The 279296-nt window shown below is 37.2% G+C and overlaps 9 protein-coding genes across 10 annotated transcripts in view; 3 read left to right on the top strand and 6 right to left on the bottom strand.

Moving 5' to 3' along the window:
* Nucleotides 1–44227: 44227 nt before the first annotated feature.
* On the top strand, nucleotides 44228–47190 carry hrh3 (histamine receptor H3). The gene is made up of 3 exons (XM_067400867.1): nucleotides 44228–44567; nucleotides 44652–44818; nucleotides 45975–47190. Exons 1-3 carry the CDS (start codon nucleotides 44228–44230, stop codon nucleotides 46887–46889), a joined length of 1422 nt encoding a protein of 473 aa, XP_067256968.1. The 3' UTR covers nucleotides 46890–47190.
* A 791-nt stretch (nucleotides 47191–47981) lies between these two features.
* Nucleotides 47982–90853, bottom strand: vps35 (VPS35 retromer complex component). Its single transcript, XM_067402097.1, has 17 exons — nucleotides 90726–90853; nucleotides 86692–86790; nucleotides 86380–86476; nucleotides 85090–85213; nucleotides 71570–71752; nucleotides 71198–71411; nucleotides 66499–66582; nucleotides 66296–66405; nucleotides 66098–66194; nucleotides 65852–66000; nucleotides 63327–63534; nucleotides 59040–59195; nucleotides 58565–58687; nucleotides 55221–55400; nucleotides 54757–54996; nucleotides 50632–50775; nucleotides 47982–49029 (listed from the first exon to the last, which is right to left on the bottom strand). The coding sequence occupies exons 1-17, from the start codon at nucleotides 90726–90728 to the stop codon at nucleotides 48850–48852; spliced, it is 2391 nt and encodes a 796-aa protein (XP_067258198.1). The 5' UTR covers nucleotides 90729–90853; the 3' UTR covers nucleotides 47982–48849.
* Nucleotides 90854–91187: 334 nt separating this feature from the next.
* On the top strand, nucleotides 91188–104980 carry orc6 (origin recognition complex, subunit 6). The gene is made up of 7 exons (XM_067402096.1): nucleotides 91188–91330; nucleotides 91439–91565; nucleotides 92320–92483; nucleotides 94347–94436; nucleotides 102604–102713; nucleotides 103861–103947; nucleotides 104199–104980. Exons 1-7 carry the CDS (start codon nucleotides 91266–91268, stop codon nucleotides 104327–104329), a joined length of 774 nt encoding a protein of 257 aa, XP_067258197.1. The 5' UTR covers nucleotides 91188–91265; the 3' UTR covers nucleotides 104330–104980.
* Nucleotides 104981–105162: 182 nt separating this feature from the next.
* Nucleotides 105163–125856, bottom strand: mylk3 (myosin light chain kinase 3). Of its 2 annotated transcripts, none has more exons than XM_067402093.1 (13): nucleotides 120474–121228; nucleotides 119067–119160; nucleotides 118578–118914; nucleotides 117314–117792; nucleotides 116282–116387; nucleotides 114093–114186; nucleotides 112853–112962; nucleotides 112146–112287; nucleotides 111689–111759; nucleotides 110568–110696; nucleotides 109249–109401; nucleotides 106551–106686; nucleotides 105163–106428 (listed from the first exon to the last, which is right to left on the bottom strand). In XM_067402093.1, the coding sequence occupies exons 1-13, from the start codon at nucleotides 121029–121031 to the stop codon at nucleotides 106351–106353; spliced, it is 2487 nt and encodes an 828-aa protein (XP_067258194.1). In that variant the 5' UTR covers nucleotides 121032–121228; the 3' UTR covers nucleotides 105163–106350. The 2 variants fall into 2 exon arrangements, with proteins under 2 accessions (XP_067258194.1, XP_067258196.1); XM_067402095.1 differs by lacking the exon at nucleotides 120474–121228 and adding an exon at nucleotides 125606–125856 and having other exon boundaries at nucleotides 105167–106428.
* Nucleotides 125857–131711: 5855 nt separating this feature from the next.
* Nucleotides 131712–137568, bottom strand: c11h16orf87 (chromosome 11 C16orf87 homolog). Its single transcript, XM_067400613.1, has 4 exons — nucleotides 137325–137568; nucleotides 136394–136487; nucleotides 133502–133681; nucleotides 131712–132146 (listed from the first exon to the last, which is right to left on the bottom strand). The coding sequence occupies exons 1-4, from the start codon at nucleotides 137388–137390 to the stop codon at nucleotides 132028–132030; spliced, it is 459 nt and encodes a 152-aa protein (XP_067256714.1). The 5' UTR covers nucleotides 137391–137568; the 3' UTR covers nucleotides 131712–132027.
* A 2738-nt stretch (nucleotides 137569–140306) lies between these two features.
* gpt2 (glutamic pyruvate transaminase (alanine aminotransferase) 2) lies at nucleotides 140307–151519 on the top strand. Its single transcript, XM_067402092.1, has 11 exons — nucleotides 140307–140883; nucleotides 142442–142531; nucleotides 144528–144636; nucleotides 144863–144996; nucleotides 145089–145332; nucleotides 145997–146076; nucleotides 146453–146589; nucleotides 147038–147212; nucleotides 147351–147506; nucleotides 148904–149016; nucleotides 149729–151519. Exons 1-11 carry the CDS (start codon nucleotides 140578–140580, stop codon nucleotides 149826–149828), a joined length of 1644 nt encoding a protein of 547 aa, XP_067258193.1. The 5' UTR covers nucleotides 140307–140577; the 3' UTR covers nucleotides 149829–151519.
* A 1530-nt stretch (nucleotides 151520–153049) lies between these two features.
* dnaja2a (DnaJ heat shock protein family (Hsp40) member A2a) lies at nucleotides 153050–165475 on the bottom strand. The gene is made up of 9 exons (XM_067402091.1): nucleotides 165336–165475; nucleotides 164373–164432; nucleotides 163750–163976; nucleotides 163453–163533; nucleotides 163082–163215; nucleotides 162775–162971; nucleotides 155239–155383; nucleotides 155029–155156; nucleotides 153050–154505 (listed from the first exon to the last, which is right to left on the bottom strand). The coding sequence occupies exons 1-9, from the start codon at nucleotides 165411–165413 to the stop codon at nucleotides 154317–154319; spliced, it is 1239 nt and encodes a 412-aa protein (XP_067258192.1). The 5' UTR covers nucleotides 165414–165475; the 3' UTR covers nucleotides 153050–154316.
* Nucleotides 165476–171615: 6140 nt separating this feature from the next.
* On the bottom strand, nucleotides 171616–190889 carry LOC137030354 (neuropilin and tolloid-like protein 2). Its single transcript, XM_067400611.1, has 9 exons — nucleotides 190797–190889; nucleotides 184587–184643; nucleotides 183977–184117; nucleotides 182265–182513; nucleotides 180678–180725; nucleotides 180236–180363; nucleotides 179363–179591; nucleotides 175599–175712; nucleotides 171616–173479 (listed from the first exon to the last, which is right to left on the bottom strand). Exons 1-9 carry the CDS (start codon nucleotides 190804–190806, stop codon nucleotides 172776–172778), a joined length of 1680 nt encoding a protein of 559 aa, XP_067256712.1. The 5' UTR covers nucleotides 190807–190889; the 3' UTR covers nucleotides 171616–172775.
* A 707-nt stretch (nucleotides 190890–191596) lies between these two features.
* The window catches only part of itfg1 (integrin alpha FG-GAP repeat containing 1), a 159928-nt gene continuing 72228 nt past the window's right edge, over nucleotides 191597–279296 (bottom strand). The window contains exons 10-18 of the mRNA XM_067402090.1: nucleotides 270829–271004; nucleotides 256444–256597; nucleotides 253971–254076; nucleotides 244334–244377; nucleotides 232638–232716; nucleotides 214556–214680; nucleotides 209298–209380; nucleotides 206237–206354; nucleotides 191597–192990 (exon numbers count right to left, since the gene is read on the bottom strand). Coding sequence (XP_067258191.1) covers nucleotides 192931–192990; nucleotides 206237–206354; nucleotides 209298–209380; nucleotides 214556–214680; nucleotides 232638–232716; nucleotides 244334–244377; nucleotides 253971–254076; nucleotides 256444–256597; nucleotides 270829–271004 — 945 coding nt within the window. The 3' untranslated portion in view covers nucleotides 191597–192930. The remainder of the gene's footprint in view (nucleotides 192991–206236; nucleotides 206355–209297; nucleotides 209381–214555; nucleotides 214681–232637; nucleotides 232717–244333; nucleotides 244378–253970; nucleotides 254077–256443; nucleotides 256598–270828; nucleotides 271005–279296) is intronic.

Raw genomic sequence — 279296 nt, 5'->3', positions numbered from 1 at the left:
TGTACTGATAAATGTGGTTAAAGTTACCATCATTTCTTACTGTATTCACGGAGACAAGAGCCGTCGCTATTTGCATTATTAAACACTTGCAGACTGTATAATTCATAAACACAACTTCATTCTTTATAAATCTCTCCAACAGTGTAGCATTAGCCGATAGCCACGGAGCACAGCCTCAAATTCATTCAGAATCAAATGTAAACAATATAACATAATATACAATGCTCACATAATCTGCCGCATGCATGACGAACACTTTGTAAAGATCCATCTGAGGGTTATAATAGCTGTGTAAACTTTGTTTATGCACTGTTCAAGGCAAGCACGAGCTCTGTGGGCGTGGAGCAGGAGAATTAAAGGGCCAGTAGCCCTGAATCGGCTCATTAATGATGCCCCAAAATAGGCAGTTAAAAAAATGAATTTAAAAAAAATCTATGGGGTATTTTGAGCAGAAACTTCACAGACACATTCAGGGGACACCTTAGACTTATATTACATCTTTTTAAAAAAGTTCTAGGGCACCTTTAACAATTATTTCTATCGCCAAAAGTGCTTACTCAAGGCCTTATTCAGAGACTTCACGAGACTGCTTCAACTGCAAAGGCATTGCAAGTATCATATATTTATCTAAACAGAGGCTTAGACCTCTTCTTTCATATGGTTAAATGACTCTTTTCCATAGCTTCATTTCCTGTTTTTGTTTCCGATTCAATTCAATTCACTTTCACTCTTCCACTTCCCATTCACGTATGCATGCTTTGTGCGTATGTGTTTGTTTATATTAGTTATGTGTTCATGATTTAGATTTACTTTGTGTACAATTCATATGAGTTCCCTGGTTCTAATTATGCCTGCACATTAATGTCACTTAAACGATTCCTGATTTTGCTACATGCTCTAACCACTGTACATGCCAAGAAAGAATTATTTTTTTGTGACCACGAAAAATATAATTTCTGAGAATTGATAGACTATTAATACTGAGTGTTCACTGGACAAAGTGATTAATTGATTGTACTGTTAATTCAACTACATCAAGTTAATCCGATTAACTGATCAAAATATTTATAATTAATTAATACAAGTTATGATTAATTATTAATATTTCCCCTTTGAGGTAATTTGCTAAACCAGAATGTTCTTATGCAAAAAACTGACTTTAAACATTGGCATTCTTGCCAATAGAATAGAAAACATCAGTTTAGCAAACCAGGCTTAATGGTACAAATGAATAATGAAGACCTGAAACTTTTTTTTTTTTTCTTTTTTTTTTGCATATTTCTCATTTCTCATAAAAGAATTTAAGATTTTTTTTTTAAGAATAATTTAAGAATTTAAAAGGAAATTCATTTAATCTATGACAAAGGCAAACTCTCTTTCCACTCAACTCTCACTGTGTTCATTCCACTCACTGACATTGAGCCAGTAGCCAGGGTCACATGCAATCTTAGAGATAAGTGGAGAAACCTAGAATTTTATATATATCTCCTTTATATATATATATCTCCTTTTATAATATATATATTCATGGCAAGGAAAAGGACAGATGGTGTGGCGACAATGTTCTTTATCGTTTTTGTCACATTCTTGAAGAATGCAGACAAATATCACACTTAATGTGAGAACACAGTGGTGAAATATATAAAATCCATAACACATCTTTATTTGTCCATGGGTACAATTAACTGACATATTATTTTGCTAAATAGAAAATGATACAGTACAGTAAATCATTGAGAAGGATACTTCAAATGAATTTTAATAATAAAATATGAAATCCCAGCCTTCTAGTGCACTGTGAAGGCTTTTATAAAGGTCAAAGCAACTGCTGGCTTTTAAGCGTATATTTTCAGGTTATTTCCAGGGCTCCATGAGTGGGCTGCTTTGACAATGATGAATCCACATTTATCCACATCTGGTAAGTTGCATACTGGCAAGAAATTCAAAGCATAATACCCCTCATCCTCTCCTTGGGTCATTTTGACCAGAAATTCATTTTAAAAAATATGAGTGTTCATCTGAGTGGTCCAAGATCTGAGGACTTTTGTCACACTTCAACTTACACAAAAAAGACGACTGGATTCGAGTTAATGTGGTTATATTAATAATAATAATAAAAAAAATTAACAAATCCTTCCCCTTGTGGGCCAATCTGACCTCCATATGAATTAATGGGAAATGGGGATTTGACCAAAAAAAAAAAAAAAAACTGGCACAATCCAGAACAAACACACACAAATGAAGGCATGAGACACACACATGTACATTCACACATGTATGCACACACACCTAGGAATTCCCCTCAAAAGGAATATGGGGCTTTTTTGTCTTCCTCTTCTTTTTTTCCCAGATAAAAATAAATCAGTCACCGTGTAGACTGCATACAAAAATGAAGTGGTTCGATTTGAACACATTTACAATGCAAAACAACACCCCGCCCATCCCCAGCACAACCCTACCACCCCACACAAATGCAAAATAAGTGGTGTACTTATAACAGCATTGTTTTTAAGCTGTAACAGATTTGTTTAATTCTGAATTAAAATCAGCATTTTCAAATAAGTATTCTTCAAGGTTTTACTTGTTTTTTTGTTTTCCCCCTGCTGTTACTAACTTGAAATATTACAAAATCTGACACTTCAGTATATACAAACCTAAAAAAAGCTCAAAATGAAACTAAAAATGCTAAAAATTTTCCCAAAAAAATGTTTATAAAAAGATGATTATAATGATTGTCTAAATATATACCTGAATGCATAATGAAGAAAATATATTATAAAATTATTATATTTATTTTTTTATTTTAGAAATTTAGAGGTAAATAAAATAAAATAAATACAACATATCTAAAAAAAACTGCATTAAAAATAAAAAAAAAATAGAAAAAAAAGATTATAAAAATGAATTAATATAAGCTTTTTTTTATTATTAATATCCTGGACATGATTAATAATCTTCATTCTCCCTCTGTACAGTATTTATTTATGTATGTCGGCAGAATATTGTAGAACACAAAAATGTACTGTGTACATACAAACTGCTGCTTATTTTATTTTATTTTGCAATGCTGGTTTGATTTTGATGTTACTTCGCTGTCAGACGCTAGGTGGCGCAGGACCTTTTCAGATGAACAAGCTCGTGCTCTATATAGACTAGAGCTGTGTGTACACTAAAAAAAACTATATAATAGTAGTAAGCACAATAAAGAATAATAGGCCTACTATAATCTTAATCATGATGGCATAATTGTAGCATTTATCATTATTTTCACTTGACTTTAGTGGTGGTTTTGAAAGCAACATACAAAATTTAAACACAGTCAAGCTCCATACTTTAGACAGTTTGAACTTTCACCAATACCTTTCAAAATACAAGTATTTTTACAAACCATTATACTATAAACTCTTTGTGGACTCTCTCTATGAAGTCACGAGATGGCAGTGATGAGAAAGACATGAAAGAGTGAAAAAACAAATTTAAGGGCTAGTTCATCCAAAAATGAAAATTCTGTCTTCATTTACTCACCCTCATGTCGTTCCAAACATTGTATGACACTGTATGAAACCCTCCATTGAAAGTCTAGGTAACTAAAAATTGAAAATTCGAAAGGTTACAAAGTCGTAAAACAAATCCTTATGAATCAAGCGGATTGTTCTCGCGCATGCATCACGCACGCACATTTGAGCTTCCATGTTTACCAAATATGATGTGCCCTATGTATGTGTCCTTCATTGTTTAGATGTAAACAAATGCCTAAATTAAATCTGCTCATCATACCATATATTTATCTTTTCACAAGACTTGATTCATATGGATTCATTTTACGATGTTATTTTTCGATGAGACAGAAACCTCTTTGATTAAAAAATATCTTAATTTGTTTCTCATTGATTCAACAAAGTCTAAAGGGTTTGGAAAGAATTTGTGAGCTTCCCAGACTGAGATAAGGAAAAAAGAAAAGAAAAAGAAAAAAAAGAAGAAGGAAAGGACCGCTCTCAGTGGTGTGAGTCAGAGTCCCTGCAGAGGCAGAGAATGAACACATGTTAGCTCTATCTGACACTAGTCACGATCATCATCACTTCTTAAAAGCAAAGTCCCTTTCAAGGAAAGTCAGTTCACTCTGCGACCATATTTGTAATGCCTCCGGGCAGCTATTTCGGGCATCCAAGACCAAGTCCTCTCTATTTGAACAACAATGGCTCTGCACCACTATACCTAAACTCACTACTTCAGACTTATGCGCCCTCCAGAAACTTGTGTTATGCAAGTGAACGGCGCCATGTGGTGCCATCCCAAAGGGGCATAAAATCACTTTCACTGACCTTCTCCTGGTTTGTTTCCTGCTGATGGAATGACCTGCCACACTCTATCCGAGCAGCTGAGTCTTTAGCCGTTTTCAAAAAGCTGCTAAAGACCTCTTTTTCGTCAACACTTGACCCAGTAATATCAGCACTTACTTTTTATTTATATTTTACTTTTCTCTTTCTCCATCTATTTGTAAGCTATGTAAAAAAAAAAAAAACCTTGCTACGAGCACTTTGCTGATTAAACTGTGACTTGACACGGCACTTATACTCTTGTAGCTACTCATGTTGATTTGATTGCTTCTACTATTCTCATTTGTAAGTCAATTTGGAGAAAAGCATCTGCTAAATGACTAAATGTAGCTAAATGTAAATGTATTTGAATGGGGAAATCCTGAAATCTGCTTGGCAAACTCCCAATTAAATGACATATTTCAAACTCCAAATAAGCAACAAAATCTGACATGAACCGTCCCATAAATGTTGTTTCTTATGCTAAAATAGCATTAAAAAAAGCTTATTTTTTCAGGCTAGATAAGCCAATGTGCATGTGCAGTCAGAGTATACCCAAGAGGTGACACACTGATACTTTTTGGGCAACAGCCACTACATGGCGCTCCGGTAGCGCGGCCGCCATTATGGGGTGAAAATACTAACTGGACCATAGAATCCTTCACATCTCACATCGGCGAATTTCACTGCCAAATCAGAAGCGCAATAGTGATAGTCACGTGATTAAGGAACGACTCAAAACCCGAAAGACTCATGAAATGAACTAATCAATTGAATCAACAGGTGAACTACTGCCCGAGAGACATTTCAAAGATGGCCGCCGAGTGAAATGACTCGTCTTAAAGGGACTTTGATTACAAACCCACAAACCTGTAAACTGCGAGAGTTCAGTCATACTTGCTAAGGAAGGTTGCACTACACTTTTATTACAGTTCTAATGCTTATTATTGTAAAAATAATAATATTTTAGCCCACTGAGTCAGACTGGTTAGTGATATCTTCTCTAAATAATGCTGCTTGCTAATAACTTAAACTTAAAATTTTGCTTTTAATTGCTTGAAGGGTCTGAACTCTTGCACATGTTTTCCTCCCATAAAGAAAAAGACAGTGCCATTAAAAGACCAAACTTATAAAATTTTTCTGTGTATTACGCTTTATTAGTATAGTGTTTAGTAAACACTATACTAATGAAGCATAATACACAGAAAAATGTGATCTTTTAATATCACTTAGTAGGCTACATTAAGCAACGTTTCTCAACAGTTTTCTACGTGACGAAAACGCTCGTGAATTCAAACACATTATGGGCTAACTGCTTTACTTTATTAATATGATGTTTACTGAGTTTGGTCTGTTATCACTGTCTTTCTAAGTACATTAAGCCACATTAAGCTTTTTCTAATACCGGTTTTCTATGGAGGAAAAGGCTTAACATGTTAATATCACTTTAGTACATTAAGTCACGTTAAGAGTTTTAGAATGTCCCTTGGCGACGCTTGGCGGTGTTATTTAGTCTCTCCCGACAGAGCCCCTTTCCTTTCGCTTCGTCATTATCCATTTCTTTCCAAGAAACTGCGGCATATCGCAAAATTGCAAACAAATATCATGCTATTTCTCTCGGTCTGACGGTATCACTGTCAAAGTAACCATGGCAACGGATAGCATATCCTTCTAATAGAGAATACGAATCTGACGTCACGCTGCATTGAGTTCTGGGTAACTTCTTTGTTTATCCGCCATCTTAACAGGATCACGCAGCCTTTCCGTTATTGAGTTTAGGGAAGCAATTTGTTTTCTATCATGATTGTGAAAAATGTCACCATTGTATGTCATTAATGCTGCATCGATAATTGTGATAGTAACTCAGATCATCGTTCTGAGAGAAAACAAGACAGTGAAAAACGTTTTTTCGCCTTTTCTACATGTAAAAACACCAAGGGAAAGCAGGTCGAGGAGATGACGAGAAGACGCCGGATGGCAAATCTATTATTAATGGCACTGATTAAACCCACTGCTTATCACTCAATAAAAGAATGAAATTGCTAAGTGTTTTTGAATGTTTTGATTTCGTTTGGTTTAATAATTAACATTACCTTTGCAAGTCTGACTCTCACTGCGCTCGTGAATAAGCAGAACTTGACGGGGACATTCATATGATTAACAAGAAAAACGCTTCATGTGACAAACAAACAATTCTGTACATATTTATTAAAGCATACTGTGTGGAGATCTGCAAATGAGCCAAAAATATGAACGCAACACATTTAAACTTTCAGTATGACTTAAAATGCAAGCATTTTATACATTTTCTTCATAACGGTTTTATAAAGGTAGGAAATTGCTTAGTGTGGCTGTCATTTGTTAAAATAAATATATAAATACATTGTGTTCGTGTCCGTCTGTCTGCTGAATTTGACCAATAATCTCTGATTCTCCTCATCTGTGATCATGGAAAAGGGGAATTACAATGGCAAGTTGTAGGCTTAACTGTTACTCAATATGCTCGTTTAAGCATCATTTAAACGTTTCCAACAAATAAATGAATCAACTTTCTCAGTGTGTTGATCACATAGATTTATTTGGATATTCATACGATGGCTGAAGCAGCGGTGAGGGCGTCCAGCGTGTGATACGGTAAACAGATCAACATTGTAAACGAAATTCTACAAAACTTAAGTGAAAAAAATAAAAATAAATGATCATGCAATGCGAAATAATAGCTTCTATTCCTTGCAAACGATACCATTAAAAATGTTAACATTCCACTTAATGGAGAAACAAAACAAAAGGTAAGCAAGAATCCGTATTAATTTCAGTACGAGTAATAGAGGGCGATCCTGTCAAAATGGCGGCGCCGACCCGGCATGCAACGAGGCGTGACGTCGGTTCGTATTCTCTATATGGCGATGCCTTCCCTAAATGCAACGCGAGTCAAAACGCTGTGACGCAATATTCTCATTCTCTATACTTGAACTTCAAAGAATTTTAACCCAAACTGACTGAGTTTCTAGAGAGCAAAGGTTTTGTGAAAAGTGGAAGATTTAAACACAGTCTGTAAAATAAACTGTTAAAAGGATTTGATGATCATGATAGTAATTTATTCTGTGTTTTCATCATTCAGGTTGTATTTCAGCTTTAATGTACATTTTGTTTTAACAAAGCAGCTGATATTGCCATAGAAACTAGTGGACTGCCGACTCGCTTTCACCAAAAAATGGCCTAAACGTAGGGCTGCTGCTGGGCGCCGGTGTTTTTTCATGGAACATTCTATTGACTGTCGCTTCTTGTTAGTGTATAGGTTTCTATGGGAACCGGAGCCTCTAACAGCAGCTACAATGACGCAATTACTTTATCAATCAGCCATTGGCTCTTTTAAGGTGGGACGATTTCCATATTGCAACTGAAAATTCACTTTATTTTAACTTTACTGAACTAAATTTACTGAAAAAACACTTTATTTCTGTGTCATGTAGAGTGAGACCTTGAATGGGAGCGTTTTCTATTATATTGGCCAACTGCTTGATATACAGTGGGTACGGAAAGTATTCAGACCCCCTTACATTTTTCATTCTTTGATATATTGCAGCCATTTGCTAAAATCATTTAAGTTAATTTTTTTTCCTCATTAATGTACACCCAGCACCCCATACTGACTGAAAAACACAGAATTGTTGACATTTTTGCAGATTTATTAAAAAAGAAAAACTGAAATATCAAATGGTCCTAAGTATTCAGACCCTGTGCTCAGTATTTAGTAGAAGCACCCTTTTGATCTAATACAGCCATGAGTCTTTTTGGGAAAGATGCAACACACCTGGATTTGGGGATCCTCTGCCATTTCTCCTTGCAGATCCTCTCCAGTTCTGTCAGGTTGGATGGTAAACATTGGTGGACAGCCATTTTTAGGTCTCTCCAGAGATGCTCAATTGGGTTTAAGTCAGGGCTCTGGCTGGGCCATTGAAGAACAGTTACGGAGTTGTTGTGAAGCCACTCCTTCGTTATTTTAGCTGTGTGCTTAGGGTCATTGTCTTGTTGGAAGGTAAACCTTCGGCCCAGTCTGAGGTCCTGAGCACTCTGGAGAAGGTTTTCGTCCAGGATATCCCTGTACTTGGCCACATTCATCTTTCCCTCGATTGCAACCAGTCGTCCTGTCCCTGCAGCTGAAAAACACCCCCCAGCATGATGCTGCCACCACCATGCTTCACTGTTGAGACTGTATTGGACAGTTGATTAGTAGTGCCTGGTTTTCTCCACACATACCGCTTAGAATTAAGGCCAAAATGTTCTATCTTGGTCTCATCAGACCAGAGAATCTTATTTCTCACTATCTTGGAGTCCTTCAGGCGGGCTTTCATATGTCTTGCACTGAGGAGTGGCTTCCGTCGGGCCACTCTGTCATAAAGCCAAGACTGGTGGAGGGCTGCAGTGATGGTTGACTTTCTACAACTTTCTCTCATCTCCTGACTGCATCTCTGGAGCTCAGCCACAGTGATCTTTGGGTTCTTCTTTACCTCTCTCACCAAGGCTCTTCTCCCCCGATAGCTCAGTTTGGCCAGACGGCCAGCTCTAGGAAGGGTTCTGGTCGTCCCAAACATCTTCCATTTAAGGATTATGGAGGCCACGGTGCTCTTATGAACCTTAAGTGCAGCAGAAATTGTTTTGTAACCTTGGCCAGATCTGTGCCTTGCCACAATTCTGTCTCTGAGCTCTTCAGGCAGTTCCTTTGACCTCATGATTCTCATTTGCTCTGACATGCACTGTGAGCTGTAAGGTCTTATATAGACAGGTGTGTGGCTTTCCTAATCAAGTCCAATCGGTATAATCAAACACAGCTGGACTCAAATGAAGGTGTAGAACCATCTCAAGGATGATCAGAAGAAATGGATAGCACCTGAGTTAAATATATGAGTGTCACAGCAAAGGGTCTGAATACTTAGGACCATATGATATTTCAGTTTTTCTTTTTTAATAAATCTGCAAAAATGTCAACAATTCTGTGTTTTTCTGTCAATATGGGGTGCTGTGTGTACATTAATGAGGAAAAAAAATTAACTTAAATGATTTTAGCAAATGGCTGCAATATAACAAAGAGTGAAAGATTTAAGAGAGTCTGAATACTCTCCGTACCCACTGTATATGTTAAAGAGGGTGGGGCTTAAACTGCAGCCCTGTCTCACTCCACACCCCGGGGTAAAAATTCGGTTCTTGTGTTTCCAATTTTAACAGCACATTGGCTGGCTGTGTACGTTGATTTAATCAAATCATAGAATTTTCCTCCTATTACACTATCAATAAGTTTTAGGTATAATCCTTCATGCCAGATTGAATCAAATGCTTTTTTGAGATCAATGAAACAAGCAAAAATTTGTCTTTTGTTTTGATGTACATATTTATCAATTAGTGTTTGTAATGTAAAAATGTGATCAGATGTGTGACATTTTGGAAGAAAGCCAATTTGACATTTACTCAAGACATTGTGCTTCATAAGGAAGTCTAGGAGTCTCTTGTTTAAGATGCTGCAGAAAACCTTCTCCAGGTTACTGTTCACACAGATGCCTCGGTAGTTGTTGGGGTCTAATTTGTCACCGTTCTTGTGGATGGGGCTGATGAGGCCTTTGTTCCAGATCTCCGGGAAAAACCCGACATTCAGAACATCATTGAATAGTTTTAGCATTGCCAGTTTGAATCTTTGGTCTGTGTGTTTCAGCATCTCATTCAGGATGCTATCAACACCACAGACCTTCTTGGACTCAAGGACATGCAATTTGTCTTCCAATTTCTTTATTGTTATGGGGAACTCTAAGGGGTTTGGATTTGCTTTAACTGATCTTTCCAAATTGTCTAGTTTATTAATTATTTCATTTTGATTAGAATTTAGAATTTCAGTTGTGAATGGCGCATTGCAATTTCTCCCGTTCATAACTAATAGGAGTGAACTTTCTTTCTATATATAGTCTTTGTTAAAAGTCACCACAAGTGACTGTAAATTGATGCTTGATAGTCAAGGAATAAGGTGAATTTTTTTCTGCATTTCTTCCCATTAAGAAAATGGTGCACAAACTCACATAATAACTAGCCTTTTCTTTCCTTGCCAACTGTAGCCTATTATATGGCACACTTAGAGACCATAAACTCTTAACAAAGCATAAGAGCAGAGTAGATGCTTTCTCCCTTGAAAAAATGGTCAGAATGATTTTAAAAGCACTGACTGTGAAATGAGCACAAACATCAGAGTAAGTGGGGATGGAATTTTGAAAGATTCAGTAATTCTTTGCAGTAGGATCTCCATCCATGCTAACTAGGCTATATACATATTACATGCTAATATATTTATCTACATTGTTAAAAAATAAAATAATAATAATTATGTTGATGGATCCGAAATGGTCAATATTCATATTCATGCATTTCTATTAATATTTATTTAACATATAACATAATCCCTGGTGGACAGCTTGAAATGTTATCTATGGTAGAGATTTTTAGTAAGTGTTAATGGAAATAACTTTTGCATTGTGTTGAATAAGAACGAGATTGAGTGACTAAGTTAAAATTAAATTGATTTAGGTAAAGAAAGAAAAGTTTCATTTTATTTTGTTTTGTTTGATTTTGATGTATTTGTGAGTATTATTTATATGTTCAGATCATTTAAAATATAGTTTACTTTGCTCTTTTCTGCATTTTGCAAAGAAGAAATTGTTTGCTCTATTTTCTGCAAAGAAGAACTTGCTTTATTAAAATAAAATACAGAACAGCTGTTGTCAATTGGATGAGACTCTTAAAATAAGTAAAAGCAGAGCAGATTGCTCATTTTCGGTTGTGATGACAATTTGTGTGAGGTCAATTTGATTTCTGCCATTCTCTGAGTGTTCAATTTCCAGAAGAAGATGTCCCAACACAAACAAAAGCGAATGGACTGTGCATGCCACAAATATAGGCACCTGGTTGATGGGCCTCCAGCCCAGTCCCTGAAAAAGGAAGCTGAAACTTCTGGGGGCTGATGACGAAAAGACTGAGTTAATGCAGAAACAACAACGGAAACATCCTGCCATGATGCAGAGAGAGAAAGACGGCTGCATTCAAAGTCAACCTCATGTTCCAACTGGTCCTAATGACAGACTGAGAGACCCAACATACTGGATGAAGAAGGACACTAAAACTGCCAAACAGGCTCAACTGACTAACTGACCATACGAGTGGGGCATATGGTCTCATAGCAGTTCTTTATTTTGTTAATCTACTACACTTTTCTGTTAATACGCACCAGTCCAACCCTTTATGAAATGGAAGTTGAGTGTTGGCTTGACTGATGTTCAGTTAAACTGGGTTTGGACTTAGTTAGAAAATGTTGTGTAATGAAGAGAGTTTAGAGACTGCTCTCAGGACAGACGTGTGTTACAGAATTCTCTTAAATAGAATATAGATGGAAGAGATATGTTATTAGTCACTCCATCTTGGCTAATAGATATTTGTTCTTTATTATAAGGGAAAAAAATTATTCCAAAACTAAAATCAAAATATATATATATATATATATATATATATATAAGAAATGCTGTCATCACAGATCATGATTATGGTTAACCATGGATCCAAAATTATGAGATCTCCAGTTTTTTTTCATAATTAGAATAGCTCATGAGCAATTGTAGAAAGGATACTCTTGTTATTACACATATGAATTGTTATTATATATATTTAAGAAATTTGTGTTCTTAACTGTGGCATGCCTAGGCTTTCTTTATATTTCTTTAAAATTGGTGCCTGACGTCATCTGACTAAATCTTTTCAACTTAAAAAAAAAAAAAAAAAAAACCTAGACACTGTTTCACGTGGAATGCCACAGTGCCTATGTTTCATCATTTCCAATATCGTCGAAAGAGTTTTATTCGATTGGACTCTGTGGTATTCCACCCTTAACAATATCTATTCCCCATTCAGTTCACTATTTGCATATGCAGTGACAAAACAAAAACATTTTTGATACTCTGGCCAGAGACATAAAAGTGTGAAAGTATGTGTGTGTGTGTGTGAGTAATGGTGCACCATGGTGAAGAAAAATGCCATAAACAGCTGTATTCAAATTTTCTAAAATGGGCACATTATGAATTATGCCTAATGAAATGATGGTCATGGATGAATTTGGCTAATAATCCTGACATGGGTTATTGTGGCAGAATGAAACAATGCCACATTGCTTCCACCACATTGCAGGTTAATAACTTTGGGAAAGCAGAACAAGCAATCTTGTCCTGTTTACCCCACATCTAATTTCCTTTTCTTTTCAGCATGTCATGATGAGTTCCACTGAATGAACGGATTCTGTTCTGAATGTATAATGTAATTTTTTGTGATTGTTAACATGTTGAAGGTGGGATGAGTGTAATCCAGGTAGAGGAATTTATATTACTGGGTAAAAATAAGAAATGATTTGCTTATTTAAACAACAAAGGAAATAATATAACAATTAAGTTAAATCATGTATGATATTGCCAGATAAAGGAATATCATGGTCTAAACAGCCCTGGATAACCCTCACACCAAATGAATTTCCACAGGTTTTGTTACCCCAAGGAGGACTGGACGGGGTGATGTGTAAATATATGTTGTTGTCACAGACACGTCAGGTTCCACCTCACTCCCTTACCCACGCACTCAATCACCAGCCTACTAATCAACGCCACCTGAAGATCATCATCACCATCAGCACTTAAGCTCCACACTCACACACACTCACTGTCTGGTCTCGTTTGCACTACAACCATTTGTATGCTTACCTCAAGGACTCCAAACGCTATACTTACCCGTCTCCATCGTCTCCATACCTGCCTGTGTGAGTGTCCCAGTCATCAGTCTCCAGCATCTCCTTCCATCACCATCTGCAACACAACAAAGGACAGTATTACTTCTCATTCTTCTCCAAGACCATCATACTCACCATTCACTTAACTGTTGCTCTGCTGATCACCTCAATAAACATATATATATATATACTGTGTTTATCTCTCTCTCTCTCTCCGGTGTCTCTGTTGTAAAAGTTGTCTCTAACAAAAACATTACAGGGTCTTCATTCACAGGTTAAAGCCGTGCTGTTGATTGCTGAAATTCATCCTACTAATCCAAGTGCTAATGTATTATCAATCATGTAAAAAACGACAATGTTGTCTTGTTTTGTTGTTTTGTTTTCTTCGTGTCCGTTATATCTTCTCCATGTTTAGGTTCAGTATGAGTAGATGTAATCAGGAGATTATGTGTGGTATATTCATCGAACAAGTTCTTTTTCCTGTTTGACGCCTGATTGTGACCTCTGGAAAGGAAGTGTCCATTGTCCATTAGGAGGGTCAACAAAGAGAATGAGTAAACTCAACTGGTGGCTTAAAAGCCCAATGTTTGCTCCAATTGATAAAGTGTCCCAGAACCATGGAAGGATAGAAGGATCGACGAACACACACCTCAGTGCTTAGCAACGCAAGGGGAAGTCCACAGAGAGACTGAAACTGATTACATCATCCTACTGCTGCAGCACCGAATGGAGAGATTGAGACTTTGAAGGATTGTGTTGTTTAGGGTTATCAAATGAGATATATATATATATATATATATATAATTATATAATGTGTTTAATTTGTCTATTTGTGTGATACATCTGATGGTTGTTATTTTATTTAGTTTTTATTTGGGTCTAGTTGATATTGAATTCACAACTTATTATGGCAAATTAATTTGATTCTTTACTAAAACTGGCTAACAGTTTAAGACTAATGGAAGAAATTTTATCCGCCTGATAGTTGCGGCAAGTCCTCAACCCAGCAAAAGTCTAGGGGACATTCGGGGTCGGGTTTTTCTAGCAGCCCTCGTCGGACCAGCCTGGTGAAGGCTTCCAGTCAATATTCTATACAGTTAGCTGAGGTTAGAGAGGTACCCACAGCTTCATTTAGATGTGATATTCAATTTATTCGGTATCCATTTTGTATCTTTTGTCAATTTTGTAATGTGGGGGGACTGATGGATCCAAAATGGTCAATATTCATATTCATGCATTTCTATTAATATTTATTTTAATCATTTATTATGATTTATCAGTTTCACTTTTGATTTCCTATATTTATGTACTTCTTTACATATTAATTCACATCATATTTTCAAGTATTCACTTGTGATTGTACCTTTTATGGTTATTCTTATTTTATATTTAAGAGTATGCTTGTTATGTTCAATTGTTCTTGAAGTGTTCCAGTGTGACAGGTCACGCTGACACGTTTGTGGTTAGACATTGGACGCCTGCCAAGTATTGTATAAGTGACGTTTTTCAGAATTAACCATTTGAATTTGAAATCTGATCAAAATATGTCTGTTTTTATTCCTGATGACATTTAAAAGGGTAAGATTTGCAAAATTCCCAAAGGGGGTCAAAACAACTCATATCTATTTTTGACACATGGGTAAAACCATTTAACCTTTTCTTTTAACAAAAACATCCGTTTGTGTGGCATGTAAATTTCCCTGTATGCTCATGGTATAAAGCTGACCGGGTCATTGATAATTCAGCTTTCTTCTCTCCTTTGCTCTCCTTGGCTTCTGCTTCTTCTTTCTTATCTGCAAATGTCTTAATTATTGCTCTCTTTGATCATCTATTAGATACAATACTCTGGATTTTACAATACTTTAAATTTTATTATTAACTAGGGATGTCCCGATCACGTTTTTTTGCCCTCGAGTCCGAGTCATTTGATTTTGAGTATCTGCCGATACCGAGTCCCGATCCGATACTTCTATAATACATGAAAAAGAGTAAAGAAGAGCGAAAAAACAGATCCAGGAACAGTGCTTTTCAGGTTTTTCAGGTATCTAACAGTCGTTTAAATGGATAAAGTAATCAAATATAAAATATCACTGCATATCTTTACTGTATAAAATAAATAAAGATTAATCATTATTGAAGTTACAACTATTCAGTCAAGAGCAGAAAGTGATTTCTTTGTTATTTGTTATTTTATTTAACATTAAAAACAGGCAGCAGGAGTAGTTTTTCTCCCTTTAAGACCTGCACAATCCAGTACATACCTATACTGTTCCACATGCGCTGTCTTTCTCGACTAATATACGTTCACTTAAGACATAACCGACTATGTTTGCTAGGATACTCGCTAGGACGGGCATTTTTAAATAATTTTTGTATGAATTTGTCCGCTGAAGCGCAAGACGTGAAAGAGAACTCAGTATTTGCGCTTGACTGGAATAAGCGTGTGCGCGCTTCGGATGAGCGCACACAAATCTTCTCACAGCGCGTGCGAGTTCTTTTTCGCGTCTTTTTCTTGAAGGTTTAAATCAGCAAGGCTTAAATGAGTTAGTTTAAACACAGATAGCAACGTGTGCTGTTCAGGTCTCACCTGTATCAACACCCGGGTGATGACGGTGTAAATGACTGGACATGAGAGCAGACGGCACTCGCAGTTAACAGTTTACAAAGAGTTACTGTTTTGTCCACGCTCTTTGATTATCGTTGTTGTAACGTTTTGCGCATCCATCGACTGAAACGTACATTATTTGAACTCTGTCTGTCTGTTTTCAACGTTGCTATTTTAAACAAACCATACGGTACGGTTCGATTTTTTTACCGAGAACCGTTGCACCCCTAATACATATATATCCGAGTCCTGATCGGGAGGTAATGTCCGATTCCGATCGAGTCTGAAACCACGTGATCGGCCCGATTTCCGATCACATGATCGGATCTGGACATCCCTATTACTAACTATTGACTGCTTCTTTATGGTTGTTATTTTACCTTTTGGTTTTATTAAATATTTTCATTATCGATTAAAGTTTGTGTGTGAGGCTAAATTTAATTGTAATGAATAAATAATTTTCCATCAACTTTATCTACTGCCTGGATCTCATTTTCCCAAGTTTTTGCATCAATGTTGAATTATATGCAACTACCCAAAATAAATACATATTCTCCCGGTTTCACAGACAGGGCTTAAGCTAGTCCTAGACTAAAATGCATGTTTGAGCTGATTTAACTGAAAGAAATTTGTACTGACAGCAATAATTTAGATAGAGTGAAAATTCACAATCCTCTATTCCAGGGGTTCCCAAACACATTCCTGCAGCCTCCCCAACACTGCACATTTTGCATGTCTCCTTTGTCTGACACACCCATTTCAGGTCTTGGAGTCTCTACTAAGGAGCTGATGATCTGAATCAGGTGTGCTTGAATAAGGCGACATGCAAAAAATTCAGCATTCTAGGAACATCATACTAACCTTTAAATAACATTCTATTAACATTAAGGAAACTGATTATTTTTATATTCTTGGAATGTTACAAATCAATGTTCCTAGAATGTTGAATTTTCAATCAAAATTAAGTTAAAAGAATGTTTGAAGAATATCATACCTTATAAAAGACATTCCTCTAACGTCAAGAAAACGACATTTGGAGAACAAATATTCTTATAACAAAATTCTGTTAGCTGGGGAACAACTGTAGTCACATCAACTTTTTTTTAACAAATTAACCACTTTTCCACCATCAAGCCGAACGGTTCTTAGAATGGTAAGGAACGGTTCCAGTTGTTTCCACTGGAGCCTGGTAGGGCATTGCACGATTACAAACTGTTCTTGGCTGGAATTCTGGGCATGGTTGTCTAACCATGCTGAATTGTGCTGGTAGAATGCGTGTAGTGACATAGGCACATAGGATTGGTCACTTGTCTATTGCCTGGCAACCAGTTTCTCCATAACTGGCTAAGTGTTCATTTTGAGTGACGTAAACACAAATTAATAATAAAATTAAAAGAAATATCTGATCATCCTCCAAAACACGGTCATTATTTACATCTCATATCATCAGTAGCCATTTGGTAACCATTGCTTTACCAAGGCAAAGACTGATGCTTTAGTACTGCATTCCAAAGAGCGGTTGTTATCAGCCCCACAGTGGAAAATGAAACCATAACCATACCAGCTGGTCCAGATTGACACAGAATGGAATGGTTACACAATCTGAACCATTCAGCCCAATGGTGGAAAATTGGCAAATGTCTTTAGTACTTTTCTGGACCTTAAAAGCAATGGTTAAATTGCTGTCTATAGAGGAGTCGGAGAGCTCTCAGATTTTCATCAAAAGTATTTTAATTTGTGTTCCAAAAATGAACAAAAGTCTTATGGCTGTGGAACGACATGAGGGTGAGTAATTAATGACAGAATGCTAATTTTTGGGTGAACTAACCATTTAAGAGTTAGACAAGAACCGGCTGCAAGAGAATAAAGTGAAGTATGAGGTAGCATGAGAGTAGAGATAGAGAACCTAGAAATGACTAACATTCAATAGGTTCAGCCTGAGCCCTGTTGTAATTCACCACCCCACTTCTCTACAACCACTCACCACCCCTGCAGGTGCAATTACCCTACACCTCCATCTGCCCAGAAGTATGGTTGCCTATAGCTACAGCCCCTAAGAGCAAATCAGTCCTTCGACCCACATAGCTGCCGATCTCCAACACCTCCCCCATAAGTACCAGCAGCACTGAAATCTCCCAAGGCAGATTGAACATAATGACCTCAAGTTGCTGAATAATGCTGTTATCTGCAGGTTACAAAAAATTGAGGGAGAATGCAGAGGACTTTGAGAAATAATGGAAAGTGAATCACCAACAAATCAACATGCTATAAACAAATGAACTAGTGGATTTCATGATGAAAAGGGTCCAAACTATCCTTCAGTATATACATAGGAATAATGTACATTTGCATTCAGTCATTTCACAGATGCTTTCATTCGAAGTGACTATAACAAATGAGGAATATCAAAAGCAATTTATTTTACTAATGTAGTGATAAAATGTTTCCATTAAAGTAAGTGAAATGTAGGGATGCGCGATATTATCAGCAAGACATCGGAATCAGCCGATAAAGGCTTAAAATATAATAATCGGCATCGGCCGACATATACAAGTGCTGGTCATATAATTAGAATATCATCAAAAAGTTTATTTATTTCACTAATTCCATTCAAAAAGTGAAACGTATATTATATTCATTCATTACACACAGACTGATATATGTCAAATATTTATTTCTTTTAATTTTGATGATTATAACTGACAACTAAGGAAAATCCCAAATTCAGTATCTCAGAAAATTAGAATATTGTGAAAAGGTTCAATATTGAAGACACCTGGTTCCACACTCTAATCAGCTAATTAACTCAAAACACCTGCAAAGGCCTTTAAATGGTCTCTCAGTCTAGTTCTGTAGGCTACACAATCATGGGGAACACTGCTGACTTGACAGTTGTCCAAAAGACGACCATTGACACCTTGCACAAGTAGGTCAAGACACAAAAGGTCATTGCAAAAGAGGCTGTTCACAGAGCTCTGTGTCCATGCACATTAATAGAGATGCGAAGGGAAGGAAAAGATGTGGTAGAAAAAAAAGTGTACAAGCAATAGGGATAACCGCACCCTGGAGAGGATTGTGAAACAAAACCCATTCAAAAATGTGGGGGAGATTCACAAAGAGTGGACTGCAGCTGGAGTCAGTGCTTCAAGAACCACTACGCACAGACGTATGCAAGACATGGGTTTCAGCTGTCGCATTTCTTGTGTCAAGTCACTCTTGAACAACAGACAGTGTCAGAAGCGTCTCACCTGGGCTAAAGACAAAAAGGACTGGACTGCTGCTGAGTGGTCCAAAGTTATGTTCTCTGATGAAAGTAAATTTTGCAAGTCAGGGTCCCAGAGTCTGGAGGAAGAGAGGAGAGGCACACAATCCACATTGCTTGAGGTCCAGTGTAAAGTTTTCACAGTCAGTGATGGTTTGGGGTGCCATGTCATCTGATGGTGCTGGTCCACTGTGTTTTCTGAGGTCCAAGGTCAACGCAGCCATATACCAGGAAGTTTTAGAGCACTTCATGCTTCCTGCTGCTGACCAACTTTATGGAGATGCAGATTTCATTTTCCAACAGGACTTGGCACCTGCAGACAGTGCCAAAGCTACCAGTACCTGGTTTAAGGACCATGGTATCCCTGTTCTTAATTGGCCAGCAAACTCGCCTGACCTTACGCATTGCCGCATCACCGCATTGCTGCAGTAATTCAGGCAAAAGGAGCCCCAACTAAGTATTGAGTGCTGTACATGCTCATACTTTTCATGTTCATACTTTTCAGTTGGCCAACATTTCTAAAAAAATCTGGAAATTCCAGATATTAATCCGAATATAATGTAAATGACATGTTGAAGTTTCTAAAATTATTAATTCTGAGCCGTTTTGAGTGGGCTGCGTGCACACAGCGCGAGATGAACAGATTAGCACATGGGCTAAAGCTAACACGAGTAAACATGATAATCATGTCATGAAATGAGATAAAGAGTTATATATTAGTGTCACTGTGTTTAATAACTGCCTTTTAATGTTTAATTTGATTTGTTGAAATATCTGAATCAAAAGATAATTGTTGTGTTTTGCAAGGCCTGTCTTTCTTTCTGTGTGTGAACGTGATAATTATAGTTTATTCTGGTCAATAAACCTAAATTTAACTTTCACTTTACAACAGGGGGTCAAATTTCGTTACACACTTAGCAATTTATAAATAAAACCAGTACTTATTAAACATAGTTACTAGCTTCTTATTGTTCAGTCTATTTAATTGGTAAAGTACATTACTACTCAAAAATAATATGGTTTGCTAAATAACGGCTAATATGCCCTCTTTAAGAGCCCTATGCTCTTAAAGATGACAGTGGATTAACAGATATTTGGAGACAGGTTAATCCACGGGAACGGGAATATACATTCTTCTCAAATTGAATTGATTATTTTCTGATCTCCAACTCTTTAATTGACTCTGTTGCTGATTGTCTAATTGGAGTAATAGGGTTGACATCATGTACGTGTGGAATTAAAATTAGAAGTGAATGTAGATTTTAAGAAACGGGGGAGGTGGAGACTAAATACCTTTATGCTGGAGGATAAGGTCTTTGTAGATTCATTGCAGGCTGACATAAAGATGTTTTTTGAACTTAATATTGGGTCAACTCAGAGATTAGCAACAGTATGGGATGCCTGTAAAGCATTTATCAGGGGAAAATGTATTGCTTATGCAATTAGAAAAAAAAAGAAAGTGTAGGAAAAGTGAAACTTTTAGAGAAACAAATCAGTGTCCAAAAAAGGACCTGCATCATTTTACAGATTTGAAATTTAAACAGCTTTGTCAATATAAGGTTGATCTCCATGAATTCTTTAATAAAAAGGCAGAATATGCATTATTTAGATTGAAGACCAAGTATTATGAGAGTGGGGAAAAAGCTGGGAAACTCCTTGCTAGACAGATAAAGCAACATGATGCATGTCATGTCATACCTGCAATTAAGGAAGGCAATAAGGTGCTCACCTCGAACAAAGAAATAATAGGGTTTTCAACCCTACTATTCAAAACTGTACACATCAGAAAACATTGACAGTCAGAAGGAGTTAAATGACTTTCTAGCTAATGTTACTTTGCCCACTTTAACCCCTGATGAACGAGCCTCAATAGATGGACCTATAACTAAAGAGGAGGTCCGAACAATTATAATGTCTTTGAAACCTGGAAAATCACCAGGCTCTGACGGATTTCCAGTAGAATATTATAAGTTTGTTGATGAGTTGACCCCAATATTAACTGAGGTATATGCAGAGGGACTTGAGAATGACATGTTGCCTGACAGTTTTAATGAAGCCTTAATATCACTCATACCAAAACTGGATAGAGATACGATGGATCCTGCTAATTACCATCCCATAAGTTTATTAAATGTAGATTGTAAACTGTTAACAAGATTATTAACCTCACGATTAGAAAGTATTTTTCCTAAAATTATACACAGAGATCAGGTAGGCTTTATTAAAAATAGATCTTCGTCTGACAATATGAGAAGGTTATACCTCTCATGTGGATGAATCATTCTAATCTAGATCCCATTGCTGCAATATCGCTTGATGCCGAAAATGCTTTTGATAGGGTGGAGTGGGGGTTTATTTTCTTGGCATTAGAAAAATATGGCTTTGGTTCAGGTTTTGTGAAGTGGGTTAAAATTCTTTACTCCAATCCTAAAGCAGCTGTAATAACTAATGGAACAATATCATCCTTTTTTAATCTATCTAGGTCTACCCGCCAAGGATGTCCTCTTAGTACGCTACTTTTTACATTAGTTTTGGAACCGCTTGCTTCAATGATTAGAGAGGAACCAAGAATGTATTTGCAGGGGAAAGAGAACATAAATTACTGTTATATGCCAATGACATACTGCTAATAGTTAAGGATTCTGAATGTTCCTTATCAGTACTCCTTAAAGGGTAAGTTCACCCAAAAATGAAAATTACCCTCATGCCGTTCCACACCTGTAAGACCTTTGTTAATCTTCGGAACACAAATTAAGATATTTTAGTTGAAATCAAATGGCTCAGTGAGGCCTCCATAGGGAGCGATGACATTTCCTCTCTCAAGATCCATTAATGTACTAAAAACATATTTAAATCAGTTAAGGTGAGCACAGTGGTTCAATATTAATATTATAAAGCGACAAGAATATTTTTGGTGCACCAAAAAACAAAACAAAATAACAACTTATTTAGTGATGGCCGATTTCAAAACAATGCTTCAGGAAGCATCGGAGCATAAATGAATCAGTGTATTCATTCAAAAAGCTCTTTATGGGTAATTCCTAGATTAATATTATGAAACCTTTTCTTTAAAATGCAAATCTCTTGCAGTAAGACATTAGCTGACAACAGAACATGCACAAGCTAATGTAACTACTGTATCACTGCATCAGCAACTACACTGTTACTGTCTTCAAATAAAGCAACATGCAGCAGAACATCAGTGTTTCTGGATCATCACTGACTGAAGCACAGACTCTACTCTCCAGCACAATGGTAACCTCACAAAACTCAGATAACAGAAACAACATTAAACATTAACAGATCTCTCTAGATCTCAGCATCTTCATTATTACAAACCACTCTGACTTTCATACAGTCTGTTTCTTTCATACAAATCTTCTTAATGAAGTGTTGATGTTTTATCAAAATTTATAAATGTCAGTTATGGAGGTAAGCACTTGCTTTAGTTGGGCTCCTGTCCTGACCCTTGACTTTACTTTTTCTCCAATTGTAACTGTGTTTCTAGAGCAATCAGATCAAATGGATTTGGTTGCTCGTTGTTGATGATTTTATCATCATACAGTAGCCTTAGTAATTTTCAGATAAACAGATTAACTCTGAGCATCACAAAACAAGGAACTATCTAAAGCAAATGCTCACCTCCATAACGGTGACTTCAGACTTTATTATTTTCTATAAAACACCCAAGTTCTCTAAAGGTGATGGAAAATTCTGAACCTTTACAGAACATTCGGGACGTTTCTAAAACGTCGTCTTTTGGTAGTGAAAGTGGTGCAGTTTTAAGGTTCCTTATATGACTTTAGGGATACATTCCATTTTGGTTAATTTTATGTTCACATAATGTTACAAAGAGGATATTTGGGAAGATATATAAGAACGTCCTATAGTAATAGTCCCCTAAACATTCCCGGAACATACTAAATGTTCCCTGAAGGCCCACCAAACCATAAAAGAACTCCACATCTTGACCGTCTCTGACTGTTCTGAGAATGTTACTAGACAATGTCCTTAATACCAGTGGGGACGTTCTGAGAATGTTCTGGGAACATAAAATTTATGACAAGGATAACATGTCACCTTGAAACGTTCCCAGAACGTTCAGAGATGGTCATGATGTGGAGTTCTTTTAAGGTTTGGTGGGCCTTCAGGGAACATTTAGGATGTTCTGGAAATGTTTAGGGGACTATTACTATGGGACATTCTGTTAACTTCCCAAATGTCCTTTTTAGAACCAAAATAGAACGTCCCTGTAAACTCATATTGGGAATGTTATTAAATGACCAACAGAGGACCATGTGGGAACGTTCTGTTAATGTCCTAAATGTCCTCTTTGTAACGTTCTTTTTTGACCATAAAATAACCAAAATGGAATGTCCCCCTAAAGTCATATATAGGAACCTTAAACTGCAGCACTTTCATTACCAAAAGAGGATGTTTTTGGAACGTCCTGAATGTTCTGTAAAGGTTCGGAATTTTCGTCACATTTAGAGAACTTTTAGGGAACGTTGCGCAAGGTCCTGAGAATGTCGCATTCTACGTGGGTATAATCCCACCCACTTTGAAGCGATACTAAACTGCAGTGGAAAAGCCATCTGAGCCAAGTAAAGCAAACTGAGCCATGCCATGCCAAGCCGAGCACCCACAATGAGAAACATATACAAACGGCGAGAGTGGGATGACAGAGAGAGCAGGATGACCCTCTGCCTTTCTTCAAACATGGCATGATTAGCATAGAGAACTGCCACATTTAACTCTAACCACACTGCCTCGCTGCTATGTGAGTTCCCAAATGGACTCCCTTAATTGTAATTGGCAAGTACATATCTTCAGGGATGCCTCTGAACGGGTCTATGGGTCCATTGCATATTGCACACAGAGGATCCAAGGAGAGGTGTTGAGGTGTTTTTTCTCACAGCCAGGCCAAGAGTAGCCGCTAAATGCCAGTTATCTGTGCCTACATTGGAACTGTGTGCAGCTCTCACTGGTGCGCAGTTAGTTTCATTATTAGAGCTCACCCTAAACATTGAAGCCTTTGTACTCTGAACTGACTCCACTACAGTCCTGACATGGCTTCAGTCGGAATCCTGGTGCTACAAAGTATTTGTGGGGACCAGTATTGGTGAAATACAAGAACTCACTAGTGCTCACACCTGGCGTTATGTGGAATCAAACAATAATCCGGCCGACTACATTACTCATGGGAAGAATCTAAAAGAGCTAGACACAGACAAAATATGGAGACAAAGATCAGAATATCTCTGGCACACACTCTGCTGGCCCATTATCCCCAAAATAAGTACAAATGCGAATCCTGCTGAACTGAAGAAGCCTACTTTCTGTAGTCACATAACATTTGCTGATGTTCAGTCTTTACCTGACCCACAGCAGTTTTAAAGCCTTAGTTGAAGCTGCAGCACTTCTACACCATGGGGCAGCAGGTAAAGAAGGGGATCCCTCAGTTGAGGATCATCAATTAGCAGAAAGAGACATTTTGAGGAAAGTTCAATGTGATAGCTTCCCTAACAAACAGCAAATACAATTCAGATTTAATCCTCCTAGTAGTCCCCATTTTGGAGCAGTTTAGGAACGTGAGATCAGATCCATTAAGTCTGCCCTGTATGCCAGTTTACAAGGGCAAAGTATGACTGAGAAGGTCCTGAACACTGTTCTCACTGAAATAGAATTCTGAATTCTAAACCTTTAAGTTACATCTCCACAGATTCCTAAGCTTCTTCTCATGGGGTGGCTTGATCCATCATTCCCACAGACCGCGTTTTATGAAACAGAACTCTAAAGTACTACCTGCCCAACCTACAAACCTGTGATCTTATTTTACTTGTTGTTTATGGGTTATCGCCATAATTATGTTTGTTACATTAAATAGGACTAATAAATGTCGCCTATATGGCCGATCATCCTGCCTATATTATCTTATAGAACCACACACCCCCAATAAATCCTCAATGAAACCTATGAGCATCTTTGTTGCATCCTGACCAGGGGCCTGTACCATGAAGCCAGATTAGCTGGCTAGCCAGGTAAGTTTCAGATTAGATTGTGCCAGTCCTGGGTTTTAGGTACCATTAAAGTAACTTGACTTTTAGCGGTGTTCATCGCCATGGTAACTTACGCTCCAAGGTTAACCTGCTCCGGGGCAGGTTATGTTCTGGTTCAGAGATCTCAAACCGAATTTGGGCCAATCGGATGTGAGCAAAGTGACACTGACACATCCAACGCAATAAAGTCACTCCCCCAGTTTCTCTTCCTCCAAATTAAAGGTCACTATATAGTAAAAAAATATTTAACAATGAAATTGTCTGGCTTTAATGATAATTACTTTTTTATGATTTATATATGATTTATATAATAATTAAATGATATATATTATTATTAATCCATTACACAAGCGATTTTAGTTTAACAGTTATTATTTAATTTCAATGAATATTAATATATACAGATCATATGTAATATAAATAAGCTGTAAATAAACTTTAAATATGACTACATGCAACCTTACATGTCTAAGTCTCTATCACTATGTATTATAAACTAAATAAACTAACTTCACAAGTTTCACTTGCACTGGCAGAGCAAGATAATTTCTTTTATTTTCATCAGTGTAAATGAGTTTAAATACTTCATTTTCTTCAATCTCCTAATCTTCAGCAAAAGAGTTTTGAATCATGCTGACTCTCTTGTGAGAAGTGGATCAGAGTTTCTCTCTGTTGCAAGGCATGTGATTGGCTGTTCACCACTGATGTCATGCATTCATGTGCACACACTCCACAAACTCAAGCCTGAGCCTGATCAAGCCTGATCAAAGCCTGAGTTTACAAAGAAAGTTGATGATCAGCGTCATGGTACAAACAAAGCCGGATTGGAGTGGTTTGGTTTTGTCAACTGGAAACTAATCCTATAGTTTGTTCAACTACCATCATGATACAGGCCTCAGATGTACCACAGTGATTAATATAAACCGAGCCACACTAGTTAGTAAATAACAGGGCCAGAGCATACTTTATTCTGCTATCAAACTCAAAACAAGATTTTCATTGAATGCACACTCAAAATAACAAAAGTTATTTAAAAAAGAGCCCAATGTACTGTGTTAATATGAAGTAATTTTCCATATTGATTTAAAAAAAAAGAAAGAAAAAAAGGAATGTCCCTGAACTTAAAGGTAATAGAGAGGATTTTTTCATCGACTGAGAAATCAAAGACTGTTAGTGAGTTTTTAAAATGAGCGCATGAGTAAGAACAGCCCCCCTCCTTCACAGCTCATTTCAAAGGAACGCCTCCCAAAACTCGTGCATGAGTATTGGAACACGAATGTTTACCACCGGCATTTGCTGTGTTGTGTTAGTGGATTCATTATGTCGGACTCACCACAGGTAACTCATAATCTGCAGTTGTTACTCCTGTCTCCTGACAAAAACATTGCATGCGGCGCCTGTGGAGTGTGGAAAGGTACTGGAGCCGCGCTAGTCTCTCACAAGGAACGTCATGGCAGTGATTGACAAGCCAAGAGGCTGATGTTTTTAAGGCCCTACCTCGTGCACAGATGATGTATATTAATATTATTACTTTCAGTGCACCTAATACATAGTCTTTTATCAGTTAGTAAAGACAGTTTCAAGTAATATTGCAAAAATGTATAAAAAACATCCTCTTTAGCACCTTTAAAGGGGGCTATAATGCTATTTCATGTATTCAGACTTATTTACACTGTTAAAGAGATGGATTCTCATGCTAAACATGGCCAAAGTTTCCAAACATGAGTTGGATGTATGACAGAGTATTTCTGTGCCAAAAATCCTCTTCCAAATCCTCATAAACTTTGCTGTCTTTTTTTTTTCAGTATGGGCCTGTGTGACGTCGATGGGGTCGGAATTCCTTGTACGGGCACTTCTCCCTAATTCTGAAACCCATTTCAGATGATTTCATAAATGTGCAAAGTTTGCAGAGTTTTCAAGCATGTTTAGGCCCTCAAAAATGCGTTTCATTTTGGAGAAGAAGAATTACAATAGGGTCCTCACACCATTGGTGCTCGGGTCCTAATAAAAACAGGAGTAGAAATGGATTTTTCACTTCTGACAAAGCCATCTTTCTCCCTTTTGTGGGAAAGATGCCTGCTTCCTGTGAGGAAATATGTGAAAGCCAGAGAAACTGATGAACAGGAAGACCAAAAACTTCAGCCTATAATTATGTGCTGCTTCCAAAACCGTCATTCATGTGATATGCCTATGGCCCCCACTTCTTGTAATTAACATGAATTAGTTAGTGTTTGTGAATGAGGTGAGCAGAGAGAGAGAGAGAGATAAAGAGAGCGAGTCTATGATGATGTTAGTGGGTGGGGAGAGAACACATCTGTTACTGTTTGGCATAACACAAGCACCATGATTATGATTATCTATTTTGGTAAATTCAAGTAGGTTTTGTACCATCTTGTTATTGTCTATATTCCCTTCATATCCAGATGTTTCAAGTACTGTCCAATAGCTGACTGATAAAAGTTATTAACGTTTTGAACATTAAGTTTTGCATCATTTCAGTTTCTTTTGTGTACCATCTCTCAGCACATCTGTACACATTAATGTGCTTTGTGCATGAATCTCTCTCACTCACTGAAAGTCCACAAGGTGTTCGTCATATATGCCTTTGTGCTGGCGAAAACTACGATAATATGACCCAGCTCTACAAATAAGATGCTCAATCACAAAAGATTAAATGCTCTCTATTTCAGTCCAGTGGTCAGTCAATTCATTCACCACAGACCACATTTACTCTGACTCTCTGCCTGCTATTCTCTGACCTGTAATATGACTTCAGAGTCAGGTAGGACTCAGATTGAATGATTATGCTCTATTCAGACAGACACTCTGACTTTGTGCATTATTTCAATACAAAAGCTAAATGCTTTATTATACAAAATTATTTATGCAATGAATCATTATGCACATAGGCAAAAGTACACTGTTGTGTTTTGTAAAAAAAAAAAAGAAAGAAAGAGAGGCTGTGTATTTGCTCATTAGTCCTGGTGTGGCTTTCATGTCTCTCTTAGTAGGTTCTCAAGAGATGTGACATTTAAATTATTATTATTTATTTTTTTTTAACCTTGGTAGTCATTTTAATTCTTTGCATTCATTTCAGGCACAGTGTTTATAATTATGACAGAACTCAACCTGTCAAACATCACATTTTAGGTTAGTGGTCCAAGGAGACATTAAATGTCATCTGCTTTTTCAGACCCCTTTAGGCAAGAATATGGCAAGGTAATCTCTGAAAGTAAATAATGATATTCACAGGAAAAGTTGCTATTTACTCTGCTATTGTATTTGAAATAAGATAACGGTATGATTTTACTTCCCTGTCTGAGGATCATCTCTAAAATACAATGACATAAACAGGCTTACACTAATACAAATAATGACCTGTTAGAATCAGTGTTAAGATAATCAGTGAAAGGTTCGGTCTATGAATGCAATAATACGTTTTTTGTAGGGATGCACGATATTGGATTTTGGCCGATATTCGATATGCCGATATTTTCAAAATAATTTTGGCCGATGCCGATACCGATATATATACAAATTTTTCGCCTGATATATTTAAACTTTAATTTTACTGAAGATAAATCCATGTATCTCTTCTGTACTGATTCTACCATAAATGCATTATTTTACAAATGTAGACAGACATTCACACCTGAAAAACAGGTAACCTGAGACAGGACACCGTCATTCACCGCCAGTTGCAGTGAGTGTGCCATGCACGTTAGACTTGTCACACCAAACTCCATCATAGCTTTAGCCATGTTACGGGCATTGTCACGTAGCACGACATGCACTCGTTCTATTTTCCATTTCCCAAACATACTTTCAAATGCGGACGCAATTGCAGCTGCTGTGTGAGAACCGGAGCATTCCTGTGAGTGTAGGACAGCTTTTTTAAGGGTGAAATCTTCATCTATCCACTGGGCAGTGAGGCTCAACATGCTTACAGGACTCACGCTTGATGTCCAAATGTCCGTGGTGAAGCTAATGTGTCACGCGCCGGCAAAGAGCTTTTCAATTTGACTGGCAACAACACTCTGGAGTTCAGGTAAGGCCACGTCAGAAAAATAGCGCCGGCTGGGCATAGCATACCGCGGCTCTAGATGCATCATTAGCCTCCTGAAGCCAACATCTTCCACCACGCTAAACGGACTTCGGTAAAGTTGGTTTTATATTCGCACATTCGGACTTCTGGTAAATTCAGACTTTCCAATAAATGCAATAAATTAATGTTTGCGAATTTTAAGCAGCGACATGATAGGCAAGTATTGTTTTAATGGCATATTTTCTTGTGAATGTCCACTGAATGTCCAATGCAGTGTGATTAACAAGGCTATTGAATACGGATGTCCGAATGTGCGAATATAAAACCAACTTTACCGAAGTGCTAAACGGCTGGTTATCAAGAGCAATAAATTCAATTATTTTGTCGTTAAGATCTTTTACCTTTGGGTGGTCGCTGCTGTATTTTCTAGCTTTGTCAAAGGACTGAAGTAGAGGCTGCTGATGGGTTTTTGCCGGCATTTTTTCCTTCTTACTTTTTAAAAAGTCTTGGTGCTGCTCAGGATGACGGCTGTTAAGATGTGTAATCATATTTGTAGTGTTGAAAGACTATTGTTTTACGCCTCCTCGCATCACTTGTGCTTTACAAATATTGCAAATAGCAACTTTGTTATCTGTTTGACAGATCTCGAAATGCCTCCACACAGCTGACATGTTGTAAGTTTAAGTTTTTGGCGCTCAAGCTACGTTCATGGTCGTCGCGCGCGCACATGAAACACGCCCCCCTATCGGTTTGGCTCATCGGCAGAAATATTCATATTGGCCGATGCCGATGATGGTCATTTTAAGCTTTTATCGGCCGATACCGATGTTGTGCCGATATTATCGTGCATCCCTAGTTTTTTGTTTATTTTATTTTATTTTTTTGGGTACAATGAAGTGGTTATTCTGCTCAGTACTCACTTCAACCATTGAACATTAAAAGGAAATTTTAAAAGTGAAAAGCATTAACAAGAAGAGTTTGGTTCCAAAACGCAGTAACTTTTTTATTAATTTGAGTAAAAAGGTGTTTTCTTTATCAAGAAAGTGACAAGATGAAAACCACTATTTTCTGTTTCAAACTTTCACATAGCATCTTTTGGTTATAAAAACATTAAAAATTCAAAACTACATTTTGATTTTTAAAAGTTTATTATAAAAACTTATTATTTCCCCCCCAAAATGCAATAAATCCATGTTACTTTTTTTTCTCAAAATGCATTTAACCCATCAATATACAAATAATTTTTCAAATTGAAAATACACAACAAAGTAAGTTGATTCACATATATGACAGAGTCTAAACTTTGCCAATATTTATCTTATATACAGGCATTTTAAAAATACATTCAGCCGTCACTCCTAAAATGAATTCAACGGGTCATCTTGTTAATGTTATAAATTATTTGTCATTACCGATTAAAGAGTATCTGGTTAAATAAACACATTTGCTGAGTAGACATTGGTATTAAAAACGGCTTTTTAAAAAGCCTTCAATGTTTACATTGGGTGGAATGGTGAGCTGTGATTGGTTGAGCGAATATATCGTGTTCTGCAGAAAAAGGAGACTGGCGTTTGTCGTGTTTTTGGAAAGAAAGGGAGAAAACATGACGGATATCGCATTTTGCGCAAAATTAATAAATGACTTTTCAATACCGACCAGATACAATACTGATTTTGGCGGAAACTCAGTTTTTTTTTTAAATGGCGTCTATCGCGTTTTGGAACTAAACTCTTCAGTGAATAACACCAAAAGCTCGATTACTTCCGCAGCAATATCACGGATGTGTTAAATTTCACTGTAGTAATAATTGTCTACTTTGCCTTAATCAAAAATGTTCATTAACTTGTGAAATGGGGAAACAATTACATTTTAAAGCATCCGTGTGAAAACAAACCTAGAAGGAGTAAATGAGATCGTCCTCACTGCAGAACACGAGATCCAGGGGGCTGGATCGAGATCAACTCCTCCCACTTTCCATAACCCTAAACCTACCAGTCTCCAAACCTTGATACCCAAACCTACCCATCTCCCCCCCTAGATCTGGATCTCATGTTCTGCAGTGAGGAGCTAATGGGATTTGGAGAGAAAAATGAAATTCCAGGGAGTTATTAATGGGATATATCCAGGCCATTGGACCCTTCGCTAAGCCACGCCTGAAAACCGCCACAGGCCAATCGTGGTTTAGCAACCGTTACTAGGCGCAGGAGGTCTGTCAAGCTTTCGAGCGAGGGAACATGCAGTGCCCAAGGAAGTCGACCGGAAGTTGAAGTCGGCCGCGTGCCGCCATCTTGTAGCAGAACTTCACTTGCGTTAGCATCCCATTGACTCCCATTCATTTTGGCGTCACTTTGACAGTAAACGCCTCAGATGTAAAGTTATTCAAAGACTCCATTTGTCCATTATTTATTTCTAAAGATACACGACAATGTATAAAGGGCTCCATTACCTTCTATGTTACATTATGGCCCCATAGAAACAGTTTTTGTAAAAATAGGTTAACGATTGCGTCATAACCACACGAATCTCTGTCACACAGTAGAGAAATTACCGTACAGACAGGAGGAGAAGCTCGCAGGCAATAGTATGCATTAACTTAATATGGCGTACTGGCGTTACATTTTAAAATATACAAACTAATTAATCAGAATACTTACTCCTGCTCACTCACACTAAAGAACTCCCCACTCAAGCTCGCCGTCTCTGCAAGATTAACGATGGCAGTTTGCACGCACTGCTACTAGAAGATTTACATCTGTCAGACAGGTTGCTGACGTCATCAAGCTTAGTTTGAGTCTGCGCGTCAGAAACTGAAGTGCTAAAAATCGCTAAAAATGGGCTTCACTTGTCTCAATTGAGTTCCAATGGGGTCGCTGTGTCCATTTCTTTTACTGTCTATGGGAACATGCCGAAGCGTTATGGATTGTGTTAATCTGATACCCAGTATCCTAACAGTTTAGATGGGGTGGTGGAATTTTTTTCCCCTTCTCGAAACCTAAAAACCAAGGGGAGAAATGCTGGTGTTCTGACAATTTGTGCTACCCTGTCAGATTTTACTACCTCCCATTGAAACAGTGGGTAACGTTAGCAAAATCTGAAAAATGTTAATGTTACCTATCAGATTGTGCTTCCAGCGTGATATTAACGTGGTTTATGGCTTTATTAAAGGGCACCTATTATGCAAAATTCACTTTTACACGTTTGACCATAAATGTGTGTTGGCAGTGTTTGAGCAAAACCACCCTAGAATGAGAAAAATCCACCCAGTGTTTTTTTTACAATCTCGATAATTCATAAGCACTGTCTCAGAACGCCCTGTTCTAAGATTGCTCTCACTGTGACGTAGAATTGCGCTAAGCCCCACCCACGTGGTTTGATTGACAATCTGGTTTTGGCATAGACCCCGCCGTCGGTGATCTGTCAACCATCCTCCATTGTTTCAACGACAGCCGGTAATGTCTCCTAAGAAACAAAAGTGTTCTGTTGTGAGATGTAATAATGAACATAGTAGTTTTCACTTACTTCCGACATCAGAGCCACTGAAAACACAGTGGATGGATTTTATTTACGAAGGAAAGGCGCCACTCAAAATTCCAAGATACGTTTATGTTTGCGCGAATCATTTTTTGACTGACTGTTTTGAGAACGAGGGTCAATTCAAAGCAGGTCTTGCTTCAAAGTTAATCCTCAAGTGTGGATCGTTGCCTACTAGTTATGTGTCGTTCTTGAACGATTCGTTCATTTTGAACAAATCTTTAATGTGACTCGGGAAGAACGAGTCGTCTCGGGGGGTGATTCGTTCAGTCGCGCATGTGCAATATTCTACAGTTTCTGTACTGCTAGTAGTAGTTCACCTGATGATTCAATTGATTAGTTCATTTCATGAGTCTTTCGGGTTTTTGAGTCCTTCCTTAATCACGTGACAGACCCATACGCTATGCTGTGTGACCCAAGCACATTATTTTTATTAGTAAATAACGTTAACTCTCCAGTTTTGTTTGAGTTTGTGTTACAACTGTTAAAGCTGAAGTTATCATAACTTTGATGTCTTAAACTAACATTAATAATTCAAAATCAAAATGTTATTTGCTTTCAATTTATGTCATTATGTCCTTTTTGAGCAATCTTTTTATACAAATATTAGACTAATATGTCAAGTCTGACTAGGAAAAGCAATTATTATAACAGCAAACTCAAAATTGGAGTAAAAATGAACAAATTAGGCTATAAATACTTTGTATTGTAGGCTTGGATTATTATATTATTATATAGCCTAGTGTTTATTTACAGATAGACAGTCAAAAAGATAAATTAATCAATACTTTATTTATAACAGGGCTTTATTTATTTATAATAACACACCACAGATCCTCAAGAAACAGTAACAAAAACAGTGACAGAAATGTCAGAAATAGCGTATGGGTCTGTCGACTCAAAAACCCGAAAGACTCGAGATGAACTAATCAATTCTCTTACCGGCTCAGAATGCATTGGTTTAGCATGGGACTGCCTGTCGCGTCATTAAGGAATGACTTAAACCCGAAGACTTGTCAGACAAGAGGTGAGGTGAGCTTAATCAGCTTGTCATAAACTGAAGACCCAGGTAATGAATCAATCATTTCTGAATCAGCATTGTAGTTTTGTATTGTTTGTAGTGGGATCAACGTTTGCATAAGTAGTAGATGTGTTGGGGAAGTAACACGTAACATTTTAATTACATTTTGCTAAAATGAACGAAATGACTCGAAAAAAGATTCGTTCATTTTGTTGAACGAGACTCAAAAGTCCGAGTCAGTAAAATGATCCGAACTTCAGTTCCCATCACTATTGCCTACTGTTCGCAATCCAACGTGCACCTCCAGAAGAAGTAAGTGTATTTCATGTTTTTTGAGCAAATAGTCATTTCAGTCGATGTCAGTCAATTCAATAACAAATGCGTCTAAAGTTGTTGTCGTCGTCGTAGAATGTCTGCAGGGCTCTCAAGTTTTGAACTGAGTTCAGAGTGAGATTTCGGCGGCAGCGACGGGGTTTGGGTGGGGATGGGGGTTATGAAAAATGACACATTCGTACAAATAAAAAAATATTTATTTAATTCAGCATTTTAGTGTGTATGTGAGTGAGTGAGTGAGAGAGATAGAGAGATAATGGTAATATAATCATACACATTTTATTTTATTTTTTTCCTCAACATTATAATGTGAAACAATTTAACACTAGAAGTCCCAGAGATTTGTAACCCTCCTTTAGCCAAGTGGATGCTAACTGGCTAGTCTTTTGGCTATCATTAGCATCAATTCATGTGTAAATATGGTCATTACCTGAGCAATCTGCAGGGGGGTTGGGGGTGTGTGTGTGAATGGTTGCTGGTGGCTTGTTTGTATGTGTGGGGGAGGGAGGGCTGCTATAAGCAGAGAACTTGATTGACCATGGGCCGGTTTCAGAAAGGAGGTTAAGTGAAAACTCTGAGTATGTTAACCCTGAAATGAGGGAGTGCAAGTGATGTTTAAAAAGTTAACTCACTCATTCACACTGCAAAAATGCTTTTCATACTAAGTATTTTTTTTACCCTATTTCAAGTTAATTTAAAAAAAAAAAAAATCTTAAATCAAGATGGATTTTCTATATGAGAAAATTATATATGATATTTAGTCTTGTTTCCTGGGGGGGATCTAAATTAAGTGCATTTTACTTAAGTAAAATGATCAATATCTGCCAGTGTGGTAATAAAAATAATCTTAATGCAAACGGAAAGTGTTGGAGTGTCTACCCAGGTGAAAAAAAAGTGCAGTAAAATACACTTTATTTTAGTACACTTTTACACTTCCATAATGTACAGTGCTCTATTTCCGTGCACTTATTTTGTACTTAATATACTAAAAGCTCTTCTTTAGTACTTCTTAAGATAATCTTAAGAACATCTAAGTGTACTCAACTGTGCTATTTTGAGACATCATGAATTTGAACTAAAATGTGCTTTTAACATACTATCTCTGTATAGAAAAATGTATTTAGTTACCACTTGTAGTACACTTGAACCCATCTTTCAAACACTTTTAAAAATGGACTTAAGATGTATTTCAAATATAAGATTAATATATAATGAATATATACAAAATGTATTTATAATATATTGCCAGGCAGTGCCAGGGTGGTGAGTGATTTCTGGAACGTACTCACTCACTTTTTAACATTATTTGTAAATATGTGTACAAATGGTTGGTTTCTTTATTTTATTTTGTACTATTTTTATCAATAGATCTCAGCAACAAAGGAAAAAAAAAACATGTGTGTTGATTTCTCCCTAAGATGGCAAAGTGAAACAAGTTTCCTTGAAGTGGCTCAGCATGGCCCCACATTGTTTACATAACAAAAGCAACTGTTCACAGCTGATTAAGGATATTAGCCTAAAAGCTTCCAGCCCATCGGCTGTCCTGCGGGTTTTATAGGTAGAAAAGCCAAATGGCTGCTCTCTGGGACTTCTAGTGATAAACATGGTAACCATATTCTGATTCTAGTGTACATTATATATACATTACGTTCTGCAGTGTTTTTCCCGGTCACTGCTTGAGCTTATAATGCTTGTTCTTTAGGCTTAAACCTGTTTTGTATATTACCTAATAAGTTTGTTCAGAAATGGCGATGACAACTTGAATAAAAAAATGTTTAAAAACAAAATTCTCATTTTCTCAAAATAATCGTAATTTAAAGCTGCTGTCCGCGATTTTTGGCCCTCTAGCGATTAATAAACAGAACAGCACACGTCTTGCGGAGGAACATTCTAGCCGGAGCTACTTTTCTCCGTGTATGTCTATGGCGAGTCACGCAGGTACTGTGATACTCTGTGGCGTGTCCTACCAGTCAGGTCTGAAATAGTCTGAATATAAACACTTATTATAAGTGTACCATAATGATTCAGGATAAGACAAAAACACGGTTTGGAAAATGGATTCATGTTGTATATTCTCATTATATAATTTTTGTAAATTTTTAACACAAAGTTGCAGACTGCAGCTTTAAATACATGAATATTCGTTTTTTTATTAGCCCAAATATTCGAATACAATATTTTGGAAAAATGCCCATCCCTACTAGCTAGGAAAGTTCACGTAAAGTACTCTGGACAAACTGATAACTAACCTACCAGCTGCCTGGACACAAAGATGACTTACTGTACTCATAGGATATGGTCCCATATCAATCACGATCAGTCTGTAGCCAGATGTGAATCAATGTGACTGACAGATGTCCTCTTCTAACTACTTAAGCGAGCATCTGAATCAGTGAGCGAGCCCGTGAATCACAGAATGTGTCGTTCAAGTATCGTTGGAATTGTGGCGGGAATATCTAAATCTTACCCGGATACAGCAATTCTATTTTCTGATTGGCTGTCCGGTAGCTATTTTGTTATTAGATTAACTGGTGCGTGGCAGGGCCTTCTGAACTCTATGGGGAACTCGCTTGATTGATTCATCTAATAGCGGCGCAACTTGTGCGTTATCCTGGAGATTTCTCTGCGTGAGAAATACAAGGTGTGGCGTGTGAGCGGGTTGAAATGCGTGTGTCTCACGCCCAATGCATGAGACTTGAGAGCCCTGGTGACTGTCTGTGTATATAATTTAAACCTTGTTTGTATAGTGTGTATCTAACGTACTTAGCAAACGTTATCACAGTATTCCTGTTTGTAGTTTCAAAAAATTGCGCGAACGTTATCACAGTGTGTGTGTGTGTGTGTTGCACATCCATAATTGCAAAAGGGGCGCGATTAAAACTCTATAAGTAACGTTACATAAATGTATCAAATAACCTTTCAGAGACGTCCTGCTCCATTCTCAATTGTGTTTCTACTGCCGGAGTCTCTTCATCATCTGGGTCTGATTCCGGTTCAAACATGTACGGCTGAATGCCATACAAAACAGCGGGTCTCTCACTCTCAGCCATTCTGCTTCACCGACTGGTTATTGCCATAGGTATGCAAGTTACGCCCTCATCCAAAGGCAGGGCGGGGATATGCAACTCATTTATATTTAAGGTGGTACACACCAAAACAGCTCTTTTTAAAACAGGCCCCAAAAATGACATTTTCAAATGGTTATAATAAATTAACTGTGGGGTATTTTGTGCTGAAACTTCACAAATACATTCTGGGGACACCCAAGACCAATATTACATCTTGTAAAAAGGGGCATAATAGGTGCCCTTTAACATCTACACTTTCCCCAGCCCTAAACCTACCCTTAACAATAATGCAAGTACAGTAATTGTGTGTTATTTATCATAACGACAATGATGTAATATTGATGTGTGCATATGCAGTAAGTCCGGGTAGGTTAGCTAGCTAGCTAACTCAGCACATCGTTGCTTGGAAATAATGACGGTTCTTTGTTCATAATGCATATAGCGTATTTTAACGTGAAATAATATGATTAAAGGCAAGACGGAGTAACGTTAGCCTGGCGTGCTAAAATTATAAGCGGGAGAATGTTATCATTGCAAAGTGGTCAGGCTAACGTCTTCCACAAGACTTATGGATAAGCTGTTTGATTTATAATTATTAGGTTATTTTCACAAATTTCACTATTTTACCTGTTCGCCAAAAATGACTAATTATCTCCTTGAAAATGTCTGACACCGGTGCATACACACTGTAAATGACTTGCCTGGCTCGAAAGCTTGACAGGCGTAGCAACAGTAACTAAGGAGGGCGGGGCTTAGCGAAGGGTCCAAGCCTAGGGCCTCAGGCATATAATCATAACATCCCCTTTACGCTAAAGTCCACCAATCAAGATGAGTAGCAAAATACTCTTTGTCCATTGCATATAGTTGAATTATCACTCACCTGCAATGAAACCAATTAATGTGACACAAATTACAATATCACTGTTGCTGGAGCATCTATAACATAAAACAGACATCGTTGATAATAAACCCTTCGAACTTTCAAATGAAGTATAATTTATTATCTTTGTTAATGTTTTAGATAGTATCTAAGATAGATAAATAGCCTGAGCTAACTTGATCACGTTGAGCTAGGTGGGCGTGGTTTCGGCAACCAGGCACCTCAGCCCCATCCACGTCCTGCCTCTTTGCCCATTTTCGGTTTTCTAGGAGTTATGCGCAGCCAAGATGGCGACGGCCATCTTTCATGCTAAGGACAGCATGCACAATACCCGCAGGGACGCTGAGGGTATTTTTTTTTGAAGGAGGAAACATTTTACTCATTGTTTGTAGCAAGATTCAAAAACAAATGGCCCAAACATCTGGTGATGGTGGCCTCACGAATCCATGCATCAGAGGTGTGGATGTTGTAGTTTGCTTGTAACTTTAAAAAAACATAATAGTTACCGATTAGATGCTGGGTGCTGCTGTCGTTGAGCTAATTGGTAAAGGTACACAAACTGCATAAGCTACATATAACTATCAAAACACATCAAAATCAAATCATACCATGTACCTACCTGTCCAAAAGAAATACTGGAACCATGGCATCATCTTTCAGACCCTTAAAAGCAACGGCAATAATAATTCGGAGTTTTAGCTCTTTTATGATCCAGCCTTTTTTTGTCGTTTTTTTTTTTTTTTTTTTTTTTAGCCCTTTCTAAGAATGTACTCACACTAGGCGCTCATGCCCAAGCACGTTTGACCCCAAAAGCCTGCTTCGTTTGAATAGTGTGATTGCTCCGTACCGTGCCCGGGCGCAGTTTAAACACAGGTTGACTGACAGGGAACAGATGCTATCAAAACATTCGGACCGAACACAATGATTAAACGAACATTGTATGGTCCTACGCCTTCCACAGAAGATATGCAGTATATTTATTAAAGACCCCCTGTGGTGAAAATCAAGTTTTAATGTTGTTTATATGTCTATGTAGTGTTTTAATATGCTTTAAGACGAACCATGTGCAAATTCATAAGTCAGCCCCATTGCTGAGTATTTTATGTTTAAAACTGCAGTTTGAAATCGGTGGTGTTTGTGACGTCACAGACTACCTTGTAACCAATCACAACAACGTGCCGGCAGGCTTTAGCATATCATTAACTAAGATGTAATATAAGTCTAAGGTGTCTCCTGAATGTGTCTGTGAAGTTTCAGCTCAAAATACCCCATAGATTTTTTTAAATAAATTTTTTTAACTGCCTATTTTGGGGCATCATTAACAATGCACTGATTTAGCAGCGAGCCGCACCCTTAAATCGCGTGCTCCCTGCCACACCAGCTGTCAACTATATTACAGCCTGATTACAGCGCATTTACAAAGTTCACACAGCTAATATAACCCTCAAATGGATCTTTACAAGATGTTCGTCATGCATGCTGTATGCATGCTTCGAATTATGTGAGTAAAGTATTTATTTGGATGTTAACGTTTTATTCTGAGTGAATTTGAGGCTGTCATCCGTGGCTAACAGCTAATGCTACACTGTTGGAGAGATTTATAAAGAATGAAGTTGTGTTTATGAATTATACAGACTGCAACCCAGCCAACATAGCATGGTGGGCCCAGATGGGTGTCACCTGGGCAGCCTAACTGGGGCCCAGACAGTTTTGTCCAGAGTTTCCATGGAGGCCCCACATGGGTTAGCCCAGATGAACTGAACACTGCTCAGTGTGCACACTACAGGCTGTTAAATGAAACACAGAAACATGCTGGAGTTAATGAGATAATTAGGTGATAATGAGCAGAATCACTGAAATACAGAGAAACAACAAGAACTACGACTTCAGCCACAGCCTTCGATGAAATCTACTGAAGATAAAAGACATTAAATCTCTGAAGATCTGATTAAACAACTCCACAAACAGCATTACCAGCTTCACTTATTACTAACCAGACTGACTTTATTTCTGACATACATCTACAAAAGTTGTTATTGAGAATTGCCAGAGGTTTAGATGTTGATGATTTGTTGAAAAAACATTTGGTTTGATGTCACAGTGATCAAGGTCAGCGCTTACTTCAGTTAGGCAGTTTGACTCTTGACTAGTTTAGTGTTTCTCTGGCTGTTCTTACTGTTTGTTATGGCAAGAAAAACAAGAAACAATGTGATGAATTAAGCCACTAATGATAAAAATATAGTCATATACTCATTTAGTGGCTTAATTCACTGATCTAATGACTGAGCTTTTTATGAGCAACATGTGATTAACTTTGTGCTGGATCTTTCCTTGAATTACAACAATAAAAACATTTTAATCAGAAAGTTTGAAAAATATATTGTTCACTAAACACTTCAAACCTTCTGCAAGATTCACTTACACACAGACATCAAGAATCAGCATATGAATCTCAACAATGGTGACATGCTTCATGCTGCAATGCATTCTGGGAGCCATGGATGGGTTTTGTATGAGGCACCCAGAATGCATTGCAACATGAAGCATGTCAAGTCAAGTCAAATTTATTTATATAGCGCTTTTACAATTGGTAATTGTTTCAAAGCAGCTTTACATATTAGAAGCACAGAAAAAAGGGAAATGGTTAAAAATAAGCTGTACAAACAAGCGTGGTAATATGTAACATATACAAGATGGTGCTACATTAAGCCAATGTCGGCTGACTTCCAGGGGTGGAAAAAACCCCCTAGGAGAAAAACCCAGCGTGCTAGCACTGGGAAAAAAGTCCTAGGAGGGAAAAAACCCCTTGGAAAATATATATAATATATGTAAATGGATATGGAGATCAAAATCTGAATTATACATTTTTATTATAGAGATTAAAAATAGATTATATATAAATATATGTAAGCGGATACGGGGATTAAAAATCTGAATTATAGATGCAGCCAGAACTGGGTCTGTAGGCCCATTGTCTCCTGGGCTACGTTGTAGTCAGGTCCAGACACAGGTTCTCCATTTGATCTGGATACGGCCTGAATCCAGCACCCGGCAAACCTCAGGATAAGCAGAGAGACAGATATTAGCGTAGATGCCATTCTTATTCTGATGTACAGGTATATCTAGTGTTATAGGAAATGTTCTCGGTTCCGGCCGACCTAAATATTGCAGCGTAACAATCCTTTAACGGATTTGAAAAATGTTAATGTATTGATATTGTGTTATGTGTATGCAAGAGCAAAGAGATGTGTTTTTAGTCTAGATTTAAACTGACAGAGTGTGTCTGCTTCCCGAACAATGCTAGGAAGATTGTTCCAGAGTTTAGGTGCTAAATAGGAAAAGGATCTGCCGCCTTCAGTTGATTTTGATATTCTGGGTATTATCAACTGGCCTGAATTCTGAGATCGCAATAAACGTGAAGGACTATAATGCATTAAGAGCTCACTTAGGTACTGGGGAGCTAAACCATTTAGAGCTTTATAAGTAAGTAGCAAGATTTTAAAATCTATACGATGTTTAATAGGGAGCCAATGTAATGTTGACAGAACTGGGCTAATATGGTCATACTTTCTGGTTCTAGTAAGAACTCTAGCTGCCGCATTTTGGACCAACTGTAGTCTGTTTAAAAGCCGAGCAGAACAACCACCCAGTAGAGCGTTACAGTAATCTAGTCTTGAGGTCATGAATGCATGAACCAACTGTTCTGCATTTGTCATTGAGAGCATATGTCGTAATTTAGATATATTTTTTAGATGGAAGAAGGCGGTTTTACAGATACTAGAAACATGACTTTCAAATGAAAGATTGGTATCAAAGAGCACACCCAGGTTCCTAACTGAGGACGAAGGTTTAATGGAGCACACGTCAAGTGTTAGAGAGTATTCAAGGTTTTTTCGTGAGGAAGTTTTTGGTCCAAAGATTAGGATATCAGTTTTTTCTGAATTTAATAATAAGAAATTTCTTGTCATCCAGTTTTTAATGTCAGCTATGCATTCTGTTAGTTTTGTGAATTTGTAGGTTTCGTCAGGGCGCGAGGAAATATAGAGCTGAGTATCGTCAGCGTAGCAGTGAAAACTAACACCATGCTTCCTAATTATCTCTCCTAAGGGCAGCATGTACAGAGTGAAAAGCAACGGTCCTAATACTGAGCCTTGTGGTACCCCATATTTAACCTGTGATCGATACGACATCTCTTCATTAACTACCACAGACTGATAACGGTCAGATAAGTACGATTTGAACCATGCCAAAGCAATTCCACTAATGCCAATATAGTTTTCAAGTCTTTTTAAAAGAATGGTATGATCGATAGTGTCAAAAGCAGCACTGAGATCTAATAACACTAACAGAGAAATACAGCCACGATCAGATGATAAGAGTAGATTGTTTGTAACTCTAACGAGAGCAGTCTCAGTACTATGGTATGGTCTAAATCCTGACTGGAAATCCTCACAGATTTTTTCACAGATGTCACCATTGTTGAGATTCATACGCTGATTCTTCATGCATGTGTGTGAATAAATTTTGCAGATGTTTTAAAGGATTTAATGTACATTGTATTTTTCAGATTTATTCTTCTGCTCTGATTTTTGTAACTTTTTTTTTAGTTGTTCTGGAGAAGATCCAGAACAAAATTAATAACATTTTTAATTTAAAGCTCAGTCATTAGATCATTGAACAAAGCCATAACATGATAACAATTAGATTCATATCATTGAACAGCCGACAACAGCTAAACATATTGTCTCTTGCTTTTCTTGCCATAACAAACAGCAAGAGCAGCCAAAGAAACATTATTACTAAAACAGTCAAGAGTCAAACTGCTTAACTGAAGTAAGCGCTGACCTTGATCACGGCGACATCAAACCAAACGTATTTTCAACAAATCATCAACATCTAAACCTCTGGTAATTCTCAATAACAACTTTTGTAGATGTATGTCAGAAATAAAGTCAGTCTGGTTAGTAATAAGTGAAGCTGGTAATGCTGTTTGTGGAGTTGTTTAATCAGATCTTCAGAGATTTAATGTCTTTTATCTTCAGTTGATTTCATCGAAGGCTGTGGCTGAAGTCGTAGTTCTTGTTGTTTCTCTGTTTCATTTAACAGCCTGTAGTGTGCACACTAAGCAGTGTTCAGTTCATCTTGGCTAACCCATGTGGGGCCTCCATGGAAACCGTGGACAAAAAAGTCTGGGCCCCAGTTAGGCTGCCCAGGGGCCCACCATGCTATGTTGGCTGGGAAGTGTTTAAAAATGAAAATAGCGACGGCTCTTGTCTCCGTGAATACAGTAATAAACAATGGTAAATTTAACCACATTTGTTAGCAACATGCTAACAAAACATTTAGAAAGACAATTTACAAATATCACTAAAAATATCATGCTATCATGGATTATGTCAGTTATTATTGTTCCATCTGCCATTTTTCGCTATTGTTCTTGCTTACCTAGTCTGATGCTTCATGTGCACAGATCCAGACGTTAATACTGGCTTGTGTAATCCCTTGTACATGGGCTGGCATTATGTAAATATTGGGGGCGTACACCCCGATTGTTACGTAACAGTCGATGTTATGTTGAGATTCACCTGTTCTTCGGAGGTCTTTTAAACAAATGAGATTTACATAAGAAGGAGGAAACAATGTAGTTTGAGACTCACTGTATGTCATTTCCATGTACTGAACTCTTGTTATTTAACTATGCCAATGTAAATTCAATTTTTGAGTCTAGGGCACCTTTAAGGGATAAAATATTTGACTACAGGGGGACTTTAACATGTAGACCGTTTATCATAGTAATCGCTATCAACTAGCATAACAGTTCTGAAGAGAATCACCTATTGCACCTTTAAGGCTTGCCAGGGAAAGAGACAAGTTGACCACCCAGCTGAACAAACTATAAGACAAACAATTAATTCATCTTTTTTGTTCAACAGAGAAGGACAAATCTGATTTTGAAACCAATTTTGCTCAAATTAAGCGTGTGGTGGGAGGTGGTGATACAGCAAACTGGGTTGTTATCACAGAGATGCATAACATCGATGACATGAGATGGGCGTTTGACACTCTTAAGTAATACTGGATGAACACTTACGCAGGCATCGCCATCAGGCCGAGCAGCGTTAAATAATAATCAGCCAATGAACGCGTGGTGCCCCGTCGGTATAAAACCTCTGACAGCCCGCGCAGCTCGCCGAACTGTGAACAAGTAGCACACGGCCACTGTCGGGCGCGCGGATGGCTCGGCAGCTTTGCGCTGACTGTCATGCATAATTGATTGTTGACAAAGTAAAGCGGCTGCAACACCATGCAGTCCTCTTTATTGTCCGTGGCTCACTCTCCCGGGATACCTACGGCTGTTTCATTCATTTGGAAATCAGGAAATCCGCAGTCGTCCAACTGGACGGGGCTGGAGAGAGAAAACGCGTCTAGTGTCGGCGACTTGAACACGTTTGATAACCGGCGCGCACAGTATGGCCAGTTCACTCCAACCACCTCAATATTTCTTTCTGTTCTCATGACACTGCTGGTGTTTGCCACGGTTCTCGGAAACGCGCTTGTCATTTTAGCTTTTGTAGTCGAGAAAAGTTTACGCACACAAGGCAACTTTTTCTTTTTAAATTTGGCCATAGCGGACTTTCTTGTCGGTGAGTGATTGATGACGGTTTGCATGTCAGCTTTTGTTTTAACTCTGCATTGTGTTTAAATGTAGCTGTGTTATGGATTTTCAGGCGGGTTTTGCATCCCCGTGTATATCCCCTATGTCCTGACGGGTGAGTGGAGGCTGGGCAGAGGGCTGTGTAAACTGTGGCTGGTAGTGGATTATATGCTATGCACCGCTTCAGTCTTCAACATCGTGCTCATCAGTTTCGACAGGTTTCAGTCCGTCACTAAAGCGGTGAGTGCATCGCAAACACACACCCATCTATAGTTCCTCAAAGAACCTTTAACATCCATGAAAGCTTTCCATTACAGAAAAGGTTATTAATAAGTGGAAAAAGGTTCTTTAAATTAGTAAAATGTTCTTCAAGCTAAACTGGCTCTGAGCTGCTTACTAAAAGGTTAAGGAACTAATCATTTCTTTAATGGCATCACTGCGAAACCCCTTTGGAACCTTTATTTTTGAGTGCTATATTTTAAACCTATATTTTTATGTGCTGGAAATACAGTTTAACTATGACATTTGAGCGCTCCTACATTCGTATGTGGAAAACACATATTTTGAAGAATGTCTGTGTTTTTGTCCACGCAATAAAAGTCAAGTTTTAGACCTAATAGTTATATATATATATATATATATATTAGGCTATATTGATCGAATCAGTACAGTAAATGACGAAAGTTTTCATTTCTGGGTGAATTTTTGCTTTAACATTGTGAATGTTTTCAAAGTATGGAGTACAATACAGAGATTATACTTTACTGGTCCATTGTCCAGAACACCATTGTCTTTGAACATAAATAAATCAGATTAACAAGCAAGTGATAAATGGCTTCATTTACAGACCACAATATTAGAATTGATGGAAATTGCCCAATGACAAATGTTTTAGTGCATTGAGAATAAAACAAAAAAGCATGGTAACATTGAAAATGAGAAATGCTAGATTGTATGTGGTTTCCACATAAAACAAGCATCACTTCCATTGTTTTTACAGTTTCATTAAGGAACCAGTTGGTGACATAAAGACGAATCAATCCAACACAAACATGTTTTTACATCACATACATACATAATTATTTGGACAGACAGTGAGTGCAGACCTACAAATGCCATGCACACTTTTACACTTGATAATCATCTGTCATCATTTATTTATATCCCAGTATGCAGCAGCGCACAAAAGCCCTTGCGTCTGCCTCCGTGATAAATGCACTGTGACATCCATTTAATCATAACATTTATTTATTTTATCTGGCAACCTGAGAAAAGATGACATTTTATTTTTTAGTACAAATTCCATCCGTCCATCCATACATCTGTCGTTCTTTTGTTCTGTTTGTCTAGTCCCAAGTGTAATGCATATTAATTCAGTTATAATTGTGTTTTGCAGGTGAGCTACCGTTGCCAGAAGGGGATCACCAGAGAGGCTGTTTTGAAGATGCTCTGCGTGTGGCTGGCAGCGTTCCTTCTTTATGGTCCAGCTATTATCAGTTGGGAACACATCGTAGGAGGAAGTGTAGTACCAGATGGAGAGTGCTATGCCGAATTTTACTTCAACTGGTATTTTCTGATGACTGCCTCAACTGTTGAGTTCTTCACACCTTTCATAAGTGTCACTTATTTCAACCTCAGCATTTACGTCAACATCCGCAACAGATGTGCAGTCAGAGAAGAAAAGCTGACTTACATTCGGCTTAGGAGCTTCAAGATGAGGCCGCTCAGAGCCGGCGATGTACAGCGTGTGTTTTTTGTGAGGCCCGTAGAGGAAAGAGGGGTCGCAAATTTGTCCTCGAGGTCACGGTGCTGTCGGTTAGCTTCTACTGCAAAGGTGTCCACCGCCGAGTTCGGCAATGGCAGACAGACAAAACGAAGAGACAGCACTATTGCAGATTTGCCTCCTCTGCAGGTTGGAGAGCGACTCCTGTCATCTAGTGAGGCACAGTTTCATTACGTAGATCATTCAGCTGGATCACACAGACACCGTCCTGATACGGTTGCCAGTCTAGCCAGCCGCTTTCGCTTGTCTAGAGATAAAAAGGTGGCAAAGTCCCTAGCTGTAATAGTTTGTGTTTTTGGACTCTGTTGGGCACCCTACACGCTGTTGATGATCATTCGGGCAGCATGTCACGGTCAGTGTGTCCAGCACTACCTTTATGAGATCTCGTTCTGGCTGCTGTGGATAAACTCATCCATCAATCCAATCCTGTATCCTCTGTGCCACAGCAGCTTTAAAAGAGCCTTCAGCAAATTACTGTGTCTGAGCAAAACAAAAATACAACCTCAGAACATTGACCAGAAGTATTAAATTTATGAGGATGACCACATTTCCCCCCAGTTTAATGTGCTTGTATCTAGCAGTACTGAACAGTAGCACAACATTTTCTTTGTCTACATTGTATTTTAAAAGACAGACCTTTTATCCACTTATTCAAATTTACATTTTTGTATGAAATCGTGGCATAGCCATATTTCCTCCAAATTCAGTGATGTATTATTTATTTATGTACAAATGTGTCTAGCGCAGTGCCATGTTTGCCTTTGTAGTAATTAAAGTAATTAAAAAATTAAAAAAAAATCACATTTCAAAATAAACCATACTGGTGATGTTATGAACATAATGGACTAATACCTTTTGAAAGCACATTCTACAATGAGAACAATTGAGGTGATATAGAGCAGACTGTCCGTGATAACTGTATACTGATTCTACATGACAGATGTACAGGGATTGCTGGCAAAGCCTGTTGTTCCCCTAGCAACTGCGGGATGGACTAAATACAGTGACTCATTTCTAATTATCATATCAAGGTAACCAATTTATTATGGATTATTTTTAGGGCGTATAGCTAAGTCTGAATACTTGTATCTAATAAACGCTAATAAGATGTAAAATGCATTGAGATTGTTTAAACTGACAGATACAAAATGAGTCAGAAAACCTATAGACTATTAATACTTATATTAAATCATAACCAATACCTGTACCAACATTCACTTCAAAATCCGACTTCAAGGATTAAATGCTTATTAACAAAAGGAACAGCTGAAGGAAGCATGAAATTAAAATGTATATCTTTTTCTAAATGCATATTATTATAGATCTTTTTGTGAATATATGTTTCATCTATTATTGGATTTCATTTTAATCAAAATGTCACAGCTGGATCTTCCAGTTAAATCAACAGACTTCTCTCTGGTGACATATGCCAGACATTCATTTTTGAGTGCAACATCCACATCTCAAAATTCAACAACAGTTGGGTCTCCGCCATACATTTTTTTTTTTCCTTTTTCGAAATTTCGTTAAACTCTGATACGTGTCAATACGTAAAAAAACGAAACAAAAAAAAAAACATCTGCCACTACTTCCGTTGTCATAGTGACTTTAATTATAGAAAATAGTACTTCTACAAGCATGTGGGGTTAATAGTTTTTATTTGTGCAAATGCCGTGAAATCAATGATATTTTGTTGTAACTGATTTACAATTAGATTATACATACAATATATGAAGGGAGGGGGAATCATTATTCAAAAAAGTAGACAAGATGCAAGAGAAGGCTTCTGACATTGTTTCGATTCACAGCCACAGCTACTCATTCATTAATAGAGTCTATACACGTTCACCCATTCCATGTATTAGTCAACACACTGTCCCACTCCACCAAAGCGTCTGCCGTAAAGTAAAAGGGTGAGAAACAAGACTATTCATTAGTTACACAAATGTCTTTAATTCAGCATGGAGTTTAAAATATTAATGCTGAAAAAAACAAAGTAGAATCAAGTGTAGGTCCTCTGAACAAAGACCGCAACAATGCATGGCTCAAAGCTCTGCCTTTTTTTCTCCGGTTTGGCCGGCGGGGAAAGGAAGTGGTGTAGCAACACAAAGTTTTTTTTCTCTCCCTCTTTAATATATAGTTTTTATTCTTGCTCATTTGTATGGCAACAATAGTATGAAGAGGGAATGGAAGTCTGAGGGAAGCACAGAGTAGGACTGCAGTGCATTCACTGTTCTCTAATGAATTCACAAGAAAACGCCTCACGAAATGAGAAAGAGGAAGGAGGGGGAGAGAGAGAATAAGACAGACAGGCAAAGGACAAAAACAACAGACAGAAAGTATGAGCAGTAAGAGGAATGGGTAGAGAGGCAGGTGGGTTTGGCTTTGTTTTTCCCCTGGCTGGAATACCCTGGTGTGCACATGTAGGCATATACATATATCTCTCTATGCATGTGTACACATATATAAATGTAGATGTGTGAGGCTCCTACAGCACCAGCCCTTCGTAAGCAGGTCCTTCGGACTCGGGTGACTCTCTCTGCAGACGCAGGTGCTCCAGTGTATTGTGGAAGTGTTTGTTAATCTGCTCCGTCTCCTCGCTGGCCTCCAGGTTTGGGAGATCCTCACGGATCTTCTGGATCAGCTGATTCAGGACTTGGACCGTCACCTGTAAAACAAACACACACACAACAGACTGGGTAAATTCAGGCTGATCTAGATTGACCGGGATATGCAAAAAAAATAAATAAATAAAATAAAAATAAATAAATCACAGAGACATAAAGCAATGTTCAAAGACAGTGTTGAGGGTTTTTCTTAGTTACAAAGTGTGAGATCTTAAGATTCTTGTGATTAGCTAAGGTTACTGATTATCATCAAGTTTATTAGTTTGCATTAGTTTGTATTAGTCCTATGCGTTAATTAATGTGCACCATGAAACAATGACAAGAACTATGTTTCTATTGAGTTATACTCATGGGCTGCAAAAAGCCTATATACATTCGCAACCAGTAGTCCAATTCAACAAATGAACAAATGAGTCTTATGAGTTGGTTCTATTTATATTGAACCAAAAACTTGCAGCAGGACCAGTGCTGTCTGATTCACTAACAAATGACTCTTAAGAATCGGTTCTTTTAATGAAGGTTAAGAGGAGTTGCTGGTTGGATTCAATCTGACAAATCCTACTGAACTGATCAAACTGAATCAACATCGGACTCAAACTGCAAGTTAATTACTTTCAGCGATGTCATCATCAAAACGACAATGACAATGTGTTGTTACAGATGCACTATCCTTATGAAATTTGGGGTCAGCAAGATGTTAATCTTTTTTACTAGATGTCTTACAAAAGATTTCTTTCAAAAAATCTTACTGACAGTAGTGTATATAGATAGATCTATAGAAAATTGGAGGACATAGAAAAATCTGTAGGAAACACTGAAGACGTTGCAGTACAGACATAGACATATTCTGTTGATTATAATAACTGTGCTTATCTTGTCTCTATAAGTGCGAGCGTTCTCGCTCTCAGTGCAGACTTGGTGCAAAAACTGTGCCAAGCACTAAAGCACTTACTGAAAGCTCTGTGAGCAATTTACCCAGACAATCACCTCAGGTAAATTCACACACCCAGAGACACAAGCACACAAAAATAACTTTGGTGTCGCCGTCTATGGATTTAAAGGAAGCATTCGATTTCTGATGCACATATACACAGGCAACAATTATTTAACCATCCCCAAAACAATAATGACAGAACAAACATTGACAGATAATGTGTCAATGAAATGCAGTGTGGGAATTTATTTTTGTTTTGTCTCTCCCATTTATTTCTACATTTAAAGCGGCCCTTGTCTCTGGATGAAGCTCAGATGTCAAGAGCGACCTCTGTAATAAGTCTGACGACTGATAGGCACACCTTGACTTTAACCGCGTGCGTGTTTGTTTGTGCTTCCTCTTAGCCTTGGCTGCCCTGTGCCCCCGATGTGCTCTGGCAAGTCCTGACTCAATCTCGCCAAATTGAACATGGATACAGACACTTTCTCTCAGCTGAGTGAGAGTTAGAGTATAATCTAGCGCTGCCTGCGCCAGATAAAAATGTGGAGCATGGAGACGGAAAGTGCGAATGAGTGAGAGACGTTAGATCAGAAGCGAGACAGAGCAAATAAAACAGGTTTAAAGAGAGCAAGTAATAAGAGGTAAAAGAGAGCGAAGAAAAAGAATGAGGGGTGAATTATCAAGGGTAAAAGGTCATCTCTGGTCATACCGCATCATTCTCTCGCTCATAGAAGCAGATGTATCTGTTGAGGATCTCGATGAAGAGCTGAACTTGCAAAGACGGGTCCATGCACTGGTTAGCGATCTTTAGAGCCTTCTTCAAGCATTCCATCACCCTCCGCCCATCACGAATCTGACAATAGAAGAAGGGGGGAAAAAAAGAAAGGAAAAAAAGATTTCAGTTCTGACTGTGGTGAATAGCCTCAAATTATTCCATTTTATCTTGGCAAAAGTGCCACACTTCAGCGTATGGGGTTACAAATTGGATTGGGAAGCTCTGTTGTTAGGGGCAACATATCTCCCAACGACATGCTGTGGAGAGGAGAGAAGGAAAACCGCATGATCCTATCTCTCCACATGCATTTATGAGTCACTCACAACAACATTCTCTATCGCTCTATACTAAAGGAAAATAAGCACACCTGCCACATCAGGTTCCCTGTGTTTTGTGTCATTAGTGTCAGTTATAATGCACAATATACTACACTGTGACAAAAATATATACCTGACAACCTTCTTGTTTCATACAGTCATAATATACACCAGAGTGGGTCAAGGGGAGGTTTTATTTTAAACATTGAATTTGCATAAAAGTGCAAAGAAGATGTGGTTTACACAGTGGTTTACAAAGTAAAATATACTTTACGCTGCATTTCATTACATTCTGAAAGTTTTGTCCCTAAAGAACAACTTAAATCTAGTCTTTTTTTTGCATAAAAACTTTAAAAGGTTTTAATAATACATACAATGCACCCTAATGTGCACAGCCATGTTGACAAGTCATCTGATATACTGTTAAGGCCGATATATCACCCGATTTTTGGCAGTAATTTTAAATCGCACTGTCCGATAAGTATCAGAATCTGGATTTTTATTTCGACAGAGCTGAGAACCCAGTGGCCAAGTGTTGAAGCACACCATTCTCCATCTTCATTAATTTACTGTCTTCGGTTAACAGTTGTGTCTTATAATTGAAAGGCAAATCTTTTACCTATAGTTGCTGGATTCAGCAATATGCATTTTAAACACGTCTTTGAATCTAATAAACGTTAATGCCAAGAACCTCACAGAGTGATATGTATGTGGTACACTGATCTAAACAGAATGAATATGAGTGAAAAAAAATAAAATTCCTCATAAAAAACTCATTTGGGGCCAGATTTACCAGCTTGCACGAGTGCAAACCCTCTATGTGTGTTAGAAAACAACTGTCGGGATTTACTAAAGACACGCAGTGAAAAATTAGCGCTTGAAAGGCATGGAAGCAGTTATTTTTGCAACTGACCTTAGTGCATATGCATTTGTAAGAGTTTCCCTTTCAGACGCTAAATTTAAATACTGGGAGGAGAGTATTTAAATGAATCATGCAAGGCGATTTAACAAGGTTTGCACTAGTCAATTTACTGGTATTTGCACCATTATTTATCAAACTAGATGAAAATTTGCACTCCTCTTGGAAGATTGTGTTGGTCATAATGGAAATGATCCGGCTCGGTCTGTGTTCTTTAATTTGCACGTCGTCAGTAGATCACGCGCAGAACTTTCCACTCCCATCTGCTCTGCGCTTTTTTGGAATTCGTTCTCATGCTAATTTTCCCTGTTTAGTAAATCTGACCCTTAAAATTAGAGGGGTTTAGAGAAACCGAATCTTTGAAAGAACCATTTCAGACACTGAGAAAAGACATGATGCTGCAGTGTATATTATTAGAAAATTAAAGTTTTTTTGACCTTGGATGCATCTTGCTATAGCTTGATGCCATTGTAGGAAACCTCCAAAACAAAATTAGGAACCTTTGAAATAGAATATTAAAAGGAGGATATATACAGCAAACTATAAAGATAAACATGGCGATCACAGCCAACGCACTGCACTGCAAAACGGCACAGTGGTGCAATGCAGGAGCTAGTCACGTATAAGCATGAATCACCAACCCCACACACACAAAACATCATTAGGACTGAATCCATGTCCATTATATAGATGTGTGTGCTATAAATGGAATAGACCCCCATTGCTAAACTAGTAGTGTGAGATAAATGATTGGCATGTGTAAGAACAGCCGCAGATATATTTTATTTACAACCATACACAAATATCATCTAAATCCTGAATTTACTAAACAAAGAGTAACTAAACACTGTAGCTGTTTGAAAGGAGCTAAAGCATACAATTACCATAATATGTTTCTAGAGATTTAGTTGAAGTACTGGCTTGAAGTGGCTTCTCCAAAAACAATGCTACACCCAGTATATTCTACTTTAAAATGTCTGTTCTGTTTTCATTTTAGCCTGTGTGATCCTGTCCACTGCCAATTATCTCACTAGCTCGACAGGATTGCCAGATGGTGGGCAAACACAGTGTGCTGCAACCGATGACATACATGTCTGCTGAGCACATGAATGCTGTGATCTCGTCAATCCAACTCGATTTTTGCATCCATGAACGCTTTCATCATAACTAACAGTTCAAACATGATGTAAATAAGAGCTTGATTGTGCAGTGTAGACAGTGTCATTGATTTATTTTCATGCTACTAAGAGAAACAATGTGAAGTTGATTGTTTAGTCACTGGTTTGATTCCTGGATGCAAAATAAATAAACGATTTTGAGACAAAGAACATCTGACTGTACATGAATCATTACATATAAGAATTCACTGATCACAGATTGGGCATTAGAATCAACACAGTTACTTACATGTTGTGGCATTACTGTTGGGTCAGTATCTTGCAGTAAAGGTCTGTTTGCAAAGCCTGTGCCGAAATTGTGCTCGATTTACCAAAAAATCCACAGTGAAATGCATCGAACAAACAAAAAATGCACTACTGAGACATTCATGTAGTTCAAATAGAAACCACTTTCCTAGCATTAGGATCATTTAGATGGTAATGCTATTTTTAGTCTAGTGATCCTCCATCTCTCTTCTCTCCTTTTTATATTCCATAATGTGCCAGTGGGTGGGGCCAAATTTTACAGTTGTGAGCAATTTACCCTTTATTATCAACTCAATACTAGAACATCTTCTACCTACAGAGTCTTGAAAATGAAAAAACCCTCTAGAAGCTTCAGAAATTACAGCAAATACCTGAATATCTAATCCTACTCACACGTTAATTTTCATACCTAAAATAGCATTTGTCATGGCCAAATGCCCACAATAACTTACTAAGATCACACAGAAAGACACTAAAAAACTGAAATGACACACACTGAGATGTATTAAGACATGATCATTCTGACTGATCCAAACCTAACAGGTTATGTAAGAATAACCTCTTTCATTATCAGACATTGATTACGGCCATGATTATGGCACGACTGGAAAAAAACCCCAAGCGCATGAACATGGCATGGCTGGGTCATAACTTCATTCAGGACTATTCAATAAGACTTACACAACCTGCAATCCAATTACAGCTAAAGGTCAGTTACTTCACAGTCACAAAAGAATTGCTCATATTAGAAATGAAATTTCCTGAATGCCAGACTTCATTTGGCCCTTTAAACCTTAAATGCATACAACGGGTCTTTAGTGACCCGGGACGTCATTCACTACCCTCCTCTTCGTTCATTTTTTAAAGTTAGAAATCAACCTTCTTGGTATTCCTCAATCAATTCATTATAAAGAATATAACAAGAAAAAAATCATAAAATTATAAAAGAATGCCTATTTTTGTATTAATTTTTTGTAAAAATTGTATAGGGTCGCAAAAGACCCGAGGTGTGTATGAGTGTACGTATATTTTTTCTGCACAACAATAATTGAATCTTAGATGACAGAATAAGTGCAATTCACCTTTATTCCACAAGGTGGCGATGTCTGATACACAATGCTGAAGTGCTCAGCGATTTACTGCAGATCAAGTACTGAACGCAATCAAATATGACTGTAACTTATTGGATGGATCTGGTGAAGCTGTCGTAACAAAATACGATTTATTTTATTCTTCTGTAATTGTTATTCTAATATCCGAGGAGTTTTATATTATTGCGACAGGTAGAGATCCTTCAGTGTTAGATATAGATCCAGGTCGATAAAGACCCGAATATGTAAGAATGATTGGCGAAACAGTCATGCATTTAAGAGGTAAAATGTGGAAGACATATACCAACCTCTTCTCCGCCCTTGTCAGTGTTGCGTCCTGACCAGAAAAGGTGGGCACAAATGCTGACTGCACGGCACTGGTCGGGTTTCTTCAGAAGTTTGGAGGCAGCCAGAGCGCACTGGGTACGCAGGGGCTCGTGGTTCTCTTCGCTGAAGCACCGTGTACGCTCAAACGTGCCAATGATCAAAGTTATTGCAGCCAGTTGAGCCTTTGAGTCGCTGATCTCGTCTTCATACAGAGAGAATGCCTTGGGACACATGCAATGAAAGTCACTTTTCTATAAATATGTGAGAATGAGTCCATGCTAAGTAATATATATTTATATATTTTTTATATAGTCTTATCTTGTTCTCAGGCTATTACTGTATCATTGTGAACAGTAATGAACCTGAGAGGGAAGGATAGAGAATCTATGCACGTTAATCATCTTGGGAGTGATCTATCAGGTATTTAATCAAAATGCTTCTCTACCTGAGACATGAACTCATAGGCAACAGTTTCGTGGTTCTCGAAGCCGATCTCTCCAGCTGCCAGAGCCCCCTGGAGGAAGAGCCTCAGGGGTAACTCTGCCAGCTCTGCTTTGATCAGAGCACTGATGGTCTGATGGGCGAATGAGAAAATTTTCTGACATTTCTTTTCCCATTTATCATCCTGTGGAAGAGAAAGATAGACATGTATATAAAAAAATCTCTTCTATTATAAACTGTGATTCAAATGTGAGTGCATTTCATTAAGTGTGAAAATATGACAGATGAGGCTTGTGTAACCATACTTCCACGAGAAAGGAAAGGTGCGCTTTTTATTTCACCACAGTGGATGCCTAATGTGATCCTTTAAAGGCTTTCAATTTAAGGCAATTAAACTGTATTGTCTTAAGTTTTTTGGATCATGTTTCTTAAATGACTTTATGATTTCTCTCCTGTGTCAGAGATCTAAGAAGGGATGCTTGTCAGTTTCTATAAATTACAGTCAATTAATTTAATGATAATCATCATTAAATCAATTAGTCACTGAACACAACAGATAGCTGTACATAAGCCAAGAGGTTAGCAGCCTATGTCACACCGACCATGTCAATTAAAGCATTTAATTTACAGAAGATTACATTAAAGGGGGAAAAATCCCTTTCTATGTTTTATACAGGTGTGTTATTACACAGTGGATGTGTTACCAAATCTTGTGAGCCGTCAACCCAAATATGAAAATAAACAAAAACTAAATAACTAAATGTTTAATTGTGAATCATACCCATAAAAATATTCCCATCTAATAAAAAATGATCTGTTCATTTATTTCCATAAGAGTGAAAGGCCCTGATACACTTCTAGCGAAATCGAAGAGCAAACTGGTGTGACGTCATTTTGAACAAAATTGGGCCAAAAACGAAGTATGTTTTGTGTTTGTTTCGGGAGTTTGAAAAAGCTTGCCAAAGCAATCCTTTACAGAAAAGTTTGCTCTGGCTGGTAAACCCCTTCAAACTACCATTGGTCTGAGGTGACTGCGTAATAGGAAGGTGTGCTCTGCACTCTATTCTATTAAATAAAATGTGTAAAAAACAAATAATTTAATATGTTGCTTTAGTATTATGATAGTATAATAAACTTCTTGTGTTTTTGTCATGGTTAATATTGTTCTCACACAGAATAAATGTGTCTTGATTCAAGAGAATATATAGCTGCCATTATATTTTAGTAAGGGGATTATCATGAGCAACAAAGAATTTGAAAACCCCTGCTCTACTGGAGCACTATTGCATGTGTATGTGACCACCAACAGAGTTGTGCCCAATAAGAGTGTTTCAAATCATTATTTTATGATGTTCAGATTCAGTTAGGATGCTGCCTCTAAAAAGATTGCTATGTAGACAGTAGGGTTGTGCCGACATCACGATGGAGAGACACCATCGTGATGCCAACTCCCGCTCCGCTGCGAGTCTTGCGAGTCGACACACTCTCTTCTATAGACTATAAAATCTTTGAAGGAATTGCTCTGTAAATTAAAATGAGATTATAGCTAATGCATATATGCTATTTTAAATACTGTAGTTTATGCCAGAGACGTGACGTGTTAGTCTGTGAAAATAGTGTTAGGCACACCTATTGGAAAGCCCAGATGAGTCATTAGTTGGGAAATAAAATAACCCTTTCGCACGTAAGTTTAAAGGTGCCCAAGAACGTTCTTTCACAATATGTAATATAAGTCTAAGGTGTCTCCTGAATGTGTCTGTGAAGTTTCAGCTCAAAATACCCCATAGATTTTTTTTTAATTAATTTTTTTAACTGCCTATTTTGGGGCATCATTAACTATGCACTGATTTACACTCGGCGCCGCCCCCTTAAATCGCGTGCTTGCTGCCACACCAGCTGTCGACTACAATACAGCGCATTTACAAAGTTCACACAGCTAATATATCCCTCAAATGGATCTTTACAAGATGTTCGTCATGCATGTTGCATGCATGCTTCGAATTATGTGAGTAAAGTATTTATTTGGATGTTAACGTTTTATTCTGAGTGAATTTGAGGTTGTCCTCCGTGGCTAACGGCTAATGCTACACTGTTGGAGAGATTTATAAAGAATGAAGTTGTGTTTATGCATTATACAGACTGCAAGTGTTTAAAAAATAAAAATAGCAACGGCTCTTGTCTCTGTGAATACAGTAAGAAACGATGGTAACTTTAACCTCATTTAACAGTACATTAGCAACATGCTAACGAAACTTTTAAAAAGACAATTTACAAATATCAGTAAAAATATCATGCCATCATGGATCATGTCAGTTATTATTGTTCCATCTGCCATTTTTCGCTGTTGTTCTTGCTTAACTAGTCTGATGATTCGGCTGTGTGCAGCTCCAGACGTTAACTGGCTGCCCTTGTCTAATGCCTTTCATAATGTTGGGAACATCATGGGCTGGCATTATGCAAATATTGGGGCGTACACCCTGACTGTTACGTAACAGTCGGTGTTATGTTGAGATTTGCCTGTTCTTCGGATGTCTTTTAAACAAATGAGATTTATATAAGGAGGAAGAAACAATGGTGTTTGAGACTCACTGTATGTCTTTTCCATGTACTGAACTCTTGTTATTTAACTATGCCAAGGTAAATTCAATTTTTGAATCAAGGGCACCTTTAAAATATTCTGGCGACCGTTATTTAGAATGTATCACTTTATTGTTTCCATGGTGACGCGTCATTGCTTGTCATGTCACACACCGCAGCGCTGTATGACTGATGATCTGCTTTTATTTCAGTTTTCCTTTTTTATTCAAAATATTCACAAATTTGTTAACTATAACATGAAATATCTGATATTCCGATTGTCAAATATGAGCACCTTTATAATGATCGCGTTAGTTGAGCTATACACTTTATGGGCGCCGCCATGTTAGTTTGTGCCGCAGGTTCTGTTGGATTTAAAACGTGAATTCATCCAATTCTCCCGAAAGTAAGTGGTGAACTGGGAAAGAATAGAGTAAACTTTAAAGTTACTTACACAATGTGTATCTGATATAAATAAAACGTGTCCTCTAATTATAATAGGAAGAATTGTTATTGCCGCTTCTATACAGGCTACATCAGTGTGTATTTTACAAACTTATTGTTTTGTTTGTACTTATATGTATTTAAATTAAAAGTAATTGAAATTATCCCCTCCCGACGATATCATCGTCCATTGCGATGTTTTACTGTAAACATCGTCAATTGCCAATTTAGGGGACATCACCCAACCCTAGTACACAGAAGAAAGTGTTTTGTTTTAGGTAATGTCATGGCAGAGTGGGATGTTCCATGATTGAATGAGGGACATACTGAGGAGGAGTTCTCTTTGTAACGGAAGGCCAGATGATACGCAGCGAACACCAGCGGAGGAAGAGTGTGTCGAATTCTCTGGTTTCCCCCAGCGCCAAAGTGTTTTCTGGCAGTGTTTAAAATCTGTGGGAGGCACAAAAGAAAGAGTAGATGAATCGATTTGAATAATTCATTAAGCAGCATGATGACCTCATCAACTGATTGAATGAAATGGAACAAAGCAAGTGACTGACATTGTCATGATTGTTTGACATCAGCTAGAACTGGTCTAATTAGCTCCCAGTGAAAGTTGTTTCATCAAGAGGATTATATCTTGTTAGAATCCAGCACTGGTGAAATGATCAAAGAAACATGCTGTCCACAAATAAGGAGTACTTAACAGCAGTGCATTTTTACAGACCTTTGAAAGGAGTCTAACAATGCCCTTCTCTGTCATATGATGAAAGGAGAGGGTAAGAGAGGAAAGACCATGTACCAGATACTGCTGATCAGGGTCGTCTGAATGCAGGAGATGAATGAAGCGGCCCACTAAACTCTGTTCTTCTGCAAAGTCCTCCGGGTCAGGATCCTCAGCAGGCTGATCTGGCTGATCCTGGATCAGTGTAGACACCAGGCTCAGGATAGCATCAACCTGCAAGGAAAGGACCATGAGACAATGCCTGAAATGCAGGGTGCAAATAGTTTAACCATTATACTACACATAAGCAGTGTAAAACAATGCTATTTGGTGGTCCTAAAATACACAAAAAGTGACTTTATAATTTGGAGAGAGGTCTGAATTCTGGTTATACAATGTAAAAAAGTCTTTGGAGAGAGATCTAAATTCAGGTGATAGTATGTAAATAAGCCTAGATTCATTATGAGGTAAGCATGTTTTTCCAATTTTAAAATACTTAAAAATACTTAAAGGGTTGGTTCATCCAAAAATGAGGTTTCTGTCATTTATAACTCACCCTCAGGTCAAAATTACAGTTTCAGCGCAGCTTCAAAGGGCTTTAAACAATACCAGACGAGGAATACGGGTCTTACCGATCGTTTCACTAGATCATTTTCGAAAAAAATACAACTGTATATGCTTTATAAACACAAAATATATGCCTTGCACGTGCTTCCGCTTTCCGCATTCTTCAAAAACGCTTACGCTGTATATCCTACGCCTTCCCTATTCTTCTTACGAAAAAAAAAAAACGAAACTGGCGCCGTGTTTATTCCGTATGTAGAATAGGAAAAGCGTAGGACATTCAGCGTAAGCGTTCTGAAGTATGTGCAAGGTGATATTGTGTGTTTATAAAGCATATACAGTTGTAATTTTTTCGAAAATTACAGATCGTTTCGCTAGATAAGATCCTTATTCCTCGTCTGGTATCGTTTAAAGCTCTTTGAAGCTGCACTGAAACTGTAATTTTGACCTTCAACCATCTGGAGGCCATTGAAGTCCACTATCAGGAGAATAATCAAGGAATGTTTTCATCAAAAACCTTAATTTCTTTTTGACTGACGAAAGAAAGACATGAACATCTTGGATGACATGGGGGTGAGTAAATTATCAGGAAAATTTTATTTAAAAGTGGACTAATCCTTTAAGGTTGAACCACTGTAGTCACATGGACTATATAACTGATATCTTTATTACCTTTCTGGACATTGAATGTGGTAATTACGTTGCTTTATTTGGAGAATCAGAAACCTTTTTGATTTCATCAAAAATATCTTAATTTGTGTTCTGAAGATGAACAAAGGTTTTACAGGTTTGGAATGAGATAAGGGTGAGTAATTAATGATAGAAATTTCATTTTTGGGTGAACTAACCCTTCAACATGCAAAGATAAGTAAGCTACTGACCCTGTAAAGTGCAAACACTTAATGAACTTAAATTATTGCTTTAGTCTGACTGAAATCAAACTTAGTCTTTTTTTTTTTTTTTAAATGTCATGCAAATGCTACAGTCAGACTAAAATCATACCACTCTGAATTTAGAACTTACCTGGATAATTCAATCATAGAATCATAGAAACATTTGAATAGGTGCTCTCTTTTCAACTGTTCACCAAACGAACAGGTGAAAATATGGTGCGTTTTTGGCACAGTCCTCAGAAAAGGACAGAGCAGCTCCAACATTCTCCAACACAGAAATATCAATATATTCCTCCCTCGGTACTATGGCCAGACCTGTCTGAGTCATAGCTGACCTTTCCCTCAGGAGTCACAGACTTTAGAGAGAATTAAAAACACACCTTTGAAAAAACTGGAGGAGAAAACCCCTGGGCTAGAGTGAAACGGCATTTAAAGACAAAAGCAATCAAAAACCACTCCAGTGCTCTAAACTCAAGGTGCACAGCTTATAACAAAGATGGAAATCAAGAATAAAAATCCCTGAATCTGTCAGTCACTTATATTAGACGAGCAAATTACTCAAATATCAGTTACATATTCATGTTCTCAAAAAGAACATACAAATGGCATTAGCAAGTTTGTGAACCCTTAAGAATTTTCTGTATTTCTGCATAAATTTGACCAACATCAGAACTTCATCTTAGACAAATGCAATCTGATCATACACAAATTCTTGTATTCTTTCCACTTATTATTGGCCAAAAATACCCAAGAGTAAATCTCTTTGTATAGTATAAAGTATCATCTGTTAATTTAAAGATGTAATTAAACAAGTGTTTCAACTAAGTTTAGCAGCCCTGTCCTACTGAAAGAATATAAAGTTGTGAGGTTTGCCTTGCCTTGGTCATTTGTATTAGTGATGTTATTAAAGGTGCCCTAGAATCAAAAATTTAATTTACCTTGGCATAGATGAATAACAAGAGTTCAGTACACGGAAATGACATACAGTGAGTCTCAAACTCCATTGTTTCCTCCTTGTGTAAATCTCATTTGTTTAAAAGACCTCTGAAGAACAGGTGAATCTCAACATAACACCGACTGTTACGTAACAGTCGGGATCATTAATATGTACGCCCCCAATATTTGCATATGCCAGCCCATGTTCAAGGCATTACACAAGCCAGTATTAACGTCTGGATCTGTGCACAGCTGAATCATCAGACTAGGTAAACAAGCAAGGCAATAGCGAAAAATGGCAGATGGAGCAATAATAACTGACATGATCCATGATTACATGATATTTTTAGTGATATTTGTAAATTGTCTTTCTAAATGTTTCGTTAGCATGTTGCTTATGTACTGTTAAATGTGGTTAAAGTTACCATCGTTTCTTACTGTACTCACGGAGACAAGAGAGCAGTCGCTATTTTCATTTTTAAACACTTGCAGTCTGTATAATTCATAAACACAACTTCATTCTTTATAAATCTCTCCAACAGTGTGTAATGTTAGCTTTAGCCACGAAGCACAGCCTCAAACTCATTCAGAATCAAATGTAAACATCCAAATAAATACTTTACTCACATGATCCAACGCATACATGCAGCATGCATGACGAACATTTTGTAAAGATCCATTTGAGGGTAAATGCACTGCAAAAATGCACTTTGTAAATGCACTGTATTATAGTCGAGAGCTCGGGGGCAGGGAGCGCAACATTTAAAGGGGCCGCAGCCTGAATCGGTTAATGATGCCCCAGTTAATGATGCCCCAAAATAGGCAGTTAAAAAAATTTATTAAAAAAAAAATCTATGGGGTATTTTGAGCTGAAACTTCACAGACACATTCAGGGGACACCTTAGACTTATATTACATCTTGTAAAAACTGGTTCTAGGGCACCTTTAATGCTTACCAAGCTGGACAAGTTTTATAGTTGCAATGAATGAGAAGTAGCGACAGATTTTTTCTTCCGTATTGTGACATCTTAATGTAACTGAGTATCAAAAAAAATATATATATAAGGTGGTGACCTGGTTCAATTCACTGGTTGTTGATTGGATTCTGAAATGTGGCTATTGCACTCAAAAGTGGAGATGAACACGAGTTTGCAATATGTTTAAGCAAATTAAATGATTGGAGGAGTCCTGAATACATCACCAGAGAGAAGCATGTTGTTTTCATCACCAGGCCCAATTATGATAATTTGATTAAACATTACGGAAGTCAAAACATAAAAAAAAAAAAAAAAAAATGAAACATTCACAGATTAGTGTTCACAATAAGATCTAAATCATGCATTTAGAAATTAGACAGGATAAGTTTTCATTTCATACCATACATACATTAAAATCTATTTCTAAAAAGTTTGGGTGCACCATAAGTGAACAAATGGATGAAAATTCGAGTAACAGTAACCGCAGTTAAGCCCGGGACACATCAAGATGTCGTTCGGCCAATCGGGCAACGCTGGATCATTTTTAAGCATTGGCCGACTAAGTTTTCCCGGTGTGTTCTGTACCTCTGGCTCTAGTCGGATGCCGTCGGGATCAGAGTTCTCTCTTTCACCTGACGACCCGATGCCGATTCTTCAAGATGAATCCCCGTCCGGCCGTCAGGAGAGAGAGTGAACTCTGACTGGCTGTTCAGTTTAGTGAACGAGGCGAAGAGCGAGAATAATAGCAAAACAGTGAGCAAGTCAAGAATAGGGTGCTGTGCATGGAAGGGTAGAAAGGAGGAAGCACTCCTATTCCTATGGTAGTGCAAGTTGATGTAATTTACAGTGGGCAAAGATACAAAATGTTCTTAGCAGGGCTCACAAACTTTCTTCTATCACTATACATAGATTTTGTTTAAGACATGCAAAAACATCATTGGCCTGACAGACAGCCAACAATTACATCTGCTAAAAGTACTGAATGTGATATAAACCTGATCTTGGGCCACTATGGTGGTGTTGTAGTCCAGAATGTTGCTCAGAACGTAGCAGCTCATGCTTTTGCGTGACTCATAATCGAAGTACTCGAAGAGTGGTGGAAAATGCTTGAGCTGGAGCACAGTGAGGATGTTATTGTACGTATCCACAGGAATCTTCAGGAGCCTGGTTAACTCTTTAGACACCGCGCTGCTGGTGGCAATGCTGTACAAAAAAACATGAAAGACATCAAACAGAAGCAGGTACACTAATGTAGAAAAGACTGACCTTACAACTGTGGTCATCTATATTTTGAAAAAAATAGTATAGCTACCGGTATGTGCCAAAATTACACCAAGATGTTGAAGAGCATGAAATAATTCATTCTTAAAAACAAATCCAGCATTTACAGAACTTAATTAGGAAGATTTGAGGTATGACATCAGAAACGTGGAACATAACACAGATGTGTGCAGAAGTGGCAACTAGTCACAAATATCAGCCTTCTGCATGATTGACCTGTGCTGTGATCAGTCACTCAATGTGATTACAAATAATGAGTCATCATGTCTATGTGGCTTCATATCCACCCTCAAAATTGCTGGGTATCTGAAAAGATTTTGGACGTCAACACGAAAAAACAAATTGCATTACCAAGTTATTTTTAACATGTCAGAGAAAAAAGAAAATGCAAACAAAAACAGGAAAGGAACATCTAAATGTAGTATCTGCATGTTCTGCCTTATCTGCTGTCCATGATACTTTAGGAAAAAAACCCTAAGTGTATTCTATTAATATTCCTCAAAAACCCTAATATTAAACGTTTGCAGTTATTTCTGCCTAAAACAGTGCACAGACCCAACGTTCAGCCTTAGCAATGCTATATTTGTGTTTTGTAAGTTTTATACCATTTAAAAGACGGTCGACACTGAAACATTGGCACGCCGCAACAGCTTGAGTCTGTCTACACTGCAAGCATCAAAGCTGCACATCATCTCAGAAAATCACTAACACAGACTTTGTTCTTTCACTAACTCAAAAGAAAAAGGTTGAATAAATATTTATTCTATGGAAATCCACTGGAATACAATGGATTTAATTTATGATTATGATTATGATTATTATTATTATTATTATTATTATTAGTAGTAGTAGTAGTAGTAGTAGTAGTAGTAGTAGTAGTAGTAGTAGTAGTAGTAGTAGTAGTAGTATATTAAATGTTAGTACTGATAGAACTGCATACAAAAATGATTATAAAAAAAAAATCATTGAAATTATTAGAGCAGAAAGAGATGGCTTTGATTTAATGGTCATCTTTGGTTAGAGCATGGCACTAGCAATGCCAAGGTCATGGGTTCAATCCCAGGGATTGCACATACTCAGATACAAATGTATAATATAATGCAATGTAAGTCGTTTTGGATAAAAGCCTCTGCCAAATGCATAAATGTAAATGTCAATGTAATCCAAATAGTTTTTATATTTAGATAAAAAGCCATCTCTTGTTTCTGGTCTAATCATATCAATGATATTTTGTTTATAACCATATTTGTATGCAAATAATTGTATGCAGTAACGAAAAATGACATGGTAATATCTGCAGCTGGTCTTGTCTTCCTTGCATATATTTAATTAATTTATTACCACCTACTTGCTTAGACAAATCCAAATGAAACCTTGCGGCTCGTGACGACACATTAATGTCCTAAGACACGAAACGATCGGTTTGTGTGAGAAACCGAATAGTATATATAGAAATTTTTACCTCTAATACACCACTATGTCCAACTCCGTTCAGGACTCCTTTAGTGATGTCTGATCGCGGTCTGACAACGGCAGTGATGTCTCACGCATATACTTCAATGAGTGTCAGACATCACTAACCGATGCAGAACGGAGTTGGACATAGTGGTGTATTAGAGGTAAAAAATTATATAAATACTGTTCGGTTTCTCACACAAACCGATCGTTTCGTGTCTTAGGACATTAATGTGTCGTCACGAGCCGCAAGGTTTCATTTGGATTTGTCTAAGCAAGGTTTATTCACTCTTATAGATGAAGTTCCCATCAACCGCCATTATTTGACTGACAGAGGGCAGCGGTTGCAGTTAAAAATCATCATTTGTGATCGACTGAAGAAAAAATGTCACCTACATCTTGGATGCACTGGGGGTAAACAGATAAACATCAAATTTTCATTTTTGGGTGAACTATCCCTTTAAGAGACGGGTGATCCAAAAATCACAACGTCAGCGGTGACTTGAGTACCAATCCCTATTTTACTTTGTGTCCTAGGATGGACGAAGTAAAAATCACTACAGTAGGGACGCAACAACTGAAATATAAATAAAAGGATCAGCATAATTATGTCTCATAGGCATGTTCCCAATAACTGTTCCCTTTTTGCAAAATTAGACTAAATACAGAACTCAAGCACTACAATCATCCAGCAACACACTAGCTCTGGTAAAGAGAGTGGGTGTTACTTGGACCATGTGCTGATCTGCCAAATGGTGCGAGAAAAACAGTAACTAATACTCACTGTTCCAGGTTGAGTTTGTTGAAAATCTCCACAGTACTTTCCAACACTTTATCCACATAGTCCACACGCTCAGGATAGCACTTCATGGCCAGATTGATGAGAGACACTTGAAGTGAAACAACATCTTCAGATGGCATGTCCTGACGAGACTGATGAGAAAAAAATAAAGACAGCAACATTAAACATTTATATTTGAGCTAGGGATTTGAATAAATCACTCAATATTTCAATAAAGCCACAGCATACCTGTATGACAGTTGCCACTTGCTGTGAAAAGATATCAAAGAGCTTGATTTCAGCAGGGATTCCAGGTCCATCTTCTCTGTGAGCAAACAGGGCCAACCTGTGGGATGAGACAACAATCAAATAAGACACTATATACAGAGGCCTTAAACGTGTTTGTAAAGTAGAGCTGAACAGTGAATGAGTGAAACAACAAGCCACCTGTCAATAAGAGCAATGATGATATTCTTGACATTCACGTTTTGGTGCAGCTCAGCACAGGAGCGAAGGAAAGGGTTCAACGTCTGCAGGTGGAACTCATCCGGAAAAACCTGCAGAAAAATAAAGTGCAGACAAAATTGTCAGTCATTGCATTGTCAGTCAAGTGCAACAAGATAATGAGTGATAGTGTGGTATTTCTGTACCTGTATGATGCACTCCATGAGGTATTCCTGCGCTAGAGAGTCTCTACAGTTCACCACCTGCTCCAAGATCCCAGACAACACGATCTGTGTGGAGTCGGCACATATTTACTGCATGCCTAGTGCTGCCAAATCCTTTTGCAAACAAGATAGCTGCAAATTACAGCACAAGTCTAAAAATTATGCCTACAGTCTACAGCATTATGCTGCTTTAAAGCCACTATATGTTGAAAAGGACTTGTTGGTGTTGGATTCTACATCTGCAGTATACCATACACTACCGTTCAAAGTTTGGTGTCAGCAATATTTTTAAAGTGTCTTGTGTTCACCAAGGCCGCATTTATTTGATCAAAAATATAGTAAAACTGTAATATTGCGAAATATTATAACAATTTAAAGAACTGTTTTCTACTTTAATATTATAAAATGTAATTTATTCTCATGATGACAAAGCTGAACTTTCAGCAGCCATTACTCCAGTCTTCATTGTCACATGATCCTTCAGAAATCATTCTAATATGCTGATGTTTCTTTTTTCCATTTCTTATTATTATCAATAAGTTAACAATATCAGTTTTGCTGTTTAATATTTTTATGGAAAATTCCTTTCAAGTTTCTTCTATCTGTATCGTACTGACTGACCCCAAACTTTTGACTATTTTTCTACACAAATAGCTCAACATGAGAATGAATGTTGAGAATATGATTATAATATGAATAACTTCCTACTTGAAAATGTTCATCAGTTAATTTTGTTCAGCTATATTTCAACTCAATTCAATTTTTTTTAGAAGAGATAATGCAAAAACTAATATTTTTTAGTATTATTATTTTATCAAAAACATGTTTTTTTTCAATAACATTTTAATAATAGTCATTATTTTACTAAACTTTGTTGCATTAATTCATACTTCATTATTTTTCTTTTCATCACTGTAAAGCTGCTTTGAAACAATCTGTATTGTATAAAGCGCTATATGAATAAAGTTTACTGACAGGATTCATGACAACCGCATTCCATCACAGAAATTACACCTGTAAATTTTTCTCACAACCGCATTCTCAGACCCCTGCTGTGCAAAGCAGACTGGAAAACTAGTTGTTTGTAACATCATACAGTGTGAAAGAACCGCCATACAGCACACAAGCATGTCTCGTGTATGCAGCGTTTTCAAGTGTAATCTTTGTCAATTACAGAGACGAAGATATGATCTGTGTGGTGAAGGTTTTAAAATTCAGTCTCTGTCTTCCATCGGAGCTGCATATTTGTATGGTCTATGCACAACTCAAATGCTTCATTCTCCATTATATAAAAGCTGCTGTCGGTTGATTAAGATTTGAGCAATGAACTCGTGCTGTGTTGAATGTGATAATTTACAGTTTTATGGACGTCTTTGACATTTACTTCACTATGGTTACAGGTAGTATTCATGGCAAGCACAAGAATAGAATATGCGCTTGTGAATTTAGTTGCTCATTCTTAGAGAAATTATTCAAGCTGCTACTTTAAGCTGCTGTGTGAACAGAACACACGTTTTGTTTAGTTGTGTAAAACAAATTAGTTGTAATTGACTTTGCGTTTTCTTCAGGAAACTGATCTCTACTGATATGTCTAAGTTTTTAATGACCATATGCTGGAGAAGGATGAGACAACTGGAGAGCCATGTGATTTTTGTCAAAGAGCTACATGTGGCTTGCGAGTCAAAGGTTCCCAACCACTGATTTAACAGAAATATGACACAGCTACATGAATCTGCAAGCCATTAGCTGTAAGTATGAAGGTAAAATACATAATTTAAATTTAGCCATATCAAGCTAAAAATGTCTATTTACCTCTGATTAAATAGCTTAAAGTACATATGAAAAGCTGCTTTGCAGACACAGTGTTATGCATATGTATGGGTACTTGAATTTAAAAATCAAATGAGACCATATTGAGCCCCTCACTTTGTTAATTCATGAACGTGAATGTAGAGTGCTTTAACAAACAGCTTTCAAAAGGCCATCAAAAGACGCTGTAACCTCTTACGCAGTTGTCATGCCATCAATGGCTCTTCTACCCAGCGATTATGGTAAGTGCTAGTCTGAGGTTGCCAGTGTTAGCAACAAATAAAAAGGTAGTCAAGGTCAAATCTAATTTCAATGCACCCTTTTAAACCTTTAAAAGAACTAGGGCTGCAAGAAACATCTAAATTATCGCAATATTGCAAAATGTACATATTGCGATATGCATATCACAATGGCTTGCGATAACTGCATGATTTTAATACTCCAAAAGATTACAAAAAGTCCAAGTTTTAGGTCAATGCAGACAATAGACTGGACACATGACTGTTATAGTGTTGCACGATATACCGGTACTAGAAAGGTATCGCGATACCCTGCTTTTAGAAACGGTACGGTTCTTCATTTTATTAGTACCGGTACTTTGAGTGCCAGCTGTATTTCCTAATGTGCGACAGCAGGGAGCAGTGTGTGTGCAGCGCGCTGCTTCTGAGGCACATTGAGTGCGTGTTTATTCCTGTCAACTGCGCAACGGCAGATGCACAAAGCAAAATATGGCATTATTTTGCTTACATTGCCGACAGTCAGGGCAAGCCCACGGACACCACAAAGCCCGTCTGCAAAATACGTTACAAAATAACGCAAGCGAAGGGAGCATCCAACTTGCCAAACATCCCGATTTGTACAGAGAATTTAAAGAGCGACAGGTTAGTGAATGTGATACCAGCGTTATGTTTATGCTCTCAAAAATTAAATGAGTGTTATTTATATTACTCATGCAAGCAGACATCCGCAAAGAGGTGTATTATTGAGTCTAATAAGTGATATCTGGTTGCTAAAATAAAATTAATTTTAAAAAACAAATATGTGAAGGGACTATACAATTATATTAAACCAATTTATGCTTTAATAACATTGCTCTAATTATTTACAGTAATCAATATTCTCACTGTCAAAACACTTACATGCAGGGCTTGATGACAGCCACTCCCACTAGCCACTTTGGCGAGTTGAATATAATTTAAGTTTACAGCCAAATGGTCGTCGAAGATCGTCGTAGCACAAAATTACAATCCAATCACACAATTCGTTATTTACATGCAGTTAGTGAAGGAGGGATAGGCGGAATTGCGCTGAATGACACACAACAGAAGCGCTCTCGCTCTCTCTCTCTCTCTCTCTCTCTCTCTCTCTCTGTCTGTCGCGCGCGCGATCAGTTTTCCACGCGTCTGAATAGTCAAATACACGTGCACACAGATGTCTAAATGTCCATCATGTGGAGTATCTCGCGTGAATACAGTCGGTTATGGCTTAAGTGGACGTAAACAGGTGGGTAATAACTGGATATTTGTCAGTTACGTCCATGCATTCAGCAGCCCAATTAAATAGGCCTGTCCATCATTAATGTTAATCAAACAACAAAACCTGTTAAATATGTTAAATAAACTTAGTGTATCTGAAAAAAGATTATTTTTAATTTACTACTGTTTTTGTAATTTGCTTCTTTGTTCTTTTATATAGCATAACACAAATAACTTGTTCTCATACTAGCTCATGCTCATACATTGTCCACCTCTTGCCCACCTGTACATACCAGCTGATATAAAATGTAATCTTGATTTGGGTGGTCAGTCTGCATTTAAAAGTTTGAAAGTGTTTTAAATCTTCTAAATCAAGTAAAATGACTCAAAAGTAATTTAAGCATAAGAAAGTCAGCTTTAATCATATAAAATGTAATTTACCAACATCAAAATTGTGGCCAATAAAAATGCTAGCCACAGTTCTGTCATATGTTATTTATTTACTTTTCCTACTGTTTTAGGTTTTTGCCATAGTATCGTTTAAGTATCGGTATCGTGATACTGAAGTTGGGTATCGTATCGAAGTCAAAATTTTGGTATCGTGACAACACTAGACTGTTAAATACATGTGACATGCTTAATGTTATTAAATGGAGCAATCGAAGTACACTCGCACAAAAAAAGCCGCCTCTCGGACAACGCGTAATCCCGAAATCACTTCTCTTCCCCAGCTTACATGGTCAAATACACAAAATGATATCAAAATGCCTGACTTGGTGAGTATTCACGTAAACACAGTTATGTCTTTAAGTGGACTAAACAGTTGAGAAAGAAAGAACGCATGTAACAATATATTGGATCTGTGCAGCTCTTAAAGTGACAGCAACCGAATAAACCTGCTTCCATCTGTAAACTTAATGTTAATCAAACCACAAAAGACAAAGAGAAAGTAACTCGTTGTTCTTAACAGAATAACTGTTGTAGCTTTAATAAGAATCGGTGTGTATTTAATAAATAAAGTGAAGACTAAGCAGTGTTTTAATGTCACATTTACCTACCTGAAACCCTAAACCCCTTGGTTTACACTGACGTTAAAATGACACTATTTTATGTAATGCTAGAGTAAAACACTGCTGTTCACTTTCAGAAGTTGTAGGGATGCTTTACTCTCACAAAAAGAAATGTGAAACATGTTTGATGGTTATATAATTTTCAGTGTTTAAATGTATTTCAAATTTTAATTTATTTTACAAACTTAAAGCATCATCACCACACATATTGAATATCGTATTATTTAAGGAGTTACATAATTTTTCTTCAAAATCACACATGCCTAGCCCTATGGGCTTTGGAGAAAGATCATATATCTGCACTGGAATACTGAAACCAAAATGCACCTGTTTGTACTTTTCCACATTGACACCTTCCAGCTGGCTCAGTCGGACCAGATTGGTCCCAACAAGGATACGCAGCTCTTGCCTCTCCTTCTCTCTCTTTTCTCGGTCCCTACTGTGTCCCTGATGCTGCATCCGCACCCACAGCTTATTCATCTCAGCAAAATTCAGCAGTACAAAGTCAATGGAGTCATTAATGTCTCCAGTCATCTCTTCCCTAAATAAAACAAGAAAGCACACTGGTTAGTCATTCAAGCCTTAGCAGATAATGAGATTTTGTAGTGATTTAGTATCATTTAAATTGCTCAGTGTGAGTCGCAACACTCGAAAGGTACTTGAGGTGCAATCACAGGCATTAGATACAGAGTGTCTTACTCAGCCTGCTCTCCATCATCAGGCAGGATGTTGCGTGTGCACTGCAGCAGGTAGTTCCTGAGGAACAAGCCTCGGAGGGGATGCTGCACCCCACGACACATTTCCACCAGGTCCTTAAGTATATCTTTGCGGGATTGGGGGAAAGAGCGAACATACACCACTCCGACAGTTATCAACAGGTACCTGAGAAGTCAGACAGGGGGATTCGACAAGTTAATTGGAAATATGACTCCGTGACCACAAAAGTATAACAAACAAAAACAAACAAAAGCACTAGATAAAAAAGGTACTTGAGGCCAGATAAGAGAACTTCAAAGCAAATAATATTGAGCCTCATTATAAAATGATGGATGTACTCATAAAGCATGTACACTAATAGATGAGCGTGTCACACTGTATGCAACATTTATCAGCAGTCTTTTGCAACACAAGCAATGTAAAATAAAAGGTAACACTTTATTTTACAGTGCTGTAGTTACATTACTTCAATTACTAAAAGTACTTACTATAGTAATAACAGTAAATTATGCATAATTACAAGTAACTAACCCTACACCAAACCCTAACCCTAACTGTAACTCTAACTCTATAGTAAGTACATGTAATTAATTAACAGTTCTCAGTACTTATTTGAGTAATTACATGTAACTACAGCACTGTAAAATAAAGTGTAACCAAATGAAATAAGACATTTGCCAAGCTCCAGAGTAACAAACACACAAACACTTTCTTTTCTGTGAGTCTGACTGAATGATGATTTAAGCAGTTTAGCTAGCAACACTTTGGTCTTTGAATTCTGTCTTTGTAGAATATATTATTATTAAAAGGACATTTTAATGCAAATTATAAAAAAAAAAAAATAAAAAAAAAAAAGTGAAAGATTAGTTCACCCAAAAATGAAAATTCTGTCATTAATTACTCGCCCTCATGTCGTTCCAAACCCTTAAGACCTTTGTTCATCTTCAGTAGTGTTGTCAAAAGTTCGGTACTGAAATTTTAAAAAAGTGACCATACCCACATTTCTGTAGTACCGGTAGTACAGAGAATCCGGGTATATTCGGTACCCACTGATAGGGCTGTGCCAGTATTTACGTGAATATGACATGAGTGAAGCACAAAGCTTTGTTTCCAGAAGAAATACTAGGTTAGCAATTAAATGTGACATCGCAGCCATGGAAACATTTTGGTTCATGCCGAATGAGAGAGGTACGCGAGTCCATACATTTAAGCTTTGTATTCTGTTTTCCGAATCGCAATCTGGCCCCCTATTAGCAGAGAATTTAACAATATTCCATTAGTTATTCCACTGAACATCTGTTTCTTTTCCCAAATTTTCACTCACGCAGGAGATTATAAACGCTTCTCGTTCACATTTAGGCCTATTATAGGCCATTCACATTCTTTGTGGTAAAGTAGAAAAAACACCGTTGGGCAGAAACCTTTTTTCTTGCACGTCAATTTCTATTTAACACAGTTTGTGCGCGTTATTTGACTTTATAAGGCGCGTCAAGTTTATTTGTATAGCGCGTTTCATAAGCTGGTGATTTTTACTTTCGCTTTCTCTAACAGCGCAAAACATAGCCTGAATGTCTTGCCCCTGCGGAGGATAAAACTCACTCTTCAGACCTTTTACAACAGGTGTCAGTTGTTTGTAAAATCAGGAGATATTATTAAAGAGAAATGGTCTCTTTCCTGCTCATGTCCCACATCCCTCTCAAAGCGCAAAGCAGTCTATATCAAAGTAATAACTGGACTTTGGCTATATGACGCGTCTTTGTGTGGAAATAAAAAACGAATGCTTTTTTAAATAATATTTAACTTTCTTATTATTTAGGTTGCCAGTGTGTGTTTTTCACTGACGAAATAGCTAAAATAAACACGCACGTCTGTTACCCCTGTTGAAAAAACAAGCATATGCTGGTAAGGTAGGTTTTGAAGCTGGTATGCTGGTTTGAGCTGGTTTATGCTGGTCCAGGACCAGTTTAGGACTAGCATGGACCAGCAGGACCAGTTAGGACCAGCATTTGACCAGCATACAGCTTCAAAACCTACCTTACCAGCATATGCTGGTTTTTTCAACAGTACACAATAGATGTTTGAGCATTTATTTATTATTATTATTTTTTTTATATATTTCAAAATTTATTTAATTGAGGTAGCCTATATACACACACACTCCAAATCATATTTAATATTTTTTAAATAGGCTATATAAAATAGTAAAATAATTCCAACAGATTTTGCTGTGGTACCGAAATTGGTACCGAGAACCGTAAAATTTTCATGGTATCGGTAGCGACTACTGGAATTTTGGTACCGTGACAACACTAATCTTCAGAACACAAATTAAGATATTTTTGATGAAATCCGAGAGCTCTCTGACTCTTCTATAGACAGCAATTTAACCACCACTGTCAAGGCCCACAAAGGTACTAAAGACATCGTTAAAACTGCCAACGTGACTACAGTGGTTCAACCTTAATTTTATGAAGTGACTAGAATACTTTTGTGCGCAAAAACAAAACAAATATAATGAGCTTTATTTCTCCCATGTCCCATGTTTACTACATCAACTGCATAGGAGAATGACAGGGAAGAGAAGAAATTGTTGAATAGAGTCATTATTTTTGTTTTGGCACACAAAGTATTCTTGTCGCTTCATAAAATTAAGGTTGAACCACTGCAATTACGTCGACTATTAACGATGTCTTTAGTACCTTTCTGGGCCTTGACAGTGGTGGTTAAATTGCTGTCTATAGAAGAGTCAGACAGCTATTGAATTTTCATTTTTGGGTGAACTAACCCTTTAATACCACATCATTACACTCAGATGAACTGAATGACTGGTGATTAGAGCTGGGCAAGGTTCTCTTTTTAAATTCTGATAAATCTTTGGGAATTGCTTTTGATGACTTTAACATTCTCAGAAGGCTCATAAGAGTGATTAAGCCATTAACAAATCGCAGCTGTTGCAGGGACCGTTAGAAATGTTCAGTGCAGGCAAATATTATATTTAATTAACATGCAACAATACATATTAACAAAAATATTTAATGAATCGCTCTTTTAATTTATTATTTTTTTTTTATAGTTTATTTGATAGGGACAGATACCACCAACATAGATTATTATAACAAAACAATCTGATGTCTGTATCACAGTGTATATAGCCAAAAGCTAATTCGCAACACTTGTCCCTAGAAGGGCCTTTAACAATCAAAAACAATAAATACAATAAAATATCTTGAAACCAATTCATACATTAATAAGACTCAAATAATAATACTCTATAACTTCCAAACATACACAATATTCACACAATATTAAAAGTGAGTACAATTCTGATTTATCTTTAATCAAGTCTTAAGTCTGGAAGAAAACATTTTAAAATCAGGAATAGTTTTAATGTCAGGTGGCAATAAATTCCTGAGCTTAGACCTTCTAACAGAAAAAGCTGTCTGACCAAAACTAATCCTGCAGTATGGAATTTTACAATCATGGTATGTATTACTTCTCATAACTCTACTGCTGTTTTGTCTCTCCACAAATTTACTTAACGGCTCAGGCAATAAATGATTGATACATTTATACAATAATTTAAAAAAACTAAAATTAATAAATCCATCAAAACTCATTAAATTATATTTTTAAGAATAGTACAATGATGATATCAAATTGTTTTTTGGTCCATAATTTTTATTGCACAATTGTATAATGAACCAATACTTTTAATTACAGTAGGAGCAGCCTGTGCCCATGCTGTTACGCAATATGAAATATGAGAAAATACCATAGCATGCATGTACAACAAGGCTGCCTGGTTTGAAATGTAATTTCTAATTAATTTAAAACAATTAAGGTTACTTTGTATTGTTTTTGAAATTTTCTTTGAATTTATCAAATTTAAGCTGAGAATCTAAAACCAGAGTCAATTTTTCCATTTTGTAAATTAATATTAAAATTTCCTTTTAAATCATGTTTCCTAATAGAAAAGCACATATAAACTGTTTTTGACAAATTTAAGACTAACTGATTTTGACTAAGCCATTGTTGAATATGAGACATACATGCAGACAATGCCTCTGCAGCCTGTTCAGGCGACTTAGCAGAGATGTAAAGAATTGCATCATCCACATAAAGCTGACAACTGGCCCCTGAGCAGTGCGTAGGTAAGGCATTTATAAAGAGACTGAACAGCAAAGGTCCAAGTATAGAGCCTTGCGGAATACCCATTTTGATATTTGAAAATGCAGATATGTCTTGATCTATTTTAACGCCCTGTGCTCTAGACTGAAGAAAAGAAGTAAACCACGTAACTGCCTCAGCAGAAAAAAATCAAACCTAACATTTTAGATAAAAGTAAGCTATGATTGACCGTATCAAAGGTCAATAAAGACAGCACCCACCACCATGCCCTTATCCAGGGACTTTTTAACATTTTCAATTAAACAGCAGTTTGCCATTTCGGTTGAATACCCTGGTCTGAATCCAAACTGCTGTGGGTGGAGGAGCTGTCTGGATTCTAGACAGTCAATCAATTGTGCTGCTACAACTTTTTCAATAACTTTAGATAAAACTGGTAAAATTAACATAGGACGATAATTACACATAGAATCATGACTTCCTATTTTGAATACTGGGATGATTACTGCTTTTTTCCAAGCACTAGGGAATGTACAGGTTCTTATAGATAAATTAACACTTACATTAACAATTCACTTACATGATTCACTTACATTAACAAACCTATTAAATAAACAGTAACCAGGCTTTCAAATGCTACAATTCAAAAGGGTGAGCTATTTAGGCTAACCGATTTGATAGAATGAACGAGATGGTTTTTTTAGACCTTTAAGAATGAACTGATTTACCAGAATGAATGTTAGATTCGCGGAGAAGGTTTGATTATCTGTACCATTTGGATGGGCTACACTTTGGACTCCCAATCCTGTTCTATAGCAACGGCAAATCAGAGTCTGAATCAGAGCAGATACAGTAAAATGGCACAAGCTCAAAAGTTGATTACTGATTCCCACGCCCAGTCGGAAAAAATGAGCTCTGAATGACAATAACAAAGTGCCACTAATGGCATGATGTAATTTACATACATTTAGCTCTGTACATTTACCTCTGAGCCTAATCAACCTAACAGAGTGCATCGGTCTTAAAGGCCCACTTGAAATGTGCAGAATTATTCAGTGTGTTAAAGTAATTTCCACTGAAACAGAAAGACAGGGCGGAACATATCGGACAGCTCCTCCCATTTTTAAAAAAATAGCCAATAGCATTTTTTTTATATCACAGTTCGGCCAGAGCCATTAAGCTTGGCAAAACCGCAGTTTCTTCCTAATCTCCAATCGTTTCTCCTCATAATCTCCCCCATATCACTTTAAAATATGTTCAATTCAAATGGTCCGATACGTTTTGGGGTCTGAGCTGACTCGCGCATATGATCCACTCTGTGCTCTTGAGTCTCTGGACCAGAGCAGATTGTTTTTGCACTGCAGCAGTTCACGTGACCCGTTAACGTGAAAACGGACTTCATTCGCATCAATGGAAGGCATATTTACACTGTCTGAATTGTTCCCTATCCTCTATATAGTGTACTATGCACCATTAACCATGTAGAAACTAGTAAATGTGTGAACAAATGACCGATTTCAGCCGCAGCTTCAGCATCTGTTTATAGTGTATGAGGGGGCGGGACTTTAGATTCTAGTGAGAATTTGATTGGACAGAAGATTTGATGAGAAGCTAAAGTGCAGCGTGATGTCATTAAAATTGCTGATCTATATTGCCGGAAGTGAGAAACTGTACATTTTAAACGCTTATTTATTCTAAATGCAAATTTTGTCATTGTTTTGGAGCACACTAGCTTATAAATAACAGTAATGGTGCATTCACACCGGACGCGAATGAAGCGGTAAGCGCGAGTGATTTACATGTTAAGTCAATGTAAAGACGCGAATTGACATCCTGCGGCGCGATTCGCGCAAGTTGAAAAATCTGAACTTTGGCGAATTTCCGCGCCGCGTTAACCAATCAGGAGCTTCCTCTAGTAGTGACGTGACGTAGCAAGCTGAGGCAGAAATTCGAAACAACAATGGAAGACAAAATCATCTTCGCTATACATCTTCATACATTTATAGAAACAGAAATAAAAAGGATCGTGTTTGAAAGAAAGTGAGTGAGGAGGTCGGACAATCTGATAAGTTGTAAAAAACGGTCTTTACTCAATTTGAGCTATAATAATAATAATAATAATAATAATAATAATATTATATATATATTATATAATATTATATTATATATATATATTATATAATATATATATATATATATATATATATATATATATATATTATATAATATATATATATATATATATTATATATATATATTATATAATATATATATATATATATATATATATATATATATATATATATATATTATATAATATATATATATATATATATATATATATATATATATATATATATATATATATATATATATATATATATATATACATATACATACACACATATTAAGACTACAAGCCAACTAAAGACGACCAATTGAGCTTATTCAATGTAATTTACAATTATTTCCCCACTGACAAGTTGTGTTTATTTAGAGGAAGTGTGCAGAAAGCAGTGGGAGAGTCTGGGACACATAAAGGAGCGGAAGAGCCCCTCTCATGACGCGAATTCGCGTCTGTTGTGAAGGGATTTTCACGCGCGAATGAAGCGAGTAAACTCAAAATGTCCAACTACGCGCAAATAGTGCGATTTATTTGCGCAAGTCGCGTCTGGTGTGCACGCAGCATAAGGCTAACATATTCATACTAAAAGCCAAAAAACTTCAATTTTGATATCAGGGGGACTGTGACGAGCAGGGCGGGGGATAGCCGTGAGGGAACGGCGCGAGGCCGGTGACACGAGTGATAATGAGCATCACCTGCGAGGCGTGCCGGCCTCGAGTCCCTCACGGAGGAGCTCCGGAGGCATAAAAGGAGGAGCGACATCAGTGAAGGACGAGAGAGGACCAGGCCTGGACTTTATTTTATGGTTTATTATGTTTGTGTGGCCGGCAGACGTCCGCGAGGGTCTGCCGGCATTACTTTCGTTTTGTTCTTTGTTTATTTTGAATTAAAGTTTTGTTGAATGTTCGCCGGTTCCCGCCTCCTCCTTCCCACATCTACTGACCTCGTTACAGGGACTTTAACAGAAGAATCTCCTGTCCTTCCATCAATGAATTCAAGACCCCATAAATATATCAGACCATTTCTGTTATCTATGTTTTTAGGGCTTGACAGGTTAAGAGACTTTAATTTAAGAGAGACAGAGAGACCTCCAATGGTACAGTCCATATAGAAAGACAGCAAGTGAAAAGAGAGGAGGGATAGAAGCACTGGGAGTTGCTCTAGAATTAATTAACAAGATCAGAGGCATAGGAGTGGATAGTGGGCACAATGCCATGAAAAGGCTGCACTTGAGTCAGAATTGGAGTGCACAGAGAATGTCCTATGTTGCACAAGAAAATGCAGTCTATATGATGGCCAACTCCTGATAACCATTATAACTTTTGTCATTTATTAAATGACACTCAGTGGAGCAACCCAGAAATCAGATTTTTTTTTTTTTTTTTTTTGATAGTTTGTTTAATATAGTTTTCTGTATAAAGTCACAGTTGTTATTTGGTAGACAAACTGTTGGAGGCTGCACTTGCTTCCAGTGTTAATTTTGCTGACGTATAATTTGTCAGTTTTTGTCAGTCATTTTTTTGTTTTCATGAAAACAATAACTAATTAACACTAGAACTACCAAGGCAGTCATTTTGACTGTTTTAAAGATTTGCAATGTAATAACTTTGTTGAAATAAAACCCATATAACTACAGTTCCATGACTTTTCTTAAATTAATGTAAATTTTATTTTAACATTGTTATTTTATTAAAATTACAAAACACAAAAAAAGTTCTGAGTATTTCTACCTTGAATGGCCATAGCGGTCAATTTGACCGCACATATTACAGGCGTTGTATCTCCTCAGCGCTTTTTCCCGCGGTTAAAGATGTGCGTAGCTGTTGCCTAGCAACCTTTCTCTGGCAGTTTTGTATGCTTTTGATAAGCTAAAACTTAGCTTTACCGTCAAAATGGCAACAAGAAAGAAAATGACTGTCACTGAGGTTTTATCCTTGCTTTAGAAAATTGATGATGCAGAGTCTGATGGAGGAGCAGAGAGCGATGTCTCTTGGTCTCTTGAGAGTTCGTCTGACACTGATTCTGAGAGTGATTCAGAGATAATTCCGGTTCGTAAAAAAAGATTTTCTAGATTTCATTAGAGGCTGCATAAAATTGTTTCCGATTCGTGTTGTCCAAACATTTCCGATAATGCTAAAGCATTGTAAACTCCAAAAGTCAAAATGTATTGAATAAAGACAGATGTAATCATTTCCAAAATTCACAATATGTTTTTATCTAACGAAATATTCTGCTTCATTTTATATTTGTTGACATTTTGACTTTCAAAAACAACATTTTAACTGCGGTGAAAAACTTTGATCTCCAGCTTGCCGGATGCAAATTGCGGAAAGCGGAGGTCTAGTAGCTCTTACACAATAATATCACGAACATATTATATTATGTATGCTTAAATTACCCCACATTTTTCATTAAACATGACCATGGAAGCTTTGAAGTAAATATAACATGAAAAAAATGACATTCACTGCTGTCTGGTATGAACAGTCAAAATGACCGCTATTGGCAGTTCTAGTAGTTATAGAATTCCGGTAGTGCTAGTGTTAAAAACCATTTTACGATGACAAAAAAAATCTACTGACCTTTTCAATGGAAATGCTAGGTAGGGACTAGGGCATTTCAAGCAAAAATAATATTCGAATATCGCTGGGAATTATTTGATTATTATAAGCAGAGTAAATCTTTTTGCATGATAGGGAGCAGGGCTCTACAGTTTTTGTCCAGTGCTGAGTTCTGCACGCTCACAAAACCTCTTATTATAAAAAAGTGTAGACACGATGTAAATTCATTGTGTAGACAACTTTATTGATTGTAATGAAAGTTTGTGAGATTGCGATGAACTGAGATGAGTGACAGCTTTGTAGTGATTATAAAGTGAGTGCTCTTTGTGCACTTTCTAGGTTATATATAATCCATTCAGTATTTGAATAAAAGTTTTGTTTTTCATGCTGCTAAAATGGACCAACAACCACTTACATTCTGCAAGGTTCTGACCTTACAAAGATTAATAGAAAAAATAATACATAAATAAATTTGCCCCTGGAAATCAATTTAAGGAGTCAAATATCACCCTGTAATGGGAAGGTTAATTTCTGTCTTTAGGACAGTGCTCATAAATATTGTAGGCAGGTGATATGTAGGCGTAGAGCCCTGTAGGGAGGTTAGATGCACACATTCGAATGCAACATACTGATCTACCCGACGGGTTAAATGCATACACTTGCTGCATGTCTTATAAAATGCTTTTAAAAAAGTCAACATCTGTGAGAAAGAAGAACAGACTTATGGATAAATTTAATTTCAAGGAAAACAAGAACATTTGTAAACCGTGTGGAGCGACAAACTCCGGGAAAACTAAGAAATTAACTATATTATACAGGGCTCAAGAATAAGGACTGAGAGTTGAAGGAATAACTATAAAGCAATTTTAAACTGTTCAAGTGTAAGACAACGTGAAAAATAACTCAATTCAGTAGGTTTTCTGTGTGCACATATCTGAAGCACGCACACAGAAAGCCGCCTCTCTGACAGCGTATTATGTGCTAAATTGAGTTCTCTTTCTTAAAGTAACAGTAGCCTAATAAACCTTGTCGTAATTGATAAAATTGTAATTGAATTAATAAAAGTCGTAATTGATAAAAAGTGATAGTTCACCCAAAATTGTCATTAATTACTCACCCTAATGTCATTCCAAAGACTTATTCATCTTCGGAACGCAAATGAAGATCTTTTTGATGAAATCTGAGAGCTTTCTGTCTCTCCATAGACAGCCTACGCAACTGAAACTTTGTTTTAGTTTTACGATCTCTTTATAAACTTTTTGAAGTGTCAAAACTTCAATAGCATAGGCGACCAGAGGGACAGAAAGCTCACAGATTTCATCAAAAAGATCTTCATTTGTGTTCCAAAGATGAATGAAAGTCTTACAGGTTTGGAATTTAGTGGTTGATTGTTGATCCGTGACCCGTACGGACCAAGCCCCACGGTTCGGCACGCATGTGATTTGCGGATCAATTTCAAGTTTAACCGCAATAGAGTGAAAGGTTATCAATTGCACGTGTTTTGTATTGCTAGTTTACACATTAAATAGACGCTGTTATTGGTGCGCACAGACGCACATACACACAAGTATCGTGCGCACACACACATAGAGAGAGAGGCGTGTTTCAGATAGCTCGTGAACTCCAAAATTGATTTCTCATTTGCATCCTCAATGCACTTGGATAGACAGATACACGCAATATGTCAGTCAAAATGCCCTTCTCAGCAAGTATTCTCACAAACACATTCGGTTATGTCTTAATTGAACGAGGTGACAATTTGGATGTGTATCTATCGGATGTGTGCGTGCATGGGGTCTTATTCATAAGGGACAGCAACCTATAAATACCTGCTGTTGTCTGTCATGTAAATCAAACAACAAAACACAGCTTTAACAAAGATTAATCTATATTAAATTTATACAGTGAACATTGTCATTTTACATTTAATTATTACATTTCTGTACATGAAAATTAATACTACAGTTAGACCTTATACTTTATTTGTAACTTTATGTTGTATTTATCTATGCTTGTATTTGGTGTACAGTATTTGTTCTTTTTACAGTCTGTTCACTTGCCTTTAAGAATGTATTAGTTAGGCTAATTATTAGTTTCTGCTGTATCAGAGTAGTTAAAGAGGGCTAAGTAATAAATGCAAAGTTACCCCCCACCCCCCAAATTATTTTTTTATTTTTTTTTTGTGTGTGCTAAAATGATCCGATCCGTGACTTAATAACCGTGATATGATCCGAACCGTGAGTTTTGTGATCCATTGAACCACTATTGGAACAACATGAGGGTGAGTAATTAATGACAGAATTTTCCTTTTTGGATGAACTAACACTTTAATTCAAACAACAACAAAAAAGATAAAATCACTCACTGCTCTTGACTAAGTAACATCAGTTGCTTTAATAATGATTTTTACAAATGTATTATTTTACTTTTGATTCCTTTATCAAATTTCTGTAGGTAGAATTTCTTACCTAAATATTACTGATAGATCTACCCGACAAACTTAAAGCACTGTTCTATTGTTTATTTGTTTTTGTTTCTTATTTACTGACTGTTAGATTTTAGTCGACTAAATCTATTGTAGATTTAGTGTAATAAAATCATATGATATTTAGTCGACCAGAACTAAAACTAAGCCCATTGTTTCTACATTGCTTCAATTAATCTGCTAACAGTGATTGTAATGAAATTATTGCATTGTTAGCTAACTGCATGATAATATGTCCACTTCTAAAACCACATACATTGTACAGTCACCTCCAAAACCAGATTCTGTAAATTGTAACGTTGACATGCATTCTCTGTAAAGCTGCTTTAAAACTATATGTATTGTGGAAAGTGCTATACAAATAAATGTGAATTGAAATTAAATAGAAATTAAAACAATCCAGATGACTAAAATATGACTAAAACTAAATGCCATTTTAGTCAAAAGACTATGACTTAAACTAAATCAAAATCTGCTGTCAAAATAAACAGTGCTTGCTTCCATTGTTTGTCTATGTGATTTAAAATAGGCCTTACTCTAAAGGTTTCAGTTGTTTTTCTTCAAACAGATGCACTCCAATCTGTTTCAGCACATACTTCCTCGTTAAAGATGAATAGCCAATGAATGAGCTCTACAAAAATCAAACATCTTTCCAACTGTGCTCTCACTCAAAACCTCATCTTATCCATGCTGCTCACATTCAATCAATAGTCGCTTTCCCACTGTCAGGCCAGTGCAAGCCAGGGATAACAACATGCTGGGCAGGGCCAATAATTACAACTAATTTACAAAGCTAAATTTACTACTGCAGTGTAAAAAAAAAAAAAAAAAATAATAATAATATATATATATATATATATATATAGGGCGATGTATCGCATGCAGTTGTCACGTGCATTTCATCGGTAAAGCCGGTTCCGATTGCTGCTAAATCGCCATCAATAGACAGAGCCGTAGATCACTGACAAGCCAAGCAATATCGCGTTCATTATCGAAGGCAATTCATCTGCGATAATGAACGCGATATTGCGTGATCTACGGCTCTGTCTATTAAATGCCGCTCCATTTGAAAGCAGGTGATGGTGATTTAGTGGCAATATATATATATATATATTACACTTACGAAATTCTCATTTTTTTTATTTTACAGAACAGTTGTATTACAACAAAAACACTTTTATCTTAGAAATAATAATTATAATAACATTAGTCATTTATTATTATATTATTATATAATCCACCTCAGAGCCCAAGGAATCTCAGACAAAAGTTTTATAAGAAAAAGACTATGATCAAATGTTAATTAACTTATCTTTCTAAAAATTTTCAAATATCACTATTTTTCAAGGTATTGTAACAAAATTAGAAATTCCAGTATCATGACAACACTAAGGCCTGGTTTCACAAACAGTGCTTTAAGCTTGGATTAGCCTTAGTTCAATTAGGACATTTAAGTAGCTTTTTTAAACATACTTTAGATAAAACATTACTGGTGTGCATCTTGAGACAAAACAATGCCTTACAAAACAAAGATATATTGCTTTCAGTTAAGACAGCTCAAACATATATTTTAGTCTGGAACTAGGCTTAAACCTTGTCTGTGAAACCAGGGGCATATCCTATTTTTTAAACTAGATTAAATCTAACTAGAATGATTGAGCTGAGCGCACATTAATGGGTTTCCCAATTATATGATGTCTTACAAGACGTCTCTCCCTTTATTAGTTTGCTGAGGCAGCTGCAGAGTAAAATGTGTTGTAAAATATTATAATATTATGAATAATTTTCCCTTCCTTCACACTTAATGAATCAATATCCCATGCCAATCTTTAAGCTTTCCGTGCTATCAAGGAAGAACACAAATGTTGCCCAGGGCATTCGCTGTTAATGAAAATTGACGCTGTGTAACAGAATGAATAAAGAGAGCTAAGATGTTAGATTAAGTATTGACTCACTACTAAGTCAACAAGTGAAGGCACTAAAACAGCTGGTGGTACAATTGGACTAGCTAAAAGGGAGCGAGTGCGGGAAAGAAACAACAAGGGAGAATCTGGAGGAGAAAATAGGAGCGGCAAATATTGAACAGCTGGTGCCTCAGGAAAAAAGTGTACTCATTATTATCATCAATCAATGTTACAATGTAACTAAAATGGTGCAATATTGAAAATGAGTTGCACTATTTGGAGAGATTTACTCATATACTCACAGTCTAGGGATGATGTTCCCTGCATATTGAACAAGCTCATAGAGGTCAGCCACCTTGCGACCTTTGGCAAACTCATCTGTCAAATAGACCTCCAGGTAATGCAGCTCATCTGAGATGGCCATGTCTACAACAAGAATTTAGTACAATAAGTGAAACCTTGACAGATGACATGATGTATAGCAGTTGTTAAAAAGAAATGACAATACAGAACACCATTCTTAAAGCGGAACTCAGTAAGATTTGCGAAGCTCCCCCTACAGTTTCCTTCAGTGTATCACACTGTCATACATACTCCAAGCGCAGCTCTGGACTACAACGACTACAACGCTCACCAGCGCAGTAGTTTTGCAATACAGTACAAGAAAGAGGAGGTGGGTAATTTGCAAATACAGTACACTCAATGGAGGTGGGTAATTTTTGAAATTGTCTTATAAACTCATAATATATACATTGTTTTTGAACTACCGTAATGCATTTTGTCTCTCTCACGTGAACGTGTACATGAAGCGAGATTGTGTCGGGTCGATGCAGCTCAACTTGCAAGTGCTGTTTTTTGGTGTAGACATGCCAGAGGGGGTTAGTACTCACCTCAAACACACCACTACAAGTCAATTAACCATCATAAGGTCTTAGAAAACTATTTATGAATATGAAGGTAAAAAAAGTTACTTAGTTCTGCTTTAAACGCTCAAGAAAATTCTTATTGTTAAACTTAAGGGTGCAAATGTGTTCTGTTCTAGTGAATCATCATTTATAAATAATGCAGAGAATACAATAATACTATTCAACCAAAAAAAAGCCAATAAAATAAATGTATGTGCCATATGCTTGACATTTTTGCTACAATCACTGATTTGGAATTCAAATGTTAAAGTTTTTTTTTTTTAAATGTTTTTTGAAATACGAAGATGGTTTCACTACTTTCCAAGCAAAGTTGCATCTGAATTTGAAGTTGCATCTGAAGATTTTGACATTTTCACATATGAGTTCCAATGGAATGTTATTAAATATTTGTAATTTTTTTTTTGAAACACTAAGACCTTTTCGCTACTTTTCAGATAGTGAAAATGCATTTGAATGTGTCTGAAGTTTCAAAAATAATTTACCCTAATAGGACAAAATTGGTTATAAATGACAACACCCTAAAAAAAGGTTAAAGGTCAGATGTAGAAAACTAAATTTGCAAAATGATTTTTGCCTTTAATATATGTAAAATATATAGTCATTTATTTTTCCTAGCTGTGATTTCATAATTAGTCCCCAAGTACATAATGCAATGAAAACACATACATAGTTCGTAGTAGCTCTTCGGAGAAAGCATAGAAGTCCTCAACTCCCCCAACATATTTGAGGCATGTTTCAGTGCATCCATCAGTTTGTTCTTGTCCTAGATGAAGGAACATAAATACTCATGAACAGAGTAAGGGTGAAGCTTTCACACTGCCATGAGAAATACATTAAGGTGCCTATAAATAAAATCATGTTTTATTTTCCAATTTGCTAAAATCAAGAGGCATCATACTGTTATGGAAATTAACAGGCCTTGGCACGCAGGTTAGCAGCATGTTACGGACACTGTAAACTTGCATGTACTTAACTCACCAAACAGCGCTTCATTTGAAATGACTGAACCTTGACTGCCTGCACAGCTTCATCCAACAGCTTCTCCTGCTCATCCTGGGGTGACTGCTGTGTGGTAGGCTGGAATAAACAAGTGCAGTAAAACAATCAAACTAGGACATGATGTCTCCAAACCTTAAAGTAGTTTTCTTTTTTCAACATCAAAATTTTAGCAAGATTTGTTTATTTCACCAGTCAAAAGCTTGGATTCAAAATTATTACCACTGGCACCAATTATTACACACTATAATAATAGGTGCACCCAGTATTTTTTAACAGTAATAGTTGTCCAACTCATCTATTTTTAAGGATTTAAGCTTAGACCTTTAGATCAAAGGAATTTTTAAGAACATGAGAAACAAATTCAGCTAAGTAAACTTTAGATAGAATATTTACATAACCATTACATTTACATTACATTGTGAAATATTATTAGTTTCACAGACGAGGCTTAGATTAAACCAGGATTAGGTCTTAGGCACAATCCCAATTCTACCCCTTACCCCTTCGCCCTACCAATTTGTTTTGCGCATTCGTGTGAAGGGTTGGGGTGTCTTGATTCTCTTTTGGCTGGAGTGGGAGTGGTAGGGGAAAGGGGAAGGGCCAGAGAGCCCTTCAAAGAAAGATTTTTCGGCACCACGCTTCGAACGAAGGGGTATGAGAAATTTCCCTGCATACACCTACTACAGTGCGGCTAGAATGCGTGTAGTGATCATGGTAATATTTCCTCTCAGGATCGATCACGTATGTGTTACCTGGCTGCCAGTTTCTCTGTAGCTTGCTAAATGCGCAATTTGAATGATGTGAACACAAATGAGTAATACAGTTAAAAGAAATATCCTATCATCCTGCACTGCGTAGTCGCTATTTACATCTCGAATGTAATTACATCCAAAATACAGCGCAAAACAATGTTGGGAGTGAGCATCTGTTAAACGTGCTTGCGCCTGATTTCTGTTGATATGTGCACTTCATTGCTGTTCATACTGGTTAAATGTTACAGGACACTAATAAAAGAAACTAGGTATGATGATGTGTAGTAGTGGTGTCCCATTCCTTAGGGGAATATTTTCACCCCTACACCTTGACCTTGTCACTCTGTTTCAAGGGGCAAGGGGAAGGGCGAAGGGGTATAAAATAGAATTGGGAATGGGCCTTAGTTCATTTAGGACATTTAAGTAGCTTTTATAAATATGCCTTAGAAAAAAAACATTACTGGTGTACATCTTGAGACAAAACAATGGCACTGACATGTTTTAAGATATGTCAGTGCAAGTTGCTTTCAGCTCAAACATACATTATAGTCTGGGACTAGGCTTAAAGGGTTAGTTCACCCAAAAATGAAAATTATGTCATTAATGACTCACCCTCATGTCGTTCCAAACCCGTAAAACCTCCGTTCATCTTCAGAACACAGTTTAAGATATTTTAGATTTAGTCCGAGAGCTTTCTGTCCCTCCATTGAAAATGTATGTACGGTATACTGTCCATGTCCAGAAAGGTAATAAAAACATCAAAGTAGTCCATGTGACATCAGTGGGTTAGTTAAAAGTTTTTGAAGCATCGAAAATACATTTTGGTCCAAAAATAACAAAAACTACGACTTCACTTCCGGGTCTGTTGTATATCCGCCATTACTCCAGAGTGACGCTGCTTCTTCTTCTTCTTTCCTGTTTTACGGCAGTTGGCATCCAGTTTATTGGTGCATTACCGCCCCCTTCTGCTCCGGACAGTGATGCTGATGACATGTTATCTAGTGCACCCGAGCTTCGTTTACAGTCTGAGGGAGACGCACACTGTATTCAAGCTATTCTACATTGTTTGCATTTTGGTATTGCTATATTTTTTAAAATGGTGCGTAGGTGTGCATGTCGCGGATGTCCTAATCGCGTCACTGTCCGGAGCAGAAGGGGGCGGTAATGCACCAATAAGCTGGATGCCAACTGCCGTAAAACAGGAAAGAAGCAGCAGCAGCACTGTGGAGTGAAGGCGGATATACAACAGACCCGGAAGAGAAGACAATGCTGAATAAAGTCATAGTTTTTGTTATTTTTGGACCAAAATGTATTTTCGATGCTTCAAAAACTTCTAATTAACCCACTGATGTCACATGGCCTACTTTTTTATGATGTTTTTATTACCTTTCTGGACACAGACAGTCTACTGTACATACACTTTCAATGGAGGGACAGAAAGCTCTCGGACTAAATCTAAAATATCTTAAACTGTGTTCTGAAGATGAATGGAGGTCTTACAGGTTTGGAACGACATGAGGCTGAATCATTAATGACATAATTTTCATTTTCGGGTGAACTAAAAATTAAGCCTTTCACATGGCTTAAAGGGTTAGTGTTACATGATCCTTCAGAAATCATTCAAATATGCTGATTCGGTGCTCAATGACCATTTTGGTCACACTTTATATTAGGTGTCTTTAACTTCTATGTACTTAAAAAAAAAAGTTAGGTACAGTGTACTTATTGTGTTAATGTTGAATTCCAAAACCCATTTGATGCTATTGCAGTGGGATGTAGGTAAGGTTAGGGACAGGTTTGGTGGTGTGGTCAGATTTAAGGGTGGGTTAACAGTGTAATTATTATAGATGTAATTACAGAAATTTATTACAGCTGTAATTACATGTAGGTATTTAGTATATTGTCAAACCATGTATATACACGATAAGATCATTGTATCAAATTATTAATATTAACGTTAGTACATAGTAATTTAAAAAAAAAAAAATAATGATCAATTTAATGCATCCTTGTTGAATGCTGAAAAAAATTGCCACAACTCTTGAACAGTAATGTATATGTATAAATGACGCTTTCACTTATACATATTCACTAGTGTTCAAATGTTTAATTTCAAATGCTGTAGCTGGTCACTATTTCTCACCATTTTTAATCATATTTTAGCCTTATATACTTCAATTAATTTGTCCTGTGGCATGACAAAGGTATTTTTAAAAGTACAAACATTTTAGAAATAGTTGCAAAACAGCTGTGCATAATTATAAATGAATTAGAAAAATAGTGTTTAAAAATGAAGTACATGAAATATAACACTGCAGAAAATTGCTGCAACCGTTTGAAATGTCAAGCCTAATACACGTGGCACATACTTTTGCCAATTAAAGTTCAGAAAGAATAACTTCAAGAATTGAACAGTGACACTATATCAATCTGTTGATGTCTAATAAATGTATGTAAATTAGATTATCAGTGCACATATAGTAGCTACATAAAGTGTCAGTGGTATACGGACTGGGATGGGGGTGACAGCCGTAATAACAGTCTATGGCACACCTCTGTATTTCCTTTCAAGTCCTAACGACCCATCGTTAGTGGCAGTAACAAACAGTTACACTTTACATGAATAGCAATTTTAAAATAGTTATGATTAACAGTAAGCATAATATATTATGATCTGGTTTGAACCGAATGAATGAACCCGTGACCAAACAGCTTAAATTGAAGCTCATGTTATGCATACCAAACCACTGCCATTATTTAAATGTATGTAATGCACATGATATATATATATATATATATATATATATATATATATATATATATATATATATATTAAAAAACAGATACATATAAACGCATCTTAGAGCACAATACATAAAAAATGCATATATAAACATAACTGTAATGAAGTAACAAGGCTAATGCTAGCATGATTAGCAGTTCAAATTAGCTCATTTTGCACATAACCTGTGGACTTTAATGACATCAAAACATAATGACTGCAAGTTTACTAAACCTGCAGGCCGAATGTTAAATCGCTTGTAGAAAAAAAGCAAGAACTAGGAAATAAACGAGAATAATTGGGTGTTTGTAGGCCTCCGCATCTCAAACGCTAATGCTAACGGCTAACTTCATAGACGCAAAACAGCCAATCAAGAGATCTCAGTGTCCCTCTGACACTACCGCCGCTATAAACAACTTAACGGCGCATATAAAAGAGCCAGAATGCAGTCTATACATGCGATGATCCTAATATCTTACCATGATTATCAGGTATGTTAGAGGAAACACTGGATGACCCCCCTCTGAATGTGTCGTGTCATGTGACTAGTGCTGCTGTTCCGCCTTACGACGACCGCAGCCCATACAAAACAACACAACACAAGCCTCGAGAGCTTTATAATTCATCTCTAAAACTCTGTGGAAACAACATTGAGAACTACAATAAAATCATTAGCTTTGTTGTCATTACACAACTGAAGGAAAGGTGTTAAGAAAAACAAAGTTTATCTGAACAACATTAAATTTGCATCTAATATAAAAAAAATATTTATATTGTATACTTCGTTTAAACATATATGGTATCATATGTCGAATAATTAAAACTAGTTACGGTTTATTTGAATATTACCAGTACGACACTGTCCACGCCCATTTTCTTGACCCACCAATGACAGGTCAGAACGTTCATTTCTGGTGTGACACGTGTTTGTTTCCCGCGAAATCAGCCAGTCTCTGTGTGAAGATTGCTGGAAGGATTCTGTTGTTTCGCGGTTGTGAGAGGATCGAACAATTTTACAAATGGATAAAGAGTTATTTCGTAAGCTAGCTTCAAAGATCGGGATAACAGCTGTTAAAGTATTGAGGTAAGTGTATCAGTGTGGAAACCACTCGCTTGTTTTGGGAAGACATTGCTTCAATCAGAAGTGAGCGTGTCAATATAACAACAGAAACTAATTCGGATTCATTTTCAGTCAAGCAGAAGAGTACATGCGACTATCCCAAGTGAAATGTGTTGGACTGGGTTCTGTGACAGCCACCAGCAAGGCCCTTATTTGCCTTGAGTTGGCAGCGACTTCAATGAAATTTCCTGTAGACAAGGCAAGATCCCTTTCCCTTTGTGTTTTGATGTGTAACATAAGCATACAAACCTTAACCTAAGTAAATCAAGTATGCTATAATCTAATGTAATATGCCAATTAGACTTTATTTTTTTTGCATTCTCACATTTTTTTTTTTTTTTTTTTTTGTCTCTTCACTTTATTTATCTACTAACAATAGTTATAGTGACTATGCATCCATCACCGGTAAATTGTCATTTCAAATACTTGAAATACTTTTTGTTTTGTTTTTTTCTCCCTTGAAAGTCATGAAAATTAGCAACACAGTGTCATTAGTGTCATCCCGTCTCAAATCATGTGTAATAAAATGGCTTTCTACATGGAAATTATTCTTATTCATATTTATCTTAAATAACTGGCCTACTCCTTTGTAATGCTAAGACTATTTTTGCTACAATTGTATCTATTTTAAATGCACAAAAATAGCATAATTCAGACAAAATGACAACTTGGTTGGCAATGAATAGAAATGTCTCTTTCTTAATGCATCACGTGTCATGTAATATGAAGAATGGTCGTCCACTGTATAACTTAGAAAAAAGGGGGAAAAAATCTATTTGTGTTGTGGAAATGCAATGGTAACTGTGAGACAACTGTTTTGAAAAATCAATAAAAATAATTCTTTGCACAATAAACATTGAATGGTTTACACTATATATTTAACATATATAGTTAAACATGTTTTCTTGCAATAAATGTACATATTAATATTCTTTCAATGTTCTGATGGATAGGAGTATGCCATCAAACTATCTGGACTGAGTCCTAAGGTTTACTCCAGCAATTTGAAGGCTATGGAGTGCATGCTGGGCCTGCAGTCAAACCTGGGTCTCAGAGATCTTGCAGTGCAGTATGGGTGTTTGGAAGCAGTTAAAGTGGCCTCTCAGATCCTTCAACGGTGAGACTTCACATTGCATTTTTTAGGGCCCTATGAAATTCGTTTTATTTTTTCCCAAATTCCATTTTATTTTTATTTTTTTATTTTATTTTATTATTATTTTTTTAACTCCATTTTAAAGGGGTCATGAACTGCGTTTTATTGTTTTATAATGTTTCCAGGGGTGCACTTATAATGTTAGTATGCTTTTTACATCCAAAATTGTCATAACTTTTTTTTTTTTCCTACCCTAATTTTAGCCCTCTGGTTTGAATGCTTTGTTTTAAGGGGCGTGTCTGCTGTCTGCTGTGAGTAAACGCCCACTGCTGTGATTGGCTAATGTATTTCCATTTGAAATTGCCAAGTATTACTCTCTCTTTTAGTGCGTTTTTACTATTACAGCTCTCAAGGTTAACTAATCGTGAAAAGTGTTGCATTACATTTAGATCTATGGCATTATATTTAGATTGTGGCATGAAAGGTTGCAGAGATGAACACTGTGTAGCCGATCACAGACATGTTGAGTACATGAAAACAGTGATCTTGTCATTGCAACTCAATTTCTGTACACTAACAAATGCTTTCACCTTCACTAACAGTGCAAACACGATATAACTAAGAGATTAGTTGAATAAAACGTTAGTTTTGCGCGTCAGTCACTGATAAACTCGCACTGTTTAATTGACAGCTTCAGTGTGCGCTGCTCCAACGATTGCAAAGGGGACTTTCTTTGATCGCTTTCTTTATATAATTTAATCACCGTTAAATAACTGATTATTTTCATCCTACTAAGAAACAACGCAAGTTGACGTTTAGTCACGGGTTTGATTTACTGACACACAGACAAAGATCATCTGACTGTACATGAATCATTACATATCAGATCAGGCATTAGAATTAACACAGATACTTGCATGTTGTGTTACTGTTGATTCCAGGCACTGCACAATATTTTGTAATCCTCAACGGCATGTTTATTGATTGGTAGCTCGATCTGGTTTAGCACCACACAGGTTACTTAGCCTACCTATTCTATTGCATGTCATGCGCGAATTGGTGGGCGGGGCTAAACGGGCAGTGATGAAGTAGGCGTTAATCTTCTTCTGTGGAGGCGGTGCTTGCTGCCCTTTGACGTCATAGATCCCCACTTTGAAAATCCTGTTGTTTGCTGGGTCTGGTGTCAATAAAAGCTTTTATTGGACTAACAAGGAAGTTTTCAGCTGTAAAACTTACAGGATATTTTTATAGTATGATGACCTCTTATATGTCAAAAGCTCAAGGAAAATTTGATTTCTCAGTTCATAACCCCTTTAATGGTTAATTAAATTTTAGTAATCAGAAAGCATGTCTAATTAATTGAAATCATGAAACTTATACAATTTAACAAATAATTTTAAGGCTCTATGAAATATGTTTTTTCCCCCTCAAATTCCGTTTTTTTTTTAATTTATTTTATTAACCAAATGTTTTAAGTTGTCTGGATTCCATTTTAATGGTTTAATTAAATTTTAATAATCAAAAAGCATATAGTTAATTAATTCATTAATTGAATTAATTGAATTCATATAAACAACATTTATTTATTTTATTTTTATTGTTCTTCAGAAATTCTGTGCTGTGTATTTGAATTTTTCTGGCAATCAAATTAAGGCATAAAACATAAATTAAATTAATCTATTAATCATATGAAATTAAACAAACTTTATTTTGTCAAACATAGTGTTGCAGTTGCAACAACTGAGATTTATTGTTTACGGTTTCTGTTTTTATGACTGGATTCCACAATTCTGTCTACGTTTTCTGCATTTTGGGAATCATAGGGCCCTATGCAGTCAGCTTGTATTGATTCTGAATGACTTGATTTAAACTGTTTATTCATTTAAGGTATGAGACCAGTTTGCCCGCTGCTCAGCAACAAGACCTTGACCTGTCTAAACCTCTTTTCACCACAGCAGCTCTATATGCAGCATGCAAGTGAGTATTTGAAGCCCTGAAATCTGCTGTAATGACACATCACTAGAGCATGTGAGCAGAGCAGTAATATTGCCTCTGGAGCAGAGAGCTCCTTTCCCAAGATTTCACTCCATTCGCTCAGAGCTGCTCGCTCGACCCAGAATGCTATTTGTGATCATTCTGGTTTGAGAATATGTAAAATAAGCAATAGGTCTAAGGTTATGTTACTCTCAAATATTGTTTTAATGAAGTTGTGAACCTTAAACATAGCCAAAATGCACAGTAAACATCAAAGTTAAGAATTAAGAAAGAGAAATTGAAAGGGAGTGTGGAGAAACTCAGTTATCAAATATTCATTTTGTGATCTACTATCAGCAGTTCTTTTGTTTCAGATGATAAGAGCAAATCATTAGTAACTCTAATGAGAGCAGTCTTAGAACTATGGTACGGTTTAAATCCTGACTGGAAATCCTCACAGATACTATTTCTTTCTAAAAAGGAACATAGTTGTGATGAAACTGCCTTTTCTAGTATTTTTGATAGAAAAGTGAGATTTGAAATCAGCCTGTAATTGACTAATTCTCTAGGATCAAGTTGTGGTTTTTTAATAAGAGGTTTAATAACAGCCAGCTTAAAGGTTACGTAACAGTCGGGGTGTACACCCCCAATATTTGCATATGCCAGCCCATGTTCCCAACATTATGAAAGGCATTAGACAAGGGCAGAACGTTTGGATCTGTGCAGAGCTGAATCAACAGACTAGTTAAGTAAGCAAGGACATTAGCAAAAAATGGCAGATGGAGCGATAATAACTGACATGATTCTTGATAACATGATATTTTTAGTGATATTTGTAAATTGTCTTTCTAAATGTTTCGTTAGCATGTTGCTATAACTGTTAAATGTGGTTAAAGTTATCATCGTTTCTTACTGTATTCACGGAGACAAGAGCTGTCGCTATTTTCATTATTAAACACTTGCGGTCTGTATAATTCATAAACACAACTTCTTTCTTTATAAATCTCTCCAACAGTGTAGCATTAGCCGTTAGCCACGGAGCACAGCCTCAAACTCATTCAGAATCAAATGTAAACATCAAAATAAACACTGTACTTACACGATTAGACATGCTGCATGACGAACACTTTGTAAAAATCCATTTTGAGGGTTATATTAGCTGTTTGAACTTTTTTATGTTAAGACAAGCGCGAGCTATTGGGGCGTGGAGCACCAGATTTAAAGGGCCACACACTCTGAATCGGCTTATTTCTAATTATGCCCCAAAATATATGGGGTGTTTTTAGCTGAAACTTCAGACACATTCAGGGGACACCTTAGACTTATATTACATCTTTTAAAAAAAAGTTCTAGGGCACCTTTAAAAGTTTTTGGTACGTATCCTAGTGATAAAGAAGGATTAACAATATTAAGAAGAGGATCCATGACCTCCGTAAGCATCTCTTTCAATAGGTTAGTCAGTAAAGGGTCTAACATACATGTTGTTGATTTTGATTTAACAAGTTTAGACAATTCTTCCTCTCCTAAAGCAGACAATGAATTGAATTTTTCCTCAGGGACACTACAATGCACTGTCTGACACAATACTGTAGTAGACGGTTGCATGGTTATAATTTTCTCTCTAATATTATCAATCTTGCAAGTAAAGAAGTTCATAAAGTCATTACTGCTATGCTCTTTGGAAACATCAGAAGTTGAAGCTTTATTGTTAATTTAGCCACTGTATCAAATAAATACCTAGGGTTATGTTTATTTTCTTCTAAAAGTTTTGAAAAATAGGCAGATCTAGCAGTTTTTAAGGCCTTTGCTATCTAGATGGAAGAGCTAGGAAGTTTCAAGGAGTTTTTTTTATTTTTGTTGTTGTCTGTCAGAGTGGATCTAAACGGATCTATCCATAAGAACGGATCTAAATGGATCTTCCTCACAAGATAGGACCGCTGTCTAGCTCTACCTGTTAAGGCACTTCAAACTGATAAACAAAGTTTCAATCATCCCCTTTTGCCAAGACACCTCAAACTGCGCCACACAGCCCTAATCCCCCCTCCGGATATATCTTATCTATGCAATGCAGTTCAAATTTCCCCTTTGGAAAGTGTTCTGACTGCAATCCAGAGATATCTTAATCATGCACCACAGCTCAAAATTTCCCCATGGTTTGTCCCCTTATACAAATGTACCAAATTTTAACCTAATCACTTTCTTCCTAATTCTCCCAGCTCTTTCAACCAGACAGCAATATTTAAAATTCATTAAAAGTCAGAAATAACAAGATGATACATAAAATATATAAAATACATTAAAAATGAAATAAAAACAGGAAAAGGAATTAAAAGAATAATAAAAGAAATATAATATAATATATATAATAATATATATAATATATAATATAATAATAAAATAATATAATAATAAAAGAAAATAGCTGCGGCTGGCATAACAGCTAAAAGCAGACTCTCCTTGCTTTGAGTGAACCCTTGGTATTTCTAAGTGACTTGATCCTGATGATCTGAGTGATCTGTTCGGTTTATATTCTATGAGCATATCTGCCATGTATTGAGGTCCTAGGCCTTTGAGTGATTTATAAACAAGTAACAGTACTTTAAAATCAATTGTAAATGCAACTGGAAGCCAGTGCAAGGACCTAAGGACTGGTGTGATGTGTTTGTTTTCTGGTTCTGCTCAGAATCCTGGCAGCAGCATTTTATACGAGCTGCATCTGTCTTATGGTCTTTTTGGGAAGACCAGTAAGGAGTCCATTACAATAATCCACCCTGCTGGTGATGAAAGCATGAACAAGTTTCTCTAAGTCTTGACTGGAGACAAAGCATCTAATTCTTGCAATATTTTTGAGATGATAATATGCTGATTTAGTTATTGTATTTACATGGCTACTGAAACTCAGGTCTGACTCCAAAATCACACCAAGATTCCTGACTTGATTTTTAATTGTTTGACCCCTAGAGTGAATGTAAATGTTCACTTTGAGAACTTCATCTTTCTTTCCAAACACAATGATTTCAGTTTTGTCTTTGTTTAACTGAAGGAAGTTTAGGCACATCCAATGTTTAATTTCATCAATGCACTGGCACAGGAAGTCAATGGGGCTGTAGTCGTTAGGTGATAGGGCTAGGTAAATCTGGGTGTCATCAGCATAGCTGTGATATGCAATTTGGTTCTTTTTCATTATTTGGCTCAGTGGCAGCATATATAAGTTGAACAGGAGGGGTGCAAGTATTGATTCTTGAGGGACTCCGCATGTCATGGATGTCCACTCTGACTTATGGTCACTGATACTCACATAATAACCTCTCCCTTCTAAGTATGACCGGAACCATTTAAGGACCATTCCAGAAAGCCCAACCCAGTTTTCCAGCCTGTCAAAAAGAATGTTGTGATCGACAGTGTCAAACGCAGCACTGAGGTCGAGTAGAACCATATGAATGAAGAGTTTACACCAAAACCAGTATTGTTTCTGGTCGGTATTGAAAAGTCGTTTATTAATTTTGCGCAAAATGCGATATCCATCTTATTCTGTCATGTTTTCTAACTTTCTTTCCAAAACGTGACAAACGCCGGTCTCCCTTCTCTGCAATATGCGATATATCCACTCAACCAATCACAGCGCACCATTCCATGCACTGTAAACAGTAATGGCGGCGCTCTGAATACACCCGGCATCCTAGTTTTCCTTATCTGCTTTGTACTTTGTGATCAACAAGAACAGAAAAATTAATAATTTTGATTGAACCTGTGGTGGTTTCTGCGGTGGGGAAGAAACGTAAGTCATCAAAATGTAATCATTTACTTGAGGAGATTAAGAAGATGAGGCACTTGAGTCGGGAGGAGGAAAAATGCCGTCTGTTGCTTGCTCCACAACAGCATCAAACTTCTGTCACAGTCCCCAAAACTGAATCATGAACAGTTTTTAAAAGTCGCTTTAATACCAATGTACTCGGCAAATGTTTATTTTAACCTTGCCGCTTTCTTGGTAAAGAAAACACATTTTTATGAGCAGAGAGGTGGCTGTGAAAATAAATCTGCATTGTTTATCCTTTTGATCTTTCATTCCAAAAATTATAACCTATCATTGAAGAAAAACAATTGAAAATGGGGGGAAAAGCTCATTATGAAAAAGGTTTTTCTCTAGTTCACGTTGACCACAATTATTGGCACCCAATTATTGCAACGTCCTTTTCCCAAGATAACAGCTCTAAAATGCCTGGTGAGTCTGGAGAACACCTGACAAGAGAGACCATTCCTTCATACAGATTCTCTCCAGATCCTTCAGATTCCAGCTCCATGTTGGTGCTTCTTCTCTTCAGCTCACTCCACTCATTTTCTTTAGGGTTCAGGTCAGAGGACTGGGATGGCCATGGCAGAAGCTTCATTTTGTGCTCAGTGAACATTGTGTTGGTTTTGATGTTTGTTTTGGATCATTGTCCCGATGAAAGATCCAATCACGGCCCATTATAAGATTTCTAGCAGAAGCGATCAGGTTTTGATTTTTTTTATCTGTTGGTATTTGATAGAATCCCTGATACCATGTATCTGAACAAGATGTCCAGGACCTCCAGTGGATAAATAGGCCCACAACATTAAAGATCCAGCAGTATATTTAACCGTGGGCATGGGGTACTTTTTATCCATGTGTGCACCAAATCCATCTGGTGGGTTTTCTGCCAAAAAGCTTTTTTTTTTTTTAAGTTTCATCTGACCATAGAAGCAGATCCCTTTTGAAGTTCCAGTCTTGTCTGACAACTGAATATGCTGGAGATTGTTTCTGGATGAGAACAGAGGATTTTTCTTAAAATCCTCCCGAACAACTTAGGGATGGATGTAGGTGCTGTTTGATGATTTATTTATTTATTTTATTTTTTAAGCTTCCTGAGACTCAAGACTCAACTAATCTATGCAATTCTCCAGCTGCGATCATTTGAGAGTTTTTGTCCACTCAAACTTTCTTCCTCACCGCGCATTAGAACGATTTAGATACACGTCCTCTTCCAGGCAGATTTGTAACATTTTTAGTTGATTGAAATTTCTTAATAATTGCCCTTATAGTGGAAATTTATTAAATCTATTTTGTGAAGCTCAACAATCTTTTTCTGAACATCAGAGCTATATTCTTTTTCTCATTGTGATGAATGATTAAGGGAATTTGGCCTTTGTGTTTACACATATTTGTACTCCTGTGGAAAAGGAAGTCATGGCTGGATAATTTCATGTTCCTATTCACACTGGTGTGCTAAAAAATGTAAATATGAATGGGAATATACTTCAGAGATATTTTACTCATAAGAATTTATAGGGGTGCCAATAATTGTGGCCAACATGTATTGGAGAAAAACATTTATTTCGCACACGCTTGACGCCATCTGAACCAAATAAGTTTATCTTGGTCTCATCAGACAAAATACTGGACAAAATATAACCATTTAGCCATTAAAAACACAAAATCAAGGAAAAAACGGCAGACAGACAAATCTTGTGGTCTCGCGAATCCAGCCACTTCGCTTCTGAAATGATTCTGGTGTGAGTTGACACCGTACAGAGGACTGAACAAAACCTTGCCGGAGCCGTAACGCGCCGCAGACGCGTGCAGTGTAATCAAGGCTTAGCAATGCTCTGGTATGGTCTAAGACTTAGAATATAGTGCAGAATGTGGACTGTTTTATGGTGCCTTTCTAGTGGTTATAGTATTTGTCCTTTCGGGAGCTTGACAACTGTCATTTTATGGAATAGAGGTCCGATTGTGGAAAAGAGTGTAAAAATTCTTGTTAATGAAAAATACAGCATATTAGAATGATTTCTGAATGATCATGTGACTTAGCTGAATTCTCAGCATCATTACTCCAGTCCTTTGATCACAGGAATAAATTACATTTTACAAAAAGTCAAATAGCTGTTTTTGTGGATTTAATTTTCGATCAAATAAATTCCGCCTTCCTCTTTCAAATACATTAAAGAAGTCTTATTTCAAACTTTTGATCGCCAGTGTGTAAAATAATGCATGTGAAATAATGAACAAATTATATTTTATTTTAGACACTTTCCTAACATAGGACATAGGCTAGGCTACTTGAATATGGAAGTTGCTGGTTTTGCCATGTTTTAGTGCAAAACCAGTGAGTTAGTGAGTTTAATTAATCATTTTCAAATGATTGTTAAATGTCTGAAGAAATCCTGACAACAGACCACAGACATTATTAGAGTTTTTGCCTCTGTAATTTGTCTGTAGAATTATTCTCAGATCAATAGACTATGTAAATTTACTATAACTCATTAGTCATATATATATAATATACGTTACTACGGGCCGGCCCACATTGTCCAGCGGCCCACCGGCAAAACTCCCGTTACTCCAGATGGCCAGTCCGCCCCTGCGTGTCAAAGTAACATCCACATGGATGACAGGACCCAAGGTTTCCCAGCAGAACATTGCCCAAAGCATCACTCTGCCTCCACCGGCTTGCCTTCTTCCCATAGTGCATCCTGGTGCCATGTGTTCCCCAGATAAGCAACGCACACACACCCGGCTATGTGATGTAAAAGAAAACATGATTCATCAGATGGTACTTTCTGCGGCGGACGGGTCAGCATGGACACCCTGACTGATCTATGGCTATGCATACCCATAACAACAAACTGCGATGCACTGTGTATTCTGACACCTTTCTATTTGATCCATCTCAAATTGCTCAAGAAGTTAATGCTGGTTCTAAGTCAGACATTCGGGTATCTGCCGCAGTAGTGATTGGGTCAAAACGCTATGGCAAGTGTATTTCTGGACAAAGTTAAATTTTCACAGCTGAAGCTTGTGCATTACGTCTAGCTCTTGAACAAATAGAGAAGGAACAACATAATTTTTTAATTTACACAGATTCTAAATCCTGCCTACAAGCACTTGATTCTTTGAAAACTGAACATCCTATAATTATCAACATAATAGGAAAAGTGGACTCTTTAAAGAAACAAGATTTTAATGTTGCTTTTTGTTGGATACCAGGCCATATGGGATTGACTGCTAATGAACAAGCAGATAAAGCAGCAAAGGAAGCACTTTATTTGGAAATGACAGAAAGTAAAATACCAGCATCTGACGTTAAACCCATATTGAACCTGTACATTTACAATAAATGGCTAATGGAATGGAACGAATGTGTAAATAACAACAAATTATATGAGGTGAATCCAGTTTTAAATCGAGGAGTTATTATTTTGAAAACAGATGATAACAGTGATAGTTCGCTAACCAGACAGTTGACAGTAGCCATTGACTTCCATAGTAGGAAAAAAAACTATTGTCTGGTTACATCAACTGTTTGGTTACCAACATTTCAAAATATCTTTTTGTGTTCAACAGAAGAAAGACACTCATACAGGTTTGGAACAACTTGAGGGTGAGTATATTACAGAATATACATTTTGGGGGGGGGTAAAATATCCCTAAATGTCAGATTGGGATTTGAGCTTGGGCCGTGAGCGATTGAGTGGAGCGCACTGTCGTAGAGCGGAATATTGAGCGGAGCGTTACACTTCGCTATGCTTCGCTCCCAAATAATGGATGGTTCAAAAATACTTGTTAATGGATGATTAGGTGTTTGACACTCACATTAGATATAAATATTGATGGGAGCTCAATTGTCTCTTGAAAACCTGGTTAAGCTCTTCACATTGCCAGTGTGGTCAAAATACAGTGAAGCCAAAAGTACTAAGGGTATGAGAAGTGTATTACATAAGTGTATTTATTACATAAGGATTAATTTGGAGCTTAATTTACATTTGGAAAGGTCAAATCTTGGATTGGCCATCACATGTTTGTTAAATTAAGTCATGTTTGTTCCCTGTCCTTAGAGTATAATATGCAGATAACCTAGTTCTATGATAGCGAGTGCTTAGAGAAGGAATGCCACGTTCTTTTATAAAGGTGATAATGATTTAAGACTGGCCAAATCCAACTGTACTGAGACTGTGTGACTGTGTTGGGCTATTGTTATCTAACCAAAATCTGTTACTGTACAATAATAAACAACTCAAGCTCCCAGATGGGGCAAAAGGATTTTATGCATGTCAACAAGCCAAAGAAATCTCAAAATCTAACCTGCACCTGGTTTGCATCTAATTTATTGAAAATGGAAAAATAAATTGGTTCTGTCCTTCCTCTTTGAAGGTGCATGAAAATCAGAACTGACAGGAAATTAGCCTCTTCATCTGGAGCAAAGAAGGGCATCTTTGACCGGCTATGCGCACAGTTTCAGAAATTTGGACAGGAGATCAGCAGTAAGTGTGACTAAAGCTTTTTAGAAAATGACACATTGCCTAATTAAAGTGAATAATGGCACAAAGACATTGTTGTGGGAGGTCTTGGTCTTATTTTATGTTTAACAAAGATGATGTAATTGAAGGTGCACAACTTTTAATCTTTTTTTTTTTTTTTTTTTTGTATTAAAGAAAATATTACTTCAAAGAGATCTTTCCTGAAGAAAAACATTTTCAATGGTTACCATGGCTACAGACATATCAGAATTAGACAAATATTTTTTTGTAGTTGAACATCAAAGAGCAGCATGTTTTTATTCTCAAGCACTTAAGTTGTGACATTAAAGGGATAGTTCACCCAAAAATGAAAATTTGATGTTTATCTGCTTACCCCCAGTGCATCCAAGATGTAGGTGACTTTTTTTTCTTCAGTCGAACGCAAATTATGATTTTTAACTGCAACCGCTGCCGTCTGTCAGTCAAATAATAGCAGTAGATGGGAACTTCAACTATAACAGTAAATAAAACTTGCTTAGACAAATCAAAATTAAAACCTGCGGCTCGTGACGACACATTAATGTCCTAAGACACGAAACGATCGGTTTGTGCGAGAAACCGAACATTATTTATATAATTTTTTACCTCTAATACACCACTATGTCCAACTTCGTTCAGCTTCCTGTTAGTGAGGTCAAAAAACACGTTCTGTTGACGGAAGTGATGTCTCGCCCATATACTTCAATGAGCGCAAGACATCACTTCCGTTGTCAGAGCGCCATCAGACCTCACTAGCCGGAAGCTGAACGCAGTTGGACACAGTGGTGTATTAGAGGTAAAAAATTATATAAATACTGTTCGGTTTCTTGCACAAACTGATCGTTTCGTGTCTTAGGACATCAATGTGCCGTCACGAGCCGCAGGGTTTAATTTGGATTTGTCTATGGAAGTTTTTTCGACTCTTATTGTTCAAGTTCCCAATCACTGCTATTATTTGACTGACAGACGGCAGCGGTGGCAGTTAAAAATCATAATTTGCGTTCGACTGAAGAAAAAAAGTCATCTACATCTTGGATGCCCTGGGGGTAAGCAGATAAACATCAAATTTTCATTTTTGGGTGAACTATCCCTTTAAGCAGATTGATTCACTCTAATATCTCTGTACCCTTAGATGAGGCTTCATCTTTGGAGAAACCAGTCAAAACTGCTCAAAAGAGGCAGAAGACTCTCACTGAACTGCTAGAAACAGAAGACGATTGTAAGAAAGCCCACCTGCATGTCACAAATAATAATGTCAAATTATTATTTCTACCCATCAGTTGCCATTATGTGCAGTGGATGATTATCTATGTAACCTTTCTGTTCTAAAGCATGCCTTCAACCTGTGGGGGAAAAAAACAATTTTTCTCAGATCAATAAGACTAATAATGAATACTTCTCGATGTAATAGATAGAACATATCTGTCATGTTAGATGATAAAAGTAATTGTCTTTCTGGGTTTTTTCCAGATGGGAAGCCTGCAACATCTCCTAAGCAAGAGCGAGTTGAAAAGACAGAGGAGGAAGAGACACAACATTATGAGGAGTGGAAAAGAAAAATCCTTGAAAATGCATTAAAAGCGAAGGCTGTAGATTCTTGAACTCTAAGGTTTTAAGTTTCCAGTTTATTTAATTATGGTTCTGCATAATGTCAACTTTGAGTTGGATTTAGTATTCTACTAAGAGAAGTTGCCTGCCCCCCTCTGGCTTTTTGTGTTTGTTTCATCCTTATACAGACATTCCCAGAGGAATTGAGGCGCACTCGTTTTTTTATTGCCATTTGCCAGGTCAAAGACTATTGCTATTTTAGATATTGTGCAAAGATTTACCAACTGTTAAGTTCCTCATTTTAGATAATGTATTGAAAACGACAAGATTTGTCATTCATTAATTTAGTTTGAGTGCTAATGTTTGAATTTGTGTTTAGTCCATTATGGTTTTGGATGATTGTGTATGATTGTGTATGGTGAAAATATGACTTCATTTGTTTTCTGTGGTATTCCTTTGAATCACATTAAAATCTCATAGGAGGTTTATAATGCATTCAAGATCATCTAGATGTGTTTTATCAATTTGTTTCAATAATACATGGCTCATCTGCTTCCAGTTTGATTTTAATATGAATAAAATGTGTTCGCGACAATTAAATTCTCTTTCTTTGTCTTAATTAAACATTTTCTACAGAGGCAATTTGTGACAATATTGTAAAAAAAAAAAAAAAAAATACCCAAAACAATGATTTCAAGAGCAGAACCACCTTTGGTTATGCCATTACCATATGCAGTGTTTGGGGTAACACATTACAAGTAACTTGAGTTACGTAATCAGATTACTTTTTTCAAGTAATTATACTATTATAGTAATGCATAACTTTTAAATTTACAGCAAAATATCTGAGTTACTTTTTCAAATAACGCAAGTTACATTGTTCTCCCATGTATTGACTGTCAGCTCTTCTGTCCCCATGTTAAGAGAAGTTGTAAGTGAAGAAGTGTTGTGTGCGCTGTGTAACATGATGGTTATCGTAGTTTTAGACTACATATGAGCATTTTCGAGACCTGCAAAAATTAAATATATTCAATTAAACAAATATACTTCATGTATTTAATCTCACTTTATTAACCAATGTCTTTGCTGCTGACCTTCCATGATCCGATTAAACCATACTAAACAAAAATGTTTAGATTAATATCACCTTTGTGATCAGCCTGAAGCTTATTCTTTTCACTTTTGGTGCGAAAGGGCCTTTACATTTGCCAAAAATAGAACTTTTTTGTTGTTATTCAAAAACAAACAAGCACACACAGCCCAGGTGAGAAAAAGTAACGCAAAAGTAATGTAAACCGTTACTTTCCATAAAAAGTAACTAGTTAACACAAGTAGTTACTTTTTTAGGGAGTAACTCAATATTGTAAGGCATTACTTTTAAAAGTAACGTCCCCCAACTCTGACCATATGAATGTGTACAACCACAAAAACAATAAATTCATAGTTTTTAAGTCACAATATTAACATTCAAATGTTCTTGAACAATCCGTGAAAATGTTTTAAATGATAATTTTGAAAAATAAAAAGACCATGCCAGTTGAGTGTCTTATTCAGATTTTTTTTTCCAGTTCTAATCAATGTGCTAAACAAAAAATATAGGATGCCCACAGTGTTTCTACATCAAATCTTCATGCTATGTTTTTTACTAATATAAAATACTGAACCATGAGAACCAAAAACACTTTCTTTCAAATACTAGGATAAGGCAGTAGTGCCCAAGAAAAATGCCTTCACAGAAGGGACAACAGCTTTTTCATGTGGTTCAAAAGCACACCCTGCAATCCATGCCGTACACACCTGGTGTGAAAGCATGATGAAGTGTAAATTAGCATGATGAAGTGTAAATTAGCATGATGAAGTGTAAATTAAATGCAATGGTGTTGCAAACAAAGTACATTAAGAAAATGTGACACTTTTTAACAAGATACTATTACAGGCTATAAACAAGCCATTTTAAACACTTTCTACAAAGCCATTTCAAATCATTTAACAAATTCAGATATGATGTTCATTTTCCAGTGTGTGACGTTGTGATGTCCTCGCAAGCTACTAACACTGTCCTCCAGGTTAATAGCTAATTTGGCATACTAACTGATCTGCTCTGCTGAAACCTCTTCAACCTGTTTGCTGCAGCGACTGCATAGAAATGTTTCTGTAAAAACAAAGAGTTATCATAAGAGCAAGATCATGTGTTATGCTGGTATGTGGTACAATTCTACACCACCATATAAATCTATTTAAATCAAACACATTCGCTGACTCGTGATTCCATACCTTCCACTGACGGTGAGCAGTAAGGTATCGCTGAAGCCTCATTTGAGACTTGAGCCGGACTTTGTACATCTTGGCCTTGTCCTCCAGGTTGTTTAGCCAACTATGCTTCATGCACCCCGATGCACTCAGACGGCTGCTGCCATAGAAACCACACAAATGCACAGAAACATTAAGGTCTTGAAAACATCAGGCTCACGAAGAAACAAACGGTTCCAAAAACTGCAGTATAAAATTCAAGCTCTTCTATGTAATGACTATAAATCATGTCTTGTTTTCAAGCCTTAGACAGAGATTTGGTTTGGTCATTTATCAAGCACTTTCAATTTATTAAAGATGTCAACAAACATTAGTAGGCCTAAGGTCACTTTATTATACATTTATACACTGCTCAAAAAAAATTAAAGGAACACTTTTTAATCAAAGAGTAGCATCAAGTCAGTTAAACTCTTGGGATATTGATCTGGTCAGTAGCAGAGGGTGTTATTAATCAGTTTCAGCTGCTTTGGTGTTAATAAAAATTAACAACAGGTGCACTAGATGGACAACAATGAGACGACCCCCAAAACAGGAATGCTTTTACAGGTGGAGGCCAATGACATTTTTTTCCCCTACTCATCTTTTCTAGTTTTGCATTTGGCTAGGTTCAGTGTCACTACTGGTAGCATGAGGTGATACCTGGATCCTACAGAGGTTGCACAGTCCAAATCCTCCAGGATGGCACATCAATACGTGCTGTTGCTAGAAGGTTTGCTGTGTCTCCCAGCACAGTCTCAAGAGCATGGAGGAGATTCCAGGAGACAGGCTGTTACTCTAGGTGAGCTGGACAGGGCTGAAGAAGGTCCTTAACCCATCAGCAGGACCGGTATCTGCTCCTTTGTGCAAGGAGGAACAGGATGAGCACTGTCAGAACCCTACAAATTGACCTCCAGCAGACCACTGGTGTGAATGTCTCTGACCAAACAATCAGAGACAGACTTCATGAGGGTGGCCTGAGGGCCCAATGTCCCCCGATGAGGGCTCGACTGGCATTTGCCATTGAAAACCAGAATGAGAGCAGGTTCACCCTGAGCACATGTGACAGATGTGAAAGGGTCTGGAGAAGCCGTGGAGAACGTTAGCTGCCTGTTACATAGTTCAGCATGACCGGGGAGGCATATCCATGGAGGGACGCACAGAGCTCTGCAGGCTAGACAATGGCACCCTAACTGCCATTAGGTATTGGGATGAAATCCTTGGACCCATTGTCAGACCCTACACTGGTACAGTGGGTCCTGGGTTCCTCCTGATGCAAGACAATGCCCGGCCTCATGTGGCAAGAATATGCAGGCAGTTCCTGGAGGATGAAGGAATTGACACATTAAATGGCCCCCACGCTCGCCTAACCTAAATCCAATAGAATACCCTCTGGGACATTATGTTTCGGTCCATCCAACACCGCCAGGTTGCACCTTAGACTGTCCAGGAGCTCAGTGATGCCCTGGTCCAGATCTGGGAGGAAATACCCCAGAACACCATCCGTCATCTCATTAGGAGCATGTCCCGACATTGTCAGGCATGCATACAAGCACGTGGGGGCCATACAAACTACTGAGTACCATTTTGAGTTTCTGCAATGAAATTTCAGCAAAATGGACTAGTCTGCTGCATAATTTTTTCACTTTGATTTCCAGGATGCCTTTGAATTCAGTCCTCTGTAGGTTAATCATTTTTATTTTCATCAAATGATGTGGCATCCTTTCATTCCTAACACATTACCAAGTCTATATCAGTATAGATATCCAGCATGATATTTTTCCCCATTGAGATCTGTGTTTTCAAAGTGTTCCTTTAGAAAATATTTTTGAACAGTGTATATAATATTCTATATTCAATGTTTTGTTTAAAACATCTTTATGAAGTTTGACTAACTGTTGTAACATTTGCTACCTGTGCTAACAATTGTGGGCCTGTCCCAGAACTCACACTTAAAGCACTTATAGCTAATTATGCTACATTTTCATCATGCCAATAATCCATTAGTAGGCCTATTCATAAGCTGAAAGCATGAATGTTCAAAGGTGATATGAACCACATTGTGTGTGTGTGTGTGTGTGTGGGGGGGGGGGGGGGGGGTGAGTGAATTCATTAGACAACATCGTCACCACAGATAAAGAGAAGGGAGGAAGGCCAGGGTGGGTGTCATGCTGCGTCTAAATGCACCTTGTCAAAGCGCACTGAATCATTAAGTATCACTTTTACTCCGTAGACCGTGGTAAGATGTTGGGCAAAAGACAATGTGCCCTGTCATTGCCACCTGCTGTTCCAGCCTACTATTATCTCATGCCAGCTGAGTAGCACAGCCCTTGTGTGGGAGAGGTTAGCTAAGTCAGAGCAATGTGAGGGTGAGCTCCATGCTCTAAACTGCACCATGTTACGTCACTGGCAAATTATATGTTATTTGTGCCAATTTTTGGTTTACAGCACTGCATTTTCAGAGGTTTCAGTTTTGATGTCAGGATGCATTAAGGGAACATGAGCAGGTCAAAGTATAGGGCAATGATTGAGAGATGGAAGAGAAGTGAGGCTCTTAAATCCACAAGACAAGAGGCTAGAAAGGAGGAGAAATAATAGAAGAAAGGCTGTATCGAAGTATGTGCGATAGAAAGTGTGACTTGGGCTATATTTTGCTGTAGCAGAATAATGATGGATGGATGAATACCATTTAGCAGGCACAAGGAGGCTGGAAATGAAGTCTTTGGCTTCTTCTGACACATTCTCAAATGCCTCTGCATCAAAGTCCCATTTTGCGTGCAGAATGTTGTTCATTGTTTCTGCATCGTTGTCACCCATGAATGGAGAAAGGCCACTCAAACTGAAAAAAAAAAAATTATAAAGAGTATGAATCAAAGGATGATATGAATAATGAATAATATGAATAAATTATTGTGAGTGGATGATTTTAACCACAACAAATGTACCACAACTAATGTAAAAATCCCCCAATATTATATATATATATATATATATATATATATATATATATATACAGCTATGGAAAAAATTAAGAGACCACTTAACATTGATTTCTGAACTAGGAGTGGTCTCTTAATTTTTTCCATAGCTGTATATATACTTTTTTTGTTTTGTTTTTTTAGATTAGTTCGCTGTGGTTAAAATCATCCACTTATTGAATAAATAGTGACATTTAAGGTTCAGTTTGTTAACATTATGCACTAGGTATCATGAACTAACAAGGAAACCTTTAAAAAAAAAATTTAAAAATATATATACATCTACTTATATATGAATGCCAAAACGGTATGTAAACACACAACAACAGTAATAACAAATGTCAAATAAAAAGCTATAATTAAAATAATACAATGAACGCTGGAGTCCTGCTAGGTGTTCAGTTCTCAGAGAAGTGTGAAGTAGTTGAAACAGTCTCTGGAAGCGCAAGCCCTAAAAATCTCCACCAACAGCTGTCAGGTAATTAGCACTGATTCAATCATTGAGGCTTGACAGCTGTTGGCCAGAGCAGTGGGTCATCTATGGCCAGTAAAGCAGCACTGCTCATGGAGAGCAGAGTGATGAGGGCACAGGTTCAGACATGGGACATTGTGTTTGTTTGTTTGTGTGTACGTTTTTTTTTTTTTTTTTTTTTGACTGCATCAGAGCAACAGGGTTAGTAACATGCTTTCTGAGCTGTAAGGGACTGGTGTCCTTTTATCAGGGCTCTATTGAATGCTCTTAGATGAGCTCTCTAAAGCTTTCATGGGCCTCGCATTTGCATTTGGTTTTTGATCTCTCTGATATTTCAATCCACGCCATTATGCAATTCAGTGTATGAAGAAAGATAAACTTTTCTTCTTATAAGGCATAAATCATTAATGTATATGCACATACTTTATGAATGTCGATTCTGACTCTTTAATGACAATTTTTTAATTCTGTTAAATTTAGGAAGTCAGCATAATGTTTATGAGATACGAAATTCTGCATTAATAGATCTGCTTTACTGCCAAGTTGTGTACTCACAGCATGTATGTGATGACACCAACACTCCACATGTCTGTAGGAAATGACACAAAGTCATAGTTGACAACTTCTGGTGCCAAAAACTCTGGGGTTCCAAAGTTGACCTTCAGCTTTTCTCTGGGTCTGTACCTGGTGGGAGGGAGAAACACATTTTTGTTTTTGGATTCTGTATCATACCCATATGAAAAACCATACACACTAACACACAACCAAAACTATCTGAGCAAGCATGTCCAACCTCAAATGATTCCAGTTGCTACCTATATATACAGCTCAACACAACAATGTTTGTATCAGAATAGTCACTGGATCTGTACCCTCTTATCTCCACACACAACCATATGTAAGTGGCATCCCTTGGTGACAACACAAAGAGGCTCAAAATCACTTTCCCAAACCTTCACATTCAATGTACCTCTAGAGTAGAACAATCTTCCCAACTCCACCAAAATGAATCCCTCTCCACTTTCAGAAAACACACAACTCCTCTGTAAGGGACCTGACTCATAGGCTACTGTACTTACTTTGAAAAAGTTTCCCTTTCTATTGTCCCACAGAGTCTCATCTACCTCTGTACTTTTCTTTTGTACTTTTTTTAGCAATTATGGCACACTGTAGTATGCCACTTCTCAGTAATATGCATTGCTTTTGTAGTCTTTTTCATTTCTAAGTCATTTTGGATAAAAGAGCTGCTAAATGAAAAAAAAAAAAATGTAAACCACAAATCCCACACCAGTGCTTTACTTGCACACAAAAATGGTTAACTTAAAAGTAAAAAAAAATAAATAAAAATTTTGCAAGTTAATAACAGTTACAGGGTACATTGTAAGGACTTGAAGATTCTTTTAATTGATTTAAGCTTTAAAGCTCAAAGTAAACAAAGCTCTCAAAAAAAGATCACTCATGAAGGAATATGATTGTAGTCATGGTGACAGCACAGTGGAGTGATTTAGAAGACATGATGCCAGCTAAAAACACATACTTTGTTTTATGTGTGAAATTAGGGACATAATTACCCAAGACTGAGAAAAGTGTTTCTTTTGTACACTTAAAAAATATAAAATTTCATGTTAGTATTCATAAGCTTACTATTTAATAACAGGATAATTGAATGAACTTACTTTCTGGCAAGTCCAAAGTCAATGATCTTGATCTGATTCCCAGTGCTGTTCACACATAAGATATTTTCTGGCTATATTGCAGGACGTAAAAAATAAAATTAGAAAGAAATAAGATTTAGATTAAAAATAAAATAAAATTGATTATTGATTCTTAAACAGTAACAACATAAATTACAATTTTAGTATTTCAAACTAAACAGAGGATCCAAATGTATTTTTATGGGGTGGGGGTACTATCCTATATCATTGTATGCAGTCCATATTCCTTTACACAACATGTTAACAACAACACAAGGCACAAGTCCATTGGTAGTATACTAATTCAAATGTTTGACATTCAGACTGCTGATGATGACATACATGGGTGATTCATTGGGGGCTTTTTCCATAGAGATACCCGACACTATATGCACTGCTAATCCGTCAGTATCACATTATAACATTCAGTGCGGTTTACCTTAAGATCTAAATGAAGAATGTACTGCTGGTGAAGGTACTGAACCCCCTCACAAATCTGCCTGGTAAACACGATGGCATCCAGCTCCGTCAGCTGGTAATTCTCATCAATGATTCGGTCAAACAATTCACCACCCTCCACACTGAAATAACAAACCATCACAAATGAACTCCTCTCTTTTAGTCCAGTCTAATCAGACATGCATATTGGCATTAAGCGTCTTAAGCCATGTGGGGGCCAGTATTTTTTAATGCTAAAACAAAAAATATCCATTTTCCAAAAATTTTCCAAAATTTCCATTTATAGTCTTGTATTACAAATATTAATATTCACTATAACACACAATTAAATGCTTTTTTTTTTTTTTTTTTTGTCAATTCATTGCAAAAAAAAAAGTGAATTAAATCTGTGAACAAGACAGGGAGATGACACACCAATGTGGCATGTGTGTTCTTGTGACAGAATGTGAGGACCAGAAAATTTGCTTTGCAAATGAGGCCTGATGAATACTGTCCAAAGCCACTAATCAGCCTGAATTAACATTCTGAGCAATAAGTTAGAATAATAATTTAGAGCAATAGTTATGAAATATGTTTTATATATTTTGCAGACCTTATTTTATAATTAGAGCTATTTAACCAAAACCTTCCTAGTACTTGAAAGCAATCACTCTCATTTGAACTAAGAACACTCTGTGGTCTACTTACTATTCCATAATGAGTGTGAGGTTAGTCCGTGACTCGAACGCATCATACAGCTGAATCAGATTCACATGGTTTAACTGGTTCATAACTCCAATCTCATTCTTCACTTCATCCTGGAACGAACGCACAAATAAATAAATAATGCCAAAGCAAATAATTTCTCATCTGCAATGCATTTTCTTTTCCTTTTTCAAACAGCTGTCTAAAAAGCCTATATTTGAAGCCTATATTGAAATGATGTTGTTATACTCTCCAAAGAACGATAGCAGTGTTAAAAATTAGGTCATTAGGTAGAGAGCAGCTATTTCAGAAATCAAATTGCACAGTTAAATTGCTTGGAGTGAATTTGCAATGATTGCACGGGGTAGCAAAAACAAGCGTTTCCGAAATGGGGGCTTGACAGTCTGCCAACCCTGTAATTGTCTGCCCTAGTAACTCAGGCTCTTCCTGTCCTCTATTCCATGGCCTGACCCAGGAAAAGCATTCAATTATCCCATATGAAGCTTCTCTCTCTCTCTCTTTGGCACACTTCAAAGCAGACGGCGCATGCAGCAGGAATGGCACATCATGTTGTCACTAAGAAGGAGCATTTTGAAATGCAAATGTTTCTGGGAATGACTCTTAGAGAGATTAAGTTTGTGTACACTGTATGTGATTGTGTATTAAACTCTTTGACATTTGTATCAAGTGGCAGGAATTAAAACATGAGAGAGTGAAAATGATCTGCATTTGCCCATTCCTGTCTGATTGCTCTGTAATGGTGGCAAAAGATAGATCAGTGGCATTGCACTGAGGGCAAGTGCTTACGACAGAAGTGCCATCATTAGATGTAATTATCAGCACTTGTTAAAGCATGGAGGGTTTAGGGAGAAGATAGGATTTATATTTCACATTAAATGTAAACAGCTCAATGTTTCAACCGCTGAATAAATACTGTGTTCTTTTCTGCTTGAATGAATGCTTTGTTTTGTAACGCAGATACTAGAAACAACACGCGCTCCCATGTCTTCGAGGGACTATGGGTGTTATGTTATTTGCGAGAGTGCAAGTGTGCGTGTGAACGTGTGTGTATTTTTTCATATGCTCATATGTGCAGAACTGTCAGCAGTTGTCAAGGAAATGTTCTCATAAAGCATCCTAACAGGAACAGAGTGATGGACAGATTGGAGTGGGAGGGGAGAGAAAGAGAGAGAGTGGGGGAAGGTAAACAATTTTGAAACGCTAATGCAGGTTTTGTACTCACCCTCTCTTTCATTCCCCGGACCTTTATAATCTTAGCAGCAAGCATAAGACCAGAGGACAACTCGGCACACTTGTGTACCTGTCCAAAACGGCCTCTGCAATAACACATAAACACAGATTTTATTTTATGGATTATGGAACTCACTTCAAAGTTAACTGTCACTATCTGCTGCTGTTTTTCTCATTGTGCACTTTCTGTGCTGTGTATTTACTTGGTGATTAACTGTGTTTCCATGGGGTGAGATATCATGTTTATGTCAAGATGGCTCCTCCTGCTGCTGGCTGAAAATAAGTCCCATGCAAACAGACCAGCTCAACACCTGCCCAAAATAAACTCTGCCGATGAGGAGTCAAAAACAAGCCAGTGCTTACTTATTTGTGGCGTATGTGGAACAAGAGTGGAGAGGGGGAGCAAATGAGCCTTTGTCTGCGTGTACCAGTCATTCAGCTCATGGGCAGTGCCTGCATGCTTATCTGCCAGTCCTGGAGACAGAGTCCCCAGACCCCCCGCCCCAACACTCTTATCTGCTGCACTAATGTCAGCATGTCAGATATAACTGGGAAGATACAATATACAGATAGTGCCAAGAGAAAAATGTTAGCCAGTATCAGATATATAAATGTTAACAAAATACCTTTTCTTTTTTTTTATTAGAAATAAAACAAATCTGATTTATATTTATGTTTTTGTGTATAAACAAACACTAGAAAAGTTAGATTTGTTTTAGGAGGCATCTCCATCCGGTCCTTTGTGACTCATTGACTGGAGATATCATTAATAAACATGGTGTTCGTTTTTACTGTTGATACTCAGCTCTATATTTCTTTAGGGCCTGACAAAATATAAACTGAATGCATAGCTGATATAAAAAATTAGATGACTAGTAATTTTGTACAACTTAATTCTAAAAAAAAAAAAAAACATAGGTTTTAATTATTTGACCAAAAAACGACACATAATAACCTAGAATAATCTCTAACAATTGGATGCACAAACCTATAGACTAAACACGTAAATGAATGGCAAGAATGCATTAAAAAGGTTAAAAAGGTGTCATTTAAGTTAATAATTTGCAATTTTTCAACAGAAGTGATTCAATTAAAAACCTAATTTAGCTCGATAATAACTTTTCCTAGAGCTGCTGTAAAGCCAAAACAATCTGTCCATTAATTTTCCTATTATCACTGTGAAGCTTTTGTTCTGTATTGTGAAAAGCACAATATAAATGAAGATGACTTGACTAACAACTGATGGCTGCTTCAAGTTTTCATCATCAGTGTATTATTTGATAGCAGTCTTTCCACATTTCAACTTATAGCATTTATAAATCTACATTTTTCTATCTTAAAAATATATCTAAATGACATATGCTCTCAATGACAGAGGCAGAAAAGTTAGTTCATGCATTCATGACCTCAAGGCTAGATTACTGTAATGATCTACTGAGTGTTTGCTCTGTACGCTTAATAAACAAACTCCAGCTGGTCCAAAACGCAGCAACTAGAGTTTTTACTTGAACCAGGAAGTATGACCATATTAGCCTAGTTTTGTCAACACTGAACTGGCTCCATATTATACATTGCATACATTTTAAAACCTTGCTGATTACATAAGCCCTAAATTGTTTAGCTCCTCAGTACTTGAGTGAGCTCCTATCACCTTAGAGTCCTTCTTGTCCAATGTGGTCTCAAAGTTCTGGCCTGTTAATAATACTTAGATTCAACTGTGGGCAGTAAATTCTTTTCATATTTAGCACCAAAACTCTGGGACAGTCTTCATAGCGTTGTCTGGGAGGCAGATACACTCTGTCATTTTAAATCTAGATTAAAAACATCTCTTTAACCTGGCATAAACATAAGACATTATCACATTTCTATGATTCATACCCCCTGAAAGATAGGTAGGCTGCATAAATTAGGTCAACCGGAACCAGGAACACTTCCCATAACATCCAATGTACTTGTTACATTGTAAGAGGGATGGTATCTATGCTAACATTTGTCTGTCTGTGTCATCCTTATCCCGAGGTTACCGTAGTCAGCTGGATCCGATCCATAACCAGATCAGATGGTGGACCTGCAGCTAGACACGACTACAACACAACCCTGAATGTCAGCTGAGACCATGTCAACTAAATAATCCCAGAATTGTAATTTTGGGTAAACTAATCCTTTAGCACGTGGACTCACCCGCCCAGCACCTCACTGGGGTTGACTGCATAATATGAGTTCATGGGAACCTGCTTGGCACTGACGATACGATGCTCGAACGGGGCTGGAAGAGGTGGACAGTCATCTAGAAAACAAATATCAGCATGCTAATTTTATGAACACTCACATCTGGAGCACATTCTGCACACACTGAATTTAAGCACTGTGACAAACTACAAGCTGAATAGTTCTAATTACAAGTGGTAGATTTGATTTTAAGTTGATTTATAAATATAAATCACTTTCTAAGCAGTGTAAGCCTAACTGATCATTTTTTGATCATCACTCGTCATTGTTGATTACGTGCTGTCCACTGTTTGCTGGTGTCATCTTATCAAACAAATTTGCTCAGATAACATGTATGACTGCTCATGACATGTATACATTGTTGTCCTTTCCTGTTCCAGTATAATGAGGTAAATAGGAGGGTTGGTAACCAAGAATCCTTTCTTATTTCTTAGCCAGTTATTGCAGCTTATTATAGTCAGTTGTTTTAGTGAATCAAAAAAGTGCAATCAGCTCATACTGTAAAACCAGTGTAGTCCGACTCCCAAACTAATGACTCTTATGAGATGGTTATTTTTAGTGAATCAACGGAATACAGCACAGAGGTGTCCCACTCCCAATCTAATGACTCATGAGTTGGATCTTTTAGTGAATCAAAACCGTACATTGCAGTGTAATCCAAAACGAATGACTCATGAGATGATCCTTTTAGTAAATCATACACTGCAACAACTTTTGAAGGAATAAGTACGTCTACATGCGCAGTTATAATCAAGCTACAGCAGGTTTTTGTGTAGTCGAGCTACATGAGTGCCTTTTGTCCTGCCCTTAAGGTAATAATAAATATTGCATAATAATGCTTCAATATTCCATAAAAAATAAGAATTGGTTTTGATTTCATGGTGACTTTAAGACTCTGAAGTCATACACATTTATTTCAAGATTCCCATCCTTAGCTATTAGCGTATATCAAGCCAGTATCACTTCAAGGGATGAATTACTCACCGATGATCAGTAGCTGTGACTCTGCTTTTCTCAGAGGTGCTAATTTCAATTCTTCTCCCCCCAAAAGGGTTGTGTTTTGTGGACTAGGAGCTGCACAGTTCTTTATTGGGTCAGACTCCAAAATCCTCTCAGCAGTTTTATTTTCATTTTTCTTGATAGCTGGTTCAGATCCTGTCTTAATCTCATCATGTTTTGGCACAGGTGTTACCATCTCCACTGTCTCTTTATGTTGTGACTTAACCTCTGCATCCTTGTTAACAGGCTCTTTGAGTTGAGGTTTGTGAGGAACATCAACCTTCTTCTCCAGTTGCTGTTGCTGTTGTCCAAGAACTGATGGTTTCAAAAGGGCCTTGTCACCAAACAGTGTAGCCTCTGTCTGTGTTTGAGTAACTTCAACGTTCAGCTCCACTTGTTCAGGAACTATTGTCTTGAGTGAAGCCTCGTCACCATTCTGTGAAGCATCTGCCTGTTCAAGAGCCCTTCGAATTAAAAAAAGAACAATTATTTGATGTGCCCTTTGTTCATTTTTCAAAGGTAACTATGTATGTGAGACCTTGATATATGTAATCAATTAAAAAAAGATGTAATGGGAATCAGCAAATGCAGCATAGTGGGCATGTAAGTGGCGTTATAATGGGTGTGTTGTCTATGAAATATGTCTGTACATGAGAGGCTACTATGAACAACAGCAAACCCACTAACATAACAAGGTCCTTAAATGTAATGTTTTGTATAAAACTAAATGGCTTAAAACTCATAATGCCTGGCAGGCTGGCAACATGCATTCAGTCAATGCTGCGTGTAATCTCAAGACCTTGGCCATTAGTCTAATAAATAATGCTTTCTAGCATGCACAACACAGTTTATTATTTCAGGCAGAGGGTCTTTTGTGCCTCGTTTTTGTGTGCCTCGGCTAGCAGGGTTAATTGCAATCCTCTGTGAATGCGAGGTCTCTAATATTCTATGTAGAATATTCTTATCTGGTGGAGAACAGTGTAAAAGAGTCCATTAGAGTATTTGTGTTCCACCCTGGCATCGGCTGCTATGTAATTATCTCCAAAGGTGGCAAATGACAATGTTCATTTTTTCCATAACCCGTTTCCTTTTCATCCCAAAGTAATTTTTGACACTTTCTGCTAAAGTCTTAGAAAAACCAACATATCATTGACAACATCCCTTTTAAAATTCAAGGCAGAAGAAACGTGAGCCAATTTTACAGCATTTTTCTTTGAACCTAAAATGGCAGCAATTTGTAATTTGTCACCTCTCTTGCTGAAGAGACAAATCTTTTTCCACTTTAGTTGTCACAGTGGCACATTCAGCATCAGCTGGTGCGGCACTTGAGCTATCTGTCTCTTGCTTGGGTACATAACATACGCCAATATCCTCATCCTCCAGCTGGACTTCAGGAGCAAATGTCTGGACCTGCTCAGGCGCTCTGCTCTTCACAGTGACCTCCTTGGCCCTTCGTAAGGCTTTGGAGCTTTCTCCTGTACCAAGAGGTATCAGAGGTTCACTTGCTCCTCTAAGGGCTTCAGGAGAAGGTAGGCTGCTGGGATCACTGGGAACAGTGACCTCTGGCTGCTGGAGCTCATTCTCAGCTGTGGATAATCACAGAGTCAGGCTAAAACAGGTTTTGAAGAACTATACATTGAAATGCATGCAGGAAAAGGCTCTGACATGTCACTTCTCACAAGCTGTCTCTTTAATAATAAACATTTCTAGTCCATAATCTGCCGAAAATATATTTTACCTGAAATCGCTTGTTTAACCTCCTCTGAAGTCTGTGTGCTCTGGTGGCAAAAACTGCCATTTGGTTTAATGCTGTTATCATCTGGTTTGTTTTTCTGTGAAAACAAATACAGATATATTTGTTTTGGTTTTTATGCAATAATGACTGATTAAAACTTTTATTCCACTTTGTCAGCTTTCTTCTAAGTCCTAAATAACATATTAACACAACTCAAACTTTGGATTTGATGTTTTTATGGATTTGTGGTTGAATCCTGTGTTTGGGCAAAGTTAGATACTTCAATGAGTAATTACGTCACAAGATCTTTAAACATGAAGTGGGTTTGTGAATTAAAACCATACATGATGATGCTGATTATTGTGAAGCAGGGCCTGTTTACAGAATGGCACAGAACGGCATACCTTCATGTTTAACACACGACTCAGAGGGCATTTGTGACAAAACATTCTATTTTTGTGATTTCTGGCATTTGCTGCATGTATAATTACACTGTCAGCTATTATACTATAAGCCAACTATTGCACAATTTTACTTGGATCCAAAAGCACTTTCATTTATTTATGAAAGAGCCACAGTCCTTAATTAACCATCTAGCATCTGTTTATGTACAACCACTCCAGTTAAAAAGAAATGGAATATGTCATCTGACAAGCTGTTCTGAGAGCATTTTAAGAGGAAAATTTACAGTTTTGGGTTTAAGCTGTGGATTTGCTATTGCAAAACTGGGTTAACATATACTCAGTCACCATCAGCTCAGTCACATATCCAGTCTAGGAATTTGAAACACGAGGCCCATTCAGCCTCATCATAGATAAAATAGCAACCTTGGTAAAAGGTTAGATTGGCTGTAAACTTAACATGCTCACTAGCAAGAATAGATCAGCCAACGGAGTAAATGGCAGTGACATTTCTAGTTCAGCTGTCAATATATCATTGAAACGTTGTTATAAATTATCTATGAATGAAAAAAGGGATTTTAGCTTTCTCTATTTTGATCATTGTAAATGCATTATTGTGAACTAGGGTATTTCATACTTTGTCAAGCAACTCTAAATTACATTTAGAAATGCTGTGTAAGGCAACTAGATTAAATGATAACATGCCTAATGTACATAATTATTGTAGGATCTGATAAAGAAAACTAAAATTTCTTATCAAAAATCTATACAGTAGTCCGGTTCTTACTCTTTTTATCAATCAAAATCTTGCATATTAGGTATTATTTTACATTGCTTTGCATTTTTTTCATTTTCAGGGACAGCCATAGTAAACAGTTTGGAAAATAAACAGCTCAGATTTCACCTCATTCTGCAGTGTCTCCTGTTACATCGAATATCAGGATAAACTCTGTGTTTTTCTGTTTATCTTTTTGCAGCAGAGATCTTGGATGACCAGGATCTTACTGACCTCTTCCTCTGTAGTTTCCAGAAGACCTTGTCTTCTCCATGGCACCACTCCACTGAGGATGAACTCCACTATTTTTGAGTTACGGAAAGCATCTCCCACATACCCTATTACTTTCTCCAGAGTAGACAAAGAACTTTCCATACATTCAATCTTCTTTCTCTGCTGCTGACTCTCATGCTTGAGATTATGAAGCAGATCCACGGTTTCCCCGCAAAGCGATCTGACCTCTGTCAGCAAAGGGAGTTTGTTGCTCTCTCGCTGGCCATTTTTGATCACGTTTGATTCTTGAGCACCCTGCTTGTGCTGCGTAAGGCTTCTTTCTAGTGCTTCCATCCCTTGACACAATAAGCTCAGCTTGTGAAGCACCTCTGTCTGGGTACTTTCAATCTGTTCCACTTTCCCCTCCAGGTTGTTCAACTTGACCTCCACATTGTTTAGACTACCTATCAGAGTTGGACTCGACTTCTTGACTGTCCCCGATGGAATTCCAGAGTTCTCCAGCCTGCTGCCTTCATACATCTTGGCAATACAAGTGGCCAGAGTCACCTGTTTACTCATGGCTGCCCCGGGCACATTCAGAGCAATGAGAAAATGTAGAAATAGAGGAAGGCCCACTGATCAGTTTCCCCGTTGGTCTCTACACTTGTCTGAGGTATTGTGTGCCTCTCACAAAACAGACAGCTCAGACAACCCTGTTGTTGGTACATGCCAGAGACATGACACCACTTAAATAAACACCTCCATTGGGTATCTTATCTCTCCACTTCTATTTAGCCTCCCCCTTCTCTCTCTCTCTCTTTCGCTCTCTTTCCTACGTACTCTGGCACAGGCCTTTTATATGACCTATAGTGGGCCTTGATGATTGCCAAATTTCCAGCAGTCTCTTGACGTCACCAAACATTTAAATTCTCCTCTGCAGATGCTGCTGACAGGTGGGCATGCAAAGAATGACCTCTGTAAATGGCCAGTCATTAGGTAGAAAAAAAAAAATGAAATCGCACTCTTTCATATTCTTATCATGTTTTCTTTTTAATTCATTGCTACACAGTAGCATCCATTTTCCACTGGATCCATCCTGTGCTAACTATATATCACCTATAACACCCTCTTCACCGGAACATGACGTGACATTGGCTGACATTTTAAGTAAAAATAAACCTCTGTGGACATTGGTATGTGGATGAATTATATGCTACAACTGTCTCTCATCTCGTCTGGAATGAAATTAATACTGGCTCTTTCTATTAGCTGAATCGTTGCAAGCAATTATAAATCTTATCAAACATAATCATAAACACAAATAAAATTATTGAAAGTTCTTCAGTCAGTGCAATCATACAAAATATCTACACTACCCATGTATCCTACTAATTTATTTTCAATAAAGCTTTACAATAAGGTTCAACTGCAATCAACGGCAAGGTTTTATTCCCAATGTGTGATCTGATGAAATTAATAGCATGAATGCAATTTCAATTGGGATAAAAGTGCCAACCAAATGGATAGGATACCTATAATAAAAGGGGCTTTTGGCAGGGAACCTTGAACTCTCTGGATGTGCTGTCTGTAATGCCAGTTCCCCATGTGTAAGCTTTTTGTCTGAATCGTCCTATAAGAGAATCTCTTTCTGCTGTGTTCGGATTACTCAATACTCACAATATAGTATAACTTTATTATGCAATAGAGATGGAGGCCAGGGTCAGGACTGCCATAGGAATGTGGCTTCATGACTATTTGGTGGTGGTGGTGGTGGTGGGGGGAGTTATCTGTTATTACAAGCTGGCACAATATAAGCAACTCAGTTTCCAGTCCACAACAGAACTCGGGCCAGTAAGATAGCTAACATCACTGGGAGAGAATATCTGTTTGGCAGAGATAAGCGTAACTTTAACATTGCTTAATATATTAAACCTCTTTGATCTCTGATATTCATTTAAAATGTCACACAAACACATTGAGTACACAGTGTGCAACAAGAGGAGAAACACAAGTCTGATGCTAAACTGCTCTCCTATCATGAGCCTGATAGAAATGATGTGGCTTTGTTAATGAATTATGCTGCAGTGGCATTTATCCTTGCCCTCTCTGATGGGAATGTTTGAACTGTAGTCTCGTTTTACAGTCTCTTCTTTGCCCTCACATAAATGTTTAACATGCCAGTGACCCTTAGCCTTAAAGGTTGAGGGAGCAAATGGGTCCATATCCCACTTTTGTCTTTGGCCTTTTTACACCTGGTATTAAGATGCGTTTTGGTTGATAGATAGGACAAGTGGATGATGCTAAACACAAACGGGGGTCTAAAACATTTTTAGCTTTTCCACTTTCGAACACTTCCAGAGGTAGTCAAAAACGCATTCGACCAGATTGCTTTTGTAGTGTGAACACTCATGTGGTTGAATGAGTTCGAACAGATGCAAAACACTGCCTACTCTCCTCCTACTGACCTAACGCATATACATTATGGGAAGCGTGCCAACCAGACAGATTTAAAGGTGCCCTAGAATTAAAAATTGAATTTATATTGGCATAGTTGAATAACAAGAGTTCAGTACATGGAAATGACATACAGTGAGTCTCAAACACCATTTGTTTCCTCCTTCTTATATAAATCTAATTTGTTTAAAAGACCTCCGAAGAACAGGCAAATCTCAACATAACACCGACTGTTACGTAACAGTCGGGATCATTAATATGTATGACCCCAATATTTGCATATGCCAGCTCATGTTCAAGCATTAGACAAGGGCAGGACGTCTGGATGTGCACAGCTGAATCATCAGACTAGGTAAGCAAGCAAGAACAATAGCGAAAAATGGCAGATGGAGCAACAATAACTGACATAATCCATGATAACATGATATTTTTAGGGATATTTGTAAACTGTCTTTCTAAATGTTTCGTTAGCATGTTGCTAAATGTACTGTTAAATGTGGTTAAAGTTACTATCGTTTCTTACTGTATTCATGGAGACAAGAGCCATCACTATTTTCATTTTTAAACACTTGCAGTCTGTATAATGCATAAACACAACTTCATTCTTTATAAATCTCTCCAACTGTGTGTAATGTTAGCTTTAGCCACAGAGCACTATCAAACTCATTCAGAATCAAATGTAAACATCCAAATAAATACCATATTTACACGATTAGACATGCTGCATGACGAACACTTTGTAAAGATCCATTTTGAGGGTTATATTAGCTGTGTAAACTTAGTTTATGCACTGTTTAAGGCAAGCGCGAGCTCCGTGGGCAGGGAGCGTGAGCATTTAAAGGGGCCGCAACCTGAATCGGCGCATTTCTAATTATGCCCCAAAATAGGAAGTTAAAAAAATGAATTAAAAAAAAATCTATGGGGTATTTTGAGCTGAAACTTCACAGACACATTCAGGGGACACCTTAGACTTATATTACATCTTGTGAAAAAAACGTTCGATGGCACCATTAACCCTTATGCGCTATTCGTTTTGAATGTACACTCAGGATGTTGGGGTCTACAGAGACCCTAGACAATAAAATGTGATTTTGTAACATAATAATGCAATTTAAAAAAAACAAAAAACAACAACAAAAACAAAAACAAATGTACTATCACTCACTTTATTTGAGTTTTTACTCTACATTTGTGCAGTGTTTTTTTTTATTTAAAAAACGTTTAATGTAAAATTCACTTTTAAAAAAATCCACATTTCTCATTTTTATTCATGGAGATAGCATGGACAATGTGCCATGGTTTAATAGAAGATTGCTGCCATCAACTGGAGAACAAACACTTTTATACGGAGCCCCGCACATGACATGCAGAAAAAAAATAGTAGGCTAAATCGTGCGAACGATTTACTATTTCGTTCCCTCGATTTGCTCAAATGTGCGCACGGTTTACTATTTCGTGTGTGTTTACAACATCAGGGATGTGTTGTGGTATCACCCCTTCATTTTTTGTGTTTCTGCATTGTAACTGAATTTTTTATTGACAAATTATGTAACAAAAAGCATTTTTTATAATCTCCCATTGATGTCTTTGGGTGATTTTTGTGGGGTTGGGCTGTTTGTGGGCAGGTGGGACGGTGTATGTGTAATCACAATGTGGATGTGCTGTAGGGTTGCCACTTCTCTTTCGTGTATTTGTGTTCTGTGTTGAAGTGAATGGCCTCTTAGGCTACAGTACATTTTTGATTGGATAGTTAAAAGACACCTATCCTGGTTTGAAAATCCCCCAAAATTGGGAGATGCCCCTTTTTTGTTCCAGAGAGACTATACATTTTTTTTTTACAACCTGAGATCACAGCAATAGCAAACCCTGATGTAATGGACTTCATAGAGAGAGAACATGCCAGTTTCCCACTGCTCAAGTCATGCAGGTCAGGCACAATTAAAATGTACATAATGGATCTGTTTTAAAGAAACAGTAATTCTCAAGTAATTTTATGAACTTCTGGTTAAAGCTTCGCCCACTTCCGGTTTTATACAAATACAGATATGAATAATTCTGAGATTGTTACAGATAGATACAAATAGCCTACTGGCTCCTCTGCACACTCATCTCTTTAATAAGCCAATCTAAATATGCTTAATAAAAAAAATGTTTCTCTTCTTCTCTCTCCCACACAAGCTAATTGCCTTTTTTGTTTCATCTTTGTTCTGAGAAGAGATGAGATTGTGCTGATGTACATTTTTAAAATGATACAGACAATGATCATTATTTAAAAATTTGTCAGAAGTCCAAATGTCAATAGTAGCCTTTAAAAAAAAAAAGGTTCAGCATTTTGCAACAATGCTGGGATGATTTGCCACAAAAAAAAGAAAAGTAAAAAACGGGAAAGAGCACACAACTATAACAACAGCTCAAGAAAGAAGCTTATAAATGTTAAAAGCAGCAAATAAAGTAATTAAGGTAATCACACATTCTCCATTTAAATGGAAATAGCAACCCTGAACTTGTTTGTTAGTAACAGTTCTACCTCCTCAGAATTACAAACCATAAGACTTTATTTAACAGTCACTTAGATAAGGACAGCACTAAAAGACTGATTAAGCTCCTAAAAAGAGCTTATATCACATTTTAAATTACATTTTCAGCTATTTAAAAAAAAAAAAAAAAAATTACCCCTTTGCATAAAATCAGGATCTTACTGTGAATTTGCGTATGTAGTCCGACACTCTGAAGCCACCTGTGCTGAGAAGTGTTGATCTGTACAGAGAGGTCCCCATCATGCATTGCCCTCTTGTCCTGGGTCAATATAGGACTCAGTGTGCCACATTCCCAAAGCCACGATCAATGAATATTCCACAGACCTGGACTCTCAGGGATCTGTAACATTCTGGAATAGACAGATCACCCCTCAAACACTAACTATCTTATCACTTTCAGCCCGCTTACTGGGTACGCGCCCCTGTCAGCACAGCAGTGGGCCCAGAAAGCACTTCCTGCTTAGAGATAACAGCTGCCTGAGATTAGTGAGAGTATGCTCCAAATGTGAGTGTCCTGTTTTATTAATAGGTCTCAGATGTGTCTTTTTGTTTTGGGATGGTCTCCACGGGAAGTCTTCCACAGACGGGATGGATGGTCGGAAGGATGGTGATATGACGAGGATGCTGGGGGGTCAGACCACAGTTCAGTTTCCCTTTATGCTGTTTGTTAGAGAACTTGTGTTTAGACTTCTGAGGGATCTGTTCTCACGCACTGACCCAATTTGGGACGAACGCGTCAGACGTGCCCAGACGTGCAGGCATCGAGTAGCTAGACTAAGTCCTTCCTGATAAGGAATCTTAAAGAGTCGGAGCAACTGGAAAGAGCTTGTACATCTGGGTTTGGAACAGCCCAGAGCTACACTGCAAGTGGCCAAACCATAAGACCACCATGCAAGCTCTGGTTTTAGAAGCAGATCTGTTAAAGCCCCAGGAGGCTTCTGGAGGAAAATCCATCTCTGAATGGTGGCATTGTGCCCGGTTGGAAAACGTTTCTCTTCATACTGTTGCCTCTAATACCGGTAAGACTAAGCATGTCAGTGCATGTCACTGATATTTATATGTAACACAATTACAGTGTTTGATGGATGCTAATAAAGGCAGGTTCAAAAGAATGTGTAAATAAAAAAGCTTCCCATATCCTGACGAAGAAGTGCAGTGGTTTAATTCACTGTAGCTTCTCTATTGCAATGAGGGGTGTTCTGAAAACCTCCAAATATTTTAACTTGTTATTAGAGGCAACATCTTCATCCTATGATTTGTTCAAAGGACATGTTAAATTATGTGGGTGGTGCTCCAGATGGCACTGACAACACTTTAATGTTAAAACAATAATGTGATTCTGTGACAGGGCTGTTGTTCCTGTTAGTAATGGGACAGGTGGCATCAAGTATGGCGTCTAACATGACTCATATGCACTTTTGTCATCACTGCTCTATTATATGACATGGATTTGAATGACTCAATATGAACCACACACCAGCAATGCTTGTTCTGACCTTCATTGATATAACTTCTGAAATCACTAGATGTCTGTGATGATTACAGCCTGTTAAAGTAACTGAAAATGCAAAAAGTTATTCAATTGTAGATAAAAAAGGTGCACAATTTGTTCAAAAATGCATTTTGAAAAAGTGGTGACTACCAAAATAGCATAAGCTATTACAGCTGAAACTACTAAAAAAATGGTAATTTGGTATTACCTACCATTCCAAAGTCTCTAACACTGTTGGAAGAGGAACCAAATTAAAGGGATACTTTTACACCAAAAAATGAAATTTCTCTCATCATCTACTTACCCTCATGCCATCCCAGATGTATATGACTTTCTTTCTTCAGGCAAACACAAACAAATGTTTTTAGAAAAATAATCCATCTCTGTATATTCAAATAATAAGTTGATGAATCAGTGTCTTCTGAAGAAAAACAATAGGTGTGTGTATGAAAAATACTAATATTTTAAACTTTTTTTTTTAACTTCACAACACTCTAATGAACCCACAAATGACATCTGGCCAAAATGATGGTTTATACACATACATTTTTTGGTCCAGATCTTGTATTGACAATGCAAGAGGTGAGCACTCTGTAAAGTCTACTCCAGCACATCCCAAAAACTTACACTGAGGTTAAGGTCAGTGACAATTCATGTGTTAAAATGATTCTTCATGCTCCCTCCCAACAATTCCTTCACAATTTGAGCCTGATGAATCTTGACATTGTCATCCTGGAATATGGCCATGATACATCTTAATACATGGTTGTTTAAGAAATTAAAAGCTACACACTCCATCTTTAAGGGTTAAAAGAACTGTTGTCAAACATATAACGTGCTAGAAACATAATAATCACTATAATAATGATCCATCCATTGACTCTTAAGTATATGCCTATTAAAATCCAAACAGCAACTTTTTTTGGGGCCGGGCCAGGCAGTGTAGTTTATAAATGGTAAAATATTACAATATTATAGTTTTTTTTCTCTCAAACACTTGTTTCACTTCAGATGAAATTGATCCATCAACTGTGGTAATATGGATTACTGTCATGTTCAACTTCATTGTGTGGGTTTTAAAGCATTACATTTGGGGTTTCTGTACACTGGCATTATATGAACTCACAGAGATAGATTATTTTTCTAGAAATCTTTGTGTTTATCTCAAGAAAAAAAGTCAAATACATCTGGGATGGCATGAGAGTGAACACGAGATCAGAGAATTTTCATTATTGGGAGTATCTCTTTAAGTCATGATGATTTTAGAGCAGTAAAACTACTAATGGTTTTTAGCGGTTTTTACTTAATATTTTGGTTACATGGTAAATATCAGTGTCAGTTAGAATTGCTAGTATCCATCATCTTGTGACTCAACAAGATGTTACTACACCATTCGTGTTAAATAATGTTGGTCATAAAACCTTTGATAGAGTTTCCAATTAAGAAAATTCAGTGTTCATCTTGTTGCTTTAAGATTAAAGTTTTCTGCATTTCCGGTTCAACATTATACATTTCATACTAAATCTGCTTTAGAGCTAAAGCAATGGATTTCTGTAAATGTTGTATGAAACTTCAGTATACTATGCTCTAAATAGCTAGTGGAGGATTATGGTTTGGCTGCCATCTAGTGGTTCATAAAGAAGCTAACTGGGGGAGAAAGAGACCAAATCACCCAAATGCCAGAAAAACAGACATTGAGCTATCTGCTTTACAGTAAATGATATAAAGGCAGGGGTCTGTTTTATTCCACACCAGAGCATGTGGTTCATTCTGTGTTTCCATCAACAACCCAAATGGTTTTTCAATGCACACAAAACATCTGAACAAATGATTCGAGAAAGAGGGTATCATGTCAATAACATTTCAAATAATACATGCACTAACAAACAGTACTTCAGTACATTCATTGATGTTTTTTGTGGGCTTTTGTGTTTGTAGCCTGCATAACACTAATGTTAATCAATATGTCTTGCTTTCCCAAATTAAATGAACATTATGACCCTTTCAGCGGTTTTGAAAAGGTTTTCTGTGTGAAACAAATTCTGAGGCTTTGGCCTTGACAGTCTTTGGTATAAATATAGCAGCTTTTTATCACTGTCTGGTTCTCTTTTAATCAAGATTTTTGTGTTATGATCTAAGGCTTTGGCTATGCTTGATTTAACAGTTGTTTAAAGTCATCATGAAATCAAAATAGACAATTCTTATATTTTTATGGAAAATTGCAGTAATTTATCTGTGCACTTTTTTTTTTTTTTTTTTTAATTCACCTGCCCTCCTAATCATATTTTCTCGAACATATTTTCCATTTGTGCTGGTAGATTACAGCAAAACAATCCACATGCACACAAACCTCTGCTCTGGTCGCGTCGCAGGAAAACACATAGTGAGTGGCACTGAGGAAACGAACACCAGCGATGTGTCTCTGAATGACCGAGGAGAGAGAAGTGAGACTTCCTCATGCATAATACCGCAATTATAATCACACTTGGGCCGAAAGTACACGATTATGTCAGATTTTGCGACGTTGCTCCGACTCAGCTTTTCAAAACGGAAGACAGAAATCGCTCTGAAAAATGCAAAAATCACTTTTTTTTTTTTTTTTTTTGAGTACCTTTAGTGTTTTAAATGATGTGCAGCCTATAAATATCTGTTTACATCTCAAAAAAAATGTTTTTGGGTTTCATGACCCTTTAACTAAAATAACTTTCCCTCCCTCTTGCAAGAACATTTCTTCTCTGTTGACCCACGTGAGATCAATGATCCAATCAATTCCTTTTTTTTTTTTAAATTAAAAAAAAAAAGCAAACTACAGCAAAAGTAAAGAAATATTGTGGAGAAATATTAGATGAGTAAATTTCCAGCCACACAAATATTCATTTTCTGTAGATGGGATGCGATTATTCAACTTTTCCATTTCCTGTAACCTAAGATATAAAGGAAGGAATCTGTTTTATTCCTATCCTCCAGGCAAAGTGCCAGAGACTGAGATTCACAATGAGGATTTCCAATGGGAGCTTCAGCAAGTGCCAAACAATATCAGACCCTTGTCACCTCCACCACAGAGAGACATCATCTGCCTTTGACCTTAAAACCATTCAGACCAAAAACACCAACTGTCCTGTGACGTATCACATCATCATGCCACTGAAACCCACAAAAGCACAGATATAACAATTTCAGCCATGAATTAATAATCACACAGGAAAAGAGTTATTCTCCACAAACTTGAAGTGAATGAATTGTTGGTTTTTGTATAGGTGATAGCTCAAGAACAAAAGCTTTAACAGCTGTCACACTAATCCTGACCGAAGGTGGCAACCAAATGCAAATGCAGCTACTCATGAAGTGGGAAACCCCTGGTGCAACTCAACAACTCATTGTTTATCTCTTGACCTCTTACTTTATTGGCCACACAGTTGTAGAGTTTCTGCTCAGTATTTGCATTTTTATTGTTACACCTCACTGTATAATCAGCGATTAGCAAATTTTATTGTACAGGTCAGAATTTTACATGCAAAATAGGATACATTTTCAGGCTACTATGGCAACACACACACACTTCAGTAACAGATCTGCAACCTTGTTTTTCTTGTTCAACAGGCAAAGTTAACCCTAGTTAACCTAAACATAAAACACTCAAAACACCTTGTAACTCATTGTGGAATTAATTCTGGAACATTTGGATGATTTTTATTTACTAAGAATGCTTCACACCTTGCAATCTTTTAACACGAGAAAAGACAGCATCTCTTCACAAGTAAATGTTGACTGTGAAATATTACTTGCAAAGAGCTGAAGCAGCATAACATATTTTACTTTCACAGCACATAAACGGCTGAAGGAAGGTAGAATATATTGACTATAGAGGTGTACTGTACTGTTAAGTAGGCATGTTTTATATTGTGAATTATTCATTAATATGCCCTTTGAGAATCACAAAGGTTGCTATGGGCAAGTCAGTGACGGATGAAAAAAGGAATATAGAGCTGGTGAGCCATCATTTCTGTGGAAACCACAGCACACTGGATTCTCTGAGGTGAGCTTGTTGCTTGGTGATGAAGCTTTGGAAAAAAAACTAGCTGCAGCAGCTGCTCTCCTAAGGAAGGTAACACAATCCGAACTAGATTGTGGATCTAGATAAATACAATATATGAAATAACATATTCTGGGCTCCCTGTAAATGAAAATGTTACATAAATCATTATCATCTGAAACACGGAGCATCCAAGGACAATCCTCATACATTTTATTCAACACATTTGAGTCCGGTTCTTTGTTCATGGTGAAATATTTCCTGTAAAGAACTGAAACTAAACGGTTCAGTTTTGAGTAGAGCTTTAGAGAACAGCTGAAATATGAGCTCTCTTTGAGATTTGCCATAGGCATTTTTCTTGCTCCAAATCCATCTTAAAGAGGGGCACATGACGTATGAGAAGGAATGGTTGCAATTAACTTCTCCTGAAAATAGTTTAAATGCAATTGATTTTAATATGTTCAAATACAGGGTGAATATTACACATGAATTTTGTTACCATTTGTCAAACAATAACAAAAGGGAAAATAAAATTCACGCTTAAATTACGATGGTTGCGGCATAATAAATAACCATTAACCCGCCATTTCCTTGGGTTCAGCTCCCACTAGGTTACTTGGGAAATAATATGGCTCACTGCCACCTGAATAAACAAATAATGGAATTGATCTGCTTACAAGTCATAATTTGCACATAAATTGTTCTTTTGGTGCACCCACTGTCCTCCAATAAACAGCTTAAAATTTTAAGAAACGACTGGTAGGAACACTGAATACATTCCATAGAATTGTCATTAAAATAGATAGAATCCTACACCGCTAGTGATTACTACAGTTCTCATTCATGTGGAGGATAACAGTCATTTACACCCTCATACACAGTGCAGGCATCTGAAATCCACCAATACACGGCAGCACCACTGAGCTTTGGCCATACAGGCAGGGGTATAAGCTTCTTCGGGTCAGAGTTTCCCACCTGCTTTTACATAGACATATGGGATACCCGCACACCCACGCAGTAAGAGTCCTGAGATTCAGCTGCAATTGTTTCCAAAGCTTGTTACAGGATGAGTCTCTGGCCCAGAATTTTGCGGTTAATCTCAGCCAAGGCCACCGAGAACACAAAAGCCTTCTCATCGGAGAGGTTGGCATAAATATCAATCTCCTTTTCCTGTTTTTCTGTGAAAGAAACAACAAAAAAAAAGTCAACCATGACTGTATTGTTATCAAAAGGGAACTGTGCCAAGTTAGTATAGGATACAAAGCAAAATTCAACTACCAAGGATACAAATGTAATTTATTTCATAACCAATTGAAAAACAGCAGATTTGCAGAGAACTGAAAATCATAGATTCTCCATGGAAGAGCTGATAATGCATAGTTTCTTCTAACCCAGCAATGATTCATTTAGCAGAGAGTAAAAAAAGAGCCATGTGCGTAAATCATTAATCCACAATATGAAAGCCATACACTTGGAAACAGTACAATGAACCACATGCCACCCTAATGGCTCCTGAATATTTCTTTTGTCTTGGTGACCACGGAGATATGGTCATCTGTTGTCATTTTAAGAAACAAGCTTTATGTAAAACATACTTGTGTTGCTCAACAGAGGGTTTTATTGAATAGGAGACACTATTTGGTTTACAGCTAGGTGTGGCCGGGAGTTAAGACGGATGCAGTGGGATCAGTGGTGACACGCCAAAGAGAGGCATTTTTTCTCTAAATGCAAATGAAGATAAACAGAAATCTAAAGGGGGAATGTGAAAACAGAGTGGGTCATTATGGGAGTGATGGTCAGTTTGGGGAGAGGGGTGGTAGGTAGGTCAGTATCTGGACCTCGAGGACACAAATAGCATCGTCACATTCTGCCAGTATTGTTTTTCATCTCCTCCTTTGACCAGTCACTCCAGATGTGAGTATATATGTCAAAATCTTTCAAAGAGTAGCCCAATATTTCAGCAACTTCTCTTAATGCTTAGGATATTTGAAATGCTCCTAAAATTATCCGCTTTAAGGTTTTGCTCAGTTACTGTTTGACACAACAGGCAAGAAGCATTGAAACTATGAGATGGAGGGGAAGAGCAGAACCCATTTTGTATGACTCAAAATGAGAAAATACAGACTCAAAATGGATAAAATGACAGGCATTGAAAATAAATGTCACATAGTGAAAAAGGCGCTCACAAAAGCAGGAAAGAGAACTGTAATCAAACATTATTCACAAGAGCCCTTTACAGCACACTCACTGAGAATACTTTCATTTGGATTGTCAGAAATTTTTTTTTTTGTCAACAAAACCGTTTACATAAGAGTATATATTCCAAGAATATATTTTCAAGAAATATTCCAAGAAAAGTATATGAGAAAAAAGGTTTAATATCAAGTTTATTATTATTGTAGGCAATTACATTGAAATTATTTGACATCATTGTAAAAGACTAAATGGAAAAATAAGTTATAAGATATTGTATTGTAGTTACCATAAATGTACAATGCTTACTTTTTCCCCCAGACGTGTGGGAGCACATTACCTTTTTCTTCCTCCTGCTTCTTCAGCCCAACAGTTTTTGGTCTGCCTCGTCCTCTGCGGATTGGATCCGACTGACTGTTGGAACGGGGCCGCCTCCTATTTTCCATATCACTGGTAGATGTTAAGTTTATCTTCTCTTTTCTGATTCTTTCTGTTCGTCTTCTCTTGGCATCCAATTTGTCTGAAACACAATCAAAAAGATAAATGATAAAACAATGGAGGTTGATACAGTCACATTATATACATACAAACTAGCCAAACCATCTAATAAACAGTTTTAACACAAACAGCAGCTCTATTTTTTTTTTTTCACATGATCTTTAAACCCATCCCCCAACCATACTGACAGGATAAAAAGCCAAAAAGGGGGTCTGTCAGTTCACATGCAAATCAGCAAATGGTGTAGAAAGCCACAGCCATATACAGAGCTATAATCAGAGAATTAAGAGCTCATTACTAAAAGAAAGTAGGCCTGTGTCTCTCTGAGGGAGTTTATTTATAGGGCTCTTTAGACTTCGAGTAAACGTCATTAGTAACAAGATCCTGGCAACCCTGTGTGAGGAGAGCTCATCTGAGAGTTGTTCATTTCAAAATGACACCAGAATTATAATAATAATAATAATGATAAATTGAAAGAGCAGATATACATAATTTGGCCAATTATATTTAATATTAATATTTTAATATTTATTATTTATATGTAAATATGTAAAAATCCAGGGAAAGAGGATTTTTCTGTTTTTTTTTCTTTTTCTTTTTCTAAAATTAACATTATTTTGGTCTTAATGTATATTAATGTGCGATGGTGCTGTGACTTGTCTGTCAGCATTTCCTTGATGTTTTCACTATTTTTCATCACCTTTTTTGCATGCATAATAATTACAAAATTATTAGCAAAATGCTGTTTAAATACTTAAGACAAAGTCACACCACAGGAAATTTCAGCTTTCAAAAAAAATGTGTAACATGTATTTACAATAATCAAACAATTGAATGATTTAATAATCTTGGTGTAACTCAATTCTGTGAATCACTGAAACACAATCTGTCACCAACAGATATTTTTAAATATCTATATAATCAAGTATTTCCATGGCAGCCATTTTTGATTCTAAACGCAGTGATAAGATCTGTTTCTGCTCCCTCCCTTTATAGGCCTGCCTTATGACTGCACATTAACTCAGGAATCCAGGCACTGTCAATCACCTGCATTAACAAGAAGAGCTCTGTTCTACAGCTAATTACTTCTATAGAACTGTGACACAATCACAAAGTTGCATCAAGTCTGTGAATATTATTGAAAAATATCTGGAAAGACTGTCTGTAAATGCTATAAAATAAGAATCTTTTATACTCTAGTCTAGTCTATGGTATCTGTGGTCTCATAAACATATAGTATTCTTTCTTTTAATATTTCATCTGAATTACAATTCCCCTTACAAAAGGAGTAAACCAAGCAAGGACAGGCAGGGCAATCTAAATAAAGTCTGTCCTATTTCAAATCAAGCACATTATTCTTAGCAGAGTGAAGGGTGAGCCCTACATGAATACTGCTGCTAAAATGGAAACCTAATGTTACAAGAGAAAAGACATTTCTCTTAGAAGAAAATATGACTACACCCTTCATTTAACATGATATAGTAGGACCTCGCACTCTTTACATATTTACAAATTAATTCCTTATGTGAATCGCAGAAAGCTCTCACATATTTGTACAGAAAAAATACATCACACCACTGTAAAACATTCAAACAAAAGAACATTTGTGCAGAGCATTCCAGTCATAACTCAATGTAACAATCACAGACTGAGTCTGCAAGGCCAAAAAACGCAATGCACAAGCCAGATGGGCTATGAACAATAAAAACATTAAAACTTCAGCACGCTTGAGGTTTCTAGCTTATACAATACAATTATCATGACTTAAAACTTCATATTAGTGTTTGAATATTAGATCCGAAAATGAGAAAAATCAAAAGAATGCCAAAAAACAAACAAACAAACAAACAAAAAAATTTTAAACCACAGGATTAAGTTTACCAAATAATGTTAAAATACCACACATGTAGTCACATGCCCAAGCTCATCACAACCAAAGCTGGTTTCTTAACCCTTAAATTGCAAACTTTTTTCTACACGCTTCATTTTTCATCATCACAGCAAAAATCCCTTCTATTAAAAAACCAAAACACCTCCAGTTTAACTTTAAAAAAGCCATTTTGTATACATAATCATCTTTGGGAGATTTTTTTTAAATGACTGTTGATGTATCATAAAAATTAGTCAATCTTAGATCAAAGTCTTGAAATATTGTGACTAGTTTCCAGATAAGACTGGGTGGGTGGGTGAGTGAAGAGAGAGGCAGCAGGAACAAGCTTTTCAGACAGGAATTAGTTTGCCCTTCCCCCATCCCTCTTAACACTACTCACTCAAGCACACAGCCACCACTGCACCACTCATTTCAGTATTCTCAACGCATCCTGCTGACTGGAAACTTGCCTGCTATTCATTTCCATTCACTAGCCCAAAGTTCAACACATACCAATAGTGTACATTTTTTTTTATTTATTATTATTTTTAAAATCTGCCTGACTCATGAGTATAGCCAGAAAACATGGGCTTACTATGGCAGACTCATATGTGCAAATCTTAAAGAGATGAAATTAGTTGTTCATTGTCAGTGGTAGACAAAGTTTGCTGATCAATATCTGGAATTACATTCCATTGTAATAGTTTTGAACCTGTAGCAGTCATTTTCCAGATCAATATTCACATCACATCTGGTTAAAGGCCACTTGATAAATAATTTAACTGTACTTTAGAATAACATAATATAGGAATGGATATGTGGGGTTTTCAGATGTAAAAAATACATAAAAGATGCACAATTTACCCATTACTGGAGACCTCTCATTTAATTTGGCATTCAGCAGCTTTCGGCTGATGAAGATGTAGCCACAAGTACAGGATTTACAAGCCACAGGAATCTGAGAAAAACAGAAAGAGAAAAAGAGATCAGTGTACGCAAGCACACACCGAAATTCACGTACAATGGCTGAATAAATATTTCACAACACTGGAGGAAGAGCACTTCAATATTAAGCATTTACAGAGGGATAAATGTGGTGTGCCTTTATATAGACAACAATGATGTGTCATTTGACTGAGGAGAACTGATACCGACTATAGTAAACAGGAAACAATAACCTGATAGTTTTCTGCTAAATTGATGTGCCAAAACACAATACACACAATAGAGTCTAATGAAATGATCTGAAATGACGCGACTTCTGTTTGTTCAAGGGCAAAGTAAACATTGGTAATTCATCGTTTATGTCGAAATCTGCTTGAATATATATGATCGTATCACCTCATTATCATCTTTACAAGTGGTTGAAGTCTTCACATAATATCATGTACATTTCTAATCAGTTTATCGCAGAGATTAGCCTTCTTTATGATATTTGACGAGGCGAACACAGACTGCATGAAACCTATGAAATGTCATTGTTTCAATCCAGAAAGCTGGAAATCATTTTACAGCCTTGCACGTGTTCATCGCCAAATTAAAAAAATAAATAAATTAATTAAATGTCTAATTATGTGATAATATACATAATATCGGTAATATCACTTGAATAAAATCGACAGAAATGTGAAAACCATATTTTACATCACGTAGCAACGCTGTTTGCATCTCACACACGTCTAATGAATAACTTTGCCTCATTAAAGGACACACCATACTAAACACAACAATCCGGCGGCTGAAAACTTCAGCAAAAACACAAATATGTATTATTTTTTCTCAAACAACACCTCACCTGTTGGTCACACTCCGGGCATGATTTGGTGGCCATCTTCACTTTCTTCACTTTGTTTGTAGACATATTTATAACGAAGAGTTTCAGTAATATTCCTTAACCTCGGCGGTCGTGCTACAAAACTTCCAGCTGCACTAACGCACAGAGAAGTGCAGCTGATCGGGTTCCCGGGAGCTCAGACACACACTAACCGTCCGATGAACCATCAATCGCATTATACAGCGCATGCGCACTGTAGAGGTTCGAGCGGTCCCTGGCTGGCGGCTCACGTGACCCACATCTAGCTGTGGAAAGATTAGGCCATTTTTGACTGCACACTCTAAAGTTGAGTACTGCTCGTCACAAAAGCCACTTTAGGAGAGCGAACGGCATTAATAAATAGCCTATTCAAGACATTTCCAAATATATGTCCTGATATTGCCTGCAGTACTCACGGAGCATGCGCACTACAGCGCGACAGTCACATGGGTGAAGAAGAACAATAAGTGCTGATGTAGGTGAAATAGATATGCTGCTTGAGGCACTGCCATCACATTTTAATATTATGACTTAATGAAAACAACTGTTCGATTTATATGCGACTATAACTATCAATATGAATAATCTGGTTAACAGTTTATAATACCCTCACATAAAACATTTTAATGAATAGCCTTTTTTGTAATAACACGTATTATGTATGTTTGCAGCTGTAAATATTTGTGTGGAAGTGTGTGAGAGCATTAGATTGTATCTGTAAACTGTATTACTTTGTCCTATTCCAAAAACACTGTCCTGAAATTGTTTAGCCTATTCCCTCATATTGATTTGCAAGCTTGTTTGAGACACCAACCTTAATAATTTCCCAGTTGAACAGATTATGTCATTTGTACTTTATTGGATATTTCTGACAAACATCATCTTCATCTCACTTATTACAGTGAAGTTATTAGCAGATGTTTTCATATCAATCACATTTCTTACATGTTTTCTTTGTGTTCCAGTTAATGTTTTTGTCAACTCCTCTTTACCCCACCCCCACCCACTGCTCTCTGACATCATGGGACACCATGCTATAATTTACAAAATACAATCAAAAAATAGAAAAAGAAACTATTTTGCATCTCTTTTTTCCACTGTATTTACACAAGATTATTTTGGAAAGATTTAGAATTCTATATTAATAGAAAACTTGATTGTATGATAGAAATTTGTGTATTTGAAGTACTTTTTTATACAGAAAATGAAAATCTGAACTGTAAAGAACTATTATACATTTGTTTATTTTATTAGGAAAATACTATACATAAGAAGAAGTGGGCTCAATGTAAACCACATTTTTCACATTTTATAAATGACTTCAAATTATATGTAAATCTTTTGGAACAAACCAAAAACAAAAAAACACTAAAAATATGTAATTTTTTTTTCCTTCTTCTCTCTTTTTTCCTGGCAGCTAATGTTAATGTGATATGAACATGTGAATATATAATACCTCTTGTTCTTGTGGCATTGAATAAAAGAAAAAAATATATACAAAATAAATTCAATCCATCATCAAAATTCAATCATTTCTTAAAAAGTGTGCATGAAATAGAGAAGTATAAACAGGAAAATGTTTTTGTTTACAATACAAGAAGTAAGAGAGAGATAAATACGTGAGAGATTAATCATAGAGCTGATTTTTAATTTAAAAGCTAATTACTATAATGACACTAATCTTGAGTAACATGGAAAAATGTTTCCTCCCATTCTATGCAAATATGTCATTACAGTATCATTAAAGCATTTCCTTCATCACTTTTTTAGTCTAGTATACTATTTCCCCAAATACTTCCCCATTCATACACTGCTTAAAACACAAGAAATAACAACAGAAAAGTAGAATTCCTTCCCAGTCATTTAAAAAGTGCTAAAGCCTGTTGAGCGCTTACTGAAACAGAAAGGAAAATCTCAAAAGAATGTTATGTGCGGCTCTGCAGACTTTGTGGTTGTTGGTTGCACTGTGGGAACATCATGCCCTCTTCATATGTTAAACAAGGCATTGTTCAGCACAGTGCTGCTCTTTTAACCTCACACAAGATGACGTAGGCTACTGGTACATAGGGTGTTAATGACGTTTTTGATGCGATTGAAAGAGAATCTTGTTTGGGAACTAACTGGAATGTTTTCTTTTTGTTATGTTAAACATTTCACTGGCATGCCAGCTATTATAAGTGAAACCTCTCTTTAGTTTTACCAAATATTTGCCTCTCATAAAAATTATAAAAACAGTGGTACCAGTGAGAGGTAGGTATTGTAAAAAATGCAAACAAACAAATAAACAAACATTTTCTAGGCTGTTATAGAGATTGTACAGCCTTGCTTCCAGCAGATGGCAGCATTTCATTCAGATTCCATGAATTGCAGTCTTCAAAAACATTTTCACTTCTTCAGCGTTTGACTTTAATTTGTGGTAAACAAAACCCATGTTGCTTTAGCTTCTGCTCTCACACTTTTAATGTGATGAAATAGCTACACAAGACACAAACAAGAAGATCATTTCGAAATGATCCTGTTTAATGACACCGGTCGCAATATTAGAAAGTCAGAGGTCGGTCGTATTCACTTTTGAAAAGGTTTTGCTACCAAACTGTGGTCTACCAAAATGTTTGGAAAAAATCGTTAAAGGGATAATTGAAAACAGAAATGTTAAAATGACCAGACACGTCACATGTAATCTGAAACGGCACATTTTAACGTTGGTTTCAGACTCCCTTCTGTGTGTGTGTGTGTGTGTGTGTGTGTGTGTTTTTTTTTTTTTTTTTTTTGCATACTCCTGTGTTCTGATGAAATTTTGGTCTGCTGTGACAGTCAGAAAGTCTCCTCCCCTCATACACCCTCACCGGCTGCGCAAAATCATACAGCGCTGGGTATTGTAGTTTATATTTGAGCAGTAAATATTGAGAGCGGATCAAGCACAGCAGCGTGAGAACTACAACCCCCATTGCGAGCAGAACATGAGCGCAATGAATGGGAGCGCATAAAGATTGGCGGGTGGATGATCATAGTAGGCGATGAAGCTGGATCTTTGAGCGTGATACAGTCAAGTACTTGATAATGCAGATCGGCCTTGTACAGAAGAAACATTTTCTGAAGTGATTTCATGTCAATTTTAACCTTTAATTGTCTTAACTGGCGGTCTGAACGACGGTTATAGAATCTTTTACATTTGTGTCTCTTCTCGCGCATCCTTGTTTCGAGCTTTTGAAAGGTTCACTCACTCTCTGCCGACATGTATCGCTTGCAGTTACTGGCAGCTCGGTCATTAATCGCCGGAGCTCTCGATCAGTGTACCCCCTTAACACTGACATCTCTTACCGGGGTGAGACACAAATCTCAAGGTCCGTCCGTGGAGAAGTACGGTCAGATGCGCTTCAGCACCGCCGAGGCTAAAGTGGCTGCTGGGCGTCTGGACGGAAAGATGCGGGAGAAGACACTGACCATGGACACACTGAACCCGCAGGTGAAAGCTGTGGAGTACGCCGTGAGAGGACCCATAGTCATCAAAGCTGGAGAGATTGAGAGATTCTTGGAGGAGGTGAGAAAATGTTTAAATACCGATTTTACACTTTATGCTCCCAAGTACAGCTGTTGATTTATATGAGGCTCAAATAAATGTACTCAGCCTCATGTAAATCTTCTAAGTTGTCCTAAGAAGACAACTTTGATGAAATGTTTTGATCCACTTCAAATGCTGACTACTGTATGTATAATATATACTTAATTTAACTTAGTTAATCCCAATTTATCCCAGTTTGTTGCTTTTGGATAACCTGATAAAACAAACTACAAACTAAAAAAAAGTTTTAAAAAAGTTAGTGAAATCTTGTACACAATTGTAACCGATGGCAAAATACAGTCAAATTGCCCTGTTAGACCCAAAAGAAAATTGCAATTAATAGTTTTACTTTTTTTACTTTTTTTTTTTTTTAATCTGAGTATAATTTGAGTAATATTAGTGTTTCTCTTTGGTCACAGATCTGATCTAAATCATTTATAATAGAGACTTTAATATTATATTACTAAATATGATTGTTGTTGAATAGGCTTACTGTTTTTTAACATTCTTGAATTTCTGGAGATTTGACACACAAATCTTTTTTCAAAGGAATAAACTGGAAACCGCTCTGGGATGCATTTCCCAAAAACATTGTAAGCCTAAGTAGATTGCCATGAATGGTCTTTGCGATGCTTTTGAGAAATTCTTTTGGTCACAAAGGTTACTGGTGGGATTAAATGTTCATTTTAGGGGGAAATTAACAACTAATTGAATAAATAAAATAATAAAAAAAAACTTGCTGTAAGATCACTTCTACATTAGTATTTGAATCCATCTGAATACACCCTTTCAGAGATCCTGCTTTTCATACCAAATGTGCTCTGTGGTTGAAAGTAATGTACAAAAGGACCCACCCTGCCTTGCAGTTGCTCATTTTGATTTTTTTGCCTTTTCTTATTGTCCACAAGGGTTACTTTGAATGGAACAGTGGATTCAGTCCACTTTCTGACCTTCTTGCAGTGCCGTTATCAAAGCAATGCAACAAAGGTGTCCGATTGCTGTGAAGCTGACCATTCAGCAGTAATGTTATCTAACTCTCTTTACCATGATGTAGAAGTTTGTGTGAGGTTTCATGCTCAGCAATGACTGATGAGCTCTTAGGAAGGGAGCTTTATTTATATCCCATGAACAGGTGTCTTCTGGACAAGGGCATGATGTGACCTTCATTGACAGTTTAACTTTTTTCCATGCTCTCCTGGCTTAGCATGTGACTAGATGGTACAGAATGAGAACTTTAGTAACGTAAAATCAATGACACCAAAAGTGACATAGGAAAATTATGATTTATGTCTGTAGAAGGTCAAAATATTGAGCCTGATTTCATTACAGATTTCTGCGAATGTAGCATACCCTTTACACCTGCTTTTTGTGAACAAACCTATTTATGCGTGTCCAAACAAACATCTGCTTTCACTGCAGTATTGGTAGACCTGTTAATTTGCCTACAGCTGTTTGGTGTATGTTTGGATTCTGGGCAAGGCTTGTGGCTTTTTACAAGCATTGTTCAAATAAAGGCGACCTTCTTTCTTTCTCATAGGGTGGTACAAAACCCTTCTCTGAGGTCATCAAAGCCAACATCGGGGATGCACATGCCATGGGACAGCAACCAATCACCTTCCTCAGACAGGTAACCACAAATACACACATTATTCTAGTCTTAAAGAGACAGTCTTTATCTCTAATGAAGTTGTTTTGGCATTAAATTAAGCAATTTCGGGTGTGGACTGTTGACTCAGACAAAATATTAACTGTCCAGTGATTCTTAAACTACTTCCCTCTACAACTTTGTGACTATTCAGCTCATTTAGTCTTTAGTCATTGGTCATTCGATTACTCTCCTCTCCCCCTGAGCCTTATTTCTGTTTTCAAAGCTATCTTTGTCGAATGTACTGCAAACACTAAAGAATGCGGGAGTCCATTTCTGCTGAAGGTGAGCAGAAATGTGATGTACATTCTCTCTGCTTGCAGTGTGTCAGTCAGAGAACGTGTACACAAAGACACAGTTTTATCAAATCATTTGTCATCAAAAGTGGTTCACTTTTGCAATTTATTATGATTGTGTTCATATCAGCAGTGAAACATACTACTAGAGTTCACATCAACACCCTTTTTAGGCAGACCTTGGTACTGTTCGTAAGTACCAAATGAAAACCCAGGTGTGCACCAGAAGTGAGAGTCTTAGACCTTTGTCGCATGAACAGGTTTATCCGGGTTAGCGAGGAGTCTGATTCCAGTGGCTTGAAAGAAAAGCAACTATTGTTGACCACTCAGTTTTGGAACACGCTGTACATTCCAGTGGAAGGCAGTCTCTTATTTTTGGCCTAGTTTAGTCAGAGTTGATTTAGCCTTTTCATTATGAGCAGAACAAAAGCTTGTGTGATGACCTGGAACTGCAGCTTGTGAAATGCATTTTTTGAGCCAACAGGACACCACTATTCAAGCTAACACGATAGTCATATGCTGCGTCCAAATTCGCCTACTTATACTATGCCCTAAAAGTATGTCATGAAGAAAAAGTATGTAGCAGAATAGTAGTTTTGTGCATCCTGTCACCATTTAAAATTGCAGTCAAAATGAAATATAATGTGGATAACAAATATATTTTCGTCAGGTTAGATACTGATTATTAATCACTCAAACCCCTTTATCTGAATCTCTCGGCTTAACCGTCAGACTAGCACATCTGCCATGTTTGTAGTTTTTAACACTTTTTGTTTGTGTTTGTAGTTCTAATCAAATCCTCATCCAGTGGGTTGTGGGCAATATTAGCCTTTAGAGTGTGCACAGATCTCCACTTCAGATTCTAACCAGAAAAAGTAGACCATCTTTGTTTGGAATATTCAATTCAGCATACTACGATTTGACTACGACATTAATTATAATTTCGAATGCTATTTAGGATGGATAGTATGTGAATTGGGACATGGCAATAGTCTCTGGTCAGTGTGGTCATATGATTTTCAAACTAATGTCAACTAAAGAAAATGAAGCCAAAGGGAAGCAGCCTCTGACCTGTATGGGTTATTATGCCTTGGGAAACTTTGTTGTCAAGCATAACAGAGTCCAGGCCAGATGGCTGGTGGAGTCCAGTCCTTCCCAAAGTTACTGCTTAAATCTGATCCCCATTTAGTGTGCGTATGACACACACATTTTCCTATATACAAATTGAATATGAATAAATGAATAATCAATGAAATGATATGCTTGCAACACAGTACATATTGAAATATTGCCAGAATCCGGAAATCCCATTCAATCAACTGCAATCAATTGTTTTCAGTATTTCATTATCATTGATTGCAAATAGACTCTACACATCTCTTCTGCATTTAGGCTATAATATATTATACCATTTTGTAATAAACTATAATTGGTTGTGATTGACAGTTAGAAATATTGCAGAAAAAGTTTTGCTATGGGAGAATACTATATCAGAATCTCGCAGCATTGAGAGTTTAGCAGAAATACGTTGGCAGTAGGTGTACAGAGAGACCACTGATCTGTATTTGCTCTTAAACCTGTAACACAATAAATTTAATTAAAATTGGCAATATAACATCATGCAACTCTTTGACTACAGACAAATAACAGAGTGTTTTATCTGTATTTGTTCTTTTGTGCAGGTGGTGGCTCTCTGTACATTCCCTGAGCTGATGGACAGCCCCAGTTTCCCAGAGGATGCGAAACGGAGAGCACGACATATCCTGCAGGGCTGCGGGGGACACAGTCTCGGTGTGTGCATTTGTTCCTCTAAGGTTAAGACCGTGACATTGAATCAAATACTTTTTTTTTTTTTGGCTCTGTAGTGATTGGAAGGCATCCATGTTGCCTTATTATTGCAGATCATGCAGTTCTCAGGAAGCTGGGGAACAATAGACCTGTATTGCAACACTGTTCTATTCAATGTTGTTTTGCAGTAGCAAGTGCTACAGTGCTAACGCATGTGTTTCTGTTGTAGGGTCATATAGTGCAAGCCAGGGTGTAGAGTACATCCGCAAAGACATTGCCACATACATAGAGCAGCGAGATGAAGGAGTTCCTTCAAACTGGGAAAACATTTACCTCACCGCTGGAGCTAGTGATGGCATTATGGTAAACAATTGTATATTTACAATTAATCAGAGACTTGACCTACACTGCTTACTTGACATGCATTACTGACAAACCCAAACTTTGTTTTTAAGACTATTCTGCGGTTGCTGGTGTCTGGGAAAGACTCTTCTCGGACCGGTGTAATGATCCCCATTCCTCAGTATCCGCTTTACTCCGCGGCAATCTCAGAGATGGATGCAGTACAGGTCAACTACTACTTGGATGAGGATAACTGCTGGGCCCTGGACATCAATGAACTTTACAGATCCTATCAGGCTGCCAAACAGCACTGCCAGCCTCGAGTCATTTGCATCATTAACCCTGGCAATCCTACGGGTAGGTAAATTGTAAAGCTATTCTTGTGTGCTAGGAAACATAATGCCCTAGTGGTTGTTTGGATCCAATAGCATGTGCTCTGGAAAGAAGAGCATGTCCTTTTTACCCCGTGTTGTTTTTCCAGTCGTGATCCCTCGTGATTGGGGATGATGCTTTTGAGATCTAATATTACATACATATATGATTTTAGGCAGTAAGTCTTCTGAAGCTGATCACTTTGTGTGAGGAACAGAAACAAATTTAAGCAGTAATTAGCTGAAACTCGCATACAGAATATAGAATCTCTAGAATATAGAATATTCTGTGTAGAAGATGCGTTTTGTGATTTGCTCCAGCTTGTGCTATTCTGTCTCTGGAGTGATATTTCATGTCATGCTAATCAAAACCAGGTGTTTAGCTCCAATGGAAAACATATTTACATTATCTGATACACACCCTTTTTTCATATATACACTGTGTATAGGAAATGGTAAATTAGTGACCAATTTACCGATTTCACACTCTGCTTTAGCACCTCTTTAGACAAAATCTGAGACTCCGCATTAAAATATGCCACATTAAGATGCTTCATTCTAGGTTTGATGTTGATGCAAATTATATTTAGGTGAACAATCCCTTTAAATTCTGTCATTCCCCTTTCTTCATCTCACTTTACCCTTTACAGGTCAGGTCCAAAGTAAAAAATGCATTGAAGAAGTCTTGCACTTTGCTTATGAGGAGAATCTCTTTGTTATGTCAGATGAGGTAATCACAATCTGTGTTCTTTTGATGCTGGAATTCAGCTTTGCCATCACAGGAATAAATTACATTTTTAAATCTATTAAAATAGAAAAATATAAATATTTTAATACAACATTATTATAATAATAATAATAAATCAATATTTTAAATTGCAATAGTTTCACAATATTACTGTTTTTACTGTGTTTTTGATCAAATACTGTTTCTATGAGTTGGATTTAAAAAAAATAAAAAAATAAAATAAAAAATCCTACCGACTTTGAACATTAGTGTACGTTTAAGTGTCAAGCTACTTGGAAAGTATGTGGGTCTGTTTCTACATGTTTGACTTCCACATGACCATGTGTTTCTCCGTGTTTGTGTGTGCTGTTGCTGGCAGGTGTATCAGGAAAATGTGTATGCTCCTGACTGTCAGTTCCACTCCTTCAAGAAGGTGCTATATGAGATGGGTCCTGAGTACTTCAACAATGTGGAGCTTGCCTCCTTCCATTCCACTTCCAAAGGCTACACGGGAGAGTGAGTATCCCTATCCTTGAACCTCTGCAGGGGTCAGCATGTGCCTTAATTCGAGATGGCCTTCTCAAGATTAGCTTTCACCGACCCTTCACACACTTTCACATGACATAACCTTAGTATCCTGAAACATATTTAGACATCGTCTGGTTTTGTAATTTGTGTTTTTAAATAGATGTGATGTAGACACCACCAGTGTCAAGGTATTGGTATTTGTAAGAACAGCTTGAACTGGTAGAGTTTTAAAGGCAGTCCAGTGACTTGGTCTGAGGAATTGTTGCATTTAATGTAATATTTGTTGAAACTCATTCTTCTAACTGAGATTGGTTGTTTAAAACCAAAAAGTTCTTCATGTAAAATCTGGCCTGACTGGAATTAAATGACAATGAATGTGGCAGCCTTGTCCTTCAATTCAGAGAACTCATGTGACCATGTCCATATCCTTCCACAGGTGTGGCTTCAGGGGTGGATATATGGAGGTGATCAACATGGATCCTGAGGTCAAGGCCCAGCTGGTGAAGCTTTTATCAGTTCGACTGTGCCCCCCCCTGGCTGGCCAGGCTGCAATGGATGTCATCGTCAATCCTCCACAACCAGACGAGCCCTCCTTCAGACAGTTCTACCAGGTCAGTCATGTAGTCTAGTGTTTGGTGAAGTTAAGCGCACTGTGTGCTGACACTGACAGTAACTCAATTGTTATGTTGTTTTAAGTATGTAAACATGTGAAGTTACGCATCAGTAACCAGTTATCTGATCTCTTTCAGGAGAAATCGTCAGTGCTGGGTGCTTTAGCAGAAAAAGCTAAGCTAACTGAGCAGATCCTGAATTCAGTTCCAGGAATCAAGTGTAATCCCGTCCAGGGGGCCATGTACGCCTTCCCTCGCATCTTTATCCCTCCTAAGGCAGTGGAGGAAGCCAAGGCAAGTGCTCCTACTTCAGCAGAACTTGAGCTCTCTGGTGGAGTATTATTGCTTTTGGAATCGTGATCTTAGGTGTTCCGCTTGTTTCCATGGCACTCCACATTAGCGCTGCACAATTTGGAGTAAAAATCTAATTGCTATTTTATTGATATTTAAAATGTGTGAAAAATGTGTTTTGCTTGTTTGTAGGGATGCACAGTTTGCCTAAAATGTTGTGCTAATATATTAATCTTATTATTATTACTACTACTACTACTACTACTACTAAATAATAATAATAATAAATAACAATACTAATAATAATAATAATAATAATGACTTATTATTATTATTATTATTATTATTATTATTATTATTATTATTATTATTATTATTATTATTATTATTATTATTATTAACTCTTAAATAAAATATTAAACCATATATGAAATATTACTATTGAAATAACTTTCATTATTAAAAATAAAAAAATACAGTATTTAACAATAAAAACAACTAATAATTAGAAAATAATATTTTTATTTAATAGAAAACTGCAGGGTTACCTGTTAACATGCAAGCAGCCTATGACTATTAATAAGAAAGGTCCAAGGATTTATTATAAAATATTGTATTATTATGATAAAAATCTGTGACAATTTCTTTTTGTCAGGAGGTATGCAAAATCAAAAATGGAGTTAATGTATTTAATATGTAATATTTGCCTCATGCATCCATTGTGAAAAAACAAAACAACTCCTGCACTTCTGTACACTGAGGGAAACATATAATCAATATGTTTTTCTCCAAAGTTCTTTTAGAGTTTTATTTATATAAAGTATTATTTTTTCCTATTTTTACCCAGAATAGGATGGAGTGAGCATTACTTGGCGCTAAACACGTCTGTTTCATATTGAACGCCGGGGGGCACCCTTTAGCAGATATTCCTCGCAGTATTAATATAACGCTTGTCGTTCCAGGAAATCCCTTGATTTCATAATCGCACTAATCCAAATTGCGATTACGTTTAATTTCAATAAATCGTGCAGCCCTACTCTATGTTGTTCGCCTTGTTCAAACTCTGAAAACCTCTTTCATCACCATTAGAATGGTGATCCATGTGTTATCTGATTAGGAAGGGTGTAACTAGACTATTACTAGTCCAGCGTAGTCTGCCCAGTAATCTTTCTTGAATGGATAACTAAATCCAACTGTATAATGTTGTTTAAGAGCTCTATAAATGTTAGCCACACTAACACAATTCTTGGAAACAAGCGAAGAATTATGCTTGTTTCCACTTGAGAATCTACTCTCCTACTCTGTAACTCAACTTGAATTACTTCAGAAAAGTCATAAAAAAGGTCTGAGCTGTCACTGAAGGAGTGCAAGTGTAAAATCTGACTGATTTGTTTCGGCAGGCTCTAGGAATGCAGCCTGACATGCTGTACTGCCTGAGGTTGCTGGAGGAGATGGGGATCTGTGTTGTTCCTGGTAGTGGCTTTGGGCAGAAAGATGGAACTTATCATTTCAGGTAAACTTGCTTTTCAACAGATTCAAACATTTTATCTGATATCAGGTGATTTCTTTACATGACCCCCTGGAAGTACACCATTTGAAATTTGCCATTTTTGATCATGGACACTCAGTGCATCTGTGGTTGTTGTTGTTGTTGTTGTTGTTGTTGTTGTTGTTGTTTATTTTCACCTGAGCTGAATGTCATTTGAGTATTCCGTCTGGCACCACAGGAAAGGGATTGATATAACTTTCATAGCCCTAACATAACTAGTAGTGACAGATAGCAAACAGAAGAACATAAGTTGATTTCAAGTTTTCAAAAACATGCACTGTTAAAGCATCTACTGTAATGTGTTAAATGTATGTTTTTAGCAAAAAAAAAAAAAAAAAAAAAAAAATTTTTTTGAATTTACTGTTATGCTTTTACATGTATCAGGTATCACTGCAATTTGAATGTAAATCAGTCACCATTCAGATTTTTACACTAACATGTCATGTTATGTTACTTTAACTTTGGTTTTTAAACCAGAAAAATGAAATCGCTCTATTAAAAAATCTTTCTCCCTAATATTTAAAATAGTGTTGTGTTATATTGTTTTCTTTGTCAAGTTACAGGCACATGTGCTTTAATAATTTATATGCCAGTAACACCATTTTACCTGTTTGCATTTTTCTTCATTTTTTTTTTTTTTTTTTTTTTACATTTGGTCTGTTTGTCTTTGTTTCAGAATGACAATCTTGCCATCCAGAGAGAAACTAAAGGTACTTCTTGGCAAAGTGCGAGATTTCCACATCAGTTTCCTGAAAGAGTATTCTACTGTGGAGTAACTACAGACATGAGATGTGTCCTGATTAGGAAAACATAAACTGGCGAGCTCCAGCACTACTTAACACACTACCTTTACAGTTTAAACGTGTAGTTAGTGTGTTAAGTAATTTAATGAAGTTTTAAAAAATTCAGCCTTGTTTACCAATACAAAAATGGTTTCCAGATGAGTTTTGGGGAACTATTAGCAGTTTAGTCAGACATGTAACACTGTTTGAATGTTTTCACGGTCCATTAGAGAAAATAGGACACAGCAACATTATCAATCATTTTTAATTAAATCAATTCTGCAGCAGGGTGTGTGGTTAATATACCCCCTATCATGCATAAGATCAAGATCCACTTATAAATAATATTTGTTAACAACTTTCCAAACCAGCAACTGAATTGTTCAGTTGAAATTCTTTTGTAGCGCCTTATTTGAACTACTCCACTATTTTGCCTGATGAAAATTGAGCCATTTTGCTTTGGTTTGGGGGAAGGGGTGGATTGACAACACTGAAGGTACATCATTCATGATATGGTTCTGGAAAGTTTACAAGGAGGGACTCTTGTGTTGTCCTCATTCTTAGTTGCACTCATTGCCATGCAATGTACATTTTCTTTTTTTTTAACAACATTACAAGCTTGGTCACAAGTTAAGCTTCTGTGGAAGATTGTGACTGAGCTGAAAACATGGACTGATGGGAGCATGTGTGGAGAAAGTGCTGGCTTGTAATTGTTTACTGATGTATTTTATTTCCTCTTTTTGCATTGCAAGTTATTTTAAACTATTAAACAAAATCCTGTACCATGATGCTGATGATCAAATTTCTCAACTCAGACTTTGATCATGAGTTCATGAATAACTACATAGCATGTACGCATGAAATTGCGACATCAGTAGCGAACAGCCAATCACATTCTTGGAAATTCACTTCTCATGAAAGTGAGTGTTCCTCACTTCTCTCTTCTGCTGAATATTGAGATTATGAAATGTGAAGAATTTAATCAGTTGTCCTCAAATGGGGAAACTAAAATAAAACTTCTGTTTATATCAGTGCATGTGAAACAAGTTTAAAATCTTTAATTTGGAGCAAGAGAAACTGGGTTAGTGACTTTGTTGTGTTAGAGATGTCACTGCTCACAGCTGATTGGTCCAGTTTTCAGTTTGAGGTCTCTTATGCGGAACAAAACCTGCTGTTGAGTGCAAGTTACTATGGTGATGAACACCGGAAAAAGCTAACCCACTTACATGCTACATTAAACCCACAAACAGTTGGTACTAACTGATCTAAAACTTACTTCACAAGCCAGGTGAATCTGCTTCATGGTACAGGCCTCAGGTCATTCAGATAGTTTGTTGTATTATCTAAGATCAGCCATTAGGAGATATTTGTGCCAAAGCTGACTATTAGTTGAAATTCTCCCTCTCTGACATCTCATCTATCATATCAAAGCCATTAATACTGAATGAATATTGTTAATGCTCTCTTGCATTTCTTTGAACTTATCACTTCATGTGAGGTGCCTTTACTCATGCCTGTAAACTTTTAATGAAATGAGTTTCCCTACATGCATTAATAGCTTGTAATATTACATTTTTAAAATGGCTTGTTTGTTTCTTATGTATTTTTTGTTTACATATTTTTGGAAATTGGCCCAACGTCAATATTGTACATAGTATTTTCAACTGAATATTAAAGTTACGGAGACTGTTAATCACTTTAGTCTGTTTGTCTCATTTACCACTGCTTTCAGATGTCAGTTAGAACACAAGAACATACAAAAAAGTACCAGTTGAACAACGTTCCCATGTAAATTAGCAGCTGTTGCAGAAGTCGAGATGGTCCTCACTGCAGAACATGAGATCTAGGGGGCGGGGTTTGATCTAGATCCAACTCCTCCCGCTTTACATATCCCTTAAAGGATTAGTTGACTTTCAAATTAAAATTTCTGATAATTTACTCACCCCCATGTCATCCAAGATGTCCATGTCTTTCACTCTTCAGTCGAAAAGAAATTAAGGTTTTTGATGAAAACATTCCAGGTTTATTCTCCTTATAGTGGACTTTAAAGAGGTCAAAATTACAGTTCAATGCAGCTTCAAAGGGCTTTAAACGATACCAGATGAGAAATAAGGGTCTTATCTAGTGAAACCATCGCTCATTTTCTAAAAAAAAAAAAAAAAAATTATAGAAGTTTTAACCATAAATGCTCATCTTGAACTAACTCTCTTCTTCTTCTCTATTAGAATTGCGGCAGTGTAGACACTGCTAAGTGTATTACTGCCCTCCACAGGTCAATGTTTGAACTAATTGTTGTTATATACTTGCACAAGCATATTGTACAGGTGCTGGTCATATAATTAGAATATCATCAAAAAGTTGATTTATTTCACTAATTCCATTCAAAAAGTAAAACTTGTATATTATATTCATTCATTACACACAGACTGATATATTTCAAATGTTTATTTCTTTTAATTTTGATGATTATAACTGACAACTAAGGAAAATCTCATATTCAGTATCTGTTGGACCTTAATTTATTTTCCACAGAAGAAAGACAGACATGAACTACTAGGACTTGGACGACGCCGTCATAGTTAACGTTGTAACATTGGGGCTTGCTGCCCTCTGGTGTTCTTTGCAGCACGTGGACCTGTTTATAGTGAACACATGAAGCAAAACACATTTCAGATATTAGTCTAAGGCAGCTTTGCCATCTTAAACACCTTTCATAGTCGTGTTAGAAGAAGTTAACGCCAATAACGTCTCCGCCATTACACTTGAATAGTGAAGTGCTGATAATATTGGGTCGGTAAACACAATATTGTGCATTTTAATCAATGAACCCCAACGCTAATGAAATACATTAAATTGTATTATCTTGTTTTAGATTACAAATATGATGAATAAACGTTGACCTCTTGAAAGAAAGTCACGAACTGCATTATTTTGTAACGTTATTGATAGCTTAATTAGGATGTTCTCTGAGGGTCACTTATAATGCTATTTTAGATCATGTTTTTGACTCTCTCTCATCCGTTTTTGTAGGCGTGCTACATTCAATATCCACTGCTAACATTGGGTAACAGTATTGCATATTGAAATAATTTTCAACGACTCGCCATTACACGTGTGAAATTTTGAAAAATTCCGATGTTGAATAATATCGCATTCCATACATAGTTAAAACATTTGCCCGCAATGTGAAACATTAATGCATATGAAATAAACTTTATTTGCCACAACCAAGACGAGCTTTATAAGTACCGACTCAGTTACCATAGTTACAAATAACAAAGGATGCCTTAAGTGTTTCGTGTAAACTGAAAAGGACGAACTATGAATAAACATTCATAATTTACACCTCATTCATTCTATGTATTGAAAAAAGAAAAACTTATACATGTTTCACTTTAAGAATGACACTGCAAATGACAGTGTTATAATGTCTTACTGATGACAAAACAGAAGCAAAGTAAAGAACAGCAACTTTCTTACAAGGATGGTAATGCAAAGATTTCTCAATTCTTGACCCCTTTAATGCCTAACTTTGGAAGTTCGTGTCAAAACTAAAAAAAAAGGGACAAAACTGCAAACACCAGTTAATGAATCAAGCACCAAATAAAGCAAAGACTTTGATTATTTTGAGGAGATACTGAAAGACATTTTATTCAACAACTCAAACTTTCACAGAAGATATAAGCCTAAAGGTGCTTTTTCCTCCACTCATTCCATTGTGTATGATGTCTCGTTCTCTTGATAGACGTTTCAATCAGTGAAGGGACCAAAATGTTCAACATGCACCTTAGCTGACAACAGGCAACTGATTTTATTTAAACTATTTCAAAACATAAAACACACTCAATTGTGACAGCAGCTGATACAAAGCTTAAATGACAATCACTTATTTTATACATGTTATCATCTCTTGTTCCAATTCTTAAAATATCAAAGAAAGGAAAAGAAAAAAAAAAAAGAAAAAAAATCTACAAATAAAATAAAGTGGTAAAAACTGCGCACAGACACAAACAAACCTAAAAAAAATGGATTGTGACAGAGTCCCATTGTGGCATTTCTATTTCTTTTTTGTTTGTTTTAGGATCTCTCAACTCCTCTTCCGTTATGTCACTGCTCTCCAACAAAAGTCTCGAGTCCAGGGCCAAAACTGCATTTTATGGTTAGATTTATCTTGAATACTATGACAACAACAAAAAAATGCAAGTTACACACAGTATGTATCAATCACCCTTTCCTCTCTGAAGTGGGGTTGCCTCTAGAGGGCCGCAGGGAGAAGAGGAGGGGGCAAGAAAGGGTTACTAGATGTGGGATCATCTGTGCGTTTACTACAAGGGAATCAGGTGGTCAGGAATGGCTGTACATAATTCTCATCATTTAAGGCAGCCCCGAATCAGATTATAAACACACCTGTTTATTGTGCAACTAGAACATTTTTTTAATCCCCACCGTTGGAGCCGGACAAGATATTTGCTGTAGTCGGATTTACTGATGGGCACACTGCACGCCAGGCCCGTGATGTCCTCCTTCTTCATCTGAGCTGTCGTTGTACGCTTCACGGCGGTGACCACCGGAGGAGCTCTGGCTCATGTCGAACTCCTGCAGGTCCACCTCCTCTGCGTCTCCAGAGATGACTGGCGCATCGGCCCGTGTAGGCAGCAAGTCCTCCAACTCCTGCAAAAACAGGAGACACATTAGGGGTAAAAAACTACACAAAGTATATACACATTCACTTATTTTCAAAGGTTAGGGTTCAGTAAGATTTAAAATGTTTTTGAAAGACATCCCTCTTCAGCTCACAAGGGCTGCCTTTATGTGACCAAAAATAGTTGGAGAAATTGTAATATTATTTCACAATATTACCATTTTGACAACTTGAAAATATCATTTATTCCTATCATGTGCAAAGCTGCATCATTCCTCCAGTCTTCAGTGTCACATGATCCTTCAGAAATCATTCAAAATATGATGATATGCTGTTCAAAAAAACATTTATCAATGTTGAAAACACTTGTGCTACTTAATTCTTTTTCAAAACATGATACATTTGTTCAGGATTCTTTGAATAGAAAGTTAATTTGCAATTATTTGTATCATGTCTTTGAGCAAGGATGCATTCAATTGGTAGTGACACTTTCTTGCTGACCCCAAACTTTTGAACAGTAAAATGTAGTTTTTGGTGCACGTTTTGTCTTACCGTCAGCTTCTCTGGGCTTAACCAATTGTTGTCTGGAAATTGCACGTCAAACTTGATGAACAGGTCACCCTTCTCGAAGGGGTTACGGTACTGTGGCATACCCTCTCCTCTAACAACTCTGACTGAACCTGCAAAAGGACAATACTGTTTTCAGACAACATATGTCATTTCAAAACCAGATGCTACAAAACTCATTTTGAGAGGACTCACCTGGCTCAATGATTTTGCCAGCTGGGTATTTCACCACAATCTGTCTACCATCTAAGTGTTTCAATGTGAAATGGAAACCACAAAGTGCTTCAACAAGGCCGATCTTATGGGTCATGTGCAAGTCGTTGCCCTCTCTTCTGTACGTCTGTTGAAAGAGGTTTAAAAGATTTAGCCATCTAATATGTTCTGTCAGTTTAAACATAATAAAATGAAGCTTTAGTGATATCCAACAATAGTCAAAAATCAGACATGGCTCTTCCTTCAGTCACAGCAGTGAACCCTGTACACACTTGAAGTATGGGGGGGGGAATCAGAAGCTGTAAAGCAGCATGTTCACGACACATTGGCTGTGTTAACACTAAATAAAATGATCGGGTCAATGTGCATGTTTGTGTGTCACAAGCTTCAAATCGGAATTGAGTTGTCATGCACACACTGCACAAATATACACAGTTTCCTGCTGTTTGCACATACTATTCTTCTTTTCCTTGTTTTAAAGAGCAGACTTAATATTTATCTATTTCGGGTCCTGATAAGTAAACAATGAGCACATTAACCCTTGTGCTGTGCTGCTTATCAGGGGCACCTGCACGATTTTATCTTATCCACTGTTAGAAAAGGAATAAACCACCACTTCCAATCAGATCAAAATTTCTTTCGGTTCGAGCTCAATCGGATTAAGGTTTTTACATGAAGTCTTTTCAGTCCGAGTGAGCCGTCAATCTGATTACTAATGGATTATTTGGTTGCATGTAAATGCAGCCACCGTCACTGCAATCTGCTTGACGTTCCTGCAGCAGCTCAGCAGTTAAGAGGCCGGCAGCACTAAAGCCAGATCATTTGTATGGCTGAACCGCAGTGTTAGAGAATGAGTTCTTTGTGACTTGCTGATAATTAAACTTGTTAGTGAGCCTTTGGGGTACTTGAGCTCTAAACCACCAGAGCAACATTTTTTCAGCTGTTTTGAATACATCTCTCAGAAGTTAGCACAAACTATACATGTTAGAAATGCACAACATACTGATACCACATTGCTAATTTACTTGTTCATGTCAGGGCCTTAAATGTATAAATAGGGGAATACTGTAAGCGAAATCGAGAACTGAACTGATGACATAATTTTGAAAGAATGAATCTTCAGTGAAGTTCAACAGGTGAATTCATATTTAATCAAACAGGAAGCAAAGTGAACATGTTGGTAATAGTTAGGGGTTAAACGAATCGTAGTTGATCCATGATCCGTACAGACTAGGTCCCATGGTCCGGCACACATGTGATTTGTGGATTAATGGCAAAGTTTAACCATCATAGACTGAAAGTTAATAATTTGCACATGTTTTGTCTTCCCAATTTACACATTCAAGCCATTTTAAACCATTCCAGTGCAAGAAGAAGCAAAATAAATAAACTCAATTCGGTTCTTGTGTGCCGTTATCTTTTTATACATGATATTAATCACAGATCATCTAGATATGTGGTGTTTGACAGAAACCTGGCTAAATCCAGACGATAACATTACTTTAAACGAGTCCACCCCTACGATTACATTTATAAATGTGAGCTTCGTCAGAAGAGCATGGGGGGGGGGGGGGACTGCAACTTATAGTAATATTTTTAGTATTACTCAGAGGTCTGGTTTCAAATATATAAAGCCCTATCACTTCAAAAGATTTATAACCATCTAGCATAAACAAATCCTGTTTGACATTTGTACTGGCTGCTGTATACAGGCCACCATACGGACTTCATCTGCAGTCATTACCAACTCTGACAAAAATGAATAAATAACTACATACTTAGATATGAAAATCACCAACAATTAAGACTTTTTATCAATGTAGATAAATGAAAAAGATGCATTGGGATTGTTTATATATATATATATATATATATATATATATAAATAATGCGCTCTAAACTCTGGAAGGGTCCTAACACATTGTCTAACTCCAATATTATCGTAGTCAAACTTTAGATTTAATATTGACACATGGAATCGATGTTCATGACGTTGAAATTCTGCAGCAGAGTGATAACATCTCAGATCATTATCTAGTCTCATGTATACTTCATTTAGCCACGGCTGCAAAACCAACTCGTTACAAATATGGTAGTTACAAAAAAATCAACTATCACTTCTACCACTAAAGATTGCTTTATATACAGTCTTCCGGATTCCTTTAAAACTACTCAGCATATCAGCTTAGAACAGTGGTTCCCACCGTTCTCTTCCACTTAGACTGCACCTTTTCCATTAAAGGATCACATTAGCCCCATAAATTGACTTTCCAGTGCATTTTCTCATCTTTATAAACACCATTACAACATTAATGATGTTTTAAATTAAAAAAAAGCTCAATAGAAAAATATGCAATGATGATAACGTGAAGTGTCCTTTAAATACTAAAACCGCCAGTAGGTAGCAGCAAGTCACTGTGTTAATGCGCGAGTCAGAGTAATTTATTCATTCAGTAACGAAGCAAGTGGCTGCATTTATGAATGAATCATTGAATCAATGACTTTCACGATGATTCGTTCAAAGCTGCAGATTTGTTCATGAAACACCGCTGTGTGTTCTAGTTCTGCTGTGGCTATCGTTTGAACTTATTTCGTTGCAAAAGAGCACAAATACTGACAATACTGTGATGAACATCACGTAATATTCCCCTTTTGTTTGTTGAACTTGTGTAAAATCAATCGGTCACATTTGCAATCATGTGGATATTTGGATTTGCATTCTTGTTCGTTCAACATTAAAAACAAGAACTAGGTATGTTTTGTATCAAGAGAATATTATAATATAATATAATAATATTATATTATATTATATTATATTTCAAGCAGGCCGTTAATAAACCGCTCAAAAAAAAAAAAAAAAAAAAAAAAAAAAAAAAACACTTGAACCCAGAGAATTAGTTCATTACAGGCCGATCTCAAATCTTCCTTTTCCCATTTAGCATCCAAACTCTGGAACAGTCTTCGTAGTGTTCTTCAGTTTAATTCTAGATTAAAAACATCTCTTTAACCTAGCATATACAACACACTATCACATTTCTATAAACTCAAATTCCTTAAAAGGACTCTTACACAGCATAAAGCAGGTCAACTGGAACCAGCACACTTCACATAACAGCCAATGTTCTTGTTACATCGCAAGAAGAATAGCATCTATGCTAATATTAGCCTGTGTCTCATCCTTATCCCAAGGTTACCAGAGTCAGCTGGATTCAGTCTGTATCCAGATCAGATGGTGGACCTGCACCTAGACACGACCACAACACAGACCTGAATGTTAGCAGAGCCCATGTCAACTAGACAATCCCCTGTGAAGACCTCGCCGACACGACAGCCATCGGCACAGATCCTCAGCAAAGACCACAAGAACCAGAGAAGTCCTCTGCACAGAACCTGATAGCCAGCTTCATCTCCATACTTGCATGATGAATACCATCTTCAAGCTGAAGAAACTGGATAAAATATTTTAAATGATAGCAATCCACAATCTGTTTTTTGACTTGTGAAGCAGCCTGTTATTAAACCACACCATGCTCATTCATTGGCCAGAGGAGAACTGCCCCCCCAATTGAACCTGGTTTCTCAAGTTTTTTTTCCCATCTCCGTTTTGTCACCTGGGGCTGTATTCACAAAACATCTTAAGGCTAAAAGTAGCTCCTAACTTGCAGATTTAGGAAAAACTCTTAAAAATAATGGGCGTGTCAGTCCTAATTTTAGGAGTCCTACATTTTTGCTCTAAGAGTATTTCACAAAGCATTTTAGCACTAAAAGTATCTCCTAAATCTGTGAAATGTTAGGAGTAGTCAAGAGGACTCCTAAGTCACTAAGACCAAATCACAAACAGTCCTAATCCACCCAAAGACACTGAACACCATTGAGGCAATAGCAATAGAGCCTTGGGTGCTGAACCTTTTCTTCATAAATGCAATACAATTTTATTTATAGATTTGAATCTACGATGAGACGCCAACCAAAAAAACAAAAAACAATAAATATTGTCTGATTATCTGTGGCAGTGGTTTTCATGAGTTCTCACAAATGATTGAAGAGCTAAAAAAAAAAAAAAAAAAAAAAGGTAATATAATTTGTCGCTTGAATTCTGCATTCCCTTGAGATGGACCATTAACTGTATATACTAGTTTAATTAGTGACACTTAGACTACATTTTAAAACCTTTATGGCAACAATATGGCAACATTTTATTTTGACTATTGCAACATTTTTATTAAAAAAAAATATTTGAATAATGCAACATTTGTATTTTAAAACCTTTATTTTAATGTGGAAAAATGTCACCTCATTCTAAAATGTTTCTATGATTAAATTGCTGACTCCTCCCCCATCAGCCAATCACTGTGTGTTTACTCCATGGCAACCCCGCACTCATTTTTAGCTTAAGACTTCAGTCTATTCCTTACTAAAAGTTTCTCAGCAGCTTTGTGAATAGCTATGAGTTCTCTTAAAACCTAAGAACTTTTACTGCCATTTAGGAGAACTCTTAGTGGTAAGATAAAATGTATTGTGAATACGGCCCCAGATGGAGTTTGGGTTCCGAGCACACACAGAGAAGCAGGTTCCCATAGGGTGAAGCATCAGACACGAACAAAACCCTAACTCATGGACAATGAAATGATTTTAAAATTAAACCATGTTGTTGATAAATGTTATGAGAAAAATAAAAGTATTTGGAAAAGAAACAAATTAATATTACTGTTTCAAATAACAGCATTGCTGTTTGAGCTGCATGCGCTAAAAGATCAAGAGATGAATGAACACCTGTAAACTAAAGCGATTTGTTAGAGGTTAATTAAAATCTATATGAGATTAATCAGATTATGAAATATTACAATTTATATCTGCACAAAAGTGAACTCGAAGTTGCATAGGCAGAATCTATAGGCTATAACTCTAGTCAATTAACATCATTTAATTGTTATATTGGAGATTAAGGATCAATTCTGGGCTCTATTGTAATGGTTTGCATTTTGTCTGTCCATCTGTTCAAATTTATGCTGATGACAGTTCTTTAGCATGCTAAAAACAAATAAGCAGTTTAAGTGAAGCCTTGGTTCATGTTTCTGACTGGTTAAGTAATCCATATTTATTTGAACATAGGCAAAACTTGTTCTTTTTGAAAGCTAGTGTTAAATTTTGCTGATGCTTGCTTGATTTTTTTTTTTTAAGATCTTAAATGGACATGCACCTCCCCATTTAAGCATGTTTATAATGCAGAAAGTTAATAGTGGCAAGAGTAACAAGAGCAACTACTAGAGACCGTTGTATAATTTAGACATACATTAGGACAATCAGTCTTTTCAGTAAGAGCTATTCATTATTGGAATACTCTACCAAATCACCATTCAACAGAAGTTTGATTGACAGGTGATCTAACCAATCATAATGCCGAATCAACTATTTTGTCCGCCAAACAGTTAATATAGTAGTCAGCATTTGAAAAGGATCAAAAAAAAAATTCAAATTTGTCCTAAGAACCAAGTTGTGGGTTTTAGGACAACTTTGATAAAAGGTTTTGATCCACTTCAAATGTTGACTACTGTAGATTAACATCGGTAGACTTGAAATTGCAAAATGGTGTGTATTGAAATCTACCTTTTGATGGTCATTTTGTGCTATAACAAGTAGGAAGAGATAATCGGTTCACAATCTGCTTGAGAGGCGCTACAGCAATCAGTCACGAGTCACAACACATTAAAGAGCCACAAAATGGTATTAATTAGGGATGCCACAATTCTTAACCATGGATGTCATGCCAAATGGTTCAATATTATGTTATCACGCACTTGTGAATTGCGTTTTTTTTTTGGTTTTGCATCTCTTTTCTCTTCAAAATGACAGTTTGTGCGTGCCTGTGAGTATACGCACTGAGACGAGGAAACGCCTCAGACGTAAATATTCAATCGTTATGTGTTAAAGTTAAGGGGCGCTTAACCATATTCCACACTTTAACATGGAGAGTGGTGAAGTGAGGCTGCATTACGAGGAAGCACCACCGTCTTTCAGATCTGTGGTGTGGGGACATTTCAGTTATTGGAGTATAAAAGCAGAGGAAGAAAAAAGGTAAACAAAAAAAAATGACTGCAAGCATTGTTTTACACATGTAATCTACTCAAATGGAAACTTCAAACAAGACTGCACATCTGCAGAACCAGCTATATCACTGTCTGAAGGCAGGATAGCAGAGCAGGTAACAGTCATCCAAAAAGCAACAGTCCCTCACTGAATCCTTCAAGCATACATACCCAACTGGTTCTGAGAGACAAAAAATAAAAGGAAGTGGGGGTGTTCATTGCCAAAGATTTGCAACCATTTTCGGTGAAGAGAGATGTGGGCTTTTGTCATCTTATAAAATGCACTCATTCTGCATTACAAGACTACAGTCTCACTTTTTTTTTTCCAGCACCAAGGTAATTCCTAACCTCTATGAAAAGACACGCAAAAGTATCAGACGAATTGGCTAAAGCACAGAGCCTTGCTAGGTTAACTACATGCTGGATTGGGAAATTAAAAGATCTGTACTCCAAACCCATCCCATGTATGAAAGTCATACAAGCATTATTTGACAGAAGAGTTGTCAAATGCTTTGAATACATGGAAGTAGGGGAAGCCATACACGTTACTTCCAGTAACTACAGATAACGTTGCAAATATTGTGAAAGCAGTCCACAAAGCTAATGGGCTGAGGGCCACAGATAAGTTGCTACACGCATGTTATAAACATCACAGCCAAGAAAGCAGTGTCAACATGGTGTCCCACCTTCTGGGGCGGATCAGTAAAAAAGTGACTTTTTTTCCACAAAGCGGACCATGTTTTGACTGCAGGAGATGTTAAACTTGCCCAGAAACAAGTTTTCACCTTGCTGCAGAGAATAGAGTAGAGCTCAAAGTAGAGGAATAGATAGCTGACCAAAGTGATATTGCACTTTGAAAAGCTGAGACTTTGTTTTATATCAAAAGTAATCTAATCTGTCTTGTATTTTTCACTGCATGAGAACATGTGTGGTGTGAGAAATTAACTAAACTAACTAAGGGGTTGGGTCTTTGCAAAGGGTCAATTGAGTTAAGAGAGCAAATGATCTAACATTTGAATATAAATTAAAGATATGGATAAAAGCAAACCAAACTTGTAATCATGAGCAAATAAACCATCTCTGACAGTGCCATTATCATCCTTAGTAGAGTTTATGAATGCATGTTGATTCGGTATTATATTGTTTTCAATGCATGTTTAAAAGTTTTTTTTTTTTTATATATATATATCGTTACTTAATAACGGATGCATTTCAATTGTCCAGTTTTATTGTAATATGACATTTTAATATCTGAGGAAAATTGTGATTGTCTTTTGTTATAACTAGTTTTATTTTTTATCTTAGGTTGCCACCTAAATCTGGCAATGTCCCAATCAAATAAATACATTTAAAAAAAAAAAAAAAAAAACAAAAAAAAAAAAAAAAAAAGAAGTTTCTGAACTTTATGAAAGACCATTGAAATTCCTCATACCTCATGTTCCTTTTCCTGCAGGACCAAGACAATGTCTCCAGGTTCTAATCCAGGTGCCTGGTCAGCTTCGCCGCCAAAGGTGATCTTCTGTCCATGCTTCATACCTTTATCCACATGCACCTCCAGAATCTTCACTTCTTTAATTACCTTCTTCCCCTCACACTTTTTGCAGCGATCCTTCTCGCTGATCACCTCACCTGGATCATAAAGAAACCATCAGCAAACCTTCCGAAGATGAATATTCTGGCTGACATTCACAACTCTGTGACACTAATCGTCAGAGTTGATCCAGACTCCAGCCCCTTACCTTCACCATTACAGTCAGTGCACACTGACTGCATCTGTTGGACCATGCCAGGAGCCAGCTGTCTGATCATAATGCGCATACCACGCCCCCTGCAGGCTGTGCACTTCTGGACCGCACCAGACTTCCCACCTTGACTGATGAGACAGAAAAATGATTAAGGGAATATTTCAAACTCTTTAAAAGCCTTTGTGATCAGTACAGCTCAGACTGATTTAAAATCAAGTAACTTGTGAGATTCAAAATGTAGGATTTTATTGAACTGATTGGGTGTGGTGGAACAAAGAGAAACTGACACACTCATTACAAAGCTCTTTCTTCCTAATTGCCATGAAAACACCCATGAAGCAATAAATAAATAAATAAAATCTTACCCATTACAAGTGCTACACAGAACATTCTTGCTCAGCTGTAATTTGGTTGTTTTTCCATTGTACACATCTTCAAGGGACACCCTATGGGAAAAAAACATGTGAGAAAACTCTTCTGGAATATTACAAGAGCATCTTAAAAACAGAGTGGAAACCCCCCCAAAATAAGAATCTATACATGTTTGGCAACAGTGAGGAGGAGGAAAAAAGAAGAGAAGTTAATGTGACTGCTCAAGGACAGTGAAGAGCAGCATTTTTACACAGATTTGTAAAAAGCGGAAGCCTTGTGATTTCACTCACTTCAGGGGGTGGACCATATCTTCCCCTCTCCGCCGCCCTCCGTTCCTGCTCCGACCCTGTCCTCCCATAAAGCCAAACAGACCACCGCCAAAAATATGGGAAAAGATGTCATCCATCCCACCTCCTCCACAGCCACCTTCTCGCAGACCCTGTTCCCCATAACGGTCGTACAAATCTCTCTTCTCTGGGTTAGTTAGTACTTCATATGCAAAGCTAATCTCTTTGAACTGAAAAGAAAAAAAAAAAAAAGATGACATCTTTGAATAAAAGATATTATTACTGCTTTAAATGTATGTGCATTGATCAACGTTTATCATATTGAGCCGTTTCTTCATAAGACTCTCAGATTTCATTAGATATATCTAAATTTGCGTTTAAGATAAACAAGCTTCATTAATAGCTAAAGATTTACTTGTGATTGGTAATTCTTTAGTAAATCTAAAGAATTTTAAATTTAATATTTCAACATTTCTCAATTGACCTCAAATGTGTGTACAAAATTCCCTCCACAACATACTCATTTAACATTGTTTTAACTCAGTTTAACTTTCTGTATGTATTATATTAACATGCACTATATTAAGGTAAAAGTATTGATAATATTACCACATAACTATTCTTACCTTGTCTCCAGCATTTGGGTTTTTGTCAGGGTGATATTCCTTTGCTAATTTCCGATAAGCCTGAAATATATTCATAGTTTCAGAAGGTTAGTTTCACTTTAGAAAGCATCGATGAAACAACATTCCGCATTTAAACAATTCTCTTTACTAAAGGAACATGGGTAAAACGAGTTACACCTGCCTGAATATCCTAACAAATATTTCTCGAGATTTTAGCTAATGATTCGAGAATGACTCCTTCAGAGTTTCAGTTTGTGCGTCACGTTCATATGAATCCACCCGGCCTTGAACAGCGCAAATGATCGTAAACCTGAACAACATTAACTAACGTTAGTAAGCTTTAACTACTGACGCTGGTCACTGAACACCTAATTACGGTCAGTTTAACGAGTTTATCGGAGGGAGACGGTGTTTAACGCCGGCGCAGAAATCCCTCTGCGCCAAAAACATAGCATGACTAACGTTAATTGAGATAAACAACGAATATAAAATAACCGCAGGACCATCATGTGTGTCAGTTTTCATTTAGTCTGTGTGAAATTAACTGTACATGTGACCTCTTTGGCATTATGACACACATGTAAAGGGAAAAGCCCAGAGTCAAGGCCTATACACCGGCCACACGGTGATCTGATGCTAACTGTGTTTTCAGCCGCTGTTACATGACGATATACATAATGACTGCGTTTAATGTTCAAGTCCACGGCTAAAATCAAACACATACACGGGTAAACGGACAGATAAAGACACGGCAGATGAGCTTGAGTTAACTCCACAACAACACTCCATCTCGTCAATTTTGTCCGACGATCTGGTAACTATAGACACTAGGCCAAACTCACGTCGAGCTTTTAGCTCAGTGCTAATCCTCCCCTCTCTCTTCCTGATTCAAACACCAGACTTCACACTCTGAAACAACGCGAACGAGCACCGAAGTTAAAGACAAGACACATAAACCCGTACCTTTTTCAGTTCGTTTTCGGTGGCCGAGGGGGAGACCCCGAGAATGTCGTATAGTTTGGTATCGGCGACGTTGGACATGGCTGTGCGGAGTGAAGGACTGTCTGCGGGAAGCGGAGAGCTGAAGAGAGACACCGGCCGGAAGCGTCAACTTTAACCTCTCCGCACGCGCCTCCTCTCACCGCACTAGCACATGTCATCATGATGGAGATATTATACACATTCTTATTAACATTCACAAACTTTCTTTTGACGAAGTTTGTTTAAGTAATGCAATGAAATAATTTTATAAAATATATCCAGATAAAACTATTGCGTGTTTATTACACTTCTCCAAAATGCTGTCAAAATATGCTGCTGCTGCGGGTGTAATTAATTTTGGTGGCCCGATTTATGAAATGTAAACCGGGACATGTATTTTTTTGTTTATTAATGGCCGTGGCTTTCATATACTCTTGTAATTGATTATTAATATTGGCCCTAATTATTGTAGTATTTACAGATGTATAATTATTATAGTTATTGTAATCATTGTAAAACGTAATGTAATGCAATAAAAATCACACTACGAAAAATAGTAAATAGCCAATGCTAAGTACAAAACAAATTATGACTTGACAAAAACAAAAATGAAAACATATGATAAACTGTATTTGATGTATATATATATATTTTTACATTTCCTTATTGTATTTAATAGTTTTATTTTCATAGTATTTTTGTTGTTGTATGTTTGTGCTTTCAATTGTTAGGCGTATTATTTTACCCTTTAGGCTCATTCGAGAACAAATTATATTTGCTTTCAGCTCCCTCTGTTGGTACAAAATAATCACTACACGATTGCTCTGGTAACCAGCAGGATGGTCAGGCTATTTTGCAGTTTATTTGTATTGTTTTAATCTTGCTATAAAACGCGGAAATTTTGGGGGAAGCAATGGACAGAGTAATTAGTATTTAAATTAGCCTATCATTTGTAGGCTATAGGACTATTGGTGTTCTGATGCTGCAATTTATTTAGGCCTACAGGGTGACCAGAGTTTGTTTGTGTGTGTGTGTGTGTGTGTGTGTGTGTGTGTGTGTGTGTGTGTGTGTGTGTCATACTCCAATTTCATAGCATTAGTTCAGCAAGCCTATTTTTTTTTTATGTTAACGCACATAACGCATATGTTTTGCAGTGTAAAAATAGTAGATGTTTTTGTTCAGAAATAAAGAAAAATAAAACAAGAAAAGAAAACGTCTTCTTCAATATTTAAAATGTATTATATTTTTTTTTTTTTTTTTTTTTTTTTCAATTTAAATAGTAAAACCATTATGTAACTCAAAACAACCCTTGAAATGCTATCTAGTTCACCCTGGTCTAGTGTGAATTTGTTGTGTCTTCTCTCTTCTCCTAACAGCTGCCCTATTACAGAAATACTGGCACAATGAAAATGATTTGATTTTAACAGCGACACATCCACTGGGATCCGTGTACCTGACTTTTCACAATTGACAGTGAGAGGAAGTAGTCAATTATGCTGAAATGAAAATGACTGTCATGATGATTATTAAATGAACTGAAGTCATTGGTCCGAGCCATCCATCCCCCTCTACCTCTATACTACACCCTGACCAAACCACACTCAATACGCTAATCAGGACATATTGGATATTTAATAAGCATTGCAGTTTATATCTGAATGAAATGTCATTTACCCCAAATCGTCACGTGATGGCAGCAAATGACCGCAGCAGATAAACCCCCGAAGTGATTTGGTTTGTGTGTTAGGACTCCACCAAAATAAGCTACCTTTAGGAGCCACTGCCATGTCTTGAAGCAGTGCTGGATGTACTAGAACCAGAGCAGACAACTAATAACTTGTTTGCTGTTAACTTTTAATAAAATAATTAGACAGGATATTATCACATCATATGGAATGAAATGTGGCTGGAGTTTTCAGGCTGGAATGAAATGTGAAACAAAGTACTTAAAAAAAAAAAAAATTGTTTATTTACACAGTAATAAAACTGCAAATCACTTTAAATCAGAATGAAAGTCACCATGAAATCAAAACTGACACTTTATTTTTTTAAAGGAAAATTGCAGTATTTATTATAAATGATTTTATAATACACATCATTATCATCACATCATTTTTTTTAAATTTATGTGCCATGGTATACTTTAATCAAAATAACTTAAATAATTAAAATAACTGAAATAAAACTTTAATCAAAATAATAAATAATCCCTCCCCCCTTCTCTGATAACACATTTACTGGCGTAGGGCAGGACAAGCTGCAATAAACAACTACAAAAAAAAAAAACAATTTAAAACTTTAAAAACAATTGAAATAGTGAAATACTAAAGTCTTTTTAATCTTTTCCTTTGATATGTGATCTATTCTGATTAGTTATATAGCTACATCTGCCTTGCACCTTTTTTGTTGTTTTTTTCTTTCTGTATTGTGAATGTTTCCTTATTTGTTTATATAGTGTTCTCAATAATAATAATACGATTCAACAGTCTAATCAATTCCTGATAAAAAGATTAATTCAACTTCCGCTCATGCTGACTGTAACGCTGATATCCACAGAAGACGAAGATGATGATAATAATCCAAGGTTTATTGAATAAATACTAACAAGAGAGCCAACATGTGAGACAGTGTGTCAAACAAAAACAATACCGGACAATGATCATAATGAAGGGAGGAACTTAAATAAACAGTGATGATTAACTAAAAGAAGAACAGCTGTGATGATTAGTGTTAGGGGCTGTTTACATGACACCGTTTTCAACTAAAAACGTAAAACTTTTTATGCATTTTAGCCGTTCATTTACATGACAAAGGCTCTTTGGGTGCCTGAAAACGCAAACTTTTGAAAACGGTCTCTGTGTAAACAACAAAAACCTGAATCTTTGAAAACGATGACGTCATGCACATGCATATTACATGTTCAGTCCACAGCGTTTCATCGCCATCTAATGGCCTGCCAGCAGAATACAGCGTTTTTAGCGTGAAATCATGTGAATGGGGATCATTTTGACAATGGTGTCCTCTGTACACAGAAAACTTGAAGGAAAAACTTCTTCGTTTTAAAGGGGTGGTTCAGTGTTTTTTTTCTAGGCTTGATTGTGTTTCGGGGGCACAGTTTAACATGTCTTAATTCGTTGTTTTTTTGAAAACGCTGTATTTTTCATATATTTTGTCTTTATTCTACACCTCTGTTTCCACGCTCGTTTGACTTCCTGCTTCTATGAAGCCATTCCCTCTGAAATACGCAATGTGCTCAGAATGGTTAGCAGGTTGGTAGCTGGCCCAGTGTATCATGATTCGCTGAAGCATCCGGAAATGCCACGCCCCTTACCATTCGTAGTTACGCGCTAAGCTGGAAATGTAAATAATAGCGTCTGTATTGCTATATAAGGGTTTATGATGTCACCAACCCGGGAAGAAGCTCATTGTAGTCCAAACCGTCTGTTTTTGTAGGCAATAAACTGCCATAATTTAAAGACAATATCTCTGTTTGCATTGATCTTTCAGCGCTGTAACTTTGCAGATACTGTTTATGCTCCAGCAGCAACATTACATTTTAACTAAAGTTAAAAAAGTGAAATCGCATTGAACCACCCCTTTAAGCATAACATACCGTGTGTCCATGGTGACTAATGAGTGGCGGGAACTAGAACAAAGGGAACTTATGTCATGAATGAACTGAAAGTCCATGAAAACCGACTAACTCAACATAACTGTGACACTGACTTTAATGTATACCTTGTTTAACTCTCTAATTCTTTTAAATCACATTTTAAAAGTTGCTCTCAACATCTTGCTGTACATTTTCTAAGGATATTTTCCTGTTGTTTGTTTTCAACAATGCCAAGGTCACGGCCTGATATAATACATGACCAAATGTGCAAATGTGAGCTGTTTGAAAGCGTATAGTGAGACTGACTTGATTTTGTCATTAATGGCAGTGTGCAGTCACTATGAAGCTTCTGCCATGACTCGTCTTTCCATGGTAAAAGAAACGCCTCTGATTGGTGGATCAGTCTTCAGGATTATGAGTATCAGTGATTGAAGGAATAGTTCACCCAAACTTTTACTCACTCACTTTCATGTTGTTCCAAACCAAGCACCATAAAGTATCATAAAATTGTGTATTCCTAGCCAAATTATGTTCTATATTTCACTATATTCCAAGCCATGTTTTGTGTGCAGAAGTTCAGTCCAGAAGGGTGTTGACCACCGTGAACTGATAAACACAAACACATTTTCCCTTTGGAATAAAGTGTCAAGACCAATTCATGATACTATGAATAAAATTAAACCAGGAAGTTGAAAACAAATGGGGACTCTTTTTTCATTTTCAAAATTCATACCGACTTCAACCTCAGTGACAATCACCTTGTTTGGCCGAAGCCTCTGGGTCTCACGGAGGCTGTGACCTGCACTGCGTCTGTCTTTTTCAAGACGTACGAGGCCTTGAGTGCTCCTGCAGTCTAATTCAACATGACAGATCAGGGAGATGGACACTGAGAGAGGACTAGAGGAAAATAAGTGAACAGAAAACAAAATGACAGTGAAGATGAAAGACATGTTCTTAGTGTGTAGACTCGTCCAGTAATGGCAATAATAAAATATCATTACTGTTGATCCTGGACAGACAGAAGGAAAGTAATGTAGACTCTAATGGAAATAAGATGAAATATGCATGCTGCATGTTTTTTGTGGTTCACAAGATGCAAAGTTATTGTTGCAGGTCATACATCAATCAAAGGTGCGTTAGGTGGTGTAATTTTATTAAAATGTAATTGCACATCTCTCACATCAACATCTTTACAATTATTCATGTTATGACTAAAATGGAAGCGCAGTATAATTTGATATACAACATATATTGGTTAGAAAATATATTCCTGCTCAATTTTACTTATTTAACAACAAAAAGAATCATTTTCTATACAAAAGGTGTAAGCATCATTTACAATTTCCACACTTTATCTGAAGCTTGTAATGGATTGCTTGAACCTCCAAAAATGGTATGTTTATAGGTTAAAGAACATATAACGCATGTGCTGTGGTGTTTAACGGCCACTGAGACACAATGATAAGTGCACACAGGGAAAAGCTAAAAAGCAACTCTTAAAAACCAAAGGCAAAATGTATAAATCAGGTCAGTGTTTGTGTATGCTGTGGTAATAGTAGCCGTTCTTGTTTAAAGCATGTTCCTCTGAACACCGTGCCTAATGCAAACACCGAATCCTTTGTCTTCCATGTAAACTTTGGTTGTTGTGCTAAGCAGCTATGACCATTCAAACCAACTAGAGACTAGACCAAGGGCGTAGTTTTGGTTTAAACATCGGGGGGTTGAAGTATGAACCGTTTTGCTTATTTATTTATTTTTGCAAAATGGTCTTTTGTGGTATTATCCACACATGCAAAGTTGGTTGATACAGGACTGAAATAAAATAATAGCCTAGGTAACCATTGCTTGTTTACATAAGATATGCTATATGATGTATTTTATATAATTTAAGCACCTGGAACCTTAGCAATTTGACACATTGTTCTACTTCAAAATGCCATGATTAACTTTACGTAACAATTTCTGCTAACACTTTACAAAAAGGTTCATTTGTTAACATTAGTTAATATATTCACTAACATGAACCATCCATGAGCAATACATTTGTTACGGTATGTGTTAATCTTTGTTAACATTAGTTAATAAAAATTCATTCACAAAGTTTGTTCATGTTAGGTCACAGTGCAATAATATTAACAAATACAACTCTTGATTTTAATAATGTATTAGTAAATGTTGACATTAACATTAACAAAGATTAATAAATGCTGTAGAAGTGCAGTTCATTATTAGTTCATGTTAAATAATGAACCTTATTGTAAAGTGTTACCCATTTTCTTATATTGAAATTATTTTCTGCTCCTTAACAGTTCACTCAGCTCTTAATGATTTTGTCTCTGTCATCTCTTGGAACATTTAAAGAGCAGGTTTTTCCTCCTATCAGTCATCATTAGAACACATTTTACACATAACTTGTACTTGCCCTTATGAAATGTACCATAGTTCTTGTAATTGTTTAACTGTAGCATTTGCTATAATAAGGCTATAATTACAGATTAGGCCAATGTTGACTTTTTTTCTTTTTTATTAATCTATAGAATTTGTTATGAAAAACAGCAGCCTACACATTTAGAAACTATGGCTACAACATGGCACAGTTGTAATATAAATCTCTAGTGAAAAATCTATTTCCTTAACCATTCCCTTTTTATTATAAATTCTACAAGTTAGTCAAAATGTAACACAATAAATATGCCTACAATAAAAAGTGATAAATTCTAGTAAATGTGGTCATGAGTAGCTTAAAAAGCTTTCTCATATAAGTTGGTGCAAGATTATGTTTTTTTTAGTCTTTTTAGTTTATGTGGCTGTTTTAGATCATGTTTGACTTTCTCCATAGTGTTTTAAACTGGTAATTTGTCGATAGAATTCAAATGGGTCGCACATTTTATCATCAGCTTCACTATAGTATAATACTTTTGGAGCGAGCTGGTGAACACGCAGAGTATATGGTGAGTCACGGGCCACTCATGCACAATTCAATAAACTGTGCTTCAGTCATATTGCACTGATAATTGGTCCGCTCAACTTAGTGCTTATAAAAGCCCAGAACGTTCGGTATATATATAATTAACAGCCTGACACAAACTATGCCCCTGGACAAGACATTTTGTCTCTTGGTTTGCGTAGCCCTGGCCATGGTTCTGATTAGCTGTGATTACCGTGTCGCATGCCATTTTTGTTTTCAGTGGAAGAAAACCTGTCTTATCCTGTCTGGTTTAGGCACGGTGTGAATAATACCTATAACAATAACAATATTAGCATCCACACCAACGGATGATAACATTCTGTTTATTGTAAGCACATGCTGCAGTTACTGTTATGTCATGTGCTGCTTGAGTTGAGTGGATTCTGATTGGCAGTCTTTTTATTTTTCATCAGCAAAAAAACAATATTATTCCTCTGTGTCGTTATCATTAAAGACTTTACTATTCTCATAGAAATAGGATGCTTATTAAAACTTTATCGTTATAAGTTATCGATATCGTTCCTTGGCGTGAACGGCTCTTAAGGATACAGCAGGGGAGGGTTTTGACCACTAGATGACTTCAGTTCATAATAATGACAGTCATCTTCATTTGAGTTCATAATTTGAGTTATCCACAGAATCAAATGATGCCAAATGTGAGTTAATGCTGAGCAACAACACAAAACCTACATAATGTTTATCTTTCATTTTAGATTTACATAGATTAAAATAGCCAGCCATGTCTTCTCGTCTGTCTGTCCGTGTACAGTCCGTTCGCTCAGTGCTCAGCAATGCAGGACAAAGTCGGTGGCAGTCAGGGCTCTTGTTCTCCCTCGCCGTCTCAGAAGTCCATAGATATGGAACGCTGTCCCGGGTCCACCACGGTGGTGGTGTTGCTGCTACTACGAGCATTGCCATGGTTACGGATGGTAATGCTCCCGCAGCCGCTTCCGATGCTGCCAGCAGCCCCTCCTACGCTCCCACCCCTCACGTAGATTTCACAGGGGATCTCCTCCATCACGCGGTCCTCGATCACCTGCTCGGCGCAGTCGTGAGTCTGTTTGTATCCGTAGCAGCTCTTCTTGTAGGTGCCGGTGTTGCTGCTGTTGAAGGTCTTCATGGGAGGTGGCTTGGAGAAATCGTTGTGGTAAGAGAGCTCCATTGAGCTGAGCGTGGTGCGGCTCTGCTTCATGCTGCCGCCCGAGGAGGGCTGGGCACCACAGTGGTGCTCGTGGATGCATCGAGACATGGTGGAGGAGCGCCGCAGCTTATGGTAGCCGTCCAGCTCATCCGACAGCTCAGCCAGGTCTGACGACAGCTCCTTGTCGCGGAGGGAAAACAGCTCGTAGTTGGGCGGATCGAAGACTTCTTGGAAGCCGCCTTTGTTGAAGACCGGCGGCCGACGGGCCACTACCTTCTTACGGGGTTGCTTCATTTGCACCAGGATGGAGATGATGAGCAAGACCAGAACCACACCAGCGGAGATGCCAATTACCGTGCCGTGTGTCTTTGTGATTTGGTGAAAGAGTCCTGTGGACTTCCTTTCTGAAGTGGAGATACAAAGAGTTTTTAGTCAAACAAACTTTAAACCATAAAGAAACATAAAAGAGTCAAGACAAAATCTATTTATATAGCACATTTGATGAGCAAGACCTGCAGTTTACAAGCAGCAGAAGTTGACTCATTCATTCGGAATACATTTCACCTTAATTTGCTGCCCAAAATGTGTGGACAGAGAAAATGCCACTAAATAATATACACTAGCATTCAAAAGTTTGGGATCGGTAAGATTTTTAATGTTTTTAAAAGAAGTTTCGTCTGCTCACCAAGGCTTCATTTATTGAATTAAAAATACAGTAAAAACAGTAATATTGTGAAATAATTTTACAATTTAAAATAACGGTTTTCTATTTGAAAATATTTTAAAATGTAATTTATTCCTGTGATTACAAAGCTAAATTTTCAGCATCATTACTCCAGTCTTTAGTGTCACATGATCCTTCAGAAATCATTCTAATATGCTGATCTGCTGCTCAAACATTTATTGTGTACAATATTTTTTTTCAGGAATCTTTGATGAATATCAATTTATGAAATATATATCTTATGAAATCTAATCTTTTGTAACATTATAAATGTCTTTACTGTCATTTTTGATCGATTTAATGCATCCTTGCTGAAAAAAAGTATTAATTTCTTTAATTTCTATTCAAAAAAATAAAAATAAAAATTCTTACTGACCCCAAACTTTGCAAAGGTAGTGTATAATGCTGCAGAAGCTTTGTATTTCAGATAAATGCTGTTCTTTTGAACTTTCTATTCATCAAAGAATCCTGAAAAAAGTACACAACTGTTTTCAACATTGATAATAATAAGAAATGTTTCTTGAGCAGCAAATCAGCATATAAGAATATGCTTATATTTTTCGAAAATGACCGATCGTTTCACTAGATAAGACCCTTATTTCTCGTCTGGTATCGTTTAAAGCCCTTTGAAGCTGCATTGAAACTGTAATTTTGACCTTCAACCGTCTGGAGGCCATTGAAGTCCACTATAAGGAGAATAATCCTGGAATGTTTCATCAAAAACCTTCATTTCTTTTTGACTGAAGAAAGAAAGACATGAACATCTTGTCTTGATGACATGGGGGTGAGTAAATTATCAGGAATTTTTTTTTTGAAAGTGAACAAATCCTTTAACTACTTGGCACAAGCTGGTTGGTTGCTCACACATTTAAATGGCTGGTTACATTCACTATACATGTAGCAGTTTGCAGCATGCTTCAGAATTCTTCTAAAACCCTCCACCTTCCCCAGCTCCACCTGTATTGATCTGCTATGGGTTATTGATATATGCTATATTTGTGCTCGCAGCAGTGTATCGGCTTATGTATTGGCAGTAGAAAGTTCCTGTACTTGCTCTGCAGCAGAAGCAATAATCTACAACAACAGCAATAATCTACAACAGAATATAGCAGATCTATTCCGCCAAGACCAAATTCAAACATTAACAAAATCAAAAGAGATATTTAAGATGGTAAAAGATTATTTTAAATAAATGCTCTTCTTTTGACTTTTCTATTAATCAAAGAATCCTAAAAAAATGTATGACAGTTTCCACAAAAATATTAAGCAGCAACTTTTTTCAACACTGATAATAATAAGAAATGTTTCTTGAGCAGCAAATCAGCATATTAGAATAATTGCTGAAGGATCATGTGACACTGAAGACTGGAGTAATGATGCTGAAAATACAGCTTTGCCAACATGAGAATAAATGACATTTTAAAAATATATTCAAAAAGAAAATGGTTCTTTTTGACTATAATAACATTTCACAATATTTCTGTTTTACTGTATTTTTGGTCAAATAAATGCAGCCTTGGTGAGCATGAGAAACTTTTTTTTCAAAAATATTAAAAATCTTACTGATCCCAAACTTTTGAACCGTAATATATATTATATATATATCAAAATATATTTTTAATAATAATAAAGTTGCAACATATGCTATTTGAATAATAAAAACAACATTAAATATTGTTACAAAAATACAATGGTTAATTTTATAGAAGATTAGCACTTTAACCACAAAAGTAGATTAGTCCCGTTCCAGGCCGTAGGTGACTGAGGAAACAGAAGCTGGTGTTTATGCAGTAACTCACCCTTGCAGTGGTTCTCATCCCAGGGGTAGACGCAGTTCTGAACACCATTGCACACTAGTGAGTTGTTGATGCACATGTTGCTGTGACAGAAAAAGGTGCTGCTAGAGCAGGGAGCTGAAAAACAGAACAGATAAAGAAGATTAAATCTCTTGAAAACAAGGCAACAGCAGCTCTTTATCCTCATAGCAGGGCGTCAGCGGCCGTTTGAAGAAATGTGCGCCTCATGCCTGTGCCACAGGCTGTGTAGCGGGTGTTCAACACAACACTATAAATCAAATATAACAGCCATCGCCCATCTGGCCAAGTTGCCATGAAACTCTTTTCTGAATGAACGCTTAGCATACTAGTCAGAGCGGAGGGTAACGAATAATGGAAAGAGAAGGAGGGGGAGATAAGCTTGTAATTGAAGGTGAGTGCTGATCGCTGGGGATGAATCCTTCAGGCTGTGTCTGCAAACCCTGACACTCATCTCCTCATTGTGTCTCCCACTTCTAGCTGCACAGCATCATCCCTCGGCCTCCATTTTACGCCAAAACCAAACCACTACTTTAGTGTCCTCCTTGCAAATGCAATGCTAGAGCCTGAGAGGGGAGGGAAAAATCTTGTCCAGTTTATGTGATTAAGTGACTGATGACTACTAAAATCAGTACCAAAATGTTTCATGGTTTCCACAAAAATATTAAGCAGCACAACTGTTTTCAACATTGATAATATTAAGAAGAATGTTTCTTGAGCAGCAAATCAGCATATTAGAATGATTTCACTGAAGACTGGAGTAACGATGCTGAAAATTCAGCTTCACAGGAATAAAATTACATTTAAAAATATATTACAATAGGAAACAGTTATTTTAAATTGTAATAATATTTCACAATATTACTATTTTTACTGTGTATTTGTTTTGATCACATAAAAGCAGCCTTGGTGAGCATAAGAGACTTCTTTCAAAAACATTAATAAATCTTACTGACCCAAAACTTTTGAACTGATAATGTACACTGCCCGGCCAAAAAAAAGTTGTTGTCTGGAACAATAAAAAGGCAAATAAAAAAAGAAAAATAACATGCACCTCTTGATGGAAATAACATCACAACATTTATTTCCATCAAGAGGTGCACCATTTTTTGTTCAAGAACTTGTACTGACAATGCAAGAGGTGAGCACTCTGTAAAGCCTCATCCAGCACATCCTAATTCAATGAAATTAAGGTCTGGACTCAGAGGTGCAAATTCATGTGTGAAAATGATTCTTCATGTTCCCTCCCAACCATTCTTTCACAGTTGGAGCCTGATGAATTTTGTCCTCCTGGAATATGGCCATGATGTGTCTTCCTACATGGTTGTTTAAAGGATTAGTCCACTTTTAAATAAACTTTTCCTGATAATTTACTCACCCCCATGTCATCCAAGATGTCCATGTCTTTCTTTCTGCAGTCGAAAAGAAATTAAAGTTTTTGATGAAAACATTCCAGGATTATTCTCCTTATAGTGGACTTCAATGGGCACCAAACAGTTGAAGGTCAAAATTAGTTTCATTGCAGCTTTAAATTGTTCTACACGATCCCAGATGAGAAATAAGGGTCTTATCTAGTGAAACCATCGCTCATTTTCTGAAAATAATTTATGGTTAAAACGTATATAATTTTCATCTTGAACTAGCTCGGTTCTTCTTCTCCATTTGAATTCCAGCAGTGTAGACACTGCTAAGTGTATTACTGCCCTCCGCAGGTCAAAGTTTTGAACTAATTTTTATATGCAATATGCTAGAATACAACAATTAGTTCAAACTGTGACCTGTGGAGGGCAGTGATACTCTTAGCAGTGTCTACACTGCCGGAATTCTAATAGAGAAGAAGAAGAGAGCTAGTTCAAGATGAACATTTATGGTTAAAACTAATATAATTTTCAATTTTTTTCAGAAAATGAGCAATGGTTTCACTAGATAAGACCCTGATTTCTCATCTGGTATCGTGTAGAACAATTTGAAGCTGCAATGAAACTAATTTTGACCTTCAACTGTTTGGTGCCCATTGAAGTCTACTATATGGAAAAAAATTTAATGTTTTCATCAAAAACTTTAATTTCTTTTTGACTGAAGATAGAAAGACATGGACATCTTAGATGACATTTTGGGTGAGTAAATTATCAGGAAAAGTTTATTTAAAAGTGGACTAATCCTTTAAGAAATGAAAAGTTACACACTCCATCAATTAGGTTTAGAAGAACTGTTGCCAAACATAACATGCTAGAAAAATAATAACCACCAACAATTATGACCCAATCATAGAGTCTTAAGTTTTTGCCTATTTAAATCGACTTTTTCTTTTTCTTTTTTGGCCTGGCAGTGTATTTGTGGCACCTGACCTGGCTCCCAAACTTGAATTAGTATGTATTCTGATGGTAAAAGGGCAAATATATTTTGAAAAGCAGTGGAAAAGAAAGTGAAAGTGTTGCTGATTGCCAAGATAGTAGTGAAGGCATTAAATGAACCAACTAATCCAAACACAACTTGGCCGTGTCAATCTATTCACAGCGCCACAAGGCTTTCAACAGTACAAACACTGTGATGAAAATCATTTGCATTTGCCACTGCAACTGCTTTTGCACAGTGAGCAAGATTAATATTCATATGGAGTTGACATTGAATGCTACAATTAATTCCTCTGATTATTCTGGCATTTATTAAAGTATTACAGACTAGAGCAAAAATATCTGTTTGCTCCATGGTAATTTTCCGTTTTAGCATTCAACCTTTAAACAGCCACTGTCCTGAAAAGCAAAGAGGGAAAAATGTGATATTTTGTCCATACCCAAAATCTAATTCATGAAGTAAAGCTTCATTTAGTGTTTTCTTTCTTTTCAGCAGCAGCAGCAGCAGCAGCAGATAACTTCCAATTTTCCATCATGACTGACCCATTAGCATGAGAAATGTGCAACACTATAGCCCTGTTATTTGATTTCCTATGCAAAGGTTGGCTGAGTAATTGGCTTTTTGATATTACCGCTTTCTACAGAGATTACTTTAATTAACTTCACACTTTTAAATGGACAATTTTTAAATGACAAAACAGGTTAGAGTCAGTTCCCATGGATCACAGCGTATTTCAGTCTATTATTCAACATCTTTATTCTGACATTTCAAGCAACATTTGTGATAAACTTACATGCTTCAAAAGAGCTTATTTCCATTTCTGCATGATACATTTATATTGGATTAAAAGGTAGAATGTCCCTGGATATAGACTTTGAAGACTATGAGTGTTGACGGTTAACAATATTTCATTGCAGCGTGTGTAACAGTTAAATTGAGATGTACAGCAGCATATTAAGTTTTTATGTTAATGGCATGTAAATCCTAATGAATTTTGGCACATTATAATCTGGGGAACTGTCCTGCTCTCTTTGTTTTCGTGCTGTTTTCATACTGCGGTTAGCAGAAGACTTGCAATCCTGGAAAGGCAGACTCTGCCTAAAGCACATTACAAAATGAAATATAAATGATGTTTCTACCCAGCCTGCTGGCTTTACCTCCTTTTCTTTTTCTTTTCCTTTTTTTTTTTTTGCTAGCTGACGTGGCACAGACTTATCCAAAGGTCACATTCATCCACACTAACTTTCTAGCACCATGAAAGCCACTGATTTAGCCTTGAAATATGAATGCTGCTTCTCAATTCAGTGGTACAAGTGGCCACTAATAGTGTTCACTATGATTTGTATTATACGTCCATCCTGCTGTAATTTAACATTAAGAACGTCTATACTCACGATCCACAAATGAGGTGAAGAGCATGCGGAAACGGCTGAGTCTGCTGCTCTCATCGGCCCACATGCGCACGACACCCACGCCAGTATCCAGCATCACGTCATTGGCCACCGTGCTGCAGAACTTTGCTTTCAGGTTCTCAATGGCGCTGCTGCCATCATACACGGCCACAAAGTTCTTCTTGCACTCATTTGAGTGCTCCATCTGGTACTCGAGGAAGCGAAGGTATATCTGCAGGGAGGAAGCAACCTTTAAATGCATCAGCTAGATTATGCAAAATGCTGACTCGAACAGGACAAGAAAGAATACAGCAATTTGCAAAAACGGAATTTCGAGCAGAATGGAAAATATTGCTGCATTTTAGTCTGAGACAGAGTGAACTGATCTATGGGGACTGATTACCAAGAATAACAAAAAAAGCTCCTGGCTATGTTTTCTTAAAGACACAGGCATAAAATATTGTCAAAAAAAAAGATGCTCCTCACAACTCTAATGACTTATCTTTATGCTTTGTAATCATTCACTCTTCTGCCAAGTTCTTCAGGGATATTTTTTTTAGCCTGCTAAGTGTTCCGGTCTGCTTAGTGCAGGTAAGCGTGTAATCCCTGAGCCATCTTAATGCAGTTTTCCTCCCTCAGTCTTATTGCTAGTACTTGCTGATTCGGCTCAACCGCCATTTCTGCATCATTGGCCTAATACTTGCTGTTACTGCATTGCTAATTTGAGCTCTCCTTGAAAAGTTTTCTCAGCAGAAAAAGGGTCGGGGGGCCTGATGGCCTCCTGCCTCTTGTCAGGTTTTAGGTGCTCATATATCTGCCCCTGGCAGAAGAGCAGGGTCATCTGATTTGATGAACTGTGCAAGTAAAGGAGGTCACCTTGGACTGAGGAAGGGCACGGATGGTCCAGATGCAGTCTAACGCATCTCCATTTTTGATTTTATCCTCTTCTTCCACCTGACTGGAGCGGATGACTCCATCTGAACCACTGATCTCAAACTGGCAATCTGCCGGAAGAAGAGGTTTGGAAGCAAGAAAATACAGTGGAGAGAGAAATTAGGAAAAAAGAAAAAACTAAAGTGGTACTAGCAAAAAGAAAGCAAGAGGAAGCATTGACTACAAATTGGAGGCAAATAGAGGGTTTTTGAAGAATACAGAAATGGAAAGTCTGACAAGAGACATGAGATAGGCAGCATAAGACCAACAGAGAGAGACGGAGGAGTGGAGGATGTCAGTAGCAGATAGCCTGCAGTCTGCCGCAGAGAATAGAAAGCACTTCAGATGGAATTGAAGTGGGGGGTGAAAATATTGAGGGGCTTACCTGGAATTGGATTTAGCAATCCACCGACGTGCAAATGAAAATCTGGGTCTGAAATGATAAGACAGATATCGCATTACCCAGATAGCACACACTGTAAAATCCCATGCTACAAACGTGCAATAAAATCCTGTTTAAGAGAGCCGAGGGTGCTGCGGTGCAAAGATCTGCCATTTGATCTAATAGGCGGAATTTAGTGTTTGTCTTATTTGACCTTAAACACACAGAACATCTGAAACTTTTAAAGCTACTGCATCTGGATCTTGCCCAGAATTTTAATGCCTAAAAATCCATTGAATCAAGTAGAAGTATTGGTTTCACTTTACAATAAGGTTTCTTTAGTTGACATTAGTTAACAATACTTACAAAACCATTTATTAATCTTAGTTAATGCTAATTTCAACATTTACTAATACATTACTAAAATCAAAAGTTGCATTTGTTAACATTAGTTAATGCACTGTGAACAAACACGAACAAACAATGAACGACAGTATTTTTATTAACTGACATTAACAAAGATTAACAAATACTTTAACAAAAGTATGTTCATTGTTAGTTCATGTTAGTTAATACATTAACTAATGTTAACAAATGAGACCTTATTGTTACTGAAGTATTTGTATTCAAGTATAAGGACAGCATAATGACAGCAAGCTTGCATTAATATTTCCTGCACTGAAAACATATTAACCTAAAATATGTACTTCATGTAATATAATCTCTAAATTAATAGATTTTATTCAAGAAAAAAAAAAAGAAAATCAATAAATCAACCTAAACATTAGATTACACCAACAACAGAAATTTTAAGGATTAGATCAGGTAGAAAGAGATCCTTATAGCAACAATTGCAGGTTTCCACATTTTACTGTGTATAATAGTGGCTATAAATAATAATAAAAAAATAGTTATCAGAAGTTGGCCACTGAAAATTATTACAAGCTTGATTGTTGTGAAATCTAATTTACATGAGGAGGATGATCACATTTATTTCTGAAGGTAATTCATCTGCATGGAATGGATTCTAAATCACAAAGTGCAGCATTTACTGAATACAAAGTCGTGTTTGTGTGTTTATCACCGCGTTTAGAACATACATCAAGTCCGACAGACAAATAAACAATGCTGCAGTGTGAAACAGGCCTAAGAAGTGACAAGCAAGGACACTTTACAAGGTCCAGAACATAAAGGCTGTCTATTTAAATTCAGAATGCATTTATGAATCAAGCTCAAATATAGAACACTTCTTGCTTTCACTGTCCGGGTTGGTGAATGTGATTTCACCAAGTAGAACATGTCCCTGGATCAACATCCTTGTTGATCCTGGAACAACATGCCAATCAACCAATCAGATTTGAGGGATAAGTTTACAGTTAATGTGAACTATGCTTACAACAAGTCTTAGGGGCTTCTACACCATTCTTATTCACCTATCATTTCCCTCTGATTTAAGGTATATGTTACAGATATGGTTAGGTTTAGGGGTAGAGATAGGGTTAGGACTATATGGGATGTTGTTCCAGGATCAATAAAACGATGCTTGATCCAAGTCTTACTTGGCAAAATCACGGCGAATGTCAGGGTTACCTGCTATAAAAGTGTATTTGACACGGAAGCCTAAGCCTTCAAGCTCCTCGTCACTGGTGAATTTTATCCACATGAAGCGGCCCGTGGAGGTGACCACACCGGGACTCTTTGGCCCACAGAAGCGATCAATAAGAGGGGAGAAACCGAAGGGACCATCCCTTATCTCAATGTGGTCGAAGCGGCACTCGAAGGAAGGCTCGATATAGTACGTTTTGTCAAAGGCCAACTGAATTCTCTGCCGAGGGAGAGCTGCAGGAGAGAGAATCGAGAATGAAAGAGCAAACATTATAATTAATTTATAACTGTTGAGTATGTGTCACTGTAAGCTGTGCTGGGGAACCTATTTTTTTATTCCCGACAATTGGAAACACAATATTACTACATTATATAATTATAATAATCCGCCAGTCAAGCACAGCCTCTGAGACACACACACACACACACACACACACACACACACACACACACACACACACACACACACACACACACACACACACACACACACACACACACACACACACACACACACACACACACACACACACACACACACACAGGGAATATTTATCAAAATGAACAACACAGATGTCACATCCACATTATATCCAGTGCCCACATTGTGAACAGACAGTCTACTACAAATGAAGATAAACTCTCTTTCATAACCCTGTCGAAAGCACTTGATAGACCATTATATTGCAATGCACATTTCATTTGAATTAATTTTGATTTATTAAGATGAATACAGAAATGTCCATAGTAATCTCTAATGTGTTGTACAATAAATGCACAAACATGTAGTACAATGAAACAACCACTATCTGCTAACTCAATTTGAATTTAGGTCACCTGCTTGAGGCACAACAACCATAATCATATCAGTCTCTGAAACAAATAACCAATGTCACTGCTGATTTAGGTTTGTTCAGCTGTATTTGCAGCAGCTTGCATTAAAACTACAGACTCTGCAGAATCTACAGTCATTTATCAAGGAAAAAAAAGAAAGCTCCTTTCTGTTCTGCATATAAAGGCATATAAATATGCATAGGATTATTACTATCCATTCAGTTAAATAAGTTACTAGGGTGAATTAAGATAATGTGGGCCATTGGGTAATGTGGAAGCTTAACTAAGCTCTGACTAAACCATGTACATTTTTTCTACATCAAATTCAAGTGTTTCTTAAAATGTTCATACTCTAGCTCATTTTTCTTATTTGTTGGTCTGAAGTGGAAGCAAGCTGCATAGGTCAAACGTGTTGAAAGTTCAGCCAATAGTAGCTATATTTATTTATTCTACAAAAACAAAAAAACAATGCAATAAATAAATTTACACTGATCTCACAATGAGATCTCATTTAAAATAGTTTTTTTTTCTTCAAAAGACTTATACATGCTGTCAGAAAGTTTTTGAATATATACACAGGGGGCGCTCTTGTACTGCTGGAAATACTGTTACGCCAGTACAAAATTGTGTTACTCACGCTGAGATGCACTAGCAGATATGTTGTTAAGAGAATATAATTAGTGGTGGATATACCATAATAATAAAGAGAAGAGAAGTTCCTAGAGGCAAAATATAACACTCCCACATTAGTAAACATTGTTAACTTGAGGGAGACATCAATCACGCTCTCATTAACAGTTCCTGTCAGCTTGACATCTAACAGCTGAAGAATAGCTGGAAAAACTTTCTTTTAGGGAGGTTACCTTCTAGGATGTACACACACTCCTTGTTGGGTGGATAGGAGTTAGGATAGTTTGGAGATGTAAACAGCCCTCCATTGATATTCCGGGTCCACTGGCCGCACTGCTCAGCGTTTGACAGAGATTCACCTGCATTCTGCGTCTCTGTGAGAAAGGATCAATTAAAGGGGAGGGGATACAGGAAACAGGAACTAAAATACAGCTAAGATTAGCAATTACTGAAGCAGTGTGAAGAGACTGAGTCAGGATGTTAACAGTTCACTGTCATCAACATTTGCTTGAATGGTCATTGACCATACAGTCGGATACTGATTTGACTAATATGGAATATGGAATTAATATGGAATTCTTCCATATTAATTTTAAGCTCCCAAAGAAAGATTTTGACAAAAACAAATATTTATCACTAGTCTGATGAAAGGAAGCATTTGTTTTGCATTTTTAATGAGTTTAAACATGCTACATTTACTGGCCAGTTTACCCACAAACTGCTAAGAAACTAACAGCAAAATGAGCTGCACAGGAACCCTCTGCAAGCCCTGTGCAAACGTGTACCGATAGGACTGTCACAGTTGACAGTTCAGATATGAGGGTGATAATGTGTGAGTCATACCTTTAATTTTCTGCGCCAGGGCAAATCCCTCTTCTATTACAATGAGGAGAACCCAAGCTGGAAACAAGAGTGAGCAAGAGCATGTCAAATGTTATGTTAGCAGACAAAAATAGGCATGTGACATCACATATAATGTCATGTGACATCACAGTTATGTCCTTCATCTGACACTGTACTCTGGACACCCATATACAAGACTGGGAAATACTGTATCAGTACTGCAAAACAACCATACCAGATATGACTCCTGAAGCACTTTGCTGTTGGGCCAGTAAACTCGGATGCAGACAAATCATATGTTGGTGAGGAGAACCTTAAAAACTACAGCATAGAATCTATAAATCTTATTTGACTGATCCAGTCTTGTCTCTCTCTGTCTGAAAACAACTGCCCACAGCCAGCTGTGATTCATTGTGCGGACAGTGGAGGCAAAGGCCAGGGGCGACGTGGGCACAAAAACAGGAGCACATTGATCACCCAAAACTCCTCTATTATTCTCCAAGCCTCACATCAGGACAGGAATAAATCTAGCAGACTGATCAATCGTTTAAGATCATTGTCATGTCATAACACATCATGGACTTGACACTTATCTCTGACACGAGGCCAGATGGTCAAAGAATCCCTGCCTCAAAAATGTCTAATTAAGTGACATGCACAGCCACATTGTTGATTCAATTATGATGCAATATTAATTTATTTCCTTCTGGATTTTGTGAGCATTAATTATCTACACAGCAGATAATTAATGAACAACTATGTGCTTATAGTTGTTAGTCACTGAATTCGTATTGAGAATGCAGGGAAACCCATCACTTTCAGAGCATTCATTTGCCATTAATTCAGTATGATGAGATAAACCTGAAGACAGCCACAAGGGCATTATGTCAAGAACGGCGTGCCTCAGCTTTCATCCTGCTACACATTTTACAGTCAGTGTACAAATTAAATCAAACGGACCCTTTTCACGTTTCCAGCCAGGGTCCACATTTCTCATTAGCGAATGTTGTCATATCTGGGTAAACTTCTACTTGTGAATGGGAGAATACATCAAATATCTATAAAAAACCCATTACAGCATTTCCACAACTTTTCAAAAGAAGAAAACAAATAAATAAAGAGAGATTATGGCAGTCATAAGGAAAATGTCAAATTTACAGTCACCTCCAAAGCAATCTATTAGAAACACCCCCATAGCACAGTGTTAACTAGTTTTAGTTTTCGTCATTGAACGGTAATATAACAAGTATAGCATTATAAATGTAATTTTTTTTAATGAAAATATATTTTGAGAAAAACTTTGCTAGATGTACAATATTAATAATAATGTCATCAAAGTCTGTGAAAGGGGTCCATAACTTTCTGTCATTCATTTTTAAGGGGAGCAGTCTGTTTGAGAGGTTTGTCTTGTGCGATAAGAATCGTCTTTTGGCGCCCCAACATCGTTAGATGATCGTCAACTAAAGACATTTTAATCAAAAATTTTTCTGTGGTATATATGTGATGTGTAAATGTATAATAAAGTAATAAAAGCAATGACTGTCAATGCACTGTCCGACAAGGCAGGAATTTGTTGCTATGGTAACCAGGTACACACGACATCTGAGTGTTTTTCTGTCGACTGCATACATAATTGAAACGGTCTATTGTCAGAAAAGTAACCATTACATAGCAACCATTACATTGTTGGCACAATAATGGAATTTCTAACTTTGATACGATACCTTGAAAAATATCGATATTCGATACCATTTTCGATACCACTGGGAAACACCTGCCATACAGCCATATAAATATTTTTAATATTATCCCAAATGTTTTTGCTTAACCATTGAAAATCTTGTCAATCAATATTTTCATGCTTCAAAAAGTATGACACGTAACAGTAATCCATATGAATTGAGTGGTTTAATCCAAGTCTTCTGAAGTGACACGATCACTTTATATGATGAACAGACTTTATTTGGGATTTTGATAACATATAAATATTTATCAATTACCATTACAATTATCTCACTTAAATGTTAGCTCACTCAATGTATTTGTGTTTTTACAATGGGGTAATTTTGTTGCAATAGCTCACACAGGACAAGGAAGCTTGATTTCAAACTTTGAACTGAATTTATATATATAAAAAACAAGTAAACATTCAGTAATGAAATGAGAAAAATAAATTACAAGTAGGCTAGTAGCAAAAAAAAATACAATAGAATGAAGATACAAATGGAATAAACAGTGCTTTAAGTTTTTCAGTTAGGTCTAACAGTAGTATTCAGGGAAAAATACTACAGAAATGGAATAAAGTAAACAATCGTCTTCTTGGAATTACAAGGTTCTATCTGCATTCTGAGCAGTTTTGAGATTCAAACCTTCAAAGATTTTGCATTCCATTCGACAGTGTAGGTAGAACCTTTTTGTTTCCTAAATAAGTTCCAAAATGTACACAACTTTAAAAAAAAAAAAGTTGTCACAGAATAAGAATATGTGAATAACTCAATTTTGATAAAAATGTCAGATAGAACCTTATAATTCCATGGGGACAAAATGTAAAATAACACTGGATAGTCTTTATTGCAAAAAACAAAAACAAATTTAATACAGATTAATTCTTACAACTAAAGCTACAAATGTTCAGTCAAGAGCAGTAAATGATTGTCTTTGTCTTTTGTTCTTTGATTAACATTAATGACACAGACAGGAGCAGGTTTATTAGACCGCTGTCACTTTAAGAGCAAGTGCACGGATCTAAGGCTACGTTCAGTTCAGACTGTCAGTCCAAATCCAGTTTTTGTACATATCCGACTGAAATCCGATCAGATTTAGCAAGTGTGAATGGCCAAATATCACATGAAATGTGATTTAAAAAAAATCAGTTTCAAGCTACATTCATATGTGGTTCGAAATCCTATTCGAATCACATTTCTGTAAATACGTTTCAGTCTGACTACTCTCACTGCATTTCGCATGGTTTACGTGAATTTCTTATGGCACGTAAAACGTAAATATCAGACGTTGTTAAAAGAAACATGCTGCAGAAACAAGGTTGTGTTGTTGCAAAGTGCCAGACGAGCAGAAAATGACAATATAACACAGAGACATGTTTTGAAACCGGCAGAGACAACTGTGGGAATAAAGCTGTGCATACCAGCCTCCTACAAAAGAGCAGCATGGACTTACAAAATGGATCTGAACAGTTGCGATACACAATGTGGGCATCAAAATTTTGAGATCAGATTCCAATTGAATGCACAAATATTCAGATTTGGACTGACAGTGTGAATGTAGCCTAATATACAGATACGTTCACTGAAGACCGACTGCGTTAAAGTGAATACTTGCTAAGACAACAATCAATTTATGTGTATTTGATTGTTTAAGCACAATAATCCATGAAAAAGAACTCAATTTGATACTCACGACTCGTGATGAATCTTTTATGTGTGCACGCTCTGGGCGATGCCACGAAACTTGGGGAAATTAGTAAAATTATGCTGAAATTTGGGCTTCGTAACACCAATACTATTCAAACGGAGCGAATAAGAAGAGTGAGTGAGAGGAGGCGGGTGTGTCAACTTGCTAAGAGAGAGCGAGAAAGTGCAGCAGGTATTCCGTATCAGTTCATCCATACTGTTGGAAATGAGCATGGGAACCGTTTTAGATATTTCATTGATATGTATTGAAAAATCGATATTTTTGATAACACTCTTGCAAAGTAAGAAAGAAATTACAGTAATTTACGTCTCATGAGGAATAACAGTACATTTTATAATGGTTACTTTTCTGAAATGCATCTCAACGACAAATACGACCTCCAGAGGGCGCAGCCTTCAAAATGAACGAAAACTTTACTAGGCTACTTTTGTGGTTACTGAAGCACATCCTGATATTGCCGAGTTAGATGCATTCCTGGGTCAACGTATTTTGTTGATCCTGGAAAAATATTCTAGTCTGAAAATTTAGTCTTAACCGTATTCCTACCCCTAAACCTAACGCTACCCATAAGTTATCCCAAAAATCGGAGCGAAATGATAGATGAATAACACTGATGTAGAAGCATGAATTCATGATTTTAAGCCTAAACTTGACATAATCTGTAAACTTGTCCCTCAAATCTGATTGGTTGATTTGAATGTTGACCCAGGAACATTTTGAACTCAGCAATATCAGGTTACACGGTTATGGAAACCTTGTTTGAAAACACTGATGAAATATACATTTATGAATATTTGTAAATAAATATGCACAAGCATTTTTCATCAGTATCTGACGGAACATTGTTATTATTTATAACTTGATGATAACCAGTATATAGCCAACTATGCTAGGGGCGCCAAAAGACAATTCCGTGACAATTCCTACTACTTTCTACAGGACTCAATATCATCGTAGATTCATTTGCTAACTATAAATTAAATTGCATTTTTGGCGAAGATAAGTCAAACATGACAGTCTCCGTCTGATAAAACACGCCGCTCACACTAAAGGCAGAACCATATGTTTCATAAGTCTTGAAGAGATCAAGAGATGTCAGACAAATGAAATTAAGAGCTCTTTTGGGATTATGTTATGTGATGAATATTATGAGATCAACAAGGAATATTTTTAAATAGCACACGACTTACAAATGTAGAAAATGCATTGTTTTAGAGCTTAACTAAATCTAGTTTTGTCCTCAAAATGAGGATGGCAATAGTCCACATAGAAATCCTATGATAGGATCCGACTTTCTGCATGAAATATCTTGTGTGCTGTCTGGTTTCAAATGAACACACATCTGGGATGAGCCCCACGGGACGAAGTGGTAAAATGTTATGATAGGCCTATAGCCTATTTGAGCAATGTGTCTACACAAACACCAAAACAGATCTCTCCACAAAGGGAAAAAAACTTTATTCTCGGATGATTATAACTTTAATCTGTCACTAATCAAACAGATACAGCTATTTTCCACTGAGCATGTGAGCTATTAATGTCATTTTAATTACTGTAGCCTATTCCACAGTTAATTAAAGGCAGGTGACAAGATTTACCCGCCGCATATCACTTAGGACTATAAATGCCTCGAACTAATTACTCATACTTATGCCAAGTAGTGCATTTCTTAACAGATACTGACTTTATTACTCAAGTTTGTAATTTTGACTTTCTCCAAGGCCACATTCAAATAATAAAAGCCTAACAAAAAATAATAAAATAAAATAAACAGCTGGATTATTTGACAGACACATCTTGCTAGAAGCAAAATCAGTATGCAGTGTCAATGCAGAATCAACAATTATTTGGTTGCAATTCAATTCTAGAGCAGTTGAGAGCAAATTAATTTAGGTTAGTGTGAAATTGGCCATCATCATTTTGCATATTCATATATAACAGGCTAGTTGGTGAAATTTTGAAGACTTGCACATTTGACATGAGTGTTCATATTGCCTTGTGATTGCAAAAATGATAATAGTAGTGAACAATATGTTGCCATTCTGAAAAAATCTTGTATAACTATTTATAATGCTAAAATAATGATAGTGATTTGAATATTTATATTTATTTGTAATGTATAACATGAAGATGCCATACAAAGCGTCACCCCGTGTGTCTATATATTTTTATTTATTTTATTTTTTTTCCCCCAGTGGTCTGACAAATTAGCAAATTGAGAGTTAATGAAAATGGATCTCAATACTTTCCCCAATATGCATTTTCTTAAAGCTCAGAGACACGGCTCGTCGAGGGTCATGAAGGCTGGGCAGCAGCTCGTGCTCCAGCTGTGGCACGCGGGAGCTGTCACTTCAGCACTCTCGCGCCGCTTCTGCAAATGCCACGCGCTCACGCGGCGAACTTGCAAGAGATGCTGCAGAAATCTAATGCAACTCGACTTCTGTTGTGTTACAATACAGCTTTTAAGGTGCAAATTACATTTTTGATGGCTAACAATGACAAAAAACATTTCCTGTCATACAAATGACCAATGGTTTAATGAATATGAAGCAATAACGAATAGGGGGAATTGATTTCCTCTGACAGACGCTAACGTTATATTGCTAATGAACAAAAGCACACCTGTAGGTGGCGATGCGATTTATGTTTAGCCCTGAAAAACTTGTTAGACACGGCTCTACATTGTGAACGCTGAGCCGCATTTGTTGCAGAAACCGCCGTTTAGGATCAAACCGCGCTGTGTGGACAGACGCGGAAAAAAATAAACGTTAAACTCACCTCTGTGCATTTCCTCTGGCTGTGAATTACCGCTGCGTCCGCCTTCGTGAGCTCTGTAGGCGAGCTTTATCTCTCCATTTTACCAGACCTACAAATCCCAACTTTTCTTCGATCTCGTTAATCCCATTCCTCAAGCTGTAAAGAAACCACAGTATTCCTTGCGAAGAGCGCGCACCTCGAGTCTGCCTGACAAGTTGTAAATGAGTTTATAATCCTGTTGAGAAATGTGCTTTGTAAATCCACATGCAATGTAACGTTACTGCCATTCGCGTCGCGGAGACTCCGGGGAGAGAGGCGGGTCTGTGAGAGTCTCGGGCTGAACTGAGGTGATTGCTCTAAACGAGGCTCATTTGAGCTTCGGGCGCTGCTCGCTTGAATGAGCAGCATGTACGCATGCGCAGTGAGACTAAGACGCGGAGAGCGCGGTCAAGTTAAGGTGACGTGATTCGCCACGACCGCAACATCCTAGAGTATTGATTTATTCGTTATTGAGGAGTTGGGTAATTTACTGTAATGCAGTCTGCTTTTTGACTGAGACGGTTTAGATACACAACGGCTCTCAGTCACGACTTTATTTAAATCATTTGACGATTGTCTTCTCATTACACAAACAGTCCTCCATGAACGTATGAACCAGCCGTCTGAATACAGACGCAGTTTTCCCCTCAGGGTACAAGACGTGATTAATTAATTTCCGATGAGTAGTATCTACTGAATCATCTGCTAGTGTCTTCTGGAAATGTATCAAACCAAAAACAACTTGAGGCGAACACATAAAGGTAATAAAGAATTTGGTCATGTTTATTTTCAATACATTCAAAAAAAAAAAAAAAAAAAAAAAACATCTACTGACAAACAGCATTTCAACGCATGTGATTAATTAATTAAAACAGAGCACAGATGCACAACCTGTTAGGACCAATATGGACTGACCAGAAACAATTAGCAAAAACCATCTGCATGAATTGTATGCTAGTTAACATGCAAGTCTAGTATGCAGCTGTATTATTGGTGGTTTGACAACTGATTTTGCCATTGGAAGTGAAACTGCTTAATTAATGTGCATATAGTGCACCATAACACCACCATATAAAGGTAAAAGAGATTAGCATATAAATTAATACATTGATCAGAGCACCTGTCAGATATATACAGCTAAGAACAAAACCCTTCACACTAAACATTCTTCAGCAGCACATAATTACAATACAGTGTTTTAAAAATAGGTAGAAGAAATAAATAACCCCACTTAGAAATCAAGGAAAAATACCTAAAGGCATCAGTGACAATGGAAAAAACAACCCAGAGTTTAAGTACTGATAACAGTGCCTAACAATCGGAAAGGCGGACACAGTAGGAATTACTAGTATTCAAAATGAAGACATGTAGAAACAGAGCGACCTGCTTTATGTTGACTATGGACAATTAGGGTCGGGGACTTTCTATAGAATGTTTACATCCGATGGCATGTTAATGAATTGAAACAAACATTGGGGAATCATTTGGAAGTGGTTGGGACTGAGTGTTGATAGCTAAAGCAATACTTTATTGTAATAGAGTGATGCAGTTTTTAATAACTCAGTTTTTTTGGTTCCATACATCAAAATGCCTAATAAAATTAGTTTACAGAACACACTTTTGTTGAAGGGGGCCTTTGTAGCGCTTAGATTCAAAGCATTTATTTTTTTTAAGGGAATTAGTGAAGTGAAACAACTATCACACAGTCACATCCATTCCATACACATAAAGGAAGACAACTAAATAAGTCCTTCAAAAACAGTTCTGTTTCTGCCCACTTGACATTTACCTGTTACTTTAACAATGCAAGGAAATACCTATATGCCAAAACAAAGACAGAAAATGGCACCAAACACTTCTTCTCAATGTGCAAACATCATTATGCGTTTAGAATCATGTAAACAAACTTGACAGAAACATTTTCTCTTCAGATGTCAACAGATCTACAGAGGCACATCACTGTTCAAACCATTCATATTTTGATAGATTCCTCTTATTTCAGACATTATTAAATGCATAAAAATGCTCCAGTGTGAAAAAAACAAAGAAAATAAATTATTAAATAAACCACTGAAATGAAAGTAGACCCGATCTTCTCAGTGTTTTCCCACAATGCTCACATGGCATCAAAATGGAAGCGATGGGCCTCCTGTCTCTTCTCCCGGTCATCTGCTTTCTGTAAGACACAAACATTCAAAGGTTGATACATTCTGTAACTTCACGGTCTTGATAGCAGGCTGGAGAAGCTGGGTCTCGCACGTTAACCTTGCCAGCGAGTTAAACCAAACACAATACAATGGTGTTTGATACATTGGGAGAGGAAAGGACAGACACAAAAAGAGAAAGACAGACAGAGAACTCATTACACACACAAAGGCACACTTTACCATGGCGAAATACCTCTGTGTGCGATCACAGATAGAGCCAACACCAGACACTTGCTGCCCGAGACTGATAATAATTCACACTACCAAACCTGGAGAGTGAGCTTGTGTGTGTGTGCTCAGTGATTATCCTGTCTCAGTGATGGCAAAAAACGATGTCTATTCTCAGCTTGTATGAGTGACTCACGCACAAGGTCCCTCTGTGAGGCACTTGCGAATTGGCTCTCCTGTTCCATAAGGGTCACTTGGGTGTATTTTTAGCTCCAGGTGTGTCGTTTTCCCCCTAGTAACTGCAGAAAGCACATCGGTCATAACCAACATGGCAAATCAGTCGAGGTAAAAAAAATTTGCCAGACAGATATAAGGAGGTATTACTTTCTTTTTCAGAAGGACTTTAAATCTCACAGACTATACAAAAAGAGCCGGAGGCTTTGAATGAGCACTGTCAAGCCTTACGTTATCTGCTCAGCAGAGTCTAGATGATATCTATTTGTAAGATATATTGCTACAAGTTTTTTTTTTTTTTTTTTACATGATATGGTGGTGAGTCACATCAACATCACTATTTGCTGGCTTTCATTGCCGTAATTGAGGGTTGTAGCGCAAATGATGATCTGAGATACATACCTGTAAACTCGTCCTCATTTCAGGTCCATTTAAGTATGTTCAGTGAGTCACAGGCCAGTCACAGACTCATTGATTACTCTGTCATGAGTGCTCACTTAATTACATAGTCAGCGATAAAAATAGCCCATGTGCTCCTTCAAGCTCAGGATTACTAAAGAACAAGACTTGCAGTTGTAGCATGTCTGACCTAGGGCTGGGCGATATGGCTGAAAACTGTATCACGATATCAGTGTTTCATATCGGTCGATATCGATAATTATTGATATTTTTATGACCCATTTAAAATAAGGACCAGGAGAAAAATATAGTACATTTAAACATTTTTATTTCTAATAACCTTCCTCTGATCATAATCCCCTCAGTTATTAAGACAGAAATGTCAATAACCAAGGAAAACTCAAATAATTAAAATGTAAACATAAGTCTAAAGTAGGGTGACCACCCGTCCCGCATTTTGCGAGAGAGTCCCGAAATTAGGAGCTTTGTCCCGCAAGACTTAAGTAGTGTCTGCATTTCATTTATGTCTGTAATTTTTTTTTCATCCCTGAAATTACAATACCACAGTAAGAAATATAATAAAAACTCTGAGCATTTAAAAATCATTTTGTGCAGCCGTCATCAAGCGCCACACACGGAAATGGTCGAGCACGAGATATTCTCCATTTGTTTTAACCAATACACAATAGCGAAATTCAGACACGACTTTCTTCTCACGTTAATAGTTCATTTAATGCAGGTTCTATGGCTTTATTATATTGAAAAATGTCGAGCGCGAGCAATCTCTCTCACAGGCGGATTCCCTTGCACAAAACTGGACGCGCGCACGCGCTCTCGTTCAGATATCACATCTGCGCGCTCAAACTTTTGTCTTCCTGCATGTGCAGCCGTGAATCTAGAATTGTCTTCTCTCCAGGATTTAATGTTGCCATAAGCGCAACATTATAGTGTGGGCACCCACGGCAGAAACATTAATCGGCGCATATGCCAAGTTTGCCAACAAATGTAAATCAATATTTACATAGTGTAACAATTGTAAATTTATCTGTCTCATGTGTCCCGCATTGTCCTGCAAAATCACATCTACATGTCCTGCAACAGATCAATAGTCAGGTGGTCACCCTAGTCTAAAGTCACAATGAACACTTTTCCTCTTTTATTTACAATTTCCTCGCTCGCTGCGGCACTCATTTTCTGCTTATCAGTCGCCGGTTAATGAAGAGGAATCCAGCACGAGACAACGATATGGTGCAACCAAAATTGATACTGTTACATGATTGGCTGTTAGCGTGTCACTCCCTACGTTGCTAGGTTACCAGAGAATGAGTGCCTTTGTTAATGCAACCAAACTTGCTTCACAGCCTCTGTTTTCTTCAGTGCCCAAGGAGGTTGACTGGAAGTTGAAGTCGGCCGCGTGCCGCGATCTTGTAGCAGAACTTCACTTGCGTTAGCATCCCCATCGATTCCCATTCATTTTGGCGTCACTTTGACAGTGAATAACTTTACATCTGAGGCGTTTAAAGACTCCATTTGTCCATTATTTATTTCTAAAGATACACGACAATGTATAAAGGGCTCCATTACCTTCTATGTTACATTATGGCCCCGTAGAAACAGTTTTTGTAAAAATAGGCTAACGATTGCGTCATAACCACTCGACTCTCTGTTGCATAGTAGAGAAATTACCGTACAGACAGGAGGAGAAGCTCGCAGGCAATAGTATGCATTAACTTAATATGGCGTACTGGCGTTACATTTTAAAATATACAAACTAATTAATCAGAATACTTACTCCTGCTCACTCACACTAAAGAACTCCCCGCTCAAGCTCGCCGTCTCTGCAAGATTAACGATGGCAGTTTGCACGCACTGCTACTAGAAGATTTACATCTGTCAGACAGGTTGCTGACGTCATCAAGCTTAGTTTGAGTCTGCGTGTCAGAAACTGAAGTGCTAAAAATCAATAAAAAAGGGCTCAATTGAGTTCCAATGGGGTCGCTGTGTCCATTTCTTTTACTGTCTATGGTTTTCTTCCGACGAAGAATAAAAAATATCGAAAGTTTTATCGAACACATTTTTTATTGACATCGATCACGTGTCTATCGCGATACATATCGTTATCGTTTTATCGCCCAGCCCTAGTCTTCTCATTTTAGTTCTTCCAGAAGCATGGTATATCCCCTTACCTGTCAACCCCCCCATTAGGGCTGGGTACCGAACTCGATACTTTTTAGGTACCGATCGAACTGCCTCGATACTACCGAGTATCGAAAAGTGTCTTGTCATTCGGTACCAAATTTCGGTACCTCAGAATGGAGCCGAGTAAGTTAGAGGGGCGGAGAAATGCTTTCGCTGTCTCGTTGAGGAGCAAGTAACGTTGCGCTACATTATTATTTATATCTAAATATATAAAACTATACGCGCGAGAGAGACCCTATGTGCGAGAGGGCGATTGAATCAACGGTTTCGTTTTCAGTTTATCTCCGAATGGACGGGTGAGAAACGGCTGTTTATGTGAGCAGCCGGTTCACTACAGATACTGTTAACAGAAAACAAAAGTGTAGCACTGCCTGCAGAAACAGCGGAACGCGCAATGTTTTTTAGACTAGTTATGGACAGGTACAACACACAGCAGCTTTACATCAGCGTTCGTCCCTCAAGTCTATGGAAACACGCGACCGGTTCGTGACAGACTCGTTCGCCTGCACGAGCACAGGCTCTGCCTCTGGCTCCAGAACGCGAACAATTCTGCTGAAAAAGGGTTATCAGCGTCCTCCTGATACTGCGGATAATCTGCGGGTCGGGCCATAAAAAATAACATTCAAATTAATTGCGGGTGGATGAGAGATGAATCATTAATGTGTTGATTTTAATAAAGACACAGAACTCTTATTTCAACGAACTTGCGTCACTCTTACTTCCGCTTTGATCTTGTTAATAATAATTAATTTTTTGAAGAAGAACAATTGCTGAGTGATTTAAAAAGAGCCTCACATACTGAATTTTTGCATTGAAAACTAAACTTTATTAAAACTATTTGCACTGATTTATTGTGTTGGGTAAATTTAGTTAATTTGTGCTTTTTTTATTCCCCGCAGTGGCTCAGGAGATGAGTCTTTGAGTCTGAAAAAAGTAAACAAAATTAAAATATAAAACCAAATATATTTTTTTTGAGGTTATGTAATCTTGTTTAAACAGATTTTATAAAATTGGTATCGAAAAAGGTATCGTTTAGGTATCGGTATCGAAGTCAAGGTATCGGTATCGTCTCGGTATTGAAAATTTTTGAACGATACCCAGCCCTACCCCCCATCCCCCCATTTTGGAAAGTGGGGCATAATTGACATAAAATGTTACATTTACCTCAAGAAAGCCATTCAATGACCATAAAATTATAAAAGAAAAATAAATATAAAAAAATATAAATATAAAAAAAAGAAGAAATAATCTAGAGAGGAGCATTCAAAAGAATATGCACAATATTACATATTGCATATTTTTTACTTATTAAAAAGTTCCCAGACTTAATAAAACACAGTACCAGTCATTTTAACAGATTTTTTTAAAACAAATTCATTAAAAAATACACTTTCAAAAGCTGAAGAGATTTCCTTGTTTTATTTATTAGTTAAAGTATAACTCAATATTTTAATTGCTAGTTGAATAATCAAACTTATAACTGCTCAATTCATGCTCTATTGTTTTCACTCAATTAATCTTTCACACATCTGTCATGAATGAGACTTAATCTTTATTATTCTTTTATAGTTTGTATTCAGCCATCATAGCCTATTCTGGCATTATGGCTTGCCTATCAACACCACATTTATCCCACTTTACATTAATCCACCTATTATCTGTCTTTCTAGCAAGCAAGCAAGCAAACAAACAAACAAACAAACAAACAAACAAACAAACAAACAAACAAACAAACAAACAAAAAATAATATCCTTGGGACCTAATGTGAAATATTTTGCAAACATGTCATAATAAATCAATATTTCTCCAAATAGGCACACTAGGAGGCCTGACAGACGCTGTTCAGTGAAGCTATGTGAACATCATAAACAGTGGTCAAATATCAAAGCTGGAGTCCTTAATCTTTCTAATGATACTCAGTTTGTCCAGATCAAGAAAGTGCAGTCAATGTTGAACAACAATAATCTGGGGCCGTCGAAAATCCTTGACCATTAAGGGGATATGTAATAGTAATGGTCTTTGTCAGATCACCCGCCTGCAATTTAATGCATCTTAACTTGTTTTTCACAGGCACAGTACCAATGGAAAGTTCATTGTTTCCACACGCTCTTTTTTTCCACAAGACACTTTTGTATTATGTTGTGTTATTTGTTGTTGCAGAAATGCAACTTGAATTCCTCCCTGACACATTGGGTTTGACATGCTCTCCAACTTTCCAAGCACACCTCAAGGCGCTGACAAGCTAGCACATATACATGTGTTTATATGTACACAGGTACTGATGGAGCCAAAGGCAACATATAGTACAGCATCTATATACTGACAGGCCGACATTCACATGACCCGCACATATCCACAGTGTCAAAGATTAGATGCCGTCATGTTGCCTGTGATGCATTTCCATACAGACCCCAAAATCATATTCTCCTTATATTATTCAATAGACAGATCAATATTACACCATTTATTCAATTAAATTCCAGATCCTGCTCTGCTGTACTCTTGACAAATAGTGGTAATATGGTTTTGTTTTGAATAAGGATATTAAAGTTGGCATGATCTTTTTTTTTTTTTTTTTTTTTTTAATTTTTATCATAACTGGATCTTCCGGTGAAATGACTTCTCCCATCATTTTGTCTGCACAAACCTGAATAAATTGTATAGATCTAAAGGGTTAGTTCACCCCAAAATGGAATTTCTGTCATTAATTACTCACCCTCATGTCGCTCCACACCCTTAAGACCTTCGTTCATCTTCAAAACACAAATTAAGATATTTTTGTGAAATCCGATTTTTTTTTTTTTTTATCTCCCATAGAAAGCAATGAAATCACCACATTCAAGGTCCAGAGAAGTAGTAAAGACATGGTTAAAATAGTCAACGTGACTACAGTGGTTCTACCTTAATGTTACGAAGAATCGAGAATACTTTTGTGCGCAAAAACAAAACAAAAATAACAAATTTATTCAACAATTTTATCTCTACCCTGTCAATCTCCTACGCAGTTTACGTTGAAGACACATTGCAGAGCTTTCATGACCTATGTCAGAACACAGACTCAGAATAAAGTCGATATTGTTTTCGCACAAAAATATTCTCGTCACTTCATAATATTAAGGTTGAACCACTGTAATCACATTGACTATTTTAACCATGACTACATCTCTGGACCTTGAATGTTGTAATTTTGTTGCTTTCTATGGGAGATAAAAAACCTCTTGGATTTCATCAAAAATATTAATTTGTGTTCTGAAGATGAACAAAGGTCTTGTGGGTTTGAAACAACATGAGGGTGAGTAATTAAAGAAATTTCATTTTTGGGTGAACTAACCCTTTAAGTCCCCACTCTACACATATTTTCCTTTTTCAATCACCAGCTCCACTAGGATGTACATCATAATATGGAAGAATAGATCTGTTTGCTGCTTGCTTGCTTTAAAATTCCAGGTGATACAATAAGTCATGCCTCAATGCATAAGCATTGATGCTTATTTCATGTTATGGCAGATAACTGATATTTAATTTTAATTTATGGCTAATATTAAAATGTATGCTATTTATATTAATTTGCCTAAATAAATTAATTAATTGAAAAAAATTCATTTAAATTATTTAAATTGACTTTAGGCATCACAAAATTATAGTGTGCAGTATGAAACGTTCATTTAGAGATTTGCTAAAGATCACATTAATTAATAGTATTATTAAAGCATTAGTGTTATAAAGAATTAATTCAAGTGCTTATGGTTTGCTTATGGTTTCCTGTTTCCTTTTATTCTCATTTTCCTGCCACTTGTTTAACCACACAGGTGTTTAATCACACCTGTTTGTATTCTGTTCATTATCCCTGTATATTTAAGTCCATCAGATTGGTTCATTCATTTGTGTGGTATTGTTTGTGCTAAGCACTCTCGCCTTTGTATGTACCTGAGTTGATTCTGTTTAACAAATTGATCTTTGATTTTGATTCTGGATCATCTTCATCTTCATTGGGCATGAAGACGTTACAGCGGCAAAGTATATAAATATAAAAACAGAGAAAATAAGCATGCACAATTAAATATCTAATATCGACCAATACATATGTCCAATATCAACCGATTTTATGACCAAATTATAAAGGGACCACATCTTGGTCTTTTTGAGATGAAAAAGACTTGAAAAACTAAAGACAAACCAAACCAAACCCACAAAATGAAATGACTAAAAAACTTTTTTACTTGCCATCATGTCTTAACAAGTCTCTTCAGGCATTTCTTTAAAGGGATAGTTCACCCAAAAATGAAAATTTGATGTTTATCTGCTTACCCCCAGGGCATCCAAGATGTAGGTGACTTTTTTTCTTCAGTCGAACGCAAATTATCATTTTTAACTGCAACCGCTGCCGTCTGTCAGTCAAATAATAGCAGTGATTGGGAACTTGAACAATAAGAGTCGAAAAAACTTCCATAGACAAATCCAAATTAAACCCTGCGGCTCGTGACGGCACATTGATGTCCTAAGACACGAAACGATCAGTTTGTGCAAGAAACCGAACAGTATTTATATCATTTTTTACCTCTAATACACCACTGTGTCCAACTGCGTTCAGCTTCCGGCTAGTGAGGTCTGATGGCGCTCTGACAACGGAAGTGATGTCTCGCGCTCATTGAAGTATATGGGCGAGACATCACTTCCGTCATCACAACGCGTTTTTTGACCTCACTAACAGGATGCTGAACGCAGTTGGAAACAGTGGTGTATTAGAGGTAAAAATTATATAAATAATGTTAGGTTCCTCACACAAACCGATCGTTTCGTGTCTTAGGACATTAATGTGTCGTCACGAGCCGCAGGGTTTCATTTTGATTTGTCTAAGCAAGTTTTATTTACTGTTATAGTTGAAGTTCCCATCTACTGCTGTTATTTGACTGACAGACGGCAGCAGTTGCAGTTAAAAATCATAATTTGCGTTCGACTGAAGAAAAAAAGTCACCTACATCTTGGATGCACTGGGGGTAAGCAGATAAACATAAAATTTTCATTTTTGGGTGAACTATCCCTTTAAGTGAGGATGTCTACATCCAGGAAGACAAGGTGTGTTTCTGCCCCATGCAGACATGCAAATGATACAGAACACCTCAGTACTTCATTTATCTGTGTCTTTCCTGCGACATTGAGCAGCTTGAAGAGAGAAACCAGAGGCAAAAAGGAAATTCTGCATCTTATCTTCCTCTAATATCGCGCCCCTCCCACTGGGATGCAAATAGAATGGTCCACAGAAATGGAGCGATCTGCCGAGTCCTCTCCAAATGCTATTTTCACAGGCACTACAGGTTGCCCTCTCTTATCTGCTAAAGCCACTTCAATTACAAGCTGTCATGGGGGGCAATGAAGATGGAGGGCAGGGACAAAAGAGATAGAGAGAGAGGAACGCTTTGTACATTGGATGTTTTGAGCTGTGTCCGACCAGAACATGCATTTTCATGAGGGGTCACTTGAGTGTGGAAGTCAAATCTCTGCAACAGGACTGACATTTCCACTGCTTCACAATGGCATATGCTCATACTTATCCTGAAATTTCATGCACAAACATTTACACAAATGCAGCTTTCAAACCATATCTATGACTAGAAGCAGTTTGTTTGGGGAGTTGTGCTACATTTGAATTGCAAAAAGCTGCAATAAATGGAGAGAGAAAAAGCGAGCAATATTGTGTTACATTCTGGTAATGTAGCAACATACGATAATAGACCACCTGCAGCCTACACAGCTCACAGCGTCAGTTGTGCAGAGAAAAACGGGGCTGCGTTGCTTCTCTCAGACAAGCGGAGGAGAAAGGGCCACTTCCTGACCTTTTAATAGCTGAATAAGTGAGTAATGCTAATTGTCACCTGAACATGTGCATCAGGAAAGCTCATGCCCCATCAAGCAGTCATCAAGAAGACAAAGAGCCAAAATACTCCCTCTCTAAACCTTCCTTCAGCCTCTCTCTTCCCTTTTGTCAAATATATAATTGCAGGGCTGAGGAAGAGAGATATGGAGCCAGCATGTTATTTTAATGCAGTGTCAACTCCAATGAAGGTCGTGTATTGGGAAGAGCTTCCCTGAGCAGAGAGCAATTATGGTTTTCAGCGCGCATAATCAGGCACCCACAGCAGATGGCTTTGAGAACACGCCAAAACCAGAACAGCTCTTCACTCCTTGCACACATGCGCACTCAGAGCACCACCAGAACCACCATAATGCCTTTGAACACATGAACACACACAAGCACTCTTAAAAGAATGAAAAGGCAAAAAAGATGTCCCAGTAAACACCCTGCATACACCTGGGTAGTTGATGGCAGGTGAGTAGGGCGAAGTCAAAAAATCTAAATAATGGAAAAATAGATCATTTTGATAATAGATAAAATTGATAATTAACTAGGGGTATAAAGGTACACAAACATGATGGTTCAGTACGTACCTCGGTTTTGAAGTCACGGTTCGATACAGGTTCAGAACAGCAGGAGGAGAAAACTAAACAAAATAGTTTCTTTTTTCCCTTGTTTTTTATTAAACATTGGTTTATTGCACAAATTGTGTGTCTCTCAATTATAATTGAAAAAAATTATATTATAATTATCATTTTCTTAAGGATAAAAAAATATATCTCAGCTAATGCAAACTATACAGGGAGCCCTTTCCTGCACATTACTATATTAAAGATTACAATTAACAACAGAGCCCAAACTATTAAATTAATTAGCTATTTATTAAAAGTTATTATAAAAAAACATGCAAATTGCACATTTTTTTAAAATTATTTTTCAATTATTTTTCTCCTCAAATTCATTTTTGAAATATGATCATTTACACAGTTACTGTCATAACTTGTTTTCATGAAAAATTTATTTAAACATTAAATAATTAAGAGATTACTAACTGGTAAAGTAAATATAACAAGTATATTAGCTAATATAGTGCACACATTTAGTGAAATGCCCCCCTCCAGAGTTAATTTCTCTATTGAACTAATATGCTGTGGACAGTAAATGACTTGCCTGAGGTAAATGTAATGTTAAGTGAGAGATTATTCTCAAGCTGTTTTACTGATGTCTTTCCACGAAACACTGGTTAAGACATTACATGTAAACATATCTATGCATAGATCGTCTGTTGTTGTTCTGAGCTTTTTCCTATTGCAGCGGTTGGAGAGTGGAGGGTGAATCGCATGTGACTGACTGTATTTGTCCTTTGACTGTATGCAACGAACGTGACGTCCCTACCATGACAGTTTGGGACATGTACCATTATACCCCCATACTTAACAGATATTTGATAGCATTTTTATCTTTTATTTACTTACAATTTTTTTTAAACATGCATCCTGTGCCAATGTGAAGTGGTATCACATTATACTTATGTAGATCTGCAGTCAGGGGCGCCATAAAGAGGAGGAAGATTAGGATTATTCAAAGGGTTCTGGTGGGGACCAGGAGGCCCAGAAACACCCCTGTCCACAATACTACCCAAACGTCTGGAAACACCCTATAGCTAGATAGCAGTATAAATCCTAATCTGGTTTTCTGGTCCTAGCAGGTCTCTTAGGCTGGTTTTAGGGGGCTGGGACCCACTAGGGGCCCTCAGCAATCTTCCAAGACATCTTCAATATGACTTAAAATAAGCTAAAACAAGCTTTAAAATAAGCTAAAACAAATAAAAATTCAAGATATTTATTTTTTAAAGGAGTCAGGAATCAAATTTCCCTTGATCTTTTGACACATAAGAGGTTATTGTACTATAAAATTATTCTGTAAGTTTCAGAACTGAAAACTTTCTCATTAGTCCAAAAACAGCTTTTATTGAAACCAAGCTCAGAAAATGACTCATTTTAGATGTTGTCACATTATTACATCATAGTGCGATGAAAGACCGCATCTGCAGAAGATCAAAAGCTACTTCTACATCATTGCTTCTTTAGCACCGCCCCCCGATTCACACTTGTCATGTAGTTGTAAATATGAGACAGACGCAAACACAGGATCACTCTAGCAACAAAGCTATAGAGATGCCTTTGAGGATTACAAGGTGATTTGAAGTTCCAAGTTGTAGAAAAACACAGTCTTTGCATTGCCTTCCTTGTGATTTATAACAATAAGAAAGCATGGATTTCCAGTCAGACCGCTTCAGTAAGACTTCTCTTAAGTTTACAGCAGATTCGTTTTTAAAAAAAGTCACAGTTCGACGCAGGCTTTTCAGAAAGACTGAAAATAAAAGATGATGCATCTGACAGTAATGTCGCAAAACACAAGTGTGAGTAATGGCCAATTCACACCGCACAGACAAACGGCAACAAACACCAACAAACAAGTTAGCCGTTGGATTTAGAATTTTATGAAAAATAACTGTCATGTTTACACTGCCCCAACAGACAGCAACAAACACTGATTGAACATGTTCAATCAGGTGAAAACAAGCCCCAACCAATGCCAAAAGACGCAGACAGGGGTGACGCACCGATTTCACAAAACCCAACAAATGTGTTTGTTGGCGTTTGTCTGTGCAGTGTGAATTGACCTTAACAGTGTTTTTATCATGTGTCACTATTGCTACTGTTACAGTACATATCAAACGATCTGAGTATTTATACTGTAGCGCCGCAGTCAAACTGAATAGTTGTGAGTGATTTATTGCTCTTTCCTTTGCTTTGGCGTTTATTGGGTTAATGCGTTGGATTACAGGATAAAGAAGAAAGCACATAGAGAATGCTGTTTTTGTTATTGTTTTGATCAAAGCCATTCGCAGTAATTCTGAATAAAAGATTCAATGAGCGACATCTTCTGTTTTGTCATCAGTAAGACATCATAACACATTATTTTATTAAAAACATGACACTGCAAATGACAATGTATACGTTTTTCACTTTATCGAACTATGAATATCCTGTAAAAACGACAGCGTGACAAACAATGGTACATTCATTCATAATTCCTACACCTAAAAATTTATCCTTTGTCAATTATAACTGTGGTAACTCCAAGTTCTTACTTATTTTACTTAGCAAAACTGTTACCCAATCATAGCATTTACTTCCAAGTCTTGAATGTGTCTAGCTGTAACGTTCTAACACCGCAACGTTTCACACTGTACAAGTTTGGTACAGCAATGTGGGGTTAACACTGCAAAAGCGCTGCTAACCTTGCACCGGAGCAGGGTTTCATAACCCCGGGTAAAAAGCAGTGCTAACCCTCCTTCTACATTACAAGTGTGAAACGTTCCTTTACCAGGGGTTAAAAGTGGTGTTTAGAACGTCGATAACCCAGGGTTAAGTGCAGTGTGAAAGTGTAAGTGCAGCTTGGCCAGACTGGAAGACCATCTTCCAACTATTTCAGCAGGGAAATAATAGAGCCATTTATAAACTGAATGACTAGTTGGATAATTGGTCTCAGGAATAATGGTTTCCAGTCGACCCTAATCGAACATGTTGCTCAGAGAATGTTAAATAGGACATGCAGTGGTCTTTAAAAGTTGGACTTCTTTAAATTTGACATGCTGTCTAAAAAACCCAGCATGGTATGTGATGCAACAGCCAAAGTCATCTGTCTGAATGCATTAGCTCTAACTTTTTGAGGGGGTTGAAAAACTTCATGAAAACTGTTTTACAGCTAAAGCACACTGCAGCCCGCAAATTAAACTTTAGATAAGCTTGTCAACCTCACAAATCAGTTGTTGAAAAACTAGATGACTAGCCGACTGCTGTGACCAATTCTGAGTGTTTAAAAGGAATGAATTCACACATTCAGAAGTACAAAATGCATACAAGAAAGCAAACAATCACCTTCCCACACACAAAGACAAAAACCCAGGCTTTCACGTGCACAAACTCACACATAACACCCTGGAGGATAAAGTGTGTGGGATAATGAGGAACAGATTTGATATGCTGAAAGGACAGAACAAAGCAATTAGCAGCATAGCAGTGTGTGTGGAGCACCCTCAGAGAGCCCGAGGGCAGGGCCACACACAGACACACCCATCTGCTCAGATCTTCACACACATGTGCAGACCAAAGACTAAAGGATGAGCATGAGTGAGGTCACAATTATTCTGCACAGAAGGAAACATGGATGCTGGAGTGTTTCAAAAAGATCCATAGAAGAAACAGGGAACACAGGAGTGAGTGGTGTACAATTGGGCTTAGATCAGATGAGTGAAAGGATGAAAATAAAAGGCTGAGATATTTGTTCTCACCTTCTCCTGCCAGTGCAGTATCCCGATGATGACGAGAATAAAGACGCACACACCAATCAGTGCTATCGCTGTCAATAAGACTATATTACTCGGGGTAAGGTAGAGCTTCGCACTCCAGCTGCAAAGATACAGACAAAAAGAGAAAGAGACAACTGAAAACTTTTCAGAGCTTTAAGTTCAGTGAAAACTTTAAACATCATTCTAAAACAAAATATGAGAATGCACATAAAGACATTATACAGAGCGAAACCTGTGTAGATCATCAAAACAGTGACAAGCAGTTTACAGCACTGAAGAAAACTCTTATTAGCACTGTGTACCTTCATTCGTGAGCTTTTATACAATGATTCAAAGAGCCCGAGAAAGCTAAATTTAATCAGTCCTGGCGCACTCTCTGACAAGCTGAAACATCAGGACATCAAGATGAGCCGCTTTAAATAACAGGCTGAGAGCGAGAGAGAAAGTTTCCATTTATTGGAGAGAATAGAATGAGAGATACTCTGTTTATCATTATGAATTGTTTGAAAGCAAAACGGCAGCCGAAAGACCCCGAGCGGGGTCCATGGGGAATAGTGGGAAATCAAGTGATCTGCTCAAATATTTATGGTAAAGATTGGTGGACAGCTTCATTAAGATACATTTTAACTGTGCTGGTAAACACATTAAATATTAATGCCTGAGAAAACACATTCTCTCGGTCCGGATTAAGACTAGTGATGGATGCTGTGATGCTGTAAAATCGCTTTTAATTACATTAACAAGTTTATTACTATTTGCTTGTTGGCTGTGGGTTTGCATCTCGGTAGATGCTGATAATATTAAATGAAGGAACTATGGCTGCATTTACACTGCAAGTCTTAATACACAGATTCGATCTTTTGACCATATCCGATTTTTTTGTTTACATTCACCTTAGACGTGACTGGTATCCAATATCTGTGTTTACATTACTTCCTGGCCCAAAATGATTGTCATTGATAGTTTTACATGCACATGGAATACCATTGGGTTTTGAATGGCCGTGCTATTAAAATTATTTATATATTTCACGTCGGGTGGTCTGGATTACCTGCCAGAATGGATAAGTTAACAGCTGTCAGCGTCATGGATGTTTTGCAGCGCGAATTCTGACTGAATACATATAGACTGGAAAATAAAGGTAATTTGCATTTGTTATTTTATCTACAGTTATCAGTTAAATGACTAGGGATGAAATGAAAGGCATGAGAGAGGGAGGGCGGCTCAAGCCCACGCTTTTAAGAGTTACACTAACCGACAGGCCCTGGCCTTACGATTATGCAACAGAGACCTCGATGGAACCTTTTTATAATATACAACTAAGATATTGCAAATATTTCCATTTTTTGAATGAGTTTGACTGTCGAGCGAGCTAGGGAGAGAGCATGCGAGAGAGTGACGGAGAGAGCTACAGTGAAGCTTTTGGCTTAAGAAAAACAACAATATGGCGGTCTCTTTTAAATTAACCGGGAAAAGGTTGAAATTCATCTGCTAAATGTATGTGTGTGTGCGCAATTTCTTTCTAGAAAAATAGATAACGTTAGACATATAAAGTTCCACCTCCATAATAAAGCTGCACATATGCTTTATAATACAACATAAAAGCTACCTTTTAGTAAGCAAATGTGCCGCCCTCGCCGTGTGATGGCTTGGGATTCCAATGGGAATCATATATATGTGTGTTTAGACGTAGGTCGCATGTTCAGAGATCGGATATGTATCAGATTTAAAAAACATTTGGAAGGATTTTTGTGTTTACACGTGTGCAACTAATTCCGATCTGTGTCAGATGTGAGCAAAAGATCGGATTTTTTGCACCAGTGTAAAAGCAGCCTATTTGTAAAGTGTACATGGATTGTTTGTGGGGAAAAAAATGAATGATTGAACAGCAGGCATTAAGTGAGTGTGTTCATGCACATCAGCTAGCTATAATGCAACAAAGAAAAAAGAACTACAAAAAGTTTGATGCATTTTGATAAAATATTTGTTGGCTGTAAAATGTATTTATTTATTTATTTTAATTCATAAAAATTCCCTACATTTACAGGAAAAATATAGTAATGAGTCTATTATTAAAGAAAATTAACAATTTTACTCACCCTCAAGCCAGCTTTACTCACCCTCAAGCCATCCTGACTTTATATGACTGTATATGACTTTCTTCTTTCATATCAACACAATCAGAGAAATATTAATAAATATCCTGATGCTTCTGAGCTTTATAATTGCAGTAAGCGTTACCATGTAACGAGTATGAAGAAAGTGAAAGCTGAAGAAAGTGAAAGCTGAAGAAAGTGTCTCCATCCTTATCCATCCATCATAAACATACTCCACATGGCTCTGGGGGGTTAATGAAGGCCTTCTGAAATGAAGCGATGTGTTTGTGTAAAAAAAAAATATCCATATTTAACAAGTTATGAAGTAAAATATCTAGCTTCCGCCAGACCGCCTTCCATATTCAACTTATGAAGAAAGTGTAAAACTCTTGCAGTTAAAAACGCTACGTTCTACGCCTTCCCTATTCAACTTACGGAAAAAGTGTAACTGACGCGACGCCAATGGTCTAGCAGAAGCTAGATATTTCAATTCATAACTTGTTAAATATGGATTTTTTTTTTTTTTTTTTCACAAACACATCGCTTCACTTCAGAAGGCCTTTATTAACTCCCTGGAGCCGTGTGGAATATGTTTATGATGGATGGATGAGGATGGAAGCACTTTCTTCAGCTCATACTCGTTTGGTAACGCTTACTGCCATTATAAAGCTCAGATGCTTCAGGATATTTATTAATATTTCTCTGATTGTGTTCATTAGAAGAAGAAAGTCACACACCTAGGATGGCTTGAGGGTGAGTAAAGCTTGGGGTAATTTTCATCTGAAAGTGAACTAATCCTTTAACTGAATTTTCATCAATAATAATAATTAAAAAATAAAACGAAAAAGTTTACTTTTAAACTTGCTTATAGTATTGTTTATCTGACTGTTGAGTACATTTTTCCATAAAAAAATATTAATCTGTTACTTGAGTATATGTGTACGTACCTGCGCGGGTCATTCTGTGGGTATGGTATAACGATGAGCTGGGAGTTAGGAATGATAGCGGTCCACTCCTGTTTCCTCACATCCTGCAAAAGAAAGAGAGTGATAGATGGAAGAGAGAGAATGAAAGCAAAGAATATTAGTACCATTACCGTTATGGAAATTATATCACATTCAATTTCTGCAGTTGTCCTTTGGCAAACATGCACTAGAGCTCATGTGTCTCTGTGGAAGACAGAGGGGATTTGCAGGAGATTGTATTATTGTATAATTGGACATTATTGAAGTGGGGGGTCTTAAAGGAAGAGAGGGCATGTTTAACACATCTATCTTTAGCCATCATTAAATACATAATGGCTGATACACTATTCCAACATCTCTCGTCACTATATTTGGCCCACATTTACACTGCTTAACTAAACTTTTGCGAGCTTAGAGGGAGAGCTGCACTTCAGGATCCGACATACTCAGTGTGAAGTGAAGCTTCAGTGCTATTAATGAAGTGATATGGGGCGATGAGTCCAATCAGAGATTTCAGCATCACTTTAAAGTGCAGATGAGTAGGTGGAGGAGTCATTTGCAGGCAGGTGATCAAAGCTACACAAAATAAGTTTTAAAAATATCTGTAAAGTTCAACTTTGTTAGCTCAAACTGGCTACAACCCAATCAAATCCTTCAGCCGCCAGTGTGATTCCATGTATGATGTTCACTTCAAACGCTCTACGCAGGTCAGTCGCACTGCTAATTTGTTCAATATTTACTCCGCTCTCAGAAAGATAACTATTTTAAAATTATTTAGCATTGACCGAACTAGAAAACTGACATGGCAGCGATGAGAGAGCCAACAAAAAGTTGTGAGTCTTTATGTAGGAGAAAATGCCATAATTTATAGTGCAACATGCAATTAATAAGCCTCCAAACATGAAGCAGCATCAATAGTTTATCTATTCCCCCAGCTATTTGCAAAAAAAGTTCATTAGAGGAAGGGAAGTCTCTGGAAGCTTTAATGTATTATGAAGATGGTACCTCTATCAATTACAAAGGTAATTTTCCCTCTTCAACTTGTTTCTCGACTGCAATTAGTAGCAAACGTTAAATTCGTCTTTTTGAGGGAATCCTCTAGGGGAACAGATTTTAATTTCCGACAACACATTTATCATAACTCTACATTACGGTATGTGCGTACATGCGCACAGCTGAGGAAGAGTGTGGGGTCTGAACAAGCTATTTTTAGAGTGTCTTTAGTCAGTATGGATGAGGCTTGCAAATGAAAGGGATGGGGTGGTGTTCGGTCTCGCTGTAGGGAGTCGAGCCTCTGCCTGCAGCGCAAGGTCAACCCTGGGCACCGGCAGAAAGACAAAGATTTGTTACAGTCAAAGACCCTCTACTGCTGCTCTGAGCATTAGAGAGGGAGGGCGGCTCAAGCCCACGCTTTTAAGAGTTACGCTAACCGACAGGCCCTGGCCTTACGATTATGCAACAGAGAGACCTCGATGGAACCTTTTTATAATATACAACTAAGATATTGCAAATTTAATGATATGACATGATATAACAATTTAAGAGTGCAACCTTCTAATCTGTTAGAAAAGCATTTGATTGCTTGTTTGATAGTTTTGATTGCTAAGTTTGATAGCTGTCAGAAAAAAAACAACAAAAAGTAATTATTACTTTAAAGGGTTAGTTCATCCAAAAATGAAATTTCTGTCATTAATTAATCATCCTCATGTCGTTCCACACCCGTAAGACCTTTGGGAGCACAAATTAAGATATTTTTGATGAAATCCAAGAGGTTTTTTAATCCAAGTTTTTTTTGTTTTGCTTTTTTTTTTTTATCATTGAAAGCAATGAAATTACCACATTCAATGTCCAGAAAAGTAGTAAAAACATTGTTAAAATAGTCAACGTGACTACAGTGGTTTAACCTTAATGTTATAAAGCGACTAGAACATTGAATGTGGTCATTTCATTGCTTTGAATAGAGGATATAAAAACCTCTCGGATTTCATCAAAAATATCTTAATTTGTTCTGAAGATGAATGAGTGTGGAACGACATGAAAGTGAGCAATTAATGACAGAAATTTCATTTTTGTGTGAACTAACCCTTTAAGCACATTTTGTTTGCGTTATTTCAAGGTGTCTTTGTTAGTGTAATTACACAAGTACTGAGTAATATTAATTAACTGCGTGTACTTTCTATAGGGTTAGTTGCTTGTAATTGTGCATAATTTACTGTCAGTAGTATGGTAAATACATGTAATGTGTAACAAGGACACTTTTTATCGCATGCTCAACATAACACAATAAAATGCAACTATGATTCTGCATTATGCAGCGTTGAGCAATGTGTGTTTCCAGGATGTAATTTTGATGTATTAACTTCAGTTATTGAGAGATTAGAGATGTGAAAACGATAGAGAAAACTGAGCATCTTTCCTTTCTCCACACAAGCTCTGAGAGTTCAGTGCCCAAACCGGAGCTGTCAGCAGGAACTGTAGGTATGCCGTATAGAAACATTCACCTGTGTAAGAATAACAACCACATACTGTATGCAGAGCCTATGTGAGGAATCTCTCTGAAAAAGTCTTCCTTCTCTCATTCCATTCAGCTTTTGTAGAATCTCAAAAACAGTCCATTTAAAAAACGTAACAAAATGAATATGCACTTATTCATACATATCAATATTTGCTGAGAAAAGCCCTCAAATGAAGAAAATTCAAAGACATTAGTGTGGCATATGACTATATCAATCAAAAAGAATCTTAAGAAATGAATATATTGCACTATTTCCAAACGTGCTAGACAGACATCTTTCAGCCTTTTCAGTGTGTTGTTTCTTGTTTTTTCAGTGTCTTGCATCATGAGTGCTGCATTTTGAAGACACCTTGTCAGTTTAAAAAAACTTTTAAAAAGTATGCCTCAAGACCCCAGTGCTCGAATCGGGACAGAAGGCATGATTAAATGTGCCATTTTTGTATTATTTTTACAAATAATAAGTTGTATTAAATGAATGTATTTAATCAACATCCCTATTAAGAACAAAAAAAAAAAAGCAAACTGCTGTATGTGTTACTTGCTCAAGTGTAAGCTTTGTGTTAATGTGAATGTGTGTATGCATGTGAATGTAGTCATGTGTGAGTGTGTTGGTAAATCAAATCTGCAATTCTAATCACTGTTTGATAAAGACCTCTGTTTAGCTCAGTGACAGCAGAGGAAGCCAACATCTTAAATTTAAATGAGTTGCACTGGGGGAATTCTAGAGGAAGTGGAGGGAGGGAGAGATTTCAAACTGCACTTCAGCTAAAACCAGACAGAGACAGAGCGAACAGAAGAAAACATCCCAATCATTTGAAAACCTGGAAGGCATGGAAAGATGTTTATATATATATATATATATATATAGAAAGATATATTTTATATATATATATATATATATATATATATATATATATATATATATATATATATATATATATATATATATATATATATATATATATATATATATACATACACACACACACTGCGTTCCAAATTATTATGCAATTGACATATCAGTAAGATTTCAGTACAATAAACATTCAGATTTTAGTTTTCTAAGAAAAAGAAAGTCTTTTTAGATAACTGGTATCAATCTCAGACAAAATAATTTGCCAGGTCTATGGAAACCCTATACTTAGAGGTTGTTCCACATTCTTAAGCAAGTCACAGTTCTCATGCAATATGGAGAGGAAGAAAGATCTTTCTGAAGCATGAAATGGTGCAATGTTGTGCAAAAGGCATGAAAACAACTAATATTGTGTGAAACTGAATTGAGATTATCGAATTATCATAAGATTTGTGAGTGATTTAGAGCACAGCAGAACTCGGTCAGATAAAGGCTTATTAATTAAAATTCCTATCAAAAAAAAAAAAAAAAAAAATTGTATTAAAAGGGCAGCTATAAAAAAAAGCCAGTGTTGAGCAGCAAACAGGTATTTGAAGCTGCTGGTGTCTCTGGAGTCTCAAGAAGCTCTCCATGCAGGCTGGCAGTTGTGCGTAAAGATGCATTTTAGACACCACTAACCAAACCTCACAAAGAGAAACATTTACAGTGGGTGTAGAAATACATTTTCAAACAGTTTTATTGCTGTGGTGTTTTTTTGCAGCATGGGATAGTGCATAGTCCATTGTATTTCAGAAGGCACTATCCTCCTTTTTATACCATAGCTGAAAATGGCCAGTTATGAACTCCACATATCTTGCAAAAGTCATTTTAATACCCTCCATCTCACTTCCCAGTATTCCAGCCCAAATCATCACCCACCAGCTCCTTGCTGACGTCACAGTCTTGTTGGAACATGGTGGCCTTTCACCAACCATCCAGAAATCCATCCATTTAGTCCTTGCATTGTAGTGCGGCATTAGTCAGTGAATAAAACTATTTAAAAATGAGTCTTCATGTATTTCTAAACCCACTGTAAATGTTTCTCTTTGTGAGCTTTGGTTTGGAGTGGCTGAAATGCATCTTTACGCACAACTGCCAGCCTGCATGGAGAGCTTCTTGAGACTCCAGAGACACCAGCAGCTTCAAATACCTGTTTGCTGCTCAACACTGGCTTTTTTTTTATAGCTGCCCTTTTAATACAATTTTTTTTTTTTTTTGATAGGAATTTTAATTAATAAGCCTTTATCTGACCGAGTTCTGCTGTGCTCTAAATCACTCACAAATCTTATGATAATTCGATAATCTCCATTCAGTTTCACACAATATTAGTTGTTTTCATGCCTTTTGCACAACATTGCACCATTTCATGCTTTTCATCTTCAGAAAGATCTTTCTTCCTCCCCATATTACATGAGAACTGTGACTTGCTTAATAATGTGGAACAACCTCTAAGTAGGGTTTCCATAGATCTGGCAAATTATTTTGTCTGAGATTGATACCAGTTATCTAAAAAGACATGGATAAATAAACAAACAAATAAACATTTTCTTAGAAAAACTAAAATCTGGATGTTTATTGTACAGAAATCTTACTGATTTGTCTCTTGCATAATTTGGAACGCAGTGTATATGTGTGTGTGTGTGTGTGTGTGTGTGCGCGTGTGTGAGTGTCAGACACAATGTTTCCCTTTTCAGACACAGGACAGAAGCAGGTAGAAGTAAACCAGGCCATCAGCATGTTCTTCCTCTCCCGGGGCCGTTCTACCCATGATTCCTCCCTCCTCCCTCCATATGGCGAGTGTCTATGAGTGTGTGTGATAAGTTATGTCTGTACCTTCCCTCCAGGGGGTCGGGGGATGCCCACAAACAGGTGATCCAGGAAGTTGGCGCTGCGCCCCAGACCGAGCACGGTGTAGGGCAGCTGGAGTGCGAGATGAGCTGACTGGCTGAGCTGCCCCGCTGCAGGAGGAGAGAGAGAAAGAGAGAAGGACAGGGGTGGAATTGTAGGAGGGAGAGAGTGGGATTGAGGGTGGAGGAGTGAAAGGTAAAAGTGAAAACCGCAGAGTGTGAGGGGGAGGAAGTGTAAGGAATGAAACAGGACATGATGAGGTGAGGGAGGGGGAGGATAAGATGAAACAGGAGAAAACAGAAGAAATAGCTGCCATTAGTGTCATCCATAAATAAGGGTTGTTATAATAAGAGATCTCAGTAAATGAAGGGCTCTTGCTCAGATGCTCCAGAGCTTTTAAATCAACCTCAACAAACTACTGCAGAATCTACGAACTAACAATATTTTACAGGCTACTCTTGCTTTAAAGGGATAGTTCACCCAAAAATGGCAATTCTGTCACCATTTGGATAGATAAAATACAGACGACAAATTTCGAGTATGGGTTACAACACCTGACCTTCACATGTCGCTTTCACTTTCATTTACCTGCCTTCATGTCATTCCAAACCTGCATGAATTTCTTTCTTTGGTTGAACATAGGAGAGGATATTTTGACAATGGTCACCAAAACGGTTTGGCTGCCAACATCGTTCCGAATATCTCCTTTTATATTCCACAGAGAAAGTCATACAGGTTTGAAACAATGGTGATCTATCCCTTTAAAAGGCACACTAAGAAATTTTATGCTGACCAATAATATGTGGTCTTCATACTGACATCTGTTGACGTAAATGAAGCATCAGGAAAAAGCAAATGTGTTACTTGTTAATACCCTTTAATGGGTATTTTTATCACCTATGAAATACTTCTTTTGAACCTGATAGCAGGGGGTTAGATTAACTAAGCACTATTCAATTGGTCATGTGATAATATGGTGGCCATCCTGAGACAATGACATCACTGTTAGAATAAAACCACATCTCAAGTCAATGTTCATCTCATGCTCAATTTTACTATATATAATATCTATATCTATAAATATAGATAAAATATAGATAATATAATGAAATCAGATTCATAACCCAGATAATTCCACAGATTCAGTCTGATCTGTCTCTCAAGTTAAAGACTACTTGGACTAAATCACACAAACCTTATGGACTACTTTGACTAGTTTTTAGGAGTCTGGCAGATGTTTTCACTACTGCTGTTGTACAGAAAAAGGAGCTTAAGATATCTTCATGAAAATAACATCATCCAGGTTTGACTGAAGTACTATGAAAGAATATTAACCCTGTCGACACTGACTCTGGGTTTTCTCTGAAGAGAGCATGCGAAAAAAAAAAAGGAATATGAAAGCAGAAATATGAGCAAATCTGATACAATAACATGAGTGCAGACCTTAACACCTGTCTAACAGACCTGTCTAGAATCTTACTAAATGTCCCTTTTAAGCACACACTCTAGAGCCCTACATGGGGCTGTTTCTTAATCCCGCTCCCGCCAAATTTCTGACCATTACTGCCCACTCCCTGTTACTGCATGGAGAAATTGTAAAAAAAATTACACAAACATTGAGGCTACGCAAACATTCAGAATAACAGATAAAAAAATTCCATTTAATTAAACTGACCAGAAGATAAAGTAAAGATAGTACAGAAAAGGCACAATATTTTATTGAATAACATATAAAATAAATATTAAACAAATTAAATTTAAAAAATAAATAAAAAATAAATAACTTCACAAATATCAAAGGTGTTTATATAGCAAATTAACATACAGCAAAAAGAAAATACATAATACTAAAAAACATTAAACGTACTTAATGAATGAATTAAATAATGAATCACTTGGCCAAGCCTACTCCAGATTGCTATGGAGGAAGAGAATGTTACTGATCGACTGCGGTGAACCTCATTTTGACTCCTTTCTTGTTAAGCAGCAAATTTTCTTTGATCGCCCACCCCCACCCGCAGCAAAGGTAAAACCGCCTGCGAGATTTTGCGAGTCCTGCAGGATCCCAATCCCAATGCAGTCCTGTAACATAGACCTCTCCATGTGCTTTCCCAAACTGTGAAATGCAAACAACTACAGTATACTCAGCAAATCAGTTTCTAAAATCAAATATTTTATGATTCTAGACCAGCAGAACGCCTGAACTAAATATAAACTAACTGATATAGCACTATAAGTGTGTCCTGCTGAATCAAATACACACACAGTCCCCAACTGGGGAAAGGTCAGTCCATTGCTCATGTGTCATGTGTCCAGCTTAGCGATGCCATTAAAGAGAAGAACAATTAGATGTGTATAAGCTGATTTCCCATTATGCATCAGAGAGAAGAGAGAGAAAGACAGAGAACAAGGGTGTCCCTTAATAACTTCCCTTTGGCACATAATAGCGGTACTGGAATACTGGATGCATTCTGAGGATCAATTAGACAGACTGATGGAAAATGCAGAGCGAGTCTCACTGACCAGAAAGAGATCCTCAGTTCAAACAAAACAAAATAAGAACAGTCTTGTGTAGAGACTTATGTAGTCTCTATTAGTGAAGTTGTGTGTGAAAAAATTAAGGATGATATAAAGAAAAAATATATATTTGAATAGGATTTTCTATCATATATTATACTACAGCCAAAGCAAATTATGAAAATATCTTATTATGAAAATATCTGGACAATACTGACTATAAGTAATACTATATTTTAGGGTCCAAATTGCACTATTAACTAGCTTGTTAGTATGCATATCACCAGGATACTGGCTGTTTATTCATACTTATTAAGCACATATTAATGCCTTATTCTGCATGACCATATTCTATGTCCCTTAATCCTACCCAATTCCTAACAAATACCTAAACTTAACAACTACCTTACTAACTATTAATGAGCAGTAATTAGGAGTTTATTGTTAGTTAATAGTGAGAATTATTGAACCCTAATCTAAAGGGACCAAAACAAATCTCTTACTCTCAAAGGCTGCATCAAAAATACAGTAAAAACAGTAATATTGGGAAATATTTTTTAAATTTAAAAACAACCGTTTTGTTCAAATATAATTTATTCCTGTGTTGGAAGAGCTGAATTTTCAGCATCATTACTCCAGTTCTCAGTGTCACATGATCTTTTAGAAATCATTCTAATATTGCTGCTAAAGAAATTATCCATGTCAAATTTCTTATTATCAACTTGAAAACAGTTAAACTGCTTAATATTTTTACGGTTAATTAAATTAACATTTCACAATAAACAATTTCGAAGCAGAGTGTTACATTTTTGCATTATAAAATTTAACATGTAAGGATTGAGACTCAGCTAGCCGAGCACAAGCTGAGGTGCAAGACAAGCTAATAGAGCTGTAGCTCGCCTCCTACGCGCACACACCTACTCACACACTCACTCAACTCCAGTCCACACAAGTGCAAGGGCACATATCCTCTCTAAGTACAGTTGTACGACCATTTTGGTAGAGGATGTACTCTAATGCATGCAAGGCAAAAAGTGAGAGACAGAAAATAGCTTCAATCTGACAAACAACAGGCAGGTGGAAAGGACTCAGGAGAGAGAGTGGGAAAAAGGAGAAATGGTTTACAAGTGTATCTGTCTCTAACTTTTAAAATAAAATGTATCTGCTAGCCACAATACATACTTCATAGACAGAAGGCAAAACAACACAGTACATCAGAAGTGAACATAGGCTAAAAGCAGATTTTAGTGTCCACACAAAACACTCTCCCTAAACCCAACGGCTAAGATCATCTCCCCAAGCAAACCTGTTTGTTAAATGATCTCAGGTCTAGCGTCGCTATAGAAACCATTCTTTGCCCTGTCGATTGGGCGCTTGTGGAGCGATAAAAGGAACAAATGGTGGCGATGCTGCCTGGGCCTGAGGGATTAGAGAGGTTAGAGAGCGGCAGAGCCAAAATGGCGGCTTGATCCAGACACTGATTTGTGTGTAGCGACACGTGTCTGCTCTGAGGGAGATAAGTGGAGTCTTCTAGAGGCACCCAGCAGCATTTCCCATCTTATCACGCTACCATCACAGAAAACAGCAGAGCGAAAATATGACCACTCAAAGCCAGAATGACATCAAGTGCGGAGAGTGGAAAAGAGAATGAACCTGGAATGACTGAATGACACAAAAAGACAAAATGCTCACAAATGTTTTTTTTTTCTGTAACCAGAACTCACACTGAGTCCAATGTCAAAATTTTGTCAATCTCGCCACAAAGTATAAACACATGAATGAAAAAAATTTTTGAAAAAAAAAGAGAAAAGAACATATCGACATTTTTACACAATCGCAGCATAATATTTTCGACTTGGCAGGGATGATTTAAAAAGATGTAAAAAGAAACTTGTCATGCAGATTTCATGAGAAAAAAATGACTTTGTGAATAGACCTTTACTACATTTGGAGGTCAAATGTATTCTGTGCGCACATTATATGTAAATACTGTTCTCCAACAATAACCCTTCAGTAGCTCAAAAACAAAAGCTCCAAGAGACACAAATGAACCATATTCCAAAAAAACTAAGGCATTCACTGATATTTAGGGCTGCCCTTGACTAAAGATTTTTCTGGTCGACTAGTAGTCATTCATTTTAAGCGACAAGTCCACTAATTGCACGTTTTTTATTAAACCATATAAATCATAATAATAAGCATTTAATGCCTACATAGCCTAATCGGCACATACATAAAGCTTGCCACAGTGCACCGGCAGAAGTAACGATTATAAATGCGTCAGGGAAAAACAGCAAAGAGATTGCTTTAACATTTTAATACTTCATTGATAAACGTTTTGTTGTTATTATGAGTGCACGCAAATAAAAGTAGACTCTTTACAGATTCAAAATATGTATTACTCTTATCTGTATGACCAAAAATTGAGTATTTTAAGTGCATGTGATCGCACCGGCGCCTCCATGTTAGCGGTCATACAGTAAGCGCGTTACTATTCAGTACTATTTGTTATACTCCTCACAAACACTTGAATAGCCCACATTTTTCTAGGTTAACATTAAAGCTAGCGGCCATGTAATGATGCTTCAAAAAAATACATTAAATGCTTTGCATCGCCAGCAATGACATTTCCTCTCTCAAGATCCATTAATGTATTAAAACATACTAAATGTCATTGCTGGCGATGCAGGCTTCACTGAGCCATCGGATTTCAGCAAAAATATCTTAATTTGCATTCCAAAGATTAACAAAAGTCTTTCGGGTGTGGAACGACATGAGGGTGAGTAATAAATGACAGAATTTTCATTTTTGGGTGAACTAACCCTTTAACTATCTGTCTGACACAGACTGCATGACTTTTTTTTTTTTCTGCGATTAAGCGACTAATAAAATTTTGGTCGACTAATCCTCTTCTCGTCGACTAAAGGTTAGTCGACTATTAGGGGGCAGCCCTACTGATATTACAATAACAATAAATAGACGCTATTAAACTTTGATATTATTATGCCTGAATACATTAAAAGAAAACAAAAACAAAAATTAATCATTTAAGATCAAATTTGAATTCAAGCATCTCAACATTGTAATGCAGCATATGACAAATGGATATTTATTTTGAGACTTGCTAAAGATCACAATTAACAGTTTTAAATGTGTGAAAAATATTACTGTTTTAAAAGATTAACTTTAAATGAGCATTAGATATTTCTTTTAATACATTTCCAGAAGCAGCAATTAAATCCTAAATCTACGTAAACCAACAAACAGAACCTTTACCACATAGTTCTAAAACGTACCAAGAGATGTGACCTAGAAAGCAGCGCTTACAATCCAAAACATGTTTTGCAGAGCTGAATGATTGTCTACATATAAAAAGGTAGAAGGGAGAAAATGGGAAACCACCACAAAATAATTTACAATCTAGGCTCCAAGTGAAACCTCAGGAAGTACAAATGTACAGTAGTGGCAACCACTGAAAAAAGATACTATACATGAAAACTACTTTTAAAAAACAATCTAAAATCTGATTGGACGAGCCATGTTCTAAGTCACTGTAAAATAGCCAATACATGCATATTGTGCATCATTTGTAATGATTGCTAATGCTTTACCAATATATAGTCGTGTTCATTGCACCAACAGAGCTGCTTTGAATCTTCAATCTTGTAAGAGCAAGACAGAAAGAGAGCTAGCAAGAGTGGTAATTATAGAAGAAAGAACTGCATTAGGTCAGATGTGCCTCTCTCTTTATATGTGCACTGAACATAATGAAAGGACTTCAAGCTGTCTTAACGGAAAAAGAAGGCGTTCAGATCAATTACAGAGAAAAAAGGCGCCAACAAAGGTCATTATCACAGTCATTCTCTCTATCGCTGTTCATGGGGAGGAAGCAGATGATACGGTATATGTGATGAGTGTGAATGTGCTCTCCTTGTGATTTTGATGGATTGGAGTGATACGCGGAGACAAAGAGGAGGTAACACCAGCAGAGATCCCTTTTTTTGCTCCATCACCATGACAATCCAGATCATGATCATAAAGAATTAAATGGTCAGCACAAGCGTGTCTACTCATATTTTAAGGCTGCATGATAAAAAACAGAGTGCTTTCTGATCACAGGAGACATGGAAAAAGAGGGGATAATCCTGTTGGCTTGTGAGTGGGTGGGGGTCTATATTTGCTCTGGGAGATTCAGAGAGGGACAAAAGCTGTGATCAATACTAATCGTACTTCTCACTCTAGCTGCGGGCTAAACTACACTTCACCACATATATCTGAGAGTAGGAATGAAAATGAATAGAGAGAGGAAGATGGTCAATGGACTCCAGAGACATTAGACTTGTAACATGTATTACAAAATGTGTGAGAGACAGAGACAATAATGTCAGTCATTTTGGAAAACAGAAGCGAACATAATATGTGCCTGCAGAATTTCAAAGAACATAATATTCTACAGAATTGTGTAACACATTATACACAAAGTTCTAGACATATTCATGTCTCTGCATGTTCATTTAAATATTACAGTAATACAGTAATATTAATGCTGCAAGCAGCGATGAAAGGTCCCTCGTACCCGTGCCACCGCCACCTGGTGGCTTTAGGAAAAAAGAGCACGGTGGGTAATATGCATTTAAGTATAAAAATATAGGAGCGTCAGTCATTTGTATTTGCCACGCTTCCTGCTACCAGCTGGTGGTGATATGAGTATAAGTAAATTTTGGTGCGTAGATGTCTTCAGGCCAGGGCACTGAAGTCTGAGGCAGATTGGACACTGTATGCTTGAGTTACAACAATTGTTTCATGGCATTAATCGCATACATTAGCACTTAGCCAAGTATTGCATGAATGAACATGTTTCTAGCATGTTTAGTACTTCATGGCATATTTAAATGTGTTTCTGGGAGTGAATTTCAGTGTAAAGCATGCCATTTCCTGTTGCCAACAGGTGGCACTATGACTAACTGAATATTGCTATGTAGATGTCTTCAGGCCAGGACTTTAATAAAACATGTGAAGTTTGGGGCAGATTGGACACTGTATGTCCGAGTTACAACAACGTCCTGTTTCATGGCGAAACATCGAAATTTGTCAGGCCGCCAATGACACGCCCTTTAGTGAAAAATCAAGATTTTCGCAATTTAACATTGCAAAGGACTTTAGATTAGACTGACCAAATATGATGTTGATCTGATTAAAGCTCTAGGAAGAGTTCGTTAAAGTACCGCATGTGTAAATGGCAAAAACTGCAGAAATTTTGCAGCAAAAATTCTAAATATCTCACTTCCTGTTGTTTTTCAGATTTTGCAACCAGGGACTTTTTGGTAGGTATTGAGCTGTTTATGCGTCTACCAAAATTCATACTTGTATGTGAACCGTAGCACGAGGGCGCTTAAAGGTGCCCTAGAATCAAACATTGAATTTACCTTGGCAAGGTTGAATAACAAGAGTTCAGTACATGGATTATGTAAATGTAAATCTCATGTAAATTATGAGATTTATGTAAATCTCATTTGTTTAAAAGACCTCCGAAGAACAGGCGAATCTCAACATAACACCGACTGTTACGTAACAGTCGGGATCATTAATATTTACGCCCCCAATATTTGCATATGCCAGCCTATGATCAAGGCATTACACAAGGGCAGGACGTCTGGATGTGTATAGCTGAATCATCAGACTAGGTAAGCAAGCAAGGACAATAGTGAAAAATGACAGATGGAGCGATAATAACTGACATGATCCATGATAACATGATATTTTTAGTGATATTTATAAATTGTCTTTATAAATGTTTCGTTAGCATGTTGCTAATGTACTGTTAAATGTGGTTAAAGTTACCATCGTTTCCTACTGTGTTCACAGAGACAAGAGAGCCGTTGCTATTTTCATTTTTAAACACTTGCAGTCTGTATAATTCATAAACACAACTTCATTCTTTATAAATCTCTCTAACAGTGTGTAATGTTAGCTTTAGCCACGGAGCACTATCAAACTCATTCAGAATCAAATGTAAACATCCAAATAAATACTATACTCACATGATCCAATGCATGCATGCAGCATGCATGACGAACATTTTGTAAAGATCCATTTGAGGGTTATATTAGCTGTGTGAACATTGTAAATGCACTGTATTATAGTCGAGAGCTCGGGGGGGGGGGGGGCAGGTAGCGCACGATTTAAAGGGGCCGCAGCCTGAATCAGTGCATAGCTAATGATGCCCCAAAATAAAAAAAATAATTAAAAAAAATCTATGGGGTATTTTGAGCTTTTCGAGTTTTCGAGCATGTTTAGGTCCTCAAAAATGTGATTAATTTCGGAGAAGAATTGACTGAGCTATTACAATAGGGTCCTCACACCATCAGTGCTCAGGTCCTAATTAGTGTTTGAATGAAAAGTTGAACCAAAAAATTTACATGAATTTCATAATGTCTAAGTATTTAGTGTCTCCTCCTTTAATGACAGCAACACTCCTCAAATATAAATATAGATCCTAGTGATCTTATTGGTATTAGTCCACCCAAAAATGAAATTTCTGTCTTTAATTACTCACCCTCATGCCGTTCCAAACCCGTAAGACTTTCGTTCATCTTCGGGATGCAAATGAACTTTTTGATGAAATCTAAGAGCTTTCTGTCCCTAGACAGCTACGCAAAACTTTGACACTTCAAAAAAAAAATAAAAAAAATGCATTAAATACTTTAGTTAAAATGAACTAACAGTGAAAAAATTATTCTGAAGCATTTATTAATATTAATGTTATTAACTAATTTCAAAATTGCAACATTTACTACTATATTATTAAAATCAAAAGTTGTATCTGTTAAAATTATTTAATGGACCTGAGCTGATATGAACTAACAATGAACAGCTGTATTTTTATTAACTAATATTAACAAAGAATAATAAATACTATAACAAATAAATTGTTCATTGATGGTTAATTTTAACATTAACTAATGGGACCTTATTGTCAAGTGTTACCATTTTATTATTTATTTAGCATGAATATTAATGTGTAAAATGAGCTGAAAAATGTAAAATGCATTTCAACAGAGAAAGCAGATATAGTAATCAGATACTTGCTAAATGGAACATTCATTGTAATGGGTTTGTGAGGTTTAAATTAATTCACAATGGCAATTAAAACCAACATTTAAATTAGACTGATTTAAATGAGATTTTGAAACGCTGGTTTTAATGCCATTTTAAACTTGTAGAGCCCACTGTATTCAGCCTAAAATGACAGCTAATGACAGCTGAAAGAGTAGAAATCTTAGCTCTGTTTAACACATTTGACCAATTTAAATTCATTCTGCAGAACTCTACAGACATTCTCCAAAATCAATGGAGAAAATGCTAAAAAGTCAGCAGAATCCATCTGTGCCTGAATACGAGTGTGTAGGACATGCAAGAGTGTGTCTGTGTGTGTCCTTCACTGTGAGGATTCAGAGGGGCTGTTCATTATACACCACATTCATTTGGTTAATTAATGAGAACAGTCTTGAGCGCCATATTGATCAGCATCTTCTCCTGCGTCAGTCTCTCCTTTCCCACCTCTTGTGTCTGCTTCCATACTTCACCTTTTTCTGCTCTTATTTTTTCTGTTTATTTACAGCTCTCATTCATTAACTTAGTACTGCAAGGGTCAGTCCAATTATTCAAGCATGAAAACATGACCCCCTGAAGTACTTTATCATCCTCAGATATGACTTGAGAGGATGCCCACTCACACAAAACAATAATAATATAAAAACCGCAGTTAAGAATTATACTCAAAGCTAAATTTAATACACATACAATATATTTAGTGTGAAATAGTTTTTGTATTAAAATATTTGCAATTGTGATTGTACACAATGTATTTTTAATTGGTAGACTAATGAAGTCTTCATAGGTTATTTGAGTCACAGTTCTAATCAACTCGTAATTGGTCTAAAGAATATTTTTGCTGGAAGAGATGTTAGCTTAGAAGCTGTAGGTTGCTCCTAAATTAAGCAAATTGAGAAAACACAGTGTAATTTGATTGGGTTAGTCGACTGGGTTCTGTTCAGATAATTTAATAGCAAGATAACTCGTGGGGAGATCAAGCAGATTTAAAAAGTTATTTTCAACGTTCCAGTTAAACTAACTTTCAGAGACGGCTTTTTCCTTGATATTTTAAATTAATATATAAGCAGTGCTGCCTTCATGGCATCTGTGGTTACTTCAGTTACTTACTTTGTCCTAAGTTACTTTGTCCTCAAATAGAGAGAGAGAGCGCAGTGCAGACAGCAGCAGAAATACCGCCGTCCCCATGTCCTGAGCTCGAGTCTAAATGTGCAATATGTCTTGCTGAGCTGTGTTTCATTACTGGCCAATGAGAGCCTGAGGGAATAAGGGCCCTAATACAACCTGGCCTATTCTCCACTCCCCGTACAACATACACCCCATTACTGTCCTTCAGCTGACCCCAGACACCCTGCCACAATCTCTCCAATTACAGCAGGACATTGATCACAGAACTGTAGTTAGAAGTTCAGCAGCAGAGCAAGGAGGGACGATGGGCCGCAGTGTCACTAAGCTCTACTTACACTTTCTGTGCTGAAATGGTGATTGCTTTTATTTATCTGTTCCCCTGTGTTTTCTGTGGGAGTGCCATCAATTCCGTGTCACTCCTCAACTCTTCACACAGTAAATTTTGCGCGGAGGATAGACAGATAGACAGAATAATAGATACAACAATAGATAGAGCCATAAATAGATAGACAGAAATATAGACAGCTCTACAGACGGATAAACATACAGACAGACTGAGAGAACAATAAATAGAATTAAAGAACGATAGATTGATAGATTGATCGATCGATCGATAGATAAAGGTTCGCTTTTCAAGCGTCAGTTTGCATGTGAAGCAGAATAAATGGATGCCGCTGTGTGAGAAGATTATGTTATTTTTAGCTGGAATAATGAAAACATTTGTCCCTGTGACGAAGATAAGAGGACATTAGAGTGTGAGAAAACGAATAAATGATCGTTTGTCAGAATATAACTCAGTAAGTCAATCTTTTCTGGATCTTCTAGTTTGCGTTTCTACTTTTTCATGGATGATTTAACCTTTGAACTTTAAAATTTTCACACATTTGTTTAATCCTGAGCAAACGGTTTACTCTGTTCTCAAAGCTTCATGCAGTAACACTGATGTTTCACGTTATAGGCAAAAGTTACCATACATTATTCTTACAACCTGCTTTGGAAATGGTTTTGGTAATTGTTTTTTTGGTCGTTTCAGGATGAATCATCTGATGCAGATCCAGTGTTAACCTAAGTGTTGTGATTAATTTCACAAGTAACATCATCAGGTTTATGGCAAAGAATTCAGTGACTGAATGATTTTCTGAAGTGTAAGAGGACACATGACCTTACTGTGATCATATGCTTAGCTGTCATGGTGTTTACAAAATTGCTATGGTGTCAGTTCTGTGATCTTTAAAAGTTAAATCTTTTGGTGTAGTGTGTCAGTAGGAAATATTAGTTTACATTTCCAAACATTCCTTTTGCCATTAATTGTAATAATCCAGTGATATTTTTGTACGCACAAGGAGTCTGACAACAGCCGGTGCTCCACACAGTGATCTGATCTCAGCATCGTTGAATCCATCTGGGATTACATGAGGAATAGAAAAAACTGTGGCACATACTTGAAGAAACCTACCAAAAGGAATGTTTGGAAATATAAACTGATATTTCCTACTGACACACTATAGCAAAAGATATAAAGAACTGGCTTTGCTGCCTTTTTAAAGGCATGTTGACATCCACCCTGAACACGGTTCAAAAATTAAGAAAGGGAAAGTGTCCTCCAGCAATGTGCAAAAAGTAGATATAAAGGAGGATAGATAGATAGATAGATAGATAGATAGATAGATAGATAGATAGATAGATAGATAGATAGATAGATAGATAGATAGATAGATAGATAGATAGATAGATAGATAGATAGATAGATAGATAGATACAGGCATGAAAACGGGTCAGGGGTGGAAAAGGTGAGAAGGATATTACCCCTCTAGGGGGGTCCGGGCGCATGCTCCCCTGGAAGAAAAATTTAAATATTCCACATTTTAAAGCATCAATCTGATGCATTTTGAGATGCTTTTTTGCCAACCTGGGGAGAGCTGGAGAAACTTAACTTCAGCCATGAGTCAAAAATCATCATGGCCTCCTTACTAAGTATTATGCAAGCCATTTCATGCCAGCCTGTCACTGGGTCTAACATTTACAGTATATTTGGGGAAGAACCTAGCGCTATGATTGGTCGAACTCTTCTTCTTTTGCTGTTGCTTGATTTGTGGACGTGCACAGAGGCGTCACCAAGTTTTTGCATAGTTTAGAGTGACAAATCGTACCAGCATACTTTGAAATCAAAATGCGTATCCGCTACGTAAATTGCGTACAGGTTGGCAGGTCTGCTTATTGATACGGTGGACCACTTACCTTCTGCCTTGTCAGTCCCCTCACCTCAAAATCTAACTCCTCAAAAACAGTAGCATTAGCTAATAATTTTCCACCGGAGCTTTAGCTAGCTGGCTAACGTTGTGTTCTCTCCTGCTGTGTTCAGTGACTCAGTTCATCAAGCTGTAGCTAACGTTAGCTAAGTCTATGTCAACAGAGTTCCTGGGTAACTTATATACCAGAAAATATTAAAATTATTGAAACCATTCAGGGCTCAATGCTAAGGATTTTTTCTGCTGGCCCAGTTGGGCCAGTGGTTCAAATTTTTATTTGACCCGCCGAAATTTTCCAGGCCCCACAACAAAAAAATTAATAAAAGTAAAAGACAAGAAAATGGGCCTATAAAATAAGCATAGTTATTGTTTTCATTGTTTTTGATAAATTTAACCTCAATACATAATGTTATGACACCAAAAGCAACTAGATTTATTTTAAATATTAGACAAATAAACAGTAAGTAGTAAAATAGTAACAAATAATCAAATTACGAGTAATAGCACAAATAAATACAACAGAACAAACATATAAATTAAATGGTGCCTTTCAAGTTTTTTATGTAGGTTTAAACATAAGATTTTCAGGAACATAAATTGTAATTAATGTATAAAGTTAGAATAGATAACTTTATTAAAGTTAATCAAAAGCAGTTACAGATGCATAAAACATGTTTTTAATGTTCAAAATATAAAACGTTAAATACTGTTATTTGAAATTTTTAAAAATGAAGACACTTTAAATGTGAAATTTAACCTGCCAGTAGGTGGCAGCGAATCACTGTTAATGAGCGAATCATTGAGATTCAACCGATTCATTCAAGCAGCTGAGTCATTCAGGAAGTGTTGCTCAGAGACACAAAACAATTCTGTGGACTTTGGAACTATTTTCGTTGGCGAAATACAGCGAAACAGACGATTTGGTGTCTAAAATGTAAGTCACTTGATATTAAGTTCTTGTTCATTAAACTGTATGCTGAATAAATCCAATATCACATTTGTATTCATGCTAATATTTGGAGAAAAACGGAGCTCTTTGTGTAATATTGATTAACTTTATTAAATTATATATGAAATATATACAGGGGCATTTTTGCCCCTTATCTTGAATTTTGGGGGCATTTTAATAGACTAAATCACGCAGTGAAAGCGTACACTTTAATGTTAAGCACACACTCTAAATTTAGGTAACAATAACTATGCTGTGTCTAGTAACGTTAGACTGTTTTTGTAAAGTGAGGGACATACTCGATAATTTCAGATTATTAAATCAACAATTAGCCTACGATATTATAGACTATATATAACGCACACCCTACGGCACTGGCCCGATCGGGCAAGTGACCGGTGCGTCTACTGTCCCGAGCGTCGTTCACACTGGCCCCGGGCCATCGGGCAGTCCTGTCGAGCCCTGCTATCACTCACCAAATACAGTCAGGTAAATCGCCGAGGCCAGGCGTGCTTTCAGCTTCTGATGGTGGTCTGCACTGGTGATGCAAGGCCCTCTGCGTTAATATTTCCATGCACTCGCGCGCCCTTCTGGCACGCGCATCTGTTCACAGTTCACTGAATATGAACACCCCCCCCCCCTTTCAAATTTTTTTTCTCATCGAATCTACACGATTCACGTAGGTCACCTATTTTGGTTTCAAAACGGCGAATTTCGCCGAAAGGTGGGGGATTTTCATGCCTGAGATAGATAGATAGATAGATAGATAGATAGATAGATAGATAGATAGACAGACAGAACAACACATAAAATTACAGAATGACAAACAGACAGACAGACAAAACGACAGACAAAACTAAATACAGAATGCACAATACATAGATAGACAGACAGACAGAATGGACGGACAGACAGAGTGATAGACAAACATCCAGACAGACAGAATGGCAGACAGATAGATATATAGACCTATAGACAAACATACAGACAGATAGATAGACAGACAGACTCTATGGCTGCATTTACACTGCAAGTCTTAATGCACAGATCTGATCTTTTTGATCATATCCAATTTTTTTGGCCAGAGTGTTTACATTCACTTTAGATGCGACTGGTATCTGATATCTGTTTACATTACTTCCTGCCCCAAAATGATTGTCATTGATAGATTTACATGCACATAGCAGACCCCCGGGTTTTGATTGGCTGTGCAATCAAAATTATTTATATATTTCATGTCGGGTGGTCTGGATTACCTGAATGGATAAGTTAACAGCTGTCAGTGTCATGGATGTATTGCATCGCAAATTCTAACTGAACGGATATAGTCTGGAAAATAAAGGTAATTTGTGTTTGATATTTTATCTACAGATATCAGTTTTAGAATTCCATTTGTTTTAATGAATTTGAGTGAGCTAGGGAGAGAGATTGCATGCGCGCGAGAGAGAGAGCTACAGTGAAGCTTTTGGCTTATAAGAAAAACAACACAGCAGTCTCTTTTAAATTAACTGGGCAAAGGTTGAAATTCATCTGCTGAATGTATGTGTGTGTGCGCAATTTCTTTCTAAAAAAATAGATAAGGTTAGACATATAAAGTTCCCACCTCAATATTAAAGCTGTGAATTTCTAGTGCAAGTGCATACAGGCACGTCTGCTTCATAATACAACATTAAAGCTACCTTTAGTAAGCAAATGTACCACCCTCGCCGTGTGGTGGCTTGGAATTCCAATGGGAATCGGATATGCGTGTTTAGATGTAGATTGCATGTCCAGAGATCGGATATAAATCAGATTTAAAACCACATTTGGAAGTGGCTCAGATCAGATGCGAAAAAAATCAGATCTTGTGTGGATTTTTGTGTTTACACGTGTGCAACTAATTCCGATCTGTGTCAAATGTGAGCAAAAGATCGGATTTTTTGTGCCAGTGTAAACACAGCCTATATGATTATATCTCTATATCATTAGATGACGATTTGACTCTCCTGGCAAATTCCTGATAGACAAACAGCCCTGAAACACATTAGCCCCCGACCTCAACATCAAAACAAGCCTGGCACACAGCAGGTGAAGCCAGAGATTAATTTTGAATTTCATACTCAGACTATTAAGAAGCAAAAGCAACAAAACATCTCTGCTCATTTGTATTCTGCTTCAGCAAGTGTACAAAAAGACAAATCAAGAACATTATTACTGTGACATTTACATTATAGACCAGTATGTTGGAATAGACAATTTAATCCTGAGACAGTTTTTTTTCTCAATACACAACATTGAAAATAAACATTATAAATGCTCTATCTGCTTATAAAGGTGTCTTTTATCCCTCATGAATATCTCCTCACAGTAAAGAGGAAAGAACAAAGATAAAGAGGGCAATGAGAGAGAGTTGAGATATTTAAGATAACAGAAATTCTTGTGGTGTTCTGGCTAGTGAAGGATTACTCAATAAAAGAGGAAAGAAGGGCTTTAATTTCATTGGACAGAACTCAAAGGCAAGTTCAGAAACTCTGGTCCGGCCCTTAAAAGCAGAACATAATTTCATTTTTTAAAAAAGTTATGTTTTGTCTACAAGCGTGGAGCACCAAAGTTCCCTAAAATCCATTATTTCCAGATATCTGGAAACAATTTTTGTCCTTTTAGCTATTTAGTCATTTATCTTTGAAATAGCTCTGTCACATCCAGCTTTCTGTTTTGCTGAGGATCTTCAGCACAGTCCACACACACACACACACACACACACACACACACACACACACACACACACACACACACACACACACACACACACACACACACACACACACACACACACACACACACACACACACACACACACACACACACACACACACACACACACACACACACACACACACACACACACACACACACGTTTGTTTTTGTGAATTGTGGGGACTTTCCATAGACTTCAATGCATTTTACACTGAACAAACTGTACATTCTATCCCCCTACCCTGAACCTAACCCTCACAGGAAACTGTGCAAACTTTTACTTTTTCACAAAAACTCATTCTATATGATTTATAAACCCATTTACATTGTGGGGACCGCTGGCTGGTCCCCACGATGTAGGTGAACTCAGGTTTATATTACATCATGGGGACATTTGGTCCCCACAATGTAATATAAACAAAAGCACACACACACACACACACACACACACACACACACACACACACACACACACACACACACACACACACACACACACACACACACACACACACACACACAGGGACAGACATACAGACAACGGGACCGCACAGAAGATGCACACATGCACATAACCTCAACATAAGAGAAACATTCATTCTGTTTATGTAATGCCTCCACTGAGAGCTCAAGGTCAGTGATGTATTTCAAAACAGACTTCAGAAAAACAGTCATTGACACCAAAGTGATGTGAGTTCTATCTATGATGTGAGGAATTTAATCTTATCTGCTCTTAGAAAGGTGAAATGAGGTCATTCGTTGCCCCATCTCTGATCTTGAACTTGGTCAATCAGATATCCTTGAGGACCAAAACGTACGACACACAACATACGAGACACTCATATATAAAATACTAATCAATCAAGAAGCAAGACAACTCAACCGTCATATTGATGTGTGCTTTGTGGCAGAATCTCTAGTTTTGCTCTAGTCTAGTTTACTTTGATGTTTGGTTCAATTTTCTTGTATACAATGGACTTATAACAACAAAAATTGGTATATCATCAATGGAACGAAATATATATATATAAAATTACGCACACATACTTTCTTACAAACAAATGTAATATATTAAAAAGGGCAGTTTTCCAAAGCAAAAATATGCACCCTTCACACAATGTACCATGTCAGAACAGATTTTTGAAATCAACACCAGAATAAAGCGTGGACAAAAAAAGCTTTTCATTGATTTATTCAAAATCATCCTAGTCTAGTTTAGTCTGATCCCTCAAAAGTTATTGGACTAGTCAAGATGGATGACTGCAGTGTGTTGAGGTTGACTTATCTTACCTCACTAAAGCAGATGTGCTGGGCAAAGAGATATGTGTGATGCCTTTCCCATCTAGTGTTAATCTTTTGTGAGCCGTGTACTCACCAGACGCGTTCTTTAGATAACCGTTCGAGTCCACTGATGTGTACATGACATACGGGCCAGGCTGATTCACACCGAAGGGCTGTGGGATGGATAGAAGTGATTAACAATAAATACAAAACACATACAAACAATTTGCAAATTGAATTATAACCATACAACTAAGAAGCAAATATCAACTTATCTCTAAAGGTGCAGTAACATTAGAAAAAAATTCTATAAAATTGTGCAGGCAGAACCAGTTCATTGTCTGCTGTCAATAGTAAAATTAAAAATAATAAAATTATATATATATATATATATATATATATATATATATATACTGTTGATTAAACTCCTAAATTTGGTATGGACTTGACGGTTGGACTTTGTCCAGCATGCACAAGGCAATGGTGACACCAGAATAAAAATATTCATGATTCTGAAAATACAAAATTACATATATACTTGCACTCTGTCACAGATGACATATAATGCACGTCTTTTTCTACTCATAAAATCTGACATTTGGCATAATCATGACCCACATATATTCCCCCACTGCATGAATATACATTATATTCAACATTAAATATAGTAGTTTAATGTAGTACTGTTACTGAAACTCTGTAAACTTTCATTATTTCTAATGCAGTACACTTTCAACACAGCCATTCATTGTATCTCTTTTACACAGACAAGCTGGGTGCACAGACTCTCCCTGTGCTTACTATGTCCCTCCTCTCTTTCAATTAATGCACTGACATGATAAGAATAAATCATCTAAGACTCTTTGAATCATCATACTACCAAAACTAAAAATGTGATATGGCGAGTAAAATTATGCTTTTACTTTGAAGAGTGCCGCTTTAAATACTGTTTGCACTTTCACTTTGAGGAGTGCTGCTGCTTCAGCGCGTATGTGTATGTGATCAATAACAGTTTTAATCGCAAAGCGTGTCAAAATGCCTATTCCCAAACTTTATTAGTTCATCCAAAAATTAAAACCCTCATGTCATTTTTGTGTGTTACACACACACATACATTTAAACGTCTGTGTTTACTACAGTATGTGCATTGTAAATCTGTTCATCATATAAAGCCATTGGGCCCTATTTTAACGAGGCACATTAGAGCTATTCTGATGATATTGATGATAATTAGGATGACCCTGACTGCTTGTTTGCAAGTGTGTTTTTTTTCCAGATTTGAAAGGTCACCACAGGTTTCACAGGCCCAGCTCAATCCTCCTACAAATACTGAGACACATGAGAGATGTCTATCAACAGCCAGCAGTAACGCGTGGCCAGCACTGGCTCAGTGCCGGGGAGATGGGGCAGACCTGCTACATGCCAGCTTCTCAATTATGGATACTTTTCTCTGTGCAGACAATAACCCTGGGAACTAAAAATGAACAGCATGCCAGGAACAAGTGGGCATACATTTTTAAACAGATGTATTTGTGAGGCATGATTATGGGTGGGGAGGGGTGAAATGATTCCCTAGTTGTAAATTATGTTCCACTGTAGCTGATGAATCCAGCCAATGGACAACGCTGACAGGAAATGAGACAATCCTGGAGCAGAAGCTCTCCGTCACCCAGTGCCAAACTGACATAAATGGGGGAAAGAATGACCTGGCAGCATCAGAAACAGATGAAAAACATTCAGTCAAAGACAACAGTGAGGGCAAAGTACACAGCCAAAGAATCTGATGTCAGTGAGACCTGAAGTTCTTCTTTTTACCTGAAAACCTACTCTATCGCCAACATCCAAGTTCAAGTTTTTTATGCCATAGGTAAATTTGGCCTGCAAATTATGAAAATCATTTATTCTCACTGTGTACACTACTGTTCAAAAGTTTTTGTTTTTTTTTTGGAAAGATGTCTCTTATGCTCACCAGGGCTTCATGTGTTTTAAAATGTAATTTATTCTGGTGATGCAAAGCTGAATTTTCAGTAGCCATTACTCCAGTCTTCAGTGTCACATGATCCATCAGAAATCATTCTAATATGCTGACTGAAATGATGAACATTCCTTATTATTATTATAATGTTGAAAGCAGTTTTTCTGCTTAAAGGGATAGTTCACCCAAAAATTCTGTCCTCATTTACTCACCCTCAAGTTGCTCCAAACATGTATTAATTTCTTTCTTCTAAACACAAAAGAAGATATTTAGACGAATATGGGTAACCAAACAGTTGATGGGCCCCTATTAACTGCCATAATATGGGAAAAAAATACTATTGTAGTATTGTTAAAATACTGTTACCCATATTCTTCTAAATATCTTCTTTTGTGTTCAGCAGAATAAAGAAGTTCATACAGATTTGGAACAACTTGAGTAAATTAGGACAATTTTCATTTAATATTAATATTTTTGTAGAAACTGTGATACATTTTTTCCCAGGATTTTTGTTTTGATCGGGAGATTCTGTGCTCTTTTGGAAGATGCCTAACATTGCCCCTGAAGGGAGATAATCAAAATTCCCTTGCCTCTTCACTATCCTTTTTGAATGATTGACATGAGTGATTATAATAAGAGGGATAATCAATAATCAATATGTAACCTCTTTTAATTAAATTAATTGAGTGATTTATTTCATATACAACCATAGAATGATTATGTGGCTGTTGAAATGTCCTTTTCAGAAGATCTGCTGATCTGTGTCTTTGTCTGATCATTTTGGAGACACTCTCACCATGTGTCCAGCCACAGATCCATATTTCTCTAACACCATGGACAGCTATGTCACAAAGGTCACCCTAGTAGCTGGACTACGTGACTGTTTCTCATTTCACAGTGTTATCCTGTCTCTATGTAGTTCTTTAAAGAATAAAGATAAATATTATACGTAATTCTCCACAGAACTAGAACATGTTATCTTAAGTTTTGAGAAACCTTCCTGTTTATAGTTGGAGCCTGGGCAGACTTCAACCTTGAAGAAGCTGTGAAGCTGTGTATCTGCGTATGTGTGCTAATATTCTGTGCAGGTCCTAACAATTGACAGTTCGGCTGGAGACTGAGAGACGCCACCTCATGAACCCAAAAGGACATCCAGTCCCTAAATCCAGGGTCCCCTCGTCAGCATCCTAATGCATGGAGATACGCTTCTTACTATCTGTCCATGTGTGGAAGATTTCTAATCTTGTCTAACTTCTCTTAGCCAAACAGAATCATTTTTACCTTAGTAATGACGTAGTTAGTAGACTCTGTTAGAGTATAATTGGTGTGGAAATGTGAATGTATGCAGAGTGGCCTACGAACTCCTTGTGAGACCTGAAGCTGGCTTCTGCTGATGAAACTGCAAACTATTCTTCAGTAAAATTTCTTCAATTGATTTGCATCTCTGACTCCTGTTCTTTCATTCGACATATCTGGTCAAGGGTCCTAAAACTGTTAATCCCCAACACCCCCTACCATATAACAGCGAAAACACGGAAAGACGGAACATTCTGTCAATGGCTGGAAAGCGTTGTCTCATTAATTATGGAAAATTCCATCAATGGTGGGAAAAGAGTTAATAAAAGGATCTTCTGAAAAACTTAATGACACCAAACTTTTGAATTGTAGTGTATCTCACAATGTGACTGTATATCTTGTATTTGCAACATTTTCTTGTAATTGCAAATTTACTCTACTTTTATATTTAAACCTTACAACGCTTAAAGCTTACAATGCACCTACTATTATCAAGATTTTATTCCTGGGGAACTGAAGAAGCAAGGCATAATCACACAGGAAGACAACATTAAACCCAGACATGAATGCCAAACAATGTCTGTAAATTCAGAAGCCATTTACAAAGCAAAATATCTCCATTAAACTCTTCAGACTGGCTGAAGCATAGTAAACAGCTGGATAGCCTTGGGCTGTAACAACCATACAAGGACAGGTGGACAACCCATGATCTCACTGATGAAACAACCAGACAGCAAGAGACATAAGTTGAGACTGAGCAAGCCAGAAAACACAGAGAAACAATGTAAACGAGGGAAGATAAAGCATCAGAGAAACAAAGTGATGCCTAAGACAGCAAAGAGTCAAGAGGCAGCTAAAAGGAGATAAATGAATACGTCACAAGAACTAGATGGGGAATAAAACACTTCTCAGTGAGTGACTGCAACTGTGGGCCGAATATTTCAAAAAGATTTTAAACAAAGAACCCCTAAGGCATTCTTTTTTTGAAAGCAACATACAAAAATATTTCATTGTATTTTCTCACCATTATTTCTATGTATCATTTTAAGTCATACAATACTGTCGTGCATCTGTTTCACTAAAGAGTCATTAAAAGAATCAAACTCAAGACTCATCAGATTGGCTCATGGTTATCAACTATTGCAATATACTGGTTACAGTGAAGGATATTAGTTGGTTCTATGGACTGCTGTGTAGGGAACAGCCCATTCCAGGGCCCAGTTTTATGGCAGGGCCCCTCTGATACTGCAACGGTGGAGAAAGGTTTGCTACATTTCGACTGGATCAAATGTCCAACACCATCAGATAAGGATGCTAGGACAACCGACAGACATCTCAATCACAGGAAGGATAAGATTTCTCATTGGTCCACAGGCAGTGTCTGACGGCCGGGTGTTCTCTGATCGACTCGGTATAAAGGCCTGTACACCCCGGGACGAATATCGCGCGCGATTATTGCCAACGTTTAATGCCTCGTGACTAAACAAAGGGCGTCAATGTGAGTGTGCACATCGACGCGAAAAACGTGAGACGTAAAAGCGCAATTTTTTAAAAAAAGCCTCAGGTTCGTTTTTTTGGTTTGACGCGCCGCGTTAAAAACTGGCTGACCAATGAGAGTGGCGCTTTTGTTCACGTGCAAGGAGCTGCTGAAGTTACAGTAAAACAGGACTTGGTGGTGCTCAAGCACAAAACGGTTTGCCGAGCACACACTGATACCTAGACAACGAAGAGAAAGTAAGTAGTCTAAGAAAGTTCGTAGGCCGTTTATCAGTATACCATGTAAATGAATGTGGCCGACGCCCTGACTACTGAACTAGGGAGCTCATTGAGACGCACGCTATGGGTGCTCTGCCACTTCTTGGCCACACCAATAGATATGTATTATTTCTGTATTTTTACTGTTTGTTTTTTTCTTTTCCATTCAAGAAATATAGTTGAGAATGTGGAGGGGGTGGGCGATTTCGCCCCTGCTCTCGTGGAGGTCTGAGCATGCCACTGGTCAACATGTTTCAGATTGTTAAGGACCTTATGCATCTACTTCATGGCTTCATCTGCGTGATTTTAGCACCCTTTTTGGTGCCTTTGGAAATCAGCATCCCACAGAGTTTTGTGTTCAAGGCTCTTGAAACAGATTACAGCTCCTTTCCCCACTGCAATGTCAACCAGTGGAAGATGTCACCATCATCTGACTGCTCACTTGACCACGTGGGACATAAATATCACTTTACAAAACCTCTTTTCAGAGACCTTGGCATTGTTGTATATTATCAGTATTTGATTTTTCTTATTTACATTAGAGGTAATATAACTGAAGCTAGTTAATAACAAATAATCTTTAATTTATTTGATGCATAATAAGGTTCTTCACCTTATTAGTTACAACAATTGATCTTTCTATAAGATAACGTAACTCAGTCATAGCCACACCCAATTCAATCACTTGAACTTTATCCATCTTATGCACTACATTCCTTTATCATTCATGGTGTTCATTTAGTAGTTGTGGCCTAATGGTTGGAAAGTCAGACTTGTAACCAAAAGGTTGCAGGTTCGAGTCTCATTACCGGCAGGAAATATAGGAGGGGGGAATGAACAGTGCTCTCTTCCACTCTCATTACCCACAACTGAGGTGCCCTTGAGCAAGGCACCTAACCCCCAATCACTCCCCGGGAGCCGCAGCAAAAATGGCTGACCACTGCTCCGGGTGTGTGTTCACAGTGTGTGTTTAATATGAACTATTCACTTGATCCAAAGAATCATGTTCTTGTTCATGTTTATTTCATATGGAGCCTTTGATTCATAACCTGGTGCATTTTCTCTCTTTGTTCGGGTTCACATTACCAGCTCAATTATATGCTAACAATAAAATCTACAACATGCATTTAGAAAATAGATGAACAGTGCCGACTGTAACCTACAGTATTTGATTTACACTGGCTGTAACCAGGCAGGAGTGTTTAGTATGCAACACTGCAAAAATAGGACAAATGCAAAAATTCTATGACTCAATCTGAACTATACGCTTGTACAACTAACGTCCCTGTTTCAGCATCTGAATATTAATTCAGCGTGGGACTGTATAACACGTATGTCAGAGGTCTAGTCGGAGCGAGACAGGAGTGCGGCCCATCTTAAAGAGCATTTATTTAATCATAGAGCCCTCTGCTATCCACTGGCCTCAGGGCAAACTGTCTGCACTCGCACATCACCGAGTTAGAGAACACATGAGATGTCATCTGTGTGTCTGTGTGTGTTTGTGCATGTCTGAAGTAGAGGATGAACGGCTGGGCAGAAAATGTATTATCTCTTTGTTACGAAGGATGACAGTTAACGAATAGAGGTCTCTCTGTGTGTATGTGTGTCACTCATGTATTAACAGAGTAACGAATTGCTTTGGGACCCTGCCAAGTGCTTCTCCAAAACGCACACACCTCAGAGTAACATCTTTTCCTGTCTAATAAACTCTATAGCTGTGTCTGAAATTGCTCCACATTGTATAAATTGTGTGTAATTTACTTCTCTATATATGCTCACTCTTTTATACCCATAGTGCACTCTGATGTATAGCGTACAATTGAAAAACACGCCAAAGGTTATTTCTATTCACTCCTTACCCACTATCTGCATTGTATGGCATTCAGTATATAATGGGAACAGTGATTGAGTGAAAAAGTAAGTGATTTCAGATGCAGCTAAAACAGATCTGGATGAAGGTTGAATTGATAGAGGAGAGAAGGCCAGAAAGATGAATATGTGAATATGAAACGAAATAAGGTACAGAAGTGCTCACAGACAAATGGAGAGATTGTAGGAGAGAGAGAGAGAGAGAGAGAGAGAGAGAGAGAGAGAGAGAGAGAGAGAGAGAAAACAAGAGTAAGAACATAAAAGCCTGTCTTCTCGTCAGAATGAGGGCAGCTTTGTAACACACTTGTCCCTGACCTCAACAGCTAGTCAACAACGTCATGAGGAGCAAAAATAACATGACAGAACTTGCAGACGATCAAAATCAAGAGATACTAACATGGAATGGTCAACTTCTTAACATTGATTATTTGCCCAATATTTGGCATTTTTTAATTGTCACATCAGACGAAGTTTTCATGTTTGGCAGATTAATGCCTGAAGAGATTATTTTATTTTGACAGTGTTGAACACTTCCTATATTGCAAATTATATCAACATTCCCATTTTGGGGAGTATCTTAGCAAACATACTATGTTATGTCTTAAGTGAACATATAACAGCCAAGAAAGAACTCATGTGTAACAGTATATGTACTGGATCGTGCATTATGTCTTAAAGGGATACTCCACCGTTTTTTCATATTAAACTATGTTATTCCCTTAACTAAGACGAGTTGATACATACCTCTCTCGTCTCAGTGCGTGCACTAAATTGCTCTGTCTTGCGGCGAAACTTTGTTAGCACTTAGCTTAGCCCAGTTCATTCAATAGAGGCCAAGCAGAGAAGCTACCAAACACCTCCACGTTTTCCCCATTTAAATACAGTTACTCGAGTATCGAACTCGACCTAGGACGGTGACACAAAACAAAATGTTGCGCTTTTCTAAGCGTGTAAAATGGATAACTATATTGTATGGCGGAATACCATAGCAAGTGCTCGGGAGCACTTTGACTTGGCGCAGTAATATCTTCACTCGTGAAAAGTCCTCTCACCGGCCCCCGCTCCCTCTCATTTCCGTCAATAGAACCAACGTGACTTTTACAGGAGAGGTTTACTAATTCACGAGCGGAGTGAGAGTCAGACTCGCAAAAGGTAATGTTAATTATCAAACCAAAAATAATAATAAAAAAAAAAAACACTCAGCAATGTGATTCTTTTATTGAGTGATATGCAGTGGGTTTAATCAGTGCCATTACTAAAAGATTTGCCATCCGGCGTCTTTTCATCTCTTCGACCTGCTTCCCTTGCTGTTTTTACACGTAGAAAAGGCAAAAAAACGTTGCTCATTGTCCAGTTCTCTCTCAGAACGATGATCTGAGTTACTATCACCATTATCGATGCAGCATTAATGACATACAATGGTGAAATTTTTCACAATCATGACAGAAAACAAATTACTGAACTAAACTCAATGACGGAAAGGCTGCGCGATCCTGTCAAGATGGCGTATAAACAAAGAAGTTACCCAGAACTCAACGCAGCGTGACGTCAGAATCGTATTCTCTATTGAATGAACTGGGCTAAGCTAAGTGCTAACAAAGTTTCGCCGCAAGACAGAGGGATTTAGTGCACATACTGAGACGAGAGAGGTATGTATCAACTTGTCTTATTTAAGGGAATAACATTGTTTAATATGAAAAAACGGTGGAGTATCCCTTTAAAGGGAAAGATGCCTAATATTGTATAATATTCTAATATGTCTGTGTTTTTAATGTTAGTCAAACAACAAATGACAAAGAAATCACTCACTGCTCTTGACTGAATAGCTTTGTAACTTCAATAATGATTATGGGTGTGACGAGACAGGTATCTCACGAGACGAGACTTGAGATTGAGTTCACGAGACGAGACAAGATTTTTACACACTATTTTTAAGAAATCCTCAATGGCGAAATACATGACTAGAAAAAAATATTCTGCAGGTGTATTTGAAATGTTTTAACTAATCATCTTATAATGAATGTCATTCAGTTTTACTTTCTGAGTATGAATTATCATATGCAATAAAAGACAACAATACTCAAGCACTGTAAAAGGTTTTGCCACAAACTCAACTGACTGACTTCTCTCCTGTATGATTTCAGTCTCTTCAGACCTTACTGTACATGATTTATGAGCTCCTACAACCTTTGACCTCCTAATTGAACTCATTTCCACAAACCGATCATAGAAATAAAAACAGTATAAATAAAAATGTTAACACTTTACAATAAGGTCTCATTTATTAACATTAATTAACCAACATCAACTAACAATGAGCAATATATGTGCTACAGTATTTATTAATCTTTGTTCATGTTAGTTAATAAAAATAGTCATTCATTGTTAGTTCATGATAGTTCACAGTGCATTAACTAATGTTAACAAATGAAACCTTATTGTTTGTGCTTAATAAGATTAAGAGAAAACTGTTCATTTTTATGGTAACACTTTACAATAAATGCAACCATAATCACACTCTCTCAATATTCAAAGTGCAAATAAGACAAATTTTTCTTTGATACCGAGATGGTTACAATTACACTGCCCAGCCTAAAATAGCTTTCATATTGAGAGATACCTGTATTCATCAGGGATCCGCTTTCAAAATGCGGGGTACCGACATGGTGTTTGAATGCATGCTCGCGTTTACTTTCACTTTCACGATCGCGCGTAAATCTGTAAATATGGAGCGGCGGCGAATGTTATCCAACTGAATTAAATGTTTTTTATGTAAATACAAAGCAAAAGGACAGTGGAGGCATAATGTAAACGTAGCGGTGGCATATTCTTTCCTAATCATCCTAACACTCTGTGATGGCAATATTACGAGACTATTTTTCGCCTCAACGAGAAATCTCGTCACATTTTAGTCTCGCGAGATCTCGTCACACCCCTAATAATGATTAATCTTTACTTAATTCATACAGTGAAAATAATATGCAGTTTTATTTTATATTTTTATTTATAAAAAATACATTTTATATTTTTTATTTTATTCATTTTCTGTACCAGAAAACTAGAGGGGTGTATCGGTACACAAAACTCACGGTTCGGTACGTACCTCGGTTTTGAAGTCACGGTTCGGTACAGATTCAGTACAGCAGGTTGGGAGAAAACTAAACATAAAATTGCTTCTTTTTTTATTAAACAATATTTTACTGAACTAATTATGTCTCTAAAAAATTGTATGCAAACCTGTATGCTGCACATAAGGCAGTTTTTGCATTAGCTTCAAAATCTAATTATAAAATTAAATTTTACTCCAATTCGTTGTTGAAATATAATCATTTATACACAGTGGCTGTCATTTTCACAACATATTTATTTAAACATACATTAAATAATCAAGACATCACTAACAGGTTAAGTAAAATATATAGGTTAATACAGTGCATATATTAAGTGAAAGAGTTCATTTCTCTGGGAAACTAAGAAGCTGTGGACACTGAATGGCTTTTCTGAGGTAAATGCTACGTGACATTTTGTTTACAAGCTGTTTTATTGTGATGTCTTTCTGCCGTTGAAACACTGAGCGATTACACGAGATATGACCATTTCAGTAAGTTGTACTGTATCTTTCAACATGCCTTCAGGCATTCATTCATGTTTATTCTGTAACTAGTAACATTATTAAAGAGGAAGAGATGATCGCGTTCACTCGTGCTCCATGCTGCCGCCTATACAGAGATCTGTCACGCCACATTAAAGAGTGCCAAAATGGCATTTTCTGTTAGAATTTTGTTGACAGAATTTGAAGGACAACATGTTGTTTCTTATCGAAAGTAACAAAACTGACAGCTTATTGTGATTATTGGTGGTTAGGCTAGTTAATTTCCATAGTTACTCATTAGCTTCACACCTTAGTTCTGTTGCTCTGTGTGTATTTAAGACAGCAGTTTCCTCAGTATATAGTTTGTGTCATCAATATTTTATATGGTTGTTATTTATGTATTTCTCCCCATGTTCTCCTGAGTGTTTGTTCAGAGTTATTATCAAAGACTTTTCGGTTCTGATCTTCGTCATTATGTGATAATTACTGCAACCTGTTTGTGACAACAATTGTGCTGCTTAATATTTTTGAGGAAACCATGATGCATATTTTTTTTTAGGACCGGATTAATAGAAAGTTCAAAAGAATAGTAGAAAAAAAGTAATTTCTTAAAGAAAAACAACCCAAACGCGCCCCTTCCAAAAAAAAAAACCAAACAAAAGAAAAAACATACTGACCCCAAATTTTGAATGGTAAAGTAAATACAAAACAGCCACTTTTCTCTACGATATTGGTCAACTACTAACTACCATATATGTCTAAGATTTTGCTAACTTTTATCACAATTTCTGTTTTGATATGAAGGAAAAATAACAGAGCCAAGAGTCTTACAGTGTATTGTCACGCGTATGTTCTGTTTACCTCAGTTCTGTCATGTCTGCACCTGTCCTTGTTAGTCCCTGATTAGTTAATATTCCTCCACCTGTTCCTGTTTAATTCCCTCATATACCCTTGTATTTATACTGCCCGTTCTGTTCAGTCCATGTCAGTCATTGTTGGCGTAACACGTCATGTTCTCCTGTTGGATTAAAGACTGTGTGTATACTACTGTTATCTTCGCGTGTGCTTTCTAAGCCACCAGCGCGTTACAATTATAGGTTGGTGAAAGCATATTTAACTAAGACAAATAATGAAAACTTATTTAACAGGCAAAATACATGCAAGAGACAAGGAATGTGGAGAATATTGTGAATTTGCTTGATCTCTTCTGAAATCTGTAGGAACAGATTGCATGTGGGCCTGTTGATACTAAACACATGCCATTGCCACTCAAGTTGAGAGTCTTGCATGAGAGGGAACTCACCTTAACATTCTCTGGACAGTCATTGGAGCACAGACCACTGAGCACTGCAGAGAGAAAAAGATAAAGACAGAAAGAAAATCATAACTTTGTCCCACATATCTGGCCCTCAGATAAGACAAGTTGATAGCAGTGTCCATATCAAATCCACTTCACAACACTCTGCTAAACACGGGCAGCAGTATATTCACCTCTGCTCAAATCACACAATATTAACAGCAACTCTGGTCCCGTAATCACGTTGAGCCAGGAATTATGCCTAGAGAAAATGAATTGGGCAAAATGTGCACTAAATTCCCACTAATGGTGTGAAACAAGAGCCAGACTTCCTGCTTCTCTTGAGGCCAAAATTGACTGTGCGTTAGAGAACAGCGCATATGAAAGGGAAAGTAAAAAATCATTAATTGCTCATTAGTGGCACACAAAGAACCATCTGTGTTCTTGTGCATCTGTCTTTATCTAAAAGCAGCATTAGATTTTTAAACTGGCAGTGACAGGCAGCACTATTTAAAGACAGCAAATTAGAAAGTTCATGATGGAACAACACCAACCTAAATTATATATATAAAAAAGTGGCTTTGGAAGTCTGTGATGGAAAAACAAATAATGAAAATGTTTCAATCACAACTCGTACTTTGGAATTTACACATTTTCATATATGGCCTGACAGGCAAATGTTCTGCTTGAGTTATTAGGATTGTGAAATCAAATATGTGGCTTTGGTTTTCAAAATGAATGTACTGAGGGGTGAAAGAGGGGTGTGACATGAAGCCTGAAATAATTTTTCACTCATGCCTGGTCTAACAATTTTTTTTGTGCTTGAAAGAAAAGAACAATAAAGATAAAGTGCATCTTTTCTAGTCCTCCACGAATGAGTGAACTTGCTACAGGACAGTTTGACTGATATCCCTCCGTAATGTGTGACTGATAACATTTTACCACAGCACAGCTGCTAATAGGTAAGGAATTTGGGCAACAGGATTTTGGAGGTCTATTTCAGAAACTTTACTGTGAGCTTTACTGTGATCAGTTTAATACATTCACCACAAATTAAGATATTTTTTTTTTTTTTTTTATGAAATCCGAGAGGTATATGACTCGTCCATAGACAGCAATTTAACCACCACTTTTTTGGTCGAGAAAGGTACTAAAGAAATCATTAAAACAGTGGACGCGACTGCAGTGGTTCAACCTTAAAGTCCGCGTGAACCAGAAGTTGCAAACGACTTTTCTCCAGTGTTGTGACGTATTTCTAAGTGAAACGGAATATTGAATAGAGGGCAGAGTTTTACTTTAGCGCTCCTCCTCTCCATCTCTCGCTTACAGCAGACTAACGGTTGGAGGGGAGTGGTTTAAGCATTTTCAACCCAAGCCGTAAAACCGTTGCAGAGGGGAGGAGCATTTTTTAAGATTTTGATTAAATATTACAAAGCCAAACAATTTTTTTTGTGTGGATTGACTTGCACGGATGAATTGTTCACCACAAAACTAGCAATTTGAGCTAACAAAATAAATAAGGTCAATTTTGAATTCATGTGTACTTTAATGTTATGAAGCAACAAGGATACTTTTTAAGCGCAAAAACAAAACAAAAATTGACTATTCAACAATCTTTTCTCTTCCCAGTCATTATCCTTACACAGTGAAAGCTTCCGTATTTATGTTTGAATGCTGGTTCAGTATTGACCAAAGCAGCACATGTGCGACGCATACGTGTGACGCTGACGCAGGAGACGGACAATAATGAGTCGATGTAGAACCTGGAAGAGCTGGATGTAAACAACGTATGAAAAGGACACGAGAAGATATTGTTGAATAAAATTGTTATTTTTGTTTGTTTTTGCACACAAAAAGTATTCTCGTCACTTCATAAAATTACGGTTGAACCACTACAGTATTTTTCTGGACCATGAAAATGTTTATATTGCTGAGATAATAAAATATATAATAAAAAGATTACATTGCTGTCTATAGACGAATCATATACCTCTCAGATTTAATCAAAAATTTCTTTATTTGTGTTCCGAAGATGAACGAAAGTCTTACGGTGTGGAACGACATGAGGATGAGTAATTAATGACAGAATTTTCATTTTTGGGAGAACTAACCCTTTAACAACTCGTGTGTCTATCAATGACAAGAGCGATACATATTTTTTTGTGTTGAAATCTACGGCAGTGCCAAGTTTGTCCTCCGAGGCATCTTGAGCATCAAAACACAAGCGACACATGCTGTGGATAGGGACATGCACAAGGGGGTGGCCTGGTGGCAAGAGCCACTGCCCCTCAGCCCTCATCGGCTGATATGCCCTTCTCCACAACAAACCAACCCCCATTGCCGAAAGCGATTCAGCCAAGCCATCTTCATCATCCATATGCTCTATTTTCTTTAGTTTGGACCACTGGCCCTCAGAATGTCTGTGCACAGCCCTGCTGTGGAGGAGGCCATGGATGTGCTGCAAAAGCTGTGGGCATTTATTTGCTTTTCTGAAAGAGGCAACACTCCTCGAAACTGAATGTTTTTTGACATGAAAATGAGTGAGAAAATGAGGGTGGAAAATTATGTTTATTCTTATTATTATTATCGCTAACTTCATAACCTCTAAATAAAAATCCAGCCTAGGCTCATTAGAAAATCATACCTGTGTCAACATTTTTGCAAAACACAAAATATGTTACGTCGTGCACGTTTTACAACAGTTTTAAAGTGCAGTGAGTAGTGCTAAAAGCATGTTTTTTGTTTTTTTTTTCCTGAACAGATGAACGTGAATTTGTCAAAATGTTATTACGTTGGTGTTTGTACATCACCGCACATCTGAATTGAAATGACTGGTGAGTGGAGCTAAAAGCTTAATGCTCCATCACGTTTAATAACATACACCCACAATAAACCCTAAACCTACCTGCGTTAACAAAAGCAAATGTGACATGAAAATGAAATTGTAACCACGGCATTTTAGCTTGTTTTTTAACTCTTTTACCGTGACTCATCTTTCACGGGATTCGTACCCGAGCTCTTTCACAATTCTGTACCAGCTGAGCAACCGATCAAGCTTATTATGTCAGTAAAACTGAACATACAGAGCTGGGTAAGTGATGCAAACTCCAAAATATATTTGTTTACAAATCATGCACTATGGTAAAAAGTGTTTTGAGGTCATAACATAATTAATGCAAGGAGACATGAAAACAAGTGTTTATTAATCCATAATCTGACCCTGTAATCATAATTGTGTGTGAAAATGATTAAAAGTGCTAGCTGTTTTACTGCCTCTAGTGCTCATTTCTGTTAGAAACTGCAGTGATATGTACGTATTGGTATGTATTTTGCCTTTTGCAAAATGTTGACAAAGGTACATTTTTCCAATGAGCCTGTGTTGTAAAAATCTTACTGACCCCAAACCTTTAAACAGTACTGTACCTTCAGGGGGTCCCGCAGAAACTAAGCAGCTGCCATCGAGATGAACGGGAATGCTATCGGATACCTTTCTTCAGGTATTATGGACCTCCTTGTGGCAGACATCCTGGTGGCCTAAAGCTGTCAGATACGTTTTAAGTCTTTCAGGCTAGTCTTTGCAAATGCATAGCTAATATTGAACACCAGTTTGAACATACAAACTGACATGGTTGCACACGCATGGGATAAGGAAACGGATAAGGAAACATGCACACATAGTGGAAATGTCTCTATCAATGACAAGTTACCAGCAGGCCTTGTGCAGTGAGCTGAAGCATGATATGCACGGTCATGACACGCTCCCACTGTGTACGTGTGTGTGTGTGTGTGAGGCTGTGCAGTGCCCACCTAAGAGTACAGCATAAAGCCATTAAAAGACAGAAGGTTTAGCACTGAATACATCTAAACGTTTATGATGTGCTTAATCCCAATGAAATGCCATTTTGTGAACTCATTGCATGAATAATGCTCTTGTTTACTGCCAGGGCTTAGTCTGAGCCTTCATATAAAGATAAGACTTGACATTCATCTCTATTCCTCCCGCTGGCTCCATTTGGAGATCCTGGAAACCTCTCTAATACAAAGAAACAAAAATTATCACACAGCGACAGCACTGTCATCAGACATCTATGATAAACTGAGCGGAAATACTGAACGGTTAAGTGGACATTCAGGAAAACAAAAAAACAACTCAATAAAAAAAACTTGTGATGGTTCATTCATCATGATGACATCTTGATAAGGTTTTTATTATATTTTATTATAACCTTGATAAGGTTAAATTTATAAGGTTACGCAAATAATTTCCCAGACTGAACGTCCTAGTCTGACTTGATTCTGTTTGAACAACTTCAACTGTATTTTTGCTTGCGATGACAAAAAGAACAGATCCAAATTGCCTTGCAGTTTGTTGTTCCCAGGACATCAGGGGATTCCGCAGAGTGAATCTGCCGGGAGTTTGCAGCAACAATGGAATAGCTGTGATGTGATGGCTGTGAAATTGGACATGAGGCCTGCTGTTCTGTTCCGCACTGGTAAACCAGATGCCACCGACACTCTAAGTGACTGTGTCTCATGTCATTCATAACAGCTGCCCCACACAGATGCTCACACATCATTACACCATCAGAGGTGATGGTGCACTACTTCAAAAAGCTGGAACAATACCCGTCACTCTTAATCTAGTCCAAGAAAGTGGTGACCAGGTGGTTTCAAAGTTGCGAGATGATAGCCTGGAGTCCTGAGATTATGTCCATTACTGTACCCTAAACCAGCAGCAATGAAGACGGCATTATGATTGGCTCTCAGTCTCTGCTAAGCTCAGGAAGTGATTACAGTAACAAGCAGCACTCTCAGTCCCTCATCACCTAATCATTCTGCCTCAACGAAAAAACAACAACAAAAAAAAACATCTCCGCACATTTAAAGCTGCACTACAATCCTAGCATAATATGCAGGGACAACTATACAAGTAAACCATCATATCACCAAAAAGTGTGAATAATGTGGCTCTGTTTGGGCTATTTAAGCAGCCAGATACAGCAACATTGGCTAACCATTGGACCATTGATCAGCATTGAACATTAAATATATTTTTTGTGTTTCCATTTGCTCAAATAGCCAAAGAAAAACTCCACAACAGTGTTTTCACAACTTTCAAAGAGGAAAAAAATAGAGAACGATTGATAACGGCAGTCAGAAGAGAGAAAGATGTAATTTTTACCGTCACAATAGCTGCTGTATTAGAAACACCCTCACAGCAACGCTAACTAGTTTTTTTGTAATTTGATGCAAAGGTAATATAACACTAAGTATAGTGTTATAAATGTACATATGTTTTTATAAAAATGAAAATATAAAAGACTTTGCAAGATTTACTATATTGGTGATGGTTAAAATACGTCATCACAGTCTGTGAAAAGGGTCCATATTGCGTTACTCCCCCTAAAAAGTAACTTATTGTGTTACCTTTTATGAAAAGTAATGCATTACATTACTTTTGGGTTACTTTTTCTTACCTGGACTTGTTTTTTTTAATAACAACAAAAAAAGTTATATTTTTAGCAAATGTAAAGGCCCTTTCACACCAAAAGTGAAATGAATAAGCCTGAGGTTGAAAGAAATGCAAATAAAAAAATAAAAAAAACATTTGTTAATTAAGTGAGATTAAGTACATAAAGTATGTAATTTAATATATTTAATTATTGCACATTTGCATAATATTCTGAGATTGCATTTCACTGTTTTTATTTTTATAAATGAGTAAATGCATGCTCACATTTATTCTAAAACAATGTCTGTGCACTTACGATTTCTCTTAACATAGGGACAGGAGAGCTGTCAGTCAATAAATAGGAAAACAAAGTAATTTGCATTACTTGTTTGAAAAAGTAACTCAGATATTTTGTTGTAAATTTAAAAGTATGTGTTATTTTACTAGTTACTTGGAAAAAGTAATCTGATTACGTAACTCAAGTTACTTGTAATGCATTACTCCCAAACACTGCTGAGCAATAATAGATAATGCAGTGTGAGCTCAGCATGAGTACTGCTTACTACACAGTTCACACCGCTGGCAGATCCAGAGAGAAAGCATTTGAATTTGCCGCAAAATTAATAACATCGCGATTTAGTGGGAAGCATTCTAACTAGATATATCAGATCAAATAATATCAGACAAAATAGTGCTGATGTGGAAACCAGGAGAAACACTGTGCCATGAACAAGTTAAGGCTCCCCAATCCACAAATCACCATGGATTTAGTAATGCAGTAAGCGTTACTTACTTGAATGCTTTTACATTATTAATTTCAGGGTTCATGCAAACTTTTGAACGTTTGTACATTTAATAAGATTAGAATATTCAAATTTTTCCCTATAAAAATATTTTTGCACGTTACTGTTAACAACTTTTTATCTGCTTCTCAATTCAAGCTGGTTTCTGTTAAATGTACTAGTCTAGAGCCCTGCATGAGATGGATGGATGGATAATTGATGGATGGATGGACAGAGAGACACACAAATAGAATTGCATAATGACAGATAGTCTGGTGAAAAAACAACAACTACAGGACTGTAGCAGAACAGACAGAACAAAACAGCAAATCATTCATAAAATTCAATCTGAATGAGTGACAAAAAGGCCTCCCTTTATGAGTTCCCATGTACTGTAGTGTTGTAACATGTGGGAGGGGGGCTTGGTTTACAGAGTGACAGATTGCAGAGGCGAGGAAGGAGTGCGCACTGGACTGAACAAAGCGCACAGATGTTCCTCATTGCAGCTCATCTGCATTCTAATAAATGAACAGGAATGCAATCAGCTGCCATAGTTCTCCCACTCTGCCTATAGCTAACACACACTTACTCATCCACACACACCACAAACACACACTCCAACCACTGTCTGTGTGTGTTTAGAGCATGCAATCACAGAAAATTACAGCACCTGGCCTCTCCCCTCCTCTTGTACTCCCTTGCTACCCACTGACTGCTCGTTCGGACTTCTTTTTGTGTCTATTGATCTGTAGCTCAGAGAAGAGGTATAAACTTGTGTGTATGAGCATTTATGACATAAAATAAAGGAGCAAGTGGGTGATTTACACATGGCAAAAAATAAAAAGGATACTGGAATGTAAATGTAGAACGGGCGAAAAAAAACAACAACCCAAAAACTAAGGCTTCAACATACCACATGTCTATGATAAGGCTCAAATTCTTTTCATGTTCTGCTTCAAATTTATGTGAAAACACACATGGCCTTGAGGACTTGGCAGCATCAAATGGAAATAAATTGTTTATTTACTCCACTGAGGATGAAATAACTGAGGGCTTCCCTGGCAATATGTAAACCACTGGGTACTGAGAGAGGGAAAGGTAATTGGACAGAACATAGCTTACATACCCACAATCCCTCTAGAGGACAACAACGAGGCAAGTTGATATAATGCAGTGGTGTAAGTCACCTTTCATAGCCTCAATGGACGGTGGTGGGTGAGGTGGGTCTCAGGAAATTTCTATTCTTTCAACAGATTATTCCAATGTTTTGATACTCTTTTTGTTACTGTTATAAATACAAAATATTTTACCTGCAGTAGAGTCGATCACAAACTGCACATGCAATAAAGAACTGCTTCATCTTTGGCAAACAGACAGACATGAAAGTATTACAATAGATTGTAGGTAAATATCCACCTCCTCCAGCACTCTTTTTGTTTTCTGCCTTATCCAGTTACGTTGAGAAACCACTGCAAAGTATTCAATGCGTGAGTAAACTGTCCAATTTAATTAAACTGAATTGTGTACAATTTTAGAGGTTTCTGCAAACTTGTTATAGTGATTTATTTGCGAATCTGGCATTTAGATCCGATTCTAAACAGCTGATTGAAAAATCACATGACATTAAATAATTATCAGGGAAATATTGTCAGAATAAAATGATTATCAGGTTGGTATACACTATTCTCCACTATCAGTCATAGATTTTTCTGCAACATTTTACTGGGGCACAGCGGTATTTCAATGAGGCTCATGCCCCAGTAAAAAGGGTCTAGCAACACCCCTTTTTAATACAAAGAACTACATTTTGGCCTGCAGAATGGCAGTTACTAGCACATCTTTCAGTTTGATGAATCATTTGCAGCCAACTGTCTGTAAAGAAAGGCATCTCAGAGCAATTAAGCACACGTGAACATATGGGATATCGCAGTTTCTTTAGTGATTCATGTGAAATTCAAACTCTAACCCAGTGCTTTTAAATATAGCACAAGTTCTACTGCTTGAACATGGTTGCTTAATGTATTTAAGCATCTGTGGACTGTCTCAGAAGTGCTGAGGATATAAAGAGCTAATGTATTTAGCAGGGGTGGGCCTTCATTTAAAGTTGCGCCTTAATCAGACTGCAAATAACCTTCCAAAACAAACTATTAATAGTTCTTTAACCTCAATATTAAAAATTAAACATCTTTAATAGAGGTTAAAACAAAGTTGTTTCTTTTTTTGCCAGTATCTTGTACTTGTATTACTTTGTGCAAAAACACATTAAATTGATCAAAAGTGACAGTAAAGTATTGTATTGTTACAAATGCTGTTTTTGATCTTTTTTACTCAACAAACAATGCTAGAAAAAATTCCACCATTTCCACAAAAATTTTAAGCACCACTGTTTTCAATATTGATAATAATAAAAAATGTTTCTTGAGCAGCAAATCATTAAATTAGAATTCAGATTTCTGAAGGATCATGTGACACTGAAGACTGGAGTAATGATGCTGTGAATTCAGCTTTGCCATCACAGGAATAAATTACATTTTAAAACAGTTATTTTAAATTTGATGAATATTATTTCACAAAATGACTGTTTTCACTGTTTTCATTGTTGATCAAATAAATGCAGCCTTGTTGAGCATGAGAGACTTCTCTCAAAAACATCTGAAAAATCTTACCAAACCCAAACTTTTGAACGGTAGTGTAGCTTCCATTTTACAGCAACAGACAGTCAAAAAGATGCGAACCACATCTGTGTGGAATGGAGCAGAGTAGATTAGACAGGCTGACGGTAGAGGAGTGCAAGAGCAGGAAGTCACGAGTCTGCTATTATTCACAGGGAAACTATATAAACTACAGACTCATAAAAGCAGCTTTATTATGAAGGAGAGTCTATTTGTATAAAACATAACATTTATATTGTATATAAACATAAATTCCACCTCTTACTCACACACACAAGTGGCTATTTGATTTGAAAGGGGCAGAAGCATCTTGGGAGCACTTTGTCACTGCAGTAAACTACCCAGAGTGCCTCTCTCTTCAGAGCCAAACATTCTAGCTTACAGCAGTCTCATTAAACAGCACATCTACAGGAACGAGAGAAACGGAGCGCGCTAATAAGCGGGAGGAGGGGAGATTTAGAGACTCTGGGTCAGTCTCATCCCTTTTTTAATCTGACACTGATAGAATGATCCTCACATGCTGTTACACTGAGGAAGCTAATCTGTGCACTTGAGCTAGAGGAGATCTCTCCTTCCTGCTTAATTAAAATGCAAGCAGGCAGGATTAAATGGCATCATGGCTGCTTTCTAGTGGACATATTTGGCACTGGAAATGTCAGCTCTCCAAATGTCAGCACCCGGAAGCTCTACCGTCGCTACGGTAGCCAGGCTGGGTAAACGGCACATCTCATACTCACCAATCACTTTTACGAAATATGCGTCGGCCTCATAGTTGTTCTTCAAAGCGTGGATGACGAGGTCTTCCTTTTCCACCTTGCTGAGCACAATCATATCTAATATTCCCTGCAAATGAGAAATCAGAAACAATGTATCGAGCCCATTGAATCTCTCCTGTCTGATGAACACTCGTATCCTTAATGGACTCCAGCAAGTTATTACGCTTCTTATCAGCCCCTCTCTGCAGTCTATCGGTCTCGCTCTTAAGAACATGGATGCACAGGGGCTCCTGTACAGATAGCATCATAATACTTTGCTAATGATGACTAGCTCGAATGCTAACAAAATGAGACATGCGCGTGCTGTTTGTTTAATGAGCCTTAAGCTCCATTAGTTATGCAAGCATGAGGGAATTCAAGGTAATTGGCTATTTTGTGATTACGATGGGGAGAAGGTTGCGATACTGATAGAGAGAAGGATCGAGGGAGGAAAGAGTGAATCACAGAGGAAGAGACGATGACGAAATTAGACGTGCACATAAATGTTTGAATACAGAACCTCATACAGGCAACAACGCAACATTTCTTTAGCAGACAAACATGAGAAAGGCAGAAAAAAGGCATGAAAAATGTCACAATGCAAAAAATCTTAGTGGTCAATTTTTCTATATGCAAAATAATCTTTGATTCTTTTAATTTGGGGTGAAATTAGGGCTGAACAATGAATCGAATTTCAAATCGCCGTTACAATTAGGGATGCCACGATTTCGTAATCGTTTAAAGGCGTAAAATGATATTAATATTAATTGATATTAATGGTAATATGATATTATTAACAGCAAATGCTTTGTAAAAACAGAAAACAACAGCAGCTTTCAGCCTGTCACCATCACGCAAGCATGAAATATCAAACATACAGTAGTAGTCCTTTACAGGTTTTTGCATTCCATTGCGCTATTTGTCCTATTGTTTTTATGTTTGGCGGACATGTTTAGGTGTTGCACTTGGGTCTCGCGTCTTTTGCAGCATCTCACCCATGAAATTGCATTCTAAAAACACGGCAGTCAAAAAAAAAAAAAAAAAGACATGTAAACTCGCGTTTAATAATTTTGCCTTTTCTTCCTCATTCCACTGCCTGCGTCTCATTTTTCATATGCAATAACGCATTTCTGAATGAACAGCCGCTTAAGACTAGTGATGTGTTCTATGTTCATAGAGCCTCACATGATAGTGGTTAATCAGGTGTGCCGGTGCCATCATGAGGTCAGATCATTTTCTTCTCCTAATGCGGTTTTCATTGCTGTATTGTCAACATGTCTAATTGTAAAGCTTTATTCAAAATTGCGATTTCTCGATGTAAAAAATAATAAAATCGAGGCAAAACATTAAATTTGAAAAAAATCGGGAAAAATCGCCCAGCCCTATTTCAAGAAGAAACCAAACCAATGTACAGTTGCTTCAAACAATGGTATAAAGCTATTCAAAACAGCATTCAATGTAAATTGTGATAACAGTACTTAATAAATCGACAGTTAAGATTTTTGTCAGAATTGTGCAGCCCTAGGTGAAATGTGACCTAAACATTTCTGTGAGAGCCAATAGCCAGACACATTCATGTGTGTGTCTTGTGTAGGATGAACAGTCCAATTCAATAACTCTGATCAAAGGACACTTAGAATCAATAATCTATAACAAGCCTTGAGCACCAGTGAGATACACACAGCTCAAGGGAGGCGAGATAGAGCTGCCCTCAGGGAAGCTCCGCTTGGACTACTAAGAGCAGAAAATGAGAGGTGAAGACCAAAAACCATAAACACAACCTTTATACTCAAAGAAATAGAAATAGTGCTGAGAATGACAAAAAAAAAAAAAAAAAAAAAGGCAAGCCTTTTCACAGCCAATCTGGAGTCTGTAGTAGATATTTTTTTTCCCTTCAAATTATAAGTGTTTGGTTCATGCGTGTGGAACCAGCATTGCTATATATGTGCTTATCAGTGTTATCTTGTAATTTTCATTAGTTATTTTTGAATAATTCTAATTAGTGTTAATTTATTTATAATTTATTCCAGTTTTTGTCATTTTTATACTTCAACTCAAATTTATTTTACAACAGTTAGTTGCCATGCAACATTTCTTTCATTTTTTATGATTAAGTTATTCACATCAGACATGGTTCAAACAGGTCTTTAGACTACAGAGACTGCCACACTATTGGATGACAGGGTGTTAAGCATCAGAGACTGGGGTTTGTGATGTAGAGTGTGTAGTTCTCTGCTCTCAATGTCATAAGAGGAGAGAGCCTGTGCCACACCACTGGGGCAACATTACAGTCAGAGTAAATCAGATAATGACTAAATCTCGGTATAATGCGGGTCACAGAGACATCAACAAGATGAAGAAAGAGTGATCAGGGACAGAGAAAGGGAGGGAGATTAAAGCAGTGGCATGGTTTTAATTAAAACGCCAAAAGCAAGGGGAAAAGGCCAACACTTACGTCCTCATAGATGTCAAAAAAAGTGGCCACAACAGCCCTGGGGATGGCACTGAGATCTGACTGTTCCCAGTGCACATGGAACATGCGGCCCACATCCCGACAGCTTGCATTATTACACGGCACATTCTCCAGCAGGAATGTCTGCTGCTGCGTGCTGTGGAGAGACAGAGAAAGAAAGAAATCACTGTTAATGTGAGTAGATCTGAGGAACACAATGCTAAAAAGTATGCAAAGATGACATGTCATGTTGAATTTAACCCTTGCTAATTAAGTTTGCAAGCATATAGCAAATCACTGAACTCTGACCAATTAAAGAGCATGTCTGAGCACTGAACACTACTTCAATTACAATATTATCCACACACATGCACACAGTGGAGTACAGTAGAGAAGCACAGGGCTTGATGAATAAGTGAGACTGGAAAAAAGGCTGAAACTTGTGCACTGAACTTTTCATCCCTAAATAAAAAAGGCAATTAAGCAGAACCTATTCCGCCCCATAATTCATTGCTTTGTGAGGGGAGGTGGATCTGGGAGACAGCAGTGAATTATGAAATGAGATGCTTTTCTGCATTGCTCAACAACCAATCTGCCAGGCCTCAGCTTTATTCATTTTTTCTTACCTTTATTTCATTTTCCCATTTTCCCCTGTAGTCCGATATTTACGTTGTGACACTTCTCAGAACTACACTAATTTCAACCTGGGTATGCGTAAGGCTAAAAATAGAAACTACATAAAGGTTTTCTTCTCTTTCTTCTTTCTGCTGTTTCACCTTGGTTTCAGGAGAAGGAAATGCAAGTGCAAAAAGCATACATTGGAAGTGTGTTAACTGCTGCCAACTTAACACAAACACATACTCCAGTTAAGCTACATAAAAAGATTAAGCTACATAAACAATGTTCCAGCTTTGAAATAAGTTGAGGTGTACCAACTGCAGCACTCTGCTGATTACCACAGAAAGCAATCCACTTGTCACTCGATTTATAAAAACAAACAGAACTGTGTTTAAAGTAATATTTATATAAATATATACTATTCAAAATATGTGAGGTTGGTACATTTTTTAATACGCAGACATAAACAGTAATATTGTGAAACATTAGTATAATTTAACATAACATTTTTTCTATTTTTATACATATTTAAAAATGTCAATTATTCCTGATGTCAAAACTGAATTTTCAGCATCTATGATCATTCACAAATCATTCTAATATGTTGATTTGCTGCACAAGAAACATTTCTTATCATCAATTTGAAAAGTTAATATTTTTCTCAGGATTCTTTGATGAATAGAAAGATCAAAAACAGCATTTATTTGAAATAGAAATCTATTGTAACAATATAAATGAAATGTCTTTACTGTGACTTTATAAATTTAATGCATTCTTGCAGAATAAACATATTAACTCATCTAATGATATTATATTCAAGTTGGACCATGAAAATGAATTTTCCAGTTTAGTTTTTGTTCAGGATGGTCTGGCAGGCGGTGAGACTTCCAGTGCGAAATGACTTGGTCAGTTTGGAGCTTGGTCCACTAATCTGTGCATTTCACAGCCAAAGCCTCTATGCACCTTTGCTGGCCGCCCATCAGCGGGCTTTGCCAAAGTCAGTCAGCCAAGCAGACCGACTTTGTCCCCTCACTGGATTAACTGACACCACACTTACTGCAGCACCGAGAACAGCTGCTTTACCAGAGCCTTTGCAGGTTTAACCGGCTGCCGCACACAGAAGGAAAGATTCTGTCCTTGTATTTGACTGTAAAACTATCATGACTGCCAATTTAAAGACTAGTAGTTGAAATACACCAGTGCATTTGGACAGCAGCTCTCGTCAAAGCATATAGACAGTGCCAGAATTTGTGTGTGTGAGCCAGAATGGTATTTTAGATGTGTGCATGTTAGCATTTAAAGTACGTGCCATTAAGAGTGTGCGTCTGGTCACTGGGCATGCAGGCCCCACTTCCTGTCCTTTTGCTCCCTCAGTGGAGCACAGTCGTGACCGGTGGCTCACTGTGCCCATCGCACACCCATGAGAACACACAAGCTCCTTGCTTAATTGGGAGCTTTGGACCCAACACCATGGAAAACCCAGCAGGGAAGAGCAGGCCAGAGGCAAGCCCACAGGCTGACCTCTCCCTCCACCTCTGTCAACCTCCCTCTGTTTTTTTCTCTCTTTCTACGGATAAAGAGGGATTTGTCTGTGCCGTTTCCTGACCACTGTGCAGGCTTGGCATCAAAACGTGAATTTTTTAAGACATCCGCTATCCAAAGAGCAAACAGGGAGCGAGAGAGTGAAAGAAAGGCATGTTGAGAGGGACGGCAGGCGGCAGGTCTGGAGATTCTCTGAGGGGTAAGATGACAGAAGCGGAGAGATCTCGTCCCCCCAGGCATCTCTTCAATACTGGTCCACCCACTATTCCTGAGGCTTCTCTGTCGCTCGCTCTGTTGCCGTATGTGTTGGTCTGTTTCTTTTTCAATTTGCTCTCAAGGGCAAAAACAAAGCAGACTGAAGGGTGGATGGCATTTCAATCATTCGCTACCTCTGCTCTCTCTCTCTCTCTCTGGAAATAGTATGCTTCTGAATAAGGGTACTGTATATAGGAAGCTAAAAAAGTCATTTGCTACTTCAACAAGGTAGAAAACAGGACACAGAATTACAATGAGAATTAGAATCTAAGGAAATAGAATTAAAATGAATTGATATTAAAAAGAAACTAATTTTTAACTATAAAAGTGAATTTTGATTTGACAAAAGTTTAACAAAAAACTTTACAATGCCTTTAAATTGAGATACAGAATGAAAGACAGGCAGATGGAATGACAGAAGAGACTGAACAATAGAATGACAGACAGATAGAATGCACAGACGGACGGACCCATGCTTGCTACAAGCTCTCCATGGACTGAGAGTGCATGTAGACTGCATGAACGAACAGAAACATCATTACTAGAGTACGGGAAGTAAGATCAGTTTAGCTAAGAGTGTCGTTTAATGCGAAGAGCAACATAACCAGAAAGCATGTCTTCCCCAATTGGCTGATGTAGATTTTTAGAGACCTTTCAAATTAATCCCTCCTCTTTAAAGAGAAGGATATAAAATCTTTGCTTAAATGTTTGACAGGCCTTTAAACTTTAATCGTGGCTGCATTTCCAGATGCCATTAAAAGTCTTAAAAGAAAACGGGAATACAGTCCACCACGATGGATCTGATGCTGTCAGGAGTGAGAAATACTGACACTTATTGACATTTATCTTCTATCTTTGCAAAATGAAGACGTATTTTTACTCTTAGTGGAACTGCCGCTAATCCTGACTGACAACGAGACAAGTATTTCAAAACACATGCTCATGAGATGGACGGCCATTGCCTAGCAACAGAGCCCCGTGCAGCTGCAGTAGCTATAGATTTGAGCTTGAGCCCGAGCTCAACCAAGGCAAATAATTCAATGTACGATTAATTCAACATTGAGATATACAGTAAATAATGAAGCCAGTGCCTATGTGAGAAGAAAAAAAAAAATCAGGTCTCATGTATTGCAGGAGCTGCACTTGGTATGAACAATAAGCAGTCTTACCGCAGTAAAAACACACCCATTTACTTCAAACTGCAGAGCATAATAGCAAATGCAATCACTTGTATGTGTGTCCAGGTCTTTCCCCATGCTCCTCATGGGAGTCTTTTGTCCCAGCCCTCATAAAACTTAAGCACTTCTATTAGGAGGTAATCCTGACATCATAAAGAAGTGCGAACTGATGGCGTTCAATTATACATGCATTAGCTCAGCATAATGGATCTCTGTCATCTCACTCCTCTCATCTCACGTAGCTTTCAACACTCCTGGAGACCCACGGCTGATTGCTCCATCCTTTTCTCTTTCTCTTATAGACATTGTACAGGTATACTTTACCACAGCGGGTGGTCCTAGGAGGTAATACTGCTCGCTGAGCTGTGCAGGAGTTTCCTGTGGTTAAAGACATGTGTTTTTCAGGGAATAATGGCTGGTGCTGGGAACTGTTCTTCTCACCTTATTTCTCACCTTATATAGGTGGGTTGAATTCAGCTGGCCTGTTCAAATAGTATGCCTTCTTCTTAACATTAAGTGCTTCTTTGTATGGCATTATAGCTATGCAATAAAAAGCCATAGTCCCACACACTCCCACAATTTTCTAATCAGATTCAGTTCAATTTAGAAGATGAATTAAAGGGGGAGTTTACCCAAAAATGAGAAAAGTTACTCACCTTCGTGTTGCTCTAAACGTGTATGACTTTAATTTTATGTACAAAAAAACACTAAAAGAGACAAAATGTTTCTTCATTGGCATCACAGCAAAAATCCCTTTTTGGAACCTTTATTTCTAGATAAATCCCAGAGTTAAAAGGGATAGTTCACCCAAAAATAATAATTTCCCCATGATTTACTCACCCTCAAGCCATCCATGACTTTCTTCTTTCACACGAATACAATCAGAGTTATATAATGTCCTGGGGCTCTCCCAAGCTTTATAATGGCAGTGAACGGAGGATGAGATTTTAAAACCCAAAAAAGTGCAACCATCCATCATAAAAGACATACACACGGCTCCAGGGGGTTAATAAAGGCCTTCTGAAGCATCTGTGTGAGAAAAACATCCATATTTAAAACTTTTAAAACTAAAATAACTAGCTTCCAGGAGACAACTGTACGCATACTGCTCAAGTTGACTTGTAACCCTTGACGTGATGTATGACGCAGGACATAGTATTGTAAGCCTAGACGCCTCTTCAAACAAATAGGGCTGTGCAACAAACTTAAGTTCCTCTTCTCTTATATCGAAATCCTCCAACATTTCTCTTTAAAAATTCTCATTTTAGACTTCTAATTCGTGACAACTGTCTGTCGGAAGCTAGTTATTTTAGTTTCTAAAGTTTTAAATATGGATATTATGAAATGGATATGAATATTTATGAATGGTTGCACTTTTTTGGGCTTCAAAATCTCATCCTCTATTCACTGCCATTATAAAACTTGGTAGAGCCAGGATATATTTAAATATATCTCAGATTGTGTTTGTCTGAAAGAAAAAAGTCATATATGACCTTTAATGGATTTGTATTGCTGATTTCACATATTACCAAAACATACTGTTAATTAACATTTTTTTTTTTCCTGTTAAAGTTGATAGAAGCTGTTCCTGCATGACTGCTGCCAGGTGAACTAACTTGCCTCGAAAGGACTAAGACCATGGCACCGACATGAAGATGTTTTAAAATAAAAGTCAAACATGGTAACATTTAGGGTGGATTCAGCTGTTATGAAAATGACCACTTATAGAAGCTAAACATTCACTTCTGTGCCTGTGCAAGTCAAGTGCTGAAGAGAGAGAGGTGAGAAATTGGAGAGAGGCACACTGAAGCAGAGAGGTGATTAGAGCAGTTCAGAAACAGAGATAAAAAGAGTGAGTGAGAGCGTAAAAAAGTCTCAGGAGCTTTGCTAAACCAGAACACACCTGCTGGCCCACAAGATGGGCATCCACCTGCTGCCTGACTACAGATCAGACACACACCTCTACACTCCACCTGTGCGTGAGAGAGCTGGAGTCCACTACACATCTCATTATGGATCTCCACTATATCTGAACTGCTATGAAAAGATCCTTGATAAAGATCTCAGAAAGATGTCGGAAAAAACGTGATCCAGCACTTCATAATTGTAACTTCTAGATCAATCCACTCTAATCAAAAGATAAGTGTTCTTGGCAGCTCAGGTGATGGGTAGAGAAGAGCGACAAGAGGTGTAGAGAGAGAGAGAGAGAGAGATGAGCAAAGGCCGAGCTACTGTCTCTTCCGCGCTCGAGTCGGAGCAGCCTCACGTACATGACAAATGGATTTTCAGTACGGCCCCTCCGGCTGTTTAGCTGTGCTTTCCACTGCTGATTCTATTTGAATTGACAAATGAAAATAAATTTGATTTTCAATGGCATCCTCTGCATTAAAATCCATTAGGTCTGCAGGACTTAACGGAGTGGCCTCATTGGTGGGACACGGCCATTTACTATTTTAAAAAATCCATAAATTAAAACTGAAACGAGTCAATTTTACATACTTTGTGGAAAAGAGAACAATCCTTTATCTAAATATCCCTGCCGTAGATCAACATATCATTCCTCTTCCCTGACAAGCTCTGGTGGGCATCCTGAGGCTGTTGATGCAGAACGTTAATTAATTTTTAGCGTAAATGGGCCGGAATGTTGAGGAGGTGGGACCATTAGCCCACGGCTTAACGGAGGTCCTATTGAGTGGGCCATTTGCATGGCGGGAAAATGACTTTGATCTACAAAGCAAAGTGACAGGAGAGAAAGAAAGAGCTAGTGAAATATCGAGAGAGAGGAGGAGCGCAAAGGAACTGGGAAACACCCCGTTAATGGCCCTCTTGTGTGCTGAGGAGAGGCTGCTGGCTGTTGGTGTAGGAGTTTGGCGCATTCGATGGGATGAGGTGAGGAACAGGAGTAGCCTTCAGCAAAATCAATCAAGTACGACCGCAGCCAGAGACTTCAGAACAACAGCAATGGGAATGCAGTTTATTTTCCCTTCTTCTATCTCAACACACAAACCAACACATGGACAGCGTCACTGGCAAGTATAGGGACATATATACAAAAACACACTGCGCTAACATATTTGTTTCTGTGTAGAAATACAAATTGTTTTTGATTTAATGCACAAACAAACTCCTCGCCTGCCCTTTTCTTTTCACCATAATCATTCTTTATTCTCATGAGCTGTTGTTTAATGTGTGTCTCTCTCTCCATCTCAGACACAGAGGAAAGTTGATTTAATTACAGCTAGTAGCCATTTCATTTCTGGAGGTTGGTTAACTGTGTGCCAGGGGCAGAGTGCAGCTCTATGTTGCGATCTGTACTGCTTAAAAAGACTGATTGAGAGACTAATAAAACATGAATACAATGAATAAATAATGAATGAATGAAATGAATAGAAAAACAAAACCATTTTATCATTTATTCCTCTCTTAACTTGAAGAAATACACATTATTTTTTAATAAAGTCAACAAAAAAGTAATAAGACTGTCACAAAGTGCATTCAACAGACATTTTTTTTTAAACAATGTGATAAGTCACAGGTTACACTAACTAATTTGTTGCCATCTCGTTTTGACATTAAGTGTTTCCTAAAGCTAAGATGGACTTTAGTTTTGATCTGTCTATTGTATTATACAATGTTTAACAGATCAGCTGTTCATGTACATTCAAATATGAATAAATACACTACCACTACCAATGTTTGGGATTGTTAAGATTTTTAAATATTTTTTGAAAGAAGTATCGTATGCTTACCAAAGCAACAGTTAGTAGAACAACAATACAGTAAAACAGTAATGCTGTAATATAATATTACCATTTAAAATAACTTTTCTTTTTTGATACATTTTGATGGTGAAGCTGAATTCAGGATCATTACTCCAGTCTTCAGTATCACATGATCCTTCAGAACCCAATAGCTTTCTATTTCAGATAAATGCTGTTCTTTTGAACGTTCTTTTCATCAAAGAATCCTGAAAAATGTGTACACAATTGTACACACCGTTTTCAACATTGATAATAATAATAAATGTATGTAAATGTATGAGCAGCAAATCAGCATATTAGAATGATTTCTGAAGGATCATGTGACACTGAATACTGGAGTAATAATGTTGAAAATTCAGCTTTGCCATCACAGGAATAAACTGCATTTTAAAATATATTCAAATAGAAAACAGTTATTTTAAATTGTAAAATTATTTCACAATATTACTGTTATTGCTGTATTTTGGATCAGATAAATGCAGCTTTGGTGAGCACAAGAAACTTCTTTTAAAACATTAAAAAAATCTTACAGATCTAAAACTTTTGAATGGTAGAGTATATACATAAACTCCTGGGAATCACTTGAGCTGAAACTGAATGTGACCATTAGATGAGGAAAGATCCTGAGACAACATTGTGCCCAGATGTTTTATCGGGCTAAACAACATCCTCGCCTGACATGTGAAAATGAGGAGCGATGGAGCAGTTTCACTGCTGTCTACATAATCTTACCCTCAGCTCTGAGGTCAGAGGTCATTCTCTTGCTTTTGAGGCATCCACAATGGTTAATCTCTGCATCAGTGCAGAATGCTTGAGTGGAAAATGATTACACAACTTCTTAACACAGCTGTATCTGAGGGACGTGATCACACTGCCACTAATGATGAGATCTGAAGCAAAGCGAAAAGCTTTGGGTTCACGGAAAAGCTAAAGGATTCTGATCAATCTGTTCTTACAACTGTGATTGTATATTATTTACACGGCCAGAAGTGAACAAAAAAATCAATGCGAGGAGAGCTGTAAGAAGATGAACAAAGCGAGTGCTCTTCTCAGCCCTCATAAAGCGAATTCATTTGTGAGTCAGAGAGCTGATGACCAAGCTCTTCTGCCGCTCTTCATTTCATCTGAAGCCAAATGAGCACCTGGGCAAGACACCAAAACAGAGGAGAGCGGAATGGGAAAGGAAGTGACTGTGTTGGAGATGGGCTAGCTATTTGACATGTAATCTGCTGATAAAGAGAAGATTGAAAAGCTGGCTTAGCTGTTCTCAACAATTCTCGCTCTCACTCTCTCTCTCTCAATCAGACCAAGGGCGAATTCAACAGTCAAACAGCAGTGAGGGAAAACAAAGCTGTAGAAGGACACAGAAGCAGTAGAGTAGGTGGAAGAAAATGACAGAAAAGAGAATGCACATTTTGTTCTCTTGTAACCGCTCTAGTCATGCCTAGAGAGAATGTTAAACAACCAAAGTGAACATGTGTAAATTGTATGAGAACATGCCAACAGAATCAGGTCTGTCTGTGTAGCAAGTCCAGGTCTGTCATTTAAGGCATGTCCATTCATTCTGCAGATATTTTTGCAATGTCAAGATTATAAGTCAATCATGTATAATGCAATTAATGCAATTCAAGATGTAAAAGTTCTGGTACTTCGATACTCAATCCAGGACACATGACTGACAGGCAGCTGTCACTTGATGTTAAATGCAGATTGTGGTCAAAATGCTCGTCTTGGCAAGATTTGAATGAAAAACCTGCATACAGGTGGGAGAAAATCTCATGGCAAAACATTTCGATCTGTGCAGTTTTGTTGTGTAAATGCAGCGTAACAGACCTGCCATTGTCTATCATGCCATTATTAATGAAATAGCAATAAGAAAGAAAGAAATACTCACTTGTCTTGATAACTAGTAGCTTCAATAAGCCTCTACACGGTTAGATACTACAAAACTTCAAAACACTCTTTGTTCTGTGGCTTGTTTTGTTCTTTATTTTATTACTGACTGTTTATTTGTCTTTTTTGAGTAATAAAACATTTTTTTTTCTGAACTGAGAAATATTTGCACTCAGAACGTTTCAGTGTAAAAAAAGAAAAAGAAAAAGTATTGTATTCAATAGCAAATCATTTTGCTGTGGTATATAAAGATATTGAGAATCATGAAATTGCAATGGTGTTGTAACTTCTGAACACATGCTTAGACAAACAAACTAAACCAACAAAAAAAATATTTTAAAAAGGCGATCGGCTCTTTTAGCTTAAACACAAGACTTCCATTCTAACATCTGCCATATTGAGGGGTACGTTATTGAGGGTGTATCTTGTTTAAAAGTGAAGAAAGAGAGAGATCGGTGTGGAATAAAGCTATAAAACACTTTTCAAATCTTTCAAAATGTTGACGTTGTTTCAGCTGAAAAAGCCACTGTACTTCATTTTTCCTTGACCACAGTTACTTTCTCAGAAAGTGAAACACAGTAACATAAAATGATCTCTATATATACACACAGTGAAGGATAAAATGTGTGTGTGTCAGAGGTACAGAAAACAGTCACAGAGAGACTTACAGAAACATATAGTGACTTAATCTGCTCTAGAGCTCCTTCACATCAGTGTCAGCATGTGGGCTGGACTCAAATAGTCAGTGTAGGACCAAGGCCTGATATCCCCTTAAATATTACCACTCCAGCAGTAAGTCAGTGATACATCCACACAGAACCATGTGCTTTAGATGGAGGAATACTAAAAGTCTAAATACTGCTATATAGTCAGTATGGTCCAGTGTTGCTTTGGACCCCACTGACTTCATAACTTTACAGACAAAAAACTGTTGAAAAATTCTCCACAAAATCTTCTTTTGTGTTCCACAGAAGAAAGTTAGTTTGAAATGACATGAAGGTGAGTAAATGACAATTTTCATTTTCGGTATCCCTTGAAGACTACACTGTGGTGGATAAGGCATAAAATGCCACTGGTGGTACTGCAAGGCTTTGCAAAAAAGAAAACACATAGGATACTGTACAACCACACAAACAATCTGGTCTTGAAAAAAAAAAAAAAAAAAACTTTCAAAACTGACAGTTTAGAGTAGAAATACGGCAAAGATTTCCTTTCCACTCAGGCTCTTGATTGTGATTTAAAATCTACATTTTCAGACTAAATTGCAAACATTCAGACTGGAAGGAGAGGACACAACAGAAGCTAAAAATAGCAAATACATTTACACCTGATCTGTCAATTACACCCCTTTATCTTATATTGCCTAGAGAGCATATGACAGAGAGATAAAGACTAAAAATGACAGGAGCCCAATGAGAAAGTGGAGAGAGGCTGATGTAGTCTGAAGATGAAGAGGATGGAGAGATGAAGAACACTAAAAAGTCAATAAGATAATACGAATGGAATGCAAACACGTTTTAAACCACGGTTAAGAAACATTTAGATAAGTAAAATTCTTTACACTCTCACCATATCTGCAGATGACTATTTATGGCTCATTTAAAAGAAGTGTGAAGCTCTCATTTTAATTTTAAATGGTTCTGACTTTGAAAATGTCTCTGGCTGGTTGAGTAAACTCTCTCACCCACCCACTCGCTCGCTCAAAAAAAAACTAAACAAAAAAAAACACACTCACCAACTCAAACACACTCGATCACCTCAGAAACCATGACAACCTTTGCTGACAAAATTGAGCTGTTTGAAAGCATTTGGGGGGGAACAAGAAAAGAAACTGGCACAACATTACTCACATATAAATTAGTCACTCATTTCTAAACAGAAATACACCCATGCGTGTGGTGGATATAATCATGCATACTGCCCCCTTCAGACACCCATTAGGCCCATATATTCAACCCAGCCAAAGAACAAACCTGTATTTGTCAATGAAATGCTGTCTTTTTTTTATTTTACCTATTTTATTTTAGATATATTGATTTGGTCCCTGCTCAACATTCAAATACACATTCTATCTGTAAAAAAGTGAGTATGAATTACTTTTTATTTGTTTTGAATAATAAAAAGCAAAGGGTGCAAGTCTCTTAAAGGCCACCACACACACTGTAAAGTTTCAGGATTGAAAACCGCAGTTAAATGCGGGAGCTAATTCTCTAAATTACCGGTCCATGTGTGTGCAGAACACGACTCACTCCCGAAACTGCGATGACTGACGGCGTGGTAAACATAGCAACATTTTTGCCATCTCACGTGTTTGGTCTCTGCTATTCTGACCAAAGAAATAGTACACCAACAAAAGACTCGTACATGTTCACCAATTTTAACTACAGTCGACAGAGGCTTTGTGTTTGGCTTATGCTTGGGAAAGGCTGCTTCAGACAGCCTGTTGTTTTTGGTCTTGTTGTTTAAGCTTGGCTCATAAAGTGATTGATTTTATGAAGTTATTAAAGTGAGCAGGTGCGGGTTATAATATTTTTGATCTTATTTTCAGCATAAAGCATTTTGATTTATTTCAGTTTATTGTGGGCTTGTTCTTGTTTGCTGTTTTTCTAGTAAGATCTGGCAACATTCCTGTGATTTACGCACATACAAAAGACAGACATATCTGATGTATGTTAAAATACATCATTAACAACTAGCTGTTCAGTTCAGTACACACTGCATATAATTAAAATGCGGTTGTCACTATCTGCATTTTTCGGGAGTTAATTCGGTTGTAGACAGCTACTGTAAATTACTGAACTGTGTGTACAGAACTGGATTAAGCACTAAAAGGTGAACTGACAAACAAATAGCTGCAGTGTGTGTATGTGGCCAAAGTGATTCCAACAAGAGTGTGAAAAAAGAAACAGGAAAGAGGAAAAGAAAAACTGAATGAAAAAAGGCAACCATGTTCTTAATGATATAATGGCAGAAGGTGAGGTAAACCACATCAAGATCAAAGATTCAGAGAAAGATGCTACGGTCTTAAATGAGAGAAGGTTCATGGGAGTGTTTAGAGCGATCCAAGCACAGACTGATGTGAGATAAGAAAGTGGCCAGCTGTGAGTAGAGGAGGTTTTAACATCCAGCTCCTGGCTGACGAGCATCAAATCACTCTCCTTGGCATCTGAGCCATTAAAGGCGTTGGTAATGACAATAGGCCGATTTGAACAAACTCTGGTGTATCTCTGAGGTCTCTGGATGCATGTTGCCAGATTACTGTTGAAGTGCTGATGATGAGACTGGCTGTGGGATGATTAGAGGAGACTACTGCAAGCACTAAAGACTTATGACACGAGGGGAAGGTTAAGCCTCTGCTGACTTAAAGATTAGGTCGACCTAATGTATTAAGCATGAAGACTAATGACTAAAAATAAGTAGATCATAAAAAACAAAAGTGTTTTCTAGGAATCTTTGTGTGTGGCTAAACCACTTAATATGATTCTCTGAGTAAGGACACAAATCTCCTGTCCTTCAGGATAACGTGAAGTTGTCTTTGTTTTCTAATAGCATCTCTCATCGTCACCTGGAGGCCAGCGACAGAGCCTCTGGTATCTTATCTCAATCAGAGAGCTGTTAATCCATCCATGCCCTTCCTGCTGTTCTCTCAGGCCTGCCTGTCCTCTCTCAGGTCAGGCCAGATGGAGGCAAGTACCAGCTCTTTCTTTTGTTGACACTCAGCAAGCCTTTACCCTGCCATTTATTTATTGTTAACAAAATAGTGAATCAAGTGATATGTATAATGAAAAATGCTATTTTAAAGATTTTTTAAAGGTTTGATGCATGATAGACATACTGCAACACCATGTAAATTATTACCCCAGACAGTCCTTCCAGACCATTTACAGAAAGCTGCAAAAATCGGTCATTCAAAAATGTTCATGGTTGTGATGGCAAATTTATATGAACCAGAATGCAACATGGTCAGAAAGAAGGAGGAATATGATCATGTAAAACTAAACTGCTTTTTGTACAAGAAACCTTGCCTAATACTATAAATGGAGAGGTTCAAGTTAAAATGCCCCAAAAAGTGTAGAGAATTGCCAAAATTCTTGCTTTATCAGGATCATCCAAGAAATCCACCAACTGAAAGTTCAAATTCTTTCAAGGAGAAAAAAAGGATGGAAAAAGAGCTGCAGTGCTTTGAAAAGCAGGTACTGTAGCAGAATCTTAAAGATCCTATTTGGATAAAAGAAAAAATAATAAAAGTTGAGTTTCAGCTTTCGTTCATTTCTTAGGAAGTAAAAATCTTGTTCAAGTGGAAAAAAGTAATAAGCACTTTTGTGGTTTAAAAATGCAATTTAAAAGTTTCATGGTGGTGAGAGTTTTTACTTTTAAAACACAAAACCTAGTTCCTTTCTTTACTATTCAATATTGACAAAAATTAATTTTATTGCTGTAAATGAGACCGACTCAGTGATTTACATTTTAACACAGAAGCCATTGCTGTCCAGAGGTGGGTCATAACTATTTACAAGTACTCTGACAGATTTTCTTAAAGGGTTAGTTCACTCAAAAATGAAATTTCTGTTATTAAGAACTCACCCTCATGTCGTCCCAAACCTATAAGACATTTGTTTGTCTTGCAATGTCGTTGCTTCCTATGTGCGGATCAGATACCCTCGGATTTCATCAAAAATATCTTAATTTGTGTTCTGAAGACAAAAGGTTTTACGGGTTTGGGACGACATGAGTGTGAGTACTTAATGACAGAAATTTCATTTTTGAGTGAACTAACCTTTTAAGTAACTTTCAGTAAAGCTTCTGTGGAGTGAAGCAGGGCAAGGTTGAGGGAGCAGAGCGAGGGATTTGGCTCTTTGGAATGAGTTCTTTTGCATCACACCTCTCCTTGTGTTGTGTCACAACAAGGGTGACTGTTTGCATAATGATACAATTAATTTCATAATGACTCTATTCATATACTTATTTCCACCATGCCACTACTATAATCACCAGTGCTATGCAACCAGTGCTCATTATATGAACAGTAATTTCACTGGAGGACCTCTTACTCAAACAATCATTTGTATCATTACTTTTGCTCCTATTGAGTAATTATTGATATAAATAAACAACATTACTTGTACTTGATGTCGACTCACCTGCCGCTGCTGGTGTTACGGAGAATGACGAGGGCATCAGGAAAGCCATCTAAGTTATAGTCTCCTAAGTGCAGGGTAATGGGAATTTGCAATTCTTCCGAAGTGGAACTACCTTGAAGGGGCACAAAGCCCCACACAGAATCCTTCCATCTGAAGTCCGTCAGCACTGGCACCCACTGAAGATGCAAAGAAAGACTATTCAGTTACATGAGCTGATATGCATTAGATCACTGCTAATGTAAAAAAGGTGCTGCAAAACATCCATACATTCTCATAACTTTCAATATTAACAGCAAACCTAAATGCACCTTTCATTGATTTAAATATAGATTAAGGTACTTTTTGAAACATAAAAGTAATCACACAGAAACATGAAAAGCATCGCAGTTCTAAGTTAATTATATTCACACCACAGTGTAATGTGGCCCTTGACATGAATCACCGTATGATGCATAGCACAGAAAGTACAAAAAAATAAAGTAAAAATTACTATAAGAGTAAAAGAGTAGCTAATTTAAAAGTACGGATTCTACCCCCTTATAATGAACACGAGTGTACAGGTGTACATAATGTAATTTGCATGATCTTTTGTTGTTTGTCAGAAAAAATGAAGAATGTCTATCATCAAACTGTTTTAATTTTGACTGCCAAATTTTAAAATACACCAAAACAACACAGACTATTACAGAGATGACAAGATGGAAAAGTTATTTTCAGTAAACTCATCACCATTTCAACAATAATATGAATAAAAAATAGATTTAAAATCGCTTATAAGGCCTTAATAAACAGAGTGAGCTACTGTTGCACATAAAATATCAATGTTCAGAACAGTGCAAAGAATACAAACACCTTTAGAAAAATCATATGAGAGTTCAACATCACACACTAGAAATGGGTTAAACAGCATCAGTAGCATTTTGTGATAAATAAATGAGAATCACTAATATTATCAAACAGTTTACCTCACCTAATGCAGTGAAATGTGCTAAGATAGTGAGATACCACGAAATACAATGTAATTCCATTCCATTGAATGTTACAATTAAAACGTACAGTAAATGCACATTGTTCTAAAAGGGGGGATTCCCTATGTTTTACACAACTACATTTACTCAAATTGTTATGCTGATAATATAATGTGTAAGAAACCATTTTTACATTAAATATGGAAGTATTTCCGGTGAAACGTTTTCAAACGAAAAAACAACAACAAAACTACATAAATGCACTCTTTGCGGGGCCACGGCGGTCTCTAAGCTGCTCTATCAGCAGCATCCACAACTGACTGGAACAAAAAATGTTCAACTTGAAAAATATTTTTGTGCAAACGCACTTGCTAAATTAAGGCAGACTGTATGAAATACATTAAACGTTTTAAAATATCCCCAGCACACATTCACATTCTCAATTTATCAAGTGTCAATGAGCTGCCGACTGCCGCTGGACTCGCATGATGGAGAGATGCAACGGTGCAGATCGCGCATCTCTCTATATGCTGAAGTAAATAAATGGGAGCGGGAATTTCCCACATTATGAACATGGCACTTTTGAGAGTTATTAACATTGTACCCGCAACCTCGCACCAAATTTCAGGCCCCAGATAGGATTGCCTACAGTTCATTTAGTAAGCAGAAATCAGAAATTTACCTCAATATGATTCTTCAGCTTAGATGAAGCTGATATCTCAATTGAATTGATACTTGAAGGATGTGCTTCCACAGCAACCATGATTAACAGCATTTGGTGATTCAATGCGCAATTTGATTTGAGTCACGAGACTGATTACTCTTTCCCTATCCAATCACGTTGATGGATAAAAATAAAATTAAAACAAGGATGTAATGACCACAAACAGAGAGAAAATAGAGGAGTAAAAGTACAGATACATCACTTAAAATGTACTCAAGTAAAAGTACACAATTTTGTAACTACTTAAAGTACAATTTCTGATAAAAACTACTTAATTACAGTAACGTGAGTATTTTTTTCTTTTAATTATTTTAATTTACAAGGATAACAATGAAAACAAAACAAACAAACAAACAACAAAAAACAAACAAACAACAATATTAACAGAAAGGGAGGAAAGAAAATATACATGTGGCCACAGCAAATGTATGCTACACAGCTGTATACTTATAAATACATATCAGTGCTTATTCCTAAATATCAATGAACATATACATACATGTCCATATACATATAAATACACACACACACACACAGCTGAGGATGTCTTTATGTTCTTTATATTTCAACTACTTTACCCAGTCAATTTTGAAATTACTTTTTTCATCTTTAAAATATATGCAAGTTCTTCCATAACCAGGATTTCTTCAATAATTCCAAAGCCACAAGAAGCCACTTTACAAGCCACAAGAAGTATCTTACATAAATATCGATCACTTTAAGCAACTACGCCTTTAATATTTCCCATAAGTAAAAACAAAGAGGTTCTAGGTATTTAAAATCCAAACACTTCATCCCCAAAAGACTGAATTTTCTCACAACTCCAAAAGATGTGTGCATGATCCACTTCTAACTGTCCACACTGTCTCCAGCAAGTCTGCTACCTGGAGACTTGTTTGCTTTTGATCTTAGGTGTTATGAAGAAGGGGATAAGGCACTTTCAGCAAAACTCTCTCCATATTTGTGAACTGGTAGTAGTTTGGTGTATTAACCACATGTCGTACCAATCCGTTTCTGGTATTTCAATCTTTAATTCTTTATCCCATTTCAATTTTATATATAATGTGGAGGAGGGACTGCAACTCATCAACACCTCATACAGAGAAGAAATTATTCTGGGTAGTGCATGGTTAGAGGCAATCAATCATCATTTTAGTAAGGGAATGGATATCATTTACTCTAATTTTCCTTTTTTTGTTGTAGTAATCCATTAAATGGAAATATCTAAATTATTCCGAAGATATCCTTTAAATCCTGGAAGCTTCTAATTTCACCATCTCTAGATAGAAATGTTCACCCAGAATGTAGAGTGTTGAGTCACTGTCTCCATTGAGAGGGAAAGCCTCTGTTGAACGGAGGGCCCCCGACTAGATATGAGATGCCGCCTGCTATAGGTTACTGCACTCATACTAGATGTATTATATTGTCTTCAATGTCCATGTCTCCCGTAAATCAAAATTCACCGGGCTTGTCCGCCGAAAATCCTCCAGCCATTTATGTGCCCTTCTGCTTGCCTCTGCTCTCCGCTCTCTGCCTACTCGCTCCCATGCTGAATTTTTCCTTGCCTCGTGTCAATCCAGTAAAGTTGTGGGGACAGCTGCATCTTCGGAATTCGCCACTTTATATCCTCTGTCGCGCAGATCTTTCTCCACTTCTTTCGCTCTGTTGTACATTTTTATTCTGTTTTCTCAGTGAACTCTCATCTTAGTGAATGTAGTTTGAAAGCGGATCCCGGCTTCTTTCAGGATTTTCTTGGTTTTAACGTACAGTATAAAAGTATAATTGTGATCGAAGAAAATCCTCCGCTCTCCGAGTGTAATTATTTTCCTCTCCCAGGCTCTTTTCAGGACTTTCTCCTTTGTATTAAATTGTAAGAAATTTACCATGATGACCCTCGGGAGTTGATCTTCTTTGGGCTTCGGTGCCAAAGCTCTGTGCACCCGCTGAATTTGACAGTCTGTTTCAATGTCAAGTTCTCTCTGGATAAGTTCTTCAACAAACTGACTAACAGACCTCTTCTCTGTTTCCTCTGGCACTCCGAAAATCCACAGATTGTTCCTTCCTTCTCACAACTCGAGGTCAGTCAGCTTTTTTTCCGTTATCTTTTTGTGTTCTTGTATAAAATCGTGTAGTAGAACATCAATCTCGGAGCTCCAACACTCCATTTCTTCAACACGTGTCAAAGTTGCCTCGACTTTTGCATTTTGTTTTCCGTCATTTCTTGTGATGTTAACATGAATTTCTGATTGATATCCTCTTTAAACTCCTCTAGCTCACGTTTCAACTGAGTTTTAATCTCATCTTTAAACGTCCCGAGCTCTGCTTTCAGCTCGTCGCGATACACCTGTCCGTATCTGCTCACTTATACTGTTTAAACCCGCGCGCAGAGAGTCTGTAGTTTCTCGGTCGCCATCTTCTACTTTTTCTTGCATGCCGTCCGTTTCTGTTCATTTGGAGCCTTTATCTTGCTTTTCGGGGTTTCTTTTAGCTTTAGATTTGGTCCCTCATCTCATCTCTCAACACATGGAAATTTTCAATAAATAAATATCAAGTTTAGCGGAGTTTTAAAACTGACTTAAGGGAGCTCGCAGTTTAACCTGCCGTTGTGCTTCGCTGCCCAACTGGAAGTCAACGTGAGTATTTTTAATGCGTTACTTCACACCCCTGGTCCTCTCACTCTCTGGACTCGGTCATTTGCACGTGTGTGGGGGTTGCACAAGCAAAGATGCTACAGGCCTTACTCACTCATGAATGTAAAACAGAGAGCCAGGTGCATCTCTGCATGTTTGCATCCATGGAGATAGAGGCACAGAGAGAGCAGGGAGAAAGATTGCTAGAGATATAAAGACGGGGATATGGAGAGTGGTAAGGAGAGAAAGCAAGAGAAAGAAGGCAGAGCGTTCTGTAATGGTTGCTAATAAGGTTTTCTCCTGATCCTTGGCACACAACCAGAATCAGCAATGCTGAAAAACAGGCAAGAAAGGTCTGATTTGTGTATTTGTACAAACTATTTTCTATTTGTATACAAACATCTCTAAAGCTAATGTTGCTATTATCTCAAAAACAAGAACTAACTGATGTTAGTCTCCTCTATCCTGAAAAGGAAAGTAGAAGTCTAGCTCATGAGTCATGGCATGCACTGTAGGCCTAGCCGCCTCATTATAAGCAAATGTGAGAGTCCTGCAATGTTTGTTTATATTGCAGCACCATTTCCCGCTAAGCAGTTGACAGGGTATCTAGGACTATTTCTGTTGAACTGTGGTTTAAAAATATTTGATATGCCGTTCATATTGCTGAAAATATAACAATAACAAAATTTATAAAAACAGTTAAAAACACAACAATAGCTAAATTTCAAACAATTAACAATATATAGTGAAACCAAAAATTATTCAGACATTTTTGATATTTTTGATATATTTTGACTAGTGGGTGCAGGACACTATTTTGCTATCCTCACTAACATAAATGAAAACAAAGTAAACTGTGACATATTATACCCCCAAAAATTTTCATACAGTATCAATTTTATTCATACTATAAAACTGATAAAAAATTTTGAACCAAAAATTATTCAGACACTTTGACCTGACCATGTTTTGCTTCAGTGTTATCTGACATAATGAAGATTATTTTTTTTTTCCTGACACATTTTAACTCTGAGATCTTGACCTTTGTGGGAACCGTGGACGAACCAGACAAATGAATCGTTCAGATGATTCCAGAAACCCAAGCTCAGAGAATCTAATTTTCGGCTCCAGTACGTCTACAGAACAACCTCCTGATAGGTACTTTTATGGCACCCTTGCTTTCTGACTGAAGGAAAGGTGGCAAACTTTTAAGCCATTTGTAGAAACGAAATGGCTGAAAAGACAACACAATTTAAGCCCAAGAAGATAAAGAGTCTTTGATCTCCAGATCAAAAGAGACAGAGACAATGCAGGCCTGTTTCTCTGAGTGACCTAACTTTACAGAAAAACCCACTTTCAACTGCAAAATTTTATATCATGTCCACACATGCTACATGTAACCATTTATGCTTTAGAACACCCACAATTCATGTAAATGTGATAACTTTTGATTTGAAAGTGTGTCTTGTTTGGAATGTATTTAAATCTCTAATTTATGTTCAAATCAAGGCTTGAATGAAATCTGTGTAAAATGTATCATATTCCGTTTAATAGCAATCATGTCTAAACTGTACTGTCTGCCGAGACGGGCAATTCCAGAGGCTGGATGTAACACTCAGTTTATGATTGGGGCAGAGAAAAAGCCACCTTTGAAATAAGATGATACCTGATTGGTCAGAAATCCTCAAAGAGGTGGGACAAACACCTAAGTTTAAATAGTCACATATCTAAGACAATAAAAGACTAAGACAAGAACTAAGCTGAAGACCATAGTAACTAATCCTGGAACAAAGAAGATTTTTGGCTCAAGACAATGGACAGACAAGCAGCTCATTCAAGCCATCTAATTTCTTACTCACTTTCCTTTTCTTTTACTTTAACTTTCTTTTTCGTTGAGAGTCTACTGTTCTAAGCAAGTTTGTAAGTTAAGTTTTTCCGCAAAGTTTAACCAACCACTTTTGCTGCCTCAACTTTAAACTCCAGCCACTACAAGAGACTTAATTTAATTTGCCAGCACGCTCAAACGTGATTGGTTTTTACATAACCACAATCCGGACCTGAAAGATCCTGCAACAAATTATCGACTCGGAAAACCAGTTTTCTCCAAGCCAAGGACGCCGACGAGGAGATCCCCATTTTAAAGTCGACAAGCAAGTACCTCCAGATTCTAAAGATGAACTGGTGCATTAAATTACTGTGATTCATGATTTGTTCAGGTCAGGTCTTTGAAGTGCATACTTTGCTAGAAATCATGCTCATCATTTCATTCTCCCTTAAAACTCTTTCTCTCTCATTTCCTTTCTTTCTGCAATGTGTATGAATGTTTGTGTGCGTGTGCGTGTTTGTGTTAGAATAATCAATAAAGTCTCCTGTAGATTTTAAAAGAAAGTGTCTTGTATTATGTGCTTGAAAATGTAATTGTCTTAAACTGTCGATCTTAAAGTTACCATGCTTTAATTAGTGTTTTCACGATAGTTGGATATTCATATCCACTACAAGAGCATATTAAGGCCCGTGCAAATGAACGCTGGACGATTCAGTTGCTCGGTCATAAACTAAATGACTCTTTATAATTCCCTATAAATTAATTATTTAATTTGAGCTGATTTGTTCCTACACCTTTTATTACTACCCTTTTTTTTTAAACTACAGTGAATGAACTGTATTAACGAATGAATTGTTCAAGGTGTCTGAATAAATTTTGGTTTGATTGTAACTAACCTTCAAACCATTGGAAATCTAACTCCCCTTCAAAAAATTAAAGACTTCAAAATAACTAACTGCTAGAGATTCTAGGATTAACTGTCAGAAACAGTTAACAGTTAGAAATATAGCAATAACTAACATTCAAATATTATAGACATAATAACTAATCCCCAAACATTAGAGACATCTCAATAACCAAATTTTAAACAGTTAGTAGCGTAAAAATAACTAACCTGCTAGATTAAGCGAGATTGGGCAAGAATTCCACTTGAAAACTGCAACAATTAGTATCCTCAATTCCCAAATTATTAAAAAGTCTAACTAAAAGGAAAGGCAAAATGTCCCAACTTTTCTGGAATTGGGGTTTTACATAATAACTAATCTTTAAACCACTAGAGAGTAGAAATATAGCAATAAGTTTCTTTTTCTTTCTTTCTCTTTCTCTTTTCTTTCTCTTTCTTTCTTTGCCTGTGCCTTTCTTTAATGGTGTCTCAAGCTCCTGGAGTGTTTCCCTCCCATAGGACTGCTGAGCCAGACCTCAACCTCCACCAAAGGTCCTAAGTAAGCATTTCTGACTGATGGGCTGTTAAAATAGGTTATGAGATGTTATGACAGCTTATTGGCACACTTACTGATGGCTCATTATAACTAAGTGGAAATACAGACATGGTTTTAAATTGGACATGCTTGGCAAAAAATGTCTAAACTAGGGTCATTATGGTAGAGCACCACAATACCAATTCAAATAAAACAAATGGCCCTTATGAAAGACATTGAGTGGGTGTACATGCTGGTACATGTTCGGACACAATAAAATGCATGCACACATTTGGTTCTGTTCTTTGTGTGAGAGTTATCCCGGAGTCCTTCAATCTTATTCTACTATTATAAGCCCAGAAACACGGAAACAAAACTCTCTCTCTCTTAAGAAGCCACTCACACAGAATGGCCTTAACTCCCAGCTGAATTCCTTTGAATTGAAGACTCTTTTCATTCCACATAGTAATGATTATGCAAACAGTTACTGCCCTTGTGGCCATCTACAATCGGCTTCCATCACTCCGTGTCTGCTTGTGTAAATTGACTTATATCAGTGCTGACTGCCAGTTAATGCTAAGCCTTATTGATTTATTAGGGAGGGTAGATGGAAATCACAAGGCTGTGGGCTGACATTGTGGTGAGCACACAACAGGTCTACTCAAGACCCCCTAGCTGATATCTACAGTCAAACTGATGCATGGTTGAGATCATTACTATTCTAAAGATGGCCGTTTTCAAATCTCATATAACTCAAGGCCTGTTCATACCAATGCGTAAAAAACTTGGGATGGGCTGAATGAAAATGCACTTATGGAAAAGCAGAAATATGCAGGTTACCCCAGTACACAAAATGCTGCACAACTTCCCTTTTTTTTATTCACTATGACGTTTATCAAATAA

This window comes from Chanodichthys erythropterus, chromosome 11 (assembly GCF_024489055.1).
Source record: "Chanodichthys erythropterus isolate Z2021 chromosome 11, ASM2448905v1, whole genome shotgun sequence".
In the NCBI taxonomy this organism is placed as follows: domain Eukaryota; kingdom Metazoa; phylum Chordata; class Actinopteri; order Cypriniformes; family Xenocyprididae; genus Chanodichthys; species Chanodichthys erythropterus.
Note: the sequence above shows the minus strand (reverse complement) of the source record. Positions and strands in the feature narration are given on the sequence as shown.

Excerpts from the sequence above, each read along its gene's own strand:
- LOC137030354 (XM_067400611.1), bottom strand. Across the intron at positions 184,118-184,586 it reads CCTGGCGCAGAAAATTAAAG|AGACGCAGAATGCAGGTGAA; the intron begins GTATGACTCACA and ends CCTTTCTCACAG. Across the intron at positions 182,514-183,976 it reads GTGTGTGTACATCCTAGAAG|CTCTCCCTCGGCAGAGAATT; the intron begins GTAACCTCCCTA and ends TCTCTCCTGCAG.
- dnaja2a (XM_067402091.1), bottom strand. The coding sequence starts at position 165,413 with ATGTCCAACGTCGCCGATACCAAACTATACGACATTCTCGGGGTCTCC. Across the intron at positions 163,216-163,452 it reads CTGTGTAGCACTTGTAATGG|TCAAGGTGGGAAGTCTGGTG; the intron begins GTAAGATTTTAT and ends CTGTCTCATCAG. Across the intron at positions 162,972-163,081 it reads CACTGACTGTAATGGTGAAG|GTGAGGTGATCAGCGAGAAG; the intron begins GTAAGGGGCTGG and ends TTTATGATCCAG.
- c11h16orf87 (XM_067400613.1), bottom strand. The coding sequence starts at position 137,390 with ATGTCTACAAACAAAGTGAAGAAAGTGAAGATGGCCACCAAATCATGC. Across the intron at positions 136,488-137,324 it reads GCCCGGAGTGTGACCAACAG|ATTCCTGTGGCTTGTAAATC; the intron begins GTGAGGTGTTGT and ends TGTTTTTCTCAG. Across the intron at positions 133,682-136,393 it reads TGAGAGGTCTCCAGTAATGG|ACAAATTGGATGCCAAGAGA; the intron begins GTAAATTGTGCA and ends ATTGTGTTTCAG.
- gpt2 (XM_067402092.1), top strand. The coding sequence starts at position 140,578 with ATGTATCGCTTGCAGTTACTGGCAGCTCGGTCATTAATCGCCGGAGCT. Across the intron at positions 145,333-145,996 it reads TAACCCTGGCAATCCTACGG|GTCAGGTCCAAAGTAAAAAA; the intron begins GTAGGTAAATTG and ends TACCCTTTACAG. Across the intron at positions 146,590-147,037 it reads TCCAAAGGCTACACGGGAGA|GTGTGGCTTCAGGGGTGGAT; the intron begins GTGAGTATCCCT and ends ATCCTTCCACAG.
- mylk3 (XM_067402093.1), bottom strand. The coding sequence starts at position 121,031 with ATGAGTAAACAGGTGACTCTGGCCACTTGTATTGCCAAGATGTATGAA. Across the intron at positions 111,760-112,145 it reads TTCTTCATTTAGATCTTAAG|CCAGAAAATATCTTATGTGT; the intron begins GTAAACCGCACT and ends CCTGCAATATAG. Across the intron at positions 109,402-110,567 it reads GGTGTCATCACATACATGCT|TTTGAGTGGCCTTTCTCCAT; the intron begins GTGAGTACACAA and ends TTTTTTTTTCAG.
- hrh3 (XM_067400867.1), top strand. The coding sequence starts at position 44,228 with ATGCAGTCCTCTTTATTGTCCGTGGCTCACTCTCCCGGGATACCTACG. Across the intron at positions 44,568-44,651 it reads CATAGCGGACTTTCTTGTCG|GCGGGTTTTGCATCCCCGTG; the intron begins GTGAGTGATTGA and ends ATGGATTTTCAG. Across the intron at positions 44,819-45,974 it reads TTCAGTCCGTCACTAAAGCG|GTGAGCTACCGTTGCCAGAA; the intron begins GTGAGTGCATCG and ends TGTGTTTTGCAG.
- orc6 (XM_067402096.1), top strand. The coding sequence starts at position 91,266 with ATGGATAAAGAGTTATTTCGTAAGCTAGCTTCAAAGATCGGGATAACA. Across the intron at positions 91,566-92,319 it reads TGAAATTTCCTGTAGACAAG|GAGTATGCCATCAAACTATC; the intron begins GCAAGATCCCTT and ends TCTGATGGATAG. Across the intron at positions 94,437-102,603 it reads GCTCTATATGCAGCATGCAA|GTGCATGAAAATCAGAACTG; the intron begins GTGAGTATTTGA and ends TCCTCTTTGAAG.
- vps35 (XM_067402097.1), bottom strand. Across the intron at positions 86,477-86,691 it reads TTCAAATGAAGCGCTGTTTG|GACAAGAACAAACTGATGGA; the intron begins GTGAGTTAAGTA and ends TCCTTCATCTAG. Across the intron at positions 59,196-63,326 it reads CCATAGTGGCCCAAGATCAG|GTTGATGCTATCCTGAGCCT; the intron begins GTTTATATCACA and ends CTTTCCTTGCAG.